This window comes from Archocentrus centrarchus, chromosome 20, assembly GCF_007364275.1.
Source record: "Archocentrus centrarchus isolate MPI-CPG fArcCen1 chromosome 20, fArcCen1, whole genome shotgun sequence".
Taxonomy (NCBI): domain Eukaryota; kingdom Metazoa; phylum Chordata; class Actinopteri; order Cichliformes; family Cichlidae; genus Archocentrus; species Archocentrus centrarchus.
This window is the reverse complement of record NC_044365.1, coordinates 6,008,117-6,296,474: the sequence shown is the minus strand read 5'-3', so window position 1 is coordinate 6,296,474 and position 288,358 is coordinate 6,008,117. Positions and strand designations below refer to the sequence as shown.

The 288,358-nt window shown below is 41.1% G+C and overlaps 7 protein-coding genes and 1 pseudogene across 11 annotated transcripts; 3 read left to right on the top strand and 5 right to left on the bottom strand.

Annotated features, from left to right (window-relative positions):
- Nucleotides 1-48,591: 48,591 nt before the first annotated feature.
- Nucleotides 48,592-57,844, bottom strand: LOC115799709 (C-C chemokine receptor type 1-like). Its single transcript, XM_030756979.1, has 3 exons — nt 57,758-57,844; nt 57,390-57,588; nt 48,592-49,823 (listed from the first exon to the last, which is right to left on the bottom strand). The coding sequence occupies exons 2-3, from the start codon at nt 57,560-57,562 to the stop codon at nt 48,965-48,967; spliced, it is 1,032 nt and encodes a 343-aa protein (XP_030612839.1). The 5' UTR covers nt 57,563-57,588; nt 57,758-57,844; the 3' UTR covers nt 48,592-48,964.
- Nucleotides 57,845-60,541: 2,697 nt separating this feature from the next.
- On the bottom strand, nt 60,542-67,334 carry LOC115799710 (C-C chemokine receptor type 3-like). Its single transcript, XM_030756980.1, has 3 exons — nt 67,202-67,334; nt 66,834-67,069; nt 60,542-62,112 (listed from the first exon to the last, which is right to left on the bottom strand). The coding sequence occupies exons 2-3, from the start codon at nt 67,046-67,048 to the stop codon at nt 61,248-61,250; spliced, it is 1,080 nt and encodes a 359-aa protein (XP_030612840.1). The 5' UTR covers nt 67,049-67,069; nt 67,202-67,334; the 3' UTR covers nt 60,542-61,247.
- Nucleotides 67,335-96,596: 29,262 nt separating this feature from the next.
- LOC115799723 (collagen alpha-1(XXI) chain-like) lies at nt 96,597-164,017 on the bottom strand. Its single transcript, XM_030756994.1, has 32 exons — nt 163,924-164,017; nt 154,113-154,233; nt 153,813-153,949; nt 153,534-153,653; nt 150,089-150,205; nt 149,607-149,793; nt 149,295-149,460; nt 148,981-149,203; nt 147,861-148,034; nt 145,094-145,171; nt 144,939-144,950; nt 144,741-144,830; nt 143,927-143,980; nt 143,773-143,826; nt 143,351-143,404; nt 143,204-143,257; nt 141,659-141,712; nt 140,934-140,987; nt 127,590-127,643; nt 122,922-122,966; nt 122,784-122,837; nt 117,404-117,457; nt 114,946-114,999; nt 110,160-110,231; nt 109,664-109,699; nt 105,694-105,738; nt 102,130-102,162; nt 100,564-100,710; nt 100,247-100,301; nt 98,400-98,594; nt 97,194-97,271; nt 96,597-96,925 (listed from the first exon to the last, which is right to left on the bottom strand). Exons 2-32 carry the CDS (start codon nt 154,210-154,212, stop codon nt 96,738-96,740), a joined length of 2,838 nt encoding a protein of 945 aa, XP_030612854.1. The 5' UTR covers nt 154,213-154,233; nt 163,924-164,017; the 3' UTR covers nt 96,597-96,737.
- Nucleotides 164,018-166,705: 2,688 nt separating this feature from the next.
- zcchc2 (zinc finger, CCHC domain containing 2) lies at nt 166,706-188,320 on the top strand. 2 transcript variants are annotated; one of them, XM_030756512.1, is made up of 15 exons: nt 166,712-166,809; nt 166,887-167,695; nt 171,977-172,097; nt 172,464-172,534; nt 175,507-175,578; nt 176,339-176,430; nt 178,144-178,247; nt 178,734-178,796; nt 179,920-179,974; nt 180,090-180,213; nt 182,306-182,373; nt 182,568-182,635; nt 182,978-183,076; nt 183,162-184,724; nt 185,330-188,320. In XM_030756512.1, exons 2-15 carry the CDS (start codon nt 166,895-166,897, stop codon nt 185,389-185,391), a joined length of 3,363 nt encoding a protein of 1,120 aa, XP_030612372.1. In that variant the 5' UTR covers nt 166,712-166,809; nt 166,887-166,894; the 3' UTR covers nt 185,392-188,320. The 2 variants fall into 2 exon arrangements, with proteins under 2 accessions (XP_030612371.1, XP_030612372.1); XM_030756511.1 differs by having other exon boundaries at nt 166,706-167,695.
- An 868-nt stretch (nt 188,321-189,188) lies between these two features.
- ift74 (intraflagellar transport 74) lies at nt 189,189-202,661 on the bottom strand. Its single transcript, XM_030757162.1, has 20 exons — nt 202,519-202,661; nt 201,816-201,953; nt 201,040-201,181; nt 200,866-200,914; nt 200,537-200,635; nt 200,365-200,425; nt 199,971-200,030; nt 199,814-199,875; nt 193,712-193,850; nt 193,442-193,504; nt 193,097-193,240; nt 192,397-192,437; nt 192,225-192,304; nt 192,024-192,077; nt 191,567-191,664; nt 191,305-191,431; nt 190,943-191,106; nt 190,509-190,634; nt 190,194-190,254; nt 189,189-189,568 (listed from the first exon to the last, which is right to left on the bottom strand). Exons 2-20 carry the CDS (start codon nt 201,942-201,944, stop codon nt 189,429-189,431), a joined length of 1,839 nt encoding a protein of 612 aa, XP_030613022.1. The 5' UTR covers nt 201,945-201,953; nt 202,519-202,661; the 3' UTR covers nt 189,189-189,428.
- LOC115799860 (leucine-rich repeat-containing protein 19) lies at nt 193,154-200,051 on the top strand. Its single transcript, XM_030757163.1, is given in 9 exon segments — nt 193,154-193,261; nt 194,536-194,697; nt 196,361-196,456; nt 196,568-196,603; nt 196,606-196,814; nt 196,989-197,100; nt 197,227-197,314; nt 198,253-198,453; nt 198,584-200,051. Coding segments are annotated over 7 exon segments (1,122 nt in total). The 5' UTR covers nt 193,154-193,261; nt 194,536-194,697; nt 196,361-196,366; the 3' UTR covers nt 198,970-200,051.
- Nucleotides 202,662-203,382: 721 nt separating the features above from the next.
- Nucleotides 203,383-217,415, bottom strand: LOC115799660 (NACHT, LRR and PYD domains-containing protein 12-like; annotated as a pseudogene).
- Nucleotides 217,416-217,682: 267 nt separating this feature from the next.
- hccsb (holocytochrome c synthase b) lies at nt 217,683-226,971 on the top strand. Of its 4 annotated transcripts, none has more exons than XM_030756908.1 (9): nt 217,683-217,796; nt 218,945-219,057; nt 221,074-221,106; nt 221,221-221,268; nt 221,363-221,454; nt 222,013-222,161; nt 222,454-222,573; nt 222,681-222,767; nt 226,315-226,971. In XM_030756908.1, the coding sequence occupies exons 2-9, from the start codon at nt 218,955-218,957 to the stop codon at nt 226,511-226,513; spliced, it is 831 nt and encodes a 276-aa protein (XP_030612768.1). In that variant the 5' UTR covers nt 217,683-217,796; nt 218,945-218,954; the 3' UTR covers nt 226,514-226,971. The 4 variants fall into 4 exon arrangements, with proteins under 4 accessions (XP_030612768.1, XP_030612767.1, XP_030612770.1 ...); XM_030756907.1 differs by having other exon boundaries at nt 221,351-221,454; XM_030756910.1 differs by lacking the exon at nt 221,074-221,106.
- Nucleotides 226,972-288,358: the final 61,387 nt, after the last annotated feature.

Below are 288,358 nucleotides of genomic sequence, written 5' to 3'. Positions count from 1 at the left end.
AGCTAAAGCCTTTGAGTGCTCTGTACAGGTTCCCTGCCTCACTCAAAGGAGCAGCTTACCAGAGTCAGAGCTGTTTATTGGCTGTATGCTGCTGTACAGTAATGCCCTTACAGCTTTAATATGTTCTGCCCACCCTACTGTGTTCAGCTTGATTTTCCGTCTCAGTGGGGGAAGCTTCTTTAACCCTGAGACATGAACTCCCACTGAGCTTGAGTCAATGGATCCTCTACTTACACTCTTGTTGTCTTAGATCCACTTTCTTCCATTGTGTTCTCAGTGGCATCCGCTACAACTGAAGATGAATCTTTAATAATAAACTCAAAAGTGTGTTGTGCCATACTTGTGTATGTGGATTGATCCTCAAAACTGATTGGAAGCCTTTGTAATTGTTGATCCAATTTCTTCCCATTGGTTATTGCTTTAAACTGCATTCTCCTTCAGTATTCACCCACTCTGCTCCACTAATGGTTATTTGCTGTTGTCTCAACAAGTTCAAGCTACAGATTAATTGGCATTCCAGTTTTGGGCCTTTATTTGCTCTTGCCAGCCATTTCCACAGCCATTATCAGATGCCTAGCTTTTAATTGCTACCAACTCTCATTTTACAGCCACAAGCTGAATTCCTTTCTATTTCAAGATTGAATATTCAAGCACCATACTATGACAGATGTTTACTGGGATTTCTTTGAGTTTCTGTTTTGGTAACAACTGTTTATCCCAGGGTCTGTAATCAAAGAAAAACACATAATAAGCTCACCCACTGCATATGCTTTTAACACTAAAGTTATATCAAAACCACACAGACCAAGACAAAACATCCCAAATCACATTAAACACAACTCTTTGAATGGACTGCATGGCTAATGTGTTGCTGAATAAGCTGCTCAGGCTCATACATATTACAGCCAGAGGATAACACAAACAATGAATTTAAAAAACAGCATACTCATACCTGCCATTGCACCACAGATGCCTATAATAAATCCATGAAATTGACATTATTCTCTTGTTGTGATGTGTGCAAACTGATTTCCTCACCTGAAAATGTAATCCATACAGCTTGAAGTGCAGTGGAATTACCTCCCCAGTATGGGTGCCAGTGGCTTCCTGCATATTAATGCAGGGCTGTAATTGTAATGTGCATCCTATTGATAGCACCACATGCTGGGACAACCCCCCTGTACACTTTTATTAAAGACATCAGTTGTCCTTGTACTGTGGGGGGGGGGGGGGGGGGGGGGGGGGATACCTGTTACATATGGATCCAAATGCAGCGTGACATATTTCAGTATTGGTAAGCCAGCCCCACACTGTGCAACTGTCAGCACTATCCGCTAATCTGCAGACAGCAGTGGTAGTTATGGTCCATCCAATCACACATCTGCTTCCGCAGTCTTTACCTCACGTTAAGAAAAAAATTAAAAAGAAAGAAATTGATAGTATCAAACCAAAAATAAATAAATAAATAAGCAGTTATAGTGAACAGTGTGTTGGAGTTATGGTATAAATTCCATTCTGTTTATTATAAATTATCATATCTTCTGTTTGTATATTTTCTATAAGTTGTTTTATGTGCATATGACTGTTGTTTTTATGTTTGAAATGGGAACACGTGGTGACATTTCTTACAAAGGAAGTTGTACCGTATTTTCCGGAGTATAAGTCGCACTTTTTTTCATAGTTTGGCTGGGGGTGCGACCTATACTCCGGAGCGACGTATATGTGACATTTATAACACATGAACCAAAATACTCCAGCCACTTGACATCTCCGTGAACTGCAGCTTTAAGGCAGTCTTGCGTAACCTGTGGGCGCAGTGGATGATGGATGGAGAGCACAGCTTAACGGCAACTGGGAGAATGCGCCACCCAACTTTCCTGGAAGTCATTGGATGGATCAAGAAAACATGGGCTTCAGTGACAAACCATCCTGTTGGGATTCAGAAAGGCTGGAATAATTGGAACTGCAGCTGACGACGAGTCTGACTAACGCGACACAGAAGAGGAAGCGGCGCTTCGTCTACGGAGTGTAAGGAGTTGTTTAGAAGTGACACCGAGGATGAAGAATTCAATGGGTTGATGGTTTGGTTAACTTGTTAGTATGTTCTTTATGCTATGGTTATCTGAATAACTTAATGTTACGTTAACATACTGTAGCGATTCTCTTAGTTAGAGAGCGTGTTGATGTTGTGGGATTTCGGACTGTTCGGGAGGTTCGTGAAGGCAGGATGGAGAGAGAGAAAAAGACCGAGAGCTTTCCTGTGTGTGTGTTGCTGTTCCGCTGTTGTAGTTGTGGTTGGCGTGGCTGTGGCCTACAGCAGCCGTTTTTCTGTTAATAAAGACGACCATTGTTGTGAATATCGCCGACTTTGGAAGTGTGTTTACAACGTTACAATACCGAACACGTGTTCGTTGTGCGTCATGTAGCTGAATGTGCTACGTTAGCATAACGTAGGTGTAACCGTGTTCGTCCTGTTCTTTAATCCATTATTATTTTAAATTGCCGTTCAAGATGGAATTTGTGCTCTGAGTCTCGGATTCTATCAAACCCCCCCCCCCCCCCCCCCCCCCCCCCCAAAAAAAAAAGTGCGACTTATAGTCCAGTGCGACCTATATATGTTTTTTTCTTCTTTATTATGCATTTTTTGGCTGGTGCGACCTATACTCCGGAGCGACGTATAGTCCGAAAAATACGGTAGTTACCTGCAGGCTGTTTCAAGCCTGCAGTGAACACATATAGGATACGTGTCTCGTATACGCCATGTTACATGCGCACATGTCACAGTATGCTTACGACTATATATGGTAAGGAAAAAGCCAAGAATGCTGTTTATTACATGCTGTAAACTGCGTTTGGTGTAACCCACGTGATCTTATTGTGAAAGTCCGAATAAAAGCGCTGAGCAGGAAGCGGTCCTTCAGGACAGATAACTTCCGCTCAGCCGCGAGCTGAGTTCAAGGAACGGATCTCTCCTCCTTGCGCAAGTTCAAAAGAGTTGTGTGTTTGATCTCTGAGTTATTAAAATGATCTGAACCTATCACAGTGAATGGATTAAAAGCAGATCCTTTAGAAACTAACAAGATGCAATTTAAGAAAACACAACAATTAAAGATAAGAACACCGTAAAAATTCATAGAAGGCAGAAAACAGAAACAAAACTCAAATGCAGAAATGTGTTTTAACACAACTTATAAAGAGAAGACAGAAATGACTTTTTATTTAAATGTTTATTTGATTGCACAAAAAATGACTTACAGTATGGACCCTTAATTCAACTGCTATACTATAATGGAGAGAATAGAATAGAATAGAATTGAATTGAATTGAATAGAATAGAATTGAATTGAATTGAATTGAATTGAATTGAATGCCTTTATTGTCATTATACAGAATGTACAATGAGATTGGAGGGCCGCTCCTGTTCAGTGCCATGCTGTATAGAAAGTCCAAATTTCTAAATGTAAAATAGAACTTATAAAAATATACAGAAAATAAAATAGAATCTATAAAATATATACATTGTAAAAAATAAAATAAACATAAAATATACATATAATAATGAAGATGGGTGAGTATTGCACTTGGTGAATGAATATTGAATATTGCACATTATATACATTATATAAGGGGTGATAGATATTGTTCAGTATAAATAATATAATATTGCACAGAGATGTGGGTGTTGCACAGTTACAGTGGGTGAGTGTGTGAGTTCAGGGTGGTGATTGCTCTGGTGAAGAAACTGTTCTTGAGTCTGTTTGTTCTGGCTTTGATGCTCCTGTAGCTCCTGCCAGAGGGCAGCAGGTCAAATAGTTCAGAGTGTGAGCTGTCCTTGATGATGTTTCTGGCTCTGCTGATGCAGCGGGAGGTGTAGATGTCCATCAGGGAGGGGAGAGGGCAGCTAACGATTCTTTGTGCTGTCTTCACTACCCTCTGAAGCCTCACCCTGTCTGCGTCAGTGCAGCTGCCGTACCATACTGTGATACAGTACGTCAGCAGGCTCTCAATGGATGAGTGGTAGAAGGTCAGCAGCAGGTTTGAGTCCAAGTTGTTCTTCCTGAGGACCCTCAGGAAGTGAAGTCGCTGCTGAGCCTTCTTGATAACAGTTGTGATGTTATCTGACCAAGAGAGATCAGCAGAGATGAGGACACCGAGAAACCTGAAGGTGTGGACCCTCTCCACACGCTTGTCGTTGATGTAGAGGGGAGCTGGATCAGTCCTGTGCTTCCTGAAGTCGATGATGATCTCTTTGGTTTTCATGGTGTTCAGTGCAGGTTGTTCTCTGAACACCAGGCTGTCAACTTCAGGACCTCCTCTCTGTAAGCTGCCTCATCTCCCCTTGAGATGAGTCCGACCACTGTGGTGTCGTCAGCAAATTTGACATACTGCCTCTACACCCATGACTGCAGTCATGGGTGTAGAGGCAGTACAGGAGGGGGCTCAGCACACAGCCCTGTGGGGAGCCAGTGCTCAGTGTGCGGGTGGAGGAGAGATGGGGGCCAAGTCTCACAGTCTGGGGCCGGTTGGTTAAGAAGTCATTTATCCAGGAACATGTGAGAGGGGGGAGGCCCAGGGTGTGCAGTTTGGTAGTGAGGATGTCAGGGATGACTGCACTGAAAGCTGAGCAAGCGTTGCTCTGCTGCTGCTTCAAGTGGTTCAACACAGAGTGGAGATCTACAGCGATGGTGTCCTCTGTGGATCTGTTTGCATGATATGCAAACTGATGGAGGACTTTGGAGGAAGGACCTTTTTTGTGTCCACACTATTATCTTCTGCTTCGGGAAAGTTACTCTGCCAGCACAAGAAATACATCATTTAATAACATAAGTGAAAGTTAAAAAAAAAAACATGTAAATATTAAGATTGCAATATGAGCCACCAGTTCACCTCAGTGGTCCTTTTTGTGAAGCACAAGAGAGCCCTTCTAAATCATTTTGTTGTGTGCCTTGTGTGCACAATGACAATGAGTTGAATCTAACATCTAACATCTAAATATACATGCTCCTGAGAGTTTCCCTTGGGGTAGTTACCCACAGGGTGTCCCAATCAGCTGTTCAGTCTGAAAGTGGCAGCAAAGGAGAACTTGAATAGACAACAGCAACTAGATCCAAGCCTAGAAGGAGTTCAAATTTGAAGGTCTTAATTCTAAATCTATAAATGTACAAACCCAATTCTGAAAAAGTTGTGATGCTGTAAAAAATGTAAATTAAAAACAGAGTGCAATGATTTGCAAACTTCAGAAACCCATATTTTATTCACAATAGAACATAGAAAAGATACTTTTATTAAAGTGAGACATTTGACTATATCATGAAAAATATTAGTTCAGTCAGGTCGGTAACATCATTATGTATAAAAAGAGCATCTTAGAGAGACAGAGTTTCTCAGAAGTAAATATGGGCAGAGGTTCATCAATCTGCCAGGTTTTTGCAAAGCTTTTGAATATCTTGTCATTTACATCCCATAATTTCATCAAAGGATCCTGAGAAATCTCTGCGCAAGAAAATCAGTGGTGGCTGTGATTTTTGGGGCCCTCAGGTGGTACTGCATTAACAAACGAGCATCAAGGAAACCACAGCATGGGCTCAGGAGCACTTCCAGAAACCACTTTCTGTGAGTACAGTTTGTTGTGCTGTGAACAAATGCAAAGAAGCTGCCATATGTGAACATGATCCAGGAGCACAGCCGTCTTATCTGAAGGCCCAAAGCGGAAAAATGGAAAACTTGTTTTTTTGGAAAACATGGAGACCATGTCCTTCAGACTAAAGGGGAGAGGGGCCATCTGGTTTGTTATCAACACTCAGTTCAAAAGCCTGCATCTCTGATGGTTTGCAGGTGTATCAGTGCCTATAGAATCGGCAGCTACACATCAAGAAAGGTCCCATCAATGCTGAAAGGTGCTATAATGTCTAATGCGTACATTTCAGTCCATTGGTCATATTGTTTATATTTGTATTTTAACTATGTAATTTTTTTTTTAATTTTTGTAACAGTGTGTTACTTATATTCAGTTGCTGCCTATCTTGGCCAGGACTCCCTTGAAAAAGAGATTTGTTTCTTGCTGGTTAAATAAAGTTTAAATTAAAAAAAAGTCTACCAAACTTATAAATTTAAAAAATAAACATGCAGGGGTATAATTTGAAATACAGATGTGTAGAATCATTTCCTATTATATTCCATAATATCTCAATTGGAGTTCTATGTTAAACTATAATGCTCTGATAATTCCTTTCTATGCTGTATTGGACTTTGATAAAAAATAAATAAATAACCAGAAAGTGGAAAGTTTCATGAAACAAGGTCTATTGAATGATAATGATAACACACAGAAACACAGCAGCTCAAGACCTTAACTGCCAAAGCACAGCTCTGTCATGACCTGATTCTATTGGGGCCTCTTGGCCAGGTCATGTTTACAAATGAGAACTTTTTACCTGGTAAAATAAAGGTTTAAAAAAATCATTTTTGAGCATTGCAACATCCAGTGACAGGTGGTTCACAGCTACATGAGTCAGGTCACATTATACGGGGAATTATTGCACAGCAGTAAAGCCAGAAGTGATTTGTCACTAGGAGCAAAAACCGCTGACATAAACATTGTTGGACTGTAAAATTGCCACACTGTAGCAGTGAAAAATCTTTGCCAGTCAAGTGTGTAGTCATTAGTGAATCATTAAGATGTTCATATTTACTGTACTGCATATAATATATCATAACCAAGTCATTATCATCAGTTATTAGGATCATTTGTCTTGTATTTCATTTGGGCTCAGTCTAATATTAGAATTATTGTTTTTGAAAGCTCTTTCCAACCATTAATTATAATAAACAATATCTTAGTGACATACAGCTCAAAGATAAACTGAACAAGTAAAGCATATGGTCTAATAATTAAAATTCTGTTTGTTTGTTTGTTTTGTTTTGGATTCCCAATTCTTCATTATGTCTGTTACTTGGGCAAAGGCAAAGTGAAATTTTAGAATATTGTTTATTGAATTTGAATATTGTTTTTCTTAATCTGAAACTAGCCTTACCCTAAGAGCAGAAAATATAGTTTAAATGGAAACAATATAAGTCCTCCAGTCCAAATGATAGAAATCTTTTATTCCTAAACAACCCATAGGAGCGTTTCCAAAATGAGCATCCCTGCAGGTGGCAGGAGACAACGCAGCCACTTTTTAAAATAACATTTTGCGTGTCATATCAGTGTGTAAACTTTTAAGTTTTTCCTGTGGTATCTAACATCATTAATCCCCATAGACTTTTCACCATGAAGAAATAGCATCTTATTTTACCACCAACACAAACAAAAAGCCCCAAGCAGAAATGGGTAAAGACAAAAATCCCAGAGCAGGCACATCACTGAGTAGGTACGAATAAAGATGATGAACAGCTTGTGTAATGAAAAGCCCTGAGCAGTCAAATGGTAGATGGTCAGCCACCCTCAGTTCCTGCAGGCTGCTGTAAGAAAAAGCAAGGAATGGACTTAGCAGGAACTTAGCTGGTGGTATTATATGAAGAAACTGTAAATTAGCAACATAGACAAAATTATTCTTACATATCTTTAAGTATATTATTTGCCTCTTTCATTTATTTAACGTTAAAAGAAAACTGAATAACTGAAAAGGAAAAATTGTGTCTGTCACCGATTCCCTGAATTCAAAGTAAATTTGCAGTAAATTTGCTGATATCCATGAATCTTTCCATAACACTGTTGTGGAAGTGTAATTTGACATTGGAGCATTGTTAATTCAATTCAATTCAATTTTATTTATATAGCGCCAAATCACAACAAACTGTCGCCTCAAGGCGCTTTGTATTGTGGGTAAAGACCCTACAATAATACAGAGAAAACCCAACAGTCAAAACGACCCCCTATGAGCAGCACTTGGCGACAGTGGAAAGGAAAAACTCCCTTTTAACAGGAAGAAACCAGAACCAGGCTCAGGGAGGGGGGGTCATCTGCCGCGACCGGTTGGGCTGAGGGGAGAGAAAGACATGCTGTGGAAGAGAGCCAGAGATTAATATCAATTAATGATTAAATGCAGAGTGGAGTATAAACAAAGTAAATAAGGTGAATGAGAAACAGTGCATTATGTGAACCCCCCAGCAGACTAGGCCTACAGCAGCATAACTAAGGGATGGTTCAGGGTCACCTGATCCAGCCCTAACTATAAGCTTTATCATAAAGGAAAGTTTTAAGCCTAATCTTAAAAATAGAGAGGGTGTCTGTCTCCCGAATCCAAGCTGGAAGCTGGTTCCACAGAAGAGGCGCCTGAAAGCTGAAGGCTCTGCCTCCCATTCTACTCTTAAGTATCCTAGGAACCACAAGTAAGCCAGCAGTCTGAGAGCGAAGTGCTCTGTTGGGGTGATATGGTACTATGAGGTCTTTAAGATAAGATGGGGCCTGATTATTCAAGACCTTGTATGTGAGGAGAAGAATTTTAAATTCTATTCTTAACAGGGAGCCAATGAAGAGAAGCCAACATGGGAGAAATCTGCTCTCTCTTTCTAGTCCCTGTCAGTACTCTAGCTGCAGCATTTTGGATCAGCTGAAGGCTTTTCAGGGAGCTTTTAGGACAGCCTGATAATAATGAATTACAATAGTCCAGCCTAGAAGTAATAAATGCATGAATTAGCTTTTCAGCATCACTCTGAGAAAGAATGTTTCTAATTTTAGAAATATTGCGCAAATGCAAAAAAGCGGTCCTGCATTGTTAGCAGTAGTTAGATAATTATAATGTTCTATGTGATATTTATCAGAAAGTCCAAGGAACTCAGGTCTCTTGGAGCCACAAATGGCTGCAGATTCCAAGATAATCAGTTCAAACAATTGTACGCAAGTACAAATTATGGGGCACCACTTTGCCAAGGCCGGGATGAAGACCCAAACTGTGAGCTTCAGATAAGTGTAAATTGGTTAGGATGTTCGGGAAAGACCCAGGAACCACTAAGTCTCAAGCCTGCCATGAACTGGGAACAGCCAGCATCACTGTACACAGTGAAGGGAGTTTCACATTGCCATGGACTGAGAGAATGTTGACCAACAAATAAGTCCCTGCTCCAAAATCGATACCTTCAAGCTTAACTGAAATTTGCAAATATGCACATGGACAAGCCAAATTCCTTCTGGAGAAAATCTTTATGGTCAGAATAGACAAAACTTGAACTATTTGGCCACATTGGCAAGAGGTATAGAACACCCAAGATGAAGAATTTGGAGGTAGCACTCCTTCTTTCTTATTATTCTGTCCACTTTGTTCAATGTAGCAGTGCCGCTGGCAGCAAAACAGCCCCAGAACATAATGCTACCACCACCGTGCGTGACAGCTCGTATTTGTTTGTATTAAAGCAAATTTAATACAAACATGGAAACCTCTTTTTCCACCCTGGAAAAAGAACAGTTCAAATAAATCAGCTCCGTGACGTTCATGTTCATGATGAGTGTATGTAAACTTGTGACCACAATTATACTTGCCCTTGCTAGGCTCTCCAATTGGTCTTTGATGAGGGGCCAGATTAAATGTGATTCAAATGTCCCTATAAAGTCTGTGACTAGGCACCAAAAAACCTCACCTGTATTTGGGATATCCTGGTCCGGGGCCGGACCTGGAATAGGGTGACTAGGTGTCCCGCTTTACGTGGCATCATTTTTATCCCTTGACCTTTGTTTTGAGACCATTTCCCACATTTTGATTTGCTCTCTTTTACAAAAGTCACACATTTGTGAGTCTCACAAGAAAGATGGCACAGAAAGAGTTGCATGCTGCATCCATACTGAAATTTAAAGATGATTTCCAGACAGAAGTGCAAGTGATGCCACACTTTTAATCTGCAAAGTTTGACACATCAAAACTTTTCAGCATTATTGTTGTCCCACAAAAAAAATTTGCCCTTTGCTCCAAATGTAGGTTTTGGGGATCCGGCCACCCTGCTGGCTCATCAGTGACTGCACTGTAACCAGGCCAAAGTCCATAGGCCCAGATAGGCCCTATGGACTTTGGCTTGAGCCCAGATGGACCCTAGGGACCCTATCACCTTAGCAGGATATGGTCCTGTGTTTTGTGGAGCAGGTGGAAGTTGAAGAGACCTTTGCTATCTAAACTAGCTTTGGGGAAGGAAGGCCTGGGCATCTATGATTGCTGACCCAGTTGAGCATTAGAAGATGAATGGGTGGGCAATGCAACTGGAACGAGTTTTCAGCCTAACTAGGCCACTTTTCCCCTGTTGTTATGATCAGTGAGAGAAAAGAAAACTCTCATCTTCCAGAACAATATCAACTGTTGTGAATAGTGCCGTGAATGTTGAGATAATGAAAATTTTAATTAGTGAACAGGTTTTTGCATTGGACAAAATTTCAAGGGATAAATGGATCAGTTCTAATGATGTAAACCTCTCTCATTACTAACCCTCTTTTTTGGTGTAATGTGGCATGTTAAGCTATTATATGATTACACATAGATTTCCTATTTTTAGCTGTTATATGATAAACAGTAATGATGTAATGAGTTCTGGAGGAAATCCAATCATCTGCTGCAGATGTATAGCATTAATTATTGGCTTATTTTTAATGAGCTGGAATTCTAAATGGACAATGCAATAATTGATTTAAAGCATAGAAACAATATAGCCATATGTGCATGTCACTGAGCTGTTGCACACATCGTTGACATTATCAGAAACAAAAAGCTAGATTGTGGTGTTGGTTTTAACCACTATCTCAAGCTCAAATCTTGTGGAAGCCAAAACCATTAGGCTGAAGCTTTTCTTCTCCCTATAACCTCTCAAGACTGTCACTGTTGTCAAAGCTTCATGAAATATTCAGCACAAAGGGGATGCACCACCAGAATTCCTATACTGTCAGTTAGACAGATGGTTGACATGATGAATGACAGTTTTTTTTTTTTTATGAATATAGTGACATACCATTAAACAGCAGTAGTAAAATAAATACTAATAAATGAATGCACCAGTTTTGAACAAAGAGAAAGCACATCCATTCACAATAAATTTAGTGTAGCTTTGCTTCACTCAAAGCCAGTTCTCATTTATAGCTTCAGAAGCTATTTTGAGTCCAACCCTTCACCCTTCTCATGGAGCAGATTCCATTGGAACTTGCCAAAGATTCATTCATGTGTACTGTCTTCAGCCCTCAGCTGACATTTCAGTGTTGGTTTCATCCACATCCACATCCACATCCACCCCTCCTCTACTACCACCATTACTAGAGTTTAGACTGTGACGAGAGGATATTCCTTTGCATCTTATGCCATCACTACTCTCTTAAAATACTCATGTCACGCTGTTGTGACAAGATGATGGAAATGCTCCTATGAGATTTGGGTTCTTGTTGACATGATTGCATCACATCCTCTGCAGATGTGTCAGTCGCACATTTGTGCTGTCAATCATCAGTTTTAATGCAGTTTTTAGAAGAGTTTTTTTTTTTTTTTTCAGAGTTTAGATCTGGTGCCAGGGAAGCCAGCAACCACTTTGCTTTGTGAGATGATGGATTATTTGGATAGAAAGGCTGCCATCTTCTCTGGGCCAAAGCTCATTTAAAATGGAAATTTAAAATTCTTTTTGCAAAACATGGATGCCCTATTCTCCAGACTAAAGAGTCACCACTCAGCTTGTTATCACTGCTCGGTTAAAAAGCTCACATCTCTGATGATATGTTTCTATGGAATTGCAAGCTTGCACATCTGCAAAGGCGCCATCAATGCTAAAAGGTGTACACAGGTTTAAGAGCAACCTCATGGCTCTTCAGTTATTCCTCATGGCTCTTGGATTTTGGTTTTCTGTTTGTGGATTGTGAGTTACTTTTGTCAATTCTCCAATAAATGCACAACTTTACATTCACCTCCAGCTACTGCATTATGCATTTGGGTCCCCAGGCAAGTCCCACACTCCACACAGCTAAATCTGACAATGTTGCTGCCATCAAATTTTGGCCAGACTGATTACCGAACACTAATTATAGAGCCATATGCATATTCCAACAGGATAGTTTTTATGGTGATTCTAAATTGCCCATGAGTGTGGATGTGACTGTGAATGGCTGCCTGTCTTTCTATGTTTGCCCTGTGACAGGCTGGCGACCTGTACAGGGTGTACCCTGCCTCTTGCCCTATGACAGCTGGGATAGGCTCCAGCCCCCACCCCCACCCCCCTATCCGGAACAGGATAAGAAGAAGAGAATGGATGGATGGACAGACGGATGCATCTGTTGCGACCTTGAAATATCCCTTTTAATCTTATTTGTATTTTCAATTATTTAGTTGGCAGTAACAGATTTAAACAATAGGTAAATATTTTACGTTTCTATTTTATTTTGATGTTATGCCAAATATTACTGTGATTAATGTTGCTACTATGGGGTCAGAGTTCAGGATGTGATGTCATCAACTATCGCGAGGTTGGTGAGCGGTGCGACCTCTGGTGAATGTGTTTTTTTGTTACTTTCTCTCGTTCATCTGTGCTCATGTTTGTGCCTGCTTTGTGGAGTCATTCAGAGAATCGGGAATAAAAAAAGTTGCTGAACTGAAGATGGAATCCTGTCTTTTTAAGAGGGCAACATAAACTTGGTGTTTCCGCCCGGTTGAAGTGTTTTCTTCACCGCGAAGCAAGACGAGAGAGAGCGACAGATGCGGACTCGGTGCGAGCTAGCACTAGCTGCTAACCAAGGCTACAGACTCCAAGAGCCCCGAGGAAGAAGGTAAAACGTTTTGATCATGGCCGAAGTGCAACAGATGTCATCTGACTGGGAAAGCCTGGTGGCTGAGATAGAAGAAAAGTTGTTGAGTCTGAAAGCACAGGACCTGAAGGATGTGTGTGCAGCCCTCAGCCTAACTGTAGATGAACGTGACAGCACGTAAGTTGAGAAGGTGTATTCTTCAGTATATAGAGGGAGAAGATATTACCTCAAGAGAAGATGAAGGAATGTCTGTTTTGCTGAAACTCAATGACCAAATCGACGAATTAAAAGAGAAATGTGAGTACAGTGAAGTACCCTTGCCTCAAAATGTCATCCAGAAGCGCCACCCTGTGGCCGAAAATGAAATTGCACCCAGTGATGTAGAGGGACAAAGGGAGAGTGACTTGACCATGAATGCAACAGCTGCTATAGCTAGCCAAAATGTCTCTTTTGTCCACCCGCTGTATAGAAGAGAGTTAAAAATAACTGGACAGATTGGGGAACCAAATCAAAGGGACAAATTAACATACTCAAGTCTGGAAAGACAGATTCAAAAGGCACTGAAAAAAGGATATGATGAGGGAGAAGTTGTCGAAGCTGTTATTCAAGCAATAGCTCCTGGAACAAAACTAAAAAGTTATTTAGAGAGTAGGATAGACCTGACGCTGCAAGCCCTCAGACAAATCCTGCGGACCCACTACATTGAAAAAGATTCCACTGAGCTGTATCATTCCCTCACACGTGCAGTTCAGGAACCTAAAGAGACGCCCATACAGTTTCTGATGCGAGCCATGGACATGAGACAACAAACTGTCCTTGCCTCAGCAAGAGTCAAGTCTGGTCTGAAGTACAGTGCAGAACTAATTCAAAACCAGTTCCTTCAAACAGTGATGACTGGTCTTCGTGATGACACCATTCGAACAGACATGAAACCACACTTACAAACCCCCAAAGTGACTGATGAAGCTCTTCTGGAGAAAATGACTGCTGCATACAGTCTGGAAATGGAAAGGAGAAACAAGCTGTTAACCACACCGAAAACCAAAATGATCAGTGTGGCAGCAATTAATGAGGAAAATGAAGGAGCTGAATGCGAACATGTGTCTAAACCCAACAAGAACAAAGGTGGGGAAGCAAATAAATGTGATACACTCATGGACAAAGTGGATCAAGGTAACAGAGCCATATGTGAAGCTATTCAGAACCTCACAACACACATTGCAACCCTTCAGCAGAGCCCGCAGTCTCAACAAAGAGCGAATGGAGAGCCAAACGGAAAATACAGAACCCAACCTAAGACTGGGAACAGCCGAAAATGTCAAAAATGTCAACAGTCCAATCCTGATGGAAGGTGTGCTCATTGCTACAAGTGCGGCAGTACTGAGCACTGGGCAGCAGGTTGCCGAATGAAAAACGTAAGAGCCAGCACAAGCAAAATTGAAATCCTGCACTGTCCCACTGAAAGCGCAGAGAAAGCAGATCTTCTCAGTCTAGGAGCACCTCTCACTGGTAAACAATTGCAAACTGCAAAACTGGTGGGGAGGAGGTGTCTAGTTCGAGCCTCCCTAGGAGGAGTGGACACTACAATACTGTGGGACACGGGCTCACAGGTATCAGTAGTGGGAATGGGCTGGAAAAGAAAACATTTGCCAGATGTGGAAGTCAGACCGGTGACTGAGCTGCTTGAAGATGGATCGTTAGAGCTTTCAGCGGCAAATGGAACTGACATCCCATATCAGGGATGGATGGGGATTGAAGTGACTTTAGCTAAAGATGCTGTAGCTGGAATGAGCGACAAACCTGTCCTGGTCCCCATCCTGGTGGCAAGCCACGATATGGAACGCCCAATAATCGGCTTTATTGTGATTGAGGAATTAGCCCTGACCAATGACACACATGAAGACTGCATGCGATCCGGTCATATGGTTAAGAGACTTTGCTCAGCACTGGAGGTAGGTCACAGAACTGCAAAGGCTGTTTTATCTGTTTTGAAAAAGCCAAAGCTTGAAAATCAGCCCCATGTAGCCAGAGTGGGTAGACAACCAGTGACCATCCCCCGTAACAAAGTGATGGGGGTGCAGTGCGGCCGACTAAACAAGAGTATGGTGGGTGCATCACACGTAGTGCTAGAGCCAAACCTTGAAGCACCCTGGCCATCTGGTCTTGCCATTAGAGCACAGCTGATTAAGCTCCCTCCAGGAGATCATGAAAACATTGAAGTGACTGTTGAGAATGTGACTGATAATGACATTGTGCTACACAGTCGCACCACACTTGGCCTGTTGTACAGTGTGGATGCCATCTACCCATTGCAGACAAAACTGGCTGATGAACAGACTCCGCAGACACCACACAGCTGTGCTGCTCCACCCACACAGCAGTCAAGTGGAGAGCTACGAGGTGAGCCATGGGACCCACCCGTGGACCTGAGCCATCTATCTGAGGACCAACGACAGCAGGTACAGCAGATGCTCAGGGAAGAGTGTGATGTTTTTGCTAAGGATGACTGGGATACAGGGTGCATTAAAGATTTCGAGATGGAGATACAGCTAAAAGACAATGTGCCTGTTCAAAGAACATATAATGCGATCCCCAGACATCTCTATCAGGAAGTTAAAGCGCACATACAGGACCTACTCCACCGAGGCTGGATCCAGAAATCCTGTTTTTCATACTCTTCACCTGTGGTATGTGTCAGGAAGAAGGATGGGAGTCTGCGGCTATGTATAGACTACAGGCTACTGAATGGGAAAACACTGCCTGACCGTCATCCCATCCCGAGGATACAAGAGATTCTCGAAAACCTGGGAGGCAACTCCTGGTTCACGGTGCTGGACCAGGGAAAAGCATACCATCAGGGCTTCATGAGTGAGAAAAGCAGACCCTGCACTGCATTCATAACGCCATGGGGACTCTACGAGTGGGTGAGGATCCCATTCGGGCTTACGAATGCCCCTGCCTGTTTCCAACGCTATATGGAAGGATGCTTGGGAGACCTCAGAGATGAAGTGTGTGTCCCGTATTTGGATGATGTATTGGTCTTTAGTCCTGACTTCGATCAACACATCCAAAATGTAAGACAGGTGCTCAGGAGGCAGCGAGAGTGTGGCATAAAGCTGAGACCAAAAAAATGTGACTTTTTCAAAAGTGAGGTCTGTTATGTGGGTCGTGTGATTTCTGCAGAGGGATACAGGATGAATCCTAAGGAAACAGAAGCAGTTCAAGCACTGAAGCACGAGACACCAACCACTGTGCGAGAGGTGAGAAAACTAATGGGTTTCCTTAGCTATTATAGATCCTACATCCCAGATTTCTCCAGGACAGCCAAGCCCCTTTATGAACTGTTAGCCAAGCCAAAATCTGAGGTGAAGCAAAAACAAAAGAAAAAGGGGTGTAGCCGCAAATCAGCCCAGTTACCACCTTCCCATCCAGTTCAGTGGACCTCCTCCCACAAAGAGATACTGAACCAAATTGTGGATCAGCTGACCAACCCACCTGTTATGGCATACCCAGATTTGGAGAAGCCCTTTGTGCTTCACGTAGATGCTTCTGAAGATGGCTTAGGTGCGGTTTTGTACCAACGGCAAGAGGGGGTACTCAGAGTGATAGCATATGGATCAAGAACCTTAACAGCAGCAGAAAGAAATTACAAGCTACATTCTGGTAAACTGGAATTCCTCGCGCTGAAATGGGCTATCACAGAACGGTTCCGTGACTACCTCTTCCACGCACCTCACTTTACAGTCTACAGTGACAATAACCCTCTGACCTATGTCACCAAGTCAGCAAAACTCAATGCAGCAGGACATCGCTGGGTTGCAGAGTTGGCAGACTATAGGTTCACATTGAAATACAGGCCTGGAACAGCAAATAGAGATGCAGACTTCTTGTCACGCAGACCAAAGCCCATCGAGGAGCTCATCCAAGAATGTACGGAGGAATGCCCACAGGAAGCTGCTGAATGCATCACGAAAGCTCCGCACCTGGACAAAATAGGTGAGGTGAATTGGATATCAGCTGTTACCTGTAACGAAGATGTGCTGTCAGAAGGGTGCAGCATCACTGAGCCACTTCAGCCTCTTGCAGCAGAGGACATGAGGACAGCTCAAAACACAGACCTCATCATAAACAGAGTGGTGGCCTTAAAAAGGACACACGCCCACATGAAACATAAAGACAAACTGGCAGAGAATGAAGGTGTCAGACAGCTTCTCAGAGAGTGGCCCCGCCTACACATGGATGGTGATGGTATCCTCAGAAGGGAGACGGCGACACGAAAACAGCTAGTTGTTCCTGATTGTCTGAAGCCAGTTGTGTACAAACTCCTGCATGAGGAGATGGGACACTTAGGTGCAGATAAAATGGTAGCACTGGCAAGAGAACGCTTCTTCTGGCCTAAGATGAGACAGGAGATGGAGCACTATGTCACAAATGTGTGTTGCTGCATAAAGAGAAAGAAGCCTCACAGAATAACCAGAACAGCTATACAGAGTATAGAGACCTCCGCACCGTTTGAGATGATCTGCATTGACTACTTACATCTGGACAGGTGTAAGGGAGGTGAAGAATACATACTGGTCGTTGTTGATCATTTTACAAAATATGCACAGGCATATGCAACGAGAGACAAGTCTGGGAAGACTGCAGCCAAAAAGCTTTTTGATGACTTTATCATGCGTTTTGGTTTCCCATCCAAGATACACCACGACCAGGGAAAAGAGTTTGAAAACACTCTCTTTCACAAACTCCAAAGCTACTGTGGTATCCGCCACTCCCGCACTTCTCCATATCACCCCCAGGCTAATCCTGCAGAGCGCTTCAATAGGACGCTGCTAGGAATGCTGCGCACACTGGAAGAGTCTCAGAAGGCAAGGTGGAAGGAGCACCTGAACAAAGTGGTTCATGCTTATAACTCAACTGTGCATGAGGCAACAGGGTTTTCTCCATTCTTTCTTCTCTTTGGTCGTGAACCAACACTACCAGTGGACCTGATGTTCCCCAGGAAGGGAAGGGAAAGAAACCAGTCACAGACTGGCTATGCAGAGAAGTGGAGAGAAGCCATGCAGGAGGCCTATGCGATTGCGATGCAGAATATGAAAAAAAATGCACGAAAAGGACAGAAAACCTACAATCAGAACGCATGGAGTTCTACCCTGGGGTCAGGTGACCATGTCCTGGTGAGAAACCTGACGCCTAGAGGTGGCACTGGAAAACTACGCAGCTACTGGGAAGATCTGATTTATGTTGTCAAGGGAAGGAAAGGACCTGATAGCCCTGTGTATGTAGTTGAGCCATTGCAAGGAACAGGGAGACAACGGGTGTTACACCGAAACCTACTCCTGCCGTGTCCTTACCTGGTTGAGGTGCAAGAGGAGCCCAGCCTGAAAGAGAAAAGCAATGGAGACAAAACAAAGCAGAGAACAACGAGACGGCATAAAGCCAAGCACACTTACCCCACTGATGCAAGCAGTTCCAGTGATGAGGAAAATCACATGTGGGCAGCAGTGAGGCGGGCAAATCCACCCCTCAATATAGAAGCAAAAGAGTTTTGCCCCCGGAGTGAAATGCTCAGAGGTGAACCTGAGGAGGTGTTCATACCTGAGGAGCACTCTGAAGAGGAACATGAGGAGGAACAACATAAAGTGCCATCTATGGAACTTGAGGATGAACAGAGTGATGCTGAAACAGGGAGAGAAAGGCCTAAAAGAGTCCGACAGCCCAGGCGTGTCTACACCTATGATCAGCTGGGGCAGCCGACCTTTCAGCCGCTGGAAACCTGCCCTGTTAGTATGAGGGAGTCCTCCAGAACCAGCCATGGCCTGCTAACCAGTCCATAATCCATGTATCCTTTTTACATTGAATAGAGGCTCACACACACATATACAAGACAACTACAAGTTAGTTTATTTGTGATTTGTTATACAGTTATAGTTCACGGGGATGTGGTAATTCAAATGCATCACAGAATATAAAAACAGGTTTTCTGAACATTTATTTCAATAATAAGTACAGAAAATGGGGAACTAAGCTAACATGTTGGAGTTAAGGCAGTAGTGTGGTACATACTGTAAAGTGAGAACTAGTAATGTGTACACTTACTGATAGGCATGCAGAACACATGGCTATGAAATGTGTGAATACACAGTTCTGGGTGTAAATGGTAATTTCCTTGTCCCATTTGTGAAGATTTGGGGGGCCCACCAATGCTTCTATGGACTATGCACCTTACAATACTTATGGACTGTAGACATTTGATCCTGTATTGTGGCCATGAGAGACCATTAGAAAGAAAAAAAAAATGAAGAATGGACTGTTAAGATAGCACAGCCTCATCATCCTGTAAAAGAGAAAAAATGTGATGTGTATGATACTCACCTGTTTATGTACCTTTGCATCAAATGTTCAGTTAAGAAATTAAGAAAATGTTCTGCAACATTTTTTTTTAGTGGGGGAGGGTGTTGCGACCTTGAAATATCCCTTTTAATCTTATTTGTATTTTCAATTATTTAGTTGGCAGTAACAGATTTAAACAATAGGTAAATATTTTACGTTTCTATTTTATTTTGATGTTATGCCAAATATTACTGTGATTAATGTTGCTACTATGGGGTCAGAGTTCAGGATGTGATGTCATCAACTATCGCGAGGTTGGTGAGCGGTGCGACCTCTGGTGAATGTGTTTTTTTGTTACTTTCTCTCGTTCATCTGTGCTCATGTTTGTGCCTGCTTTGTGGAGTCATTCAGAGAATCGGGAATAAAAAAAGTTGCTGAACTGAAGATGGAATCCTGTCTTTTTAAGAGGGCAACACATCAGTCAAAGCTTTTTGCAAAAGGAAAATGATTTTTTTTTAGTGTCTTGATTTTTAGAGTGTTATAACTAAAAAGAAGTGTTCTGTTTACAGTTCTGTTAAGTGTTAAACATGTGGCCAACATTATCTATGAAATCAGTCAGTAAAAGAGGGAAAAAAAGAATGTCAAGGCAGCTTACATAAAATAGAGGAGCAGGTATATTCACTTCACCGAGTCAGCAGAATAACTGGCACGGCCTCACGTGAACTCGGATTGAATGCAAAGTGTTTTTTCATTTCATCTTCAGAGAACAGAAACGGTAGAAGGCCTGGAGTTGATGTGCTGGGACTAATGTAAGAGAAGTGGAAGAAGTAAGTCAATAGAAAGTCATTTTAAAGATGACAAGTCTTTCTTTCTCCAAGGATGATATGCCACAGACAAAAAAACAAGCAAGCAAACGCAGAAAAACACATTCTAAAGCTGCTGTAATTACATAACCTGAGGCGGACAGAAGGCGACAGGGTCATTACTTACCCACGCCATCCATTTTTTGTCATAACACTGAGCCATTACTTGATTATTTTCCTATTTGATAATGATCCGGTATTGAGTAATGCCTATTACAGGCTAATATTAAATAACAGTTACTACAGAAACCTGTGATCCACATGAGATTAGTATAAATCATCTTCTGATCTCACTAATACTCCCTATCCATGGATGGATTACCGAAGGAGCCTACTGAGCACAGACCCTGGAGCTTTGGCCCCGTCCCCCAGGGACCAGAGTCTATGAAGAGACTGTTATTTCATGTTGGAAAGTCAATCAAATAAAGAGAAATGAAACCACTACAAACACATGTCTAAAATGACTACAAAGAGGCTTTCACAAAGACAGATGCAAAGAGGTTCAGAACAGCCAGATAAGAGAGAAAGAGAACAGCTCTAAAAACAGTCACATAATAATTGCAATAATAATAATAACAATAATAATACTAACTGCACAAAGAAGAACTAGAAGAGACACAAGCTGATTCCAGAGTATGGCACCATGTAGTCATTTTCCCAGTAAGCATATTTACCTTGCCTTTCATAATAAAAGCCTTTGTCATATATACATTATGTATCCTCGGAGTAGCAGAGGTAACTTTCTTTGGAAAACGACTCAAAAATAGCTCACAGAAGTGCGTCAAAGCAATTCATGGCAGATTCCAGCACAAAAATAAAATCTGCTTCTTCATTTTACTAGTTATTAGGAAACAGATGTTTCTTTATTTCTGTGATAGACTGGCAACCTGTCCAGCGTGTGCGCTTCATTCGGGGTCAACGTGACTCTGACAAAGTTATGTAGTTAAGAAAAATGGATGGAAGTTTACTCGTTTTTCAACAAATACAAACACTCTTTTTGTTTTTTATATGTTTTGAAGACTGTTTAATATATAGCACTAAAGGACATACATACAACATAAAGGAACTATAAAAAAAACTACATTAGCTAATGTATTCATGGTGAAAAATGTAATAAATTAATGTATATTTATGATTATGATTGTATTTTTAAAAATGACACAAAACATGTTTTATTAATGCCTCTCACCCTGTGTCAGCTAGGATAGGCTCCAGCCCCCCCACAACCCTGTACAGGATAAGCAGAAGAGAATGGATGGATGGATGGATGGATGGATGGATGGATGGATGGATGGATGTTTTATTAATATGCATTTCTACATTTAAGAAAGCTAACATCCACACAAAGACTAAAAATGTTACTGATGTAAACACGATACAGCGAATCAGGCGGCAGTGATTTTAAAGCCAAACTGACAAGAAAAAGAGTCATTTCACTTTTAGGGGTGGGTTTCTGGTATGGATCAGATAGTGAGACATCGACCTCTTTCGGTCTGATTGCCTCACTTCTGTGAAGGTGGGCTGTGTGGCCTTTCACACTTCTTTGCCTTCTGGCCAGTTCTCTCTCAATCTATGCATGTAATCAGTACATGGTGTTTGCTGAAAACACATAAGATGCCCTTCAACATAAAACTGCAGACACAACTACAACTCTGACATGATTAATTGACACATGGTATTTTGTAAAAAAAAAAATATATAATCATAATAATAATAATAATAAATTTTTAAAAAGAAAAAATAATAATAATCCTTGTTGGCTGGCGGATATTTTGTGTGAAGTTGTGAAGAAGACTCCCCCTCCTCCCCCCTCACTGTGGGATTACGTAAAGAAACAACATATACTGAGACAACTTGAATCCATAGACTGCTGTTCACCAAAAATGTGTGGAACAGCATACCTGAACTAACACCTCAACTAACATTATTTTTAGTTTTTTTGCAGTAAGTTGATTGATCAATAAATGAATAATAGCATTATTCTTCAGAGTGTCCTCACTTCACTTTTACTATGTGGAACATTTTCAGAGTTCTGTATATACAACCAGATACACATCATCAGTTTGTGTTATCTGCAAAGCTGTTTTAAAAGTGCAGCTCCACAAAGTTTTCTTATTTTCCTGAGTCAAACTTTTTTCTCTCTCCTTCTTCCTCTGTTCCTTTGCTTTGTGTCTGCGTTTGTTCTTTATTCAAAAATGGCATGTGCAGCATGTTGCACTGGCTGATGTGTTCAGTTCATTTCAAATTCCGATTGTTTGCTCTCTTTAAGTGTTGTATAGCATCAGTCACACTTTGAAAATTTGAGCTTATATTTCTGAATTTGTCTGACTGCTGCAGGAGGCCATCAAATCAACCACTGGAAAAATGTGTCTCACAAACTTTTACCATCCAAAATGACAAAGTTTACAGAGATGTTAAGTCTAAAAGAAACTTAACCCTTTGCTTAGAGGACATGCAGAGTTGAGGTGTACTGGAAGCTGCCTGCTAGTATGGAATAAACCCATTTTAGTTTTCTGTTGTGTAATGTTACCATTGCAACAACATACTGCTGCTGTGAGTCTGCACAGATTAAAAGTCCTAGAATGCATAAGAAACTAAGCGCAATGGAGTACAAGGCAATGTTCACCCTATATAAACTCTTAGAAGGGAACAAAAACATACACTTGATCTGTTTACAGTGTCAAGTTTGGCCTGTGAGTGGCGCTACAGGAAAGGTCATGGCATATTTGACCACTACACAATATTTTTGATGAGTATCTTGCCTCCTTTGTGGAGAGGAATGTGCTCTATTTTGTACTTATTGTTCAGTAACACACTGAAAACCTTGTGGTTTATGACATAAATGTATTTCTGAGCTGCCACAGAGAATACAATAAAAAAAACCCACAAATGCACTCACACAGGACCATCATTTTTGAATGAATAAAAACAAGACACTGTGATGATGTTACCTCTTTTTTTTTTGTAATTTCTAAGAATCTTATATGTATACATACATTCTTCTTCTTCCTTCAGATGCTCCCTTTAGGGGTCACCATCCCTACCATCCTCTCCTGTCATGCCAACCTGCCTTCCCCTTTCCCTTCTGTCTAGCAGCTCCATATTCAACATCCATTGTCCAATCCACCCCCCACCCCCGCACATGTCCAGATCATCTCAATCTTGCCTGAGCTGTCCCTCTGATATAACTCATTTCTATTCCTGTCATTTCCAATGAAAATCTGAGATTTTCAATTCTGCCACTTCCTTGTTGTCAAACTAAACTATCATAGGAGATTTCACTACCCTCTTGTAAGCTTGCCTTTCACTCTTGCTGCTGTCCTTCTGTCACAAATCACCCCTAATACTGGTCTCCACCCACTCCACCCTGCCTGCACTCTATTCTGCCCTTCCTTTATCCTTCTGTTGCTTACTAATGCATGTCCCTATACATTAGTTTTCAATGTTCTGGGAAAGCTCAAAGTTTTCATGGCATAAAGTGAAGAAGTTGCAGCTGAAGCAGGATCAGGCAGAGGTGTTTAGTAGTGGTTGTGTTTCATGGAAACCACTTTTGACAAGGTAAAAAGGCCAAACACAAACAAAAGGCCACAGTTTCACAGGGTAAGTCTTATGTACTGATGATGATGGAGGCAGTAACAGAAGTGCATATATAAGGAGACTAACAGGAGAGGGAATGACACTGCAGTGGAACACACTGGTGGGAATATTGTATTTTCCTGCTCCAGAGTTGGATACCTGCAGCAAACCGACTCAACCCGGACCAAGGAGAAGTAGCGCTCCATTCTTCAGAAACAGGCCCCACCTCTTAGATGCATCTTTGTGAATTCATCCTGCAGCAGGATAATGAGTCCATTATCCTCAAAGCTTTGAAGAACTACACTCAGAAAGTAAGTGTAGTTCTTCAAAGCTTTGAGGATAATGGACTCATTAATGGACTGAGTGTAATTGAGGAGTTCAATTTCTTGTCAGCCGGGCGGTACCCTCTAAAGTGTTATATCCTTGACACCTTAAAGAGATCTGTCTTTAAACTCTGATGGCAATTTTGTACCCTAATGTAATGGTACAGAAATAGACCTTTAAAAAAAGGCATAAAATTAGGTACAAGAAAATTTTTAATTTTTATTAGTATTCATTCATACTGGGATGTCCATTTCAGGGAAGATGGGATCGTGCGGCATTGGGTTAACATGCCTGAATACTCTTTTGCTTTTACAGAGGTGCTCACACTTGCTGATGATCAATAAATCAAATGTGTTTGATTAGCAGCAACTGGTGGCTACATACCCCCTTAATTCCTATGGACACAGTGAGAGTGTACTTAGTCTTTCACAGGACTGCACAGAGTCCTGTGAAAAATTACTTTAACACGTGTCTGTATTTATGTAAATTGTCCCTGCAGGGACAGAAATTGGCTTTTTTCTGAACCCCAATTTCTGCGAGTAGACTTGAGGATCACAGCAGACCAGAGAGTGCTGACTCTCACAGAACCTTTCTCAAACCTCCCCAAACTGTTGAACAGGGTTGTTCATTAGGGCATATACTGACATGTATGCATGTGTTGATTAATGAATGTGAAACCTGATGCTTCATCATTGTTGCAAAGCTGCATTTTCCCTGCAAGGTGTAACATCATAAGGGCATTGGTGTATTAGTACTGAATAGCATGTGCTTTTGGCCAGTTTTGGCCGGTAAGCTTGATAGATATGGACTCAGAAGTATGAATAACTTAACACACAGCAATCGAGAAGACATCAACAATAAAATGTGGAAAGACAGAAACTGAAATATTGCAGCAAGAAGAATCATGTACTGTAATTACAGTAAAAGTGATATGACATCAAAGGACTGTTAATGCTCTCTTTCCTTCTTTCACAGTCTGCCTCACTCTCAAACACACAGTCAGCAGTCACAAGAACTGCAGACCCTAAAGCCATGTTATAAGTCAAGACAGGGTGCAGGGTGCATGTAGCTCTAATCCTCCAATTAATTCTCATTCCCCACAAGTGGAGGACCCCTGAGAGCTTCTTGACACTTCTATTAAAAAGTAAAAATGAAACACAGCATGAAGGTGAAGGAAAAGGGATCTCTTTCTTTAGCCCATCTCCATAGAGAGCAAAGTTTTACAACACTTTTGGCAAATTTTATTTCTTTTTCTTCTCGAGTGGGAGACAGTTTTCTTTTTGTGAACACAATATATTTTGTGTAGCACCGGGTGAATAACAGACCAAAAGTACAATGCAGCTTTGCAGTCTTGTTTTTGGCTAGTGCAACACTAATTGTGTTATGCACGTCAGTCATGAACACACCCAATCACCAACCAAAATTTATAACATTTGAAATATTTAGCCTCCTGAGACCTGAGCTCCTGTTTGTGATGCATTTTTAATTTCTCCTAGATATTTGTGATTAGATGGACCTGATATGTATGTATATAAACTAATACACACATATTTGTCAAAAATAAAAGTCTTCAGATGGGGACAATGAGCTTATTTTCCAGCATAACACAACGAAGTCTACATGGCTTAACAAAATATGAAACACGATTGAGCAGAATGAAGTACGAGGTGCAGCAAAGCCAATATATAATGTCCCCATATCAGGACACAGGTTTGTAGGAGGTTAAGGGTACTTTTTGTAAAATTGAAAAAAAAAAAAAGAGAAAACATTTGTAAATAGAATTTAAAGCTTTCTAAAATAAATTAAAATGATCAGACTGTGAAGAAACAACTGCTGTGGTGGGACTGGAAATACGTGCACATATCTGTTCTCATGTATCTCAGATCAGTTAAAATCAGCAGATTACATGAACACACTTCCTTACACAATCTCGTGTTCAGGAAAGTGTCTAAATTAGCCTCAACAAACTGAACATGTGTTTCTTTACATGTCAGCAGTTCTTTCAGCCTCCCATTTACACAAGAACAGTGTGAAAATTATACTTTTTGAAAACGGGGGCACTCGCGCATGCGCATTATGGTTGTGGCACTTACATCCACTCTGCCAACTTGTGGCCTGGCAGTAGGAACTGGGGAGTTTTTGGTGTCTTGCGTTTTTCCATGTAAGCAGAGATCGTTCCATGTGAACGCGTTACTTATCGAAAACGAAGACAGCAAAACAACTGAGAACCGAGTCTCCACTGAAAACACCCTCGTTTAACGGGGCCTCAGTTTATATTTCAATCCTACATATCAAGGAAAAACACACACACACACACACACGCACACAAACGCACACACCTTATTGGGAAAAAAATCCATTATAAGTAACAAAATCCAAAAGTGTAATATATGTCCAATATGAGGTTGATCAAATAGCAATAGTTTGATGAGGCAGAGCTGTTTCAGTAACTACCTCATGATTATGTTTCAGGCTAAAACACTTCTTCTTTCTTCTTTCTTGTTGCTGAACTGTTTTTCCTTCTGTTGTGGAACAGGAATAAAGCTCTGGCTTACTGGGGTGTGCATTAATGTTGTTTTCAGTTGTGTTCAATGATCACTACACACCATTGTTCACTAAATGAACCCATTTGAACATTTGACTGAATGCTACACTCACATCTCTTGCTTTAGCTTGCAGCTAAAGTAATGTGACTGCAGATTTCTTCTGGTGAGACTGAATGAACGCCTTGAACTGTGTGTAGTGTTTGATGGACTGTTGGACTGGACTGGCATTTTAGTCAGAGCACCTATAAGCCACATTTAACCAAAAATTAATACGGTGCTTTATTCTACATACTTAAAGCACTTAATCATTCTCACATCCATGACAATTTAGAAACACAATCCAACCTAACAAGCTTGTCTTTGGACTGTGGGAGGAAATCAGACTACCTGGAGGAAGGGGGAGGCAGAGGGAGGACATGCAAACCCCACACAGGAAGGAACCTTGTTGCTGGGAGGCAACAGTGCAAACCACCACACTAGTGTTGACAACAAGCTTGTCATGCAGTATCTGCAAGAGGTTAATAATAACAAGAAATTGTTATCAAATATTAAGCCAACGGCTGCAAATGTTGCTGTCAAACCAACATGTTTTGAGTTGCCCTACAAGATACATTGATGACTGCATAGTAAATCAGATAGCAGTGTGTGTGTGTGTGTGTGTGTGTGTGTGTGTGTGTGTGTGTGTGTGTGTGTGTGTGTGTGTGTGTGTTTGGTTAATATCATTAATCATATCGGTGACTTCCTTAGCAGCTACTGAGAAGCAGCTGTAACAGTGAGGAGGTTGCTGTTTGTTAACATACATGTTGGAGTTATAGTATAAATTCCATTCTGTTTATTATGAATTATCATATCTTCTGTCTGTATATTTTCTATAAGTTGTTTTATGTACATATGATACTGTTGTTTTGAAATGGAAACACATGGTGACATTTTTTACAAAGGAAGTTGTAGTTACTTGCAGGCTGTTTTCAGCCTGCAGAGAACACACACATAGGACACGTGTCTCATATACGCCATGTTACATGCACATTCCACAGTATACTTACTACCATATATGGTAAGGAAAAAGCCAAGAATGTTGTTTATTGCATGCTGTAAACTGCGTTTGGTGTAACCCACGTGATTGTGAGAGTCCGAATAAAAGCGCTGCGCAGGAAGCGTCCTTTGGGACAGATAACTTCCACTCAGCCGCGAGCTGAGTTCAAGGAACGGATCTCTCCTCCTTGCATAAGTTCAAAAAGAGTTGTGTGTTTGTTCTCTGAGTTATTAAAATAATCTGAACCTAGTCTGAGTTATTTACAACACCTATAAATCAAAGTTAGATAAAATCTCTGCAGCATTAATATATATTGGACCACATTGTGGTTAACAGGTACTTTTAATCATTTAAAAACATCACTCACCTTCACTCCCTCATTTCAGAAACATGCCTCGCCTACCCCAACTTTCACTGAAAGTGTGTGACTAGATGCCACTTCCTCTCTCTCTTCCCATTTACAAAACATATTTATTCTAATCTTCTGCAGTTCAGTAATAATACTGGACTCTTTCCCCTGGCCTTGACTTTGCTCATGATGTACCAAGGAAAAATGAAACATATTTTTACCTAAAAAACATCCTTTTAATTACTCTCAAAGGTTAGATTTGTCCCCCTCCTTCTCTTCTCCCATGGAAGAAATGGCACAAATTTAAGCCCAGGTTACAATTTATCACTGAGCAGCTTAGAGGGTGAAATATAGCTGTGTCAGTGAAGGAAAAATGAGGCACTGAGGCAGGAGGATAGTTTGGCAGGTGATGTGCTTTGGCTTTCAAACAGAACCAGTGCTCAGACCAAACTAAGACGATGTAATGTAATCGAGAAATCGCTTAAGGCCCTCCCACAAAACAATTATTGTTCTCCAGTGGCCTTCTATTGGCATTTGGTGCCCCCTCATTAATACCGCCTGGTAGTATATAATTGAATATGCCTGAAAGCTAAACTTCCAAAGCTGTAAAGGACCAAGAGAGAAGTTTTTATAACCTACAGTACCAAGCAACACAAAACTGAGCATTTGATGATACTGAAGGATATGTTGCAGTCAATCCTTAGCTTTCAAGCACTATCACACACACACACACACATACACACACATACTCTCTGATGGATGCATCAGGGGCAAGTTGGAGATCTTACTAAAGATAAATCAGACTCCTAACCATCTGATTAGTTGATCAGTAGGAGACCTGCTCTACTTCCTGAGCCATAGCCATCCATTCTTTGACAGAATGAAAGCTAATGTTTGTTTTTTTTCATGGTGGCAGTTATTTTCTTTACACCCAGACTTAGTTTTCAGAAAATAAAACATTACCTTTTGTCTCCAGTTTATTAAATCTTATTAATTTTTTTTTTCTTTTAAAGCCTGTCCTGTCTGGCAGCTTTCACAGTCAGAATCATGATCTGAATGTGCTGTTGTACCAAACATATTTGCTGTTCCAAGATAAGCTCTATAACTTTTCTATAGGCTCCTCTTGTTAGTGTTTTCATTTTTATCTATTTATTTCTATTATTATTTAGCCAAGTGCATGTGAAAAAAGTGCAAGAAGGACAAAAGGGAAAAGGGAAGAAAATAGGTGAAATGATAGGTTTGTGTACATATGTCATATGTCATGTTCAAAAAACCAGTTTGACATGAGTTGAGTTTTGTGTCACGGTGCCTCATCCTGCTGAAAGCAGCCATCAGAGGATGGGTACACTGTGATCATAAAGGGTCATGGTCAGCAACAATACTCTAGGTGGCCTTTTAACAACACTCAGTTCTATGGATAAGTGTGCCGAGAAAGTTTCCCACACCAGTACACCTCAAACAGTAGCCTGCAACACTGAAAAAAGCAGAATGGATCCAGTCCAACAGAACTTGAGTCTCATCAGACCAGACAATATTTTCACAGTCTTCTGCCGTCCAATTTTTGCGAGCCATGCAAATTGTAGCCTCGGTTTCCTGTTTTTTTAGCTAAAAGAAGTGACTTTTGCTGCTATATCCCATATATCCAACATGTTGTGCATTCACAGATGCTCTTCTGCATACCTTGGCTGCAACAAATGGTTATTTGAGTTGCCTCTGTTGCCTTCCTATCAGCTCACAGCAGTCTGGCTGTTCTCCTCTGACCTCTTGGTATCAACATTTCATAGAGAACTGCTCCTCACTGGATATTTTATCTTTTTTTGGACCATCCTCTGACATTAAATCTCTGATTGGATGCGAGCTTTCATTTCAGGACCATTGACTCAAAAATGTGAACTGGAGATGCTTGTCTATGCCTTCTTCTCCTGTTGCTTGGATTATTGTAATGTACTGTTTTCTTGTCTGACAAGAAGCATCTATTAATCACCTCCAATCTATCCAAAATGCTGCTGTAAGGCTTTTGGTGAAATGAGAGTGGCTTTGAACTCACTCTCATATCACCATATCTTCACACATCACTCCACTTTTAAAAGCTTTTCCGGGCTTCCTGTCACGTCTATATTTCAGTTTAAAATCGCGGTTCTTACTTTTAGGGGGTCCCTACCTACATTACTGAACTGTTCCACCTCTGTGTTTCCAGTGACTGTTCCTTCCAATCCTTAGCTTTGAAACTGTGGAACAGCTTTGCACCCTTGACTTTGTGGCATCTCTCATCAGTGATGGAGCCAACACATCATTTAAAAAGCTGACTGAAACTCATCAGTTCAGACAGGCACTTGGGAAGTGTTTGTGTTTTGTCTTGTTTGGCTGTGTTCATGTGTGTCCATTCTGCCTTTCTTTGGTGTGGGTGCCTTTTATCGATTTACCTTCTTTGTGACAATTCTTGTCTTTATAATAAATAAATGTTACTTATTCACATCTATGTGACTAAATGCCCTGAGCTGCTGCCACGTGGCTGATTGGATAGTTGTGTTAACGAGCAGTTGAAGGCGTGCACCTACAAAGTGGTTAGTGAGTGTCTTTGAGAGGTTTTAGAGTCAGGGTTAAATGTGCACATTGAGGGTCAATCAGTAAAGTACAGCATGTGCAAATGGCAGACGGGCAGGAACAAATATATGGAAAATGAACCAAAATGCAGCCAAGAGAATATCTTAGATGATACCATCTACAGCAAGGTTAACTATTTTCATATTTCTGTATAGTTTGAATTACTTAGTCACAAAGAGCAATAATGTGTAGGTGTCTGGGACACTGTGAGCTTGGACACTAGTGAAATGTGGTTTTAAATGCTGCCTTGAAGATGTATTACATTATATGTGATTAGTGCAACTCAGAAAACAATAATCCCAGCTCTGCAGGACCATAACAGGACAAGGGGCTTGAGCAACACAGTAGAAGTTATCGTAGACCTGGAAACAGGATCAATTCATCATCACTTAACAAGCAGATAGTGTTTTACAACCACAGGTAGTGAAATGATAAACTAAACTTGATGGTGATGTTTTAAATATGACCAGGGACTCTGTCTTTTCCAGACTGACAGGAGCTCTTAGTGTCGTAGTACTGTACTCGAGATCGGTCTTGGTCTCGAGACCGCTTTTTGATGGTCCCAGTCTTGTCATGGACTCGGGATTTTATTTCAAGACCAGTCAAGACCACAGCTGTGGAAATATCACTAAATTGCCAGAATACTGTCCAGTTTATTTGTTAACACCTTTGCTTTTATTGGATGCAAAACGTACTGATTCAAATCCAACAAAGATTGCGCTCCTCTGCCTCTCAAAGGAGCGCACCTCGCAGACTCCGCCCCGGCTAGGTCGCTGCTATTATCGCTGTTTACGCCTGTATCATTTCACTGCAGTTTGCAATCTACCACAGAGCACAGTTTCATTCACAATGTGCACGTTTGATCTCACTATGGTCAGATCACACGATTTTTGCGTGTGCTGCATAAATCAGCACACGCATAAATCGTGCATAGATCGAAATGAACACGAAGAGAAGTAAGAGGGGAGATGAAGATCAAAGGAAATTTCAGGCTTCCGATTCAACAAGAAAAATCCCAGCATGAAAGGTAAATACCAACCAGTGGTGCAAAAAGGGGGTATGCACTATATGCAATGCATAGGGGCGCCGCTCAAGAGGGGGGCGCCAAAACGATGTGTGAAAATATTTCTCTAGTTGCATTTTCTGTATTTAACAGCTGTGCACATGACATGATCAGTAACAGAGGCGCTGCGCCCCTTCACCTCCCCTCCTCCTGTCCCCGTTTAAAGACAGTTGGCAAGTTATGTCATAGAAGTCTTGTATTTTATAAGTCCATTAATAAGTGATCTGCACACATGAACACAGTGTTGAGAGGACGCGGATGGTGCGTTGTGTGTGTGTGTGTAGTGTTCTAACTAGCGGTTGATCGCAAGGCGCCGCCGGTCTGAGACGGCCTTAAGCCGGGCTGAGGATTTCACCGCTTCAGTTTCGGAGCTCTGCTGTCTCTGCATTTAGCAAACAGGAGCCGCCCGCGGACTCCGCACCGGCTAGATCGCTGCTTGTATTATTTCACTGCAATTTACAATCTACCACAGCGCAGGGAAAGTTCACAATGTGCACGCATGATTCAACACGAGTGGATCATCGCTGACAAGTTTTTTCCACGCCTCCATTGTCTGTGTGGTTTTACTCGCTGTGCAGAGAATGTCAGCTGTTATTTTTTCCTTACATCAGCTGTAGCCACCAGAACGATCACTACAACCACAGTCTGGTGGTAATCACACTATTGTGGTTTGGTTTGTGCGATTGTTTGGTGCCGTTTCCTTCACTTTCTATGAACTGACAGATTTCCTCAGGCAGCTCATCGCACCTGCGTAATAAGGCACGTCACCAAATTCAGAAGCTATTTACTCCAGAAAAGACTGAAACTGCTGTGATTTAAACTTCTTATAAAGTTCCCTGTCTGTGTTTCGGTGTTTATGACGCGTTCTGTCTTCAGGACTTTGCTGCGCAGCGTTTCCTGGTGTGTGACGCAGTGATGCACTGTCAGCTCACCTGTGCAGGTCTCCCTCTTCTTCTTCTCCCGTGTCCACCAATCCGCTCTTTTCCCCGCATTGCAAGTGAGGAAAAGAGACAGATGGTTTACCTCCGATGTCAGCGTTCAGGTCCTCTGCCTCCCACCTGTTTGGAAAATGCCTGTTTTTCACTTTTCGTTTGGTCATTTTTGGGGAGTCAGGCAGCTTAAATGTCACTGTAAAAAGTGCTGACCGATGTTTTATCCGCTGATCACTGATCAATCGGCAATACGGAAAACCCGCAGGGCTTGAGTCTGACACGTGACATAGAGAAAAACTGCAGTACGGAAGTTAAAATGCGCAGATGAATTGTTAGTACAAAAAATTTTTTCTCATCCGATTACTTGATTAATTGATGGAATAATCGATACAATAAAATAATCGATAGTTGCAGCCCCACTTGTATTCAGAAAGCCATAGTCAAACATTAGTTTTCAGCACCAGTGGAGCTGTGAAAGGCCTTCAAGAAAAATGACATGCACTTCGAGAAATGTAACTACAGGTTCACGAAGACTGTTATTAAAAATGTGTCCGCATACACCTCAGAAAGTATATAGCTGTGCCCCTGTCCCCCCTCTGATTGAAAATGTTGCAAATTATGACCTTGAACACAAATGATTACTGATTTTCATGACTGTTTCACATGTTGCTACTGCGCTGGACCAGTTTGCAGTCTGAGAAACAAACTGTTCTCAGAAGTGTTTGGTTATCAGCGCACTGGCAAGCCCCAAATATCATCTGTCATTAAAGAGGTGTCTCCATATTCTCTAACTATTAATCACACTATGTACTGGGGCTTCTGAAAGACCTTCTGGGAAGCTCTTTTTATACCCAGTCATATTTATGACCTCATTAATTGTGAGATGTTCCACCATGTGTTATTTTAATATTTACCCAATTTAGTCAGTATTTTGTTGTGCTTTTTGAAATGAGCGGCTGCCATCAGATTCATAATGAGCAGATATTTTTCAAAAGACAATATTTTCAATATTTTTCAGTTTAAACATTTGATGTGTACATTTTTGTACAGGTTCCAGATAAAAACAGCCTTTACATGATTTAAATATAAAGCACTGTTGTTAATGTTTGGTTAGATTTAGGCACCAAAACAAAATTTTAGGTCCTTTGTATCATTTTTTAAGAAAAAATAGTTATAGTTGTACAAGATAGGTCATGTTCTTCAGAATAATCCCATCTGACTGCATATGCTTCCCTAAAGACAAATGTCAAACAGCCAAAGGGCAATTTTGTCATTAGACTCCAAACTGATGCTATTATGGGACTTCATTGGAATTCCCATAATAGCATCAGTTTAAAAGTTTAACAAGACCCAAAGGAGATAGAGGTTAAATCCTTTGGAATACCCTCTTTTCTTCCCTTTTATTTTCAGACTTTGCTTCATTTTAATTTACTGCAGATTCCATTATGTTTGTTATTAGTTTTAGACTAATGTTAGACTTATTTTTATACAGTATTATTGGTCACTGTTAACTTTGTTTTTCCCAAACTCTTTGAAATTGTGAATCTACCAAAAATACTTGGCACCAAACCACTATATCACAATTTTCACCACAGTTTACAAAACATTTTGCTAGATTGCCAGGGTGATGAATATTGTTTATATAATGCACCCTAAAAAACACTAATAAAATACTGTTTGTACCGCAGACAAACATACAGTATTATTCACAGTTGGCTTGATTACATAACAAAAAAAATACCTTAGCTTTTTTGGAAAAAAGGTTAACTTTTTTAAATTTGACTAGCACTTGGCTAGTGGAAGATGTCACTGTTATGGTACCTCCCCATCTTCCACTGCTGACATACCTCTCATTCTGTCTGTTGCTACATCTGTTTGTCTCTAGTAGCTTCTGTTGTTCTCTCTGTCTTTACATCTCTCTCTTACATTCATCAGTATGTTGACTGTCCCACTAGGAAAAACAGAACAATAGACCTCCTGTATGCCAATGTGAGTGATGCGTACACCACCATCCTTCTGCCACCACTGGGAAAACCTGACCACACTCTCATCTTCCTACAGCCTCAGTATAAACCTTGTATCCAAAGACAACCTGTGACGCTCCTTCAGGATGTGGTCTCATGGAGCAGAGGAGACTCTCAGGGACTGGTTTGAGTCCACTGACTGGAGTGCAATGCAACATTCACATGGAGAGGATATTGAGGGGGTCACACACTGCACAATGGACTACATAAACTTCTGCATGGACATTGGCATTCCTGTGAGGACTTTACTTCACCAACAACAAGTCCTGGATAACCAGCGACATCAAGAAGAAGAATAATGCCTTTAAAACAAAGAACCAGAAGGAGCTCAGGAGAATACAGAGGGAACTCAAGTCCTGCTTAAAGAAGGCCAAGGAGTCCAACAGAAGGACACTGCAGGACAATAATATGAGGGAGGTCTGGGACAGTATGAAGACCATCACAGGATGCAAGCAAAGGAGTAACAGTGCAATAGACAGTAATATGTTGATTATCTATCTATCTATCTATCTATCTATCTATCTATCTATCTATCTATCTATCTATCTATCTATCTATCTATCTATCTATCTATCTATCTATCTATCTATCTATCTATCTATCTATCTATCATACTGCATTACCACAATCATTTAATCATTATCATGAATAATTTGCAGTAGCTGTGGACCTATATGCACGTCCCTACAGGGCCACTGCCAGTGCTTAATAAGACTTAATGAGCACTTCAGGGCAATCAGTGGCAGCAGGTCTCCCAACAAGATGAAATGATGTTATACATAATTTTGGACATTATGGATATTTTTAAGGACCTGTGGAATTCTGCGAAACATGGTAGTCAAAGGATAGTTTTGGGGAAGTTGTGCTGTAAGGAGGCCTATAGTTTCTTGATTTTAATCTTTGATTATTTTTTAAGGCATTGTAAAGCCCCAAAGGAAGTGTTTCTTTTTTTTTTTCTAAAAGATAACAGCTTTGTTGGCATGTGGTGTCCACAGAATAAATTACCTTTCCTGTACAAGTCATGGGGCTTGGACTGCCTAATTAGGCTTATAGGAACTAAGGACTATTTCAGTGTCCATTTATGACAATGAGGAGGAGGACCAGGTCTTTAGCAAAAAAATGAAAATAAACATAAAGAAATGGACAGTTAAGCTACCAGAATATTATCACAGTCCCTACTACATAGTTAAGGTGGTGCATACCAGTGACGTGCAGTCAGGGGAGGCAGGTGAGGCACGGCCTCACCTGTCATCGTGGAAATATAAAATTAAAAAATAAATTAAATGGTTATATTCATTCAGTGATTTGTATTTTAAAGTTCTTTTCCATTTAACTACACCATTTTTAGATTAGTTTTTTCAAAATCGCTGAATTTTCGCATTTGCCGGTCAAATACTAAGAGACGAACGGTGAGGCACCAGCCCGGCGAGCCGCACCACGGATTGCGCAATCCGTGGTGCGGCTCAGTATAGTCATTGCCAATGACTACTAACTGTGCTGGCATGCTATGCAGTGAGACCGGATTACTTTCCCTTTGCATGTGGCTATTAAAATGTTCTAACACTTTTACTATATGAACTAAATTTCTATATTTTAGCTGGTGTATATAATGCACAGTTTTTTTTTTGTTTTTTTCATTAACAACTGTATGTGTGTAATGCATTCTTGTGTTGAGCGATCATGAAACTGCTGCGAAGAGACACTAGGTGAGGCACGCAGTTCTCGTGCCTCATGGTAGGGGGCGCTGGTGATCCCAGGGACTCTACGACTCCTCGGCGGCAAGCTACCATAAACAGTTAGCAAGGCCAGTTAGTTTTTCCTGTTGCTTGGCCTTATGTTCAACATGGAAGATTACATAACTCAACTGAAAGAATTTTCTAAACTGGACTTTCAATCGAAGCAGAAGATAATAATTAAAGGAAGACCAACACCGGAGCTAAAAGGTTTGCTTCAGACTATGTTAATGTTAAACAAAACAACTGTTGCCAATCAAATGGTGAATAAGCTATATGTTTGTAAATCTGATGTGATGACGTCAGTGCCTCACCAGTCACGACCCTCACCGCACGTCACTGGTGCATACAGCCCAGTATTGTAGTCATCAGTGTGTTGTAATGTGTTTCAAAGTAATGTGTTACAGTAATCACATTTTTCTATTACTGCATGTTACTATACTAGATTTAGTAAGTTTACAGTTATTTGCAAGCCAGGTGGATTGAAAGAAAACACTCAGCTACTTTCAGTTTGTGTGCAGGGAGGAGGAAAATAGTGGAGCAATCAACTTTTGAGCATTGGGGATGGACATTACTTCCATTTTTATTGCACAGCAGGACAAGATGTGATGGTGAGGTACAACCTGCATCCAGGCTCTTTGCAATCATCCGCACAGACAGCGTGCTAATGCAAAGATTGATGTTAAAACTGAGTGCCGACCCCAGCCCAGCAACCAGAGACTGAACATCAACAACAAAGGCCGTGTCGAGCACTCAGACTTGCAGCATTTATACCTGTACATGTACATGGGTGTGGCTGTAGCTCGGGAGATAGAGCATATCACCTACTAATCAGAAGGTTGGTAGTTTGAACCCTGACTGCACTAGTCTACATGCCTTGAGCAACGTACTGAACCCCAAGTTGTTCTCTGATGCAACCATATGAGTCTGGATGTGTGTGAATGTTGGATAGAACATCCATAGAAAGAAGTGGTGACTGTATAAATGTGTGTGATTGGGTGAATGAGGCATGTTGTATAAAGTGCTTTGAGTGCTCAGAGTAGAGCAGAAATGAACCAGTCCATTTACATTTACTGTGGTGATCACTTTAATGTCTTTTTGGTATGGTGGCCCTTAAAGGTCAAACACACTGCAACTTAAGAGAACATAGGCCAAAAAACATTTCAAAAGCACACAAACACAAGAAAAGTTGGGGGGGGGGACAACAAAAACAACAACTGAATAAACACTGCAAAAGCTCACAAAAAATAAGCATAAAAAAATTTCACAAACCATAAAGGACATGATGGAACAGCTGTGGTAAACAGCTCATAGCAAACATGTTTTGTTCAGTGCATGCAGGCCTTTGCATGTTTTGGTAGCTCTTCCCTCGCATTATTTTCTCACAAAATCTCATGTTTTGTGAGCTTTTGTGAAGTTGCATTGTATTTTACCTGTCAGGGCCACCATACTTGGGGCTAGTTTTCATCCTTTGCTTTGTGTTGTTGCTTTGCATTCATACTTACTGTCTGCAGCAAGTAATTAATGTACTGCATTACTTTTAAGAAAAGTAACGAGTAATGTTTAATACATTACATTTTTTGAGAAACAACCCCAACACTGGTAGTCATATTTACGCACATAAATATGACTACCAGTGTTGGGGTTGTTTGTTCATGTTAACTATTAACAGGGAAATTGAATCTATCAGTGTTCACAATATTATGCAATCAGTATAACATTGAAAACAGTCAAGCTTGTAGAGAATATTTTAAAGCATATATTAGCTTTAAAATCTCCTTTAAAGGAGATGTTTGTGAGAATGATTATTGTGCTAAGTTTCTTTTACTTATTCAGTTCAGGGTTTCGGGGGGACTGGAGCCTATCCTAGCTGTCATGGAGCGAGAGGCAGGTACACCCTGGACAGGACATCAGTTTGTTGCAGGCCTAACAAACCTCCATTCACTCTCATACTCACACCTAAGGCCAAATTAAGACCTAACATGCATGATTTTGGATTGTGGGATGAAGTTGTTCCTGCAGGGAGACCACTCGGAGGAGTGGAAAACATGCAGAGGATGGTGCTAAACTCCTACCACCATGCTGATGGTTGTTTAGCACAAACAAAAAATATAGAAAAAGTAGGATACACAATACTTCAGGCTGCACAAGGTGGGAAAATGCAGACTTATTCTTTGTAGAGCCCCATTTTATCTTGGTTGAGGTAAAGCAGACACCACATTTAGGGTTTATCTAAGGACAGCGGTCCTACATTTCCAATATTCCTAATCTCCTTAATGTGGTGCCCCTGACTGTGTACAACACACTAAATAAAAAGTAATGAATGTGTCTGTTGCTTATACTGAGAGGACAGAAGGATGAATATTAGTCAGGGTGACAGTCCAGAAGCTCGTACAAATGAGCTCACCTTGCAAGGGAAGGTGAAGCAGATCAGACTATGGCATCATGGTATTAGACCATGACAGTTGTAGACTAGGTTCACAACTTCATTTCAGTGAGGCTGTTGGTCTGTTTGGCCCTTTGGATCTCAGCCTCACACTTTATAACAACGTTCCTTTTTTTTAACTTACTTTTGTCATTATAAATAGTTTGTTGGTTGTTTAAGGGGTTACTGTAAACTGTAAACAATGACAAGGATGTTCAGCAACAACTCCGGAAGCACGAGACTCAAGCCTAGGGTGAGAGGGTGCCGACCAAGAAAGAAGCCCCTGCTCCAAAATCAACACCTTCAAGCTTGACTGAATGTTCAGCTGTCACTGACTTCCTTGGACTTTCCCATTGGTCTGAGTATTGGTCAATCCAGTTAGAGCTGTCAAACAAATCCTCTTTATGCCAGTCATCCTCTTTAGTCAATCATTACCACTAATAAGACTTTTAATATTTTAGTTTTCCTCTCTGATCTTGTATGTGCACTTATACAAGCACATTCATTCCTTATAAACCTTCTGTGGTCTCTCTGAGGTTTGTTTCAGCCTAATGATGGCCTCCCTAACTTGCACTGGCATCTCTGTGAGCCTCAGATTTGAACTTATAGTGAAAACCTATAGAAGTACAAATGCAACACTTTGACTCCATGTCAAACATTTTGTCTCCATTTGTCATGAAATACCAGGATAGCAGACCCTGGGTGTGAAACTGCTTGTCAATTTTGAGCCTCTGAAAATGGGCGACCATGTACACAAAATTTTTAGAATTCAAAAGAATTTATTGTCATTATACGTCAAGACATACAATGAAAAACGGCTGTAATTCCAGCTAATGTGAAATTTTTGTAAAAACCGCTGGAATTATTGCTAAGAGTCAGCATTTCAATCATTCAAACATTAACTGTTTTATTTTGCCTCTGCTGGTGTACAGAGGCACAACTACAAATTATGGCCCTAACTGGTCCATAATTTGTATAACTGTATAACTTTTTCCTACAGATATAATGTATACTATGCTAGTCAGCATGTGAACAGTGATAACAAGCATCTGAGTGTTTGCTGTTTGTAAAACAAAGCAAAAAACAAAAGCACCTTTTGATTTGAAGAACTTGATTTAATAAGTACTTTTGCATTTACACAAGCTAATGAAAAATAAATACAAGATCAAAAAGAAGCATTAAAATATGGATTTATGAGATTTGAAAATCATGGCACTCTGTTATTATTTACATTTTGCACAACATCCAAAATTTTTGAAAATGTTGTGTCTTATACTGGTACTTGGTGAAGCCCTTTATTTTATCCTCTTTATTTAATTAATTTATTTATATATTTATATTTATTTAATCCAACTTTCTTCTGATTGGCTGCCTCTTTCAACAAAAGACCTTAAAGTCAGGTTTGTAACTGTATATTTATGACAGAAAATAAAAGAAAGAAAAATAACACATGGGCAATATTTGATTAATTAAAATTTAGCTATTTACAGGTTCATAGCTATATTCAAAATGATTAGACAATAACTCTAGATTTACAAATTTTTTAAAAACATGTTATTTTTGGAAAGTCTACTCAGATGTCAAACAAAGGTCTCATAATCTTCTGTTTATTGATACTTATATTTTGCTCATGAAGTGAAGTATAATCTCAGCAGCCTTGATACTTTGAACATGAAGAAAAAGGGTTTTGTTCTGTATTATCTTATAGCATTTCTCAGCATTCAAAGCCCTTTTCATGCTCTGATTCTTATGCAGTAACGAACTGATGCCTTCTGGACTAAACTTTTCTTCACCACAAACATATACAATAAAGTCTACTGAAAAGAAACATAAATCTAATATTTATATTTCTCCAGGCTGGAGTTGCTAAATCTAATCAGATTTAGCACTTAATGAACCCTCTGGGGTCTGGGGTATAATTGGTATAGTTTTTGACTACTTTTGAGTTTACTTTTATATTTCACCTTAAAAACTGTTTACCTTGCTTTGTTTGGTATCATTGTTTTCAGCACAATCTCATGTGCAAATTTAGCAACCAACAAAGTTATATGCAACTATTTACATTAAAATCTAGGTAATGTCACAGGAATTTTTGGTACAACTATTTACGGAACAATCAGGTGTCACAGTAAGACACGCAAATTATTTGTGCCACACCAAAAAAACAATTCCTGTCCAGAGGGGGACGTCACAGGGAAAATTTACTTTCAGTTTCATTGTTTGTCTTTTGCCAACCTGTTCTTCAGCAACCAATAGCCACATGTTGCCATATCATTTTTTGATTGGTTGATGCGATGCATTTTTCCACCAATAGTAAAGGGGATGTTGTGATTTCTTTTCTTTTGTTTTTCTCTTTACTTGCAAGCACTTTCTGTTAGTGAATATCCTGTTTGTGCCATTTCTGCCTGCATGAAACAAACATCAAACATGTGGACATTAAACAGAAAAAATTATGGTATAAATTATTGATTGAAGTCTGGTTTTCCTTGACGTATCAACACAATTTAAAATCTGGTACATAGTTTGAATCAATAGTTAAATCAATGATGTCCTTTGCACCACAGAGGGTTAACCTCTGACCAATGGTGGGCAGACATCTCTAAAAGCAAACAAGGACAAACCTCGCAAATCAAGGAAGCATTATGCTGAACTAGAGTAAAATCCATTTATCTTGAATTTTTACTAATAGCAAGTCAACATACTGTACAGCATATACAGAGAGGGTGTGCCATGTTTTCCTTTTGGGAACCATCTCTTCTTACTGTCAATAGAAAACCAGACTGTAGCTGATACTGGGCTACTACTACTTCCATAACAGGAACCACAAAAACTACTAGTCTAAGTTTCAATAACTTTTTCAAATACTAATTAGCCTCATCTTTTCGGAACTTTGACCCAAATCACAAGAACTTTGGGAAGTGTTTCACCAACAAGAAACAGAACAGACCTGTAGAGGCCCAAGAAGTAGCGACTACTAAAAATCTAGAACATAACTCTGCCAAAGATCCTGTTGGTGAGTTGCACGTGCCCTGAAGGGAAGGCTGCTCATCATGAAGGATGCCACCAGGTCCAGCAGCAAGATGTTGGTCACAGCGGTCAGCTGCTCAAACTTTGAAGGTGTTCAATTAAAAAGCTCTTAGTGGCATTTATATTTCAAGCTGACCTCAGGTGCTTTCAATAAAACCAGGATACAGTCTGTAGGCTGGTTGGTGCCAGGGGAATAATCTTTAATATCTTTAAGGCAATCATTTTTTTAGAATTTGGACTAGAGAAAGTCTTGATTTCAGCCTATTCTCTTTTGTTTTCTTGCTGTTATGTAAGCAAACTAATTTTCCCAGCAAAATGAAGAATAGTATATTATATATTCCAAAGTCCAAAACATAGAATAAAGTGTGCAGGGCTGCCTCATCTTATCAACCAAGCTAAATGGAAAATATAACTTTACAAAGTGCGGGGACCATTGTTAAACAGCCTATTTTACCTCAAGCCACAGTCTTCACTGAAACTGGTTTGGTGACTAAACCTAACACCAGGTAGTTTTAGGATCTCCACTAATTCAAATATTAGTAACTGATGATGAAATTTAAAAAGCTTCCTCATTTTCCTCTGGCTGCTCCCATTAGGGGTCTTCACAGCACCTCATCTGCCTCCATCTCACCCTGTCCCCTTCTGTAACAACAAGCCTTTGCATGTCCTTTTGTCTAGTGTATCCACATCCCTCCTCTGCACACGTCCAAACCATTCTATTCTATTCTATTCAATTTTATTTATAGAGCGCCAAATCACGACAGTCGCCTCAAGGCGCTTTATATTGTAAGGAAGCAACAATATTACAGAGAAAACTCCAATAATCAAATAACCCCCTTTGAGTAAGCACGTGGAACCAGGCTCAGGGAGGGGCAGTCATCTGCCACAACTGGCTGGAGTGAGGGGAGGGAGATGGGGTAAAAGTCACATTGTGGAAGAGAGCCAGAGATTAATAATAACTAATAATTAAATGCAGAGTGCTGTATAGGCACATTGAGAGTGGCAAGAGGTGAGTGAAGAAGAAACACTCAGTGCATCATGGCAAATGAGGACACCCCTGCAGCCTAGGCCTATTGCAGAGTAACTAAGGGAGGGTTCAGGGTCACCTGATCCAGTCGTAACTATAAGATTGATCCAAAAGGAAAGTTTTAAGACATGCTTTTGAGAGACAGAACAAAAGACATGCTTCGTACTGTCACCCTCCCCTCACCCCCAACCAGTCACAACAGATGACTGTCCCTCCCTGAGCCCAGTCCTGCCGGAGGTTTGTTCCTGTTAAAAGTGAGTTCTTCCCTCCCACTGTTGCTCATTGGGGTCGTTTTGATTGTTGGGTTTCATCATGGTTCTGAGCCATTGGTCCAGTGTTTTGAATTTATCGTAGGTGTTGCAGTTTTGTGTTTTTCCTTTGTGTTTCAGTTTGTGAATATTTAGGTTCTGTTAGTGTTTTGTGGCTTTTCCTCAGTGCTTGTCTCCCTGTGTCTGTTTCTGTTTCCCCGTTTACGCTCTTCCTGTCTTATTTTGATGGTGTCTTGTTTCATGTGCGTTGTGTTCAGTTTGGCTTCCTCTTGTCTTTTAGTGTTTTTTTGTCCACCTGTTTTGTCCCCCAGCTGTTTCCACTCTCCTCTTCTTACCCTCTGTGTGTATATATTGCCTCAGTTTCCCTCTGCGCTTTGTTGCATCGTCCTCTCTTGGTGGTGTCTCTCTATTCTTTGCTTTGTATAAGATTCATGATTTCTGGATTATCTGCTAAGCTGTGTTCCTTGGAGGATTTTGTATTTAGTCCGTGAATTAAATAATAAAACCACCTCTAGTTTATGCCTGTCTGCTGAGTCCTGCATCTGGGTCCTAACTCTGCCTGCCACACCACCTCCTGTGACAGACTTTCTCTGTAATTATTGTGTGGTCTTTACCTTACAATATAAAGCTCCTTAAGGTGACTGTTTGTTGTGCTTTGGTGCTATAAGAATAAAATAGAATCCAATTGATTACTTAATTTTGATGTTCTTTTAAGGAATGTTTAGAAAAAAGAGGTTTTTCCTGGTAAAAATATTCAGTTTCTGCTCTAAATAAGGGCCAGGTGGATGATAGATGACAGCAAATGAAACTGTTTTTTGAGTTTTCTAATTAAAGTGAACATGGCTAAGAGTCAGGCTTTCAAATGAATTAAAACTCTGTTGTGTCTTTGGTTGATAAGTTGTAGTGGAAGATTGCTGTTGCTACTCCTCCTCCTCGGCCTGTGCATTGAGGAGTCTAACAGTTATTATGGCTCTGTGGTGTCCTGGTCTCAACCCTGGATAGTCACGTTTTGGAGTATTTAAGGTGGCAGTAATTAAACCATTACTTAAAAAGCCAATACCTAATTATAGGCCAATCTCCAACCTTCATTTTCTTCATTTTCTCTCAAAGATTCTTGAAAGAGTAGTTGTAAAACAGCTAACTGATCATCTGCAGAAGAATTGTTTATTTAAGGATTTCAGTCAGGTTTCAGAATTCATCACAGTACAGAAAGTAAGCACCAGTGACAGTTATGAATTATCTTCTTATCTTACAGTGGACTTGTCTTAGTGCTTGTCCTGGTAGACCTCAGGGCAGCATTCAATACTGTTGACCATATTTTATTACAGAGACTAGAGCATGCCATAGGTACTGCACTGCAGTGGTTTGAATCATATATAATAGACTCCAGTTTGTTCGTGTAAATGGGGAGTCTTCTTCAGACACTGAGGTTAATTATGGAGTTCCACAGGGTTCTGTGCTAGGACCAATTCTATTTACATTATACATAGGCAGTATCATCAGAAGACATAGCATACATTTTCATTGCTATTGAGACAATACCCAGCTTTATTTATCCATGAAGCCAGATGACACACATCAATTAGTTAAACTGCAAAAATGTCTTAAAGACCTGGATGACCTCTAACTTCCTGCTTCTAAATAACCAGATACTGGATGGCATTACCTCTTAGAGTCATTAATGACCAGGATACAGTTTGTCCTTCAGTGGGCATATTAAAAAATATGCAGGACTGCTAACTTGCAGTAGTGCAATATCTCTAAAATTAGAAACATCCTATGTCACAGTGACACTTCCCATGATGTTTCATTTTTACTCACCTCTTGACACTCTCTCTGTGTTTATACACCACTTTGCATTTAATTATTAGTTATTAATCTCTGGCAGTGTGTTTTTTGTCAAAATCTAAAAAGAAATTTAAAAAAAAGATTAGTATTAGAAAGGAATTTACCCTTTCCTGTTTGTTTTTTTCTTCAGCAGAGACAAGAAAAGATTATCAGTGACTTGATGATGACAGAAGCTATTAAAGGCTCAATTTTAAGGCATGATTGTGAAAATATCAATATCAATATCCACCTAATTGTGGTTGAGAGGTTTGCTTGTCCCTGCGATCCTGAGAGCGGTGTGTTCCAGGGCAATAGCCCGTGGGAGGGTCTCCCAAACCAAACTGTTCACAGGGAATGGACCATACAATTTGAAAACCCCTAATGAAATGGATATCTTGGTGCTGATAACCTCACCTGGGAGTGTGAAACCAGGGTGCTGCCACCGTCTGACAGGAAACCCAGGAGGGGAGCTGGTAGGCAAGTGTCTGGTGGCAGGGCCTGGATACGTGCTCAATCATCCAGGTAAGGAAATCCTAGAAAGTTCATTCTGTTCATCTGGATGTAATGTTTTTAGTGGGAGAAACCTTTGTCACTCATTCAAGTGACTTCTTCAGACAAGAGAAATGACATAAATGTGCTGCTCTTTGGATGCACCACTAGTGGAAAGAGCACTTTGAGGAACTCCTGAATCCAGCCAAAACATCCTCAGTGGAGTAAGCAGACCCTACACTAGCAGAGGTCACTGGGGTATTTGAGAACCTCCCTGGTGGCAAGGTATCACGCCTGGATGAGATTCAACCTGAGATGCTCAAAGCTCTGGACATTGTGGGACTGTCTTGGTTGACGCTTATTTGTATCACATGGAGGTCTGAGACAGTGCCTGTGGAGTAGCAGAGTTGCTCCCCATTTGCAAAAAGGGGGACCAGAAGGTGTGCTCCAGTTATCTGATAACTGGAGCACACCTTCCATTTATCACTTTTATAATCAAAGTGTTAGCTCCATATTCTCTGAGTATTTAATCACACTAAGCATTGTTACTTCTGAAAGACCTTCTTTTTATAACCAATCATGTTAATATCCTCAATAATTGTGTCATGTTCCATTAAGTGTTATTTGAACCATTACACAATTTTTTTCAGTATTTTGAAACAAGTTGGTGGCATCAGATTTATAATGAGCATATATTTTTCATAAGACAACAATTTCTATTTAAATATTTGATGTGCCATCTTTGTTCAAGTTCCACATAAATTTAAATGATTTTCAAACCATTACACACTGAATGGCGAAATGCTTCTATGACTTCCAAAACTGGATTTATCCAGTGTTGGGTGTAATGCATTGCAAAGCTTTGTGTTACTATGATCATATTTGGTAACATGGTATTGTAAAGCATTGCCATATTAAATGGTAATATATATTTTTTATCTTACTCAGTTTTGTTGGTCCACTTACAGATGGATGATGAGGAGTACCAGCCCAGTGCCAAAAGACACTGAAGACAAACATGAAGTAATAAAGGATGGAAAGTCCATCTTCCAGAATATTTTCACCATCCCTGCTGCATGGTTCAGGTGGTGTATACAACCCAGTGCTTGTAATCGTATTTATATGGTGTAGTTTCCATTCATGTTCATGTTAAATGTTAACAGGGAATTTGGAATCTTATATAACAGTGCTCACAATATTATGCAATCAGAATAAACTTGAAATGTGAAAATGATCAAGTTTGCAGAGACTATTTTCAAGTATGGTAAATGGACTAGCTCTTATATAGCGCTTTTCTACTCAGTCAGAGCACTCAAAGTGCTTATACAACACGTTTTACATTTACCCATGCGCACCCATGCATACAAGCACTTCCATATTAACTAAGCTAAGTGCTTTAATTATCTAACATTCACACACATTCATACTCCGACGGTTGCATTGGAGAGTAACTTGGGGTTAAGTACCTTACCCAAGGATACATTGGCATGTAACCTGGAGTAGCCAGGAATCGAACCCCTGACCTTCCGATCAGTTTTGGCTGAGCTACAGCCGCCCCAGTATATAAAAGCTATTAAATTATGCAAGCTACAGAAACCCTTTGAGCCCTGCAAATTTAAGCAGATGTTTGTGAGAATGAATATTGTGCTTATCTGTGTTGATCCTGCCTGACCAACAAGCAAGAATGTCATCTGATTGCAGAAAGACCCTATTTGTAGCAAGAATGTGTGTGTGTGTGTGTGTGTGTGTGTGTGTGTGTGTGTGTGTGTGTGTGTGTGTGTGTGTGTGTGTGTGTGTGTGTGTCCTCCCTGGACTGTTCACATTCTGAAGCTGTGTCAGCACACTCAGTGGATCACCATCTGTGTACATGACAATAATATGATATGCATACTATTAATGCATACTATTAACCAGCTTTGCACATCTAGTGACTGAATTTTTTGCCCATTCTTTGCAAAACAGCTCAAGCTCAGTCAGATTAGATGGAGAGCGTTTGTGAACAGCAGTTTTCAGATCTTGCCACAAATTCTCTATTGGGTTTAGGTCTGGACTTTGACTGGGCCATTCTAACACATGAATATGTTTGGTTTGAAACCATTCCATTGTAGCCCTGGCTTTATGTTTAGGGTCGTTGTCCTGCTGGAAGGTGAACCTCCGCCCCAGTCTCAAGTCTTTTGCAGACTCCAACAGGTTTTCCTCCAAGATCGCCCTGTATTTGGCTCCATCCATCTTCCCATCAACTCTGACCAACTTCCCTGTCCCTGCTGAAGAGAAACAGCCTCAGAGCATGATGCTGCCACCACCATATTTGACAGTGGGGATGGTGTGTTCAGAGTGATGTGCAGTGTTAATTCTCCGCCATACATATCATTTTGCATTTTGGCCAAAAAGTTCAATTTTGGTCTCATCTGACCAAAGCACCTTGTTCCACATGTTTGCTGTGTCCCCAACAAGGCTTCTGGCAAACTGCAAACGGGACTTTTTATGGTTTTCTTTTAACAATGGCTTTCTTCTTGCCACTCTTCCATAAAGACCACTTTGTGCAGTGCATGACTAATAGTTGTCCTGTGGACAGATTCTCCCACCTGAGCTGTGGATCTCTGCATTTGGTCCAGAGTCACCGTGGGCCTCTTGGCTGCATCTCTGATCAGTGTTCTCCTTGTTCGGCCTGTAAGTTTAGGTGGACGGCCTTGTCTTGGTAGGTTTACAGTTGTGCCGTACTCTTTCCATTTCCGGATAATGGATTGAACAGTGCTCCGTGAGATGTTCAAAGCTTGGGAAATCTTTTTATAGCCTAAACCTGCTTTAAACTTCTCCACAACCTTATTCCTGACCTGTCTGCTGTGTTCTTTGGACTTCATGATGCTGTTTACTCCCCAATATTCTCTTAACCAACCTCTGAGGCCGTCACTGAGCAGCTGTATTTGTACTGAGATTAGATTACACACATGTGGACTCGTTTTAGTCATTAGCAGTCATCAGGCAACTTCTGAATGCAATTGTTGCACACAGAGAAAAGGGGGCTCAATACTTTTGCACACCACACTTTTCAGTTTTTCACTTGTAAAAAATGTTTTGAATCATGTATAATTTTCTTTCCACTTCACAATTATATACCACTTTGTGTTGGTTTTTCACATTCAATTCCAGTGAAATATATTTATGTTTGTGGTTGTAATGTGACAAAATATGGAAATGTCCAAGGGGTATGAATACTTTTGAAGCCACTGTAGTATGCAAGGATGTGAAAACTGTTGCTGATTCAGAGCACTGGCTGTGTGTATTTTGTGTGTAAAAAAAAAAAAAAAGATAAGCATGTCAGTGGCTAAATGGGTTGGTTTATTGACTTATTGAGTAGATTAACCTTATACAAGACTAATACAGCAGCTAAAATAAACAGACATTAAGCAACCCTTAACTATATATATTATAACAGAATAACTTGCATATGTGAAATCTCAGGAATATCTGTTTGGTATTGCAACACTTAAGACTACATATTGGTCAAATATGATTTGTTTTGCAGATTGTGACTGAAATAATTACGATGTTGAGGTTCGTCTGATGAACATAAATCTGACAGCAGACTAATTAGTATTAACTTCTTGGAGTGTTGACCCAAACCACAGGGACACTGGATCATCATATATCACATTAATTTGATGATAAGGATTTTGCAATTTAGGTATAGTATGAGCTAAATTGTGCACCCAATCAAACTTTACTGATCTCCACCTTGACTCCAGAAAAGGAAAGCAAACTCATGCCTTCCTTTCAGATGTTAGTAAAAACCTTTACAAACAGCTGATGCGTAACATCTCTAAAACTCATTTTGTGTACTTTTTGTGGACAGGTTGCTCCTGCTGTTGTGACTGACAGACACGTGCCTCCTTAATATTGGGAAGTGTTTCACCAGCAGCCGTCTGAAGTAGTTCTGGAATTTCTTTCCAACAAATGTGTAGAAGATGGGACTGATGCAAAAGTAAATGTAGGCAATGTTACGAGTGATTTGAAGAGCATAACCCCGTTTGCGCTGTTCCTCACAGTTTGTTGGTTCATCATCCATCAGTAATACAATGTTAAAAGGGGTCCAGCACATGAAAAACAACAGCACAATTATGAATATCAGCCTGACTGTCTTGAACTTTGTCACAATCTTGGATGACAGAACAGTGATTGCAATCCTCACATAGCAGTAGACAATAACAACCAGTGGGAAGATAAAGAAAAGGAAAAGCTGAAGGTAAAACCCAGCTCTTCTCAGCAGGTCCACATTAATATTAGGAATCTCTTGGGGATACTCTTGACACAAGGTTTTGTTTTCAAGATGAGAAAAAAAAGTGAAATGACTAATCATCGGTGTGATGCATGCCAAACCACTGACCAGCCACACCACAGTGCAGGAGATTACTGCATACCTTTGATTCCTTACTTGTAATGGACCCATTGAGTATACAACTGCAAGGTGTCGGTCAAAGGTGAGAAGAGTTAGAAAAAGGACAGAGCTGTAAAAACCCAGAAAGTAGACGCTGCCAACAATCTTGCACATAGCGTCGCCGAAGATCCAGTTCGAGAGCTGCATGTAGACTGCTATGAAGGGAAGGCTGCTCATGAAGATCAGGGAGGACAACACGAGGTTCAGCAGTAAGATGTTGGTCACAGTGGTCAGCTGCTCGAACCTAGAAGGCAGTCAACCATGAAAAATTCATTATTTGTGAAAAAAGACTCATAGGCATGCAAAGCATTAAAAAAAAAAACAGTTGTATTTCTCTCCACCTTCAGGTGGTTTCCAGGAAGCTGGGATCTGTGGATTGTTTAGTGGCAGTGAAGTAAATCAGCAAAACTTTAGAATCAATCCCTTTTCTGGATATGGTCATGCTGTAGAGTCTGAGTAAGGGTCTTAAATTTCTAAAAAGAAAAAAAAAGTATTTTGGAACGTGGAAAGAAATTGTGCAGTCGATATTTGATAGAAGTTAGGTACTTTATTGTACCTTTAGAAGTACAATGGCTTCGTGGTGGTGCAGTACCATCTAAAGTGCTGCCATTATATGCTTGACAAGGGGTACTTAAATGTATCTTAAATGTATCTGGAGACCAAACAATGTTGCACCTTAAAATAGCAAATAACAAAGACCTACTGTAAAAGAAAATATTAAAAATCCTAAATTAGGTATCCATCATTAACATTAATATTCATTCAAACACCAGGATAACTCTTTCCTATCTGCACCTAAAGCCAAGCACAGAGAGAACAACAAACATATTTGGTGTGAGGCATCTGCTCCTCCTTGGCCCCACTGTGGTGTCAGTATGCACAGAAAAAGGACAAAACTTGTCAGATTGCATTAAAAACTTTTCATTTTACTAAAAGGAAATCTAAGACTAAATTAATACTATAACTCATTTTATTTGTACTTGGCCAAATGCAGACTGTGTTACAATTGAAAAGACTGCCCTAGAAAAGTTACACATTGTTATCTTAACACTGAGCTGTCGAGGTGGTTATTTTGAACCTTTGGCATTTAAAAAATCATCTATTATGATTACTATTATGAATTTTGGAGTGTGTGGGATAAAAAAAATATGATCACTTATACCAAGAACTGCTGAAGATGTAATTTTGAGCCCACAGAAATATATGTAAAACAACAACTGCGGCATGCTGAGTTGCCTAGCAACACGAGTGTTTATGCAAGATGTGACTGATAGATAAATAATGTCAGGGACTGTCAGTCAACCAGTAGGCAGCCTTATCAGAGCATGCCAGCTTCTTCTCGGTCCTCCTCATCTCCTTGTTGCAGGGATGCTGCATTCCTGAGTTAAACTATATCCAGTGGCAAGCCAGAACTAGGGCAAGCAGGGAGGACCGAGGTTTTGGGGAATGTGGCGTGACCTTTTAGTTACCATCACTCCCAGGTTCACGCCAACCCAGCATGGAACCTGTCAAGGGTGCCAGCTATGGCTTAAATGGCATACTGCTAGGAGCAGGGCAGTATATTTTGGGTGGCATTTAGGAATCTGAGGCTTCCTTTGCTATCTGTTGCACATGTTGTAGGTGGATGAGACCAAGCAGAGGGCCAACGGCTGCCACTATAGCTCAAGTGAGAAGGGCACCACAGATGTGAAAAGTAATGACAACCTATCTCATCAAACCTCGCCTAAACACTCAAATGGCTGGAAGGAATCGGCGAGTGTACTTAGATAAAAGACGAATAATTACTAGAAGGCTGAATAGGTCACTGGTGGGATGTTGAACTGAGGCAGAATGAGTCAGAGAAGGGGAGTGTGCGACAGACAGACACAGACAGAGTAGCTGAATGAGTGTGAAACTGAAATGATGGTTTAGTGGTGGCAGTACAGGCTCCACTGGCAGGTGGACAGCCTGCCTACCTGCAGAGAGCATCTGTTGTTGATATGCAAGACAGTGTAAAATGTGTGTGGTACAACTGGTCTGTGGACTAATTTTGCTTGTGTTGCCATTAGTCTATCAATTAGAACTGGAGAAGATCAAAGTTATAACATACAAAGAGCTGAAACAGGGTGTTAAAAACAATGAAAAGTATCCACTGGCAGTTCTATTGGTAAGGTCCAATAATTAGCCCTAGAGGGCACAGAGGCCTGTTATTGCTTCAGCATCAGAGATTTTAAACCTACTGTCCTTTGCTTGAGCTCCCTGAATGTTGTCAGCATACAGCTGACATAGCATCTCATCAACTTTCTCATACACTGTATATAAAACTCTCTTTTCAGTCCAAGGCCCAGGGAGATTTTGTTGAATTTCTCTCTGACATTGCCTTTTGTGTTTTCTGTGAACACCAGAAACATTTTTAGATTGCCTGCTCACACTCCAGGTAGAACTGGAGAAAGCACATCTGGTAGACAGTGACAGAGTAGAAGCATCTCAGGGGGTGTTTAGAGGGGGATCTACCTGCTGAATAGCCACTGTCTTCCACAATCTTCCACTATCTGTGGGGAAAAAAGAGGCTTCCATAGTAGTATGACTTTATCTTATAGTCTAGTCTGTCATATTTCTGACAACCTCATGACATTTTGTGTCAAATCCACCTCTGCCCCAAAGGGTCTCAAACTGAAGCCTGTCATGGAATGGTTCCTCTCTTGTGCTGCATACTATGTCCATTTCACACCGAAGAAATAAAGTCAGACTGAACTTGTTCTAGAGGTAGAAAGATTCAGGTAAATTCTGTTCTTGATTTTCTTCTAACTTTTAAGCCCAGTGTAATACGGCACTATATTGGTACTTCATATAAAATTAAGCCTAGCAGATGATAATTAAAGACTGCAAGAATGGGTTGCTACTGAGCAGCAGCCGCATTGCTTTCAGTTTGAATTGTTTAACAGCTTTATTTTTTACTATTATAATTTTAACTTTCATTTAAAGTTTATTTTCTTTCTCATTGTAATTTATACAAAATTGAAATGCATGGTTTTTGTTTTGCAAGTCATAGTATACCTCCATACTTCTATAGCTTTTGGCAATGGAAAAAAGTAAAATTTCACCAACTGATCACAGCAGTAGATCACTCTTCTAAAACAAGGATTAACACCTGCGATCTCACGTGGTCTACAGTGGAAACGAAGGGATTTCAGCAATCATGTGAAGTCTTTAGACAATAAAAATGACAAGCTTGGGGAGCTGATTAAGAGGAAGCACAGTACACAGATAGAGCCACTTAAAATGGCCACCCAGTCTGTGACAGGACCGTGGAAGATCCTTGTCCAGTGCTGGTAGTGTTGGTACATGGCCGTGATGAAAACCCCCACCAGTGACGTAGTCAGTGCAGCCACAAGTGGTATCGTCCCTAAACAGCAATATAGGAAAACCCTTCATAATGTCTATGAACCAACCAACTAACCAAGATGTGCCTGGGGGAGATTCATAGGTGTGTTTGGACACTACAAACCATTCTGCTCCCTGTAAAAAGTAATTTTAATACATCTGTGGCAGGTATAGGTTATGTCTTGTACTGCAGAAATATGATCTCCTTCTTTTTGATGCCCCATATTGAGCTCTGCGCTGTTACATTAACATACTCGTACTATTGAAAGCCAGAAATAGGCTATATGGAGCTCTGTTCTAAACATCTAGGGTGAAGACTCAGTAAAGAGCTACAGAATGGACCCAAAGTAACACGTATCACAGCCATGTTTGCTTATTTTTCATGTTATTAGATGTTTGGTAACTTTGGTAAACCACGCTTATATTACTGTGCAGATTTATGCTTCAGCGGGAAATCTATGCTGTAACCAACATCGTAACCACAAAACCCCCTGAACCCTACATTGTAACAGATGACGTAACCTAACCCAAGAAATGTACCTACATGTCGGGTCAGTGCAGTCTCCAACTACTGTGATTGATCTGTTCAGCAATGTCAATTCCTCCTGTGCTTTTTCGGCTACTTTTTTGCCACCACTTTTGAACTGATCAGTGAGAGAATAAGGATCATCCTCTCCCTCCATAGTATCAGAAAAAGGACTCACAAACGTTATTAAATTCCTGTGGGGGGATGGCTGAAACTATCAAAATGGACTTGAGTGAATGTACAAAGAAGTGGAAAAACTAGCAGGACAAATGTGCCTGTGTAGGGTCTCAGTCATCCAGGTCATAGTAATCTCTGGAGCTTGCAAAAGGCAACTGGACTTCTTTAAGTTTCTTGAAGACGTTTCTCATGCAAAAGGCTTCAGTTCCCGAGCCAAATAAAATTTGATTCACCAACATCAACTCAGTGGATAAAAACATAAGGTTCATCAGGGAGAATGCCAAGGGAAATAGGTAACTGTTCCTGGACCGTGCTAGCTCACTGAGGAAGATGGAAGCCTCAACATTGAAGTTTACTGGAGGCCCATACACACAGACCACAACCTACTCTTTGACTCTTACCACCCACTGGAAGAGTGGGTGGAGTGGGGGATCAGGGCCCTGCAACACCAAGTTGAAAACATTAAGTCAAAAGGGAAAGAAAAGGAACACACACAAGTAAAGTAAGCTTTTAAAAAGACACCAACTAGGGAGAAATAGAATGACAAACAGGTTTTTCAGAGAAACTTATGAGAATTTTCTCCAAGCATAACATCCCAGTGTAGTTCAGACCCAGCCACAACCTGAGACAAATAATGGTTCATCTCAAGGACAAAACTCCTAAACACAAGCTAAGCAACATTGTGACAGGCAGATTTAGGACCCAACTGCAGGACTCCATAGACAGGCATAAACTAAAGATTGCTTTATTGCTGAGTTCAAAAGCAAAGTACAAAAATCCTTCCAGGAGCAGAACTTGGGCAAAGAAACCAAACACAGGACTAAGACACGTGAACTTGACACAAGGACAGAAGATAAATAATATAAGGCACGGACTAAACATGGGACACCAAAGACTGAATCCAGAGACGGAAGTAAACAATAAACACAGTAATACAAAACAGCTGCTCAACCTGAAACACTAAAGAATACAAAACCAATAATAAACTATCACCTGTCTGAGAGTCCTTCCCAGGCACCACAACCCCCACCCACACCTTAATTTAGTTGACCTCATTAGGTCACTTCACAGAATGGGGCAAAGTCTCACAGTGGTTTCACCCGAAATCCTCTGGTGGTATTGACCCACACCTTTCTTCAAATCGTGGCTCGTGCGACGAAGCATACCCACTAGGTTTAAATAACATACCTGGGACTCTCCACTGTTTATTTTTAGAACTGAAGAAGCCTCTTAGACGAGAGGTGAAATGTCTTTAAAAAAAAAAAAAAAACTTAAAGAAGTAGAGTCTCTTTTTTCAAGCTCTTAAGACCACCATGACCTCCATGAGTTAGAACCTACACAGACTTCACTACTTGTTGTTCCGCTGACACACATCATTTGCACTGGTGTGAAATACCCCTCCCTGCTATGAAGAAGAAGGAAGCCCTCGTTTCTGTCTCTCTGTAAAACATTTCCTTGCAGATTTCAAGTAATTTAGTCAGTTATGTTCTGTTCTTGAATCCAGAATTTTATGCTGAAGAACTTTAATAAAATTAATCACATAAGATTTGTCCAATTATTAAATTATGGTTAAAATCCTGGGTTTTTTTGTTTGTTTGTTTTTTAAATTATGTTAATAAAACTGGAGTTTAGACATCTATTTAATATCCTCTCTATACTGCTTTTTTAATTGCAGTTAAAACACATCAAAGTCATATCATTCCTCAATCTAGATTTGGGGCATAAGCTTTGTGACATATTCCGTTGTATGGTAATGTATGATGGATTATGATTTGGGCTATTCCAGCTGTCAAAGGGTGAAGGCCAGGGCACAGCCTGGGCCAACACAGAGAGACAGACAACCATTCACAGCAATTAACCTTATTCTGCTAACTGCATGTCTTTGGACTGTGAGATGAAGCCAGAGTACCCAGAGAAAGCCCACACAGACATGGGGAGAGCATGCAAGCTCCACATAAAAAGACCCTACATGAGCCTTGTTGCCACTGATTTTCATACCCCACCTTGCCTTCTCCAATTCCACAAAACACATGTCGAATGCTTTGGCAAGTGTCTATGCACCTTCAAAATCCATTGTTTACACTGAATCTGAGGTTTAACCAGCAGGCAGTCTCTCCTCTCCGGTACACTGATATAGACCTTCCCAGGGAGGTTGAGAAGCACGATCCGCCTGAAGCTAGAACACACTCTTCAGTCCCCTTTCTTAAAAAGCAGAATCACCAGCCCGGTCTGCCAATTCAGAGGCACTGTCCCCACCTTCTATGCAACATTCCAGAGGCATGTCTAACACAGCCCTACAACATCCAGAGGCTTGAGAAACTCAGTGCAACTTTCATCCACTCCAGGGGCTTATCCACCAAGGACTTGTTTAACTACCTCAGTGACCTCACCTCCAGTGATGGGAGAGTCATCCCTCTCGTCCTCAGAATCTGCTTCCTTTATGGAAGGTATCTCATCGGAATTGAGGAGCTCCATCTCCACTGTATACAGTGTGAACAGAGCACTAATTTCCCCTCCTGAGTTGCCTAACAGTTTTGCAAAACATTTTTATGGCCACCCAAAGTCTTGCACCATATCCTAACCAAACTCCTCCCACACTCAAGTTTTTGTTTCAGCTACTGCCAGAACTGCACTCTGCTTGGCCTGTTGATACCCGCCAGTCCCGCAAGCTAAACAAGTGTGATAGGACTCCTTCTTTAACTTAACTGCTCTCTTAACCTCTGGTGTCCACTATCTGTTTTGGGGATTATTGCTATAACAAGCATCAGCTATGTTGCAGCCACAGCTCCATACAGCCACCTTGGCAATGGATCTGCAGAACAACCCCCCCTGGGAATGCTTTCGATGTTCTGCCAGAAGTGGGAATTGAAGCTTCTGCAGATCATGGCATCTGCCAGACCTTCCCAGTGCACCCTCACTATACGTTTGGGCCCATCAGGCCTGTCCAAAATCCTCCGCCACCTGATTTGTCTCACCACCAGGTAATGATCAGTTGGCCGCTCAGCTCCTCTTATTATCTGAGTGTCCAAGACATGCAGCCACAGATCCGGAGATGCAACTACAAAACTGATCATTGACCTGCAACCTAGGCCCTGGTGCCACATGTACAGTACTTATTAACACCCTTGAACATGATGTTTGTTATGCACAAACTGGCATAGATGTCCAATAAAAGATCAAATCTAAAGATCAAATTCTATGAACATTTCTGTGGCCTGAATATTGAACTGTCAGCTGTTAGAATGAATTGTTGTTGCTGTCTGATTGCAGTTTGAAACAGCATGCTACGTACTTGGATTCCTTCGTGGGCTGATGTTAAGGTCATCCAAATAAATGTGGGTGTGTTTGAAGATAAGTCTGCTGCTTTTCTCTTCTACTTCTTACAAAATAGCTGCTCAAAGATTTTATCTAGAAGTGACTAGGTGCTGCTAAATCAGTCAGCACTAACATCTTGGCATCACTGCCAAAACAAAATTGCCAATTTTTGAAAGTCACGAGATACTTGTGATTGTTCTTCACTATCAAAATAATAAAAACTGAAATGGCAAACTGCATAAAAAACAGACTTTGTGCCCCTGCCAAAGCTTTTGGCCACAATTGTAAGTATTAAAGCTTAAATATACACCTAAAAGTATTGAAAATCACAGGTTATGCGAACGCATACTGTATATGCTAACACATTCAATAATTAGAAATGAGAAAACAGCAGTGAATAAAGCTATCAAGTTTTCTTGGACCACTTACCGATGGATGATGATGAGGACCAACCCATTGCCAAAGAGACTGAAGGCAAACATGATGTAGTAAAGAATGGATAGCTGCGCTCCCAGAGTGTTGTCCTCAACCCTGCTGCATGGTGTGGTCGGTGTGTAATCGCCGTAACCATAATCATAATCATAATCAGATGTCGTTTCCATCTTTGTGTCAATTGCTTGAAGAAAAACTATTACAAACAGAAATGCAACCAAACACAGTTCATGACAGATACAGCCACTATGAGTTACACATTATACTATTTTCACGTGTATGAGAGGAAACAAAAAGAGTTAGAAAACAAAAAAAGAATTAAAGAATTAAAGCAGAGGTGAGAATAATTTGACTTTCAGACTTACTGTTCGTCCTATCGCTTCAGTCTGTTGCCTGACTGCAGAGAGAGCTCAGTTGAGTCAGTCTGAGTTCAAGTCACTCCATCATAAATCATCAAAAATAGAGGAAGTACCACAAGTGTGTGTGTGTGTGTGTGTGTGTGTGTGTGTGTGTGTGTGTGTGTGTGTGTGTGTGTGTGTGTGTGTGTGTGTGTGTGTGTGTGTGTGTGTGTGTGTCAGCATTAACTATGTTGGAGTCAACAAGGGGAAGGACTGACTAAAAGAAGAAAGAGTACACCCTCTGAGCAGAGTTCCTCCCTGATCACAGGCAAGGCAGCAACAGCATCTGTTCAGCTGTGATGACTAAAGGAGCTGGGCCATGAGGTGGGAAATACAGACAAAATAATCAAGCCACTTTGATATAAACAGGAGCAGAAGTGACCCGCACAAGGCTGTGACCTTGAGAGCAGAACAGAGTGATGAAACGACTCTGCTGATGTGCATTCTGAACGCTGTTCTGAAGTGCCTTTGGAACCGTTCCCATCCGGTTTCCACAGTCGAGTTTTCACTTTGCCTGATTAGGAGTTCAGAACAACGACTACAGTGCAATAACAAAAAAAAAAAAAAAAAAAAGATGGCATTCAGCTGCACTGGTGGTGAGATTTAGCTTCAGATACTTTGGGACAACATGACATGATTTTACATTTGGATGCTGCACAACACATGCATGATCCATGAGATCCAGAACACTGCACAGCAGCTTTGTGAGACAGAGGTTGGAACACCTCCTCAGGATGTCAAACTGCCCTCACTGATATTCCACAGATGCACACACAAGCCGTCCGTTTTCATTGGTTCCATGAAGCATTGAGTTATGGCAATGATGACACAGGTGTCATTCAGGGGCAGCACTGACGGTGGGGGTCCCACATTTTCAGTTTTTATTGAGACAGTTTTCTCAATGAAATAAAGCAGCCAGCAGAGTAAAACATATTAATGCTTGTGTTTCAGTCTCATTTTTACATCTTTAATCTTGTTTTTTTTTTTTTTTTTTTACATATTTCAGCAGTAGTGCGGCAGACTGGAGCTCCTTGTTTTTTTGGGGGTTTTTTTTAAGCCTGTCATGTCTGGCAGTTTTCGCAATTGGAACGATGATCCAAAGGCACTGATGTACCAAACATATTTGCTTTAACAAGAACAGCTCTATAAGTTTTCTATAGGCTGTTCTTGTTAATGTTTGTATTTTTATTTTTTATTTAGTAATTTATGCCAGGCAATAAGGAAAGGGACAGAAAAGAGGGATAAAAAAAAGGGGGGGGGGGGGGGGGGGGGGGGGGGGGGGGGGGGGGGGGGGGGGGGGGGGGGCAAAGGGGAGAAAGGAAAGAAAAATTGATTTTGACATCAGTTAATAAATTCCTGTCAAACTTTGAGCATCGTAGTGCAAATATGCTGTGAGTTTTAAATCCTGAAACGGTTAAAACCATCTCTGGTCTCACCTAAAATATAAGATTTCAGATTTAATATAAACACTTATGAATTTGCATGATTAATGACTTTCTGCAGTACTGCTCTTATTTGCAGCATCAGTGCTGCATTTTGCTGTTCCTCTGATCGGGTCTGACTGAATCGTTGTTCACTGTTAACGAAAGAAAGGAAAAGGGGAGGGAACACTGTGTGCATGTTTTATGTTATGAATCATTATGATTAACCCAGACACAAAGGCCCCCACATGGTGTAACTATCTCTGACTGAATACTGATTGTCAACTTTTCACAGTTGTGGAGAAGGTATCCTGTACTTAAAGAAAAGCAGAATTACTACAGTACATACACATTCTGTAAAGTTAAACTTTTACTGAAGTAAAAGTGCAAATAAAGCATACAACACTTTAGTGTGGAGGCAGCATGGTGGCCTCACAGCAAGGTATGAATCCACCTTGGCCCGGGCCTCTCTGTGTGGAGTTTGCATGTTCTTCCCGTGTCTGCGTGGCTTTCCTCCCACAGTCCAAAGACATGCAGGTACTGGGGTTAGGTTAATTGGTGATTCTAAATTGCCCAAAGGTGTGTATGTGAGTGTGAATGTTTGTCTGTCTCTCTGTGTTAAAATTAACTTATGTGGCAGTAACATGCACTAACCTGCCAATCAGATTTAACTGCTCATTAATGAAAGCACTTGAACGCTGTTCTGGATTGTTCCACTTTAACCCCTGGATGGACCTTTTTTCCTACAGATACTGACAGGGTGTGACATAGTGTTAAAAAAAAAGCACATCAACAGCTCAGAAACAATAATTGGACAAGACGTCTATTATGGAAAATATTCATTTGAAAGAAAAAAACAAATGCATAGCCTTTGAAAATGGTTACTTTAATTAAGTACTTTGCATTTATACAAATTAATGCAAGAATAATACAAAAGAAATGAACATGAAGTAACTTCCCCTTCTTATTACTGCAAACATCTGTTTCCTTTCCCACTAAATTTGGCTTCATTTACAAAACTGAATGAATTGACAAAAAATGAATCTTCACTGCAGAGACACACACACACACACACACACACATGCGCGCGCAGACTGTCACTTGGTTTGTTTCATGGTCTGAAACAAACTGTTTTAGCTCACTTTCTGTGAGCCAGCTTTCTTCTGAGCGGCTGTCCCTTGAAAAACATGAAGCAGCAGATGGGCGGGGCTTCAGCCGCAGCCTTGGGCCTAAGATGACCAAATTAAAAGCATTTTCAGTGATTTTTGGGCAGTGTGTTGCTTTGCAGTCAGATCTTAAACAAAGATTAGTCTCCTACTCCTACTCCTGATTTTTTTTTTTTTTTTTTTTTTACTATTTAGACTTTACTTTCTGCAAACTGCAATCTGTAAATATATATTTTGGTCTGAAAATGTTGTTCTTAAAGTGAAACATAAATTTAGTATTTATATTTCTTCTAGCTGGAGTTTCTCAGCTTTAACAGATAAAGAGCTGAACTCTGGCCATGAGAGGGCAGACATCACCAATATCAAACATCTACACTAGCACACATTAATCTAGTCTTCTTGAATGACAGAAAGTGAAGATACAGCTTATACAGAGAAGGAGTGGCATGTTTTCCTTTAAGGAACCATCTCTTCTTACATCACATAGTAGCAAATTAGATTGTGGTTGATAGTAGGCTAATATGAACTAATATGCAAGATTCAAGAACTTTTTCCCTTTGGTTTTTAGTTTAAAGAGAGTGGCTGAAATAATCTGGATGCAGAGGATTATCTGGTAGATATTAATCAGACTATCAGCAGACTAATTAGTCTTAACTTCTTCAACTGTTGACTTAAATTACAGAAACCTTTAAAACCTACAGAGACACCAGTTTCTAGAAATCTAAAGTTTACCTCATTACATTTTTGGACATAACATCCATTGCACTAAACTGTATCCCAGCTCAAATCTCACTGATCTCCACCTTAACAATGAAAGAAAACTCATGCCTTCTTTCAGTTGGTTATAAAACCACGGTCTGCTAAAAACCCCTAAAAATCATTTGCTGTGTTTTTTGTGGACACGTTACTTCTGCTGATGTGACTCACAGACACGTGCTTCTTTAACTTTGGGAAATGTTTCACCAGCAGGTGTTTGAAGTGGTTCTGGAATTTCTTCCCAACAAACGTGTAGAATACTGGGCTGATGCAAAAGTAAAGGTAGGCAATGGTGCGAGTGATCTGGAGTGCATAACCCAGTTCCCGTTGTTCCACACAGTCAGTTATTTCATTAGATATTTGATGCAACAGTACAATGTTAAAAGGGGTCCAGCAAGCAAAAAACAGCAACACAATGATGAATATCAGCCTGACTGTCTTGAATTTGGCTGCAATCCTGGATGACAGGACGGTGATTACAATCCTACTGTAACAGAAGACGATAATAAGCAGTGGGAAAATCAAGAAAAGAATGAGCTGAAGGTAAAACCCAGATATTCTCAGCTGGTTCATGTTGACATAGGCAAGGTTTAGAAGATGCTCATCACAAAAGGTTTTGTTATCAATACTAGAACTAAAAGTGCCATAGATGATCATCGGTCTGATACATGCCAAACCACTGATTAGCCACACCACAGTGCAGAAGATTGTTGCACACCTTCGGTTTCTCACTTGCAAGTCATTCAGTGGGTATAGGACTGCAAGGTATCGGTCTAAGGTCAGAAGAGCTAGAAAGAGGACAGAGCTGTAAAAGCCCAGGTAATAGACTGTACTAACAATCTTGCACATAACTTCACCAAAGATCCAGTTCGAGAGCTGCATGTAGACTGCCATGAAGGGAAGGCTGCTCGTGAAGATCAGGGAGGACAGCACCAGGTTCAGCAGCAAGATGTTGGTCACGGTGGTCAGCTGCTCAAACCTAGAAGGCAGTCAACATGAAAAGTTTAAACAAGACTCACAGGTCAGTCATTATAAGGCAGCAGTGTTTCAGTGGGACCCCAGGTGCTTTCCAGGCAGCTGAGCTCTGTGGATCGTTCGGTGGCAACGAAGTAAATCAGCACATCTTTAGAATCGATGCCATTTCTGGAGGTCATCTTAGCGCAAAGTCTGAGCAAAATGTTGAATACTAAAAAATTATTTTGGATTGGATACAGGAACTCAATTATCCATCAATTCTAAATAAGAACCTTTAAAAATACTGTAGCTTCTTGGGAGAGCAGTACCTTCTACGGTGCTGCCAGTGTGCCCTTGACAAGCACCTTACAAACACCAGTTGAACCCTAATAAAGCAGTACAAAAATTGAAAAAAGTCTGACAAATTGCCATAATTAGGTATGCATTATTAATCACTGAAAAACTCTTTCATATCTGCACCTACAGCCAAGTAATGGGAGAACAAACAGGTTCAAACTGAGAAACTTCAGCGCTCTTCTGTACCACAAGGAAGCCAGCAGTCAGAGAGCGAAGTGCTCTGTTGGGGTGATACGGTACTATAAGGTCTCTGAGATAAGATGGGGCTTTATTAATAATAATCGTACATATCTTCACACTGAAGATTTAAGATCTAAAACCAGAGACAGCAAACAGGAATTCAGTATTTAGCAAATCAAAGTCAGTCCATCATATAATCATATTGATATTGTATTCATGTGTCAGTGAGCAGCACTACTGAAGCAATTACTGAGTTTTCTGGATTGCATTTAATGTGAGTATGTTGATTTGAAATGAATCTTTAAATAAGTTATAATACAGACTGGAGTTCAGTGGAGTTAGAGTGGAGTTCAGTGCTTGAGCTTTGCTTTGAGCTCCCTGCATGCTGTCAGCGTACAGCCAACACAGAATCTCATCCACCTTCTGATATACTGTATATAAAACTCTCTTTTCAGTCCAGGGACACTTTGCTGAGTTTCTCTGTGACTCCGTCATTTGTGTTTACCATGAACGCTGAGAACATTTTTGTATTGCCTGCTCACCTACAGTAGGTAGAACTGGAGAAAGGACACTAAGTAGACAGTGACACATGAGAAGCATCTCAGGTGAGATGCTGTGTGAGAGGGTGTTCTACCTGCTGAATAGCCACTATGATCCACTGCATGTGGGGGGAAAAGTTATTATTTCTGACAACCTCATGACATCTACTTACTGCTGATGGAAGTACCTATATAGATGCTAATCTTACAGATTTTCTGTTTCTGATCCTGTGGTCATTAAGTTTTTACACCCCACAGTAACGACACACTCAGTTGACTGAATTACTTTATTCTGTGGAAGCATTAGAGCACAATATTACTTAGCTAAGGAGTAGCAGTTTGGCTAACTTTGGATGGTTAACCAACTTAAACTTAAATAATCAGAATATTCCAGATTTGTTAGAATTCAGAAAGAAAGCAGAAATCTGGTGAACATTCAAAACACGTAAATTTAGTGAATAAAACTTTTTTATGATCTTTAAATTTGAATTTAAAGATTGTTTAATTTAAAGAACACATTTTTTTTTCTCCTGATGCTGTAGTTCGTTACTGTCAGCAGATTAGATATAACCGTTGCGTCTCGTCGGATCATTGCTGCAGTGGGTGATCTGTTTTAGCTGTGAACAGAGTGTTTAACCATCACTGTTGTGGTGCTTCTCTTTTCTTAGAAAGAAAAAAGGAAGAAAGTAAAAAATGTCAAATACAATAATATCCTGTGGTCATGGAAATGATGTTACTGCATTTCAGAATGGTGAAACGTGGTCTGTGGGTACTGTTTTGACTCAGTCAGGGGGCCAGAAAACCATATGCCATATAGCCATTGTGCAGCTGGTCAACTGGTGGCTCTTCACTCTCTTCCTGCACTTTTCTGTCTACCTTCAATGTTGGCTATCCAATAAAGGCAAAATGGCAAGATAAATATCTTTATTTTAAAAAAAAAATCATCAGTTTGCATCAAGCACCTGTGGGTTTTGTTATTCTTAAAGTTTTGTATCCTTAGTTTGTAATTGAAATTTAGCTTTCTGTATAAGTTTTTCTGTATTTCAATATTGGTAGATTGGATTGAGTTTTTGGTGTTGAGCCTCTGCCTGGATTCAGTTATTCTGGTTTTGTCTTTGAGTTCAATAAACCCCTTTTTGCTTTGTGCCCACTGGTTTTGTGGTATATTTTATTTGCGTTCTAAAAGAGTGTGTTGTTCAAATTTATGCTTTGGTTTATCAATTCTACCCTTCCCCAGTGTCTCTTTGATAGTTTAGTTCTCTTGGTATTTCCTGCATCATCACTTGCAACAGGCAGCACTCATGGTGTGAAATGTGTGAAATACATTTCACACGTGCATTTTCTGTGAAAATGAAAACCCAGCTTAACAGAGAGAGTCGTGATATTCATCTCCAACTGGGGTTTTGTCAAACCAGCTAAAATTAATACTAAACTGCATAAACTCATGGAAACAATGCCACAGCAAATACATGCCATCATCAGAGCTAAGGGTTGTCTAATGGAGAATGTACACTTCACACGAATTATAGGAAGGAGCTGTAAAATAACCAGCTGACATATAGGCGGGTTTGTTGCTGTTGGTGGGTTCCACCATAAGCCTCTACTGCAAAGCAGGTTAGCACAATAATTTCAGGGTTAATCCTCAGGTGGCTCACTTTTTTTGTTTGGTCTGCAGGTATGTACTGACCTTGTTTCAAATTTGTACCCAGGCTGAGCCTTTGGTTTTGGTTTTCTGTTTTGTTCGTTACCTGCTGTCAGAATGTTAACCACTACCGGGGCTGCAGATGAGTAAACAATGCTGAAACGGTCTAACGCACGTCAAACATTAATTTATGGCAATGGTAATTTGTCACTACAGTCAGTAATAGGGCTGCCATAATAATGACCCAATTAACAGAGTCTGCATTTTTGCTAGCTTTTCTTTCTCGCTTCAAATAAAGTTCTCAAAAATGCAGATTTACGCAACATATTTTTCCTGATAAATTCTCAAAATGCTTCTGCTTCGTCTTTAAAGCCTCATACCACATAATGCCTAAATTCATTTTTAATTCAAGCTCCTTATTGTATCATATTTACAGTTTGGTTCACTGAGACCTTTATATATATATATACATATATAAGTATATATATATATATATATAAGTATATATATATATATACATATATAAGTATATATATATATAAGTATATATATATATATATATATATATATATATATATATATATATATATATATATATATATATATATATATATATATATATATATACATATATATATATATATATATATATATATATATATATATATATATATATACATACATATATATATATACATATATGTATATTTATAGTTAAACATAATGTACATATATATGTACATTATGTTTAACTGAATATATATACATATATATGTATATTATGTTTAACTTCTGTTTAACTGAATATATATACATATATATGTATATTATGTTTAACTTCTGTTTAACTGAATATATATATATATATATATATATATATATATATATATATATATATATATATATATATATATATATATATATATATATATATATATATATATATATGTGTATATATATATACATATATATATATACATATATGTATATTTATAGTTAAACATAATGTACATATATATGTATATATATATGTACATTATGTTTAACTGAATATATATACATATATATGTATATTATGTTTAACTTCTGTTTAACTGAATATATATATATATATATATATATATATATATATATATATATATATATATATATATATATATATATATATATATATATATATATATATATATATATATATATGTATATATATACATATATATATATACATATATGTATATTTATAGTTAAACATAATGTACATATATATGTATATATATATGTACATTATGTTTAACTGAATATATATACATATATATGTATATTATGTTTAACTTCTGTTTAACTGAATATATATATATATATATATATATATATATATATATATATATATAATTTCTAAGATTTTTGTTTTTTTACTGTGATACTTTTTTATTGAGCAAAGATTGTTCTCATGTTTAGGCTGTTGTAACACGTATAGCTCTGTCTATCCACCCCTTTCATGTGAATGTGCTCATGGCTAGACTGGGAAACCTGGCGTTGACTAATCATGTTGATTATCACCTTTGCTGATGTTTAGGTGAGTGTAGCCAGATGAGCATAAGATATGCTGGCTTTGTTGAATTTGGTTCACAGTATAGATCCATGCCACCACTGAATTAATTTTATCTTCACATCTATAACACACATGAAGTGTTTCCTGTTCACTCCCCCACAACACTGAAACATAACACTTTAATTTTTGTTGGAGCAGTAGCATCACATACTTGCCATTTTTTGAAAGTGTTATTTACAAAAAAATGAGTCCACTGTACTCATGAAATGAGCTGTGCTCTGACTCAAATCACCCAACCAAAGACTTTTACCAGTTTAACTTTACACTTAAAAGCAATGTGAATCACAGCTTCTGTGAATGCATGTAGAGTTACGAGTTAAATTACCAGACATTTCAAAATCTAAAATCCAGCATAGTTTTTATTTAAAGCCTCAACAGCAGGGAATAAAATCATTAAGTTTTATTGAACCACTTACCGATGGATGATGATGAGGACGATCCCGTTGCTAATGAGGCTGAAGGCAAACATGAAGTAGTAAAGGATGGAGAGCCATGCTCCCAGATTGTTGTCATCATCCCTGTTGCATGATTCGCCCTCTGTGTAATCGCTGTAATCATATTCAATTGTCGTTGCCATTGTTGCCATTGTTGCCATTGTCGACATTGCTGACATTGCTGAGGTCGTTGTCATTGTGTCAAATGGTATTGAAGTCTGTCAAACACAGAAATGTAAGAACAGATTCAATAACACTGAACTGTCTTGAAACTATTTGCATGTGTGTGAGAGGAGGAAGAAAAAACAAGTCTGAGGAATAAAAGCAGACATGAGGATGTGCTGACTTACTGTCTGACCAACTGTTTCTGCTTGTTGTCTCGCTAAAGATCAATTTTGGTTGTCTCAATGTCACACCAGCATAATGTAGGTAACCAAAGCAGAGGAAGGTGTGCATGCGTGCGTGCGTGTGTGCCTACAAGTGTCAACACTATATTGGAGTGAACCAGGGGGGATGGACTGACTGAAAGCCCAAAAGAAGCAACACCCCCCTCCTGAGAACAGCTCCTCCCTGAACACAGGCAATGCAGAAAAAGCATCATTGTAAATGACATGACAGAAAAGCCACAGCGGTGACTAAGAACACTTCAAAGGATCAGCCCGTGAGGTAACAAATGCAGGCAGAATTATCACGCCTGTCTGATATAAACAAGAACAGAAGTGACCTGCACAGGGTTGTGACCTTGAAAGCAGAGCAGAGTTGTAATGAGACTCTGCTAATGTGTATTCCAAAAGCTGCTCTGCAGTGCATCTGGAACCATTCCCATCTCATTTCCTTGGTCTAGTCTGCACTTTGCCTGATTATATGCTCTGACTAAAAATTGCACTGCAATAAAACAATGCATGTGAGCTGCATTGGTGGTGCCGTTTTGCTTCAGGTACCCTGAAATAATATGATTATAATACATGTGCTGAAGGTGCATGAGTGGTTAGAGGCTAAAACACAGCTCAGCAGTTCTATGATACAGACGGTCTGAACCCTTTCTCATACTCAGCGTGTCAAATACTGCTCTCGCTGGCATTTCAGACATAAACGCAAGATGTCCTCTTTCATTGGTTCCATGAAGCACCGAGTTATGACAGGGCAGTCACTCAGGGGCGCCGCTAAAGTTGAGTCCTGGAGTGACCTCCCCTAAATTTTTCCCCCCACTACACAAAACATGAATAAATAAATCACGTTATTGAATGAGTGGAAACATCTTCAGTAGTTAAAGGGGAGACATGGGGTATTGGTATCATTTTCTCAGCATAAAAAAGCGTATGCACTGTGTTTTGGTACACCTACCATATTGTTGTGGGGCAGCCACGTCTCCTATTGCATGTCAGTGGAGTCCTGAAGTTTCTTGTGGTTTGGTATTTAGTGATTTCCAGTACTCTCCACACCATTCCATTTAAAAAGTACTGAAAATGCTTCCAGCCTCACTCTCAAATCATCACATATGGATGCTTGGTGACCCATATGTTAACCTGAACCATCCGTGTTTTTTTTTTTCTTAATCAAGCAGTCTGTGCCTAAATCTAATCAAACAATAAGTGAAAGTGTTTTATCTTTTTAAGAGGTCGGGGTAAACCATGATGCAAGGATGTGTGACTGATAGCACGTGTGGCAAGTTGTCAGGTACAGCTCAGTAAACCCCATCGCCCCACCCCCCATGTCTTCTTTTTATCAGTTTTAATCTGGCTTCTCTGTGTATTGTTGTCAATATTATTTTTTTTCTGCACATTTTCATTTTGCACGAAATGGAAACAGTATAATTTTAGAAATGCTTCAAACTAAGAAAAGGGTTTGCTCGGTTAAAGAGCGGCATGTGCGAACAGTCTATAAACAAATGACACAAACATGTGTCAACTGAACCTACAACTAAAAACAGATTAAAATAGTATGTGTATGCAGTCACAGGAAATCTTTTCTATGTTGTTTTTCATATTCTACTTTCTTTTAATTGCATCATCTCATTATATCCTCCTCTTCAATTTTCCAGTCAGGTTTGAACTGCACTTGACTGGAAAATTGGTGACAAATGTGGTTTAAACCAAGTATAAATGTGAATTTGCACATAACTGGAAATTAGCTAAAATTTGCATTTGTCTTTTGCCATATATATATATATATATATATATATATATAGTACAGCTATTGACATGCACTTCACAGTGGCTGCAGCTGCTTCTCAGACATTTATTGCAAACTTCCCACAATGACCACAGAACAACAACCACAGGAAACGCTGAGCCGGTAGTGTAACTCACCTGAAATTTCTTTCCTCTTTAACTTTCTGTCAGCTTAACGTTAGGGAAATTCTTAAAAAATCTCAAACTTCCAAGAATTATTTTATGATTTAAAGATCATCTATTTGCATTAGGATGCTTTGTGAGTACAGTTAACACAGACAGCTGCTCCACGTCAGAGTTCAGCTTTTTTCTTTGCAACAGTTAACCACAAGTGCAGGCGATGTCCTTATGAAGTCAGGGTTTGACTCCACGAATCTTAGTTGAATGGAAAATCTTTGACTGCTGTTTTGAAGTTTTGACTGTTGGGGGGCAGCCCTGTGCGTCATTTTAAAATAAGTGAAAGGCTTTAGACTACAACTGATATGAGTCACATGTATTTAAGCCGTCAAAATAGAGCATGAATTATGATCATATATAAAAATCCATCCATTCTCTTTTGCTTATCCTGTTCGGTGTGTGTGTGTGCGTGTGTGTATGTGTGTGTGTGTGTGTGTGTGTGTGTGTGTGTGTGGGGGGGGGGGGGGGGGGGGGGTAACCTTGTCGCAGGGCTAACACAGTGAGACAGACAACCATTTACACTCATGTTCACACTTAAGGGCAATTTAGCTAACCCCAGTAACTGCATGTTTTTGGACTGTGGGAGGAAACCAAGAACCCACAAAAAAAAAAAAAAAGAAACACACAAGCACAGGGAGAACATGCAAACTCCACGCAGAAAGGCCTGGGCCACGGTGGATTCAAACCGTCTAGCTGCGAGACCCAGACTGTGAGGCAACAGTGCTAACCATACGCCACCATGCTGGTCCGCACTGTTGCACTATATAAATGAACTGTGATATATTATAGTGTCAAAGATATTTGCTCAACTACCTTCACACATATAAACTTAGGTGGCATCAGATTCTTAATCCACAGGGTTTAATATGATGCCAGCTCACCCTTTGCAACTGTAACAGCTTCAACTCCTCTGGGAAGGATTTCCACAGCTTTAGGAGTGTTTATGGGAAATTTTGACCATTCATCCAGAAGAACATTTGTGAGGTCGGACACTGATGCTGGCTCGCAGTCTCCACTCTAATTCATCCCAAAGGTGTTCAGTCATGTTGTGGTCGGGACTCTGTGCAGGTCAGTCAAGTTCTTCCACACCAAGCTCACTCATCCATGTCTTTATGGACCTGCTTTGTGCACTGGTCATATTGGAACAGGAATGGGCCATCCCCAAATTGTTCACACAAAGTTGGGAGTCTAAAATGGTCCAAAATGTGCTGAAGAATTAAGAGTTTCTTTCACTGAAAGGAGGGGTCGAGCCCAACTCCCAAAAAACAACCCCACACCATGGCCTCCCCTTCACCAAGCTTTACACATGGAAACATGATTAATCAAGAAAACGTCTCCGCTGCTCGAGAGTTCAGTGGCCACGTGCTTTACACCACTGCATCCAAACCTGTGAGGTGTGCTTGGTGATGGAAGACTTGGATGCAGCTGCTCGGCCATGGAAACCCATTCCATGAAGCTCTCCGTGAACTGTTCTTGATCTAATCTGACCAACACATGAAGTTTGGAGGTCTGTAGCGATTGAGTCTGCAGAAAGTTGGTGACAGCATCCGCTGACCACACTCTTTAATTTTACAAAGTGGCCTGCCACTTTGTAGCTGAGTTGCTGTCATTATAAAATCACTTCCACTTTGTTATAATACCATGCAGTGTAACCAGACAAGGTTACCTTATTCTAGCTTAGTAAAGAAGGTGGACAACACACACCAGGTAGAGAACAATGGGTGGTCTCTAGGAGGACTTCAATAATTTAGAAACATTATAATATCAACTTTGTGTTAAGTAACACACTAATAAATAAAAGCATTTCTCTCATCAGAACTGAAAAAGAGATTTTGTACCACACTGCATTATTTATTTCCATTAAAACATCATAAACACCATGGAGAGGTCCAGCATGACTTCATGGAGGTGAGGCTCAGCTGAAACTTTCAGCTGCAGCTGCCTGTGTCGGCATATCTGTCTACCAAAGCATCCATGCCCCTAATGCCAGTAACCATATGATTCATTATGAAGAAAATTCACCCATCATGCAGTTGTTATAAAATGCTAACATTTCTATATAGACCAAAACTAGTTTTGTTGCAGGCTGTAAGCATACTTTGTAAAGTCATCACTGCTACGCAATAACTGCATTTTCCAGCTGCCAAATATATGCAGTGTTGTGATCGTCTCTATTTGTGGCATCATTCTGTGTTTTTTTATTTTCCAATCATGAACCTAACAAACTCATAAGCATTTTAAACTCTCCCTTCCCCCGTAGTTTTTCCTTTCAGCTCTTATTAGGTAAGAGCTGAAAGGTGACTAACATTTATCTTCAACACAATCTAATCTTTACTGTAAGAATAAGTTCTTGGGAATCACATCTAAGAATTTGCTTAGTAACTTAGGAAGCTTTATAATATAACTCCAGATTTTTTTGATTAGTTTAATTTAAGCCCAAACTGATTCAGTAAAATACACCTCAGCTTGATCGAACTTAAATCCTGTATTTTTAACCTTAATATTCAATCCACCACTTGAGGCTGAGGTGGTAGACTTGTAATAGAAGATGTATGTTATTAAGAGACAGTATTCCTGATCATTAACAAATGATACAATAACAAAACACACTGTCAGCAGAATGTTTCCAGTAGTTACTGGACAGCTGCGTAAACTCAGTGTGAAAAGAACATGGAACAGACATCCCTGTAGAATATTACTGTGATATTACACACAATTATCTGCATAAAACCACGAGTGACAGCTTGTGGTTGATGGTAAACTTTATCAGTCTTGTTTGCTTGCTCTGACTGAATTCCCCATCTCTGCCACCCCCACATTTCACACTGTAATTTTTTTAGCATTTAACAGATCGATAATTGCCTAATTCTAAAAATAGAGAGAGTGTTTGTCTGTTGAATCCAAAATGGGAGCTGGTTCCACAGAAGGTAGAATGGGAGGCAGAGCCTTCAGAAATATCCCAGGAACCACTAGTGAGCCAGCATTCTGAGAGCAAAGTGCTCTGTTGGGGTGATACAGTACTACGAAGTCTTTAAGATAAGATGGAGCCTGATTATTCAAACTGGCTCCAACCCCTTCTGTGACTCTGGATGGATGGATGGATGGATGGATGGATGGATGGATGGATGGATGGATGGATGGATGGATGGATGCATGAATGGATGGATGGATGGATGGATGGATGGATTTAAATGGGAGACAATTACGATAAGCCAACATGGGAGAAATATGATAGGCCTTCTTTTAGCAGTCTTGTAAGAATGGGGTCTAATAGACACATTGATGATTTGGAGGAAGCAATTATTGAAGTCAAGAATCAGTTGGAGAGAAAGTGTCTAAATATATATCAGTAGTAGAGCAAGTACAACATATTAGTACATCTGACATGACATGTGGTGTTTTTATTTGTGAAGAAATTCATGAAATCACTACTAGTTAAGGTTAAAGGAATACTTGGCTCAGCGGAGCTGTGACTCTGTCAGCCTGGCTACAGTGCTGAAAAGAAACTTGGGGTTGTTCTTATTTTTATTTTATTTAATCAGTAAATAGAAAGATTTTGAGATGAGTTACGTGCTTTAAGGTGCACATTTGTGAGTTATACCAGGGGGTCAGTCACTTCTGATTTGAAGCTCAGAGGAGCCACAATATCCAGAATCATATGCAGTGAATATGTAACACTATTTACAAGATAACTGAGCTCTGTGGGAGCAGAGTGTTGGTACATGCCATTGAAGATAACAGTGGAGGAATTATATGTTTAAACTTAGTTACAGCACTTTCAAAAAGACAGCTAAAGCATCAGATTTGGTAACGCTTTCTTTTAAGGCCCGCCCTTAGGCCGTAACTATCCTGTAAGTAAATTTTAGTTATGTTGAATTATTTCAGCCGTAGTAAAAGCCGTAGTAAAAATAATTACGGCGGAATTAAGAAATAATTACGGCAAAAATAAAATAATTACGGTGGAATTAAAAATAATTCAGCTGTAGCAAAAATAATTACAGCGGAATTAAAAATAATTACGGTGGAATTAAAAATAATTACGGTGGAATTAAAAAATAATTACGGCGTAATTAAAAATAATTCAGCCATAGTAAAAATAATTATGGCGGAATTAAAAATAATTATGGCGGAATTAAAAGTATTACGGCGTAATTAAAAATAATTACGGTGGAATAAAAAAATAATTACGGTGGAATTAAAAATAATTCAGCTGTAGTAAAAATAATTACAGCAGAATTAAAAATAATTATGGAGGAATTAAAAAATAATTACAGTGGAATTAAAAATAATTACGGTGGAATTAAAAAATAATTACGGCGGAATTAAAAATAATTCAGCCGTAGTTAAAAAATTTACGGCAGAATTAAAAATAATTACAGCATAATTCCACATAACTAAAATTTACTTGCAGGATAGTTACGGCCTAAGGGCGGGCCTTAAAAGAAAGCGTTACCTCAGATGATAATAAATAAATAAATGAATAAATAAGAATGAATATATACTTTAAAATTTTTTCAGTTTTTATTTTATTATTTGTTCATCTAGAGCATCTCAGTGTTATTATTATGGGAGAGTCTCCTGTGTTCTGTCTTTCTCCCCTCATTCACCAAATGGTCACAGAAGATCACACCTCCTCCCCGAGTCCAGCCCTTCTGCAGGAGATTACCTGATCATTGTGATTTTCTGTCTAGTACTGTATTGCAGTTTTTCCCTTACAATATAAAATGGAACTGAAGATGGACTGTACAGTGGTGCTCCTCAGTGACAGGATTGCTGATGATAAAAGTATGCACAGTCTCAGGGTTCCATTAACTGAAAACACCACAATCTGCAACTTTCACTATAACTTTTTTTGGGAGGCTGTATTTACTGGCATGCTAGCCTGAATAAAGAAAACATGCACCCCTTGTGAGCCTGTGTGACCCTGCAGGTTGAGCAGGCAGGCATGCTTTCCTGTCTTCTGTCCACTGTTCTGTCTCAAGAAAGGCTAAAAAGAAAACTAAAATATTAAACATGCATCACTGTAGGATGTCTTTATGATATCACAGCCACTTGTCTATCTAACAGCTTGTGGATAGTGCAAATTATATCACTTACTTGTTGACAACCTCTAATTTCCCATAGCCCAGTTGGTAGTTTAATAAAAGTAAGGTATTAGACTTAACCTTGAGTATGCTGGAGTTATTACATTTATACAAGATGAGGAGCAGGTCATAGCCTAAAAAGGATATTCTCCAGCTGGTGGGCTGGTAATTCCCAAAGAGTCATTTTGCTGAATCAACTCATAGATATGTTACATAAATTAAATGATAGGTACCCACTTACAATCATAAAAGCTATGACCTGTGCACAAAAAGGAAAAAATACATCAGTCATCCATCAATCCATCCATTTTCTTCCACTTATCGCGGCTGGGTCATGGGGGCAGCAGCCTAAGCAGAGAAGCCCAAACCTCCCTCTCCCCATCCAGGGGGACCCCAACATGTTCCCAGGCCAGCCAAGAGATACAGTCTCTCCAGCGTGACCTGGGTCTGCCCTGGGGCCGCTTTCCAGTAGGACATGCCTGGAAGATCTCACCCAAGAGGTGCCCCAGAGGCATCCTAGTCAGATGCTCGAACCACCTCAACTGGCTCCTTTCAATGTTAATCTGAGTCCCTCCCGAATGGCTGCACTCCTCACCTTATCTCTAAGGGAGAGGCCATCCACCCTTCAGAGGAATTTCTGCCGCTTGTATTTGCGATCTCATTCTTTCAGTCATTACCCAAAGCTCATGAACAGAGGTGAGGGTAGGGACGTAGACTGACCGGTAAACCAAGAGCTTTGCTTTCACAATCAGCTCCATCTTCACCATGACAGACCGATGCAGCATGCGCATCACTGCAGACTCAGATCTGTCAATCTCCTGCTCCCTTCTCCCATCACTCGTGAACAAGATCCTGAGATAGACTCCTCCACCTGGGGCAGCAACTCATCCCTGAGCTGGAGTGGGGACTTCACCCTTTTCTGGCGGAGGACCATGGCCTCAGACTTAGAGGTGCTGATTCTCATGCCAGCCGCTTCACACTCAGCTACGAATCGTTCCACTGCGAGCTGGAGGCCACCCCTCGATGAAGCCAACAGGACCGCATCATCTGCAAAAAGCAGAGATAAGATTCTGCAGAAGCCTTCCACCACTTGGCTATCCCTAAAAATTCTGTCCATAAAACTTATGAAGAGAATCTGTAACAAAGGGCAGCCCTGACAGAGTCCAACACCCACAGGAAATGAATCCGACTTAGTGTGTTTTAGTTCTTTAATGAGAAACCTATGACTTTTTTTTCCAGTACGGTAACTTTAACTTACTTGTGACACATACAGGAAAGAGAACTTTTGCATGCATACTAAATGTTTTTTGGTGGTAGTGGTGTCAGGGTGAGGGTATAGGTGAACTTCCTACCACTTACTGATGCAAGAAATAACTTTCTAAAATAGACTCGTGACACTTTTACACCATGATCAGAGTATGTTTAACAATAGTTCTCATAAAGGTATCAATGACTATAAAAATGAAATCAATAGTACTTTCTTATCATTTTTCCAAATAAACAAGATGTGTTTTTCCCATGACAGAAGGCTGATATATGAGGATTCCTCTGGATGAAAAATACTGGCAATGTTGTAAAGAGTATATTGTTCATCTGTGCAGTCCACAAGAACACAGGAATCTGTGGTTTCCTCCTTTTTACAACAAGCTCAGCGGTGATGGTATCCTGCAGAACCGATGTGTCTAAAGTCAGTTTAAGAGGAAGAAGATTAAGGGGAGAAAATAAACCTTCTAGCTTTTGGGCATATTTGATAATAACACAGATAGTGCCATCCCAACAACTTTTGTGGCCAAAACTCAGCTTTGTATTCTTCGCAAAATGTCTAGACAGCCTGTGTAGGTGTTGCTTTTTTTTTTTTTCCCACCACAAGTGAGTATCAGTTTTCAGAATTATAGTTTTCTTACAGATAAAAGTTGAAAACATTTAAACGTCAGTCAGACTTTCAATATATGAAATACTGTTGGGTTTGTTTTTAGTCAGTGACAGTCACTTCTCCTTTTATATTCACTTTTGCATTTGCTGTAGGTATCACTTATGGTAAATCCACAACAAATATCACTTGAACGCACTATGATTACATTTGAATAGAGTAGTGTGGTAAGTCTGTCTGCTTTAGAGAGTTAGTGGGTGATTCCATGGAAAATCAGTGAGTGCCTCCCACCTCAGGTGCTTTTTTCTTTTTTTTTATCAAGCAGTAATGAATATTATGAGGCTGTTACGAGACTCAACACATTTTTGAAAAGCCCCCCCAGAAAGCCCCCAAGACTAACAACGAGTTAGATCAGCTTTTGGTTCCCACATCCCTCGACATTCGAATCAGTCTAGAACTGGAGGAGACAGCTCATGTAGCTCATAGAAGCTATTATAGATCAATTCTAGTCTGGACATGGGACTGACCCAGTGACCTTGTAGTTGTAATTTAAGCTCATTTGATTGTGACACATCTTATTCCATTAGATTTGAAACCTACATGTGAGGCAAGTGAGCATGACAGCTTAATCAGTAGATCTGAGAAGATTTCTATTAATGTGCACGTCAACTCACTCTGGCTTTTCTTTACACTTTAAAAAGTGTCCCAGCTTTCTGGGAGTTAGAAGCAAACAATATTGTAGAAGGCCAACAATCTCTTTAGGCCTTAATACACATGACAAAACGATTAGTTCAGGCCGTAGTTCCACTGAAAATTGTTGAGGATGCTGTTTCTACATAAACTGCATTTTTGCATGTATCACATCTTTAGATGGTGTGCGTTTGTGTCAGTTCATTTAGATAGAAGATAAAAACACAGGATAAACTCTGGTTAATGACAGGTAGTGCACACTAGCACCTGCATTCTACAGAGTTCACAAAAGGTAGTTCTGTTTCCTGTTGCTACACGAAGCACTTGGGGGATTTTAGACAACCGTTTCCTCTGAGGAAGTGATGATTATATTTTGACTTCAAGTCTTCACGGCATGTACCTTATCTTGTAACACTTTGGCCTTCTATAATACAGATAAAGGGCTGCAACAGGAAAAAAGCGGTTCTTACTGATGCAATCAGTAGATTTTTAGTTTTAGCTGGACTTCATCATTTTAATGGCTGCACCCAAAAAATGACAGCACGAAACAGCATGAGATAAATGTTCTGCTCAATGTTTATAAGCTGTGTGCAGAGAATCTATAATTTCTTTTTGTCAAAACCGGTCACATGATAATGCTTTGTCCCCACAGAGTACAATCATGTTCGAGCCAAGAAGATTAAGAAGATTAAAAAGATTCTTTTCAGCATGAGCTGGACTACTGGGGGAATTTGCACATTAAATGTCATTGCAGAGGTACATTAACAGTCTTAAATGGGAGAGAAAAGAGTTCAATGGTCAGTCACTAAATCCGATTCTGATCTTTATCAGGAGACTGGGACCAGAGGCCCTTCTCCCTTTCTCTGACTTAGGCTAAAACCTACATTTAATAGAATTTAAAAGTTTCAGCTCGAGGAAATTAAGAATTTATATGAGATGAGCTCAGTTATGATAGGTGCATGTCATACAAAAATCATTTTTATTAAAAAGCTCTATTGGGCACAGGCCCTGAGGCCAAAGAGCATCTTAATTACCAACAACCTCCTTAAAGTTTGAAGTGAATATTCACATTTTCTGATGAAATCAAAACTCAGATTCACAATATTTTTGTTTAGCAAAATAATTTTAGAATCTTAAATAAGTACAGAAAAAATATAAACACAGTCAAAATGACTGCAAAGAGGTTCTGAAATGATGCCTGCCACCGACCTGCCCCACTGAATAAGAAGGGCTCTTGTATGACAGTATGCAGCCTCCACTATCCTTAAAGTTGGTGTGAATTTTCATGTTTGTTTTTTGTACATAATCTTTTATTTTAGGTTTCACTGCCTTTGTGTCAGTAAATTTCAAAAAAATTGGTTCGTGTTTAATCCAATGCAAATATCATTTCCACCCTGCCTGAGCCTGAGCCCGAGGCAGTGGGTCCTGCACCGCCTGAGCCCAAGGCTCTTCCCCTCTGCTTCGCGCCACCTGCCAGTCCCTAGAAAGGGTTCTCCCGCCTTCGTCATCACTAACTCTGAGCAAAGTCATTGGAGGGTCCTCGTCTCCATTGTCAGCCCCCAGCCAAGCCACCAGAGGTATCGGCCGATCCCGGCCTCCAGGGGATCTCCTTCATCGCCGGTGACAAAAGAGTCTCCAGCCAAGCCTTCTGAGAAATCCCGTCTCCTTCACCACTGCCGGAACCACAGGAAAGGTTTCACTGCTGGCTTCCACCTCTGCCTCCCACAGGATCCCATTTCCTCAGCTGTCAGCGGTGGCTGCCAGCCAAGTCAACAGAGATGTTCTATCTCTGCTGCTGCCATCCAGCTGGCCCCTCACTGGAATAAAAGCCCTAATATACGGTACTATCCGAGGTATGATACCTCTGTATCCGTCACAGATATCCCGACGAATGCGCACCAGATCTTGACAGATACGTTTTTATAAGAGGAGCTCTTATAACCGCGCCATGTCTTCTTCTGTGGTGGTTTGTACCTGATCAACAATGAACTTGTAGTAATTGCTCTGTAAACGGACAAGATTGGACCCTGAAAAATCCAAACTCTGAATGAACATCCGTTACATATCCAGATAATATCCGGATAATGTCCATTTAAACATCTGTGACAGATCAGCTCATCCCGTATTCTCTCCAGAAACATTACGGATCCATAAATTTGGATGTGCCACAGATTATTCCAGAGCATTCCGGAATCTTTCTGGATGCAGGATCCTTTTTGTCCAGTGCCCTTAAGTTGTTCTATGTCCACCACTATGTCCACCACTGGCAAGCTGACAAGTCCCAGTGCAGATCCATCTCTGCTGCTGGCCACCCAGCCAGCCCCCCCAGAACTGCTACATTTCCTGTGTTTTGCCCCATGGCTGGGTCACCCCCCATAACTGTTCTTTGTTTTTTGGATGTCCAAGCTCCTGGGTCACCTGGGTCAAGATTGACTTTGGCAATCTTTAAGGCAGTACTGTCATGGTCCAATTTGTGTTTAGTTTTGTTTTATTCTTAAGTTTTGTTTATTATTAATTGTCTTCAGCCCCATGCCTTTTGTTCCAGTAACTACTGTGTTTGTGGTATTCCTTCTTTTAGTTTTCCTGCCTCCCCTGGGTTCCCCATGTACAGTTAAGTCTCTGTCAGCCTATTAGTGATTCCCTGCTTAGTTACTTCTTGTTTTTAAGTCACTTTTTTACTCACCTTTTTTCATTGGCAACTGCTTGAGAGTTGACTTTTATTGACTTTTACTCATTTGTTTTATTTATCAATTTTAATTATGTTTAATGTTTTTAATGTTTTCATAGTTTATTGTGTTTTAATTTTAAACACTTTGGTCAGCACTTGCTGTTTTTAAAATGCTGTATAAATAAAGTTGGCTTGGCTTGTGTTATTTTGATAGGCGTGTGTGCTTGTTCCGTGTTCTTAGTCTCATTATCACATTAAGTTCAGCTCTGTGTGGTCCCCTAGGTGTCTCCACTTTACCCTCATCAGCTCTTCTGCAGTTATACCCTCAGTTTGTCCTTTGTAGCATCATAATGTGGTTTCTGCTGTTCCTGAGTTCCTGCTGTTATTGCTAGCATTCCCATGCTTCTTCATGGACTTTGCTGGTTTGCTGCCTTTTGGACTTCAGTTACAGCTTCAGTAAAAGTTTCACCCTTATTTGATTCCTGCCTGTTTATGAGTCTGTAATTAGGGTCCTCATTCATAATTAAACATGACAATAACTCTGTCCAAGAACTGATGAGCATAAAAGCAAAATTTCATCATTATGATCTTGATTATTTGACACAAATTTTTATTATCTTAACAAACATTATCCAGTTATTAAACTCAAAACTTTTTAAAAATTGTTTTACTGGTGAGTTATTTGAACTTTAAGTACAATCCAAATATATATATATATATATATATATATATATATATATATATATATATATATATATATATATATATATATATGTGTGTGTGCAGTCATGACTAAAAATCTTGGCACCCCTGAAAATTTTCCAGAAAATGAAGTCTTTCTCCCAGAAAATTATTGCAATCACACGTCTTTTGTTATGCACTTGTTCATTTCCTTTGTGTGTTTTGGAAAAACACAAAAAAAAAGAGGGGAAAAAAAAAAGCCAAAATCCATATAATTTCATGCTAAACTCCAAAAATGGGCCAGACAGAATTGTTGGCACCTTTTCAAAATTGTGGGTAAAAAACTTTGTTTCAAGCATTTGATGCTCGTTTAAACTCACCTGTGACAGTAACAGGTGTGGGCAATATAAAAATCACACCTGACACCAGATAAAAAAAGAGAGAAGCTGACTCAGTTCTTGCATTGTGTGTCTGTGTGTGCCACACTAAACATGGAGAACAGACAGAGGAGAAGAGAACTGTCTGAGGACAAAACTGTGGAAAAACATCAACAATCTCAAGGTTACAGGTCCATCTCCAGAGATCTTGATGTTCCTTTGTCCACGGTGTGCAACATAATCAAGAAGTTTACAGCCCACAGCACTGTAGCTAACCTCGCTGGACGTGGACGGAAGAGAAAAATTGGTGAAAGGTTCAACGCAGGATAGTCGAGATGTGGATAAGCAGCCCCAATCAAGTTCTAAAGAAATTCAAGCTCTCCTGCAGGCTCAGGGTGCATCAGCGCCAACTATCTGTCAACATTTGAATAAAAGGAAACGCTGTGGCAGGAGACCCAGACGGACCCCATTGCTGACACAGAGACATAAAAAAGCTAGACTGCAGTTTGACAAAATGTACACGAGTAAGCCAAAATCCTTCTGGGACAATCTCCTGTGGACAGATGAGACCAAGATAGAGCTTTTTGGTAAAGCACGTCATTCTACTGTTTACCAAAAACAGACCATGGCCTACAAAGAAAAGAACACAACACCTACAGTCAAAGATGGTGGAGGTTCAAAGATGTTTTCTGGATTCCTTGACTGTATGCAAAGCATCATGAAATCTGAAGATTACCAAAGGATTTGGGGTCATAATGTAGGGCCCAGAGTCAGAAAGCTGGGTTTGCATCAAAGGTCATGGGGCTTCCATCAGCACAATGACGCCAAACATACTTCAAGAAGCACAAAGAAATGGATGAAAACAAAGCGCTGGAGAGTTGTGAAGTGGCCAGCAATGAGTCCGGATCTAAATTCCATTGAACATCTGTGGAGAGATCTTAAAATTGCTGTTGGGAGAAGGCAGCCTTCAGATATAAGAGACGTGGAGCAGTTTGCAAAAGAAGAGTGGTCAGAAATTCCAGTTGAGAGGTGTAAAAAGCTTGTTGATGGTTATAGGAAGCGGCTGATTTCAGTTATTTTTTCCAAAGGGTGTACAACCAAATATTAAGTTGAGAGTGCCAGTAATTTTGTCCAGCCCATTTTTGGATTACATGAATTTTATTTTATTTTTTTTTTTGGGGGGGGGGGGGGGTTCTGTTCTTTTGTGTTGTTCCAGCACACACAAAGTAAATAAACATGTGCATAACAAAAGATGTGTGAATGTAATAATTTTCTGGGAGAAACACTTAATTTCCTGGAAAAATTTCAGGGGTGCCAACATTTTCAGCCACGACTGTATATAAGAATAGAATAGAATGTCTTTTTTGTCATTATACAGGATGTACAGTGAGTTTGGAAAAGAGGTGAAGGTGGTGGTAAGACAGTCTTATGGCTGGAAGGGCACTGATGGCAACTCCCAATCTCTGCCAGCCTGCCGCCATTAAAGGATGCCTGCATGTTATTGGTTGTTATATACTGACACTATTACTAAAAGTTCAAATATTAATAATTCCTGATAACTGTTAATATTTGCAAATTGATGCAATCATTTTTCTGTTTTGACTGGAGCACCTGAACAATGTGAGACACGAGTTTTTAAGAAGACAAACTTTGGAGTATTTAAAATGTCATCTTATAGGAATGTGAAAATGTATTCAAATTCAATTTCTCACAGTGTGAGAAATATTCTGTACATTCTGTGGTCTGTGCACTGACTACAGGTTACAAATAAAGCACAACTAAAAATATGAGCCAGAAAACAGCCACCAAACCTGAGAATGTAACTATGAAAGAAACTATCCAGGAAATCACGGGTCACGTGTTGCGGGTCAGCTGTGTGACAGGCAGGGCGATAGACCCAAAATGCAAACTCATAAACAGGAAGGAACCTAACTTCAGCTTTGTTGCTGAGAAAATGATTGATAGACGGGGCCAGGAGCACAAACTAGGTAACAACTGAAAATACAGACAGGCGGAAGCGCACACGGCAAGCAGAGAGCCATAGATGAGAAACTGAGAAAACCCAGACAATATATACACACCAAAGAATGGGCCAATAGGAAACAGCTGAGCAGAAAACACAGGAAGCAAAACTAAACCCAAAGCACAAGGACCAAAGATATATGAAAATTATGGGCTCGACACACGACGTCGCGCCCTCTCCATTTATGTCCGATGGAAACTGTGCAATGAGGCAGTAATCGCTTGCCCTCCTACAGCCAAGTGACCAGCGAAATTCGTGCATGAGAAATTTCAAGCTCATACAAATAGACGTGCACACAGGTGATGCTACACAACAAAGTTAAAAAATGTTCAACTTTTGTTGCTCTCACATGGCACTAAAATTCATCAGCAAGGGTTTCATTGACTGACCAATGAGCGGAGAGTATGCTACATGCTGCCGTCTGCAGCCACTTGTAAGGGAAAAACTGCAATATTAGACAGAAAATCGTGTTTGTACTACCCCTGGCTGCAGCAATGAGTTTTATAAAAACAAAAAAAAGGACATACTGTTCACTTCCTCTCTCTGTCTCTTAAGCAGTAAGGGGTTTTTCATCACTGGCTAGCTGCACTGAAACAGGAAAATGTCATGTTAGGTAATGTCAGGTTTGTAGATCACTTTATAAATCAAGACTGTGTGGAGAAGAGCCCGTCTGAGTCTGGTGGTTCACCGGACCAATAAGCTGGTGTCAGACCAGTTGGGTGTACCAAGCACTGCGATCAGCTGGCAAAGCAGATCTCCACAAGATGTGATCAGCACTATTCTATGCAATTTTTTTTCCAAGCACATCCAACCTGTCAGGATTCGGGCTGGCTGTGGTGGCTTTGTGTTTATGGTTCATTTTGTCTCTGCACCTTTACATCCATCAGCATGTCCATAGGGAGAATAGACTGATGTGTGCAACAGATGACAGAAAAAAAAGAAACACAGGAGCCCCTGAAGAAGAAGTGCCATACTTTTTAGAGACCTTATTTCATTGACCTTATTTCTTGATCTCCCAAGTCAAGGATCCAACGATGCAGGATGGGAGAGGATGGTCAGAGGCTGAGATTTGATGGGACAGGACGCTTCAGGATGCTGGATGGTAATTGATGGTCAATTTGAATCTGGTAAAAAAATAATGCCCACTTTTCCTGCCAAGCATTTCAACATCTGGTGGGCTGGGGATACGCCAGGGTTTTGTGGTCCAGCCAGACAGCAAATGGATGTTCAGCTCCCTCCAACCAGTGCCTCCACTCCTTGAGGGCCAGTTTAATTGCCAGCAGTTCTGTTATTGGCATCTGTGGGGGACAGACAGCAAGCCAAAAAGACATATAGGTGCACTTTAAAATTGTTGCTGAGAGAGAACTGCTCCAACTCCACAGTCCGAGGTCTCCACCTCCACCACAAACTGTTTTGAGGTATCCAGTTGAATGAGAACAGAGGCTGAGGCGAAACTTTCCTTGAGGAAGTCAAAAACCTCTTGAGCAGCAGAGTTCCACTGGAAAGAGGCTTTTGGAGATGTGTGTCAGAGGCAAAGCTATTTACTGAAGTCACTAATGAACTGATGATAGAAGTTAACAAAGCCTAGCAAACACTGCTTACAGTTGATAGGAATTGGCCAGTTCACCACTGCCTGAACTTTGGTGGGATCTGCCTTAACTAGTCCTGTTACAACGATAAAGCCAAGAAAAGACAGTGTCAACATGAAACTCACTTCTCACCTTTAATGTATAACTTATTTTCTAGGAGACATTGGAGAACTTGCCAGACATGGGACTCACACTCTGAAAGAGACTTGAAGAAAATCAGGATGGTGTCAAGACAGAGAAAGATAAACTGGTTAAGGAAGTCATGGAGGACACCAGTAAAAGGACATCGGTAAAAAGAGTTAGTGAGTCCAAATGTCATTATCAGATATTCATCTCCCTCTTTTATTCTTACCATATGATGAGCATTGCATAGATCCAGTTTAGAGAACATGGTGGTCCCCTGCAAGAGCTCAAAAATGGAGGTTAATGGTGGTAGTGGGAAATCTATACAGAGGCAGAGAGTCTTGTCTTTCTTTTCTGCAAAGAAAAAAATGGCCCCAAGAGTAGATCAGGATGGATGGATAATTCCAGCAGCAAGAGATTCTGTTATGTACCTTCTATGGCCTCCAACTCTGGTTTCGTTAGACTGTAGAGTCAACTTGTTGGTAAAGGGTCCCCAGGAAGCAAATCTATTAAGCAGTCATAAGGACGATGTGGTGGTTGTGAACGATAACCTTCATCGCCGGCAGCAAAAGAGGTTATGATAAATCTCAAGAACTGACGACAGGTCAGGAGGTTCTGATTGAGGTGAGTGAGAGTCTGTGTTCTTAGGAGGTGAAGGAGATTTCAGGCAATTTTGGTGACACCAGATACAATTTTGAGTGGGACTGTGAACACTGAGTCAGGGGTGACTGAGGGAGTGTGAGGTGCTTCCAAAACAAACAGACTCATCGGTTTTGCAGGGTTGCCAGAGTGTGAGAGAAACAGGTGGTGTTTTGTGAGGTAGATGAGTAGATGTGTAATGTTTAATGCAGCAACCTGAAGTGGCCAGGGAAAGATCAATGAAACTTTGTTCAACACCAGAATCCATCGGAGCATGGAGTGTGTGTTTTTATGGAGAATTTTGCAGGTACCATAAGTCTGGGCAGGGAAGATACATCATTTATGTTGCCCGCCAGTATCCCCACCATTACCGTTGGGCTCCTTCTTTTGGCCAGAGCGGCCATGAGGCAACAAAATGCCCTTTCTTCCCACAATACAAGCTCTCTGGTCTCAGCCAAGCTGCTTCATCACCATCGTCACACTCCTACCTCTCCTGGTGCAACTCCTCTGGATCAGGAAGCAGTATGGCAGTAGAACCCCTGGGAACTGTAGTTTCTCCGGCGTTCCCGCATGTGATCATCCATGTTAATGTACATTGAAATCAGTGAGGCAGCTAGATCCTTTGCAGCCAGTTCACTCTTTAATTAAAAAAAACCTCTCCGGTGAGCATTCTCCTTCGATCCCGCTTCCTCAGCCAAAATCCAAAAAAATCCACTGAGAAGTCTCCTACACTCCTCTTACTTTGCCAGATACTGATGAATTGGCAGGTGGCAGCGTTAGGGTTAGATCCCTTATCAAACACACTCTTGGAAATAGTTTGCTGCTGTTGGCTAAATGGGTGTTTCAGGGGACAGTGAGTTTCCACAGGAAACAGGAATTGCTTCATTGGATCTGATCATACCTTTTAGTTCCAAGTTGATGGATGAGTGCACCCTGCTCCCCAGAGATATGTCGTAGCATATGCTCATGCTGAGTTCAGTGTCCTGGAGAGAAAGGGAGCAATCCACAGGATCCGAGTCCACTGAATCCATTTGTTGACTGGAACGTTCTGTCACTCTGACAGAACGTTGGACTCAAACGAGCAGAACTCTGATAAAAAGTTCAACGAGGTTATTTACATACACGGAAGAACGGCGACAGTTCAAACGAGCGTTCACATCCAGATAACAAGAGAAGGTAAGTTATTCGTGGCCAGTGCTGGAAAGTAACGAAGTACAAATATGTTGTAGTAGTCCAAATACTTGAGTAGAATTTTCAGTTATCTGCACTTTACTTGGGTATTTATTTTTCTGTACTTCCTACTTCTTACATTTTCACAGCAGACTCATTTCTTCAGGTTTAACACATCTGAGGGGAGTTTTTATTTACCATCACTTACCCTTCAAAATTCAAACCCATCTGAGCCTAAATGGAGGGAACAATAACATATAAAAGCCGGTCTTATTGGTGTACCCACCATCGTCATCAGATGAAAGAGGCAAAACCAAATAACTTATTGATTATTCATAGTGCCATACTCAGGGGTTACAGAGAGCTGGAACGAGTGCAGACATCCGTAAGTTGTAGTTGCGACATGTCAGCATCTAAATGGTGCTACACAAGATACAACAAAGAAGCAGCATTTCTAACAGCTCAACAAATATCAGCATGCACACAAACTGTGTGCAGTTTGCCACACAGTGTGTCTACCAGCTTAAGTCACAGCTGCTGTATTTCAGGGGAGAAAAGAAAGAGTTAATTTCACCCAGAGATGGAGAAAGATGTAAAACAGGAGAGGAAGAGGGGGGGTTAGATTTAAAAGTAAAGACTGCTCAGTGACATTTGATAAACTGGAAATTAAAAGCTTACTTGTAATGTCGTCATTTTAAAATCAGATATTGGATTTGTATGTGATGTGAAGTTGTGAAATATCCTGCAAAACAAAATGAGGTACACTAACTTTGTGTTATTCAAAGATTGCACGAAAATACTGCAGTTTAGTGCAGGATAACCAGGTCAGCTTGTCGTACTGTGGTGAATTTACAGTAAAGTTCTGTGTTGGCTCACTGGGCTCACTGATTGCTGAGAAGGTGAGTTAACTCTCCAGTGGGGACCAACAAAGCTCTCATCACCTTCCTATCTCTTCACAGGATAACTGTGACAGGGCTTGGCTTCTGTGAGGCAGGTAATTTTCCAGCAGGCAAAGTGAAAGTGGGCAAGGCAGATGGGTTCCAGAGGGGTTCTCTAGAGAGGTTCTCGAACAAAGGAACTGAAAGGTGAGCGAGTGTCTCGCAGAATAAACTCAAGCAAAAAGTTTGTAACTAAAGCCCTGAGCAACACTACCACTAGATCAAATTAATGACCTGCAGATGAGCAGGGTGGAAGTCCAATTTCAAATACTGAGCTTGATTGATGGATGACAGGTTTGCCTGCCCACGGTTTCAAAGGACCAGGACCACTGCTGGAAGAACCCGGTTCATCACCATTCACCCCCACAGCTGCACAGACAGGGGAGAGAAAGACAGCAGGTACTGCACCTGGAGGACAGAGGGGACTGTGACAAAATCAAACGAATAAATCGAAGGCTGTTTATACAGCACAAAATCAGTGATTACGATGTTTTATGGCAGGCACAAGGCAAAAGCTGAAAAATGTTTACCTGACCAAATGAACCTGTTCAGGGTCTGTGAGCAAACGTTTTCTGTGGTCCGCCACGGATCCCTGTGCAAAAGTAGCCCAACGAAACAGGGCCGGGCTATTGGTTTGTAGGCCCACATTTAGTGAAAGCTATAACTGTAACTGTAAGTATAACCAATCAAACTGCCAAGAATAGTGGGCGTGGATGAGCCTCTGAGTGAACTGCAGTTTTAAGGCTTTGCAATAATAGTAAGAAGACCAAAATACTTTCAGTTGACAGTATTATGCAATGTTATCTATAATGTAACTGAACATACCTGCAGACATAAAGATTGTAGCTCCCCAGCATGCGCACAGTTGAACTTTTTTTAATCACAGTTCTAACAAAAGTTCACTTTTATTTTTGTTTGTGAACATCAGTAATAAATAAGCCTTATTACTCTCACCTGTTGCATTCTACTCTTCTCAGCTGTTCTGCACAGCTACTAAAACTTTTTATTTATTTTTTTTTACATTGGGCTCATAATGGAATTTTCCCTTACATAGACCACATAGCACTTCCAGTAGAGATAATCAAATTTGCAGATTTGTAATCATACCCACATCTGTTATCATGGTAATCTATGGTTTCGCTTTAGACCAGAAGCATGCAACAGAGTTTATTTCAACATGACACAAATTAAGAAATGGAATAAGCAGCTTCCCTATGTTTTGAATTTATGTAACAGTTCTCTCTGAAAGAAGCATTCAAGCCCGCATTTTTAAACTACAAGTAATAAAAAAAGAAAACACAAATAAAGAATTCTGAATACATAATCAATATTTATTTTAATATAAAATATCTGACAAAAAAATTACAATATACTGCAGTGTATTTATAAATGACACATATGCACATATATATGTATATATATATATATATATATACATACACACACCATTGTAAACAGCATGACATTTATGGATAATAGACATAATAAAAAACAAAATATATAATAATACGTAATAAATACGTAGAATAAAACAATGCAATGCAAACCTGAACTTAGTACACAGTAAAACATGCTACAGGTGTCCATTGATGTCACCATATGCAATGGAAATGATTTCTGCACACATGCACTGCTTCTGCAGTAAAGATGGTGAAGCGATAAGCCAACACTTCAAGACACAGAACTGCACAGACAGTGGCAAAAGTAACCAACTCGCTCACCCGCAAGGTGAAAATATCTGCAGCACAATAACAGGAAGTTACTTATTAGCAAAAGCAGAAGTAGCATGACATTTAGGAGAGGGGGTGGGAAGTGCAAAACATGTGGCTTTTTTTTTTTTTTTTTTTTTTGCATCCTAATCCTACTACCATTGTTTTTATATTACCTAACAATCCCCCAATGAGTCTATCTGTCTTTAAGCTTGCATTTGTGGTAGATAAATTAGCCAAGTCTCACAGAGAATTAATAAAATAAAAATAAATGAAAAAATGAATAAACAAATCTGAATTTTTTTAATCCACCAATGTTTGTTTATAAGAGTCTTTGTTTAAATTTTTCATCCCAAGCTGTGTAAAATGTTCAAAATTGTACTTCAAGTCTGTTGTTCTTTAACCAATACCAGCATTTCCTTGACCTCAAACAAGAGCTTTATGATTATATTAAAGTAGTTATGTGAAACATGCATCTGAGACAATAAATCCGGCCCACCAAAGAGTCCAGTCATTATTAACTCCAGCACTGGAGACACCAGTATTACTACACAAAAATATTTTATTGCTAGGTGTCAAGTTGTTTGGATCATAAAGTAAAGTAAAACACTATTGTTGTTTAGGGTTACAGGGTTTAGGGTGTATATATACACACAAATGAACTGAACGTTGTGCATGACGTATAATTTATCTGCAGTTATTGAAGTTTCAAAATGAGAAATGCCATATTTCCTGCTTTCATTGTTCTTTTTGTACTAAGGCAAAGGTTCGGGGATGTGTAATTAGTTCTTCAACAGTGGGTGCTGCCTAACTGATGTTAAAACTCTGCCCATCTTATTGTCACCGTAGACAAAGACGTTCAATGCAGGTCAGCACACTAAAGCATCCACTTTATTCAACATGTAAAATTAAACTACAATTTTTAACATTTAATCACAATTCCATTTTGCCATATCTAGGCATAATTCATGAACAATAGCATGGGCAATGATGTTTCAATACGTTATAAATAAAATAATTACATAAAAATGACATTATGTAATTGCATCTGATTTAGTCTCCAGTGATGCCAGCCATCATGTCCGACCTTCACTGGATGTTTTTTGGCTTAATTATGAAATAGCTTTCAAACAATAACATGAGACTAAGCTGAGTTCATTCAGTGCAATGAACTCACCAGCCACGTTTTTAGGCACACCGTTTCAACTCATCATTAATATGAACATGTGTACCTAAAAAACTCAGGACGACCTGCTGAAGTTCAGACTGAGCACGAGAATGAGGAAGAAAGGTGATTAAAGTGACTCTAAACTCGGCATGGTCGTTAGTGCCAGACGGGCTGAAACTAGTTTTTTCAGAAACTTCTGATCTCCTGGGATTTTCCCACACAATCATCTCTATGTTTGCAGAGAATAGTCAGAAACAGAGAAAATACCGTGAGTGCCAGTTTTACTGGGTGAATTTGCCTTGTTGATGCCAGAGGTCAGAGGAGAAACTGCTTCAAGCTGACATGAAGGCAACAGTAAGCGCTGTCTGGTCCGATGAGTCTCGAGTTCTGCTACAACATACAGATGGTAGGGGTCAGATGTTGGTGTAAATAACATGAAACCATGGATACATCTGCCTTGGATTAACAGGCCAGACTGCTGCTGGCGTAACAGTGTGCAGGATATTTTCTTGACACACTTTGGGCCCTTTATTACCAATTGAGGGTAATTTAAACACAACAAATGGCCTCTACAGTCTCCATATCGCAATCCAATAGAGCACCTTTGAGATGTGGTGGATGGGAGAGTTCCATCATGGATATGCAGCAGACAAATGTTATGCCATCATGTCAGTATGAAGCAAAATATCTGAGGAAGATTATGAATCTGTGACATTAAGAATTAAGGCAGTTCTGAAGGCAAAAGTGGTGCCAAACCAGTGCTACCAACATGTACCTAATAAAGTGTCCAGTGAGTGCATTTTAACTATTGTGACTCAATAATGAAAATAAAGTGATTATCTTTGATGACTTTATAGCACAAAGCTGACAGCCCTGAATTGGATAAGCAGAAGCAAATCTGATTGGCTGGATGGATGGAGACACATGGCATCCAATGGGGTACAGTGGTCATTAATGGTGAGTAGAAGGTGATGGGCCTCTTCATTTGTGGCCAGGGTAAGGGAGTTCATTTGTTAATCAAGTTAATACAGCAAAATAAAATTTTATGCTCTATTAAGTGGTTAATATAGCTCGCAATGTTCAAACAATCCCTGTTACCTGTGTTACCTGTACAGCTGCTTCAGTGCACCAAATTATATTGCACGTCTTCATGCAAAGCAACACAATGATGGGCAAAGTCTAAACATCTTTTAGATAGCATCAACTGTTGAAGAGCAAAACCACACTTGTCAACATGCATTTGCATTTGCACAGGTTTGGACAGTGAAAACAGGAAATACCCTCAAAACTGGCATTCCTCTTTATGCAACTCTAACAACTACAGATGAGATTAGAATTTGAACAGGGACCCAAAAAAAACAACTTTTCCAAGGAAACAAATTCAGATATCCACCTTTTAATATTATGTTAATGTATGTGCAATATTATTCAATGAAAATCTATAAATACAAATTAGTTGCATTTAAATGTCCATATTTGAAAGTCGAAGTTTCCTGACAATTCCATTATTTGTACTTAAATGGGCAAATTTACATGTTTCAGTGAAATGAGGATAAACCACTTTGATCCTTATTTATAGCCTATATATACTGGGATATTTATGCTTATTGGATTTATTTTTTTGTAAACTTTTTTTTAGCACACTAATGTTCCTACAATGATGATTTTGAATGTTTTAATAACCATGCATCATGTAGGGGTGCTGGTCATATTTTAGAATTTTATTGCTGATAATTTAGCAACTCATTTTAAACGGTGCAGCGTCCCCACTCACAGCAGTCATTATCTGAACCCTGCCAAGTTCACTCTGACATGTCAAAAATTAACAGTCTCAAAGCAACAGACTCGTTCGGAAATTGGCCTCCTGAGTTGGGAACCCCAGAGAGAGAGTCGCTCTGTTATTTCAGAAAGCATCTGGATGTGCGACAAGTTTGTGCGAACATGCGTGCCTTATCAACCCTAACCATACATGGAATTTTAAGTTGCTCCTCTTGGGAAACTGGGACAAGAGCCATTCCTTATAAAACAAGCGCCATGTACAACAAATGCTGACGGAAATGTTGTGTGAAAAAATAATTACCACATTGTGCCCAGGACTTGCACTCATTGTTCCACTGATTATTCCTGTGTCAGAATGCTTGCTGGTTTTTGTTTCTGACAGCTAATATGATGTCAGCTTATCCTTGCTAAGTCCCTCTACCTGGATCTGATCAAACTCCATGGGCCTGTTCCCGCTGTCCTTTCTCTGCACAGCTGAGCTGAATTCATTTTGTTAACTGTTAACGTTCAGTTAAAATCAGTCATTTGTAATTGTAAAATGAATTGATTCACATTGTGGGCACACTGTACCGTGGGTTGACAAAAAATGGTTAAAAATATGTCTGATTTGTTGGATTGCTAACACACTAGCAGCTACTAGTCTTGTCATCGGATCCAAGGATAGAAGGCGTTTTTCCATTAATCTGCAGTATTAGTGTTTAAATTCCTGTAGAGAATCAAAATGCAAGCAAAATGAAGCTAATTTTTTAAAGTATTAGCCATGAAGACGACAGAAGACAGCGATCCAAAAGATTAATGTTTCTGCAAAGAAGCTGCAAACTCTAAAACATGGATCCCATCAGTCACTATAGTTTCAGTATCTGAGCAAATGTGAAAAAAGGTTACAGTTCTGGTTCTGAGATATGCTGTCAAAAAACACCAAAAGAGTGTTTTGCATGACACTGTGAGGTTTGTAATAAATAACCAAAAAGCCTCTGGGACTGTCAAACATGCTGTTCTTATCCTTATCATTGGGAATAGTGTATCATCAATTCTCAACTATAAAGTTCTGTTTAAATAATAGTGAAAATTTTAAAATAATAGCTATAGCTGCTCAGCTGCTGAGTTCTTCTTAATAGAAGCTACTTTTCCAAAAATGTGTCTGTTTTGTTGTTTATTTAATTAATTGATTGTTTGTTTGTTTTGTTTCGAGAATGCAATTAATGGACCTCAACACTTCCTGAAGGAATTTCAAGTTAAAGGCAGACAGGATATAATGATTATGCCCTGTGAGCTATTGGGAGATTTTTAAGATAAAATAAGTGTAGAGGCAGTATTTATAAGGCAAATGATTTAAAAAAATAAAAAAAAAAAAAAAAAAAAGGAAAGGAAAGAGAACTGAAATAGAGCAACAACATGATGAGCATAGCTGAAAACAAGGGTGATCTTTTGACTTGCAAATGGCATAAGCAGCACATTAAAATGCTGTCTTTAAAATAAAATATACACCTGAAAAATAAAATTGGAAAATGGTTAAAAAAAAAAAAAGAGTCTAATCTAAGCTTCAAATATAAAGGCCTGCTTCACTCTGCAGCTGAGGTGAATTATGGCCGCTAACAGAGAATTTACAGTAATCCACATGAACAGAAAAGTAATGCAAAGTGACTTTATATAATACTGGTAAACAAGAAAACAAATATGACAGATTAAAAGCAGTGACAGGATTCTTTCAAACCCCACCTGTCACAGCTTTGGATTAGAACAACCTGTGTTGCTCTGTACACAAAAGATGATAGAAAAATGTTTTTCTACCTTTAGGGATTACATGTAGTGTGCACTCCGAGCAGGAAAAGAGTTCCCAGTTATGAACTTTTGAACTTTTTTCAATTCACATGTTTTATAGCTGTTAGCTAGCCTTTTATAAGATAATCATGTGAAAATGGCATGTCCCATACAACCCTGTAATGGATCCTCACTGATCATCACAGCAGGTGCTGCACTTTTTACATAATTTGTAGATATAATAATTTGTTGGAGGCAAAGCTGCACAGAGGGCAGGAATAACCTCAGTGGATGAGGGAAACCTCAGTTAAGAAAGCAGAGGTACCAAGCACTGTATAAGAACCCATTCTTTCTATGGAATTATATTTATGCCAAAAGTCACAGGTGGGAAAAAACATAATCACAAGCAAATAATTTCATTCCAGAGGCGCGTGTATTCATTGCCACTTGGGCAAATCAAAATCTATCCATCCATTTTCTAATGCTTATCCTTTTCAAGGATGGAGCCTATCCCAGCTGCCATAGAGCAAGAGGCAGGATATACCATTCACACCCACAGCCAATTTAGAATCACCAGTTAACCCAACCACACTAACTGCATGTCTTTGAACTGTGGGAGGAAACCAGCGTACCCGGAGAAAACCCACGTAAACATGGGGAGAACATGCAAACTCTACACAGAAAGTTCCCGGCCAGCTGGTGGATTTGAACCCGGGACGTTCTTGCTGTGAGGCAAAGCACAGCGCCACCATGCTGCCCTGCAGCTAAAATCCTTGTGCGTAAATTCAACAACAGGCAAACACAGATCAATGAACCGACGTTTGACTAGTTGGAAGCCCAAAGGAGGAGGGGTCCTAATGTGATAACATTAGGACCCCTCCTCCTTAAGCGCTGTTTTAAACTGTGTTTGTGCCAAATTAACTGTCTGCAGTTATTGTTTGCTGTGCTGCAGCAGAAATACTGACACCTTTCACTTTAACGATCTTAAAATCTTTGAAACTGGACAAGTTCTGAAGCCCCTGCACTCCTGTCCCATTAATCTGTTGGATAGCAACACATACCGAAGTGAAACAGCTGTACACATCTGGCTGCAGAGCTCCACTCACTGTGGGTTCAGGCTCCGCTGTAATAATTCAGCCAGATAATATTCTGTGAACAGGCAGTGAGTGGAGTGGGCAGGAGAAGAGGCTGTGACAGGCTGTCTTTGTACAACACAACATGACAACAGTGAGTAGCTCATTTATCTGATCTGAACTAGTGACGGTTGTTGCTGTCATTGTGTGTAAATCAAAGATAACATAGCCTTTATTAGTCCTACAGCTGGCAAATTCACAAAGGGTCTTATAACTACATTACTTGTAGCAGCTGCCTGCTAGCTATGCTACGTGTTTATGGTGTGTGCTTATCTCTGTGCAGCTAACCAGTGGATTAACTTTAGTTATGTCTGCTGTAGATGCATCACTCCGGGCTCTGCCCTGGACCTGCAGACCACAGGGAAACACCACACATCCAGGTTGGCTGTAGCTCAGGCGGTAGAGCAGGTCATCTACTAAACAGAGGCTTGGTGGTTTGATCCCAGGCTGCTCCAGTCTGCATGTCTAAGTCTCCTCGGGAAATATACTGAACCCCAAGTTGCTCTCCGATGCGTTCACTGGAATGTGAATGTTACTGTAGACAGAAAGCACTTAGGTGTAGAAAAAAGTGTCTGTGTGAATGAAGCCATGTATAAAGTGTTCAAGCTGAGTAGAAAAGCGCTATATAATATTTGTTTATTTACACATTTTAATAGTGTTCATAAAGAGACCAGCTAGTGTCCTATCCTAAATCCTATACTAAATCCTATACTTATATAAATGTAGTAATACTACTATATACATTGTGTAAAACTAAACCTTTGCTGAAGTAAAAGTACAAATGTTCTGTATTAAAATATTCTTCAGACTCTGTGTAACTGTTGAGTCATCAAAGAGTACACCATAGATAATTCCCTAAAGCTAAATAAGAATATAATTTATTCGTTGATCCATATTTCAGATGAATCCAATTCTGCTAAAAAGGATTAGAGCTTTAAATGGAGTTCAAAGTAAAATATTTGACTTTATATAGTTTACAAATGTTTTTGAAAATTACAAATTGTTTTTGAATAAATCAAAAATCACTATGAAAGATTTGATCTGTGTTACACATCAGGAACTCGCTGCCTTGATGATCTGTTGAAGCAACTTTTTATTGGCAGATTTATTTGTCTCTATTTTGGCCAAAGTTATAATTGTTGGCATTTCTGCTGCAGCACAGCAAACAACAACTGCTGAACGGTCCATCAAAGCGACCAATCACATTAGGACCCTCCTCCTCTGGGCTCCGTGCAGATGGGAGATCGTGAAACTGCGCGATGGCTTCTTTGTGCGCGTGGCTGCTGAGTTCGACATGCGCAGGTTGTCTGTGTAGATTCTCAGTTATCCAGGTCATAGTAGTCTCTGGAGCTTGAAAAAGGCGACTGGACTTCTTTTTGTTTCTTGAAGACGTTTCACCTCTCATCCGAAAGGCTTCTTCAGTTCTCAACCAAATGGTGGAGAACTGAAGAAGCCTTTCGGATGAGAGGTGAAACGTCTTCAAGAAACAAAAAGAAGTCCAGTCGCCTTTTTCAAGCTCCAGAGACATGCGCAGGTTGTTTCATTTACGCACAACAAATGTAATTGTAAGTAGGAATGAATACCTGCACCCGTGAAATTGAATCATTTCCTCGTGACTGTTTTTTTCTCGTGCGTGACTTTTGACACTGATATAATTCCATACTTTCCCATCTGTGTTCTAATAATGCAGAATATAGTAATTATATTTTTGCCACATTAGCCCACAATTTAATTCATGTATGCTACATATATATTTCTTGAGGGTTTTAGTTATGTCTGCCTTCTGTGTCATTAACTTAAACAGTAATCCAGGTAAACGAGGAGGTAGCTCTATTTATTGTTATTCAGAGTCTCGGCTCTCCTGCTGCTTCCACTGACAAATACAATGTAGCTCAGTCACAGCTCTCGGTGCTCGTCTGACTCAATCAGGATTTAGACGTCACTATTTAAACACCAGCCTGCTGACCATCTTTGATCATAAATTCAGTGATCGTTAATCAATGCCCCGCCCATTTCTGTTTATCTCAACTAATGAGGTTGCATCTGCCTTGGCAGCAGACTTCTCTGTCTTAAAGCAGTCAGCAGTGATACAGGGTGTGTCAAGTCAAAAGCAGCCTCTCTCCCTCTCCCGTGTCGTCAGATGTTCGGTCCTTTGCTGTAATGTTCCCTGAGATTGTAGGTCTGATAGCACATAGAGATATCACAAACCCCTGGAAGTCCTGGGCCACCCCGTTTACCAGGATCTCCCGGTGGGCCCGGTTTTCCTGGTATTCCCTGGTTGCCCGGATGGCCGATTCCATCAAAGCCACGAGGACCCTGAATCCCTGCAGTGAGAACGAAAGACAAAAAAGAAAGAGATGACAAAAACATCTGCACTCAGACTCGTTTGTGTGAAGAAATTCAGGAGTTCGGTTCAGTTACATCTTAGCTTTTAAAAATAGCACATGCTGCATACATGGCATACTGTCTCCCACAGGGAGCAGGTGTTTATTAAAAATCCACACTACAAACAGCTTTCATATATTTTCCAAAATGTCAGAACTTGGTGGTAAAAAGTGAATATCAAAATGTGTAGGTAATAATCAAACATACCTGGCTGTCCAGGTGGTCCCGGTGGTCCCCAGTATCCCTCTCCTTTGCTGCCTTTGAACCCTCTGGATCCCATGTCACCTGTGGATGTGGTAGATCTGTGTTTAAAAACCAGTCAGACTGAGAGCTGCAGAACAACAACGCTGTGGTTCCTGGAAAACTGAGGTTTATTTTATGCCTGTTTTCCATGCAAGTGATAACTTCCTGAAAAGGCTAAAAGAAAAGGTGCCAAAAGGTGCAGTTCCTATACTGGCCACTAGAGTCAATCACCATAGACTCCCATGTTAAAACTTTACTTTCAAATTTAACAGTTTCTTTTTTGCCCATTTCTCTACTAAGGCTTGAGAAATTCAGCTTGATGGTTTTTGCGTAATCTTGACACACAGGAGAACGACACACATATACACTACCTCTGCCTCAGCAGTATGTGATGTAATACCTCCATGACATCACACAAAAAGCCTGAGTATCTCTTTACATGAAGAGAAAACAGATTTTGATGGGTAAAACCTGCAGGCTGGCCCTGATTATGCAGCACTGAACACCAGAAAAAGTTTCATCCAACGGCAAAGTGCCTCTGGATGACTGTTGTTGTGGACGTCTGATAGATAAATCAAATGAATCAAGGATCACTGACAGTTGTACAATTACCTGTACATTGGATGTGCGCACATCCAGGACACAGAATTATCCAATGTCTTCCCTCGATGTTCTCAACCAACTGTGAAACCTCCAAAGTCGCTGCACGCCTGGCCTAACAAGTTAAAATGCTGCACAGCAGTGGAGTGGTATCTTCCACAGCTGATTAGCCACTCTGTCTTGAAGTGGTGATAAATCACAGACAGCTCACTGAGATGGGTTTGCAGCATTTGTTGTCTTTTGCTCTGCTGACTTTCACTGATGTTCGCGTGTTTAATGATCTTGTTTTATGGGGTACAGTGAACATCAACACATCCAATTTGTTCATCATTGACACTGTTTTGATTTTAATTGTTGATGAAAGCAGTCATAAATTTTGTCCCATCTCTTCTTCATGAGGGTGTGCTGTTACTTATTGCCTTGTTTACATCAGGGTGAGAAGCCAGACTGGAAGATTTTTGTCACAGTGGAGCAGACGTTAACAGTAGTCAGAGGGGCTTCGCGTACAGACAAGATAAACCTGTCCTAAGGTGCTGGTTAATACCTTTAAGAAACTGTGCCATATCAAACCTTTGAGGCCTGCGGGGCCCTGCATTCCAGGAGGTCCTGGGTAACCGGGGGCACCATTTCTGCCAGGGTAGCCCGGAGTTCCCATGGAGCCTTTGGGTCCTGGTGCTCCTGGCTCACCTGGAGGACCCCTCGCACCCTGGCAGGGTTCACACCTAGACTGAGGAGTCAGGGTCTGGAGCAGTGCTGGCAGCTGGTCTGTAGGGCACAGCCAGAAGATGCTAAATAATCTGTTAGAATTTATATCAAAACTGCTTTCTATACAGACTTTAACAATGCAATATTCAAGCATACAGAAAAGATATATAGAAATATGTGAAAGCCTAGAAATCCTCAGTTCTAATTATTGCTATTATTTTTGGAGAAGCCTTTGGGTTTCCTCTGTTAGGTGACACTGGAATCTGTAGCCAATCAGGAGCTTGCTTTCAGAATACTTAAATAAACCAACGGGGAAGCTGCTTAAAAGGCTCTCCTTCAAGAGAGTGACCGAAGCATGACAGTGACAGTGAGTCCTCCACTCTACCAGCTGAGCTATTAAAGGCTGGGATCCACAGAGTCTCCATCACAGGAGCCATCAGGGAGTTTATGGGCAGCCTGATGTGTGCTCTCACTGCAGGAGCCTCCTCTGCTGGGCTTCTTTCAGGGCCAATTTAGGAAACTAAGACCTAGGCCATCAAAACACCTACATGGCTTTGTTAAATTCTTTAATAACTATACAAGTGGGATTAAAAAAGCACTAATAAACTCACAAAAAGGGGGCAAATTTGTAATTAGTCAAATATGAGATCAAGAATCAGCTTGATTTTTATTTTTTTGTTAATTTTCTGCTTGTAATGTCTCTGATGCAGGAGTGAAATTTGTTAAGGAACAGTAGAAGACAGCGGCAACTACCAAACCTAAAATTAAAAAAAGCCATCATTTCAACCAGTTTTAAACACGCTAGCTGAAAAATTAATTTATCTACAGACAATTTTAAGGAAAAATAAGATATTTTAAAACTTTTTTTCTTTTTCATTTATACTTGTTCAGATGTGTTTAATGACCTGAGGGAATGCTGCATAAAGTCTGTTTAAAACAAAAAAAATCGCCTGCTGCTACATAAGCTGGCTCATTTCAGTGCTCTTTATGGGTCTTCATCACAGTGGAAACACAAACAAACATGGACTGAAAGAAACTTTCAATTTCCTAAAAAGGCTTCCTGAGACAAACAAAGTCTGCATACTTCACTACTTGAAATTTTAGCCATATTTGGGAAATGGGATAAATTGGGAAAAGCATAATAGGTCACCTCATAGGAATTACTCACAATGTTATTGACAGGGAGGGGGGGTTGTTTGTTTTAGATACAGTATGTGGGCAGTATGGTAGTGCTTGGTTCTGTATTCTCATCAAGTTCCTGTTCCTGGACTCTCAAAGTGCACAGATATGCGTTCACCCTTCATTTGTCACATCCAGCTTCAAAACACTGACATGACAAACTTGGAAGTGCTCATCTCCACACGGTTTCACAAACCAGCGGGTGACATCACAGTGGCTACACCCATCTTTTATCCTGGGAAAATAAAGGAGCTGTGCCCTGTGACAACAGAACTTCACTGAAGGCTAAAAACTGGAAGGAGGTGATTTTTTATTGTTAACATTTAATAAGGTAAGTGATGCTCTGTGTTAATTAAGACGGTCGTTTAGAGAAAAAACACTGACCTGTTCAGCTGACTGAACCTAATTCCAATTTACTGTAATCAGAGGAACTGATTAAGAGGTATTGTGAGAGATCTGTGTTTGGGACAGCTGTCTCAGCCTGTGGCTTTCATGCTTTCACCACAGAGTGACATAAAAACAAACATACTTACTACGCAGAACATCAGTGCAGAGCTTTAAAAGATGTTCATCTGAGGGAGGCTTGCCCTGGAACACACAATTACACTTTGATTCAGCTAAAGCCACTCTGGGACTGGGAAAATATGCTCGAGCTCATGCCTGCAGATTTACAGGATCTTCTCAATGCTCACTTCTCCATCTTCTTTTAGCTCACACACACACACTGACAGCTATGTCACCAGAACTCCCAAACAGCCTCTCCAGTGGTGGCAGGAAATCACAGACTGTATCTTTCTGTCCCTTTTCTTCTTCTTGTTACGATCAGATAAAAAAAAGGAAGCACACTTACAGGTTTCCCAGGATATCCCGGTTGGCCTGGTTGGCCTGGCAATCCGTCCTGGCCGGGAAATCCCCTGGGACCAGTGACACCCATGTGGCCCATGTCACCTTTCTTTCCACCAGGCCCTCTGAAGCCCATATCACCTGTCACTCCTTTCTGAAGCAGCAGCAAGGGAGGGAAAAAAAAAGTCACACTCCAAAAGGAAAAGGTTTATTTGCAGTAACTGGCTGTTCACTAAACACTATCTCTGAGCACTCCTGGCAACCTCATAGGCAGAAAGTGAGTATTAACGGGGGGGTGGAAGGTCATGTAATAGGCAACAGGTGTGAAAGTGCAAAGGAAATGATTTGATGCTACCTGGGACAGGGCTGACTTTGTAGTTTGCCTTCATTCAAAAAGCCTTGCTCTTGTAAATCAAGGAGGTAAAACATCCTAGCAGATCATCATGCGTGTTAGCTAAGCAGTCAAACAAGCTCACTGTCACTCACAGGGTGTCAAACAGTTTGTCTGATCTCTTGGTGTGCATGAGACACACACAAGGTCTCCTCTGATGCTGGTGCCTGGATGCACCTGTTTCAGTAATAGTGAGAATGCTACTATCCCCAGCTTTCCACATATGGATATTTGGTGAAAAGCACAGGGCACTATTAAGGTTTTTGCGAGAACACGTATCATAACCAAAACTACAGTCTGTTCCAAAAGGTAAGTAGCTTTGGTGCTCGGTCACCCCTCACTCCTTTCTAACTTTCTCCATTTAGACTCCAGTATTGCAGCGGCCCGTCTGTGGCCACAGCAATCTTTGACACTCCAGTGACTCTGACAAAAACAGCAATATTGGACACCCTGAGGTTGAAAACAGGTTGACACTGCAACTTTCTTCTGCATACCTGAGACATGCAGCTTTTACCAACGTCTTCAGACATCTGCAGTATGATGCTGTAATAGTTAAGACACTTTTACAGCCTTCTTAGTTCAGAGCAAGTCGGTCGGAAACAGTAAAAGTCAAAGTGTGATTAAACCAACTCACAGTGCTGAGAATTTAGCAAAGTTAGCAAGCTAGCTAAAACTGATGAAATCGATGGTGCTGTGTCGGTAAAGAGAAGCTAGTTTTTCTAAATCCGTCTGAAAGCAATTACAAAGAATTTAGTGCACAGGCGCCGTGTGCAGGTGAGGGTTTGGCAGGTATAGGTACAGGCAAATGACAGTAACAAAGGAGGCTCAGTGAGTAACAGAGAAGGTTATACTTGTTCCAGGTATTTTTTTTTTTAGTGATCAAACAGCAGATAAGTTTTGATGTCCTACAAATGGCAGCAACTGAGGGAAGTTGTACCTCCTTAAATTGTAATTCTGCAGACAGTAGAGTAAGTGTTTGATTTGCAGATGTGTGCATCTTAAGGGAAAGAGTCCTTTTGTGATGTATATTTTTGCCCGGGAGCCCAGATTTCCACAGGCCTGAAGGTATTGGCTCTGTAAGTCGTCTATAGCAGCCATGCAGGCTTGACAGGGCTTCTCACTGTGGTGCAGAATAAGACAGAATGGATTATATCTAATACCGCAAAGTCTAATTCGACAAACCTCTCCTTTCCATCCCCTGGGTCCCACTTCGCCCTGACGGAAGAAGAAAAGAGAGTGGGGAAGGTGGGGAGGAAGAGAGGAGGGGAAAATGGAGAGAGACAGTTAGAAACTTCTGCTCACATCAAAGGCAAAGACAGTATGTCAGAGGAGCTACGTGAGCTGCTCTGCATTGCTGATGCAGAACTGCTCTTTTCTGTCAAACCGATGGCTGACAAAACATTTTAGATTGGTTGTTGTAATGCATTTTCTAAAAGAGTTTTCTCCCCTCCTGCTGTTTGTTGTAATGTAACAAAAATGCATCTGTGGATCTCTTAACCCCTGAAAAACAGCATCCAGTGGAAACCCCAATTCTTTTAAGGCTTTCCTGAGGAATTAAGTATTAGGATATAGCTACAAATAGGTCTGTTCTGTTTTCCATGATATGCTTCCCCTTTTGCTTTACATTTCCTCCTTTTTTTTTTTTTTTTTTTTTAATTTTATGACCAGGTAACTGATTTCAGTCATTTTAGGAAAGAAACTCTAAGAAACTTTGCTAAAGCCATAATGCCCAGGGCTTACAGCCCAATCTGCTGAAGTAACTTTCTCAATCACACTCACTGCTGATGTAACAGCAGGAAAATCAATGTGAAATTAAGGTCAAAAACCCTACAGACATCCAGCGCTACTCAAAGACTCAAGAACGCATCCAGCAGTGTGACACTGTGGGTGCTCAGAAATGTTCATGCACGTTCAGTCATCTGAGTCTGAGCAGCGGCAACCTTTTGATTTCCTCCTCAAACAGTGGCTCTTTGTTGCTTTCTATTCAGCTCACTATGTGGAGGCACTGCACACAAAAACTGATCCTTGCTATCAAAGCGTTCACAGTATGTACAACTCTACATTCACAAATACAGAGTTCAAGAAGCTGAACAACCCCGTTCTTTGTCTTTGGTTGTTACCCAGTGTCTATACCAGAAGTATTTCATAAGTTAATAATAATAGACAAAACATATTAATTCATATTCTGTACAAAAGCATGTTACACCATAAAAACTGCAGCTTATATTCCTTAAATGAGAATGTAGAGTTAATATCGTGTACTTTATTCTTTCTAGTGTTTCATTGGTTAGATGACTTCCAGCTAAGCCAAAATTTTTTGAATTATCATACATACAGCGTATGTATCAGCACACACTAGCAAGCTCATTTCACAAGCTGCATCCATAAAGTGTGCAAGAATGATACAGACATGCTGAGGGCGTGGTCAGTAACACACTAATCAAATGTCATAATATGTTGCACAAAAGCCTCCCTTTGGCACCACAGTGACTGCTGATGAGGGAGTCTTTGCTCCAGAGTATTTAAATGCAATTTAAGAGAAGAGAGGGAGTGGGGGGGGAATTAGGAAGTCTGTGTCTGAAGACAAAAATGTCGCATTCATTTCAGAGATGACACACTTGTGATTCACTGCTGATGCATTTAGCCTTGAGTGCATGTCACATGAAGGCTGGGCTATTCTCGACACTGAGGAATTACGGAGTGTGAACATTAAGCTGCATACTGAGAAATGCAATCCTTCATCTGTCTCCAGTGTCACATACAAAACCACACAGCCGCGTCTCCGTGTGATGCAACACGGGCGCTGCAGTGCAAACACACACCTCCAAGTTTGCTGTTTAATCCTCGTCTTGGGATGTGAAGATCGATGCCTCCGTGATCAATACCTGCTGATAAACACTTAAATGCTACTCATTTGTTCTTGTTCCTAGTAATAAGCTTCAATTACATGGATTAGATTAGATGGAAATTGTGACTCAAACGTTGTCATTTTTATTATTATATTTATCGCCATTCATTAAAGATGATAATTGCAAAGTGGATAAACATGCTAGATGTATTATACAGTCCTGCTTCTCTCGTCTTATTTCACCTTGTTGCCAAGAACAATCATTCCTCACTGCCAGCAGCTTCAAAACGCTTCCCATCTACAATATTGGAATTCCATCTGTTCGGCATTAGCAATTGTTCCGTCGTCTCTCTGCAGCTGTTTCTCGCCTCTTTTGAGGGATGATGGACTGTTTCACAATTACAGCTAAAAATACATTTCTTCTAACAGTAAATGGCATGTAGATCTCCTGCAAAGTCATATAAAGTAAACCTTGAGTTTATTCATTTCAAACAATATTTGAAGTGGCTCACAGAGTAGCCTAGGTACGCAGGTAGGTAGGGCCAGTTGGTCCAGAACTGTGAGGGTCTTTCATAAAAAGTCAAAGCTATAGCATAACATATTCAGGGGGGATGTTAACTACAAGTCCCAAGGTGCATTTCTGCAAAAGATAAAAAAAAAATATCCAGAATGTGATATAGAATAAAGGTAAAGACACTTCTGCAATCTGCTTTTGGTACAATTAAGGTCCTGGGCGACACCCCGGAGCGGCTCCTCAGCCTGCATTTCACCATAAGAACAAGCGGCTGAATGATATTGATCTGTTTTGGCTTCCTGCGTGCTGATATTGTATGTGCCGTCTGCCTATAGCTCAAGTTGTTATTAGCACTTCTGCTTTTGCTTCTCTGATAAGTCACAGCTGCTGTCAGAGTATCTGAAAAAGATATCTTGCTAATTAGAGGCTTGTTTACTCGGCAGCCAACACCAATTCACATCCAATTTAGCCGATTTTTTTCAAAAGATGTATTTGTACATGTCATTCTACATCTGTGGAGCAGTTTATACTGGAGCGAAGTTTTGGGATTGAGTTATGAAATGTGTCTTATTTAAATTGCACACTTCCAGCACCATTAGAGCTATCTTGTTCTCCAGTTCGCACTCCCCCTGAAGCTGTAAACTGAACGCTGATTTTCGGTAATTCAGCCTATTCTGACACAGTGTCTGCACTGGGCCCTCTTCACTGTTGCCAAAAATCTGAACCATGGCACTGTGATCCTCAGTAAGGTGGATCTTAGCATGAGCCTGAACAGTGAAGCTGGTCGGGGTTTTTCCACGAGGGGTCCCTGGAGACACACTCCAGGGGCCCCTCGTGGCACTTCTCTATGCAAATGAACTCAGCTGATTCACCTCTTTGTGAGTAGCTGCTGAATATCTGCTTCCACACTGCAGTTTACGATTCAGTTAATACTGTCGAAAGCTTTATTGCTGTACAGGTTTTTAATGTATTGTTTTCTTTTATTGCATTATTTTGTGTTATTATAGAGTGCCTGGTTTTAATCTCATGAAGCACTTTGTAAAGTCACTTTAAGAGGAGGAGTGTTATATACAGAAGTTTACATACACTCATCGTGGGCATGAATGTTGGGCTTTTAATCATTTCTTTGATTTTTGTTTGTAATTCTGGTTTGACATCAGTTCTCAGTTTTACACCGACCTAAAGTCGCTCAGAATAAACGTATGATGTGAGCCTAAATTGGCTGCTTGTAAGTGAGGATTGTTTCCCCTCCCTGTGCCCTTGTAGGGACATTTGGTTCATGTAACTGTGCGCACACACCACAAACACACATTTCCACCACTGCTGAAGCTTTGAAAACATAAGCTCCGCTGCCACCCAGTGGAAGCAGAGCTTCTGCACTCACAGGCACACCAGGACTCCCAGGAGCTCCGTCACTGCCTCGCTCCCCCTGCAAAAGAGATACATCATGACTTCTTGGAGGATTGTGTGCATTTGTTAGCACGTTTGTGTGGCTAAGAATGAGTGTGTGTGTGTGTGTGTGTGTGTGAGAGAGAGAGAGAGAGAGGGAGTGGAGAAAAGGTCATGATTACCACTAGGAGCCAATAAGGGAAAGCCAGAGTGAGAGGGGATAAGAATTGGCTGCTGGTGACCTTTAGCAAACCTGACTTTTTTATCTCGTTTGTGTGGTTTTCCAACCACATCCTGCAGCACTTTTAACACACCGCTCTGCTTTCCCAGCTCCTCCGGGCGATCACTCTGTCTGCCATTAGTGCATATAAATGTGAGCGACTGAATCAGAGGGTTGTTCAGTTTGGGACTGATGCTGACTTCACAACAGTAGCTGCTGCAGCAGGTTTGAAATACACATGACTGGCTTAAATTAGACTTCACTGCCTCTTTACTCGCTTCTCTACAAAACTGGAGTTACTTAAATATATATATCGCATACTCTGATCACAGCAATTTAAATCACTGCAATATAATGCACTCATATTTGTACAGTAATCACTTGAACAGTCGCTGCAAACATCTTTATCTGCTGTGTGATCCTGTCAGAACCGGGTGTTCAAAAATGTTCTTATTAACGTTAGAGGAACTAACAGTTAAGGAGCCTGTGTCCCATGCTTCCCATGCATGGTACCCATGCTTCAAAAAATATAAACTAATTAGTTCATTACCAAAAGCTCTGCAGGTGTTTGATTTAATAGTTTCATCTCAAAAATGAACTGCCAAAAATAGTCTGAACAAGCCACGTGTAATTGTTGAGCTGCTGGTCTTTACTTAAAGCCTGATACTGCTGTTCTGTTTCTATAAATGTAATAAATAGTCATTGGCGTTGGTATATTGTAAAATACATAATCTATAATACTATATGAGGAATTCCTGGAGCCCCACTACTTGACAAAAGATCAAATTGTGCTTTAGTGCTTTTTATCATCTGTGGACATGTACACCTCTGTAAACCCAGCTATTCCCTGCTAAAAAGGAGTTTTTCCTTCTCCCAACTGCTGCTCAGTGGGAAAATTGTTGGGTTTATCACTACAGTCCTGTAAACTCCTGACCTTGCTGTGTAGTACCAACAGATTTCATCTAATATGACTCCACATCAATAAAGCTGGAGATGTACCACCTGATCAGGCAAACACCGGATCTGCTAATCGGTCATGACCTCTGACCAAAACCCCGACATTCACGCTTCCAGAAATCTACTGTGACCTTATCCCAACAGCTTCTTTACCTCATGGTAGCAAACACACAATTCAGTGAAACCACAGCAAATCGATTTGTGCTAAAATATTATTTCCTTATTACAAAATGCAATGGGCTATATCCGGCTTTGTCATAATGCTAACGCTGTAGCCAATAAAGTGTCAGTGTACCGTCTGCCTTTCATTTCTGTGTGCAGAGCCAGTCATTCCCAAAGGTTTCGCTCTCTTCGGTCCTGCAGTCAGGTCAGTTAAAGGAACGTGTATTAGCTTAAATTCTGACTGGGTGATGCTGTTTTAATGCTTGATAGCAGTTAAAACAAGCCAGTCTAATTTCCTGTTAGAAACTTTGTTCATGTGCAACATGACAACAGCCACCTCACTCTCTCTGGATATTTTCATGAGCTAATTTGATTAGCGGCAGCGCTGGAGCGTTTACTAAATAAATATGATTTGACTGGCAGGCGCTTACAGCAGCACTTGAAAAGTTGAACTTTTCTCAACTTTTCTGCATCAGTAGTGGGAGTGAAGCCCGGCAAAAGATCCACAAGAGCATGTATCTTCAGCAAAGTACTGTATGGCAGCACTTGATTGAAAATGAATGAGACATGAGGCCTGAAGATAATCCTCCCAAAGCCATTTTCACAGATGTACTCATGACAGTTTCAGATGAATCGATTTAGGATATTTTTCAAGGAAAAAGTTCATCAGACATGTTCACACGTCTGCAGACACTCTGTGTGGGTGAAGTGAGGGCAGAAGTGATGGTGGAACAAAGGATGGATCTTACTGTCATTTCAGGACACTAATGGGAGATGGCTAGCTAGGTGAGTAATGTGGTATTAATTTGGACTTTTTACTTTTTACCAGGTGATACTGTTCTAAGACTAAAGCGTGCAGATGAGCAAAAGCATCATAAATAACATCTTTTGGATTCCAGCCATTCAAAATTCAAGCACATGTAAGCAGTTTTTGGGTGTAACGCATTCCAGAGTACCACATTACTGTACTCACACTACATTTTTCAGTAACTCCTCTTCTTTCATCGCACAAACTTGCGCTCCAATCAGCTGATTTCAGGGAGGAGGAAAATGGTGGAGCGCTCTTTGGCTCTTTGCAAGCGTCTGCACAGACTGCATGCTAACACAAAACTGGCAAAGAACCTAAAGGGATGTTCAAGCTGAGTTAATGCTGACCTCAGCCCAGAGCCTAAGGTTCAACAGCTAACCGAAGCAGTGATGAGCAGTCAGGCCCGTAGCTTTGTGGCATTCATTTCCATCTATATACTGTATATTTCTGCACTAGAATCACTGTGGTGACCACTTTCAAGGCTCTTTGGGCTGGTTTTCAGTTCCTTTGTGTTGTCGGTTTTGTGTTCATATGTGAACACTGAATTATACATACAATCGCATTAGGACAGGGATTTGTGTTGGCCTGTGGGACTGTAGCCATGAAGGCTTAAATTGTTAACTGGTAATTATGAACTATGCATTTCAGGGCCTGTTACAGAGTAATGCAAAAGTATCAAGTAGTTTAATGCAGTAATGTGCTGCATTACTTTTAAGAAAAGTAAGGAGTAATGTGTATAATACATTACTTTTTTGAGTAAGTGACCCAACATTGCATTAAGTAACATGGCTAACACAAAAATCTGCATCTGGTTCACGTGCAGTGGGACCACTATTTCTGTTCTTTTAGCTGCACAAGGATCCAAAACACAGCTCTAGGCTCTTTAAGGTATTTGACCCAAGAGGAAGAGTGATAGAGTGCTGCATTGCTGCTCCTAGGTTCCAGGTAAGTTAAACTCACCTGAGATGGTTTGGGATAAGATGGACCTTAGAGCAGAGGAAAAGTAGCCAACTAGTGCTAAGCTTATATGGTAAGTGAATTCCTTAGTTGGAAAAGTTCGAGATTATGAGCTCGTGACGCTAGTTAGTTTGGAGAATCTAGAATAAAAAGTAAAGAAATTTGTGTTTGGTCAATTATTCTTTCCTTTATGGTAATAAATCTTATACGACAGGAAAGCCTGTTTATTTCCCCTCTGTGGGTTGAGCAGCAGAGTTGTGTATGTAGGTTGCAAGTTAGCTGATGTGGTTGTGTTGGCCACTCTGGTGTGAACAGCATGCCCGAGGTTCAGGTCAGGACTGCAGGCAGGCTGTTCCATCCTCTCCACTCCCAAATTCTGAAGGAATTTGATAAACCCAGCACTGTGGGAGCGAGCTTTGTCATCTTGGAGGACGGCGCTCAGTCCCAGAAAGTGGAGATACTGTATGGGATTGCCACTGGTTGCAGAATCTCATCTCTATCTCTATACATTAAGATTCCCTCCAGTGATGACAATCCTGATTGTCAGCACCTGGGGCGCCAGAAGCTCAAAAAAGATTCAAAAGCAGAATAAGCTGTTTGGTACTGGCAGAGGAGATTTGGGAAGTACAACCCACATACTCAACTCTGCTGCTCAACCCACAAATGCATTTTCCTTACAAATGTGGCTCCATTTAAGAGGAAATAAACAGGCTTTCCAACGGTATAAGATTTATAGCCAAGAAGCATTGTTACAAGAAATAATCAAACACAAATTTCCTTACTTTTTGTGTTAAGTTTATATAATTCCACACTGTAAATGAATGTCAGTTAGTAGTGCGACATGAAAAAAAGCCACCATACCTGTGTTCCTTTAGACCCAGCCTCTCCTCTGTCTCCCTAATGACACAACACTGAACATTAGAGCATATTCACATTACTCTGCACTGACAGTGAGACATTTAAACAAGAAGATTTAATAACAGAGAAATAGCATCCACGTCCTGTGGATTGCACACTGTACATCAAATACAGCAGTATGTTAAGCAGACTGTTCTGGATCACGACTGTTTATAGTGTTTTTATGTGTCTGGGCATGCTGCTTTTGAAGTGTGAAGGACAACCTTCAGCACCATTAAAATTAATCATGTCATCTAAGCGCAGTGTGAATAATACATCAGCAAGTATGTATTATGTTAGGCTGTCAACATTTCCACAGTACAACTTGTAAATCATGTAAGCTCCTGACAGTTAAACCATAAATCATTCATCAAGTGGAGCCACTGCTGCCTTTTGAAGACTTCATTAAGAGGGAATAAACCACATTGTTTTGCGTGTAATTACAAGAGTTGACTCTCACCTTATGGCCTTTGAACCCTGGCAGACCCATGGCACTTGGCAGCCCTGGAATACCTGGTTCCCCAGTTGAGCCCTGAGAAGGTGAAAGTTTTATTGATTTTTGACAAAAAAAATCAATATGTAGAGAATGTTGGGGAATGGAAACCAGTTATGTGTTTGTTTGAGAGCCAGCATTTGAGCTCTTAATCTACCACATGAAAGACAGGATCTTTGGAAAGTGGTCAATAGATTCAGAGAGTGTTTCTCCTCAGGCTGCTCCAGATAATCACAAGGCTGGGTAAATATGGTTTATAAAGACATTTGAGTGAAGACATTTCAAGCGTTCCTGTGCTTGTGAAATCTTCATTTCTAAAATGTTGAAGTAAAGTGTGCTTTAAAAGGATGACACCTTGAAAACAACAAAGTTACCTGTAATTAAGTAGCAAAGCAAAGACAACTTGGATTCTTTTTTTAAATGGTTGACATTTGTGGGCGTAATTCTTCAGTAATATGTTGCTTAACGAACAAGCAGCATAAAAAGTGTTGCTGTCACTCATCAGGAAGCCTCAGACTGCAGGCTGGTGAAATAAGCACAGGCTGACAGGACAAATCTCAGCGCCATGCTGAATTCTATCAAACTGTCACCTTTAGGTAGGCATGTGGGAACACTTGCTGGAACTGGGGAATAATGGTGTAACTGCTTGTCACAGCGTTGTTCAGGTAAAGACAGATAAAAACTTATTTCTTTTTCTGCATCTTTAAAATAGATATGGGACATGTGTGATTTATCTAGCATGTGCTGCTATTGAACCTCTGAGGTCTAGCATCTTCCAATCCTAACCTCTGACCATATCCTTAAATATGACATTTGCCCATCCAGTCTACATGTTTTTTTGAGGACTTGGAGAAGGCATTCGGCCGCATCCCTCAGGGTGTCTTGTGGGAGGTCCTGTGTTAGTATGGGCCTGTTGTTGAACAACCACAGTGAGAGCTTGGCCTGTATTGCCGACAATAAGTTGGACTTGTTTCCTGTGAGTGTTGAACTTTGCCAGGGCTGACCTTTGACACCGATTCTGTTCATAATTTTTATAGACAGAATTTCTAGGCATAGCCACGTAGTGGAAGTCTTCTGCCTTGGTGGCCTCAGAATCTCATCTCTACTTTTTGAGGATGATGTGGTCCTGTAGGCTTCATCAGGTGGTGGCCTCCAGCTCGCAGTTCACTGGTGTGAAGTGGCTGACATGAGAATTAGCACCTCCAAGTCTGAGACCATGGCCCTCAGCCAGAAAAGGGTTGAGTGCCCACTCTGGCTAAGGGAAGAGTTGTTGCCCCAGGTGGAGGAGTTTAGGTATCTTGGGACGCAGAACTGGTCTGTCGTGGTAAAGAGGGAGCTGAGTGTGAAAGCAAAGCTGTCGATTTACAATCTACGTCCCTACCTTCACCTATGGTCATGAGCTTTGGGTAGTCACAGAAAGAATGAGATCGCGAATACAAGCTGCAGAAATGAGCTTCCTCTAAAGGGTGGCTGGCCTCTCCCTTAGAGATAGGGTGAGGAGTGCAGCCATTCGGGAGGGGCTCAAAGTAGAGTCGCTGCTCCTCCACATCAAAAGGAGCCAGTTGAGGTGGTTCAGGTATCTGACTAGGATGCCTCTTGGGCGCCTCTTGGATGAGGTGTTCCGGGCATGTCCTTCGGGGTAGAGGCCCTGGGACAGACCCAGGACATGCTGGAGAGATTATCTCTTTCAGCTGGCCTGGGAGCGCCTTGGGGTCCCCCTGGATGAGCTGGATAAGGTGGCTGGGGAGAGAGAGGTCTGGGCTTTTCTGCTTAGGCTGCTGCCCCCACAACCTGGCCCCAAATAACCAGAAGAAAATGGATGGATGGATGGATGGATGGATGGATGGATGGATGGATGGATGGATGGATGGATGGATGGATGGATGGATGGATGGATGGATGGATAGATATTCTAGCATCTTCCAACCCTAACCTCCGACCATTTCCTGAAATATGTGATATTTGAATATGTGACCTATTTGGCTTTTGAAGTTTGTTCTCCCAATTCTTTGCAATTAAAGGATAAAAAAAAAGATTCTGAAACACATATAAAACATTTTTTTTTATATTAATGGATGTTTGAATGGATTTGAAGCCTAAACTATATGTTGAATGTGCTTTGAAAAATGAACTGAGGAAGTAATAAAAGTACTTAGTATTATTGTACTATTTTGCAGGCTGAGTCTACTTACAGTAGGACACACCAAAGCACATTTGAGTCCTTAATACTACACTAAGCACTATGTATCCTTTTCAAGTGAATTACAGCGAGCTAATGTTTATATTTGTGCAGATCCGTTGATGTCTCATCTGCCATCATGTTTATATCATGTTTGTAAGAGGCTTGTCAAGATCACGAACCAACAAAAAAGTGTTAATGGGCTCAATAACAACTGAAAAAACAACAACAGAAGACTGGTGCAAAAGTGCAATTTAAGAACTGCCATGCACGATGTGATCTGATGTGATGTGTCCACAGTTACAGAGCTTAGCACATTTATCAGACCACCTGTCAAAAATAAGAAAACACAAAATAGTTTAGAAATCTGTCAAAATCTTTTTTAAAACAACAATTTATATTTTTAATTAGGCAAATGAAAAACTGAAAGAACTAAATAGTCCAAATTCACACATAATACCTAATATTTTGTATGGCCTCCTTTAACCTTGATAACAGCCTGCTTTATTGCTGGAATTGTTTTTATGTACTTTCTAAGTTTATTCTGTTATTGAGTTCCAAATAGTTTCCAGCTGTTCTCAAAGACTTGCTTTGGATGAAACATTTGTACGATCTATCGGTGAATCCATTAAATCCAAAATCCGTTCAACAGGATTTAAGTCCAGACTTTGACTTTGTCAGTCCATCAGTTCCAGATCCCTTTTTCTCGGTCAAATAGTCTTGGGGTCATTGTCCTATTGGTATATGAACCCAAGATAAAACGGTTTCAGTGCAGGAGGGTTTCCATGATGCACCAAGATGTTGTTATAGACCTTGTTTGCGATACCAAACATCCACGTGTTTATTTCCACAGCTTATCTGTGGCCATAAACACAACGATGCTGACCAAAGAGTTCAAATTTGGACTGTTCCATTCAGAGTATCTTCTTTAGGTCATTTACAGACCTGTGTTTGTGCTCCCTGGAAAATCATTTTTGGATGTTTGCAGGCCTCTGTAATGACTTCTTAGTAGCTATTGTTCCCTTGAAGAAGCCTGGTTCGTTCAGGTGTCTGCAGATTCTGATCTAGAAGAATTTATCATTGTTTTCTGCCTCTTCCTTGGTCCAATTTGATAGTACCAGTCTCAGTAATCGTCTTCAAAGCATACTTGACCACATTGTGTGAACACATTTTGTCTTCCCCCATTTGTCTCAAATTCCATCCAGCATCGCAAAGTGCTTTAATGCAGATTATTTCCTTTTCGGTGAGTTCTTTACATTTTAGCATTTTGAACAGGAAAATGGTAACAATCTGAATTCAAATTCTTGTACCCAAATTGGTCACATATAAGTAACTAATTTGACAAATTTGTCAAATTAGTCACTTAATTTTGATAAAAGTGACAAATTTACAAACATTTTTCTGTTTGGAAATGCAAGTAAACAACTGTAATTTGGGACCTTAATCAAAGATAATAAGCTTTACTATTTTTCCTGCTTTTTTCTAAAACTGTAAATTTTGAAAAAATAATGGACAACAATAATAATTATATTTCAGCAGGAAAAAAATTTAAAGTGCTCGTGAATACTGGTGGATTACCATTGAAAATTATTTTGTTAATTGATTTAGGGCAGCTTTGGGATAAACCTTATATTGGGTGGTGGACCAGTACATTTTTTAAGCTGTATATGTTTAAATTAATTAAAAATTTTCTTCATAACCTACAATAATATAATGTGAGCTATGGTTCACACATCTGCAACAGTGATGAGACATTCATGAGACTGCTCTGAGCTATGCCAACTACTTTGTACCACTAGAAGACCTGTTTATATACTCAACCTAATGTGTAGTTAAAACTAGCTGGCTAAACACACACATGTTGGCTACTAGTTAAGAAAGCAAAGGTTAGTTAATACACCCTTGTTTTGGGTCATTGGTTTACTGTTGGCTAAAATCAAAACTGTTTGACATTAAATTGGTACGTTTTAAATGGTAACATTGAAATGGTGACTTTTAAAGACAGGTGAAGATCATGAGCTAATGATGAATGTTGATATTAACTATAATGAGCTGATGTTGCTCGCTGTTGAAGCTCGAAGCAGAAAAGAGGCATTGAGGCAGCCCTACAAACACATTATGTAATGCCAAAGTTGGGCTGGGTCACACAAAAAGTTGTTAAGTTGTAATTTTGCCAACTTTGTGGCAGCACTGCTCTGTGGTCTGGCAATAACTAGACTACACAAAGAACAACATACATATGATGTATTTTACTAACACAACTACGATGTTGTACCAGGGAATGTTATTCTCTTACTCTCTCAAATGTAACATTTTTAGAATATAAATGTCATTTATTCACAGTGCAGTTTTATAATGTTGCTGCAGTGTCTTAAATGTGTCCATTAGTATTATTATAAATGTCACTCCACTTGTTGAGGCCCTGCAGTTGTTCATGTGTATTTAGGACTTTTTAAGGACCTGTACCGACCCTGTGTAAATCCCTTTGTCCCTGTTCTTGATGAATTGTCTAATACGTGCTCAAGTCATTTTAAAATGGTTAACAAAAAAAATGTAAAGGTGTGCTTCACTCACCTTCTGGCCTGGTGGACCAACAGGACCAGCCACCCCAGGATCTCCACAGTTTCCCTGAATAAAACACACACAGCATTTGTCTGACTGTACTTGTGAGAGCCATCTGTCGCCCACATTCTTTGCCCTGATCCAGTTCTTAGAGAGCGAGACAAGCACACAGGTCATGGAGGGCATATCCGTGCATGGCTGCTATTGGCATTCATACAGATGCAGCACAGCACATGCACAGGACATGAGTGAAGGTGAATATAAAGGACACAGTATAGTGACTAATCAAATGCTCTCAGCCAGCCCCATTACTATTCTCTTCACTGTTAACCAGCTGTGCCAATCAGAGGAGCGCATCACAAAAGCGTCTCACTAAATTTAGAGGACAGGCAGCTTTTCCAAGCACTAGAATGGTATTGCTGTCAGTGCCATTGTGGGAATTTGAAGTATTACAAATGCTGTGCTGGTTGTAAGCACTATTTTAATGCTGCAGCTGGTCGATATGGAGCTGACTGCACTTACTTTTATACCGTCTTCAATCCCAGGACTGAATTCACTAAAAGAGCTTTTATGTCCTGCACCGTCTGCCTGAACCTTCACCAACTAAACCTGCAAAAGTTGCTTTCTGTTCAGCTGGTTTCTGCTTAGCTGGCATTCGTGTCTCTAAGCAGGTATCTGGGTTGTTCTATGAAGCATTAATTAAGGATGCAGTGAGTACAATTTGTGTGACTGCATGTACATTTTCACATTACATTTCACATTGCCTTCCAAGATTAAAAAAAAGATAATAATATGGAGCCAAGGGAGAGGAGTAATGTTCAAACCTTTCACTGAATCTTCCATCAAAAAAAAAGGTGGTAAATGTAATAACTAATATTTTCTCTATAACTAGAACAAATATAGTTGGAAATATAGTTACAACATTTATCACCAAAACATCCAACTCATGTACTGAATCCTTTTTGTTAGGTCCTAACAATATTTAGTGGTAAATAAAACACCTTATTTTCTTCTCTTTTTTTTCAGGAAAAAAATAAGACATTATAGATAATTAAAAAATAGAGTCAGATGTTTAGTGACATTAATAAGAATCTTAATTTCTTGGTCATTTCCTATTTTAAAATTTGAATGTAAGAAGTGGATTCTGTGGCTAACTGTAATAGCTAACACTAGCGATACTTTCTCATTTTGTTGACTAAGATCATAAATAAAAGGTCATTTTTCCGTAGACTAATTTGACTTCTTTGTGTCAAAACCTTTAGAAAGAATCAGAAACGCCATCAGCGGGTTCGTGGTACGTCTGAGGTTAAAACGTGAACGCTCGTTTAGTCATTTTTGGCTACTGTAGAAACACAACAGCACAACATGACTGGCTCCATGAAAGAGTTAACAAGTCACACTTACAGGTCATTATACACTTATAAAAACATAATTATAAATCTTTGTCAATATCCAGTTTCTGCTAATAGACAACCCTGAACCCATACAATTTAAGCAGGCTCTCCAAACAGCCTCTTTGTCATGTGTTCCTGCTACTTCCTGCTCCCAGAAGCCTCCAGGGCTCTAATCAGGCGATGTGAACGTCTCCTTGTAAGTTTATGGAGGCGTTCACAACAAATATGCTGGGTGAGAATCTGGAGTTCAGTACAGACTGCTGTACCAGCATGCTAGTCATATTTAACATCATAACCCTCATTAACTAATTAGAGCATGTGTAATTAAACATATCTATTTATGAGTGCTTACAGATAAGTTGGAGCCACTACTTTATCAGGTGGCCGTTTCCTGGTGCTCAGCACAACAGCAAAGTGGCCATTTTCACCTTCATATGCATGAAATCATCTTCTACCCCCTCCTTTCCCTCCATCTTTGTGCCGTGCATGCTGTGCTGAGTATACAAAGTCCAAAGGGATGACAAATATGCATTTCAAGGTCAGAGAAATATGAACATGTCCTCATGCCCCCTGTGCTGGTCTCTGTGAAGATAAAAACAATGTCCTTAAAGGAGCCCTCCACAGAGCTTACACATGAAAGTCAGACTGATGTCATTTCTGAAGCTTTTCAGACAAGTTGAAAAAGTCTTGATTTTTGACCATTCTCATTTGAATTTGACACTTTTGAAATTCCCAAACTTTACACAACCTCAGTAAAAAGTCCTGAAGGGCTCCTTTCATTTGTATGTAGGCGCCTAAAAAAAGTTAATCGTGTAAAATCTCAGTTTGCATAAATGATTTTACTGGATAGAGATATGAGTATACAAACTGTGAACCATCTTTGACATTTATTCAGAAACACCTACATATGGAGTCCAAACAATCTGACTCCTGCTTTGGAAAATACAGTTTTCTCCATGGGAACATCAAGAGGAGAAGGGGAGGGTGCAACATCAGAGCAGGCTGAGAATAACCGAGCGGCTGGGGAGCAGCAGACCATTTGCATAATAACTAATTAAAACGTTCAACACACAGACCTTGGGACCATCTCGGCCGATCTCTCCAGGCGGTCCCTGGGGCCCCTGTGCTCCCTGGATGGACAGAAACATTTGGGTGGGGGTGGGGGGTGGGGGGTGGGGGGGGTCGAGAGAGCAAGGGAGGGAGAGGGAAGGAGAGAGAGAGAATGAGATGAAAGAGACAGACAGTGCTTTGGGCTGAATGTGACAGAGTGCGTGACGGCTTAGTCAGGAGGCACTGAGGGAGAAATGAGATGGCTCAGGTCCACTCACACCAAACACACACACACACACACACACACACACACAGAGGGATCTACATTTGGACAGTGGTGTGTGTGTATGCACACACACAGAGTTTGCATATTCAACAAAGCATTCTGCTATATCAAGAACCCAGCTTGAAGCTGTGTGTTAGTTTCTCCATCTTCCCACATGCCTTCACAACAGGAAAAAAACACACAAATAAATTCTACTGTCCTGTAAAATGTCTGACTGCCAGAGAGACGCAGGCAGCACAGAACAGAGAGGAAAAGGCAAGAAATGTCAATACTCAGCAGACCTATCAGTATTAATACTGATTGGTGTATATTAGGAATACAGTTCAATTCCAGCTCAAAGTATGTTATGCGGTAATCCTCCACCCCTGCTCTAACCTCTTCACCTTGCCTGCTGCTCCACCTGGGCTGCACTCTTTGTGAACTAAGGAGCCAGGCCGGCTCCATCCTGAGTTTCTATTTCCTGTCAAACGGAAATCTGATATCTTTATGTTTCATCTGAGATACTGCTTATCTTTTCTTAATCATCCATATGAAGGAGTAATTACATGTGGATTTCTTGTTGTCACAGAAGATAAATTCAATTTACAAACTCACTTCTGAAAAACTGAGGCAAAAAATGGAAATAGGAAAGAATGTAATGATATGCAAATCTCCTAAACACATGCTTATCCATTCATAATAGAGCTTAGACAACATATCAAATGTTTAAACTGAGAGAATGCACCGTTTTAAGAAAATATGAACTCATTCTGAATTTCATGGCAGCAACACATCTCACAAAAAGTTGAGAGGGTAAAAAAAGGCTGAAAAAAGTAAGCAGGACAAAAAAGAAACTGCTGGAGGAAGTTTTTGCTACTAATTAGGTTAATTGGCAACAGTTCAATAACATCTCTGAGTATCTTGGAGCAGCAGAATTTCTCAGAAGTAAAGATGGCCGAGGTTTAAAAAATAACTGTCTCAAAATTGTGGAACTGTTACAATCAGTGAAGGAAGGATGTGGAGGCGTTAAATTGAGCCAATTTATTGCAGACTGAAAAACCTATTAAGTATAAACAAAACCCAAACGAGAAGAGAGGAATCTGAACAACTACACAGAACACCAGAGGATTGACTAAAAGCTACGAGACACCGGGGCCGATAAACACATGAACTGACAAAGGACTGAGACGACAAATACACCGGAGGGTGGTTAGGGTGGAGCCACAGATGAGCTCAATAACAAAGGACGAGACAAGGAAGCCAAACTAAAAGCAAAGCGCAAACTCACCAAATAAAACAGGAAGTGAAATCACTAAACAGGAGACTCGACACAAGAGGGAGGAATAAACTCCAAAGCAATGAGGAGCAACTACGGACACTAAAGGGAAAAATAGATGAAACAACATAAACATGAAACAAACCAATAATCACGAGAATATTTTAAACAACCAAAGGTTCAAAACTCAACAACACAGGGAAACTGACCCAGGATCAGATTTAGACTCCAAGAGGCTGGAGCTGTGCTAATCGCTGTGCTAATGGGACAAGGCTGAAAATCCATATTGGATGCCAACTTTGGGCCCTGCAATAAAAACAGGAATGATTCTGGATTCATGGGAATCACTGCAGAGGCTCGGGCTTCCAGAAATCACTGTCTGTGAACACAGTTTGCCAACACATCCACAAATGCCCTTTAAAGCTCATGCAAAGAAGAAGCCACATGTGAACCTGACCCAGAAGTATCACCATCTTCTCTGAGCCAAAGATTATTTACAATAGACTGAGGAAAGTGGACAACCTTTCTGTGGTCAGATGAATGGAAATTTGGAATTCTTTTTTGGAAAACATGGATGCTGTGTGCTCTGGAATAAAGCGGAGAGGGACTGTCCAGCTCGTTATCAGCACCCAGTTCAAAAGCCTGCATGTCAGGTGGAATGGGGATGAATGAAATCATCAACTTGCACATCTGAAAAGCCACCATCACTGCTGCAAGGCACATACATGCCTTTGCAGTAAAAGAGTCCGGGTCCTGAACCGGCCTGCCTGCTCTCCAGACCGTTCACCAACTTAAAGCATTTGGTGCATCAAGGAGCAGAAGAAGGCCCCGGACTGTCGAGCAGCTAGAACCATACATCAGACGAGAATGGAACAGCATTCCTCTCAAAAAGTCCATCAACTGCTCGCCTCACCCCAGATGTTTACGGACTGTTATAAGAAGAGGGGGTGCTGATGTGTTTTTATGTTCTATTTGCAAATCACTGCATTCTGTTTTTATTTACATTTTGCACAGAGTATCTACTTTTTTGGAATTGGGGTTCCAGTGGATTGGAATTTTGAGTGATTAAATTCCATTTGAAATAGTACTTTTTTTTTCCAAATCATCCATTTAATGGAATAATTATATGTGCAATCATTATTGTCTCAAAGGCTAAATTGAATTCACTGGACCAGTATATACTCACACCAGCAGTAATCATCCTAAAACTCTACATGATGATAATTTAAAACGGAGCGTGCACATTGCAGTGGTTGTGGGAGCAAAGGGCTCTGAAATGCCGACTCCAACTGGAGGTGATGTACGAGGAGCAGAAACAGTGGAAATGCCACATGTGATTGGTGTCAGCTGGGTCAGCAAACAGTAAATTTGAATTCTATGTATATTTTATCATCACAAGAATGTATGTGGTTGCCTAGATACAAGGGGTGGCTCATCCCGCCCACACACTTTCCTCATCCCTCTTGACTCAGTGTGTGTGTGTGTGTATGTGTTGTGTCTCTGTGTGTGTTTGTGTGTCAGATACGCCAGAGGCCCACTGCAGGCATAACATCATAGCTGTGTTCCATTGTACTGACATGAATAGAAAGAGGATGAAGACTAAAAGATGAAGCTCATGGTTGTGGAAAGGTGACCTCTGTGCAGCCTCACATGCAGAGCAGGCTGCAGGCTGCACAGCAGAAACAACTAAATAACAACAAAGAAAAAAAGACCAAATTCTGAGTTGATACATTAAAGATTTGCCGTTCATCATTCAGGTTTTCATAATGTACGTGTCTCATCACGATTCACTGAATCCTTCTTTACTCCATCTAGCTGTACTGTCTCACTGTGGCCACAAGAGGGGGACAAAGCTGTGAACATAAAGTCATAATCACAGAGCTGTGTGTAAAGCTCTGCTGTAATTGCATCTTTCTGCATGTGTAATCTTGTTTACCTGGGGGGGGGTTACTGTATGTAGAGCCATAACCCCACACACACACTCACCTGACTGGTGGTCTACATCAACAAACACTTCCTGCCTTAATGATATTGGCAAATAAATCAATGGATGGATTCATAAGCAGCCAGGGCTAAATTAATGATCTCATTATGAGCGCGCTGCAGGGACGAGTGTGGAATTCTGGAGGAAGCACAGAGAACGCAAGTGGACAAACATACCAACTAGTTTGGTGGGTAACTGAAAACTTAAATGTTTGAATCATTCTGTATGATTTGACCTATTATAAGTAACACATGTGTTGTATTATGAATTATTATAAACAAGATCATAAGTAACACTGAAGTAACATGAAGCAGATAAGCCTCACACACTGTTCTAAAGCACACAGAGCGGAGAAGCTCCACCTGCCTGCTGTTCAAACCTTATGTTTATGTGGAGCCGACAATCGGAAGAAAGTGATGCTAAAAGAAGCAGAAAGGAGGTGAAATGTCTTCGTTCCAACCATGGGTCAACTGAGGTCCTGCACTGAGTCGCTGTATGAGATAAACAAAGATTATTTTGAACTGTGAAGAGTCCAAGAACGGAAATATTTATCTGCTAAAGATCACAATAGGTCTCCTTTATTTGAAAGCATCTGCGGGCTGCCTGTATGGGTCATTTCTGCTCTGCCAAGTCAGCCAGTTAATAACTGCTTTAAATCTCTTAACATCTTTATCTTTATCTTATTCAAAAACGTTTCATTTTTCAGAGTCACGGTGAAATATGGTGCTGCACACTGATTCAACGGGTAGGAGCTGCTATAGATGACATTTAAGGTTAAAAATAAACTTTTCCTGTTCTTGCACTTTTACAAAGTAGCGTAAGGAACGATGTTCACTGTGGTATCGATATCTTACATTTTTAACCCTTTTAACCACTGAAGCCTCTGAAGTTTGAAGAGGAATACCAGAGAGACAGAATCCAGGAGAATAAACCAGATGTTCTCCACTGAACCATCCAAGGTGTACTCTCAGATCAATACTGGAAGAGCATGTGGAAGAAGGATACAACACACAACACCAATGCTCAGTGGTTAGAGGATCTAAGAGCAGACCACAGCAACCTTCCTGAATAGGCTCCAGTGACCATCCCAGTGGCAGACATCAGGAAAGAGTCTCACACATGAAGAGTTAGACAGCACCAGACCTTGATATTAGTCACACCTACTGGCTAAAGAAGCTAACTGCACAAATCAACCAGCTGCTAAAGGCTAAGACACATCCAGAATGACTGACTGAAGGTCCTGAAACCCAAGAATCCCAACACCACCAGTCCCATCCAACTACCAGCCATGGAAGCTCCTGTCAGGCATCATGGCAGCTAAGATGAACAGGCTTAATGAGCTGGACCCAGAAAAGAACTGGCAGTTACACCAAAGAAGCAAAACACCAGCTACTGGTAGATAGAGCACTCACTCAAGGCTACCAACGTAGACCTGTACAAGATCAGCAGGAACCAAAGAGTCATTTGAACATGCTGCACACAACCCTCCCAGGCCTCTGCAGGAGGACATATAAGGATTTTTCACCTATTTTTAATATTCAATTCAATTCAATTCAATTTTATTTATATAGCACCAAATCACAACAAACAGTCACATCAAGGTGCTTTGTATTGTGGGTAAAGACCCTACAATAATATCCAAATAGAAATCTTGTAACAGAAGCATTTTAAGACCAAAATTTATGAATGGGACTTGATTTCAAAGATAACATGTTCTGGTGTCTGAAACTGTGCTTGTTTAGCATGTGGCTACGTTATTCCTATGTAAGTGGTTCACTGGGTGATCTGGTAGATGTTAAGAGGTTAACAAGGTCCTCAGTTACTGTAAATATTTAAACATTTTAACACGTTGACACAAATGAAAAGAGATGTTATACTAACCAGTGTTCCCTTTATTCCAGGCGGGCCTTGTGGCCCAGGCAACCCATTTTCACCCTAAATTCAAGAACACAGGGAATGAGTTCAGAGCTTTAGGGCACCAACAGTTACAACACAAGTTACTGTCAGGTCAGATTTTACCGGCGGTCCCTGCAGGCCTGGTTCACCAGGAGGTCCCCGGGCCCCCTGTGGATTATAGTGACAGAACGACATGATTACATCATATTGTATTCAGCTTAGTTTCAGTGAGCTGCATTTTATTTTTTCTAAACTTTTAAATGCACTGCAGCATGCTGTGACAATGTTGTAATATCTGTCATTCAGATACCAAAAAAAATAAAACAGTTAGGGACTTCAAGTCCATTAAATTTGGAAATTGTGAAAAGGAGGAGCCATTTGGCTGTGTCTGTCTTAGGAATGACCACTGGCTTGAAAGTTGCTCTTAACCATTTGTGACATCAGATCTCGAACAGAGACTTCCTTCTGTAAGCTGCTGTTTCAGAGATCAAGCGTGAGCTGTCCGGCTCAGATATGGTTCTGTTGTTGTCACGCAGGTGTTTAACTTCCACTGTAGACAAATAGAAAGAAGTCACCTTGTTCTTGGATTCTTGCTAATCTGGTCCATCTACTGCAATAAGGACACACTGTTTCATTAAAGGAAGCACAATTTCTTATTTTAACCCCAACTTACTGCCACAAATCTCTAATTCACAAAACTGTGATCATCATTATCCACTGCAACATGCTGGCGTGGCCTCGTCCACACCATTTATCAGTGTTGTGGTTGTTGTTGTTTTTTTTTTTTCTTTACAGTAAATAAAACTTGAACTATTGCATCACATCCTCTGCTGGGTTTTCTGAACATATCTTCAACGGAAGCTTCTATCGATGGTCCTCCAAAAAAAAAAAAAACACTTTCAGTGCTCTTTGACACGTAACCGTCAGCTCTCTGGAGCTCTGCTGGAGGGATGGAGCGCTATTCTTCTGAAAGATACTCCCTCATTTGGTGTTTTGATTATGCTTGTGGACAGCACTGTCTAACACATAAGTCAAACCTCTCCCGTGGGTGTTCACCTGGTGGAATTGTAACAGCACATGATTTACATCTTTTTCATACCTATCAAAGCGTTCAGTGAGCACTAGTGGCCAGAGGATGGAACATTATCATGCTGGAAGAGTTAACTCCCATCAGGACAGAAGTGTTTCATCAAAGGATGAAGGCGATCACTCAGAACAACTTTGCATTGATTTGACGTTTGCGTCCTCGTGTCTACAGACGGGCACACGAGGACACAAACCACAGCAGCAAACGTCTCCCGCAGCATCACGGAGCCACTGCAGCTCTCACTGTAGGACTCAAAGGTTCAAGTTCTTCTCTTCATGTTTCACAGGTTTTTGAAAGTATGTTATAACCCTATGAACTGGAAACTACTTTGTCACTTTAGGAGATACTAGAATAACTTGATTAAGGTCATTAACATTAGGGGGTTACACAGACATCCAAGAATCACAATGGATCACAGCTCAAAACAAAACAACATGTTCGCAGTAACAAATCCACAGCTGTGATATCTCACAGTGCAACAGGAAACACACTTTAAGCTAGTCTTAATTCTTCAACAACTGTAAATATACCGTATCAGCTTAATGTCACACTTCTTGTTCTCTGCCTTTTGAATACTTGTACAACACTGTTTAAGAAACTGTACCAGTTGAACCTTTATGATAAAGAGCTTACAGTAAATGTTTCAGAAGTCTTTCTGTACCTCTATGAACAGATCAGGTAATTGTAGAGTAAAGGTGAAAGCGAAGCTCTTTGTTCCCCAAAAAGTCCCCCCCCAGAGCCTGAAGGTGGATTCTGGGGTGGTGGAGTTGAGTAACACTTGTTAGAAGGGCAGATGGGAAATTCTGCAACAAAGTCTCAAACTGGGAGGAGAGTGAAGCACGTCACAGTGCCGCTCGCATCAGCCATCAGTGATGACCAACATGCAACCCTAACTCCAGACAGTTCACTGCTGAACTGCTGGATTTTAAGAGGTTAAGAAAACTGTTTTTTATTAAGAATCAGATTAAAATTTAATTTGATCATGCAATAAATGATCTCGATTCAGGGAAGAGTTCACACTCTGACTAAACAGAAGCTCAGAGAAGCTTTGTCTGTCTATGTGGTGTTGAGTTTTCAGCTAGAAACTCAAAGCAGCACCCTGTTTCTAATATAGCATAATTACACAACCCTAAAGCTCACAAACAATCCTGTTTATTTAGCAAAAGAAGACACTAAGAAATGAGCTTGAGCCCAGCTGTTAGCACTGAAGAACGTAATCACATGCTCATTGGTCTGTGGCTACGATTGTGTGACCATCAGACACAGTGACATGAGCATGGAGGCAGTTTTATGCAGAGCCTGTGTTACAAGGCAATAACAGCTGGGACACCATAGTATAGTGAAACTGCTTACAATAACAAACCTACATTCAGAGTTTGAGTTTTCCAGCAGTGCATGCAAACATCAGCTTGATTGGGGAGGGAGGGGGCTCTGGGAAGCATGAGGGAGCTGCTCAGCACGCGATGCTGCCTGCAGTGTGTGCTCACTTGTAAATGCAGGTATCCACTACAACAGAGTTTCTGCAAGCAGTGCATCAGCAAATGCTTCTTGTGGCTGGATATCAGCACTGGCAGCTGTGGAAAAGCGAGCTTCACACTTTGAATGTGTGTATATATGTTGTGTTATGTACTGCCTCCTAAAAAGTGGGAGTGAGTGTGTGGTTGTGGGGTGTGACAGTGATGAGTTTACCACGCTAACATTTATAGACAGAGGATGTAAAAGTGTAAACATTAAGAGTTACAGCAGCCTTTCAGTCTGAGGTCTGCAAGTAAACTTTCCACATTAATAAACCTGAGGTACTCCGTTACACCAAACTCTGCAACAAAGACAGGAAGGTGTGTGTGTGTGTGTGTGTGTGTGTGTGTGGTGTGTGTGTGTGTGTGTGTGTGTGTGTGTGTGTGTGTGTGTGTGTGTGTGTGTGTGAATTTGAGCAAGAAGAAAATAATGATTAAAAAGCTCAGCGTGTGATGTATACCAGCTTTAATTTTGAAATATGGCTCAAGCTTCAAAAACACTGGATCCCATAGGAGACAGCTGCATGAAAACAGGCAAGAACAAACATCATAAAAACCCAAGCACACATGAAATATGCACCTTGGTAAATATAAACCCGAAGCTAAAAAAAACATGCTGTGAAACCAAAGTCTGTATGAAACAGATGAATCGCTTCCAGGTCTCAAATGTGAATAAAGTGCTTTGAAGCTGCATTTTCTCTAAATGCCAGCAGGGGGCAGAGCCTGCAGCTGCAAAAGGATTTTTAGTTTTTAAAGAGGTTTATGGGAAATGACCTGTGACAGCTCAGCAAACACTTTTCTGTCTTTATGGGCTCAGTCACTAATTTCATGTTATACTGAATAAAATGTCATGGCCACTATTAGAGTCAGGAATTAATGATTTGATCCATCGTATAAACAATCAGCCTGGACTCTCACCAGTTTGTTACTAACAGAGTCACAGACAGTGTGATCACCGCTGCCTTCTCATCCTGAAGATAACAGCAGCGCCTGTATCAGAATGATGCTGATTTGCTCAGACCAAACACTCTGGTACTAAAAACCAGAACCCACAGGTTTGTGTGCTCAGTTTCCACCTGTTCATATGGCTGGATTACACACAATGAGAGCGCTTATTGGGAGGAAAGCTACAGTCACACAGTGTGTCAAACTACAACAATACCACAACTAATAAACTCATTGTTGGCTGTAGAAAAAAAGACAAACATCTCTGTTCCCATCAATAGAGCTGAGCAGCTGAACACCTTTAGGTTCCTTGAAATGAATATCAGTCGTCCAGATCACTGATACCACTCTACATGTAACCAGCTAACCACAGAGGGTCACTGTTGAAAATGCTGTTTGCAGAGTAATTGTATCAAAGTAGATTAATCTACAGTTGGCTGGAAGGGAAAAGTGTGGTAGGAAAAGGTGCACAAGCATCAGGAACCAGCCTTGAGAGGCTTGTCAAGAAGAATCAATTCAAGAACCTGTGAGAGCTTCACGAGGAGTGGGCTGTGAGTGGTGTCACACATGTAGAGGTCTTAAGGAAAGGAGCTACAACTGCTGCATTTCTAATATCAAATCACTTATGAACACAGACAATCTCAGCAGCATCTTACCTGGGCTATGGAGAACAACATCTGGTGTGTTGTTCAGAGGTCCAAAGCCCTCTTTTCAGATGAAATTAAATTCCATTTGGAATCAAGTTCCTAGAGTCTAGAGGAAGAGTGGGACTGTCCATCCAGTGCAACCATAACTGTTCCCAGTGCACCTTCAACTCGTTCAGAAAAATTATTCTTTTGAGTTTAACTGACTCTTTGACAGGATGGTTGTTTGAAGAGAAATATAATCAACATTAATCAATGAGATGCAGCAAATGTGTTGTACAAGTAGATAAAAGACATTTTATTGTGAGCAGAGGAGTCCTCCATGGCCACATTCAAGAGCAAAGCTTTAAAACAGCTTTTACCTTTTCATGTTTTCGGGTGTGTGTGTGTGTGTGTGTGTGTGTGTGTGTGTGTGTGTGTGTGTGTGTGGGGTGTGTGTGTGTGTGTGTGTGTGTGTGAGCAGCATGTTTGCTAGCACACAACAGTGTGTAAAAGCAGCAAATAATCTGAGCTCTTGTATTAATGTCCTGATTCCTTCAAAACTTTACTTGTTGTTTTATTAAATCAACAATAGCAAATCAAACAATCATTATCAGCTTACCGGGGCACCTTGAGCTCCAGCCGCACCAGTCGGCCCAGTATCACCTTTCTTTCCCTGTGGACAGAGCAGACATGTCAGTGCCGTCCTCAAGTGTGTGGTGTTGTATTAACAAAGTAGCTGGATCCTTCTGCATGAAGCACCAATGAACAGAGAATAAGACTGCATTGTGTTTAGGTATAATGACTAAACAGCAGTTTGTGTGAGTGTAGATTTAAACACTTTCTTCCAGGCACTTGGTGTTGTAAACGCACTGCAAATATATGTGAGTTTGGGAAATTTCTCACCTCCTAAATATTACACAATAAACGGCAACTCAGCCAAAAGTGTCACACTACATAAAGTCACAGAGTACTGAGGTGTATAGTGTGCAAAACGTCAGCACGAGAACTGTGTGCCCGGAGCTTCAGCATGGGTTTCCATTGGCTGAGCAGCACATGTAGTTAGCCTAGTACATATTATGTATATGAACACAGAGAACATGAAACCCACAGAAGAATAAACAGAACACCCTAATACCCCTCTACCCGTCCTCCCACAAATGCTGTCACTATCTTAGGTTTTGAAGGCAAACTTACATAGTAAATATACTCTGCATCCATCCATCCGTCCATCCATCCATACATCCGTCTGTCCATTCGTCCATCCATCCATACATCCATCCATCCATACATCCGTCTGTCCATTCGTCCATCCATCTGTCTGTCCATTCGTCCATCCATCCATACATCCATCCATCCATACATCCATCGTCCATTCATCCATCCATACATCCATCCGTCCATCCATCCATCCATCCATCCATACATCCGTCCGTCCGTCCGTCCGTCCGTCCGTCCATCCATCCATACATCCATCAGTCCATCCATCCATCCATCCATCTATCTGTCCATCCATCCATACATCCGTCTGTCCATTCGTCCATCCATCCATACATCCATCCGTCCATACATCCATCCGCCATCCATCCATACATCCATCCGTCCATCCATCCATCCATCCATCCATCCATCCATCCGTCCGTCCGTCCGTCCGTCCGTCCGTCCATCCATCTGTCTGTCCATTCGTCCATCCATCCATACATCCATCCATCCATACATCCATCCGTCCATTCATCCATCCATACATCCATCCGTCCATCCATCCATCCATCCATCCATACATCCGTCCGTCCGTCCGTCCGTCCATCCATCCATACATCCATCTGTCCATCCATCCATCCATCCATCTATCTGTCCATCCATCCATACATCCGTCTGTCCATTCGTCCATCCATCCATACATCCATCCGTCCATACATCCATCCGTCCATCCATCCATACATCCATCCGTCCATCCATCCATCCATCCATCCGTCCGTCCGTCCGTCCATCCATCCATACATCCATCTGTCCATCCATCCATCCATCCATCTATCCATCCATCCATCCATCCATCCGTCTGTCCGTCCATCCATCCATCCATACATCCGTCCGTCCATCCATCTATCCATCCATCCATACATCCATACATCCGTCCGTCATCCATCTATCCATCCATCCATACATCCATACATCCATACATCCGTCCATCCATCCATCTATCCATCCATCCGTCCGTCCATCCATCTATCCATCCATCCATACATCCATACATCCATACATCCATACATCCGTCCATCCATCCGTCCTATCTGTAGCCTATCCCAGCTGTTTATGATGAGAAAAAACTTGAATAGGTTTATGAATATTATCATCACCCTAATAGACAAAAAAAAAAAATTGATAAAATTGCTCATTGTGTAAATCAGGAATTAATGGTAATTTTGAAAAAGTGTAATAGGTATAAATGAAAAATGAGGATTTCATTCTTTCAATAAATTATTTCATTTATATACAAAGTTAGCAGTTGTTAATGCATTTGCACTGATGGTGATTGATTTGCCTCCTACCCAGAAGTCTACACTCCTGACAAAAATGCTTGTAGCTTAAGCAGCATTAATGTATTCCAAAGCCTCCAACCTACAAAGACAGGAAGTATATGCTTTTCACATATACACATCTTGCTCCAGCCTCTGACGGGGACGGTCGCATTCTATCTCTCTCCCTGCCCTCCCTATCTTTCCTGCTTGCTGCTTGCTGCTTGCTGTGAGAGCGTCTCTTGCACACTGTTCGAATAAGAATAAGATTAATATGGATTTGGCAAACTGGGCCTTCAAGACCATTGATCGAATTTTTTCCACTATGAGATCTGGGAAAGGGGAGCCTGCGTGTCCGAGTGGAACAGACCCGGTTGGATACGTCATCGACTCTTGGAGCTCGTGGAGACCTGTGTGCTTCTCGGCCCTCGAGGTGGAAGACGTGGAAGACGCTTACATATTTGGCTATCTGGTAGCGGTATCTTTTCTGTTTGGGCTTGGAGGATACCTGATTTACCGAGAAATCAAGAAAACCTGGACGGCAGTTCGACATCTGCAGAGGCTGCCGACCCAGGTGGATGGGCTGACCAGAATGGTACAGACTCAGACTCAAAGCCTGATGAACCTGAGCCGTAGACTTGGGGAGTAGCAGGTGAGAGGGGTTCGATCTGGAGATAAGGTACGGTTCTGCACAGTGAGGACGGTAACTAATGAATTTGGATTATTGGATTTATTGAATGGTTTCCCAGTGAGACTGAAGGCTGTTGAAAAAACAAGCAGCCTGTTCCAAAACAACATCTGCATTATCAGAATTCGGCTCCCTAGCCGGCCTTGGCTGGCAATCATATCTCTCCAGAGCTATGTGTGAAGGCCGCTATCCCCCTCAGCCCTCTCTGTGATTTGTGAAGCTGGATCTGGTGTACCAAGGCCGCTGATGAACTTCCATCACTATCAGCGAACTGTTTGGCTGGGAGCTGGCATCTGGGCTCCACAATGCCCCCACCCTCTCGTCTCCGTCTGCATCCCCTCCTGACCCTGACCCTACCCACCATACTGCTATCCCGGCTTTATATGTGCAATATGCTTTTTGCTGAGGTGTTTTTTGTAACCTCGTAAGGTGTTCTTTATGAACACAGTATGAGATGATTTTTTTGAACCTAACTATCCCAGTGTATCTCTTTCTGTCTTTCTGCTAAAGGTAGCGCCGTTGAGAAACGGTTGCATGACCTCAGACATCTGCCCCCCCCCCTGTCTGTGTTATGTTTTTGTTTTGGATGGATGTTCTGTTAACTGCAATTTCCCCATTTGTGGGACTAATAAAGGCATTCTTGATTCTTGATTCTTGATTCTTGATTCTTGATCAGGACTTCATGGCACCTGGAAAAACACTTTGATGCTTAAAATCAGTGGAATTCCCCTTTAACCAGAGCACACAATAATGAAAGATGTCTGTCTAGCTCGACTCCTTATAAAAGATTCTGCCTTTGTATTTTATGTTTATGATATATATCTGTGCCGCTCGAATTTAAGAGAACGTTTGGACTTGTTGTGTCGTGGTGGCGGTTCTGCACTGACGCACAGGCACAGCTTGTGCAGCGCGTCCTGCGGTGAGATCTCGCAGTGAGCCAACGTCTTGTTAAAACAAAAATACAAAGCAACAAACAAACACATTTTTAAGCCACAACACAACATGCATATAAAGTCTTAGCCATCTCCAAGACAGCAAAAATCCACTGAGACCACTCTGTGCTGCTTAACTGTGTTTGTTGACTGTGTAACAGCCCAAATGGTATGTGAACTGGTTCCAGTGTGGACCACTGTAATACACTGGCAGCAGCAATGAACATGTGAAACAAGCTGTAAAATGTATTCTGGTACTGCAGGCCATTCATTTCCTCAGAGCTGTGACGCTGCTGTGCCTACAAGCCAACATATGAAAAAAAATTCTTCATATTTTCTCAGATTTTTATAATAGCAAAAAAAAAGATTATGCAAACCAAAGAGGCTTAAAGGTTTTTTGAGCCTGCAGTCAGATGTTCTGAGTGTATTTGAGTGCTTTGTTGCTACGTCACCAGATGCTTTCCTACTTCTCATCTTTTTCTCCTTTTTTTCTGAACAAATTCGCAGCAGTTGATTTTGTTCATCTCTAAATACTTTAACTCTCGACCCAAAGATCAAACTGGAGGCCTTTTATATAAAAGCATATATCACAGATATATGCTTTTACTTCATAAAAATGAACATATTGTGTGTTTAAACAAATATTCAAACACGGGAACATGGCATCTGTTGGGGTATTCTCACTAGTGGATTGGTCTCTAATACAGGACAGTATATGGAAATGAGTCCATGTAAACGATGTATGTATTTTGATTGTACCAATAGCTTGGGTTTATCTTAGTAATCTGTAATTTTCCTCTTTTTGTTAGTGAAGGTTTTTGTTCCCTCCACCTTTGTTTCACTGTTTCAGTCAGTGAGATTTTTTTCATGCTGTTGGCTCTTTGTTCTCTGGACTTTAGGTTTCTGTTTTTTCCTCTGTAGGTTTCCTGTTGTGTTTCTGCAGTGCCTTTTCTTCATGAAGTAAGTTTTTGTTAAAGATTTATTTGGGGGATTCTAATTGATGGGAACAATTCATAGATGGGAAAGAAGAACCTAAAGGAGAAAATGGCTGCGTAACAAGCAGTGTGTGAAAAACTAAGTGTACCTTTGCTGCCCCCATAGGGATTAAGAGGGGACACAGCAGCCAGGTGCCTCTAATTAAATGCACTTAATTAATCATCAGCAAGCGTGGTCGCCTCTATGAAAGCAGAAGTTTGGGCAGTTTGCTGCTGTGGAGCATTAACAGAATGCCAAAGAGGAAAGAAATCAGCAGTGATCTTAGAGAAGCAGCTGCTGCTGCTCACCAGTCTGGGAAGGGTTAAAAGTCTATTTTCCAACAATCTGAAGTCCATCATTCTGCAGCGAGAAAAAATTATTCACACATGGAAAACATTCAAGACAGCTGCCAATCTTCCCAGGAGTGGATGTTCCAGAAAATTCAGCCCAAGGTCAGACTGTGCAGCGCTCACAGAAACTGCAATAAACCCAAACACAAACTAAAGGCTTGAGCGACCTTTTCAAGAATATGTTAGTGATAAAAACAGGACATGATTTCAGCTGCCTGGTGCAGATGGAGAAAACAATGTGTCTACATCAGTTGACAAGTGGAAGAAGGGTGAGAACTCAAAGTGACCCTGACAGGAAATTACAGCCTTCACCCCTAATATTAGATAACAAACTAGAGCAGTAAATGAAACTAGCAATAGCAGTGAAATCCCCACAGCAGCCTCAGTTGTCAGATTAAATTCAGCGTTGTGAAGTTTTATTTTGCTGTCGGAAATAAATTATAACATCTTAGAATATTTATACCAATGAGCCGAAACATTCTGAACGCTCACATTTTGCGACAAGGGCCCATTTCAAGGTCTGGGAGTTAGTAGATAGCAAACCCAGAGTCAGCTCTCATAATCAGGTGAAAAGACCAAAGTAGTTCTGACGGGGGCCAAATTGAAATGGCTACAGCTGGATCACAGCACCTCAGGAGTGCCAAAGCTTGTAGGGTCACAAATAGTGAGTTCTTACAAGCAGTCATCCAAATGCGCTGGAATTGATCTATAATCTGATCAATAATCTGATCTATAATCTGATGTATAATCTGATCTGTTGCAGCTCCAGCTCACACTGCCTGGGACATAAAAGGTGTGCTGCTAGGTGCTAGGTCAATGCCTCAGCATGCTGTTGTTGTCATGTCAGCATATACCAGCATATATATATACAGCATATACCGTAGCTCATATTTGAAATGATTAATAAATGCTGACCTTTGGACAGACGCACTTCTATCTGAACCACTAGCGATGGTAAGTCAACATGTTTCATCCACATGATCCTAATGTTAACCTCAGCACATCTACGGTCTAACTTTGGACCTCAGTCGGTGCTCTGCAGGGTTTCTCTGCGCCTTGAGGTGTGAAACATTTCTTTTGTGTTCAGAACCAGATCCCAGATATATTTTGAGTGCACCGTTATGAACGCTGGCAGTGAGGAAACAACTGAATTAGCTCTCTGCTGCATGTGTTTTCTTTTGAAGTGTCTCACCGCACTACGCACATAAACCCATAAGAGCAGCAGACCTCATAATTACACAGCCAAGACGCCCACCACAGCCCAATAAATGACAAGATGACATAAATCTCTGGGTGTCTAGAACAAGAGAAAATAGACAACACACAGAAGCTGGTCTGACATGGTCCTTTCATGTAAGCACACTAATCCGGCACTTCACCCTGCCTCCCACTGTTAAACACTGAAGAGGCAGTGACAGCTTGATATCTCTGAACTCAACTAAACTTAGACGCATAATGATTGGAAATCTGAAAGAAAAGTCTGTGAAAGATAAAGACAATGAGCAGGAGAACATCACACAATGGAATCTGTGTCTGACCACATCCTTTCATAGGAGAGGCTCAATGGTTCACTGAGGGCTGGGTGTGAGTAGCAGCCCCCAAAGCAGCAGTGATGTACTTCAAGTAACGATGAGGGCTGCTTCATGAACGAGGGAAAGACGTGACAGATTCCTTTGGAATCCACCAGGAAGGCCTGGAAGGAGCAGCTGCAGTTCACCTGCAGGGTCAACTGCTGTGCTTCCTCCTGGCTGTAACCCTACCCACAACCCTCAGTGATTGCTATTAATCTGGTTGATGGTCGGAGGTTAGGAATCAATATGCATCTACACATATCTATAAATATCTTATTGCTATTGATAAGCAGGGGAACATGTGCTACAACATAAAAGGCTTCCCAAGAACACTATGGGGGATCCCAAGGATGTTTCCAGGATATGAAGTCATACCGGTGTGTTCTGGTTATGCTGTGCAGTCTCCACCCAGTTGGATGTGCTCAGAAAACCACTAAAGGGAAGTTAGGGTCACATACACCTCCTTATGTGGAATTTTCCCCTATCTTTCATACCCAAGTTCATTTTGATCTTCTGGTGTAAAAGAGGCCTTAAAATCATCTCCCATGATGCACTGAGCACTTCTCAAGCCTCTTGTGTTTTTTAAATTCTGGACCAGGGCATCACCGAGCTCCTGGACAGTCTGAGGTGGCACTGGATGGACCGAAGCATGATGTCCCAGAGGTGTTCTATTGGCTTTAGATCATTAGTTTGGGGGAAGTCAAAGGTATCAGATCCTTTATTCTCCAGGAACTGCCTGCATAGTCTGACGCCTGAGGTCGGGCGCTCAGGACCCACTGCACCAGCCATCTGTTTCTGACGTTTGGTCAGAGATATTCACACCAGTGGCTGCTGAAGGTCATTTTGTAGCTCTGGCAGTGTTCATCCTGTTCCTCCTTGCACAGAGGAGCAGATACGAGTCCTGCTGATGGGTCAAGGACCTGTCCAGCTCTCTTAGAGTAACTGCATGTCTCCTGGAATCTCCTCCATGCTCTGAGACTGTGCTGGGAGACACAGCAACCCTCCTGGCAATGCTTTAAAAGCCACCAACCAAGCTGAGGTTTTGCAGACAGTCTTGTTCTGTTCTCCACTTAACTCATCCTATCCGCTTCACTCGGTGAGGGTGTTCCTCGTGACCTGATGCAGTGCTGAGTTTGATGTTGCTGGATAAGTAGCTCTCATACTCGTGCTTTTTGTTACCTTTTTGCTTCACTCGGAGCTGCTGCCTGCTCCGCTCTGTGTGTGGGTGGAGGGCCACACATACACATACACACGCATACATCTGTGAGACACACATTCACTGGCATTAAAGTACTCCAGAGTCTCTTACTTGTACACCTAATTGATGTGGCAATCCTTTACCCTGAAGTTAACACATTGGTTTTCAATGAGCCCCACAGGTAGGGGTGCAGGGCCACTGCAGGCGAGAGAAAACAAGGAGAAAAGTGCAACTAAAGAATGAATCTGATTTGAAAGAGCCTGCTGATGCTGCTCTCTTCTTTTTAATTGTCTATAAATTATGACGAGAGGGGCATGACATTTTTTTGGCTTCTGAACTGAGGCCACGCCAGAATAGTTTCAGGACCACTGGACTAACCTAGTCCTAACTTTAACACTAAAACCCAGTAGCTGTCATCAGGGTAGCTGGACATGTTTTTATATAATTGTATTAATTTTATTGTGTTAAATTTCCTGTGAAAATGGACACACACACACACACACACACTGAGTGTATCCTTACAGCTGTCCTGTTTTCCAAACAGTAACTTTATGACTGAATTTATGTGATGCCTTTAGGGGACATCTTTGCTGGTGTTAAAATTCCCTGAATGGACAGAATCAGAATCACAGTCTCCTTTATTATTCCCAAAGAAAACTGCTTTGTTACAGATGCTCAATGGAAAATATAAATATGAAAGATAGAAAATATGAAGGCAGATAAATGTAAACTCTCTCTAAAAAAATGCGTTTAAAAAACAAAATAATAGCCTATTCACTGTGGAATCCTAAATAATACTATGTAAAATATAACCAAGGTAATAACAATGTAACTATGAACATTCAGCCACACAGCAGTTTATCGGTAATCATGGTCTGCACTAATATTAATTTGAAGGGTGTCAATTTTAGGAGAATTTCTGTACTGACAGATTTTTCTGTTGAATGATAAAATCACAAATCTACTGAACTGATGGGAAAAGGAAATAATAATAATAATAAACAATATATAATAAAAAGCTCAGCGTCTGCCATGATAAAACAATTACATTTCTGATTTTACTGTTATAGACGGAGAAAGTGATTTTACATGTTCACCGTCTTATAATAATTCATATTTTGTCACAGTTTTCTTACCTGTGTCTAAAGCGAGTGATTTATGTATTAATCTGAATGCTTAGTTTATCACATCAGGGTTTTCATTCTCAGCCCCCGAGTGTCTCTGTGCATCTGTGAGCCACTGATGACTTGTAGGTCTGTCAGCCTGAGGGAAAGTAGCACACGTATGTACTTAAGAAGTCTCTGAACTTGTTCCCAAATTACAAGAAGTGCAGTTAAAAATAAACCCGGCCTAAATGCGCACTGGCTTCCTTCTGATCTGTGTAAGAAGACGATTGTCATTTGTTGGCTCATTTAAGCGACGTCATTTAAAGAATCCTGTGGTTTCTTTGGCCCTGAGAACACGCTTCTTCTAATATTACTGATGGTTTTCACATATACCAAGGACAGAGTATTCACATTTTATACCCTTAAACATCGGCGTGTCTCCGTCCTCCTACAGATAACAGTTATAACAGTTTAATTACAGGGCAGCCGTGAGTTACATGCAGTATCTTTATCTGTCTGTGACGTGAAAAGCTCACACAGCTGCATCTGAAATTTCATAATTTGGGGTGTAGAAAACTCCAGCGCCTGGTAATAAGAGACCTACAGCTACCGCAGAGCCGATCATTTCTATCTGGCTTCACTTGAGTGTGAAACATCAAATCCTAAATTCTTTGAAAGTATGATGCTGAGCGATAGCAGCTTTATGTGTGTGATTAAAGGCTGCGCTGACAGCCTAAAGCTTTACACAGTATATCTAACGTTAGGCCTTATTAACATTCAATGGGGCTCTCACGGACGGGTGAACAGGAAGTCTTTGCAGCTGATGGGGGGGACCACACCGAGAGCTTTTTCTTACACTACTGTACATCCCTGGGTCTTAATCGCCTGGAAACTGTATACGAGCTGGACTTTTATAGTTTCCCACTTAATTATTTATTCAGCCAGTTAATAATAACTGTCCTTAATGTATCTCTTTAAATGATGCTTGGTCCTGGTGTCACCACTGAAATGTTCTGGTTTTCATTTTTTCACCACATACAGATTCCTGTGGACACAACTGGATAAACCTACAACTGATGAGACCAACAACATGCGTGACCTGATGTACAGTTTGCACAGCTGTCAATCATCCTATCAGACCCACTTCATATGAGATGAATGGTTGCTATCGGCCAAGCCAGGTGGGACTGTGAACTGGAGTGGGGCCTGAAACCTGAAGCCAAAAAAGCAGATCCACATGCTGCTGCATTAGCTTCTGTCTGTTAGCCACATGAGAGTGGCTCCAAAACTGAGGCAGCCCCCATGGATGCCCATGTTCATAAGAGCATCATAACAGCTGCACAGTGGGTGATTTTTTTTTTTTTTAATAAATCTATTTGGATCCTGAGAAGGACCAAACTTGGAGCTGTGGGCCGACACAGGGGAGCAGCGGCTGTCTGCTAAGACTCACCTCTCCTAATTCAGGTCATTGAATTGGACCTGTCACTGGTGTTGATAAAAACTGCAATATTTTCAGTGCAAGTATCTAAAAATTATATAAAAGCTCATCAGTTTGAGTAAGCACCAGTTAACAAATGCGTGTGTGCTGTATATACATCACAGATTCAGCTCACTAACAAAGCCTTCTAGCATGATTTGAAAACTTAGCACCCCACTTTCTCGTCTGCTGCTAGTTGCTGACAGCACCATCCAACATCGCACCTGTAATGTCTGCACAGGAATCCCTGCGTGGTGACACACTGCTGCTTTGCTCAGTTAACTTCTCGTGTTCGACCTGAAGGGAAGCTCTGTGCAGCTCACCTGCAGCTGTGCTCCAAAATAAATGTCCTCAACAAATATTAGAGAAAACCTAAATTGTGCACCCACAATACTTTTCTGTCCAAACTCCCAAATTACGGAAAATAGAATTCATGTTGAACATATAAATAAACTCAAACTTTTTTAAGTCATTAAAGATGTATGCTGTACAATCATCCCACCCTGGGAAAAAAAAACAGTTCAAAGACATCATTAAAAGCCTAAAATAACACAGCATTCGTGCCCATAATGAGTGTATGTAAACTTCCATCCATCCAACAATTATTATCTTAGTGTTTCTAAAACCTCTTCATAAACTATTCACCAGTACCGCAGCAGTCAGACTCACTTCTACACAGTGACGTATCGTGTTTGAATACAGTTACTTTGGCCTTCCTTTCAACCCCAACATTACACTCAGCAGTTAGTCCTTCACAGCATGTTGTGGTTCCTGCTAATCATTACGCTGATCAGTCGTCCCTGACTTCACTGCAGGAACAAATTCTGCTTGTTTGTTGTTACTAATCTGCCACCAGCTTGTTCCAGGAATGGGCGACAAGCCAACCATCTGGCAAGCTAGCCAGTCTTATATTAATTTTTACTTCACGTTTTACTGAATTTAATTTCCTTATGAATACTCTAAATTAGTCATACAGAAGTACATTAGAGTAGGGTTACATTCCCATTTGTCTTTTTTATATAAATGTTCACCTGTTTGTCATGCACAAATGTAAATCTTAATAGATGAACTCTAAAACCAAAGTGCATGTTTGAAAGGTGAGTTTCTGAATCTTTATGACGTGACTACAGTGCAGCCCTGCACCTGCTTCAGTTGCCACCTGGTGAATGAGAAAAAGCATAGTTTCACACCATATAAACTTAAAAGGTCATTAGTATCCAATAATAATTCCCATGAAATCACCATTCATTCTCTGTTAGTTAATGCCCATCTAATAACTTTATCTAATGTAAGGATACGCAACTCAAGTAGAAACTTGTGCACTTAAAAAGCTTTAAATATTGGTGCAATCAGTAGTTTCATGTTGGACACACTGTTTCCAGTCTTGTTGCTAAGTTAAGTTAGTGACTGCCTGCAGCCTTTTATTTTATGACCAGACAAAAACGAGAAGTTCCCAAACAGGGAGCAATCTGACGACAGTAGCAGCCACACATTTCCACACATGGACACCAAATGTGTGTCAGTATCCTCCACTTGGTGGAGAACACTTCCAGATCCTTGGAGAAAGCAGTTTATTATGATAACAGGAACAGTCCCAAATTACTGAGTCAAAGAGGAGTTCAGAGACGACTCAAAATAGCAGCGCGCACACTTGTAGCTGGTGGGTGTGGACACATGTTTGCAGATGTGTGCGTTTGCTCTTTGAGTTAGCCACAGTCAGCTTGCCACAGGACAGCAACATGGGGGGGGGGGGGGGGGGGGGGGGGGGATACTGATATATTTAAAAGAGCAGCAAGAAATAAAAGCTGTCAAAGAGATTTGATCACAAAATTCATTCACGGGCTTTTGTGGTGTAAGCTACAGGTAGCTCTCTCTGCACTTTGCTTTTAGCCTGCATGTGTTACCACTTTGTCAAATTACTGCCATTAGGAGCATGCTGAAATAACTATTAGCAGTTGCTCTCTAATGCAGCCCACCCATGGATATACGGACAAATACTGCAGTAGTAAAGACTACTAAAGAAAACTTACAAATGTGCTGAGCCTTAGCCAAGTCCTAATGTCCTTTTACTTGTTGTTGTTGTTTTTAAAGCAGTTCAGATTTATTTCTTGGTCCTGCTAATGTTCACATCTATTACTAATCTAATTTTACAGTTCAAAATCCCACAAGTTAAATTACCAGAGAGGACCGGGAATCTTTTAGCCCCCACCTCCCCCATTAAATATTTATCCTATCCATATGGATCTTTAGAAACAGTTTCACTTTCACAAAGAGTGTTTTATAGGCTCCCTGTGCGCTAAAGTCAAAGGTTGAATATCTTCATTTTTAAAACCTTTCAGTTTGGTTGCAAGTTTGACGCTACAGCATGCTTTGCTCAATAAGACTGCTGTAGAGTTCTCTCTCATTTAGTATATTTGCAGCCCGGGGAAACTAAAGCACATCAGTATGATTCAGAGAGCATTATTTAGTTTTGGAGAGCGAAGCTGAGCCCCACCTGACTTTCTTCTTGTTAATCTTCAGTCTTAAGTTCAGTTTAGTTGATTTTATATAGCACCTTTATATACCAAGGTAAAGACTCTACAATATTAGACAAAAAACAAAATCAGATGATCTCCTCCTGATGATCTCCGAGAAATATTCTGTGGACTGACGAGACCAAAGGTCTGCTTCCTGTTACATGTTGCGTAAAACCAACACAGCATTTCATGAAAAGAACACCATTCACATTGGTGATGGTGTGATGGTGCTTCAGGACCTGGATGGCTTGCCATAACTGATGGAACCATGAATTTATATAAAAATATATAAATATGAATATTTATTTTTTCAGATGTACCTGTAGCATAGGAAAGGTTGAAAATGTTTTTAATATGTGATGTCCTGCTACGTCCTGAACTGTCACATAAAATAAGCTGACATATATCCAGTGTTTGTGTGCTTCCAGCTCAGAGACGGCCTGCTCTGGTTTCCTTTTTGCTCAAAGCTCAAAGCTGTGACAGAAACATTTTCCCAGAACACTGATAACTGTTAATGGCAGCATTACTTGTACACAAATATTGTTCAGCAAACACAGAGTGTAATGTTTGTTTGCACATGTTCACAGCAATGTGGGTTAGAGCACGTGATCTCTTAGAAACTACAGTCTGCACTGACCTGCGGTCCTGCAGGCCCAACCAATCCATCACTGCCCGGAAGTCCAGGCTCCCCCTAGTTGGATGGGAAACACACACTGAGAGGCAATGTGGCAAAACAGCACACAAATTCAACCCCATTACATTAATTATCTGTCTCACCTCACACGTGTTTCTTGTAATTGAACAGAGAACAGTAGAAATTGAATACAGAAGCAAATGTAACTGAAAAGCTCAACCATTAGGAGCCTGTTCTCGGCACTAGTATTCAGTTAACCTGAGATGCTGCGTCCACATACAGGGACAGAACCTTATACTTCATTCTGCTCGTGTTTTATACTTTATGTCATGTTGACTTTGTTGTGTTGTACTATAAAATAAATCCATTGTTCCCAGGGCATTTTTTGTATGTAACAACCATGTAACAAAATACAACTTTCTGTTCAAAGAGGAAGTTTAGTTTATACTGTATACATATCAGGTCCATCTAATCACAAATACCAAGGAAAAATTACAAATGCATCGCAAACAGGAGCGCAGATCTCAGGAGGTTAATAATAAAAATATTATATTGCAAACATTACAAAATAAACACTTGTGTAATACATTTAAATACAAATATTAAGAAATAATATCATATATAACAAAGTAAAAAAATATATATATATTTATATATATATATATATTTTGGATTAGTTGACTATTTACCAAATATTGACTGAATCTAAGCCTCACTGTGGATCTTACCATTGGTCCAACTTCTCCTGAAGGTCCCGGCTCTCCTCTCTCACCAGGAACACCCTGCACATAAAAAATATTTTCAGTTCATCCATCCTCTTCATCGTGCTCAGGGATGCGGGGAGGGGGGCTATCTCAGCTGTCATAGGGCGGGAGGAAGGGTACATCCTGTACAGGTCACCACCCTGACGCACGGCCACCACAGAGAGACAGACAACCACTCACACCTTTTGGCAATTTAGAGTCACCAATTAACCTGACCCCAGTAAGTGCATGTCTTTGGACTGTGGGAGGAAACCCACGCAGACACGGGGAGAACATGCAGACTCCACACAGAGAGGCCCAGGCGGATTCAAACCCAGACCTTCTAGATGTCCTTCTAGCTGTGAGGCAGCAGTGCTAACCACCACGCCACCGTGCTGCCTATTTCTTCAGTTCAATTTTATTTATATCACTCCAACACTGTAAGGTAAAGACCCTACAATAATGATTAATAATTACAATCATTTTGAATGTAAGTCACTTTTAAATAACATTTCACCACCAAAATGTCAATTGTGAAATTAGATCATATCAGATGGAAAATGTTGACTGCTGATGATGCATATTTTGTATGATTAATAAAAGTTCTGAACCCATATGTTGGTCTACATGGAATTTTTTTTTAAAGGACCATTGCAAACATTAATACCAAAGCTTGTTAGAAACAGCAAAAGAATGAAATTCATCTGAAGCAGCTGATCACTGTGAATGTTTTAGATGTCGTGATAACTGAAGCAGCAGTAACAGCAGTTAGAGACTCTCAGGGTCTCTGTGTGTGTTCACAAAACAGCAGATTTGTATGTGCATGTAAACATGCGAGCTGTGGCAGCAGTGCTTTTGTCAGTGGGTGTGATGGCCAAAACTGGTCACACCTACTTTGTAATATGCTTGACAAACTTTTTAATGTACAGTAATGATGTACATCAGTTTTAATAATCAGCTACAATGCTGATTATATTTTCATAAATAGCATGCAAACAGCACCTCCTTCATAGTTTTTAGCAGGCTTGTAATCTGTGATCTGTGTGAATGAAAAAAAAAACACACCCACACAGGTCAAAGGTTTTCACTAGGAAAATGTAGTCCCTGAACTCTTTGCAACAAACTAAAAAATATGAAGCCACCTTGGCCGGGGACTTTATGTGGGATGAAATTATTCAGCAATAAACTCAGAATCTGGTCCCTGTGGTGAGAAAGGTCTGAAGGTTCCTGGTTCCTAAGTAAACATGTCGTAGTTTTGGGAGAAAAGAACAAACTTCTAAATTATAATTTTGAACAGTTCGTTTTACTTTTTAATGACACAAAATGGCTTTAATGTTGTGCACACCAGGAGCTAAAACTGCATGTTATCAGTGACTTCAGAGACACAAAACAGCCATAAAATACAAAAGGTGGCCAAGAGTTAAGAGAGCTGCAGAAAGAGAAAAAAAAAAGAAGCTAAAAAGCATTTAGGATTGCATAAATGCAAACAATCATAATTATAAAGAACCTGTGGGAATATCATAGACTCACCTCAGGTCCTGGAGGACCTGGTTGTCCTGTTAAGCCTGGTTCTCCTCTGTCTCCCTAGGCAATAATAACAGAATGAAGAACTGTCCACACAACAACCAATCTCAAGATGAACCAACTCTGAAACTACTCGGTTTTTTTAAGACTTACCTTTGTTCCTTTAAGACCAGGTGCTCCTCTTGGTCCTGGTGGACCTGCTTCACCCTGCGCAGCAGAGGGAAGACAAGAGTGGACGGGTCAGAAACCTGCTCACTGAAATCAACAACCTGAAGTATGCTGATGCACCCGTGTCCTGTGATATTTTCAAGCATAAATTCTCAGGCTCGTAGTTTGATCACACCTGAACGTGTGACGTCATCTATTCCCAATAAATGAATATAGAAATCTGAAGAAACAATCCTTCCTACAGACTTCACAATCACATTTTATTCATTTATTTACTTTAATCATGACTGTTGTGCATACATACATACACAGTAAATAAAAGTTCATGAGCTCATCATCATACTAATACTGATTTGATGAAACTTAACCCCCCCCCACACCCCATGTAAGGCATCAAATCTCTTTACCTTCATTCCTGGTAATCCTTGGGGGCCAGGATCACCAGGTTTTCCTTCTTTACCCTAGGAACAGAGCACACCATTTCCATCATGTTCAGACAGCATGCATCCCCAAATCTGAGCAAAATATAAGTTAAAAAAGTAAAAAGTTATCAGCACTTACAGGCTCACCATCAGGCCCTGGTGGCCCTTCTGTCCCTCTCTCACCTTGTAAACCCTGCAGCATAAAAACACTCCATAACGACAAACAGAAACGTTGTCCTGACATTGAGGCACAACAGCAGCGAGACCTTGGCTCTATGAGCAGCAAGGATGTGGCTGGCCATCACCTCAGCCCACCCCAAAATATCACATATACTCTTGGATGGATTGCCTTTATATGACTGATCCCACTTTTCAGACTTTTCAGATACAAATGACAATCATGCCTCTGCCCTTTCATGAGCACTTTATGTTTAGGCAGCTCTCCATTAAGGACACTTGGAGATTTCCAGAATTTCCCTTAGTAAACAAATACTACTATGACTCATTAACAGTAAGTCATTATAACCACACATCATTAGAGGTCATTAGCAGAGGACTCAAGTCTTGATATGTATGTTTTTTGAATGAGGCTACAAATCCACATCAAATAAACTGGCAGTTTCCGGGTTTCCAGTTGTCGTGTTGTGGTCTCTTCTCCCCTTCTGTGTAGCATATGCAATTTTAAATGGGTGTATAATGACCTCCAATATAATGATACAGTATAGAACATATTATTATTGCATCAAATACGCAATAAAAAACAAAAAAGCCCCAAGATAGCACAATAATAAGTGGGGTTGCATTATGATGATTAATCACACTCATCAGCCCACTCACTGTCCAGCAATGGGGCCCTGTACTCCACTCATATGTCTGGACACCAGAGCCCTGCTGTTAAAACTACAAGAAAGGAAAGAGACAAGTCATCTATCAAATGTAGGTCTTTGTGTTACCATGCGTCCCGGTGGGCCCTGCTGCCCAGGTGGGCCGACTACACAATTACAGTCTTCTTCTTCCACCGTGGCGGTTCGATTCAGAGGACACTGATGATACACAAACACAATTAGATTAACAGAGTAGGTCACAAATGTATTATTTGGTGGTTAAACCTTTATTAGCAACATCAGATCAAAGTGTGAGTCCACCCTTACCCTTTCATCATCCTGTTTATCAGGAGAGACAAGACAAGAGAAAAATAATGGTTAATAATGGTACAGTAGGCTCATCCATGTCACCATATACAGCCTTTCAAGTGCAAAGCCTTTGAAGTGGGAATGAAAAAAGAGAGTGAGAGTAGAGCAGTTACCACAGAGTAGATTTCACAAGCTGTTTCTCTCTCGCTCTGATGAGGATCACAGTACAGACGCAGCTTCTGAATCTCCACCTGAATGGAAGCAACATGGATCAAACATGCTTTATTTGAGCCTTTACACCATTTAGACCAGATTTCTCCCATACTGGCTTCTCTCCATTGGCTCCCATTTAAAATCCTTCTCCTCACATACAAGGTCTTGAATAATCCGGCCCCATCTTATGTTAAAGACCTCATAGTACCATATCACCCCAACAGAACACTTCACTCTCAGACTGCTGGCTTACTTGTGGTTTGTCCCGTATTTAAGAGTAGAATGGGAGGCAGAGCCTTCAGGACCCTCTGCTGTGGAACCAGCTCCCAGTTTGGATTCAGGAGACAGACGGTTTTAAGGTCGGGCTCAAAACTTTCCATTTTGATAAAGCTTACAGTTAGGGCTGGATCCGGTGACCCTGAGCCCTCCCTTAATTACACTGTAACAGGCCTAAGCTGCAGAGGGCTTCTCATTATGCACTGAGCGTGTCTTCAACACTCACCTTTTTTCAGTCTCTCTATGTTTATGCACCACTCTGCATTTAATCATTAACAGAGGTGGGAAGTAACGAAGTACAAATACTTCGTTACTGTACTTAAGTAGATTTTTCAGGTATCTGTACTTTACTTAAGTATTTATTTTTCTGACTACTTTTTACTTTTACTCCCTACATTTTTACACAAGTATCGGTACTTTCTACTTCTTACATTTTCAAACAGACTCGTTACTTTTTAACACGTCAGAGAGAAGTTTGCATTTCCGGTCAGTGCGCCGTCAAACATCAAACGATCTGAGCCTAAACGGAGGAATAATAACATAAGAGACAATCGTACTGCGTATCCTCCATCATCGGGGCTTTTCTCGTACAAAGGGATTAAATACGCAAACCCATATAATTAATGTCTCATTTATAGCGCTATAATCAGGGGTTACAGCGGGCCGGACAGAGTCCGTAAGTTGTGCTGCGGCACATAAACAGCTTAATTAGCGCTACTGAAGAGGAGCGAGCACGAAGGGAGTAACGTGTGGCAGGTAAATGCAACGTTTCTAAATGCTCAACAAATATCAGCAAACACACAAAGTGTGTGCAGTTTGTCACACAGTGTGTCTGCTAGCTAAAAGAAGAGCTGCTGTATTTCAGGGAGAGCAAAGAGAGAGAAGTTCACTCAGAGATGGAGAAAGAGGACAGGAGAGGAAGAAGAGAGGTTAGATTTAAAGGTAAGGACTGGAAAATAAACTGAAGTATGCTGACTTTGTGTAATTCAAAGATTGTATGAAAATACTGCAGTTTAGGTTAGCTTGTTGTACTGTATTTACAGTAAAGCTCTGTGTTGGACTGGAGCACAGTGTTTGTGTTCATGGTCAGAGTTACAGGTTACATCAGTGCAGCAGAGATGAGTCTGAATCAAAGCTGCTGATGCTGAGATTCATTCACTGAATCCAACATTTCTACAGCCTGTATGCTGTCAGTGTAGGGGATGGAGATCAGCTCAGATAGCTGTGAAATACTGGGTTACATCTTTGTGAGTTCACTTCATCCACACAGAGCAGTAAACCTCAGAGCAGCAGCAGCAGGTCAGGTGATCACAGCCTGCACACCAACATCATTTACTGCAGCTACAATAGAAAGCTGTGATTCTTCTCCCCATGCAGAGCCACTACAGCTGATCTTAGGGTTCCTCCACCTGCTGAATCCCACTGTAACCCCTGAGTATCCTCATGTTGGTGTTTAGGTGGAGGCACAGTCACCCTCTACTATGGAGGACACAGAGAACAGAGCTGTGTTTAAATTCACTTTCACAGTTTGTGTCCTACATAACAGTTTCAAGCTGAGTGCATTCATTAGGATTAAAATTTAGATTGGAATAACGTTTGTATTCTCATGTAATATTATTTTATATTATTACAATAATATATAATGAGGTTCGGTTAGTTTTACACAAAAATAGCAGGTAGAAACATCCTCCAAAGAACTACTTTTACTTTCTTACTTTGAGTACATTTCAGAGCCTGTACTTTTTTACTTTTACTTAAGTAGAGAAGTTGAACCAGTACTTCGACTTTTACTAAAGTATTTTTTAACATAAATACTTGTACTTCTACTTAAGTACAGAATGTCAGTACTTTTGCCACCTCTGATCATTAATGATTATTCAACATTTCCTGTCTCCCTCCCCTCACCCACAGCCTTACAATATAATTGATGTGGTGCTATATAAATAAAATTGAATTGATATTAATTGATTGAAACAACAGCTCAGTGGTTGAAACTTGGACAGTTGGGTGTGATAAAGCAGGCTAACATTAAGCTTCTGGAATGGCCTTCATAAAGTCCCAACCTCAACCTTATTCCAAATTTGTGGACTGCATATATATGATATGAAAAATCATTAAAAGCAAAATTGATAGCTGGAGTTAGAAATTAGCATAATGGGCCCCTTTATGTGCTGCTTTACAAGTCTTAATAAATGTGTGGCTACTGTTCTTAGCAAAAGCATTTCCTGTTTTATGTTTGGGTCAGGTGTGAGACAGCGTTCCACATACGGACTGCAGCTTCCAGAATAAATGTATTGGACTGAAATGGAAGATTGTTTCAACACAACAGGATCTAATTAAAAAAAAACTCTTTTAATATATATTTTAATCCACTCAAAAAAAGTCATATTCTTTCATTAAAAAGCTCAGCATCGGACCTCAAAGTCTTTTGGATTTCGATCTCTTACTCACAGGTACGGTGATGTCTGATCCTCGCCGCTTAGACACCTGTGTTTCCCCGTTGATGTAAATTGGCTCCACTGGCTTCAGCATGACTTCCTGGATCCGCTGATCGTCGAGGAAACCGGTGACCTGGCGCGGCCTGACTAATACTTTAATCTGATGCCATTTTCCATCATAAAGAGCCTGAGAGAGATGATATATAATATATTTCATGAAAGCTGGCCTTCTGTCAGATTATCTGAAACATGCATTAATTGAGAGGCTGAGGCAGGTCTTTGTTCACGCTGTCATTCATGAGTAAAATTGGATGTGAAAACAACTATTAACTTGTCAATTCTTCTTTCACGCAGCCCTCTGTTTCTGCTGCCAGACTTAAATGTGTGTTCAAGCATTTCATCAAATCTAATTTTGTCACTAAGTCCAAAAATGTGTCTTCCCTAAATGCTCTGCAAATAGTTATGACACACCAGGTACTGAGGCCAAGAACTGCTTCCTCTTTCCATCACAAGCTTTTTCAAACCACACAGAGCAGCTATTGTTTCATTGGGGCCGAGACTCATTTTCAAATGACAAATCACAGGCTCGCAGCTCACGCCACATCAAACCAAATCAAACATGTGCAAACACAAATTCAGCATAATTATAACCCTGTTCAGCGCTCCACACTGAAGAGTGTATATAAGGACCGAGGGTAGTGGGCGCTTTTTAGAAGTTCAACCTGCCGATTATTACCCAGTGCTACCTTGGAAATAGAGGCACGCATTCCAAGTACTACACATCCACCAAATGGTTTCCACCAGGGAAACATTTAGAGCAGGAAACATTTTCTTTGAGCCTTCTCCTGGCATCCTCTCCAGTTCAGCAGGCTACTGAAGTAAACAGGGAATGATGTTTAAATACTGTAGCTGCCTCCACTCACTAACACGAAGAGAAAGCTGAGGTTTGAGAAGATGATGCTCTAATATCACAATGAGTCCTTTCAAGGTAGCACAGCACACTTCTTATATTCTGCTATGGTATTTATGGCTCTCATATTCAAATGAATCATTTTGTGGCACTATATATATATATATATATGAAAAGTAATTCTTCCTATATTGATCTCTATGGACTGAATCTTTACACCAACCTGAAAGCCTGTTTTTAAAACAACTTTCTGCTCCTTTTCTGTCGTACTGGTCGTGGTGAAGGTGACAGTTTTGTCTTTTCCGCTCAGCGTTACTGCAGCCTGGATCTGCTTATCTTTTGACAGCACCCTCCAAAGGTCAAAGGACAGCTTGCTAGAAGTCCCTGTCAGGCGTAGAGTGGCTACAAATACATACGATGGAGGGAGGCCTTCTGGGAAAATCTCCCTAGTGGAAAGTTGAAACAAAAATGAAATAGCTGTTGACCTTGAATGAAGGAAATGTGATGAGTGAGATAGTTATGAGATAGATATGTTACCTGGTGTTCTCTGTGATGTCTGTGGAAGCAGTGAGGGCATAGGCTGTCTCAGAAACTAGAGAGCCAGGGATCTTCTTAGCCTTGGTCTGAATGTTCATGCCCACCATCAGCTCAAAACCTTTCTCATCACGGGATGCCACCGGGATTCGTGTGGGACAAACGGACTCTAGAAACAAAAGGGTAACTCGTTCAGAGAACTGAAATAGAATTAGTTATTTAGCTATAATTCAGCCGTGCTGATGGTGGCGCTCTGATTTGCGTTCTTGTAGACAGAACCACAAGACAAGTGGAAAATAGATAGATTTTCCCGACCTTCGCAAAGCTTCTGCTCCATGGAGTCTCGGATATGATCGATGGTGGTGTAATCTTCAGCATACAGGACATAGGTGGATGATGGTTTATTGGCAATGGATATCAGCTCTGAAGTGGTGATCTCATTGCCGACTCCCACAGCGAATACAGTAATCCCCTGTGCTCGAGCCTCCATGCTGGCATCAACCTATAGATATAAAAGGTTATCCATGATGAGAATGAGCCTCTGAATGAGGCTTTCACTTCAAACACTTTCATGTAACCCTACGAGGTGAAAGCTTGTATAGGGTTAGTGCATTAGTGTTAGGGTCAGGGTTACAGTTAGGTTTCGGGTACTGGGTAACTAGGGCATTTAAACCTCTCAGCGTGGATTTTCTACACCTGCTTGCTGTCACTAGTATTTCCATGAAGTCACATCATCAGTCCTCTGTTATTTAGAGACACCCAGAAACACTAATTTGGTTTTAAATAAGGTCACTTACTACATCATCCTGAGATTTGCCATCTGTGACCACCACAGCAATGCGGTTCTTGACCAGATTGCCCCGCTGGGAGGAGGAGAACACATGGTCCACTGCAAACTTGATGGCCCTGCCAGTCTAGAAAAAGAAAATTACAAAAAATTAAACAAAAAAAAAAAAAAAAAAAAAAAAAAATATATATATATATATATATATATATATATATATATATATATATATATATATATATATATATATATATATATATATATATATATATATAAATGCTGATGATCTAACAGAGTGAATTAAATAAAACATCACGATGCTGTGAGGGTTGGTTTTTGTGAACTAGTCTGTTTACCAGCTGGTCTATTCAGCATCTTCCAACAGTCATATAAAAATAAAGCGCTTCGGTTGCTCTCTTGTCAGTCGGGTGGTCACAGCAGGTCGCTCCATATGTTTGATTTAACTGAGTTTTACGCCAGATTCCCCAAGGGAGATTTGTGTCTCTGGTTGGAATCCCACTGGTGTCTTTTCACTTGGCAAGCGAATGTGTTAACCACTATACTATGGACTCACTAACTACTACAAATCAAATGATAAACATATTAACAAAGTTATTTGGAAATGCAAAGGTTTAGTATTACATCAGTCATTTTCCAGGATACATATGAAATTCTGCTTCTCAGACTTAGTGTGCTTGTGCTTGTTGACCATTTGTGTGCTTGTGGTCTTGTTGTGTGGTCATGCTGCAGATGCACTGGTGGCAAGTAGCACCAGTGGAACTGCCTAAGTGTGCAGGCTGCCTTTTTATTGGGCTCTTTATAGTTTACATTTTAGGAGTAAAGTCTGTTCTGCTCTGTCACCATCCTTTTACATTTACAGGTCCCAGTCAGTTTGTAGGAGCTGATGGTGCAGCATCAGGTCACAAACCTTCAGTGCTTTCACCTGTGAACACTCCCACCTGTGTCTTAATTTATCCTTTACCCATGTTGCTGCTGATTTGTCAAGTATTTTTCATATTCTTTGTTAGACTTCACTTTCAATGAAGTACTACTAAGTAGTTTGTAAAAGCAAAAAAAAAAAAAAAGATGAAACTATGTGGCTATGATGGCATGTAAAATGTAATAACAAAATAGTAAAAGTCATATGGAACATATGGAACTAAGTATGCAGTAATGATGTTCAGTTACAGTACAGATGCAATAGTCCAATAAGTCCTTTAAATTACACACAAAACATGGAAACATGACTCTAGCTAAACTCCATTATTACGCTCCTGCAAAAGTTTACTTACAGACTTAATAATGTAGCTCTGTACTCGCCAACACTGCAGGACTGAGATGTTCTAGTGTGGGAGAGTTTTTAAATTTTTATTACTCCTGCAAAACATCAGGATAAAGAATATATGGGAGTCAGAGTGCTTTCCTTGGATGATGAATTAGACCCCAGAATTCTCTCTCCAAACTCGCTGTTCTGTATTACATTATGTTTCAAACACAGTACATTATTGTACTTATTTGCTTGCTACTGCAGCCAGACAGACTTTCGTTTCATCTCATCTTTCATTTTTATTATTTTTTCATTATTATTATTTTTAAATTATTTCTGTAAATAAATGTGATTGATTCACTGATTTAAAGGAGCTCTACATTTGCTCAGCAAACCATGTTGGCACCCGCAGTCGTAGACTGCAGTGCTACTCCTGAGTTTTCTAAAGTTCACACGTGGTGTGCAAGCTAACATCTGTCAAAACAGTGATGAGATACGCACGAGTCTGTGCTACATTAATATTTTTGCACTGTCTTGTGTCTTTTACAAATGTGTGATCAGCAGGATCAACTGGAATAATGACAACCGCCCTGGGAGTTTGGAATAATGAGCTGACATCATCGACTCAAGACAGTATTTTGCTGTGTAGAATACCTTGTAATTCATCCATCTCAGCAGGCATACCACTGTTAGCTCACAATAGCAAGTAGAAAGACAGCCGTGGGTCAGATTTCAATCCAAAAAACAAATGAATCAAATTGTGTGATGCTGGGAGCCATTTTTAAACTCCATTTCTAAGATACCTTTAATTAGCTAATGTTGTTCAGTGGTGATGCTGAGAGTGGATTAGAGGCATTGAGGAAGCAGTGAGCATAAAGGAGCATCCACACAGGAAGTGACATGGCAACCACAGAACATAGAAAATGAATCATACTGAGTGAGTTGGATGGTCCCAAGTTCAATTTTTCTCAGCATTAAATTTTCCTCTTACTTTTCTCAGCTTCAAGGTGAGTGACTGAAGCGACTACCAATGAGAGAGGGCAGGATACCGCTGACTGTCACATGACAGAGTGGTAATCAGTATAGGCTCACCTGGGTATCCAGAGCCTGGAACACCCACAACGGTCAGTGACAAAGAAATGTACAATGAGTGAACTGCTTCCTACGGTCACTCCTCAACTTTCACAGCCTTTGGATACACAGGTCCTCCACACACAAATCACTCTACAGTCTGCTATAGGCAACCAATAGAGTAAGGGAAAGTCTAATTTTTCAGTTACACCTGGAAACCACCGGGAAGCCATGAGGGAAAAGTGAGTTTTCCCTGACGGGTTGTGAGTGGTTGCTGGCAGTCGCTGTGAAATTGATTGCTATGCGTTAGTCATGAAGGCCTAAGGATGGTCAATCACCCCACGGTAACCACTGGTGGCTAGGGAAAAATGTGTATTCCCGAAGGAGTGGTTGTCGGAGGTTTCTTCCTGTCACTGGGGGAAACTGGTTGCAAAGAAGTATGTGGTGCTGTACTGAAAACCTCATTGCTTTGGTTGCTAGCAAATTGATGAGGGGGGCCTGTAGTTAATATGATTGACACTGACTTGTCTGTAAACACTCTCCAACTACACACTAAGCATTTGTGGAACTATGAAGAGTGCAATATAAACCAGAAATGGAAAACATTTGCCTTCAAAGTAAAAACCGTGACCTTAAAACATGCTGGTTGCAGCATTAAAGCACGATTTTTAGTTTGGAGATCCACATTTTCCATTGTCTGCAGCAGCTGCAGGATTCTTCTAGCAACCAAAATAATCACAAGGAGGTTTTTGGTACGTCACCCGCTTTGCAACTGATTTCACCCACTGACAGCAAGCAGTCTCCAACAACCACCCGCCAACACCCACCCACCCACACACACATACAACGCCACCCTTTGAGCTTCTTCTCCACCTCTGGTTAGATCATTTCTATTCATGTTCCCCTCAGTCACTGAAACAGTCCTACCAAGGACATCAGGAAATGGTCACTCAGGTAAATCATATTGGAGCGCCTGCATGTTTTTAATAGAAATACTGATATTTGGCATGTGTTGTTTATGGATATATTGCTGTATCAGTCTGTTTTAAACACACCCCCAGTATAAATAATGTTACATATTCTTTTACAAATTAGGAAGTGTAAGGAGAAAACATCCTGCCTGTGTGTTTCCTCCCAGGTAGGTGATGCTCCGTATGGCCTGGATGAGCTCCGATACTCCCTGATGTTTCCCTAGAGGAATCTCCAGCCGAGGTGTGTCACTGTATTGGATCACAGCCACCTACAAGTGACACAACAAAACTCATTTTAGTGGATTTATTGATGGTTTTTTGTAACATATAATGGGCCAAATATCTGGAGTAATTTTAAAGGAAAATTGCTGTGAATTTAAGCGTTGTTCAAATCATCCTCAGTACTTACAGCATAGAGATGGTGTTACCTGTGTGTAGTGAGAACTGATATCAAACTGGCTGGTGATGTTGATAAGCCACTGCTTGGCTGTGTCAAAGTCCGAGACACCAACACTCCATGAGCCATCAGTGATATACACCAGGTCATTTACAGCTGTACTGCAGCCTGTATACGAGCAGGTGTACACACATAAACACACTCAGTGACAGTTCAGACACTTCAAGAGGTCAGTTTATAATACTGTGATGCTAGGCTTTTTTGTATGTCTCCATTTTCTTTTAAGTCACAGTTTGATGGGTTTTCTTAGGCGTAACATTGTTATTCATACCTGCTCTGACATCCTCCTCTTCCTCTACAGCCTCCACTGTGGGCAGCAGTAACATGGCACTCCATACTGACCACAGCAACATGGCTCTGTAGGAGAACATTCCACCTCTGGCCAGTCCAACCTAAGTTAAAAATTCATTCAGAAAGTTTTTTAATCCAAGAGTAGGCAAACATATACTCACACCTCATGAACCGATTCCCATTAAATTGACCTAAAACATTTTGACCACACCTAAATCACACCAAGAACTGTCCAGCACAGATTTATTAAGTCTCGCGAGTTGTGAGGTGGAGCCACCAGTTCTAAAACATTCCTCAGCACTTTGATTTCCGATGCAGTCAGTCAGGAGTTACAGTAAAAGAGCATCTCTGAGTCTTTCAGAAGTCACAATAAGAAGCAAACAACTGCATGAGGAAAGTGCTTCAGCAGTTAAAGGTAAGTTATCACTTCTGTATGAAACATTGTCTAGACTTAGTGGGCTCATTTATGGTACACAGTATCAATAAGTAGTGAAGTCTTTGCGTGTACAGTTGTGGTCAGTTGTGGTCAGTTGTGGTCACATCCACTCATGGTGGGCATGAATGTTTTGGTAATTTAAGCCTTTTAATGACCTCTTTGAACTGTTCTTTTTCCAGGGTGGAATGATTGTGCAGCATACAATTATTTTTTTAAAAACAAGGACTGGATGCACAAGTTTGACTTTATTTTGGATTTTCTCCAGTCAAAAGTTTGGACACACTTACTGTGTACAGTACATACAGGGTCAAATATATACATACACACCACTAATATTTAGCAAGTTGCATTTGACCAGATGCTTTTGTTAGCCATAAACAGGCTTCTGGCATAATTCTGGCTGGATATTTGACCACTCTTCTTGGCAGAATTGGTAGAGTTCATTTAAATGTTGTGCTTTCCTGGCACAGAGCCAGGCAGGTATTGCACCAGCCTCCTCAGTAAGAGTGCATGTACCAAAATGGCCTGCTTAGACTTCATGAAAACATTTTCTGCATTATGAAATGAAAAATATGACAAAGAAGACACAGAAGAGGTTAAAATCCTAAAATGCTGCCACTAAATTTAAACTACCGTATTTTCCGGAGTATAAGTCGCACTTTTTTTCATAGTTTGGCTGGGGGTGCGACCTATACTCCGGAGCGACGTATATGTGACATTTACAACACATGAACCAAAATACTCCAGCCACTTGACATCTCCGTGAACTGCAGCTTTAAGGCAGTCTTGCGTAACCTGTGGGCGCAGTGGATGATGGATGGAGAGCACAGCTTAACGGCAACTGGGAGAATGCGCCACCCAACTTTCCTGGAAGTCATTGGATGGATCAAGAAAACATGGGCTTCAGTGACAAACCATCCTGTTGGGATTCAGAAAGGCTGGAATAATTGGAACTGCAGCTGACGACGAGTCTGACTAACTCGACACAGAAGAGGAAGCTGCGCTTCGTCTACGGAGTGTACAGAATTGTTTAGAAGTGACACCGAGGATGAAGAATTCAATGGATTGATGGTTTGGTTAACTTGTTAGTATGTTCTTTATGCTATGGTTATCTGAATAACTTAATGTTACGTTAACATACCGAACACGTGTTCGTTGTGTGTCATGTAGCTGAATGTGCTACGTTAGCATAACGTAGGCGTAACCGTGTTCGTCCTGTTCTTTAATCCATTATTATTTTAAATTGCCGTTCAAGATGGAATTTCTGCTCTGGGTCTCGGATTCTATCAACCCCCCCCCCCCCCCCCCCCCCCCCCCCCCCCCCCCCCAAAAAAAAGTGCGACTTATAGTCCAGTGCGACCTATATATGTTTTTTTCTTCTTTATTATGCATTTTTTGGCTGGTGCGACCTATACTCCGGAGCGACGTATAGTCCGAAAAATACGGTAAGCATATTGTTTCTGTTTTAGCATTTGTCATGTTGTCACTGTACTTTTTAATGAAATATAGAGCATATAAATCTGTGTATCTGTATTTATTTAGGTTTTACACAGTGTACCAACTCTTTTTGGCAGATGGGACTAAATAAACTAATCACAGGAACTCTGCCCTACATTTTAACTACCAAAAGGATCTAAGTTCCAGTTCATTACACTAATCTGTTTTCTGATTGGACCAGCACAAAGGAATTAATTAGATCAACGTTTATTTAGATATTTTTAGACAATTAAAAAAAGGTTCAGTTACAATCAGAAAAAAATGAGAATGTTTTGGGAACAAGAGTGAGCACACGAGCTGAGCCACAGTGAGAGCCAGACAGCATAAATCTGTATTCACACTTTAATTCAGTGCAGTTACACACAGAAGCGGAAATACTCATAAATCTGTCAACCAATCATTGCTGCTTTAGAAACAATACCCCTGTAGTTTCCTTTTCCAATTCTGGTGCCACATCAAACACAAAGACGACACAATGACTCTGACTCTGTCGTGTTGTTCCTTCCTGTGTGAAAATGCATCCCAGTCGCTGATGCTCTTTTTCACTCTGTTATCAATTTGCATATTGTTCACAGTTCCTCAGATGTGGTGGAAACACGAAGAGGAAGTGAGACTTCCTGTGGAGTTAAGGAGCCCCAAGCCTACAGTTTAAAGAGGTGTTCAGACCATCAACCTAATCATAGCTGTAATAACTCTTACAGCTATGAATCGGAAGAAGAATAACTAGAGCTAGAAACCCAAGAAATAGAAACCATCAAAGCTCTTAGAAGACTGATTTGGTCTCTTTTTATGACTGGCAGCAGGTCAGCGGCAGTCTTTCAGAAATATAGACAGGAAGGAGTTCACCACTGTGTGAAAGCCTACGCAGGTTTCAACAGTTAATCAGTGCAAGTTTCATTCCTTCATTTCTCAGTGAAAAATCACAATACAAGACAATATCAAACCTGCACGTGTTAAAGCAACATGGCCTGCCTGCACTCCAGAAATCAAACACTCACGAACCTCAAGGAGCACAGTGCAACAAAACATTAAGAAACTGAAGCAGGCTCAAAGGAGCACAACAGCTGTGCATGTGAAGCTGTGTGCTGTTGCTCCTCTACCACACACAGTGTAACAGGCTTCACAACTATTCTGTCAGAAGCTCCACTGTCATCACTACATTCATAACACAAAAAAGATAAATGCCGTACCACTCAAAGGTTTGGACACACTTACCCGTTCATATGAACGGTGAGAACTGAAACAAAGGGAGGTCAGCCAAAACAGCTGCTTTAAATTCATCTTTAAATATTATTACTGTAAAAACCATTTTGTGTGTGTGTGTGTGTGTGTGGTTTCAAACTGAAACTCGAGATATATTTTCATATTTTCTCTGGTAAAGCATGATACCAGAGAAAATATGATGCTGCAAACTATTCACAACAGACACACACAGACACACAGCACTAAAACACGTGTATGTGTGAACTCAGTCCAACAGTCCATAAAAGCCTGATGAACACACTGTGTTGTAATGTCAGTTTGGTGCTCACTGCATGTGATATATGACTTGAGAATGAGACTTGACTGTCTTGTGAAATTACCACATCTCCCTCTCCTCTCTCCCCACTGTTCTCCTCCTCCTCCTCTGTGCTATAAAATGCTTTTGTGAGTTTTTATTTTATGCTACGCCATGCAACATATGATGGAGCTTTCCCTGTTTTCATTCGGCAGCGCAAACATGGTTCCACTGACCACAAGGCAGGGCCGGAGAAAATAACAACGTGAACACTATTGCTGGGATGGGAAAACAGAAATACAGGCATGGCAGAGAAGGCTGCACTGTGCTGGCACGGGCTTTAAAGGCAGGGGAGGATCAGTGGGCTGAAGAGAGTACAGCTACCACAACCTTTCTTTCACAGTCTTCTCCCAAATCTTGTAACATTTTTTAACCAGAAAAATTGTTAGCAGAATAAAATAAGCCCTGCAGAATGCAAACACTTTGATAGAAATCTCTAAAACATTATTCTGTTCATACAAGTTTATTAACTAATACCACCATCTTATAACTGATATGGCTATTTTTGTATTACTGCTAAGATATTTAAGGAATTAGTCTCTGCAACACTAAATACATTAACTGAATGCATGTTTGTGTGACATATGAGTTACATGTTGGCATCATGGGTAGTAAGTTTGCCACAGGCTTGAAATAGGCAAACTCTAAGAGCTAAATGTATACTATACAACACCCATATGTTTTCAATAGTGTGGGTCCCACATGGGAAGCCCATGTGGGTTTACTGTGTGGGTCTGTAGCATGCAGATGGTTCCCAGTTGCTGCTTTAAAGTGGATGAAAAGCCACTGCAAAGATGACCTGGAAGCTGTACTGTATTTATGACTGGTGAGTTTAATCAGGTTAATAAATGGGGCCTCCACACCACAAATAAGATACAAGCAAATGGGTGGTAGTTGGTTTATGTAGTTTGGGCCTGTTGTCACTTTTAGGGGGGGGGGGGGGGAGTCATGGGAGAGTAAAAAGCTGTTCTGAACTATCATTTTTATCTTGTGTTGGGAATGATCTCTTCTAGAATAATAATGCCTTCCTGCCCATCCTAATTATTTTACATGGGTGACCGAGCCAGGTTTGGGGACAATGTGTCATGGAAAGATTGCTGGGGGGGGGCAACAAATGACAACATACAAGGAAGCAGGAAATAAAGTTAGTCAGAGAATTTATTTACCATATAAACTAGAAAATTATCGATGTTTAAATAGAACTTTTGAATTGTTTAAATTGGGACCATAGATGACATTACTCAACAGTTTTGGTAGCAACGTTGTCCCACTACACAATTAGCAGCTCTTACTTTTTGCACTTGTTGCAGTCTCACCCGGGGAGGGACAGCGCAACATTACCATGTCAGTGACTGATCAGGCTGATAATTTAAATGTATCTACTCAGGTCTTCTCACTTATTGAAGATTGTGCAGATGGAGAGTTCCCTCATTCTCACTTTTATGTTATCCACTTCGGTGAGTGTATAGCTTTTAAGCAGCCAGCTAATCTTTGCTTAAGGAAAGGAATAGACATTATATTAGTTTTAAAGGTCTATGGAGCTGGGTGCCAGATTAGCTCATGGCATGAGGGTGTGGCCATGTGCGACCCTTGCTGCATGTTTTTCCCTGCTTTCCTGTCCTGTGAAATGATTTGTTCTTATACAGCACATCTCTAAGCACTCAAAACTCTTTTTACTACAAGTGTCATTCACCCAGTCACAAACACATTCATACGGTGCTTAAATCTATTTTTCTATTTAACATTCATAGACACACACACACACCAATGGATGCATCGGGGCAGCTCGCGGATCATTATCTTGCCCAAGGATACTTCGACACATAGCCAGGAGGAGCCGGGGATGAGCCACCAGCCTTCCTGTTGGTAGACGGCCGTCTCTACCAGAGAAGAGCCGACATTCCACTTTAATGAGAAGAACAAAAAATGGAGTTAAACAAATCCACATAAGCTGTGGTTTTCCCATAAAAGCAAGCTATAGCTGTTAACACTGGCAAGTATCTTTCAAGACACTAATATTTTTGGTACAACTCAGCGTTTTTTCTTCAGACATGTTGACTTGTCCAAAACACATGTAAACATGAGCCTGCAGGCTCACTGGCATGGCTTATTTGTACAGCTAAATGCCTAATTAATGTTGTTAGCTACGCCTCTGCTTTTTCTTCTATAACAAGTGGAAGTGTTTGGCACATGGGCACTGAATTCAAACCTGCATCTCTTGTATGACATGTGGGAACGATTGCCCTATAGAATGGATGAAAATACATCTCAGTGATAAATGTTTGCATTGCACGAACACTGCCATAATTGAGATACTTGAGTTTTTCCACAACTTTGCAAATTCTGCTCAAGATGGGATTGAACCCATCCAACCCTGCTCCATGAGCATACTCTGCCCAGTTAGATACAAAGTTATCAGAACTAGCTCCACCGCATGGCTTCCAGCTGGATTCCAAAGTGAGATGTAATGGAGTGTGGAGATGTTGAAGTTCCCATGAAAGCTAGCAGCTTTGCTATCTTCTTAATATTTACATATTTCCTGTATTAAAACATGAACCTTCAGAGGTCATCCTCCTTCTGGACAGCCCAGTGTGCCCTGATTGTCCAGTGCTGCAAATTTGACAGGCATGATCCATTATTACACGTTTAAGCTGAAATCCAAAGCTGAGTGCAGTAACTGTCAGGATTTACAGTAATGGAAGGACAGACAAAGATTCAAGAAGTTCAGTGGATGCAAAATTAGTATATGCTTCTGATCACAGAAGGTTTGTAGCCTTTTACAGGGAATCAAAAACTTGAAAATACAGTTATACTTTGTCATTGTCAGGTCCCGTACTAATCTTTAGGAGACATGTAGTGCGAGACATTCACAAATGCTGCATGCTCATATTAAACATGGCCAAAGATTTAAATGTTGAGGTTCTGCTGCTGCTAAGAACATTTGTCTAACTGTTGGAATGCAGTCTGTAGTAAATGTACCTGTTCAGTCACTGTTTGTTTGGACCGTGATCACAATCCTTCTCTTAGCCTATCAAAAAAAGTGTGTTTTGTGAATCCAAACAGACTGTAACCACCATAGTTCAGTCATAGGCAGTTCAGGAAATTTGTAAGTTTTGTCACTGATTAATGTTCCACTTGTTGTCCGACCTGTCTGAAGACCTACGCAGAAAAAAAGGGCACACGGTTTGGTTTTGCTTCCAGAGAAAACAGATGCAGCTCTTATGAAGCTCTTTTGTTAGAGCAGCTGGATTCCTTGAGGATTTTAACGTTGTGTTTTAACCAATGGCTGGAAAAAGAGAAACATGCAGTGGAAACAGCAAATACACTGAAACATGCTCGCCAATGAAGACACACAAAAAGGCTCATTAGATTTGTGTGTGGAACCTGCAACATTCCCCACATTCATTCATAACATACACATACATCCTGGTCTCCTCATTATTTTTATTCGTTTAAGGTTCAATTAAGTCATATCTTAATGACTTTCTAATAATAGAAGTAGTAGTAAATGCTTTATAGCATTACTAGATGCTGAATGTGCAAAAGATCCAAGTGGTCAAAATATATGCAAACAGGTGTTAGAGGTGTCAGAGGACAGACTATAACCAACAGGACACTGAAACACTGACTGTCAGTGGAGTGTTTTTTTTTTTCTTAAGCAGATCCAGAAAAAAAGGCACAGACACCCTCTTTGCTTCATCCACCTATATATTTGTACCTCGCTTTTTCATTTCCACACATCAGTCAGCAGACATGTAGATAGGTGGGTACTGAACCCGAATTCCTCCAAAACCTCATTCTCCTTTCGGCAAAGCAGAAGTGCAGTTTACCGACCACATCAGCAGCCTGCGCTGGCTTCAGCATCACAGAGCATTCCTTGTGCATAACTGTTGCTGCGACTGCTCAGCGCCTTTCACTGGTTTATGAAAAAAAAAAGATCACTGCAGCAACCAGTACTGTTCCTGCCACCCACTCCCCACCTGCTCAGGTCTGCTGCAGCTTTCTGACTTAAGGCTCAAAATATTATTTTGGTTTTGCAATCAATTTTGAGGTGCTGAAGCTGCCAAGATATTATTTTAGCACTGAAGTTAAAACTATTATGCACACACTCTAACGTGGGTATAATGTATCTAAATTCAGTGCTGTTTTCAAATGTTGACGCCTGTAATCTGCAACACTTCATGTATGGAGCTAATTTCCTTTAAAGCTTAACAAAGAATGTCCCATGATTCACTAACACAAATGCACAACATACTTCCAGTCCATACTTCCAGTCCATGGTTCCAGTCCATGGTTCCAGTATGTCTGACAGCAACTGTTCTACACAGAGGGAAAAAGCTTGTGGCTTTCTGCCGTGATTAAACAAAGTGGAAGCAGCATATCAGACTTAAGACAGTTGTGCCCTAAAGCATCTTTATTGTCTATTTCACTAAAAAGTGGGAGCATGTTTTACAAACTAAATATCATTTTTGTAATAATGATGACCTGACACAGACTCACTGTCATTAAAAATCTCTTAGACTTCTGCACAATCTGACTTCCTTTTGCAGACAGAGGCGTCGCCTCACTGTTGGACATTAGAAGGAAGGCAGGTTTAAAGCACCACAGCGACTTCACCAGAGCTGATCCAGAGGAGCTACAATCCTACCAGGAGTTCAGCAGAGGGCGCTCATGGGATAGTTGTGAATAAGTTTTTACACCTGCTTTGATGCTATGTTCATCTTTTATTTACAGTCTATGTTTCTGCTAAACGTCTTCAGTTTTTGTTTCTTAGTGTGCTGTCTGTTAAGGTTTGGCATTAATGGACCTGTATATACAGACCATGGTCCAAAACATGTTATTTCTTTAGATAGTACAGGTAGGTTTAAAGTTTAATCCTCCTTCACATCATTTTTGTTCAGTTGTAAGTGCAGCTGGACTGGCCCTGAGTTTATTATGTAAAGATAATATACTGTAAACGACAAAACTAAATATAAATCCAGATGTGCGGTTCTCTGCGAAGAGAATCTCACATCGGGATTTAATCTCATCATGATTCAGTTGTGAGATTAAATGCCTCCAGTTCCTGTTTAAAGGATGAGCTGGGCACTTTTGATTTCACAAAAGTATGTTCAGCAAATTAAATTCAATATTTATGTCAGGTTTTCCAATTATTTAAGATTCCACTGGTGCCTTCTCACTTCCATGTCACATTTTGCCCTCTTTCCTGCTGAATTACTCCTTCCATTTGTACAGGTTCTAGGGGTTGTGTTAGAATGCGTTACAGTTGCATGGACTTGAGCAGTGATCTGTTTATGGAGGCAGGGCCGTGACTGACCTGAAGATCCTGAAGATTACAGAACATATCCCAGTGAAGCAACATAATAACATAAGTTTGTTTTCAGACAGTGAATCATTATATCAAATATCCAGCAGCAGGTTGTTTTTGCAAATGTGGTTTTTGTAGATTTCATAGATGTCTGTTGTCTGAGTGATGACTCAGAGTGAACCAGCCCTTTAACCAGTGTTTCTACAGGCGTTCTCACCCTGCCACAGCCAGCACAGGTAAAGGCTTGAAGACACAGCCGAGATCTTTGGGATCACCTGTTTGCTCGACAGCAGTTAGAATACTATTTGTTTCTTCTTCCTGCTACCAGATCATATTTTATCGCATAAGCAGCTGATGTCAAAAATAACTACAGAGACCACGCAGAGCGTTAGCTGTCATCTCTTGATGAATGATAATTGGTGACTCCATCTGAAGACTGCACTTTTCTGACCTTTGATCTGTGACTATCTTAAAACCATCCCACACACACCTTCTCCGGCGCTTCCAATTCATTCTCTTGTTGTACTGTGCATACGGCAATTAGAAGTTATTTCAGGCAACAGACGCAACTAACAGCATAACTTAAAAATGCCAAGAAACACAGAGAGAGAGAGAGAAACTGGTGCTTTCCAGTAAAGCTCAGGACCTCTGTGACCCATAATCACAGAGTTTGATGTATGCACTTATGCAGTATATTTAGCTTGTCTTCTCATTGTCCTGATGGCTGGTCACTTGTGGCCAAACCAGTCTTAAGTTGTGGTAACATCACTTTTAGAAAAGATGCATGCATACCATACATACACTAGAGATTAAGTAGTAAAACAACAACCGCCGCCATGAGCAGAGATGAGAGAGAAAGAGAGATGAGCAGAGTTGAGAACTCCAGGAAAACAATTAGAGAGTCGCAGGCAGTCTAGTTGGACAGGCTTCCCCTTCATAAAACTCCTCTGCATACGAGCACATGTAATAAAGCAGTGATGACAGGCCCTTACCTTTCTCCTTCAGCTGCAAGAAGCCAGTGATGAATGCCACTTTGCTGGGAGAGGGTGAAGAGAGATGACGCCTGACTCGACAGTGACAGCCCTCCTTCTGGTTGGCAGAGGGAGTGGTGGGAGTGTCAGGGCAGCCTTTATAAACCGTGGCCAACCTCACCATATGAATGTGACATAACAGAGACCAGTGTGGATCCAGTGTGGATTTATGTTGATGCGCACAGTCACATCAGATGTGTGCGCTGACCACAGCGTGAAAAAAAAAAGCACTGAGGTTCATGAGTCTGTGTGGAAAGTGAAACAAATAGTTAATAAAGTTATACAGCAGTCAGCTGGGTGAGAGTAGGAGCCTCATTCAGTGAAGGTTGTTAACTCAAACAGCAGCTTCTATTATTCTGAAATAAAGGGGATCATGTGTTGAAACCACCGTCCGTAGTTATAAACCGCAGCAGCACGGTGGTTTAACAGCACAGCTGTGCACACGTTTCATTAAATGAAAGGGTTACAGAGGCTCTGTGGCCAGAGATGAAAAAGCAGCTGCAGCTCATGCTGAATCACTGTGATAAAGTCGTGATCACTGACACAAGAGGAAATAACACGTTACAATCTGTGCGCACCCCACAGATCCCCCACGGGAAAACTCCGAGTCTGATTTCAGCACCATTTTCTACAATAACACTTGGATAAATGATTTGCTAAAGGATACACTTTGCCGGCTAACGCACGAGTGTCAGCTGTGTGACAGAACGTGTCTAATAGTGCTAACAAAATGCAGTTGGTACTGCAGGTCTTTCTTCCCTGGCAGGAATAAATGCATTTTGTAAGGTTCTTCTTTCTTCAGGATTTTGATTCATTCAAACTCCACATGTGATGAATGAATGAGTCTGAATCCACTTGGCTCTGTGTGCTTTCACTGCAATACGGTCCTGCTTTACAGATATGCCCATAAGTATTTGGACAATGGCACACTGAGATGTAGATGCAAGTGAGGGAGGCTGTCATTGGGCTTTAAAACCAAAATCAAACTATCAGAGAGAAAGAAAAACTTTAAGAGTGGCCAAATCAACCTGTGGAAGACAGCTTTCTTTCCTTGGTTAAAAAAAATCCCCTTCACAACATTTAGCCAATTTAAGACCAGGAAGGGAAGGAACAGCTCCTGATCCAAAGCATGCGCTCCATCTGTCAGTCATGGTGGAGACGTGGGCATAAATGGCTGTCACTGGAACTGGGTCACCAGTGTTTACTGATGATATGACTGCTGACTGAAGGAGCAGGATGAACTGTGTATGGGGTTATACTTCACAGTGCATAATGATGGATGATGAACCAGAGCATACTGCAAAAGCAGTACAAGAGCTTCTCAACTTAGTCACCTGATCAGTCAGTAAAGCACGTTTTTCTGGTACTGATGGCCGTCAGTTCTAAACTGCACACAGTGATCGACTGCAAAGGGCTTCCATTCAAGTATTAAAAATAATCTGTAGATTTAAAATGATCTCAGCTTGTCCAATTAGGTTTTAAAGCTGAAAGGCTGCACTCAATCACAACTTTATTATTGGATTTTAAATAAACTGTAATTGTGTACAAAGATTACAAAGATTGTGTCACTGTCCAAACACTTATGGACCTAACTGTAAGGTGAAGGTAGAATAATGCTTTTGTAAAGAGCCTGCAGGGCTGCAGGTGTGGCTGCAGAAGGAGTAAATGCACAGAATAAGATCAGATGTGAGGTCCTTGGAAGTCACTTTTTTTTTTGTCTCATTTGTCTTGTCACGTTTTTCTTGTGATGACTTCCCTCTTAGTCATTTGCTGGGTTTCATCTGAGCTTAAGAAATGGATAAATAAAAACAAAAAACACAGCAGTGAAAAATAATATGTCTGAGTACATGTGCACGTGAAGCTGGACAATATAAAAGCTCCGAGTCTCAGTTTACTGCAGAGGAGGTGCTACAAAGGTCAGCTACATGGACACATTTTTTTCTTGTGTAACTGGATTTGACCCCATAGTCACGTTTGTGTAGGGGAGCCTTTTCCTTGTAATTTGCTGCTTTTTCCTCCAGAGGGCAGTGTTGCCTAAATGAACAGCAATGACGGCTCCTCCACAGTCTCAGCTTTAACTTGGAAAAACTCTATAAGAAATATGAACCTTTTACCACACCGTGCCCAAACATATATTTTTTTTTTTTGCATGATAGAGCTTTAACCTTCATTGGTGGATGGCAGCTGAGCTGTGTTCTCAGACAGTGCTTTCTGAAAGTGTTCCTCAGCCCATGCAGTGATTTCCATGATTTACACGCCTGTTTTTAACGCAGTGCCTCCTGAGGGCCTGGTGATTACCAGCATCCAATACTGATTTTTGGAATGGAGATTTCTCCGGCTTCTTGGAATCTTTTGATGGCATCATGTGCTGTAGATGATGAGACATCCAAAGTCTTCACAAGTTCACGTTGACGAACATTATTCATTATTGGTGAACCTCGGCCTATCTTTACTTCTATGAAATTCTGCCTCTCTAAGCATAAGCGAAAGGATGGATGGATGGATGATGATGATGGATGGATGGAATTATAAATCTGGTGTTAATAGTAAGCTTATTTCTGTAAATAACAGTTTTTATTTTATAGGTGGAGCTGTCCACATGAGGAGTATGATATATAATTCAGTGCATATATATATCGATATATAGACATAAAGATTATTTCCAGTGCGTTACAGTAACTCCACCACCAGTCGAACGGTGGCAGCAATGCGCTAACAGTTGCCACACTACCGCAAATTCAGAGTAGAAGAAGAATGTAACTGTGAAAAGGGCTTCGTCGTCGCCGCCGCGTCAGATGATTAGCGAATAGTAATAACACAGTTAAACGACGGGCATTTCGCTTCTCGGTCAGTATTACGAAGCGGTGTAAGTTGTCAGTAATGTATATTTTTCCGTCGTTTACACTTTGAACGCTCTCTTGTAGCACTGATAATGCTGAAAATGAAGCTACCGACGAAAACGGGCGAGGAAGGAGGTAACAAAACGGCTGAGAACGATTCATTGGATCGGCCGAAGCACCAACATGTTCTCGGGGCGGTATCTCCGTCCGTGGTGTACGACAAGCGGGGGGACTCGCCCAGATCTCCGGTATATCCACCACAGCTGGACAAGGAGAGCGTCTTCGAGTGGTTCGGCCTACACCTAAACCCCGCTAAGCGCATCGAGTTCTTGTGCGGGTTGTTGCATATGTGCCAACCCCTGGAGCTCCGGTTTTTGGGATCTTACTTGGAGGATCTCGCTAGAAAGGACTACCATGTTTTACGGGACTTCGAGTTTCGGGCAAATAGCCCGAGCGATTTGGGAATGTTAACGGACGTAGTTGACCCAGTGATCAGGTCTAAACTCTTGGTCTGCCTGTCCCTCCTCGGATCTGACAGCAGGGAATGTGCTGGAATACTCTTTCGGATACTGAGCCATGTAAACCCGGCCTTGTTCTACAAAAATTACGACTACCCCCTCCCTCCATTTAGGGACCCTCACGTTCACTTGTTCCACCCGCTGTGTCAGACCGAGGATGTACACGGGCGCTCAGTGCAAGACTGCGGCTTCTCCGCAAACGAAGCAGCCGGAGGACCTCTGGAGCAGTTTGCGCTGCTTTTTACTATGGCGTCCCTACACCCAGCCTTCCACTTCCACCAACGACAAGTTGTGCGGGATCTGCTCGACAAAATAGAGCTTGCTGTAGAGGAGGAAAAGCGTCAAAGCCAGCTTAAAATAAACGCCCAAGCAACGGTAATGAGCACCAAACCAACAGTAGCGCCTCTAAATTCTATGCTAGCTTTAGCAAACTCGCACAACTTTAGATTGTGTTCTTCAGCAGAATTGGTTAAAGGGGAAAACAAAAATATATACATATATAGATAACTGCATAATATGGAATTAATGTTAGGTTACATATTGGCCGAGTATGCTCAGGAGGAAACCTTATTCTCCTAGCATTAGCTGTACTGCCATGGTAGGACAGCTAATGCTATTGCTAACAGCTAACGTAAAAGCCAGTCGATTACCCAGCTGCCCGCTACAGGTTTCAACCAGCCACGCTCAGAGCTGCTTTCTAACTTGGTGTTTAACTATATTGGATACCATCAGCTATCTAACGCCATTTACAGTGTAAGTCACTAACAAGCTTACTGGAGGGTAAGTGGCGCCCTTATTAAAGCTATATCCAGATGTAATGCCAAGTCTTCCTGTGATTATCCAACAGACTGCTGTCCCGGCGGCTCTGCGCTGTAGCAGGTGTTGAGTAAAGACCTCATACCCTAACAGTGTCTGCAGGTTTTCATCCCAACCAAACAGCTGATTATGCTGGTTCTGTTGATTAAATTAGCTTCCACGAAAGGTGGGATAGACAAGTTTTGACGTCATTAAAAATAACGAAAACGTTTCTTCATATTGTAAAAATCAAAAGCATGAGAGGGAAGTAGACTCATCACCTCAGGCCTTAGAAAGGCCATCTTGTCATCTTATTGGCCATCTCTTTCCAGACCTGTTGAGGTGAGTTCTGTGGATTGGTAAAAATACTTGTCACAACTAAGATGCAGAAAGCTTTCACCCAGGAAAGGCTGGTTCAACTACAGTGAAGGGTCATTCCACAGTAATTGGGACAAACAAAAGAAGAAAACTATGAGATATTTAACTGGGAGGACATGATGAAAGTTCAATTGATCTGAGTGCTGTTTTGTCAGGAGGGCACACAGTGTAGGAAATCAAAGTTTTCTATTTGGGATTTGAAAAACCTTTTTGATGATATGTAGAAGCGGACAAAAGTGTCCACAATGTGGCTACATATGGTTACATAATCAGCCAGAAGAGAAAAAAGAAAAAGGCACAGCATTAGTTCTTCATATAATCTTTTAATGTTTTAACCTATCAGTAAAGTAATATACCTGTAAATTTAAATTTCTAACTTATCTCATGGGAATATGTAAGAAATGTTTGCGTCTCATAATTTCTCATTTTCTTGGTCCCCTCTGTGACACGCCACTCAAACCTGAATATATTCTAATATTTTTGACGTTGTCCTGAAACTCCTTGTACATGTAGGTGTTGGGATTGTTGTCCCTTATAAATAGCCAGACTATTAACCTTTATCACTGCAAATGATACAACAATTACAATTTTCAGATTGGCCCCTCCGTGGCATGCAAATTACTGTGGAATGCCCCTGAAGTATTTTTAGGTGTGTTAAACACGTCTTGGGGCTCAGAACATGCCAGATTCAGCAAATCCTAAACCTCCTGTCTGATTTGAGAGGTATAACTCATAACAAGAGTGGTTTTAAAATTCCTTTGCGGTTATATTAAGAATATATAAAAATAATTTAGGCAAGAAGTGAATACTGCAGAGAAATTTTTTTTTTTTTCCCCCAAATCAGAAAGATCTCTAAGTTAAGATTTTTTTGTGGTGAATGTTAATTCATTGCAGATTAACCTTTTTTTCTAATCCAGTTTTCTAACTTATGAAAAATAAGTTGTAATACCAGCAATGAAAAATGGACTTCTCAGCAAATCAGGACCAAGCATGAAAATATGGTGGGGGTTTTTCTTGACCTGGGTGGTATCTGATTTGTCATGGGCATCTTTCTGGGGTGTGTGTTGTTTCAACTGCTCAGCAGTTGGTTTCCCTCTCTGCTCCTGGCTGTAACAGATGAGAAAACTGCCATAAAACCACTTAACCAAAGCATTTACATTGGGCAGTGTTAACCTACAAGGAAAGATTTTTCTAGTACTGCATACATAAGTACATGCTCATGTACTTGTGGCACCACCACCTCCTCTCAGACATTGACTCTTTATACCATACCAGACACTGACACATCAGTGGGCTTTGCAGAAATGCAGTGTGAAGTGTTAGCCCTGCTCCTTTGGGCAACAGCTGATTTAAAATAGCTCATAGATCATACAATCATTTATTTTCTCTCATCTGATTTTTAAATCTCACCTCTGAACATAACCGCCTACAAAGCAGGTTGTAAGTTGTGATGGTAGCATAGCCAAGTTAAGTGATGCCTTCATGACATTGCAAACTCAACATGCTTCACTAATAATCTATATCTTTGTTTATCAGTAACACTGAGTTAAATCATTCAACTAAGCAGTTGGCTTCTTTTTACTCTGCTTTCTCATTTAATCTCTTGTAAACTCCCAAATCCTGTAATGAAAAGCTAAATCATCAGTATGTAATAGACGTGCCTGACATGTGTTTATTGACGTTGTTGCCTTTGGCTTTTAGTTGGCAAGTGTTTTGTTTTCCTTGCATCTCAGTCTAATCTGCGTGCGTGGGTTTCTTAATATAGCTATTAAGGATGAAATATAAAATGCATAGTGATGATGATTTGGATTTTTTTGTTTTTTCACCTGTTACCAGCCAATTTAGTGCTAAAGTAGGAACACCTTGCTGAGTGATGGCACGGGAAAAAAAAACTAGTTTCTTGCAAACCTTAGTGTGATAGCCTTTGGAGGGAAATTAGGAGGCCGGTGTTTTTAAAGCAGGGTTATTGTGATGTCCATGCTGAATGTTGGCTCTTTCAACACCAGTCTGTGTTTAAGATTTCAGTGCGTTTCTTCCTTCTGCAAGAGTATCCGGACAATTCAGTAAGTCTGTTATGTGTAACAGGCACCAGTTTGTGTTTCAGTAACTGAAACATGTCATTTTTGGACTGTTTGGCCTTTCTTGATGTGAGCATCCTGTGGCTATGTGTAAGCATGTTAAATATGCTGGTCCAGCTTTGTCTCCAACCAGCATCCAAAAATAGCAGCTGTTAGCCCATCTGATCCCAAACAGGCACAAACTACTGATTCACTCATTAGACCTGGTTCCTTCTTACAGGTTTATCAGTGGGTAGATTCAGACCACAGGATCTGTTGAAACATGCAGTATGGCATCATGACCCCATGAGGTCTGCACACACACATAAAACTGTTTAACTCTTGTCTGTTGGTCTGATTGTTTCAGCATTTATGTATAAATTAAAAAAAATGCTCACTTGCCTAATCTGAAGTCATGTGAGCCACTGTAGCCACTCAAGTGTCACCAGAGGAACCCCTCACCTTCGGGTCAGCCACTATAAATGAGTCTCAGCATGTCTTGCAGCCTAATCCACACACGGAGTACATGTAGCAGTTTACATCAGATACTTTAATCACCTGAGCAGTCATCTCCCCCCCCCCTTCCTCCCCCCTCATTGAAGACCCTTTAATAGAACAAAGTGTGGTTCCAGTTGTTTGTTCACACGTTTTCTTTCACTTTCTTAGTTTCCAGCTCAGCTACATCTGCTGCTAGTAGCATATAAAGCATCTGTATCTCTGCCTCTGAGGCTGTTTCTGTTCCACATGAATCCTTGAATGAAGTCATTGTGAACCAGAGCCCTGCCTGATGATGTACTGCTCTTAATAAAATCATTCATGCCTTTTTAAGAATCATCTCTGGACTGTCAAATGTGTTAAATACATAGGATGGTTAGAGATGGAGGGATCTGGGATTTTGTTGTGCATACATAATCTCTGCTTCATCCCTTTTGATTGTCAGGCTGTTCTGCTTTGCTTGCCCTTTTTGTACCCACGGGCTATTGTTACACAGATGCTTAGATGCTACTGTTTCCTTTGGTATTTGTGATGTGCTTTTTCTTTCTTTCTTTTGCTCAGTGGGTTTAAGTGGGTTCATGTTTCCTGTTGGATTGCAATTTATCACAGACTGATATATTTGCTTTGGACTGTTTATTCCTGGTGTGTGCCTGAAGTAAGGTGTATAGTCACCATAATTAGGCTTACAGTCTGTAGAAAGTTGAATATACCAAGAGATCCTGGGATAGTATCCCAATATTCAGATTCCAGTCTTGAACTACAGTTGTGTGTTGTTGGGAAAAGTAAAACTAGTGGTGTTTTTGTAACTTTGAACTGCCAGCACTGTCATATAATTAAAAAGTCTTTGCTAATTGTGAAATGCAGTGCTCTGTAGAAGTCCAAATTTCAATGACTCTGTATTCTTCTAACTTTGAGTGTGTTTGGTTTCCAGGAGCTGATGGGTCAGAAGGGGGATTCCCTGACCTGTCAAGGGCTCGGACTAGGAGAGTGTTCGACCTCCCATCCACCTTGCCAGAGCCGACGCTCCAGCCGCAGGGCATCACAGAGAGAAGGTGAATACAGAGTGCACATAATGGCCATTAATCTGCTGCAGGTGCAGCAGGGACCTGGGCAGCAGTTTGATTTGATTTCATGAGTAGCCTTACCAAACCAGCTCATTTGATTTGCCCTGTAATGGTTTCTAAAGTTTTTGTTACAGCAGCAGAGCAACCCATACACATTTTTCATAATTGCTAATTTATTCATGGCAGGTGCTGAAATGACCGTGATATTGTATGGGCTTAAATAATTCAATAGGCTTTCAGCAAACCTACAGTAGTGTGTCTAAAGATAGCATCTGCTGTGTTGCTGTTTTCCTTCTAAACTTGTTAGAAAAACTATATGATCATAGTGTGTCCCACTGTTGTGTGTCTGTGCAGCGGTGCATATAGAGGAAATTGTGCTCAGGGGTATCTCTCGGACCAGAACAGACAAGGAATACAATTTTGAGGTAGGTAACCACACACAGACGCCTCATTAGAGCCCTAAAGTAGCTCAGACTGGAAGATGACAGTCACTGATTAATTTAGTGAGTTGTAGGTGGTAACAATATGTTGGCTTCACTTCATGGTTGGTCGGTGGGAGGCCAAAATGCTCTACCTCACACTAATTTATCGTTTACATTTTTGATGATTTTGCTTTTTTGCTGAGGCAGACTGATGGTTCCCTATTTCTTATCCTATATTCACCACATCTGATACAGTGACCATGTTATCACACATAAATATCCTGTAGTCTGAACGTGGCATAATAAAGTTAAGATTGGTCATTATTGCAGATTCTTCCTGCTCTGCCACCAACAGCGTAACAGCTGTGCTCTCAGCGTGGGAGCGCAGGTGGTCAGTCCACTGCGTTTGAGAAATGCAGCAAGCAGCTCCCAGTGAAGTGTAACAGGAAAAGCTTTGTGATAGAATAATAAAGCCAACTTCAGCCTTTCAGCACTGGTGTTGCTAAGTGTTTCCACTACTCAGGCCTGCTAAAGGTATTCTGACCGACTTCGCTGTACTGCAGACCATCCAATAGAAGGACAGTGTGCTGCTTGTTATGCTTGTTCCGTTTGTCTCATTATAAAAAAATCAGCTGTAGTTGGTTTTAACAATATAAACAGAGCTCATCACCCATAATGAGCCCAACATTCACTACACACGTCCTTCCATACATCTGCTGCTCTGTTGCTGCAGTGATATTGTTGTTCAGGACTCCAGCATAGTTGGAACAGGGTGGCTGTCCTGATGTAGCAGCTACAGTGGACAGCATCATGCCAGTGAAATGCAGGTTCTACATGTGTCCATGTGCCTGTTCTAGTTCCCATATAGTTTTTTCTTTCTTTCCTTTACTTGGTTTGACCTACTTGGCCGTTGCACTCAGCTAATCCCATTTTCAGGTTACGCGGGTTGTCGGTGTAGTGCCAGGCTAGTGGCAGGTTGTCACAGCTGATGACTTTATCCCTGGAGATGTCTGTTTTTTAAAGATCTAAACAAACTCACCTGATTGTTGCTTGTTTGTGGAGATAAAAACGATCATTAAGCAGATGGAGAGGAGAGAATAACTGTCCTGTTGGCTTGACTAAGCTTTGAGAGTCAGGCCAACAGCTAGCCACACTCACTGTCCATCTGTTTGTAGTGAATGAGCTGCTGATGCACAACACACAGACACACTCTCACACATCTTTGTAGTGCGTCCATAAATAGGCCGGGTGAACTTTTAACTCTGATTCTATGGAGACGTGACATCTTTTGAGCCCTCAGAGCTTTTAATTCTAAGGATAATTTAAAAATTATTCATAGATGAAGACCATTTATTAGTATCAGAATTCTGATTACCAACTTAATTCAATGTGAACAGGCGAGTCTGATAATGACAAGTTGTTGCTGAGACACTGATAAAGCTGCAGCATTTGCCTCAGCGTCCACAAGATGTTTCAGAAACTGGCTGAAAATCACAGATTTTCATCTGTAGCCGAGAGTTGAAAGAAAAAGCTTGTGAAGTAGAAAAAGAGACAAAAATATTAGAACAGGAGTCAGGACTTTGATGTTCTAAAACATGAACTTAATTATTTTTTCTGACCGTTCTTTGGTAGAACAATCTTGAGTCTGTGGACATTTTTCTTTAGTTCATTTCTCCATCTGTGATGGTGAGCCGCTCTGAGGTACTCTGCAGCGCTGACAGGCACTCGTGAGCATCGATCAGTGTGAGAGAGGCTTTTAGTGGTTTAGAAGATCCCCTGGATTCCTTTGCAACCTTCTGCTTTTGTTTGAGCCATATTTCTTGGTTGACCTCTCCTGGTTAGGTTATTAATGACCTTCGTTTCCCTTCATATGTATGAAATCTGTTTTGCTAAAATTTCAAAACTTGTAGATTAACATGCAGAAAAACTGCTAGAAAATAGAGATGAATTCAATCAGTTTTTATCTTGAAGACAGCAACTGTCCTGTGAATTATTGTAGTTTAGTAACGATTTATATAAATTCTCACTTGTAGAAAATTCCTAAAATATATAAACTTAGAATGAACATTTGATGGAACCTCGATCGATCACCATCCACATGGTGTTCTCTGATCGTGTGCTCATTAACATGAGTTGAAGCTACTGCATTAAGAAATGTTTATTCAAATCTCACTAATAATTTTCTTAATGAGAAACCCCCTTTTATCAACCTGCTTTTAATTGCCGGTATGAATCCATCTCATGTTCAGACACATTTGTTGCACGCTGAGTAATAGTTGGTATTTCTGTGATGCAGCACAGGATGAGCTGCTTTATGTGACAGTCGACCAGCTGATTTTTCTTCTGCAGCCACACAGAATTTATTATTTGTAAAATTTTCTGTTGAGAAATAAGCTCAGGCATAAATGATGAGGCTGAAAAACTGTTGCAGTGGTGCAGAAACCTAAATAAACATTGATTAAATCATTTATAGAATTAAACGGATGCTAACTCACAACTTATTGCCTCTGGACTCTTTATTCTTGTATTGCTCAGGCTCACACAGTCATGTGTAACTCATGAGCTCACAGAGCTCAGAAATGTCACGCCTCCATGTCTCTCAGCAGGACTCAGATCAGTTTTAATTTTCATTTGATCTTGCATGTTTTTTGTTTGTTTGTTTTTTAAGTTTGCTCAAACAATAAAGGCTTAAATATAAACACTTCTGCAAATTTTGAAACGTAACATTTGATTGTATCTGTTCAGGTGTAGCTGTTCTTTTTCATTGTTGTGGCATGTCATGTAGTCGTGTTTAACTTTATCCAGTTTTTCTCATACTCAGACTTGTAATTTGTATTCAGTGTTGTAGCACTGCTTTGGGCTGTGTTGTGTACTGTATCAGTATTCCATGAAGTTCTAGCATAGTCCTCCTGTAAAGTTGTTTTTGGCAGTTGTCTCATTGTGGTGATGGAGACTGTCCTTCGATACTGTTCCAGGTGAAGTGGTCGGACTCATCTTCCAGCAGTGTGACCAAAACCCACGTCGAGCTGGAGAACTTCCTCTTTAAGGTGATCACTATTGCTGAAGTCATAGGTGTACATTTCAGGTGTGGCAGCAGTGAATGGTAAATGCTGCTTATATAGCACTTTTCTACTCTGAGCACTCGAATCCCTCCTACAAGCCTCGTTCAGCCAATCTCACACATTCATTCAAGTGCTTTCTGTTTCCTGTACCTAAGCATCTCGTCTAACATCCACACACTCACACTCCAATGAATGCACTGGGGGCAATGTGAGGTTCAATATCTTGCCCGAGGATACTTTAACATGCAGACTGCAGTAGGCAGGTATGAAACCACTGACCTTCTGATTGGTAGATGGTCCACTCTATCTCCTGAGCCACAGCTACACCAGTAACAACTCTGCTTTTCCTGCTGTGGGAAGTCCAAATGCCAACTTAAAGTGCTTTTCCTGTTTAAAACTTCTTTTTTTTTTTTTTTTTTTTTTTTTTAACAAAGGAAGCAAGTCCTGAAATTGAATATTAAACATCAGAGCATGACGTTTTGTTTTATTCACTGAAGTAATCTGTGCTCAGGTGAGCAGGATAAACCTTGTTGTAAAAATTCTCACATGCCTGGATGAATATAATAGAGGCACGCTAGTTTTAATACAGCTTCATTCCACACCATTGAAGCCAAATCTGATTATTTAGCACATAAAAGCAACTTGAACTCTTAAACTGGTAAAAGACAATTGATGGAAGCATGTATGTGCAAACATGTTTGAGTGCATCTCACCTGTTGTTCACCTTCCCTCTGTTTCTCTGCAGCTTCCCAAGGATCAGTGTACGGAGTCTTTTGAGAAAGGCATCCTGGGTCTTTTGAGCCAGTATGAGAGCAGGGAGGCAGAGAAGAACCTCAGGTAATTCACATTTAATCCACTTGTTCAAATGACATCTTAAACTGGTTGAACACGTGCACCTTCTGATCTCACTAACTAGATGAGCCATATTCTGATAGAGGAGTATTTTGTTTGCATTTTTGTGGCTAGGTTTATTTAAAAAAAATCCTCTTCCAGTTGTATCTTGTTTGGTGTGTTCTGCCATTCACACATCAGATCACCTGAAAACACGGCAAACTGCAACCTTGACTGAGGACTTTCCACAGTTGTGATCATTTCATTTGGTTATTCTGAGTTCTCAAAAGATACGAGGTCCACATCTGTCCTGCTTGACCCAAAAACCACCTTCAGGTGTGATAAATCTGACATACGGTCCAACCCCTTACTGTGCCACCATTTGAAAACGAGGAAGAAGCTTTCTGGCATTATAAAACAGTCAGAATTTGAATGGTATTAAACTTGGAAATAAAGTTTGGATGATATTCCGCATACTTGTATTCACAAAAATATGCTAATAGTTTCCTGCTATTGTTTGGGGGATGTAAATGGAAAATAAGTCCCCTGCTGGCTGTTAGACGAAAACTGCTTAAAAAGTTTGCTGACTTGACCCTGAAAGGCTTTTTTTTTGTGTGTGTGTGTGTGTGTGTGTGTGTGTGTGTGTGTGTGTGTGTGTGTGTGTGTGTGTGTGTGTGTGTGTGTGTGTGTGTGTGTGTGTGTGTGTGTGCAGTTTATACTCCTGCCACCATTTTAATGAAACTCTCAGAGATTTAAATTCAGGACAAAAACAAATCTTTTTGTTTACATTTTGTTAAATTGGCTCCATGGATGTATAGACAACCATCACTTGATTAGTTTGAAAACTTGTAAAATAGCACCCCACTGGCTGCCTCATGGGAACTCTAAGTACCTTAATTTCCTGTGGTATACTGTGTGTCACACTTACTGCTGCTGCGCCAAACTAGCAGGAAAAACTGCAAAGACTCCCAGCCCCAGCCCTGAGCAGCATCCCATCATATCACTCCTCGGGGGGGGGGGGGGGGGGGGGTGCTCTGACCTCAGACCCAGCTAGACATAATCTGTCAAATAGGTCTCACTGTTGAAAGGTTTGGTAACTGTCCCTGTAGTACATGAAGTCATGCATGCCAAACAGGGCTGTTGTGGAGTCCTGGTTGAATAGTCGACCATTGAGTTTCTTTTTCCTTTCTGATATCACTCACTCACTCACTCTCTCACACACACACACACACACACACACACACTCAGTGGGTGTGCCCTATGCACCAGTTTCCTTTAGTAAGAAGTGAAACCTATCTGCTTGGACTGTTTTTGTTTGTTTCCATCCAAAGTCCAGCCCACACTCAGACTACATTCAGCTTTGCTGCCTCCATTGTTTCTCACCTTTTTGTAAAACCAGCCTCAACTGGTTTGGCAGTTTTTCTTTAGCTATTATCAGCCATAAATAATTTTGGCCATGATAATCATTTTAGTCAGCTCCATTCTATTCATGCAGTTTTATGCCCATGTGAGCATTTAGATTAAGCCATTTATGCTTCATAGTAATTACTCAAATAAGTTCCCAGAAGTGAAAGTTCATCAGTCTAAAGTTTTTAACAATATTGACCCAAAAAAAAAAAAAATTTGAATGTGTTGTTTGATGATTTAAATCTAAATTGATCTCAGGAAGATTTATTTTTAGATTAAAGTCTGACTCGTGTTGCCTGTTCTCACCTCTAGAGAGAGGTTCCTGTCTGCTCCTCCTCTCTTCAGGCAGACCAGGAAGGTCTGCAGCTTCTTCAACTGTGATTCCAGTTACTCTGCTAAACCCACTTATAACAGATGTGAGTATCACACCAACATATTCAGATAACAAGGGAGCTCCTACGCTGTTAGAAAGCCTGCCTTTTTTTCGGTCAGCCATTTGATCAGTACTGTGTAAGCTGCTGTGTCCTGTTGAGTCGGTGATCCGACCTCCTTTTAAAGACTCGTGTCCACTGATGTAGTGCAGTCTGTTCCCTTTGAGGGCGGCAACTCCTCTGCACTTCATTTATGTAGCCTTGAAATAGCCAGAGAAAACACTAACTTGTGTTTTGTGTAATGTTGGATTCATTCATTTATATTTGTAACCATTCAGGCGTTCTGCTAAGTTCATTTTCTTTTCTCAGTGTAACGAATAAATATGCTGTAAAGTTTTTAAATGAGAAAATGACTGCAGCTTTGGTCTTTGTGATCAGACATGAGTAACAAAGCCTAAACTGTAGGTTTTCTGTCTCTCACTGCTTGTGCGTCACTGCCTGGGTTTTTCCTTATTTATTGTTCTTAAACAGGCAACTGTCAGCAGGGGAAAGCCTACCACAGAGACTGCTCTGACGCCTCCAGTCAGGAGGAAGGTGAGGAAAAGTGAATGTCTGTTCCATCGTGTTTCCTACGCTGGTGTTTCCTGTCGAGTGTTTTTTAGTAGTGGCAGCACAGAAACGATGGGGGGGGTGCATGGAAGCATGTGTAATTGCTGAATGAGAACTGATTGTAGGCACTGACAAAGCAAAGGAATGGCCAGCTAACCAGGGCTGCAGCCAGACTCTAACTAGCGTTTATTTTTGGAGGTCAGTTGGGAAGGCTGAGTCTGTTTCAAATCCTCATATTTCAGTTATATTTGCCCCGTCATGTGCTGGACTGAGATCACCAAGCACAGCCGCATCCTGCCTCATACTTCACATAAGACTTCTTAATGCTGTTGTCAAGTCCTTTTTTCTTTCTCCTCCCGAAGAACAATTTGATTTTAATACCATTTACCATACAAATATAGAGAATATCAGATCTTACTTGGTGCCAGCCAACCTCAGGCAGCAGATGTGTGCAGAGGTTTCAGTGTTGCTGTAAGACTGAGGAGGAAAATGAGGAATTTTCTCTATCCGTTACCTGTAATAGTCCCATTCCATCGATTACTTTTCCTATCGCGCTGAAAGTGTACGTGTGCTACTCATTTTCAATATTACCGGCTGATTATGCAGAAGAACTTCTAAGGATCAGTTTAAACATGCTTTAAATCTCAGGGAAACCTGTTATCTTTGCAGTCAGCAGGCACAGGTGCAGGCCAGATTTAGCCTAGCTTAGCAAAAAGCAGGTGGAAACTTTAATCATTGCTCCATTAAACATAATTGAACAGCTTTATGTTCTGCTGTAGTATTTTATAGGGATGGTTAAATAAGAGCTTTTTCATGTCCCAGACAGGTGCCAATCCTAGCACTAGTGATGATGATGATGATGATGATGATGATGATGATAATTGGGTGTCTGATTAAAAATTGGTACCATCATTTTTGATCTCTTTGTTTTGAACTTGTCTACATAAATGTCTTACTCCTTGGTCAAAATTTTTTATCAAACTTGCACATAGTGATCACCTAATGTGCTTTATTCAAATTGTACATTTGTCATTTTTATAATAACCTGTGAGTTGTAATGCATAATGAGCTGGATGTCACTGACCTTTTTTAACCCTGTGAAATTTAGAGCCGTATGTGCAGGGACACAAGAAAAAGCACGGGCCCAAGAGTCCATGTCAGCCGTGAGTAGACTGTGGTTCACAAGTATTTTTATCTCCTCAGTTAACATACAGTTACTAAAGCAGGAAAAAAAACTGACACATTTATTAACCACAAACATCTGCTCCTCTCCACCAGTCTGACCAGTGCCAAAGGCTCCCCGGGGGACCCTTGGAGGGGAGGACATGCTGCAGAGCTCAATGGGCCAGCAGAGAGGAGGAAAAAGAGCTGTGCACTGCGGAGCACCCAGGAAGCTGAACAGGTCAGGTTATTTTTATATCTTTTTTCTTTTTTTGCCTTCCTGTTTCTGAAACATGTTTGATTAAATAGGTTGCTTGTTACACTCACAAGTGCTTCTGCATACCACTGACCCACACAGCAGTGTAAGCAGGCTCATCACATGATTGGTGATGCTGGAACAAGTCTAGAAATGGTAGCTTGCTGTGCTGCAACCTGCTCATTATGTGCATTAGGTGTGCTGGTCACTGCAATGCAAGCCTCTATCAAAAGCAGCTCTTTTACATACCAATGAACATTTCTGTTATGCTGATTTCTTTATTCCTGTGACTGAAGTGCAGCTGAAAAGACTGAAATGAAACTAGAATAGAATAGAATAGAATGCCTTTATTGTCATTATACAGGATGTACAATGGAGTCTCTGAGGGGAACAGGCCCCCTGTAAACATAAGTAGCCACACCTTCAATACAGAGTCTGACTCAAGAATCATGACTACATGGAATACAGCTCCTCCTGCTACTGTGTCTTCAAGACACGTGTGCAATGTCACACGAATATTTCTACCTGTTTACTGGACTAAAACGGAGGCGCTCCTCTTTATTCCCCCCTTCACTGTGTTTACTTGTATAATGAGAGCTCTGCTGATGGGTTAGAGCAAGACTTGAAGTCAGCTTTCAGGATCATGCCCCTCTAACTCTTCTGTTAAAGCAACAGGAAACGACTGAGGATCCCTCACAGACCAGAGTCCAAAATAACAAATCAGAATACAGAAAAACAAATGCTCATTACTCTCAAAGTATTGTAGCTGTTTTTATTGTGATTGCTTGAATAAAAGCTGCTACTGTATGCATGTCTGGTCTAATGATTACCTCAGCTGTGAAGTTCAAAGTGAGCACCATTTCATGAACACTTGGTTAATCATTAAGGGCTGTACATGCCTGAAGGCCACAAAGATTGCATTAACCCAGCTGTTCCTGTGTGCCAGCAGCGTGTCTGAATTGCCACGTGAAGGGGGGGGGCAGTGCTCTGTGTGAATCTCACTCCTACCCGACGCTGTCTGTGAGATCTGCTGACAAAGCACATTATTTCTCTCATTCTAACAAATCTGTTCGTGAGGGTTCTTCTGCTGTGGACCCTTCATGGTAAACAGACTCGTTCTTACTTAGCGCTTTTCTACTCTGAGCGCTCAAAGCGCTCATACATGTTTACCTTCACCCATTCATACAAGCACTTCCATGTGTAACTAAGCTAAGTGCTTTTATTGTCTAACATTCACACTCCGTCTGAGAGCAACTTGGGGTTCGGTATCTTGCCCAAGGATACTTTAGCATGTAGCCAGGAATTGAGCTGCCAACCTTCCGGTTAGTAGGTGACCTGCTCTACCTGCTGAGCCACAGCCACCCCACTGGGGTTGATTTGTCAGAATTATTTATTTTTGGATAGAGATTTTTCGCTGATCCCAGATTTAAAAAATGACTTGTGTGATAACAGAACATTCTCATTAAAAACGGTGCATTGAAGAAGTTACACTGAGTTGTACCGTCTCGTGCGCCCGTACAGTGCAACGCTGCACTGGCACTGACAAATTCACAGTAAAAATATTAAAGTAATATTTACCTGGTCTAGTTCCTTAACTAGACCAATTAAAATAGTGTTTGGTCATAGCTGGATAACCAGCTGCCATCACCAGTGATGATCCTGCAGTGTAAACTGTCAGAATTAGGCTCACAGAGCTGCTTTTAAAGGGGAAGCTGAACTGTTAGCACCGGATTAACTAATGCGTGTTTTTTGGTTTTCTTTTGGGGGTTTTTTTGCTGATGTTGGTCAGCGGTGCTGATATTAGGCTGCTATATCAGTATATTTGGGTGTTTCTATCATGTCTGCATTTAAGGATATTTTTTTCCTGCTCCAGCTCTGTGTAGTAATTCTTTAACTTCTTTAAGTGATTTTTCTTAATGTGCTGTTACACTGAGTGCGGAATGACACACAAACATCTGCAATTAATGGCAACAGGAGTCATCCTCAGCTCCAGAGGAGCTTTTAGGTGAAAGCTAATGATTTTTTTTTTTGGGGCGGATGAAGCTGAAGCTGCTCTGACTCCTGATCTTTCTTACAGCACCAGGACACAGAGAAGAGAAACCGCTCAGCCACCAAAACCAAGAGCAGAGTGCTGCCCACAGAAGGGTGAGTCTGCTTCACTGCTCTCTGAAAGAGAATCCATGCTTGCTGTATGTGACACACAGGTTTGAGCAGTGGGGTTTCAAAGTGCCTTTGCAGTGGGTGACTTTGTCTAATGACTTTCATATCAGTGTACTGCATCTGCATTTCTTCTTTCTGTTAACATTACTCCCTTGTCTCCTATGTGTGTCTGTTTTCAGGGACAAGGGGAAGTGCAAATCGGTTACCTTTGTGTCCAATGGGTGTTCGGTACCAGCTCAGAGGAAAGGTGAGGGGGTGATATCGCCTCCAAATTATATCGCAACTCTGCACAAGAAAAAGTGGCAAAACAAGTTGCTTCCATCTTCATCGGGAACAGTTTTCCTGCATGAGTTCACGGGCTCATGTGGTTTATAACACTGCCAGAGGGTTTATGGCTGCTAGTTTAATAAACAAATGTATAAATGGTGAACTGATTTGTCTTCAGAAAGCCTCTTCATATCTCACAGGACACACTGATCGCTTCATTTGCTCCATTTCATGTGAATCTAAGGAAAAGGCATGCACATCAGACGCCTTGTTTGTGCTTTAAAGTAGCTCAGCAGTAGTTTGACACACGTTGTTGTTGCAGGCGGGGGTTCTGAAACCTCATCAGAAAGCTGCAGCTCCCCATCCAGCCCACAGCGCCGAGGACCAGAGAGCCTGGAAAGTGAGGACGAAAACCACAAAGGTTAAACAAGCACAGGCCACTTTTTATTTTATTTTTTTAAACTAAGTGTGATAAGCAGTCTCATTGTCCTCTGTCTCCATGTCAGACACAGACAGCCCCTCTGATGACGTCTGTAAAGGACGGCGTTCTGACGTGTTCTTCCCCTGCCAGAATGATCCTGCTGTGCTGGAGGTGATCTCCTCTGTTGATCGTCTGTCTTTTGACAGCCATCAGGCCCAGATGGAGTCCCTCTACCCGGAGATGAGGGCAGAGCTCCCCCCTCTCTCCTTCATGCATCCTGTGAACTACATACTCCCCAATGGAGCCTCTGATGCTGGGCTTCCATTGGGTTCACTTCCTGGCCAGAGCATGGTTTCAGAGGCAAAGCCCTCATCAGGGCCACTAATGATACAGATGCCCACACTGCCTCCAGCTGTCTCGGGAATTGTGGACAACCCAGAGAAGAGGGATGTTCTCCAAGCCTTTGGGATTCCGCCTACTGGACTCCATCCTCCAGGAAATTCTGCTGTGCAGCCTTTGGTTCCGGGCTTCAAAACAGGTTTGTCTCATAGCCAGGGAGGCACTGACGGAGTCCCGGGGAGTGGCTCTTCACCTGCTGCCCCACAGGTTTCACACCAGGGTCCAATCAGATCCATCAATGTCATGTCTTCGGGCCCTACATCCTTCTCGTCGTCTCTACTATCCTGCCAAGACCCAGCCAGTGCCAGCTCAGGCCTGGCCTCCTCTCTACAGCACGTACAGACATCACAAACCAAGCACCCAGGCTTACCATCTGCCCTGCCTTCTCCCTACACCCTGCCTACTGTCCCCATGTCAACTCTGGGAGCACCTGTGGCCCCTGGAACAGCTTCGTCTCCTGGACAAGTACAAGCTGCTGTTCCTCCAGCTGTGCCCACACACACCCCTGGACCTGCCCCGAGTCCCAGCCCAGCACTTACACACAGCACGGCACACAGCGACAGTACTTCCTACAGTAACAGCAGTGCTTCCCGTGGAAGTACTCCTGTCGCTCCTGGTAGCCCTCTCACTCTCCAGCAAACCCAGCAGCACCAAGTTGCCCCCCAGCAGCCAACACCACAGCAGCAGCCAATGGGCTGTGGAACTTGTGGCTGTCACAACAACTGCGGCAGCCGAAGCAACAGCGTGAGCGTTGCTTCGGGTCAAACGCCTTTATTCTTCCCTGGCCACCAGATGGCAGCAACACACCAGATGTTTAGCGTTCCTCCGCAGCTCTTCCAGATCACAAGCCTGTGCAATAACAGCTACCTCACCCAGGCTCACCCTCCTCACCAGGCCAATGGCCCTACCTCCCTGCCTCCTTACTTCCCTAGTGCCCCTCCTCCAGCACACCCACCCCCCTACCTTAGCACTCACGCCCAAAGTCACGCAGAGGTGCCATCACACATGCTGGCCACACAGGCTACGGCAGTGGTAGCTGCCGCAAGCTACAGCCTCCAGCAGCCAATGGCACCAAACGCATCATTCTGCCAACGTGTCTACCAGCACGTGTACCCTCCTCTGGGGATCCTGCCTCCTTCTCTGATAGGTGGAGGTGGAGTCAACAAGAAGAATGGGAACGTGTCCTGTTATAACTGTGGTGTGAGTGGCCACTTCGCTCCCGACTGTAACCAGCCCTCCATACAGCAAGGTAAGAGACTACACCCAACGCTACGTTTGCAAGTCCAGTCCAACATTCAGCCAAGACTAGAGAGCAGGGCTTCTAATTAATTACATTAATGCTTTTTCCACTAGTGCCCGACTCCACTTAGTTTTTATTTTTTTTTTCCCATTAGGTGGTACCTGCTAAGTTTTTAGTACCTACTCAGCCACGGTTCCAAGCAGGCACAGTTGAGCTGCAAACGTGACATTAACAGACTTCAGGCCACTGATTGGCCAAGCTGTGATGTCACTAGAAGGGTCAGGAGAGCTATATTCCTTCACAAGAATTAAACCCGCTGTTTTATTAAACCCAGCAATGAGGGAAATGCCTACACAGATGTTTTTGTGCTTGGAGGGTGACAGAATCCAGAGGAAGCTAAACAGAGTGACTGTTTTTGTGTCGCACACAAATAACATCACAGGCCTTTCAGGTCCTCTTGCTGAAGCAGTACTCGATTGTAATGGAAAACAAATGAAACTACTCCAATATAGTGTAGTATAGTATAGTGAATAGTGACCTTAGAGAACCTCCCGTGAGTATTTCCATCACTGTGCACTGACTGATGTCCTGTCTGTGTTCCCGTTATGTCACAGGTGGTTTCCGGTTAAAGTACGCAGCATCCCACACTTCAGATGCCCCTGACAACGCTGATTAAAGACGAAAGGATGAAGAGGAGTTCCTGCAGCCTCGTTTCCACAGCGACTGCCCCGGGCGCTGCCGGAGAGCAGGCCCGACCTGCCAAGGGCTCCATGGACAACACCGAAGTACTTGTGCCTGAAAAAAATAGTCATCCTGTTGGGATAACTCACTGTCTTGCACATACCAACTGTCCATGTGATTTGAAGCCCCGCCCCTTTCAGTTGGTTTTTGATATTTTTGCACTGAGGGTTGGAAATGATTAACTTATTACTTAATTATTAGGAAGTGTAAGAGATTTGAGGATATTTAGTTTTAACATTAATGTGGAACTTTTGGTGTAAACTGAGGTTCTTAGACACTTATTTCTAAAGGAGAGCGTATGTATGCCTTTTCTTAACTGTTCACCTGCAATTTTTATTGTCTGACACAATTGTACAGCAGTTTTCAAAGACTACAAATCAAAAAAATAGTTTGTCTTCAATTTTGCTGTAATTTTTTTTTCATGTAAAAAAAAAAAAAAAATCCGATTGGACGGCTGTCATGCGTTTTGCCACTTGATGTTTTTAGTTGGAAGGTAATTGCTGCTGCTTTGTAATTTAAGTTTCTTATTTTTCCATTTTTAAAGTTTTACTCAGTCAGATGCACTATAGAGAAGCAGGAGTGACTAAAACATGCACCAGAACAAGTTCACATAGTCATAGTGGTGGTCATTTGAAATCAGCTCTAATGAGCAGTTGCTTCAGGTGTGGAATGGCCTTTTATTGACAGTGAAAGGATTCAGTGTTTTACCTGAAACGACCCACTGTAGAAATGAAACAGATCCCAGTTAATGAGTCAGACCACCTCTGTCCCAGAGCACACGTGGTACCCGTCATATTGCTGTTTTCTTTCCCCCGTTAACCTCAATGTCCCTTTTTGTTCACTCATATCCAAACAGCCACTGCATCAGGGTAGCTTCATGCTCCACTGCAGACAAATCTAGGCTGCTTTTGTCACCTGATGTCAAAGCAGTGCTCCTCAAGGCTCCAGTGTGCTTTAAACTGAAAAGCACACTGAGCTGGCTGATTATGTCTGAACGCATGCATTTAAATACCTGTTTAAGGTAAAAAGCCTGCACCCCATCCTCCTCCAGATCCCTTTCCCTTTTTTTGCTTTAATTCCACCTCCTAAATGGACACGGGGCCATGAAGGTGAACACGTTCATTCAGAGTGTTCTTGGTGTTTGCAGAAGTTGTAAATGGTAACGGCCTAATTTGCAGTGACCGGGTTGATTAAAGCACAGCAGGACTTTAAGGAGAGCTTTAGTGGGTTCAGCCTCGAGCTGAGATAAACGAAGTCCAGTGCTGGACACTGTCTCAGATGATCCTGACACTTTCTGGGCTGGAAGTTGATGAATCAACTGAAAAGCTCTATAGTTTTTTTGTTTTTACTTTAAGATGTTTTAAGGTGGACCTGATAGTTGATGCTTGGTGATTTTTTTTTTGATGTGGAAAAGTTTGAACATCTGTTGATTGAAAGCAATGAGCGCTTTAATCTTCTCCGAAGGCAGTGTGTGAATATGGAGCCCCAAAGTGTTCAGGAGTACATAAATAAATTATTGACAATAAATAAATTGGCAGTTAAAGCCTATTCATAATAAAATGTTAGGGTTTTTGTGCTGCCACATTAGTCAGTCAGCACCCTTTGGCTCAAACTGCTGCTGAACATGCGCTCTTCCTTCTCCCTTCTATTAGATAACCCTGCACATGCTCCCTACCAAGACCGCTAACTGCTAAATAAGTTAGTCTTCTGGCTAAGGTTAGCTCAGAGCAGTCTGAGCCTGTTGAGTTATTCAGGAGACACTTTTCCTGCTAGCTCTTCACTTCAGCGCTAACTCCTGTGAGCTCAAAGCGCGCTGAGCTGCCTGCTGGTCTGAGTAGCATTAGCTGCCTCGTTCAGTAAAAGCTTGAACAGAGTGCTTCATTTCCACATTTCTCAGTTGAAACCTTTTAAGTACATCTGCTGTTCTTGTTCTAGCAGCTGTTTATAGTTGAAAGCAGTTCAGGCTTCCAATGTGACATTTTGATAAATATTTAAATGCATTTTCACGAACCTCCGGTTTATTTATTTATGCATTTGTACTGCTTCTTTCCCAGGTTTGTTTATTACTAGACACTTTAGGGTTCCATATGTAAAAATGTATTTAAGGAATTAACAGTTCTCACAAAATAACCGATCAAATGACCTTTCACGGTGAAGAGTGTAGTTTAACAGCACCTGTGTTTCCTCTCTGAACTGAATACAAATGTTGGATTCTTTTATTTAGGCTATTTTATTTTTTTAAAGCCGTTGAAGTTCCTGTTAGCCATTTGAGACACTAAGGCTGCTCGTTGGTTGTTTTCAGAGCTTTGTGGATATGCTGCTTGTCTTTGTGCATTTGTCCTCCATTACTGCTCAGCCTGTCAGTGCATTTATTATCTATGCATACAATTTTTATTTTTTTTAATTGATGGATAAGAGATGCCAGTGATGGAGGCTACAAGATATTTTATGTAAATCTGCTAAGGAGATGCACTATTAAACAGCTCCATAGATCAGCTTTATTTATGTCTCAAACTGTTTCCCCTTTGAAGTTCTTCCTTTGATCCAAGACTTGAAGATCCCGCTGTTCTGGATCACAAGCAGTGAGACGAAGTGGACCAGTCTGAGTGGATGAAGAGGTGTGTGTGTGTGTGTGTATGTGTGTGTGTGTGTGTGTACAGAGGATGCACCAAACGACCCAAGTTTCATTACTGACCTTTAGGGTTTGAAAAATGCTGTACTGTTCATCTGTAAGGAATCACTGCTCCACCCTCAGCTGTAATGTTTACTGTACTCTTTGATATCTAGATACTGGAAAGGTTAAATATTTCTAGAGAGGAATTTGGGTTTTATGCAAACTGTTGATCTCTTTTCTGTAATTAAAAGCAATAAATAAAAATGCAGTTTGTCCTGCCTTTAAGATTTTACCATAAAAACACTTCACGGCTTTAACAGACTGCACTAAAGCAGGAAGCTTTCCTCCTGGTGTTGAGAACAGGTGAGTTGGACAGGTGAGAGCTGCTGTTCCATCCTGATAATTAACACCTCTATTGTAGGTTTGTCATTCTGTAAAATTCAGTCAGCTGTCATGACTGAAGAAAGGGGGGGGGTCCCATCATGGATTCTTGAGGCGTATCTCGTAGGCTCTGGCATCATGCTGATGGGCGCCTGAATGTATCGCAGCATTTCGGTATGAGATGCAGACCAGACGACTTTAAGGCCCACTCGCTGGAAGGGCAGGGTCCTCAGTGTCCTCTCCGCTGTCAGAGGAGGGGTCAGACACTCAGAAGTGGACTTGAGTCTTCCTCAGATGGGTCCTGTGACTTACTGGCAGATGAAGGCTGCAGGACCATTTCTAAAGCCTCTTCATGTCTGCTCCAGGCTCCCTTTTCTGCTCACTAATGAAAGCTGCACGTTGATCTCTGGCTGTGAAAGCAGCCGAGTGAGTGTACACACCAACAGCTGTTTGAGTACAGCAAAGGCAGGAGGCCATGTTTTTACCTAAGCACCTGTTCAAAGGCACATCAAACATCCCTCCAACATCACCTTATTCACCCTTAAAATGTAAAGAATCTGTAAAGACAGTTCACTGCCAGAGACCCCCCTGCTAAGCTGAAAGTCAGGTGTGGTGTCCTGGTTAAAGAAGAGCACGGGGACACTCAGGTTAATCCTGCAGAGGAGGACCTGCCCTACATAGACCCCTGGATTTGGACACAGCCACAGTGTATAAGAACTGTGAACTAATGTGATAAATATTGTTCTCAAAATGTTTTTATTCAAATCAGCAAAGCATTTTAAAGTTACATTTACACCTCTACATAAAACTGCTGCGAGCAGAATCTCTCCACATATGAATGAATGAGTTTTGTCCAGAACAGTAAGCACTTCACACACTTCAGCTGACAAAAGCAACAAGCGAGGATCCGAGCCCCTCAAGACCAAAGGGCTTAGACTGATTTGGTTGCAGGTGAAGGTTTCTGACCGTCACGGTTATTAAAAGCTAACAGCACGTGCTGACGTGTTCAACTTGTTGTGCAGCGACTCTATGAGGCTCTTGTTGTACTCGGCCACCTGTTGGGAGACGTTCTTGGCAACCGAGGCATAGTCGCTCTCCTGAGATTTGGAGGCGATGACTGATGCTGCAGTTAAAGAAAGATCCCTCCAGCACAGACACATCAGCTGCCTCACAGAACTGGTGTCTCTGATATTTATAGAAAAAAGAACTCTAATTCTATTCAAGAACTGCAACCAGCTTTGATTTATTTCTTCAAATGCAAAAATGTACACATACACCTAAAAATATATAAATATTGTTCTGCCCACCTTCCTTAGGAAGAAATTACCTGAAACAGCCACCAAAGCTGTAAAAAGCTGGGCCATGTCTTCTGTATTAAGTTCTTTCTGTATCTTTCCCCTTTTAGTTCCCACATTTCCTGTTTTATTTTGGTGGTTTGTATTCCCTGTGCTTTGCTTTTAGTTTTGCTTCCTTTGTCTTCAGCGATGTAGTTCAGCCCTGTCCCCAGCTGTCTCCACTCCCCTGATCACCCTTCTGTTTTTTTATTGACTGAGTCTCCCTTTATGTTCCTGCTGCCCTCCCCACTGTTTCCCAGCCTTAGTGTGCTCCCCAGTTTAGGTGTCAGCAGTTATAGGCTCAGTGTCTTCAGTCCCTTACGTTCACGTTTTGCACTCATGTCATCAGCCCTAAAGAAAAGGTTCACCTCAGTCTGCGTCTGGGTCCTCGCAGTTTCTAAAGGATACATTCTTTCATCACAAAATTGTTCTGCTCCAGGTGCTGCCACTTCCTCTCCAGGTTAGCAAGCTACAGTTCAGACAACACAAAAAACAACACAAGATTACAATACATCATTCTGCATATAGGAACAATATTAACATTTAAACAGCTGGAACTGAGGAAGAGACGTGGGCACATTTCTGGACTTGTAAGTCTGAGCAGCTGTGTTCACGTTACAACCAAAACCCACAGATGCAATCTGGTACATGAGTTAAGTGATGCAGTGTGATATACTCGAGCTGAGTGACGCCACCATCTTGATGTTTTGAAACTGAGCTAACCTGAGCATGAGTCTCATTTTCTTGCAGTTTGGTCTTCAGGGCTTCGTATCTCTGGTTCATCTCCTCGAGCAGCTCTCCGAATGCATCTCGACGCTGAGTCAGCGACACCTTCTCCTCCTGCAGTCTCTGCACCAGGAGAGGAAACATGGTTTTTAGTTGAGTCTTAGCAAGATGAAGAGATAATACAGTCCAGACAGCACAGTCGTCTTACTTCATCACTCAGTGTAGTTTAATTCTGTTTTTTTTAGCACTATTAAGGAGAACCCCAGCAGCCTGTTGATCTCCAATAAGCAAGCACTTGGTGACTGTGGTGAGGAAGAAATCCCTTTAAGAGGAAGAGACCTCCAGCACAGCCAGGCTCAATAAGAGCAGCCATCCAACAGTGAAGTGAGGGACAGAGAGAAAAGAGGAGCCTAGTTTGCAGCCTGTGGTACCTTCTCCTTCTCCTCAGCTGTGCGCCTCAGGGTGTCCAGGTCTCTGTAGGTATGCAGCTCAGACTCCATGCTGCTGACACGCTCCTTCAGGGTGCTCAGCTCACCTGTGATCTTCCCCTCCAGCTGCTGCACCTTCTCCAAGTCCTGCTGCAGGCGCTGGGACTCTGTATGGTGGAAGAGAAATTAACATCTTTGTGTAGCATGTTGGGGTTTGTATAATTGTACTGCTCATGTTGTGATTTAATGACTTGGGTTAGTGTTAGAGTGAAGGAATGACAGTAAGTTACAGAAACCCAGCTCTGTGTGTGTGTGTGTGTGTGTGTGTGTGTGTGTGTGTGTGTGTGTGTGTGTGTGTTACTGACCTGTTGTCAGTCCTCTGGCGGTGCTCTCTGATTGGACTACTTCTGTCTCCTTGCTGACGAGCACCTCCTGCATGTTCCTCAGCTCGCTGGCTGTCACCGTATCCACCTGACGAAGCCGCAACATGTTCTACACACACACACACACACACACACACACACACACACACACACACACACGGGCACGGTGAGTATGCACTGTTTCCCCTGCTTTTCTCTTTTTCCCACCTATTCCATCTTCATTCCTTCCATTCATCCTCCTCACCCTGCTGCAGTGCTCCAGGAGTGAGATGATGTTCTCCTGGCTCTGCTTCATCCTCTCCTCCACCTGAGCCCTGGACTCACCAAACGACTCCAGGAACCCTGATGAAAGGAAGGGATGGATGGAGAGATAGATAGATGGAGGGATGGAGAGATGGATGGAGAGATGGATGGATGGATGGAGAGATGGATGGAGAGATGGATGGATAGAGAGATAGAGAGATAGAGAGATAGATATTTTTTTAAACTGTTGAGGTAATAAGAGGTAAATATATTTCTAAATGTAGCCACTGTATTAATTCTACAAAATGAGCATAAATTAACTTTTGAAATTGCAGCTGATATTTTAAATTGCAGAAAGAAGGCTCAGAGCAGGATTAACATACATTAAAAACATGATTAGTGTTTATAATCAAATATATCATTTCAACATCATCAGTGTTTAATTCAAGTGGACTCACTGTCAATCTCCTCCTCTTTCCTCTTCAGCTCCTTGTATTTTTGCTGACATTCCCCTGTGTGTGTGTGTGTGGTGTGTGGGGGGGGGGGGGGGGGGGGGGGGGGGGGGGGGGGGTGGGGGTGGGGCAAACAGTTCAGAATGACGTCATTATTATTAAATGATCATAAATTTAGTTTCATAATAAATAAGTTGTGTGGGTTACCCTGAGCTGCTTCCGAGTCCTGCTCCAGGTTTCGGATCTCCTCTCTAATATGTCTCGTCCTGTCCCTCACCTCTGTAAGCCTCAACACACCACACAACGTACACACATCAAAAGCAAAAGCAAAAGCATTTTCAAAGTGACAAACGTCTAAATACTGAATATGATTACATACTGCCTCTCCATGCTGGCAATTTCCTGGTTGTCCTCCTTCACCTGGAGGACAGGAGAGTAGCTTCAGTCTTTTGTTTTATGCATCCTGTACAGATCCAGGGCCTCCTACACCCTGTCCCATTCATGCCATCATTCAGTGGAGTAACTCTGCTTACTTTTTACCTTCAACAATGATCTCATGTCTTTCCAAAAAACAAACAAAAACAATACAAAGTGCTGATGTTTCTCTAAAAAGTGGATGTTTTGTAGTTTGACCACAAGGTGGTGCTCTTCACTTACTCTCACACTGAATAAATACAGACAGTGAAACTGAAGAGGAGTCATGGGTTTAGTTCAGCTGCAATTACAACAGCTCAGCTTTATATAATTTAAATATCAGTGTAAATAAGTGAGTGTAGCTAAAATATTTTTTAAAAAACAGCTAATTTCTGATGATGATGATATGACTAAAAATATTTAACCAGACTGAAATTAAGACGATGTAATCCTTTTCTAAAGCACTCTGTGTGTATTAAGGACATTTTCAGGACTCACAGTCACTGTAAAATCACTGTAAACATGGCAACATTATACTTCCTGTTTTTGTGTTTGTAAAAGTGGAGATGAGTTCATGTAAGTAAAGTTTTAATGTGACAGCTCCTTTCATTAGATCACTCCTGTTTCATTAGATCACTCCTGTCCCCCCCCCGAGTCCAGCACACCTGCTTAAATAACCTCTCTCTCTCTTCCTGGGGGGAGCACAGGCCCTTCTGCTCAGCCTCCATTGCGTCACGTTTTGCCTCCAGCGCTGACAGGGTTTCATGAAGCCGAACCACTTCCTGTTTTATGTCTGAGTGAGACAGCTCCTGCGGAGAAGATCGTTTCAGGTAAAACGAGCTCTGCTCCTGCAGCCACGACAGCGCTGCCAAAACACAGACGTGGCTCAAAGCTTCCTGTGTGCTTTCCTGCTTCTTTCCTACTATCTGTACATTTTTCATTTCCACTGCATCTCCTCGCTCGCTGTTCTCAACATTAACCTCTCCCACCGTCCCCTGCACCTAACTCACTGCTTCATAGTCCTCCTTCCTTGTTATCAGGATGTCCAGCTCCTCCTGGAGGACGGTGAGCTCCTGCAAAACAATCAGATGATTATTTTATGTGCTATCAGAGGGTGACTGTTCAACTGCATAGAAACTATTATAACTTCGATGCTACGAAAAATGTATCTTAAAGTGAATCCTACTCTGATAAGCCCAGACGCCTTATATGAGACAAAATTGAGATTTTACCATGTTAACAGTTGACATTAATCAATCTTGAGTTAACTTCCTGTTTACCTGCAGCAGTTCCTCATTGGTAGCTGTCATGGTGAAATACTTTTCTTGCTTTGCTGCTGGCATTGCTTGGACAACTTCATCAGCAACCCACCTCTCCCTCCTGATCTCCTCCTCAACGGCCCTGATTGCCTCCTCTCGCCTGCAGAGCGAACACACAGCACAATGGAAGGTCACAGATAAGATAGAGCGGCCAGAGTACATTAGAGCAGATAAAGGATGCCAGAGTTTACAGTGTGTTCACATCAGCTGATACCTTTTTACACAACCGGCAGTTCAGGTCAGGCAGTTCATGCTGCTTGAGCCTGCCCCCCCCCCCCATGTATGCTGCTTTGCAACCCACCTCCTCGACTTTTTCTTCTGTGCTGTAACTGACTTAAACCTGACTTAAGCAGATTGTGTTGTGTAGTGTGTTTAGTGTGTTGTGTACACTCCAAGTGTCGGGGGCTGTGACGGGCCCCTCTGTCTGTGGAACTATTTTTGGAGTGGCACAGATAATTTGTGTGGCATCTTATTGTGACACCTGATTGTTCTTATGAATAATAAACACACCTGAGGCACACCTGTATGTACCTGTTCACCTCCCAAATAAACAGCTCCTCCATGTTTGAATATTTACAAACACGTCTAAATATTGTTTTTGACTCACTGGGCCTCATTCACTATTATGTGCATATAAATGTTCTTTATGAGCAGAAAATAAGTGCACACGAATAATTACTGTGAATAATTTATGAATGTGGACAGCAGCCAGTTTTGCTCTGCCCGCTGTGACTGTTAGTGCATCCAGTTATTTACATGAGGTCTTCCCAACAATATCCTAACAGGTAAACAGAGGAAGGAGGAGCGCAGAGACAGGAGGACCAACCTGAGCAATCACAAATGATTAGCTAGCAGCACGAGTGCACATACAAGGTTCAAAGGTCAGTGCTGGCTGTGTGTGGGTGACAGATGACTAAAAATTGATCTTGGTGTGTGCAGAAGAACAGGTAAGATTCTCCAGTTACTTCTCATTAATAAAAATGATTCCAGGTTAAGATTAAGAGGAAACAGTATTAGAAGCAGATAAATACATATGCTGACACAGCTGCACTGTGGCGATTAAAACTGAGACGGGTTTTATTTTTATTTATTTAAGAATTTCAGCTTGAAGAGAGTTTGTTTGTTTTCGCTGTAAGACGTGAATAAGACACTGCAGTGTAACACAGTGCTTTCAGATATACTGTGTACTCTGTGTACTCTGACCCTGGCTTTATGATGGACTGCATCAGATTTCTGAGTGCACTGTGTGTACATACTGTACAATATATAATGATCAGGACATAAGGTTTGCAGTGCTAACAGAGTCCACTGTTTTCTCTTTTTAGATGGTTAATAGCTCTCAACATTATTAAATAATCTATTAAATAACAGTTTGTGAAATTCCCAGAAAGCAAAATATAAAATAACAAGAGGGTTTCTTTGAAGGGGACCTGCTGACTCGGCCGTATTACATGTAAATCTCTGAACTCTGTTGGCTCTGTGTGATGTCACAGAGAGCACATATCCATATGTCATGTTAGTGAGCTGAGCCCCACTTCCCTGCTGTTCACATCAAAGACTGTAAATGAAAGATGCACGTGCTGTTGTAAAGCCTTAAGCTGGTCTGACACTGCCTCTGCATCCAAAACAATTATATATATATATATATATCCAAATGTTTGGTTACAATAATTACAGATGTTTTAGCACACAGGCTAAAACACCATGTCCTCAATCATCTACCTTCAAGTTCAGTTACCGATAAAATACATTTTTCATTGTAAGCACGTCGCCTTGTTTTGTACACCAAATTTTACTTTTGTTATTAATACATTTTAATGCTTAAAGTCTCAGAAATAAGTCGTGTCCCTTTCTTCACTATGGTGAATTAAGGATGAGACATGAGGTTGGAAAGTATAATTATAAAGGATTTATTTTCACCTGATGACTGTGAATCTTTTTTAGAGTCAAATCAAATCAAAGTGCATGTTTCTGTTAGTTTAGCAGAGACAGAGCGCGCTGTGTTTCAAAATCAATTAAAATAAAAATGAGACATTATTATTGGTCTTTGTGACTAACTGAAAGGAACAAACTGACATAAATGAATAATCACAAAATGTGATTAAAATGATTTTTCTTAATCTAAAAGATGGGTTGAAATGATATCATGCCTTTTTTTTTTTAGATGGATGGTTTATTAAAACCCAATTAAATAACATTTCTAGATTAAATTCAGAGACATTTTAGTCTTCAAAATGTAAATAAGAAAGTGAGTGTGCATTAAAAGCTCTTATTAAAAGAGATGGAGAATGTCCTGTAACATCTGACCTGCGTCATGAGTGAGAATTATTAGAAGGATTATTGCTGAACTGTGAATTATACAAAGCTTGACTATAAATGGAGCTCTGACTCCACTGACTTGAATAACGATAATATTAGAACGTCAAATCTGTGCTGTAATAATCCTTCATTTTCATCCAAAAAGCTGAATTCTAACAAGTAAAAAAACACAGGCTCATCTATGAAACAGTGGATTTTAATGACTGGTCTTTTTAGTGGCCCAGATAAAATAAAGGTGTGTACATTCTCTGTAACATATTAGTTACAGTACTTTGTATGACGTCTCTCCAGTACAGGATGATGGCCTGGTGCTGGGAGCCTCTCCTCCTGCTGTGGCTGACTGCAATAGCAGCACAAACTCCTGAGACTGAGAACAACGATGTAGCTGTAAGAAAATTCATTTCTACCTTTAGCACCGTTGGTTTTTTTGTTCTCTGACTGTCTGTGAGTATCTTTGTGTTCTTTTCTTATATAATAACTAATAATTCTGCCCATCAGCTGGTAAACCTCACCAACAAGTCTCTACAAGTCGTCCCCCTAACAGCCAAAATGCAAACATTACTAAACTGCTGCTTGGAGGGAACCTAATTACTCTGAATGAGACGGACCAACTAGCACTAGCTAGTTATCCCAAACTGGTAGAACTTCACTTAGATGCCAACCGGATCTTTGCGATACCAGCCAGCTACTTCTCTGTGGTACCAAAGCTCAGAGTGCTGTCTCTCACCAGAAACAACATCAGCAGGTCAGGACAGCAAATGTCTGATTCCAGCTAAATGCTAACTCGATCTGGTTTTATGTATGTACAGAATAATTATTCTCAATACTGCTTTACTATGCATGCTAAATTAGACTTGACTGTGATGTTAGTGGATACTTGTTAAACTGTAATTCTTCCTGCTCTGGGTATTTTTTGCAGCCTTGACCCTGAAGCTTTTGTCGGCCTGGCTGTCCTGACAGAGTTGGACCTGAGCCACAACCTGCTGTCAAGCCTCCCTGCACACACACTCCGTGGACTAAACAAGCTACAGGTAAAAGAATCGGCTACCTTAGAGTTTAACTCATCCAGCAGTGACACAGCAGCTTGGGCCTGCCCACATAAGTTTTTCCTATATGTGATTTATCATTATTCACACGGTTCTGTGTGATCCCATCAGATACTGAAGCTACAAGAAAACCCTTGGAATTGTTCCTGCCCGCTGCTGACCATCATTGGAGAGATCAATGCAGCAAATATTACCATTGGTAGTAATTTTCATTACACAATACTACATATATTTATTTTAAGGAATTTTAGTAGAAAATCAGTGTTTTCCCTGCTTCACGGGGTCTGTTTCTGCCTGCTTTCTGTTCCAGTCTGTGAGTCATGTGAAAGGCACACACGGCTCAGATGGAGGTTTTAATAGAACCTCCAAAATCTTATGTGTCAAATGATGTTATTGGATGAACTTAAACCTCACATTGCTGATGGAGTTTACACTACATGTCTCTGCCTGGGTAGATCCACTCCATCAAAACCCTGATGGCCACAGCAGTCCCAGCTCCACTTTGCTTACTGTTGGTACTTTGTATGTTTGTCTGCTTCCCTTTAAACTGCAGACAAAATGCTGATTCTCTGTGTTGATTGGTTTGGCTGCCATAACGCTAACCATAAAGCTCAGAGCAGCGTGTACGCAGGAGAGTACCAAATCATCTTTAAGCTTATTCACATACAGAGATGACCACTTTAACCGGCCCTAATTAGCGGGTATTGGTAGATGGACATTAGCTGAACAGGTGATGTCATTAGCAACATTTTTGCCTTTTTATTCTTGTCAAAATGGCTGCTGTGAAAAAATCTCTGGGGATGTTGAGGGATGGTTACTTAAGAGAAAATACAGTTTTTGGTATTTAATCATATGCTAAGTTCAGTGATTCTCATGGATCGATCAGTGGACTGAATTATTTTCACATCATGGTAACAAAAAGTCCTACTTGCTCTGATCTGGATTACATAAAAGGAAAACCATATCAGAGCAAGTAGAGACACGTAAATCTGTACTACACAATGCAAATGAGGCCGGTGCTCAAACTCTATGCACGTCCTATCTGAAGAAACTCTCCTGTAAGCCATCCAACAGTGATGATGCTGACAGGATGTAAGAACTGTAACCTACAGATCTAAACGTGGTCTGGCTCTGCAGGAGGACCACGAGTCATCTGCGCATCTCCAGCAGAGCAGGCCGGCAGAGACCTTCTCAATGCTACGTGTTCCACATCATCACCCACCGTCACTGTGGACCCTCAAAAATCACCAACACGAGTCTCATATCAACACTCTCAGGACCCGTTCACCGTGATGATGAGCACACTGACAACAAGTCACAATCACAGCCTCAGCAAAGGTACAACAGAGGAAGATGTCTTAGCATTCTTGTTTTTCTCTCACTTTTCTTCTTCACTTAAATGTGAGGATGCACAAATCGAAGCTTATAATGCTGCTCCTTCTTATCTCCACTCTGAAACCCCAACTAGACCAGACACCTGTGCTCGGCAACACCTGGAAGTTCACAGCGTGCGTTGCTGTCTTGGCACTGACCACCTCCGCGCTCATCCTATGTGCCATCAAGGGGCCTTCCTGGTACAAGCTCTTCCACAATTACAGACATCGGCGACTACGACAAGAAGTCAACGAGGAGGACGAGGACGCTATGGCAACAGACTTCTCAGAGACAGGAAAACACCTGGACCATCAGACATTCACCTTTGAGCGACAGAACGGGCAGGAGGAGGAGGAGGAGGAGGAGTACTATGAGGATCCATATATCAGGAGAGAAGAAGCAAACAGTTACCAGCAACAAGAAACCACACCAAACCACGTACAGATGCATTTAGTGGATAACCTGTCAGTTATTAGCTGATATAAACACTGCTGAGTATTATCATTTTAGGGGTCACTAAAATCAGTCATGTGACCCTGACTGTAAGACACTGTAAGACACAGCATCACACAAATTAGGTCTTCACTCCACCGACCCACAATGTTGCTCGGATACTTCCATTAGTGCACTTACACAAAGTAGAGTATGCACACCGTGTACTTACTTGTGCTGGGTGGTGGGGTCTGTCATTGGCAGCCCCGCAGCTCATGTAAAACAGTGAAACTCTGCAGTGGATAGCTAGCTAGTTAGCACTAGCATCAGCCCAGAGAAGTGTGCAACAATCCTGTCTGAGTACTCATAGAACACTTCCTGTAATCAGACCCATTAGTGTTATTGAGACAGAGCTATGGAAGTACCCAATTAAAGACGCAGCATCCAATCAGAGCCAGATCACATGGTTTACAAGGCTTTTTGTTTTTAGCTCCAGCACCACTACATGTGCAGTGTTATAGATTCCTCAGTTTAAGGTGGTTTAAAAATAGCTCTGCGAGCGTTTTATATGAAAGCAAAAACACTCCACGTTTGTTTGCTCACTGATCTCCACGAGGAATCACATTTATTAAACAGCTCCACTGGTGCTCTCTCTTTGTTTCCTGCTGTATTAATGTTCTTGTACAGAAAGATTTTTAAATGATGTTTACAAATCTCAGATCAAAACTAGCCGTCCTGCTAATGCTAGAACCCATATAATATGCTGATTTAAAATAAAATGCTGCTTTACTAAACAAACGTTAAATATAAGCTAAGAAAGTTCATTTCTAAACATAAAACTCTTTCTCCTTGATTGAGACAGAAGTGTCTTTGAGAGCCCGTGAGTACTTACTCTCTCCTCTCAGTGAAGATGTTGTCAATGCCTTCTGCCTCCCGCTCGTTCTGGGCTTTCAACTAGAACCAAAGATCAAGGACAAAACAGACGATTATTTGTAATAAGCTGTTGGACCTGCATAAGCCTGATAAACGGCACCTTTTTGTTTACTTACGATGTTGTAATCACTGATCATTTCCTCCATCTCTGTGCTCGTGTTGAGCTTGTCCACAAGCTGGAAACACAAATAAAGAATACAAACAACTAAAAATGAGTCTAGTGTTTAATAAGCTGTAAACCTCGTGTACTGTGTGAGGCAGCGTTTGAAACGAGTCACCGGTATACAGGCTGTAAATGTTGAGCTGCCCTCAAATACACCAACTTAACACCTGCAGTCAGAATTTACTGTCCCCGATTTTAATTAGACTGATGTGCTCTACTGCTGTTTGCCTGTTTTTAAGATCTAAGTCATCATGACTAAATGCTTCAGGAGAATCAATGGAAAAAGTGGATAACCTAGTGTGTAGTGTGTGTAAGCTTTTGTGAATTCAGTGTTTGATATTATTTACCATATTGTAGTCAGCCAGCTGACCTTGCAGATCCTTGATCTCTGCAGCCAGGCCTTCAGCTCTGCAGCAGACACGTGATATCAGTGGGTTACAATGTTCATCATCATCTGTAGCTTTTTAAATTACTTTGGCAGTCTAAGTAATAACTAGTAAAAAACAAACAAACACCCACCTCTTCTCATAGGAGAGATAGACAGAGTTCTCATGTTTGTAGTTTTCAATTTCTTTGTGTAGTTTGCTCGTCTCTGTGGTCAACTCGTTCATCTTACTCCTGACAACAGAGCAATCATGGTTTCATTTCTTTACAGATCTCCGTCACCTGTTCCTCTGATAATGTTGCTTACTCAAGCAGGAGCCACTTGACTGAACTATTTTATGTGGAGTCAAATGCTGTTATTTCTCACTCAGATTTCAGGTTTTGTAATGTTATGAAACCCTGGCTGTATTGAACTTGCTTTGTAGTACTTTTTCATAGGTAGTAATCATTAATGGTAGTGTTACCTGAGGAGGCCCAGGTAGTAGGACTTGTCCAAAATCTGTCTCTGAGGTCCTTTGGTAACAGAAATATTGGAGGGAGGTCGAGTGAGAAAGTCACATATTAGATACACTAAACATAAACAGGAATCTACACAATCACAAAAAAGATGCAAAAAGGAACGTGCATGTGAAACACACCTTTCATGCCAGTCTTCATGCCACTGAGCCCCTGTTGGGTGACAGGCCTGTCAGTCACTTTGATCTGTGCTGACAGGACTCCAGGGGCGGCGATGTGGATGCCCCCCCTCAAACCAGGATGACCGCTGGTACCTGGAATCATCTGGATTGGAAAATGCAGGAAGTCCAGCTTTATTTGCTCTCACAGGTAGAAAACATTAAAAGCATAAATGGATGGATGGTTATTAGCGCTGCGGTGTACGCTGACTGTGTTTTGAATGCTGCCTTTTGTGGCTGTCACAAAATTAGGTTTTCACTATAAGATTATTGTGGCCAAAAGATTTCACAATATCTATAAGAAATTTGACAATAATATGACAATAATCTTACTCTTTCAAAAATTCATACTCATCTTTAACTTTGTTTTTGTCATTTTTTGGCACGTTAGTTAGGGAGGGAGGAAGTGTAGTGAAATGAAGTGAGTCTGTAATCAGAACTGCACAAAATATTACAAAAGGAATAATCATGCAGTTATAATTTTTGCATTATAAAGCACAATATCGATTTTATTTTTGGTCCGTTTTCCATCAAAGCCAGTAATATGGTGACACATCCAACCTTAGCTGTTCTGGCACTCATTGTTTGTGCGTGCAGAAACAGAATTAGCACAACTGTGGCTTTATAAAAGGACTTTTAAGACCACAACAGCATCAGTTAACTATTGTTATTTTCAGACTGAACGCAGTGCGCTCAGAGGAAGGACCCTAATATCTCAAAGCAAGCTGCTGATGGCTCACCCCAGTTGCAATACGCATAGCTGTAGGAGGAGGTTGGATAGCTGTAGGGGGTCTGCCGGCTCCATGCACCGCAGGTCCACTGCGGCTCATTGGGCGGCCCATGCTGGACGGAGGTCGCTGGCTTGCCATGATGTAAAACTGGTGGATACACAAACAGGAACACTGAACACAACTTACACACTTGGAGCTGCTGGAAACTACTTGATGGACGCAGCGCTGGTGCTGCTACAGCTCAGTGCTTCTTAGTGCAGAATCTTAAAAAGGCCAAACTGGAAGCTACTGAAGAACAACATTTAAAGCAGTGATGCCCCTTTAATCATATATTTATATCTTCCACTTAAGTAGATTCTAACTTGCATAACAGATCTGATCCTGATAATCTTGTGTGAGAAAGGCGGTCGCATAATAAGGGGAAGTAGCTAAAGGCAAAAAAGAAAACAGAACTATATGATTTCAAGCTTTTACCTAACAGTATTAATTATACACCTTGTGAAAGAAAAAAATATTTGCACACTGATTAAAATAAAAAAGATCTAAATGTCATGTGTTTACTTGTCTTCAGAAAATGATCTGTCCCTTCATGTATCGTTAGGACAGCGGTATTTGTGAAGCGTATTCAAGCTGTTGCTAATTTGTTAGCTGCCACTTTTTCGCTGAGCTTTTGTGAACGTCTTGTTAGCCATGCGATGAGGCAGCTTGTTACCTGAACACGGTCTCACTCTGGGGTATTTTCGTTTTATATGCCTGCAAAGTTTCCGATCGAAGCAACCGTGCGATAGTTTATCGCAAGTAAATGGAAAAAGTCTGCTACGCCAGATGGATGTTGACGTTGCCCCAGTAACCTTCTTCTTCTTCACCTGAAATGGCGACAAAATAGGTTGGAAATGTACGTGTGCCACCTACCGGCCAACAAGGGGAATACACGAGGTGTTAACTCCAATCAATGTCCCGCAGTCTCCGACCAAAATCTACAGCACAGATTAAAATTAGAGGATTCTTAAATAGCCGTTTTTGGTCATCTTTGCTTTTAAAAGTGGTTGCATGTTGTTTAAAAAAAATTGAAGGCAATTTAAAAAGATGACTGTCAATAGCTCTGTAAAAGCCCACAAAATCCTACTTATCACAAAATAATTCTTACACAGGCAAAGCAAAGTTTATATACAGGTGCTGGTTGTAAAATTAGAATTTTATGATCATGATCATCATATTCATTCATTCATTTCACACGTTTATTTCTTTTAATTTTGATGATTATAACTGACAACTAATGAAAACCACAAATTCAGTATTTCAGAAAATTAGAATATTGTGAAAAGGTTCAATATTGAAGACACCTGGTGCCACACTCTAATCAGCTAAAATGCATCAGGAGAGGTGGCAGCAGCTCGCCTTTCAGAATATATCATTGAAGGAGAGAAAGTAGGCTTGTTGTTGAGTTGTGAAATATTAAGGTGGTATTGCTGCTGCTTGCCAGTAGCGAGTTATGCTGTTCTTAATATTATAAAATAATTCATTAGACAGTGGTATGCATTTTATTGCAAAACATTTATTTCAAAACATCTTTGCTTTCAAGGTGTCGTCTTCAGTTGGACAGCCAGAATCTGCCCAGCACAGCTTTGAGTATGAGTATGATGATTCTCTGGAAAATCTGGTCTTGTGTAATTTTGGTTTGGATTCATGAAAATGGGCTTCAGAAGAGTCACGTGAGTCCACTGAGGGGAAAAACAACAAAAACAAAAAAAAAAAAACAACATGGAGTCAGAATAAAATTCCTTAGCGCTATCACCACCAGGACGCCGCTCAATCCTCTCTGCTCAGAACGACTCCGATCTGTAAAGCAGCAGAGGTGGCAAATGACAGTTACTAAGCCTCACCGCATAAGCCTTCAAATCAGTGATACAGTGTATCGAGTATTCACACAGCAACTGAATAATGATGATTCCCAGACAAAAGAAAGCCAGTGATCTGCAGGCTTCAGTCAGACTGATCTCAGAGCTGTGACAAAGAAACAGGCGAGTTTTAAGTGTTCTAATAAAAACAAGAAAGAAAAGACTGATGCTAGAAATGATGATGGACACTACCATCTCTATAGGCTGTAAGCTGAAATCCAGCTTTATTTCAACGCAACTGTCTTCATGTCAACATAAATACGTCACAACAAGCTTCTGACTTATGTGATTGGCTGACTATTTATCAGTGCAGTTTAGACGCCTGCCGTTAGTTTCCTGTCACAGCAGCATTCAGAAGAGCAGCCACTGAGAAGTCTACAGGTTTGCATCCATCTACTGACCTCAGCACGTCCACAAGCTGATACAGCTGCTGCACATCTGCATCTCGAACCTCGTTCCACTCAACTCTAGCTCTCTCAGAACGGGAGGGGGTAGACTTCAGAGCTGAGACCAAGAAGCACAGTTGGTCTCTGACAGATTGCACCATCTGATCCTGCATTAAAAAAAAAAAAAACAATTATTTATATATATATATATATATATATATATTAGGGGTGGGACTTTAACGCGTTAATTTCGGTTAATTAATTACGGGGAAATTAACGCGTTAAAAATTTTAACGCATTTTAATCGCACTTTGCACCGTGGAGCGTTTCTCAGTGCACGAGTTCCCGGCATACAGATTATATCGACGCACAATGTCCAAATTAGGGGCCGCATCCTGCGAAGGACCCGCCCACGTCTTTCGCAGCCCACGAACACCACAAAGGCCGGAAGTGAGCAGCTAGCCTTCATATCAGCTGCCGTCACCTCTGCGTAGCTCATGTCACCTAGCAACCGTGAGTGCAAAGCACAGCTGTGTAAAAGCAGCTGTTTAAACGGAGAACGAACTTTTTCTCCTTTTTGTGGTTTAATTTTAAGTCTTTAATTCAAAATAAGCTGTTAAAACAAGCATAACAACATCAAGGAATACAGCTGAGTGAATGATTAATTTCCAGCTATATTAAGTGAGACATTAATGTTGAATAAAACTATCCAGTTATGATGCTTAACTTTAATTTCAGGTGTTTGCTTATCACAGGAGCACTTCCACCCTTCATTGGTCTGTGTAGTAGACTGGTGGGAAAATAAACAAAATCTTGAAATTTAAGCTTATGTATATTGATTCATTCATCAACTAAACTTAAATTAATATTTATCATGTTAAATATTGAAATGCGATTAATTTCGATTAATTAATTACAAAGCTTGTAATTAATTCGATTAATTTTTTTAATCGAGTCCCACCCCTAATATATATATATATATATATATATATATATATATATATATATATATATATATATATATATATATATATATATATATATATATATATATATATATATATATATATATATATATATATATATATATATATATATATATAAACAACTTATAATTCAACCAGATAGGTCAAATTTTTTTAAAGTAAATAGTCAGCAACTCAAATCTTCTAGTCCACACAGTGCAACAGTGTAGTATCAGACTTATGTCTTTAATATCATCATCACTTTAAAAAAAAAAAAAAAAAAAAAAAAAAATCAATATCAGCATGTAATTAAAAATGGTGTCTGACCTCAGAGCCTCCAGTTTGTGATGTGGACTTTTCAGAAAACCACACAGCTGCTCCACGCCTGGATCCTGCAGCTTATTGTAGCTCAGGTCAAGCTCTCTCAGATGTGAGGGGTTAGACTTCAGAGCTGAGACCAGAGAAGCACAACCGATCCCCAGCAAACGACAGGAATATAATCTAAATAAAAGTTAGGAGAATTCTTCTTTTAAATTCTTCAGGGATTTATGATCTGTTTAGATTGGAATAATAATTAAATTGCAGAAAGATGCAAGTTTTTTTTAAAAAATGAAGTGTTCTCATCACTATTTATGGCACCATTCTGCTTTTTTTAAACAAAGACATACACAACAAATATGTCTGTGCAGGTTCTGTGCAGGTCATAGTATCTCTGGAGCTTGAAGAAAAAAAAAAGAAAAAAAAAAAAGGACAACTAGACTTTTTAGTTTCTTGAGGACCTCATCAGAAAGGCTTCTTCAGGTCTCAAACCAAAGGTGGAGACCCAGGATTTTAAACCCCAGTGGGTGTAGTTCCCTGAAAGGGGTTGTGCTCCACTGTTGTTCATGTGCATAATCACATGGGCCAAGGTGTGAAAGAAGGTGTGGGTCATTATACCTGGGCCTCTCCACCATTTGGTTGAGAACTGAAGAAGCCTTTCGGATGAGAGGTGAAACGTCTTCAAGAAACAAAAAAAGAAGTCCAGTCGCCTTTTTTTTTTTCAAGCTCCAGAGTCATTACAATCAGTAGTTTGAGGTGAAACCAACATGGGCCCATTCTATCAAGTGACCTATTGAGGTCACCTGAAGAAAGGTGTGAATGGGGGTCGAGGCGCTGACCCCAGAATCTACAGTGTGATTCACCATTTTGTTTCTAGGTTAGTGTCACCATAACGTTCACATTAGTCTCAGCACACAACAAACTGTGGAGTCTCACCTCAGAGTCTCCAGTCTACAGTTAGGACTCTCCAGAAAACCACACAGCTGCTCCACTCCCGTATCTTCCAGTTCATTGTCACTCAGGTCCAGATGTCTCAAATGGGCGGGGTTGGACCTCAGAGCTGAGACCAGAGAAACACAGCCGTTCCCGTGAAAAGCACAGCGAAGCAATCTAAACAAAGAACAAATCATGTCAATAAAATTGTTTATAATCCATTTAGATATGCTTGGGGTTTAAGGGTGTTGATACTGTGTTTTACTCTAAAATTAATGCATTAATTTTTCAGTATATTAATGTGAATCAGCTTCATAACAGACTCCAATGTCAGCACAGCATTCATACATCTATAAATGTCAGTCAGGTTTCTTGGTACTGGATAACGACTATATTGAAGCATCCACATCTATACTTGAACCTCAGTGAAAGTTCTTAAGACTCAGTAACAATAATCAGAAATCATTTCTGAAATTGCATTAAAAATGTGGCTGCAAACTTTGGGAGCTGTAACATAATTAGGACAAAAAAAACAGTAGCGAGCACTTCAACCATATAAAAACTGTAACAATAACAGTAAACTGACCGCAAACCCTCCAGTTTACAGTGTGGACTTTCAAGAAAGCCTGATAGCTCATTTACTCCAGAGTCCTGAAGCCTGTTTTGACTCAGCTCCAGATGTTTCAGATGAAAGGGGTTGGACTTTAGAGCTGAGCCAAGAGAAGCACCAATGTTCTCGGACATCCTGCAGCACCTTAATCTGCCAAAAGGAGAAAAATTAAAGATGAACTGTGTAGAAGACAAAGTTCCTACCTGAAATCGTTTATTTATATCCATTATATACACACATGGATACTTATTTTACATTCTACTCAAAAATGAAAAATACACCAAATAAACAGTGCAATGTAAATGTTCTGTGAAAAAGCAAAAACCTTACCTGATTTTAAAAATTTGCTACTATCCCTTATTGTCTCGATTACCTCAGAGCTAGTATAGATTCATGCTTCATGAAAGTACTATGTAGGCCACCTTCATATGAGCATCATCACTGATGATCTCACCTACAGCCCACACTGCAGACTGAGGTCATACACCTAAAGTCAGGAGTGCAGCAGCCCATAGCTGACGTTTTTCCCTCTTATATGATCATTTGTTCCCATGTTTAGCTGTTAACACTGTTTTACTGTAATGTCTTGAGATTTTTGGCCACAAAAATAAGAAACATCACTCACCACCAGAGCTACACAATGGAGGTGACTTTAAAGAGGATGGTGGCTGCATTTAAATTCAGGTACAGTTTTTGCTTGCTTGCAGTGGAGTGAGGTGTGAGGTGTCTGCAGCTTAGTGTCACCAAGAAGTTTGTATCACTATAATATATAAAGCATACAGCGTAAAGACTGACTCACCTCAGATGCTCCAGTTTACAGTGTGGATTGCCGAGAAAGTCGCACAGTTGCTTCACTCCCGAATCCCGCAGCTGGTTTTCACTCAGGTCCAGATGTTTTAGATGGGAGGGGTTGGACTTCAGTGCTGAGACCAGAAAAGCACAGCTGCTCTCTGTCAAACTGCAGCGATACAGTCTGAAGAGCAAAACATGAAGATAAACAAATTCATAATACAATCAGATCTGTTCAGGGGTTTAATATCAAGTTCAACATGATGTCCTGAGTTTTACCTGTGAGGGTTATTGAATTTACACTCTGGGGAAAAAATTCCAGACGATGTTTCTAAAATACTCAGTGCCTGTCTGACACCAACAAACCATGCAACATTCAAACATCACATTTCTTCCCCTTTCTGATGCTCAGCTTGAACTTCAGGAGGTCACCATGATCATTTCTACCTAAATGCACCGAGTTGCTGCCATGTGATTGGCTGACTAAATATTTGTGCTAACGAGTAGTTGAACAAAATAGCCAGTCAGTGTATATCAGAGAGAGACAAAGAGGGGAATGTAGCAACTATAAAAGCATAAAATTCTTTAAGTAGTATTAGTTCATCCTGTGCCTCATTTTAAAACACATTGATATTATTTGATAAGTCAGCCTTGTGCAGATGTTGTTCCAACATAAACACAACATTCATACATAATTTTGTCATTGCAAAACTTTTGAATTCTGTCCCCAGAACCTAAATACCTGGATCACCATGCATTTGGCTGCACACATTTCAGCTCACAATGTCCTCAGGAGATCTGCTGGTTCTAAATTTTAAATTAAAGGAATCTATAACTTTCAAGCGCTGAATGACGGAAATGTATTACTTTGATTTCAGCAGCTTCCTGAGTTCCCTGAATTGTTTGGCTTCTCATACCTGCATCTGAGAAAAGCAATACTTGCTCACATTTGTTTGTTATGCTTGCCTGTACCCTCTGATCCACTGAACACTTTGGGTGACCTCCCAAACACCCCCTGCTAAAAATGAGAATATTGGGGCAAACATTTTTTTTCTCATGAAAGAATCCATTACATGAGCTTACTAATAACGGTTTTGTGCATCGGTTCTTTAGTATACCATACAGGTGCTTCCATCGAGAAAATCATATTTGCACTAAATAGAACCAGAACATCATTGTTACATACCTTTACATTTTCTGGAAAGGCTCATCTATATCGTGACTCTGATCTAAGGTGGAAAAGTGATCATCAAGCCATAAACAGCCCAGTTACTGTTCACTCAATGATGACGTAGCCCTCAGTAAGTAGGAAGAAATTGCTAGGAGTGCTCAGCTAGACTAAGTTAGTGTTAAACTTAGTGTTAATAGATATTAAACTGTTGAATAATTTAGTGTGAGTTGCAGTAATAACAGAAATTCAGATTAAAATTACTCGCAAGTATCCATAGTTAAATAAATGCATTTATATAAATATCTATTTATATAAAAAGAGAATAAAAACTGGTAATAGGAGGTGTTAGTTTGTGATTATTGCTCATCAACAGAAGTATGCTAATTTAGACATATGTTTCAGACTCCATTTACTGCATTCTTAATGTGGTGAATTTGGGGGGGCGGGCGGTTATGAAAAAATATAATAAAATAAAAAAATTAAAAGTTACAACAACTTGAACTCACCTCAGAGTTTCAAGTTTGCACTTTGGACTCTCCAATCCAGCTGATAGCAGCTCCACTCCTGAATCCTGCAGGTAATTCTCACTGAGGTCCAGCTCTATCAGATGGGAGGGGTTGGATTTCAGAGCTGAGACCACAACCTCACAATGAGGCTCTGCAAGTCCACAGCCAAAAAATCTGTAGTAGTACATTACAAAATATGTAAATATAATTGATTAACTATATGAATAGAATAGAATAGAATAGAAGACCAGGGTGGTCCCCATTTTCCAGAAGGGAGAATGGAGGGTGTGCTTCAACTATCAGGGGAATCACTCCTCAGCCTCCCTGGTAAGGTCTATGCCAGGGTGCTGGAAAGGAGGGTCTGTCCGATAGTCAAACCTTGGATTCAGGAAGAACAATTTTCATCCTAGTCACGGAACACCGGATGAGCTCTTTATCCTCTCGAGGATATTTGAGCAGGCATGGGAGTTTGCCCATCCAGTCTACATGTTTTTTGTGGACTTGGAGAAAGGATTTGACCACGTCCCTTGGGGTATCCTGTGGGGGTGCTGGGAGTATGGGGCTTCTCGCGATTGTTGTGGGCCACTTAGTCCCTGTACAACCGCAGGGAGAGCTTGGCCTGTATTGCTGGCAATAAGTCGGACTTGTTTCTTGTGGACTCTTTGTCACTGATTCTGTTTATAATTTTTATGGACAGAATTTCTAAGGATAGCCAAGTGGTGGAAGGCTTCCACCTTGGTGGCCTCAGAAACTTATTTCTGCTTTTTGAGGATGATGTGGTCCTGTTGGCTTCATCAGGTGGTGGCCACCAGCTTGCAGTGGAATGATTTGCAGCCAAATGTAAAGCGGCTGGCATGAGAATTAACACAACTAAGCCTGAGGTCTTGGTCCTCAGCCAGAAAAGGGTGGAGTGCCCACTCCAGCTCAGGGATGAATTGCTGCTCCAAGTGGAGGAGTTTAAGTATCTCAGGGTCTTGTTCATGAGTGATGGTAGAAGAGAGTGGAAGACTGACAGACTGATTGGGGCTGCGTCTGCAGTAATGCGGATGCTGTACCAGCCTGCCATGGTGAAGAGGAAGCAGAGCGTGAAAGCGGAGTGTGAAAGGAAAGGAAATCTCGACCCTCACCTATGATCACAAGCTTTGGGTAGTGACCGAAAGAATGAGATTGTAGATACAAGCGGCAGAAATGAGCTTTTCCACAGCATTTGAAAAAGCTCAGGAACATCTGTGAGAACATACAGCTAACCCCCAGTAGGGTTACAAAAGAAGTGGAGCAGCATTTAAAAATGTCGGGTTTAGTGTATATTACATTATTATAGAAATTAAATCTTAATTATAGATTTTACAGAACAAATATCTGGATGACAATCTAAAGTCTGTATATTTGTAAAACTCAACAACTAATCCACACTGAGTTATAATGGTAGTCATATCTGGACTCACCGAGCCTTTCTGCAGTTCCTCACAGCTGGGATCAGCCTCCGTCGTCCTTCCACTGTCGTATTGTACTTGCTCAGGTCCAACTCATCCATAACCTCGTCTGTCATCTGCAACATGTGGGCCAGAGCTGAGCAGTGGATCACAGAGAGTTTTGTCTCTGTTTTGTTCTTTGACATGAGGAACTCTTGGATCTCTGTATGTACTGAGAGGTCATTCATCTCCATCAAACAGTGGAAAATATTGATGCTTCTGTCAGGAGAGATTTCATACATGTCTAGGTTCTTCAGGTTGTTGATGGCTCTCTGGATGAATTCTGGACTGTTCTTCACAGAACCCAGCAGGCCTCTTAACAGTCTCTGGTTGGACTCCAGAAAAAGGCCATGAAGGAATCTAACAAACAAATCCAGGTGGCCATTTTTACTTCTGAGGGATTTCTTCATAGCTCCATCCAAGAAGTCATTCAAAGACGTGTTACTGTTGTATTCCCAGTCTTTCCCCAGGAAGGCCTTCAGATGCTCTGTATTTCTCTTGGAGTAACACTCAAACATATAGACAGCAGCTAGAAACTCTTGAATACTCAGATGAACAAAACAGTAGACTGTCTTCTGGAAGATCACACACTCGCTTTTGAAAATCTCTGTACAAACTCCCGAGTACACCAAAGCCTCTGTCACATCCAGACCACACTGCTCCAGGTCTTCTTGGTAAAACATGATGTTTCCTTTCTGCAGATGTTCAAATGCCATCCTCCCCAGCTTAAGAAGAATTTTCCTGTCAGTATCTGTCAGCTCATGTAATTTGTTGTTGTTGTTTTTACCCTTCTTGTTCTTCTTCTTCTTCGTGTCCTGGTGTCCATCATGGTACTTGTTCTTCTTCCTTTTTGTCTGAACCAGCAGGAAATGTGAGTACATCTCAGTCAGACTCTTGGGTAGATCTTCCTGCTCTGTAGTCAGCATGTTCTCCAACACTGTAGCAGTGATCCAGCAGAAGACTGGGATACTACACATGATATGGAGGCTCCTGGACATCTTGATGTGGGAGATGATTCTGCTAGACAGCTCTTCATCACTAAATCTCCTTCTAAAGTACTTCTCTTTCTGGGCATCAGTGAAGCCTCGTACTTCTGTTAACCTGTGAATACATGTAAGAGGGATCTGACTGGCTGCTGCAGGCCGGGAAGTTATCCAGACGAGAGCTGAGGGAAGCAGATTCCCACTGATGAGGTTTGTTAGTAGCACGCTGACTGATGACGTCTGCGTGACATCTGATACAACCAGACTGCTGTTGAAATCCAATGAAAGTCTGCTTTCATCCAGGCCATCAAAGATGAACAGAAGCTTCCAGACAGCGAGCTTCTCTGCTGGGACCATCTGTAATGTTGGATGGAAAACATGGAGCAGCTTGACAAGACTGTACTGCTGATCTCTGATCAGGTTCAGCTCCCTGAATGAAAGGAGGATCACCATATTGATGTGCTGGTTCTCCAAGCCCTCTGCCCAGTCCAGAGTGAACTTCTGCACTGAGAAGGTTTTTCCAATGCCAGCGACGCCGTTGGTCAGAACCACTCTGATGGGTCTCTGTTGGTCGGGGAAGGTTTTAAAGATTTCATGGCACTTGATTGCAGTGTCTTGGATAGTTTCCTTCTTGGAACCTGTCTCAAGCTGCCTCACCTCATGTTGAGTATTAATGTCTTCACTCTGCCCATCTGTGATATAGAGTTCAGTGTAGATCTTGTTGAGAAAGGTTCCACTTGCTTTTTCATTAGTTCCTTCGGTTACACATTCACATCTCTTCCTCAGACTAAGCTTATGTTCATCTAAAACCTCCTGCAGACCATCATCTGCAGAAATATGTGGAAAAAGTCAAAGAAGTTAAACTGTCGTAGAAGTGATCAAGTTTCAGTATATTTTTAAAAACATAAGGACTGAATATGAATAGTTTGGATTTTATTCATTTAGCGTAGCTTACCAAGTTTTGCTCTTGATCGTTTTCCACACTGGGGACAGGAGGAATCCCCTGGTGAGGCAGACTGGTCCCAGTATGACGTGATGCACTGTCTGCAGAACCAGTGTCCACAACTGGGAGAGGCTGGATCCTTCAGGCCTTCCTTACACAAAGCACAACAGGGTAGCTGCTCTTCCAGAGTCAAACGACACCTCTTCCTATTTCTATGATATGGATAAAATATTCTGTTAAATAAAACAGAGTATAGTAAATTTAGGCTTTAAAAAAAAAAAAAAAACAAAAATCAACATGACATAAACACAACAGCTCTGTTGTGGTTTTGAGTGTTGAGCAGTTCCCTCTTCTTGAGGATCTTCCTTTTATTCTTGTACCAAAAGAAAATTACATAGAATCACAATGAACTGATCTATGGGCCACTCTCTTCAGTTCTGTGCTACACTGCTCACTTCATCATACAGTAGCAGTAGCTTACCAGCTGCTAGCAGGACAGCCAGCACAGCCTGGGGTGAACAAGTGTATGTAGTCTCTTTCACACCTGCTACATAAGAAGCTTTTTATTTTTGTCAGCAATAGTTTTTCACTTAAACACGAGTCAACTTTATTGTTTCACTTTAGCGGTCTCTTGTTGCTGGGAAATATTTGGATGACAAACAGTTTGATGCTGAATAACACTTTTCCCCTCGATGTCTAGTCATGAACGCTGAACCAACTGCAGATGTTACCACGATGTTGGTCTGAGGTATTTCAGAAATGTTCCCTTTACATCCTTGTAAGAGGTTCTAGCAAGTTTGTGTTTGAAAGTTTGTGTTCAAAAATTGCTGCAAAGTATGCAAAGGGTCATTCCATGCATACAAAATACCTTTTATTTATTTATTTATTTTTTAAATGGACATCATTCTTGTAATAAGAATTCCATGTAAAGCATTTTTCTTACATAATCTGGGAAGCGTTCTGTTTTTCCTCTTTTTTTATTGCAAAGCAGTTTGGTTTTAAACGTGCTTTATAAAAAAAAATGGTCTTACTGCTGTAAGCTCAACAGCCGACCAGCTTACAGTAGAAAAAGTCTCTTACGTTGTGTTTGAGGGTTCAGGATCATTACTGAAGAATGGAGGGTTTTCTTTGGACCGGTCAGTCTTCATAGAGTCACAGCTGGATCCTGGAGATGTGTTTCTGTGATGCTGACATCTGGAAAATCATAAACTTTTACTAAAGGAGTGTGATTTACATACATGTTTAATCTTGAACAGCACCAAGAAGCTACAGAGTCAACACAGTTTTAATGTGTCTCAAATTCAGAATCCAAATAAATGTGAAGTCTCATGATATTCTCCCTTTGTGTTAGAATTACATTTGCACCAAACCATAATATTGCATTGATATAAATATATATAAACTCTCCTCACTTCTTCTCAGGGGCTGCATCAGGAAGTACATCTGGCATAAAACTCAGCTTAATCAAACATGCAGAGCATCTGCAGCTTCATTAAAATATTGTAGATGCTGTTCTAGAGCCATTTTTTACCATCCATGTTCGAGATCAATAAAATATGGAAATTTTCCCCAGGTTTGAGCATGTTTAGGCACTTAGAAAGGTGATTAATTGGATTAAAAAAAATAATAGTAGTCTTCTCAGGCACAGCCTGAAGAGGAGGCATGGGCCCACCCTCCTGTAGGCGTCACAGAGGTCAGGTGTAATGTGTGCCGGGCAGCGGCCAAGAGCGTAGGCCCAGGTGGACCAATCCCCAGCTATCGAGTCTGGCCATCGGGACATGGAATGTTCCCTCTCTGGTGGGGAAGGAGCCCGAGCTACTGTGCGAGGTTATTGGACAATGAACCACAGTGAGAGTCATTACCCACAGATGGAGAAAACTCGGAACAGTGGGGAACCTTCCCAGGAGTGGCCAGCCTACCAAAATTACTCCAAAGTGCACTGACACCCAGGAGATCATAAAATAGCCCAGAACAACATCAACACAAAGGCTCATCCCACATTTACCAAAAATATTCTGTTTACTGAGACAAAAGTTGAATTTAAAACCGACACATTTCATAAAGAACATCATCCTAACAGTCAAACATGGTGGTGGTAAGTGTGATGGTCTGGGGCTGATTTGCTGCTTCACCTGGACAACTGATGGAACCATGAATTCTGCTGTTTGGCCATCAGTTTGTGTCCTGAAGCTCGAGCACACTGGGGTTATGCAGCAGGACAATGAACCAAAACACACAGCAAGTGCAGCGCTGAACGGCTCAAAAAAGCAAACGAAAAAACCCCAAACTGAAGGATTTGGAGCAGCCAAGAAAGTCCAGACTTAAATCCAACTGAGATCCTTTGGCATGACCTTAAACAGGCCTTTCATTCTAAAAAACTAAACCAAAATAATCTAATCAAACATGTTTTCAGAAATGTTTCAGCTTTTATAGATTTTAAATATTTCAGTACAGTTTTGGGAGGATAAGTCATCTTAATTATAGAATACAGATTGTTGGGAAAAATGAAGCCTTTATGAACAGATCTGGACTGGATGAGGTGGGAAATGACTGGAGCCTGAACTGGATCTGGGCCTTATGCGCCCTGAATCTGGGATCCTGATCTGTTTTGGATCCTCCTGCTGTGATGGTGGACTAAGACCCAATTTGCTGATCTGTTACAGAGCCCATGATCACAGATTTAGGTGAAGATTCATATTCTGAATTTCAGACACAATTTAAGTGACTTAAATTGTGTCTTAAATTGCAACCTATCACAGCTGACACAGGGCGAGAGGCAGAGTACACCTGTACAGGTTGTCACTCTGTCACAGGGCTAACACGCCAAAATTCACTATTTAATGAATAATACTATTTTCATGAAATATTAACAATGACCCCCCTTGGCGGTAACACAATGTATTCAAACTACTACACACACACAAACACACAAAATCCTTAATTAATGGTGTATCTGGCATATACTTATTTGAGCTTAAGACATCTTGTTGTGTTAATGCTTGAAATAATTCAATTATTTTTTCTATTTTTCACACCTGTATTTATCTTCGTGTCTGTCCCGTTTGTATTTTTCCATTAACACAAATCTGTAATTTATTGCCTGTTTCAGACACTCTGCATTAAATAAACACTTCGCTGTTTGTATTATATGAAGCTGTCAGACTTTAACAAATCTGTATTTGCACTTCTGGGATTTTTTTTTTTAACTAAATGTTTCTGTGTCTCTAGCAGAATGTTGGCGTTATGGTGAGTGGACACATTATGCAACTGCTGCTCTTGGATTCATTATGCAACAGAATCGTGTTAAACCAGTTATCCAGTGACAGCTGGAGACCTCTCAGTCTTCAAATGTTAATTTGTTTGGATAAAAGTCTCTTTAGCCCATTTGAAATAATTAAGCTTTAAAAGGGACCTCAGGTGCGCTAACTACATCAGCTCTGCATGATTCACACTTCATAATAATCCACACTGATTTCCTTTATCAGGCCTTTGTGGAGCCCTTAGTCCTCCCAGTGTCTGAAACAAGCAGTTTTAAGTTCCTCTCCTTTTGCAGCCACCTGACCTCCAAGGCTGTACTCACACTTGGCGGTCCATACCATATTCCAACTTGTATGACCCCCAAAGTCCAGTTCTTTTGACAAGTGTGATGGCTGTGTACTGTGTAAGTGTACAGACAAGCAAACCATGTGGTGGCATACTTGAAGAGGTGGGCCTATCCAGGTTCAGCTGGAGTCAGGCGCAGTAAGCAGTCTAATCAGTAATCGCTCCCAAACACAGAGCTCCAGTGCTCCCAGTTTAAATTACAGCTGCTGTGTTGTACAAGTCTAAAATGGTACGTCTGAGGACAGCGTCACAGATCCAGAAATGGCTCCAATTAAGTAAAAAAACCCTCCAAAAACAACAACAAAAAAAACCCTCCAAAAACATTAAAACAGTCATTGTGGCCAGGAAAGTGCCTTTCAAAAGCACATCTGTGCACTAAAGAGAGGGCCAGTGGGTGAAGAGAGGAGATGCAAGCTGAGGTAGGAGGCCTGATGGGCAGTCTGAGCACTTCATGATTCAGGCCTAACGTGTCTAAAGGTAAGTGAAATTGTTACATCACTTCTAACAGCATTCCTATACAATAAACCACCACCACCACTCATAATAATAATAATAATAATGTGAACTGTTTCAAACTTGCAGCATAAAGACTTGTTACATTGTTTCAGGTAATGTCGACAAGAGGAGCAAGAAAACTCGAGGTGCAGCTGGCTCGACCGCAGTCATTTTTCTCCTGCTGCTACATGAATCACCTTTGTTTACAGTAAATAACAGTTTCTTACTTTGTGTGTGAAGGTCCAGGTTCACTGAAAAAGGGACGGTTTTCTTTGGACCGGCCGGATCCCGGAGACTCTGCAATGTCTTCCAAATCATTCATCCTTGTTCACTTAATGTGAGCTGGAAACAGAGCTGCAGCATGCAAGAATAAAAAAGTCAGTCACACTCAAAACTGGCCAAACAGGAAATACAACAACACATAAATAAAGTCAGTCAACATTTTGAGAGTTTAAGAAAATATCAAACTACCAGCATTGTTTCCCCCGTCTGACTTTGAAACACTTCCTGTTTTACGGCTTGTTCTCGCGCTTGTTTAATCATTACACCCCCCCCCCCCCCCCCCCCCCCCCCCAAACTAAAACAACAAAACCCGTAGACGCCGCACTGAGAGTTGTTCAGAAATAAAAGCTGAACTCTTGAATCTTGAGTTTTAAGTTGTTCTTGCTGGAATTCTGTCTACGAGGTTAAAATCACCTCCAATAATAAAGTGTTCTTGCTTTAGTACTCTTTGGTTACATGTTAACGCGTGATGACGCATTAGGCTTACGTACAGTGCGTGCGGAGTGCGTGATGACGCATTAGGCTCACGTACAGCACGTGCGGAGTTGTACAATTTTAACTGCTGTGTCCTGCACGTTGACATTGGGATTGAAATCCGACCCAAGAGGGCTTCTGTGTGTGCGGAAACCGCTATAGGTTAGTCATTTATGTGGTTTTAAAAACATTAAACATGCTGTACATCATGTGTTAAGACAAGACTAAAAGAGGCGGCCTGAATGCATTGTTAATACGCCATTTAAGAAATTAAAGAAGTCTCATATATATAACGTTAGCATAGCTGCTGGGTAGTCAGTGAAAGTAGCACTGGATTAATAGCGACACAATCCGAGCTGCTGTGTGTCACTGTTTTCTTAGTCTTATTTGAATTGCCGAATAACCCGGATATGAGAGTGGTCTGGAACCTGGCTGTAACATGCTAGCAATGTTAGGATAACCAGGTTTAGGTTAGTTTTGACCCAGTTAGTTGCACTCAAGCTAAACGTGACGTTACCCAAGGGTAGCATCAGTTACATGGTAGCGATATCACGGCAGTTTTAAAGTAGAAGGGCACTCAGCTGAGCACATACCTCGCTCACCCCAAATTTTCTATGTGCCGATACTACGCGGTAGTAGATACTACATAATGTTGTGATACTCAATCATAAATAATTTTGAGCATTCTGGATCATTAGATCCGGAATCCTCGTTCAGTTATGAACAGACTTTGATAGAACTTATGGTCATGCTGTACCCTAACTGTTTTTAGAGGATTCTGACATCTCCTCATAAGATTAGATGCAAATATGTAAATATTGTCCTTATCTCATAATGGTAAAGAATCATTTTACAAATCCTGGATCCAGATCATGATCCGGATCCATCCATCCATTCATTCTCTTCCGCTTGTCCTGTTCAGGGTTGCGGATCACCATCAAAATTTAAACCATTGGTCCTTATACACCTCCAACAACTCCAGAAATTTTAATGGAAATCCATTCAAGATTTTCGAGTTAGCCTGCTAACAGATAGACAGACCAACACAAAAACATGACCTCTTCCCGCGAGGTAATAAGAGCAGTTCATTCTCTGATGGGGAATTTTTGGTTGACTCTGTCGGTGGGCGAGGTAATCAAACACCTACAGGCTGTTTACATCATAAGTTTAGCTATGTTACTGTTGAGTGTTAATAATTGTACTTATTCTCCGTTGAGCTTGAGGTGAGAGACATTCTCTTTGCTTGCACAAAGAGACGAGTCAAGGTGTGTTGAGTCTTAATGTCTTGTTTGTATTTGTTTCCATGTCAGACGGGGCAGGATGGGAGCTTCATGGTCCACGTCTGGATCTAATACGGTCAAAGCAGAGGCCATGGTCTCTACTCGGGGCTGTCCAGTGCAAGAGGAAGCTCAGCCTGTCAAAGGTACAGTGCTTGTATTTTCATTACACTAAGGATATCATAACATAAATGCTGGGTGATGCACTGGTTGTGATTTCATGCGTGATGAAGCTTTCAGATACTAGTGATGGAATGATGAGGCCCCCGTGAATGTGTCGAATCTTTCTGGCCAACTGATTCACCAACAGCCTGATCACAGGAAGCCTGTTTAACAGCTCATTTAGGAGTGCTGACACCTGCTGGACATCTGAAGTACTGTTATGTTACATGTTGGCTGGCGGCTCTTTTAGTATAATTATGCAGTTATGTCAAAATCTCTATTTGAGGTATTGTAAAAGTAGATTAAATAAATCTGTGCTGACTTTTTATATCCAAGTATCAGTAGCTCAGTTGTGGTATATCAGTAAAATATTGTATATAGTCACACTGTGGTGTGTTTGTGGATAAACAGTTACAGGAAGTACTTGGGTGGAGGTGGGGGGGTGCTTAATTGATTTTTTATTCACGAATAAAAACATTTTGACAGTGTTGGGGCTCAGGTGATTCCCCAGCCTTAGAAAACTCTCTCTCACAGGCCTCGAGGCTGTAGTACCAGATGTAACATCACTGTCAAATACTACTATATCAGTGAAAGGTCAAAACCCCCACCGAACCTTTTCAAGGATTTCAAGTGTGTTAGCAAATTGAGAAAGGGACCTCTAGTACAGGGGTGTCAGACTCAGTCACAGGACGGGCCAAAACTGCAAACACAGTCTCAGTCACGGGCCAAACAGGATTAACCTTTATTGAACATCTAAAACTAAAAATATTTTAATCAGCGATATGAATTTGAATGGCCAGAATACAGAAATGTTTTCATGAACACATTCACTTAAATATCAAATTATATTTTTCTTCAAAAATAACCTCAGAGAAAATAAGAAAGCTGTCTTCAGGACTTTGCTGCGCAGTGTTTCCTGCTGTGTGACGCACTGATGCACTGTCAGCTCACCTGTGCAGGTCTCCCTCTGCAGCTTCTCCCACATCCCTCCCACTAATCCGCTGTTTTCCCCGCACATCGCAGGCGAGGAACAGAGACACACATGTTTACCTCTGATGTCAGCGATCAGGTCGTCTGCTTCCCACCTGTTTGGAAAATCCCTGTTTTCCACTTTTCATGTGGCCTTTGTTGGGGGTCAGGCAGCTTAAATGTCACAGTAAAAAGGGCTGACCCACATTTTTATCCGCTGATCACTGATCAGTGTGTCATTGGCAACACGGGAAAATGGGTTAGCGCACAGGTCTTGACCTGTGCAGCATCTGTTGCAGTGCATTGTGGGATTTGTGGTATAAGTGGTGGGGGTGCTATTTTCTGGCGGACCATTAGTAGCTATATGAAATTATCTCGTGGGCAATTATATTGCAGGCCAAATCTGGCCCGTAAGCCTTGAGTTTGACACCTATGCTCTAGTACCTATGTATCCTTCATAGTTTTGACCGTATGTACAGTTAATATAAAACAGCAATTAATAATCCACAGCTAACTATTAATGGGACACAATTGCTAATAACAGCCTGACAGTGGAATCTCAGTGGGAATGGACTCTCTCCCACAGTAGGGGGAGGAAGAAAAGGAAAAGATTATCATGTTTAAATTCAGTGTTTATCATAAATATTAGTATAAAGCGACACTCTTAGATTGAGGTATAACCAGCGTAGCTGCGTCTCTTTCAGCTCCTTCACACACAGATGATGTTTTGCTGAAGGTTAACAGCTGCTTGAGTCACTTGTGCTTTTTATTTGTGTTTCTAAGCTGTAGTTCACATTAATGTTAGGAGCTGCAGATTTGCTTTGTTTAAAAACCAGCGTCTTACAGTAGATTATTTCTTATTTTGGTTTTTTTTACTAACAATATTAATATTTTGATCTATATTGTGAAGTCATCAGAATTTTAGGAAATATTGTGATCCAGATTTTGGGACATAGTCCCCAGCACCAATGCTGCGTTTAATAAATGTTTTTGACATGTTGTAATTTGGCTGTGTGTACTTTCTCCCTCAGAGTGCCCTGTGCATCATGCTCAGCCTGCTACAGGTAGAGAGGGACGAGCCCAATAACTCTCATTCTTACTGTCATTGTCATGAATTATACAACTTTTACTGAATTATGTTCAATTGTTGACAGTTTGTGTATGTCTGCTTTTCTTAGCGTCTTCCCCTTCAGGATGTCCCATGCATCAAGCTCAGCCTGCCAAAGGTAGGTACGGCAATCTAAAGGTCAGATTTCTATGTTCATTTTGTTGTTTTATAGAAATGATTAAAACTACACCTCAAATCAGTTTCTCCTGCAGGTCCAGTCCACCAGGATCGGGCGTATGACTTTGTGGAGTGTCCCATGAGAGCTGCAGCAGGCGTGAAGAGTGACATTGATCCGACAAATATGGTACATTGGCTTTGGATATCTGCTGATACTGAGTACTGATCAGATACCAGTGTTAAATGAATAAGGACTGAAATAAATCCAACAATAAAATTTATATTCTTCCCAAACATAATCACATGGCAGCAGTCTCATTTCAGCTCAGTGTTAGAGTGATTAGGCTGCTACATGTTACACACTGCTGTTGCTTACAGTGGTGCTAGCTTCTGCTGATAAAATCATATTAATCTAGTTAAAAACGTTATGTTAAAGTATGTGGGATAAGACCTGCCCGACTCATGGCAACACCAAAAATGACTTAAGCCGAGTGTGAAAGTGTCATAGTTAACTAGACTGTATTTAAGGTTGTAACCAAAAACCCATTAAAAAAAATACATTTTAACTTGATGGGACCAGAAGTGCAAAAATGCTGACTTGTTTCCAGGTTTTAGGACTCATTCCTGTGTCACTGCACATGGATGACTTATTGATCTGATGCTTGCATTTTATTTAAATCTTTTTCACGTTAAAGGTCACGTTGTTGTGTCGTCTGCTTATCTTTTTCCACGTGTGTCTGTACAGATGCCTCCTCCCAACCAAATGCCAGCTCCGGATCAGCCCTTTGATCTTTCCATCAAAAGAGAGGAGTCCACGATTCCCCGTCACGGCACAGAGAAGAACTGGGTTTATCCGTCTGAACAGATGTTCTGGAACGCTATGCTGCGGAAGGGGTCAGTCCGCACTGGACTGCTATTAAGATACTATTTCAGGCTATGATAGTTTGAACTCGAAGTGGATTGACCCTCTTTGTATTTAGTACCTCATCTAACCTCAAAGTCAGTGTTTCTGCAAATGCTTTTTTTGAATTTTTTAAAAATTTGCTTGGATTTCAAACACCAAGTAAGGTTAGCATTTTTTGTTAATCATTGCAGCAGCACAGTGAATCTTCATGAAAAATGGCTGTTTGAGAGACTGCTGGGGTTCTCTCATTGGTTTAACAACCTGCTTTTGTCTGTGCTGCAGGTGGCGCTGGCGAGATGATGACCTCGATAAAGGAGACATGACCAACATCATTAAAATCCACAATCAGAACAACGAGCAGGCTTGGCAAGAGATCCTGAAGTGGGAGGCACTGCATGCATAGTGAGTCAACACAGCATTAAAGGATAATTTAAAAAAACGATGATCTGCCCGTTGATCAAATCGTTGAGCCCTACTTGATGAGTGTTTTACCTCATGTTTTCCTCCAGTGAATGTCCATGTGGGCCGACTTTGAAGAGATTCAGTGGGAAGGCCAAAGAGTACTCCCCCAGGGCCCGCTTTCGCCACTGGATGGGGTGAGAGTCAAAACACTTTTTAACTTAAGATTTGTTGCACAGCTGATCTGTGCACATCAAATTGTTGCAGCTGCTCCCATGCTGTCTGCGTGTCATGTTTTTTGTGATATTGTTTCCATAAGCCTACTCACATAAGCCTAAACACTGTGTTCTGCAAGGTAAAGTTAGCGTTTTTTTTGTTTGTTATGTTACCGGAGTCTAGTTGTCAGGGTTGGCTGTGGCAGGCAAGGCAGAGGACCCAAAAGCAGGACTCATGAGGCAAGAAGCCCATTTGAAATCCAAGGCTTTAATAACGTGACTTGGCAACATATCATGAACTTAAAGTAAACCCGGAATTAGACATAGAGCACACAGCTGCAGAACACACGACAGAAGTAACAACTAAAGTTAACTGACGACGCGACGAGGACAAAGTGAAAACACTGACAATATATCCACAGCAGGTAATGGGCAAATGGGAAACAGCCGGGAGGGAAACACAGGAAGCAAAACTAAACCCAAAGCACACAGACTTACCAAAATAAAACAGGAAATAACCTAACATGGTACACACCGGCTTGACACCTGGGGATACTGACACAGAGCGATAACAGGAACAGAACACAGGGAGACAGAAACAGAGCCCCCACAACAAAACAGAACCATACAAAGTGTAACTGCACTGGTAAAATATAAAAAAAAAAAAAGCCTTCGGTGACAGCAAGCAAAATGTTGAATGCAGCGATGAGAGGGCGTTTATGTGGAGCCGTGGTTTGAGGTTGCTATAGTCAGGAGCATCACAGGGTCACCTGAATGTTTTTAGCCCAGTAGGCTACATGGACGTTGGACCTTGTGGCACGAGCCCACTTATTACATGTCATTCTACTGTATATAATGCCCGTTCCTAACTATGAAAATTTCATGCTCATAGGATGGTGATCGTAGGTCTACTGCTGATTTCCTGTTCCCACTAGGTGGCGTTATGAGTGTGACCCAGTGTTGGTACATAGATGTGTCCAGACTCACACTCTCATCAAACGTGAAGTTTGGGACAGATTGGACAATTTATATTTGAGATGTGACAGATTGGTATCCTATGGTGAAAACCCCAAAACTTCACAGTTTAATATCATCAAGTTCTTTAAATTGAACTCACCAAATGTCATGTTGATCTGATGAAGTCTGTAGGAGGAGTTAGTTAAGCTACAAGGCCTGAAAATGGAGCTAAATGCCCCACAGAAACAAAACCCAAAAATCAGAGCATTGCAACACAGTTTACAAAAAGCAGCACAGTTTGATATTCTGCAAAATCTGCGATAATTTTTGATGACCTGCTTGTCTAGATAACATTGAGTGATTTTTGGTTGAACCCCCTACAACAAGTTTGTTAAAACAGAAGGCCTGAAAGCTGCAAAAAATAGCCGCAAAATCACATTTTAAATTCAAACTTCCTGTTGGGTTTCAGGTGTGGCTCCAAGAGACCTTTTTGCACGTCTGAGGATGTTACACAAACCAAATTTCAGATACACACATGAAACATAGCTCCAGTGTTGATTTTTATTTTATTTTGTAGGTGGCGCTGTGGAGCCATTTCACGATATTCAGTGATAAGAGCAATCAAACCTGAAAGCTTTCATGATGACAGAGGGGTGTGCCAGATTTCATGACTTTTTGAGCTTTCCGAGCCCCTTATCAAGCACTTCCTGTTTCATGGTGAATTGGCTTGGCACCAGGGTGCGCTGTTAAACAATTTTTGCACTGAATCATCATCAAGGTCTAAAGTTTACTCGGACCACTTTTGAGGTGGATTGGGTAAAACTAGGAGGAGCAGTACATCAAAGTATAAAACTTGATATTTTTGCTTACCATTAGGTGGTGCTCTAACTATTAAAGACTATATGCGTATGTGTTGTCTCTGGAGCTTGAAAAAAGGCAACTGGACTTCTTTACATTTTTCTCTTCCAACATCTTCAAGAAACATAAAGAAGTCCATTCGCCTTTTTTCAAGCTCCAGAGACTACACAGACACATCCGTGTGTTCAAGGCGGCCAGGGTCACGCTGGTTTATGAAAACTCACAGTTTTCAAAATAAAGTAACACCAACTCCTTAAGGCTTTGATCAACCACCATAAAGCTGTACCTGAAAATTTAAAATGTGACATTTCTTGTTTCCACTAGGTGGCGCTGCAACTATTGTGAAATTATGTCACATGCATGTATTCAGGGTGGACTTTATGTGTGAGAAGTTTGAGCCAGATTGGATAGTGTATGTAGGAATGACAGCCAATTAAAATTTCATGGCAAATGATTGAAATTCACCGTGGCGCCTTGGCCACGCCCTTCAATGAAAACTCACAAGTTTAGCAATTTAGACTCACCCACACCTGCAGTTTAGGCTAACCAAATATGAAGTTGATGCCATGAAAATTCTAGGAGGCGTCTGAGAAAGTAAGAGTGCTGTAAATCGCAAAAACGGCACCAAAATTGCGTGATTGATTCAAAATGGTGGACTTCCTGTTGGGTGTACGGCATCACTCCAAGAGGATTTTTTTGTACATCTTGACATGTTACATATGTGTACCAAATTTCACACATGTACATGGAACACAGCAGTGAGGCTCATCTTTTGCAACATTATAGGTGGCACTATAGAGCCATTTTGGAATGCCCATACCCAAGACCATTAAAATACATAGAATTTCACCAGACCTGATGTGTCTGCAGAATTTCATGAGCTTTTGAGTATGTTTAGGGCCTCATAATGTGATTTGTTTATCCTAAAAGAAAAAAAAGAAGACATAAAAGCAAGAAGAAATGGAGCGGATACAACAGGGCCTTCACACTGTCAGTGCTCAGGCCCTAATAAACTAAATATGGCCCACAAATGACCCAACTGATGGTTTAATATTTTCCATCCCCTGAAAACAGTGGGCTTGTTACTAGTTAATGTTGTCACCACAGAAATAAGAAATCTTGTTGTCTAGTGTAAATAATTTGGCTAACACAGTTGTTAGCTTTGGTCATATCCCGCAGTCAGAAGTGTGGAGAAAATGTAGTGCTGAGGAATGACTGCGAATCTTGGAAACTGTAAGGACCAATTTATAATGAGTAGAGCAGAGTAGAGTACTGGATGTGCAGCACTGTGTTCATGTTGCTTTATGTGCTTCAGTGCAGCTAAACTTTGCAGGCTTCTGTTTGCTTCTCTTCTGCTCTTTACACTCATTTATAGTATCTGAATACAGGCCAGTTACAGATTAATCTGTAGCAACAAAGACTGTGCTGAGAATGTATTTAAGAGTTGAGTGACCACAGATTCATCATTCAGGTATTTTACTGAATGAGCTCTACAGCAGCTCTTCCGCTTTAAGCTACAGACACTGAAACAGAGCGTTAGAAACAGCTTCAAATCTGGTATTTTGGGCTGAAACTTGAAATGCATGTTCTGGGGACATGTGACTCCTAACACTGACATGTCACTAAGTAGTTCACTAAGGAACTCTTTAAAAGATAAGTGTCAACCTCATGTTAGGGAACCTCCTGGTGACTAATTTAATTTGTCTCTTTGTAGCTATGAGCTGCCATTTGACCGACATGACTGGATAGTTGACCGCTGTGGGAAGGAGGTGCGCTACGTCATCGACTATTATGATGGAGAAATCGACAAAGACACCTACCAGTTCTCCATCCTGGATGTACGGCCTGCTTTTGATTCTTTAGATGCTGTGTGGGACCGCATGAAGGTGGCCTGGTGGCGCTGGACCTCCTAAAGGACTCCAAATCATACTTGAGTCAAATATACAAAACTGTCATTGTCCATTTCAGCTCTTTGCAACTTGTGTGATGCTGAAAAAAGAAATGAATGAATGAAGCCCATTAAAACATGATATGCATCAAAAGAAAGTAGAAGGGTTTGTCCAGCAGGTCATACTACACTCACTGTGTCTATGACAATCTGTTCACTTGAGCTCGAGTTGCGTTCTCGCAGCTCTCTGACTGTGACTGAACTGATTGGAAGCACGACTCACCCAGCAGTACAGGCCTGATGTTAGAAAACACACAAAATCAGTGGGGACATTCAGACCAGCTTTGAAACCTGCTGATCTTCCTTTAGTAGCTAACCTTACAACATTAATCAATCAGGATTGTAAACTGAGTGGGTTCTTATATTTTAATATTTCCACCTCCTCAAACTTTCTGAGTGGCTTTCAGCCATTTATAAAACATAATGGTTTTTATATATATATATATATATATATATATATATATATATATATATATATATATATATATATATATATATATATATATATATAAATTCATGATGGCTGCCGAAGTGATTCCATTTATGACGGCCACTATATAAACAGGATGTGTTATTCACCATTGTGAATTGTGTATTGAATGTGTGTGAATGTGTTTGGGTGTGTTTAAGTATTTTGACCTTTTCAAATACAAATGTTATTAAAAATGATCTCTAACCTGCTGTCTCGTTATACAGCTGAAATTGAAGGGTTACAGACAGTGTGCTGGACTTTCAAATAACAGCTTCCAAAATATAAAACATGGTTGTAAATATTGCTGGATGTCACTCGGTGGGCTCATTTATGACAATTACTGTGTAAACACAATACATTAAACTGTATTTATTAACCGTGTTTTTCCTGGTGTCATAGCAGTGAGTGAGAGAAAATCCTGGTATTCCGGATCACTTTTTTTTTAATTCTTTGAACGAAGACATTTTCTTTTCCCTGACTCGGTGAATATTGTGGACTCAACAGCAAATTTTACTGAGAATTTTTCTGTTTCTCACGCTCAGTTGGCCCCTCCACGCTGACCCTCACCTGCCATGGTACCTGGGACTGGGACCCAAGGTTTGGAGTTTCTGAGTTCAGGATTCTTTCTAGTTTTGAGTTTTAGGATATCTTTGGATTAGTTTTCTGTTCACACAGTTGTTAATTCTTTGTGTTTACAAGTCTTTTTCATCTTCAGCTGTGTTTTGGTCCTCGCCTGCTCCCCCCTCATTCTCTCTTGTATTTATATGGTCCAAACCTGCCTTTGGTCATTTTTCAACCATCCCTTTTCAAACAAATCAAATTCAGATCGAAGTACTTTATTGACAGAACCAGTGTACCCCCCCCAAATCAAAATAAAACAAACTGCAGTATTAAGACATTGATAAAGCTAAACACAAAATAACTAACGTCTCCTGTGACAGGTTATCCTCCAGAAGGCACAGAGTTAGCTGCTGAATGAATAGGTGATACAGATTTTTACCATTATTGATGTGCTAAAAATCAAAAGCAGAGTGGGTCTGAGGAAGACATCGCTCCTAGATGAGAAAACTCTTCAACAGGTGACTGAATTCACTGAGAAGGCTTGTTTAGTATAGCATAAAAAGTCTAAGACCAGGCAGCAGAGGACGTTCCTAGGAGCAGAATGGGAGGCAGAACCTTCAGCTTTCAGGCCCCTCTTCTGTGGAACCAACAAAGAGAACCTGGAATGCACTAAAGATAACTGTAATAACAGGACTCAGAAAACTAATAAACTAAAGTCCTTTACACATGTGACATGTAAATGTTTCCTGCATCAAAAATACCTGTTCTTAATTTAAATAAATTGTGCATTTTGAGAATAAAGTTGAAATAATGTTTTGAGATTAAATTTGTCATTTCAAGTTAAACAACTACCTATACTATCTATACCCACTACAAAATGCCTTGGGAAGATGAGTTAGCGAAACAACTTGATCAGCTGTCTTATTGTGTCTTGTGATTCAACATATCCCCTCCGTACTGCATGAAGGTGCAACCATCGATGTCCTTTTGTGTGGTTTTTCCTTCTGAGCAGATTCAGCTTTCTGCACCATGGACCGTAGCCACTGTCCTTAAGGCAGGGCTCTTCCACTCCAGGCCTCGAGGTCCGGTGTCCTGCAGGTTTTAGATGTGTCCCTGATCCAACACACCTGAGTCAAATGGCTGAATTACCTCCTCAGTATGCAGTCAAGTTCTCCAGAGTCCTGCTAATGGCTTCTATATTTGACTCAGGTGTGTTGAAGCAGAGACACATCTAAAACCTGCAGGACAGGGGCTCTTGAGGCCTGGAGTTGAAGAGCCCTGCCTTAAGGGAATAACTGCAGGGAGACTCCAGTGTAACAACAGAAAGTCTCTCACTAGTTTATGTAACAGGTCCATCAGCCAAGGTAGACCAGAAATCAGTCTTTGAAGCCTGGAAGCGACAGCCTCCTTATGCTCCTCACAGGGACCCATTAGCCATTTATTGCATAGAACATTTACAGTGTATATTAATATCTTCTCTCAGCTCATCTGAGGGGTTATAAGCTGCTGGGTCCCTTTCTGGAAAACATTTAGTTCTCTCAGAGCAGGCAGACAGTGGAACAGAAGAATTAACGCCATGAAACAGTTTCTAAAGACTCCATTTCAAAAGCAGCATTAACTGTTTTAGGCAGAGCCGGCTCCAGACATTTTGGTGCCCTAGTTCAGTTGAAGGTCCCCCGCCCCCAGGGCCTATTCCCCACCCACGCCAATCTGAACCCCTGACAACAAATGACATGTTTGACTGTATAAGATATGTTAAAGGTTTACACACAAACACACATCACACAACAAATTGAACAAATTAAGTAACAATGAATAAATGAAATAATAGAAGTTAAAAAGAGCCCTTGTTCAGGTTTTGTGCAAAGATTTATAAAGTCCTGCCTGTTCCCCCAGTATGAATAGCAAAATACAAATTATATCTTATTCAAGGTCTCTCAGCTTTCATTTAAACCTGTACACATCTGGACTTCAGTGATGCAAAAACATCTCTGGTAAAGGATCCCTGCTTAGAGAGCTTCTTATTTATGCTAATTGAAGCAAGTCCACTGAGACGCTCTTGAGACATTGTGGATCTCAGGTACATTTAAACAAGCTTCCTCTCTGCAGCAGCACCTGTCACTGGAATAGTGACAGCAGTTCTCAGGTCCACCCACATATTAGGAAAAACCTCCTTCAGATTTTTCTTCTGTAAGAAGTTCTAAGGTGGTCATCCTGTGTTTGGGCAAATCTGGGAAAGTTTTCAATCCCAGTGCAAGTTCCTGTCCATCCAAGTCTGACTGTCCGCTATAGCTCAGTGTTTCACACTGCTTCATCAGCTGGGCAGGTTACAGAAGTTGACAAACACACTGAACATTTTCTCGACATCACCCATGCTCTGTGATCTTTCCCGCAGTGACACAATGAACACATCCACATCACTGAAAAAGGAAATTTTTCCTAAGTGCATCGGTCTGTTTCTCATCAGGAGCATCATTGGAAAACTGTCTCTTAGTTGTTCGGAGTCTCTTCTGCTTAAGAACAGCTTTCACATTCACCTCATCACACATCTCTTAGGCAGATGCGAATCCTGTGTCCCTGTAGCTAACAGAGGCTTCGACATCCATCTGCATTGTCTCAGACTGTAATCATTTATTGTCAGGATGTCATGCCATATCACAGTGCAGCTACAGAAGCCGTACGATCCAGCCTCCTCAGCTAAAGACTGTGCCTCTGTTTTTATGGCTGCATCTGTTGTGTTGTCTCTCACTTCTAAAAGTGCACCTCTGACTTCAGCAGCCTGATATCTAAGAGCTTCTATACGCTGTTGACTTTCCCACCTAGTATCTGACCAGGATTTCAGCGTTGTGTTTGCATATATTTTTATTTTGTCACAATTGACCATCTCTGGGTGGAGGCAGAAAACAGTGTGAAAAGCTTCTACAGGTACCCAAAGTAGCCACTGGCATCTACAGAGCTTTTTCTGCATCAGCTACCACCAGATTTACAGTATGGGCTCCACAGGGCACAAATACAACTCTTGGATTTTATTCCAGAAGTCTGGCTTGGACTCCCTTCCTCTTCCCTTTCATATTTGCACCATTATCATAAGACTGGCCTCAACAGTCACTAAAGGAGGTGTTGAGCTCTTCAAGTGTCCTTAGAATAAAGGTCAAAAGACTTTCTCCAGTGGTCTCTTCTGCCTCAAGGAACCCCATAAAATGCTCTTTTATTTATGGGGTGTCCTCAACTGCAACAACTTGAATGACTGATAGTTGCTCTTTATGGCACAAATCAAGAGTGCAATCTAGAATGATTGAAAAGTATTTGGATTGCTTAATCTCATTTACCATAGACTCCACAATATTTCCACTAAGTTCATTTTTAATATTTTTTCCTCAGTAGAGTGTATGAGTTGCAACATGCTCTGTAGTACTGAATCAAACTGGGTCATGAGCTCTACCTCCTTCAGAAAGTTGCCATTATTTGGTTGGTAAAGTGTCTCTGTGGTCCCCCTAAGAGCAATATTTTGCTGTGCCAATGACTGAATGATGGCCACCAACCTAGTCAGGACTTCAGGCCACTTCCTCCTTTCAACCTCTATTAGTGACATTTACACTTTGTCTGTTGTTTGGCCCTTGTCAATACGAATCTGCAGTTCCTTCCATGACATCATGTGCCTAAAACGTCCTGGTTATTTCCCATATTTTTTAAGGATTTCATTGCAATTTTTCCACTCTTTAACTCCAGTGCTGCCTAATTTGAATGTTTTATGGGAAAAGAGCTGGTAAACAAAGATTACTTTAAATCAGGGAACATCAACTGGTGGCCCGCGGGCCACATCAAGCCCACCAGAGCTTTCCATCCGGCCCCCAAATAGTACTGCCACAGGTACTATACACCAATCAATCATGTTGCATAAATACCTATCTCTGACTATTCTGAACCATCAAAAGCCTCCAAATGCCACTTCCCATTGCCTGTAAATGCCTCCATGTCCCTATAACCAATCAGAATGCAAGACTGGACCATGTGGCTTCAAGTGCTGTACTGAGGAGGTTGCTTTTGTTGGTGGTGATCAGACTGTAAACACAGTTGAAGGTGAGTCTAGCCTTGTTTTGTGCAGAAAAAATGTTCGGCGATCAAACTAAAGGAAGTAAAAGTCACAACAAGATTTCCGTTGGTGAACCTGGGGAGGGATCATTACTGGCTGCTGAGTGTACTCCCCGGCCTGCACGGGGTGCCCATCTCCTTTGCTGTGAGGGCATACGGGGGGCTGGGTACAGCTCCCTGTATGCGTCCCTCAGTTGTCACGGACCGTATCTACTATTCTGTTAGTGTTAAAAAAAAAAGTAAATTTTTTTAAAGAGCACAACCAGGGTTACAATTTGAAGTATAAAATGTGTGAGTACACCAAAAGACTAAACTTACTAAATATGCTAAACCAATTTAATAAGCTGAAAAAGACAAAAAAAAAACAAAAAAACTTTTTTTTGAAAAGTGAATGCTGAAAGTTGGAAGATTTTACCTGAAATGTCTAAAAATACTTAAACTACCTAAAACTTAATTTGCTGAAGGACGAAAAATTAAAAATTAAATAAGCTGCAATTGTCAAGAAAGTACCTGAATTGAACTTGGTTTGCTTAAACTGCTGGTTAAAAACTAGGGAAACAGCAAACTGAGTTTAATGTTTTGGGACTGTTTAAAATTAGAATGATTTCTCAAGCTCAGAGCATGCTGACGTAGTTAACTGTTAAAATAGGGTGGATTTGAAGCTTTCTCCATTCATTTCAATGGGCCAAAAAAAAAAAATCATAATTTTTTTTTGAACAAGTATAAAAAAAGAAAAGTAATACATAATTGTCAGAAAAAAGTTGAACATTCTGATACCAGAATGGTTTCTGTAGCACAGAGTATGTGGAAGGAAGATTTGAGCTCGTGTTCAGATATAGGCAGTGGTGACGGCGTGATGAGGCTCTGTGGATGTGTCCAATCTTTCTACCAACTGCTTCACCAAAAGCCTGATCACACAAAGCCCCGTTTAACAGCTCATCTGGGAGTACTGACATCTGCTGGTCATTTAAAGTACAGCATCCTGCTGTTCTGTTACATGTGGGCTGGTGGATCTTTTAACATAATTATGCAAGTTTTGAGGCATTGTAAAACCAGATGAAATGAATCTATCCTGATCGTGGTATATCAATAAAGTCATATTGGTAGTATAGCAATATTATACTGTATATAAAGTGCTGTATATAGACAATGTGTATGACTGGGATATAAGAGGATGGGGGTGCTTTATTGAATTTTATTCTGGAATAATGTTTTCTGACAGTTTTGAAGCTCAGGTAAGTCCTTCTCTTTGATACCACTTCCCCAGCCTTAGAGAACACTCTCACAGGGGCCTGAAGAGGCAGTGGTACAGGAAGTGAAGCGCCTGTTTGTACAGGTGAGGATTTCAGTGCTTTTGAGGAGCCTGTTGTTGTGGAAGGTTCTGTTCTGCCAGGTATCGCTGCACTTCCTCAATAGCGCCCGCTTTGGCATTGTACACTCCACGCCTGCACAGTTACTGCACTGCCCAGCAGATGCCACAGGCTCCTACCACCTAAAAGAGTACATATCAGTATTGTGGCAAATATTCATAAATATAGTTCACTTATCTGAGCTGGATGTTGAAGCAGCAGCATCACACGTGGCAGATGTGGAGCTGTCTCTTGCATTTCATGAACATCAGTCGTTTCACTGCCTCGTTGGCTTTCAGACGGATTAGGTTGTCAGCTAAGATTTTGGCAGTCAGTTTGTAAATGTGAGATCTCACACTGACCATCTTTATGAGATGTATGACCTTGGATCCTGACACATGTTTCTCCTCAAGACAGTTCCAATGTGGCCTGGTGACCTTTGACATTTCCTTGATTGTTTCATTTTCATGTGAACTGAGTGGTCTGTGTGTGGAGAAGGTAGGGCTGCAGCCACAGCTTCATGCCATTCAAAGAGTGATGTAACATTAATAAGGTGCTATTCCATCTAGTTTCTACTTCTTTTAGTAAGTTATGTTTTGGCCTGCCCACTGACGCCTGTGTTTGGCATAAATGTTCTTTTGCTGTAGTGCTGGTCCGGAAGTATGTCACAATCTTCCTTGATTTTTCACGTAGGTCTGCAAGGATGGGGACCTGGTCAAAGGACTTGTGCACTGTTAAATTGAAGGCAACTGAAGGCATGGGCAACACAGATGCTGTGCCTGGCCCGCAGTATCCTTGCACAGGGTTTCATGTTTGCTGCAGCATCTGTGACCAAGCAGCTCACCCTGATCCTCCACTCTTCCATGATCTTGTCCTTTGCAAGGTTGTCAGCTGTGTGACTAGATGGAAAATGTTCTAGCATGACTGTATTTAGGGTGTCTTCCTCTGTAATGTAGTGGCAAGTGAGACACAGATATGCCTCCATGATCATTGATGTCCACGTCTGCTGTCATACTTACAGCTGCAGCCTTCTCAGCCACTTCCTTTGCTTTAGTAAATTTGTCCTCTACCAAATCCTTTACAGCCTGGAAAAGAAAAGAAAGGTACATGATAATATATATACTATTAATGTTTAAATATTTTTAATTCTAATACTATCAGCATAATCGATGTGCAAAACATACCTGTCTTGATGGGAGAGTCTAAGTTGGATGGAGGGCATAGATGAGGTTCCTAAATCCCTCATCTTCCACCACTGAGAAAGGTTGTGAATCTTTTACTATCATGTTGATGAGAACCTCATCCACATCATGTTTCCAGGTACAGACACAGATGCACAATTATGTCAGCAGAGTACAGGGACAAAAGGAAGAGATGAGGGGGGGTATATCACATGGCCTGGTTTGTGGCTGTTGTTCATTCTCATGAAATGCACAGTAGAGCCTCAACATACATGTTGTGTTATTGCTGTATGATAGCTCTCAGGGACAGCCGACACTTCACCCAGAAACTTTTAGGAGAATGTTGTATGCTTACACATATAATTTATCTATTTTACCTGTCTTATCTATCCGTGTTCCATGTGACTGATTTCAGCAGATGCACATTATTTTTTACCTTTTTGGGAGAAATCATGTCAAAATGCTCCCAAACTGATGATGTCCTTCTTTTTTGGAGGCTCCATACTCTCAGCAAAGGAATGTCTCGATCTCCTGCACGTAGCAGTCCTCAGACTCGCCTCAGATCACGCAGAACACTTCCTGTATTTCCTGTGGCTTTTTAACCAACTTAAATCACATAATGAGGCAGTAAACAGGGCCTTGTTTGTGTTTTGTCACGTGATATTCTGAAAAAAGATAAGGGCCTTGAAACAGGCTTCATTTGGATATGCCCTCCTTGCTCGACACAGACCTCGAGGCTTTAGCAACATCATTAGCATCATTAGTTAACTTTAAGCTATTTTAAGCATTTCTAGGCATCTTTCAGCTTTCAGCACTCACGTTGCATTTTCACTAGGAAATGCTTTTTTTCTAGTTATACTTTACAATTGCACTTGTGTTATATTTTTATTTCAGTTTTGCACTTTCCACATTATTATATATATCCAGTCTTAATGGAAGAAAGGTGTTGAACCTGGCTGCTGGTTCCTCTTCTGAACGGTGTAGAGGGGGGAAAGAGTACAATAGACAAAACACAAATAAAGTTAAGTATTTTGCCAAATAAAGTATTTTGCCAAATAAAGTATTTTGCGTATTTCTGTGTGTTTTCTTAAGCTCCACTTAAGTATTTGAAGGTGCACTAAAGTTTTTATCTCGTCAGAGTGCATTCTTTGTTTGCCCAGCTGGGGCTTCCTCGACCTGTTTCCTCTCCTCAGTGACAGGCCGGTGATGCCAGTACATGAAGAGCCTTACCCTCTGCTATTTACGAGTCCATCAAATGTCTTCATTGGTAATGTCTAGATTATAGGAAAGGGAAAAAATACAATGTGAGTCAATAAAGCTTTTAGTGGAATGAAGTAGTTCTGGCCACATAGAGCAGGTAGAATATAAAGTATACAAAATACATTTAAATTAAAGTGGAGATAGTGCAGAAGGCTGGTCCAGCGTCTGTAATTTACACATATTAATACCATGTGTAAATGTCAAAACCGAAGTATTATCTGAGGCCTTTCTGGACTCAAAATCCACCCCATCCCGGTAAAACAGTGATTTTGATTTTTGATGCTAGGGCCCATTCTTTGTCCTCCTCAGTGTCAGGTCCTTTGATTCCAACTGAAAATACATATTTGAGCAATCAAATAAGCAATCATTTTAAAGGGAGGATATTACATCCAAACTAACAGCATTTTATTAAGACCATTCACTTAAAGGATATGTTTTAAAACATTTTTGATAAGCACTGAATCTTTTTGTCTTTATGGAACACATTGGTGATTTTAAATAAAGCTAATTTGAAATGAAAACCTTGTTGATGGTGTCATCTCAGAAACTCTCTTGGCAACAGTTTCCTCTGCTTTGGATGCCTTCACCCTCTTCCATACACATTCCATGTCGGCTAGCTAGCTTACCGCTAACTCACCTCAACCTTATAAACCTTGGATGGCTGGACACTACCCTTAATATCACCACCTGGGAGAATGGACATACTGACCACTTTATTAGAGTTAGGAGAATTAAGGCCCTTTTTAACCATAATCACTGTTTCACTGTTCCGACCTCTCACCCTCATTATTAAGTATGTTTCATGACAAACACACAATACACAGACCCTCACACTCTCTCTCTCTCACTCTCTCACACACACACACGCACACACACACACACACACACACACAAATCACAAAGTAAGATTGTGTGTTTCTGTTTTTTTTCTCTCTTTCAGGTTCTGTTTGTTCTATCACAGCAATGTCAGTATTTAAAGAAAGAAAGAAAGAGCTTAAGCAGAGAGCCTTTGTAGAGCTCCTAATGGCAGAGCAAATGTGCTTAACACAACAGAGCATGCAGACCATAATTTTGCTTGATTAAGTTGTTGGACAGGACAGGTTTATAAAACAAAAGAAAACAAAAACAGAAATGCTCACTGAAGTCAGGTGTTTTATTTTTCGATATTGTTCAGTTTAGGCAACAAAACTGCTCAGATTTAGGTTAGTTTAAAGTTTTAAAATAGACACTTTCACCGATGAAAACCATGTGTTAGTACAGTTTCTTTTTAACCATAAAATCTAAAGACAAGTCTCTTATATATCAAACTAACTTTAGACACTGTGGACGCACAGTACTAACTGACTAATATTAGACACCCGCGCTGTGTAAATCATCTGTTGTTTTACTGGTTTTCAGATTAACTTTAGGTTAAGCAAACAAAACAGGCCTGTTGGCCTATAGAGCTCTGCAGTCAAATGTTTTACTTGTACCATATGTGATATATTTAAAGGGAAAGTAATTTGGCTGTAGGTCAACCATCACTGAGGTGATACTTCCTGCTTCAATTACAAATTTCAAAAATTTGCAAAAACTAAAAACCTGAAAATCTGTCTACAACATTTTGTAGACTTTTGCCAAATGAATACTCATACTGAGTGTTAGAAGAATTGACCAACAAAATAATGGACAAGTATCAATTGAAGTTAAACATTAATCTACAATATTTCTTGAAAATTTAGAAAATTCCTAAAAACTAAGACAGTCAAAAATCACATTCATCTGCAGCATTTTGTATAGAATTGCCCAATGAACATTTCAGGAAACAGATAAAGGAGAAGTAGTCACTGAAACTAAACAAGAATGTACTATTTATCTTCAAAAATTCATAAAAAATGTAATAAAAAATGTGTCTGAAGTATTTTGTAGAGCTTTGCAGATTGAAAACTTACCAAGTTTCAAAAGAATCGACCTAGGAATAAGGGAGGAGCAGGGATTAAAGGTTAACATCATTGTACAGTATTTCTGGAAAATTTCAAAAATTCATAAAAATTTTAAAAAATCAAAAATTGAAAATCTGTAGGGCCGTACCCAGAGAGTATTTGTTTCAGATGATTCAGATGATTTCAAGGATCAATGATCAAAGAGCAGCAAAAAGCAAAAAGTTGACGGATGACGGATGGCTCAGTTATTGGATCAGCTCTGCTGTCGTCTGTTATTGACAGCAGAGCTAAAAACAAAAACAAAACATTATTTTCAAATCAGGAGTTTGAAGATTTCTCAACAAAACAAAATTCACCTATTTCAGCCAAGTCTACAAGCCTTAATGTTGTTCCCTGCTGGTAAGACCATCAGTTTTACAAACCTTTTCTTGCAGTTGTATCTTTGTAACTTTGCTTTCTGAAAATTGGATTTTTTTTCCTGATACTATGAGCCAGAAACTTCTCACTCAGTAGTAACAGACAGCAGACTTTGATTTTCTGGAGGTTTTTCCAGAGGAATTTGTTCATATATGAGTGAGTGAGGTAGTAATTGCAAGTTATAGTTTATTTATTTTACTTCTTATTTATTTTATCTAATGTGAAAGTCTGATAATGTGCACTGTGAGCTCCTATAACCAATATCAAATTCCTTGTATGCGTAGCATACCTTGGCCAATAAAGTTTGATTCTGATTCTGATTCTGATATATTAACCATAGCCTGATTATTGAGAAACCTGAATTTTGTGGTTGTTTTTATGAAGTGAAAAAAATATCTAAATTCTTCTCAGTGAAAAGTAAATATTTTGATCATGGCATTCCTCAGATTTCTGCTCAGGAAATAAATACAAGTTACCACATATTTAATAGATAATGCCTCATTTGAACATTAAAATTAGATAATTGTCATATTGTAGATATAAACTGAGAAACTACATGGTGATATCTGTTAGTTTACATTTCTATGGCCACAGCTGGATGAAAAACCCAGCTCTGGCTCTGTAATGTATTGTTCAGAGGAACATTAACCCTCACTTGGCAGTGTTATTACCTCTCATTCAAAGAGAAAGCTGTTAACTATGCCAGTGTCATTGTTTCACTCTATGCAGCTCCAGCATCAAATCCTGAGGGGTAACAGTGAAGTAGTTCCTTCATGGCATAAGGCCAAAAAGAAAAGCCATACTGACCTGACTGAACCTTCCCATTGACACGGGGCTCCATGTCTGACCCCCGATTTCAGGTTACATCCAGGCCAATTAAAATGCTGAGAGCCCAGAAGCTGCGTTGTGCCACTAGAGGTTGCTGTTGCACTGTGCAGAAACAGAGACTGGCCAATACCTTAAGAGGCATGGGAGGTCCCTGTCAACACTCATCTTGCCTGTCTTTCTACGTAAACACAAATTAATGAAAGTGAAAAGAGAAATTATTTAATTGGACTTCTTCAACCAAATGCATGTGTATGTGTGTGTGTGCGCATGTGGTTGTGTTCACATAGCAACTAAATGGACAGTGTGTAAGTGGCACACAAATTCATACATCAGTGTGTGATAAGCTGTGTGCCACCATGTTTGTTATCTCACACACATAAGATTCCCTGTGTGAGTAATTTCTCTGTGGACAAAGGTAAGAGCAAGAGCAATTGTAGTTTCAGATTAACGCGTCTATTTGGGGCTGTAAATCAATGTTGACTGTGTGCTTTCAGTCTTTTTAAAAAGTACTGAATATTTAATATAGCTCAAAAAATTAAAGGAACACCTTTTAAATCAGAGTGTAGCATCAAGTCAATTAAACTTCTGGGATATTGATCTGGACAGTTATGTAGCAGAGGGGTTGTTAATGAATTTTAGATGCTCTGGTGTTAAATTCTGGAAAGAGTAGCTGTAAAATTCAATTCAATTCAATTTTATTTATACTTACGTATTTATAATATATTATATTTATAATATATACTTATATATTTATAGCAAACAGTCGCCTCAAGGCACTTTGTATTACAAAGTGCCTTGAGGCGACTGTTTGGGTGGCAGTGGCGCAGTGGGCAGGTGCTCACCTTGCAACTGGAGGGCTGCTGGTTCGAGTCCCCACCTGCACGCATGCTGTCATTGTGTCCCTGGGCAAGACACTTAACCCACATTGTCTAAGTGTGAATGTGGCTGTGTGTTTGGTGGTGGTTGGTGGTCGGAGGGGCCGTAGGTGCAAATTGGCAGCCACGCCTCTGTCAGACTGCCCCAGGGCAGCTGTGGCTACATTAGTAGCTTACCACCACCAGGTATGAGTGAGGTGTGAATGAATAGTGCATGAAATTGTAAAAGTGTCTTTGAGTGTCTAGAAAAGCGCTATATAAGACTAATGCATTATTATGTGCGTGTATGTGTGGTGGGGTGGGGTGCTGGCCCCTTGCTCCTCAACTGAGGGGGCTCCGTCTGAGACCTCCCTCTCCCGTCTGCTGGGGTGGGTGTGCGGTTGTCTTTGGAATGAGTGGCTGCGGGTCTTCGTAGGTCTTGATGGGCTGCTGGTGGCCTGGGTTTCCTGGGGCTTTCTTTGCCCGCCTCTAGCTTCTGATGGGTGGAGCTGCGGCGTTCTGCCCTTATTAGTAAGACATAAACACAAACACCCACATAATCACAACACAGAACGGTTGGTTTGTGTAACCATGCTTTGTTTTGTTTTTGTTTTCCTCACACAATTTTTAATTTTGCAAGTATTGTTAGTATCTTTCATGTTTAACAAGTGTTGAACTATTTGGTTTATTTACTTGTGCTCTTTCCCATTTTTTTCTCTATTTTCTCTCTATCCCCCACCCCCTTTTCTCTCCCTTTTTCATTTCTTTCTTTTCTCTTTTCTTTTTCCTAAGCCTGTCAGCTCTGGCACAATTTATTACACAGTAATAAAGAGGAGCCTATAGAGAACCTATAGAGCTCATCTTGAAATAGCAAATTTGTTTGGCACAACAATGCATTCAGATCACAGTTCTGCTTGCAAGATCTGCCAGACATGACAGGCTTTAAAAAAAAAAAAAGTAATATATCATTTGATATATCAGGTTTCCTTTCAAATTTATACTATATTTAATAATTTGCTGTGCAAGTCTTGCACTTTCATGTTGTTCTCTATTATGTTGACGGTTGTTATGGAAACACCGCAACTGTGTGCAGTTGTTCTCATTATAGATATAATGAGCACGGGAAACAATGAAATGTTAAATCAGAGCAACAAGTTTATCTCTGCGCAATCTACTTTTCAGAAGGTGTTTTTGTTGTTTTTTTTTTTTTAAATTAATATAGGAACACATGAAGAGCTCAGATGCAAAACCCTATAAATCTGCCTGGACACTTTTCTTTTAAAAGAGCATTTTTTAAAATTTAGATATTATGGTAAAGTTCAGTAATTTCATTTTACAGGCAGTGGTGAGGGATGTAAATGGAGGGCTGTGACCAGCCCCCACCTGCATGCGAGTACATGCTTGAGCCATTGAGCCACCTACCTGCCCAGTCCTCCATGAGCAGACCGTGTGAGAGACCCTCACAGCAAAGGAGACGTTCACTGCTATAGAGGTTGCACAGGTAGTCCAACTCCTCCAGGACGGCACATCAATGTGTGACATTGCCAGAAGGTTTGCTGTGTCACCCAGCACAGACTCAAGAGCACAGAACAGATTCCAGGACACAGGCAGTTACTCTAGAACCCTCTTTCCACTGACTGGTGGTGCCGGTGCCAGTATTTGAACCGTTCAGTGGTTTTTACACTGCAAATGCACTCAGTGCTCGGCCAAAAAAACGGGTTCAACTCGGGTCCCACAAGCTAGCTGGTCTCGAACCAAGAACGTGCGACGAAAGCGGCAGAAGGGCGTGACTCTGCCATCTCAACATCAAGTTTTCTACCATATTACATGTGTATTACATGAGAAAAGCGATGCGATTTTCACGGCTGTGAATTAGGTTGGGCTCTAAGGCTGAACTTGCTGCTTTGTATCAGTTCATATCACAGATAAAGGGATGCAAAGTGAATACTTGTCGTCTTGCTCTAATCGCTGTCTGTGTTTCCCTCTGTGCTGGACACAGATGCTGCAGTAGTTTGGTTTGGACCATAAAATGTGTTTGCAGCACAAGAAAGGGGAACGTGTTCTCCCACATTTGTGGCCTTCGGCTTCTGTGCACAGACGAGGACCCGCCCACACTCATACATAAAGGATCAGTTCACAAAGTGCAGTGGAAACTCAGGCTCGTTCTTAAGCGTTTCACCGGTTCGTTGAAATCAACACTAGCACTGGCACGGGCACAGGCACCTTGGTGGTGGAAACGTAGTTTAGGAGTGCTGGAAAGGGCTGTAGAAGGTCCTAAACCCATCAGGAGGACCACTATCTGCTCCAAGGAGGTATAGGATGAGCACTGCCAGAGACATACAAAATGATCTCCAACAGACCACTGGTGTGAATGTCTCTGACCAAACAATCAGAAACAGACTTCACGAGGCCAGCCTGAGGGCCTGACATCCTCTAGTGGGCCCTGTGCTGACTGCCCAGCATCATGAAGCCCAGCTGGCATTTGCCATAGAATACCAGAATTGGCAGGTCCACCACTGGTGCTGTGTACTTTTTGCAGATGAGAGCAGGTTCACCTGAGCACATGTGACAGATGTGAAAGGATCTGGAGAAGCTGTGGAAAATGTTATGCTGCCTGTAACATCATTCAGCGTGACCGGTTTGGTGGCGGGTCAATGATGGTCTGGGGAGACATGTCCATGGACGGATGCACAGACCTCTACAGGCTAGGCATTTGGGTATTGGGATGAAATCCTCTAACCGAGGGATCCTCAAATCCAGGGCTCGAGGTCCGATGTCCTGCAGGTTTTAGATGTGTCTCTGCTTCAACACACCTATAGAAGTCATCTGGAGAACTTGACTGCATACTGAGGAGGCAATTCAGCCATTTGACTCAGGTGTGTTAGATCAGGGACACATCTAAAACCTGCAGGACATCGGACCTCGAGGCCTGGATTTGAGGATCCCTGCTCTAACCCATTATCAGACTTTACACTTGTGCAGTGGGTCCTGGGTGCCATCAGGACAATGCCTGGCCTCATGTGGTGAGAGTATTCAGGCAGTTCCTGGAAGGTGAAGGAACTGACTGGCGCAACAACCTAAATCCAATAGACATTTTGGTTCAGCCTATCCAACACCGCCAGGTTGCACCTCAGCTTGTTGGGCATGCATATAAGCACATGGGGTCCATACAAATTACTGAGTACCAGTTTGAGATTTTCAGTTTAATTTTCTATATGGATGGCTGTAGCTCAGGAGGTAGAGCAGGCCACCTACTAATCAGAAGGTTGAATGCCAAAGTATCCTTGGGAGAGATACTGAAACCCACGTTGCTCTCCGATGCATGAATGTTAGAAATGGTAAATGGACTAGTTCTGAAATAGTGCTTTTCTACTCTAACTGAGCACTCAAAGCACTTATACACCACGTTTGCATTCACCCATTTATACAAGCACTTTCTTCTGTAGCTAAGTGCTTACTGTCTACCATTCACACTCTGACGGTTGCATCAGAGAGCAACTTGGGGTTTAGTATCTTGCTCAAGGATACATTGGCATGCAGCCCAGAGCAGCCAGGAATCGAACCACCAACCTTCCAATTAGTAGGTGACCTGCTCCACCTCCTGAGCTACAGCTTAAACCGGAAATGTTACAGTAGATATTCTGTAAATTGCTTGTATGAATATGGGTAAATGAGGCATGTTGTATAAAGTGCTTTGAGTGCTCAAAGTAGAGTAGAAAAGTGCTATATGAAAACGAGTCTGTTTGCCATATTCAGCATGATATGTTTTTTCATGATATGTGTTTTCAAAGTGTTCCTTTAATTTTTTTGAGCAGTGTATTTCCATTCTGGGTTGATAGCCAGTGTGTTTATTAAAGTCACAACAGACGATGTTTTGCTGCTGGGTGAAGCAGATTGAGGAGGGGAAATACCATTAAAGTTGGTCTGCGCATATGGAAATAAGCAGCAGTGTTATCAAAAGGGGAGGCATATGGGAGAGGAAGGGGTCTTCTGAATTTCAGTGATGTCTTTAGTCACTTCAGGTGTAAACGGGAGTGAGTGGGGCTAGATAAAATACAGTTGGAATGCAGCAAATATGGAGCAGTATATGTATTGAAATGTACTGTTTGTCTCATTTTATAAATGTATTTTATCCATTTTTGAAGGAGTGACTTGCGTCCAAAAACATAACAAGTAAAACTATTCAGCCTTAATTTATTTAACGTGTTTTAAACCTCAAGAGGTTTATATCTGTCTAATATCAGAGAAATAAACTAAGGTGCCCATACAGGTGGAGGATGCATCAGTTTACTAAGAGGCATCTTTGACAAAGGATAAAATGACTTCAATGCAGTATTCATATTGTGTATATTGTGTATAGTGGGATGATTTGGACCCTTTGCTGTTCTGATTTTGCTCTCCTGTCTTAGAGGTCACTGCAAATAAATGTTGATGAGACTTCTATACTGATGGGAGTGGTCCCTTCTAGGATGATAATGTCCCCGTCCACAGAGTGTGAATACTTACTGAATGATTTCATGTGGATGAAAATAAACTCAGCCTTTGCTATGAAGTCATATTCCCAATTGAATGCCTATGGGAAACTTCCTCACTACCAAATATTCCACAGTCAACTGTTAGTGGTATTATAACAAAGTGGAAGTGACTGGGAACAACGGCAACGGCGACCTAACCCTAACCGAGTTCAAGCTTCAGTAGGTTACATAAAATGACAGAGCAGCGGATCCTGATGCTGAGGCACATAGTGCACAGAGGTCACCATCTTTCTGCAGAGTCAGTTGCTACAGACCTTCAACCTTCATCTGGCCTTCAGATTAGCTCAAGAGCAGTGCGTAGAGAGCTTCAGAGAATGGGTTTCCATGGCCGAGCAACCTCCCCAAGTGCAATGCAAAGCATTGCAGTGGTGTAAAACACATTGCTACTGGACTCTAGTGCAGTGGAGATGTGTTCTCTGGATTAACGAATCACACTTCTCCAGCTGGTAATCCAACGGACAAGACTGAGTTTGGTGGTTGCCAGGAGAACAGTATCTGTCTGACTGCCTTGTGCCAAGAGTAAAGTTTGGTGGAGGGGGGGGATTATGATGTGGGGTTGTTTTTCAAGTGTCATGAATCAAAGGTGGGTGAACTCAAGAGGGAGACTCCTGGGGAAAGTTTAGGGAGGCTTATTTACAAGCCTAGCACCTCAGGGGATAATGCAAAGTCATCTTGGGCTAGGTGGTTGCAGGGCTTCCTGTTTCATTTCAGGTTTACTCCTCGGGTCAGTTTTCCTTTTAAGGGTTAACTGGTCTCTCCCTCCACTCGCGGTAATCTGGGGCACAGGACAAAAATAGGTTAGCAAAAAGTCAGGCAACACGGAAGGACTTACAGGGATGAAATGCGAGACAGCCAGACTAACTGTTTCACAGTCAAAGATCCAGTGAAGACTAGATGCCACCTGTCAGCTTAAATAGGAGTCATGAAGGCCACATCAGGAACAGGTGTGTGAGTCAGCCTCCTGCAGCAGCTGCTTCAGTAGGCGGAGACCCAGGCTAGCCCAGCCCAGAAAACAAACGCCAGAGAGAGGGAGAGAGAGAGGGGGTGGGGGGGGACCCAACAGAACAACCCCAGGACTGCCAGGGACCATGACATCAGGAGTTGGGCTCGGCCCCTTAGTTCCAGTGAAAGGAACTCATTGCCGATGATGCACCTGTTACCTGCCTTTACTTGCCGTGAACAGTTGAATGACGAGTGTATCACCACTGAAACATCTGATCAAACATGCTTAGACTTACCATAATTACGTGACTGTCCTATTGGAAAAATTTAAATGGTTTCTGAAAGCCGAGAAATTGCACTTCACGCCTAACATAGGGTTATTATGGTAATTAGTGCAGGAAGTCCACAAATGGCAGCACGTTTGAAGTTAACAGGTGATCTCGTGGTAAATAAAGGGTTAATGTTTCAGCGTACCAAAACATTTTGCACAATTTCATGCTCCCAACTTTGTGGGAACTGTTTGGAGATGGCCACTTTCTCTTCCTACATGACTGTGCACCAGTACTCAAAAGAAGGTCCATAATGGATGAGCAAGTTTGGTGTGGAAGAACTTGACTGGCCTGCACAGAGTCCTGACCTCAGTCCAATAGAACACCTTTGGGATGAATTACGGTGGAGAACGCGAGCCAGGCCTTTTCATCCATCATCAGTGCGTGACCTCACAAATGTGCTTCCTGTGCATTACTTTCCATGAACATATTCCTAAGCCTTGTAGAAAGCCTTACCAGAAGAGCTGAAGATGTTATAGTTGCAAAGGGTGGGCCGACATTTTATTAAACCCTATGGATTAAGAATGGGATGTCACTCATGTTCACAGGCATGTGAAAGCAGATGAGCGAATACTTTTACAACACTGCAACAATGCAACTGTCTCATATCGTCACCCTCTTAAAAATAATGATCTAAATCAGTTTCTAACAAAAGTTTTTTTTTTGCCTAAATCATCATATTTGGCTAAGTTTTTTGCCTTTTCTGAAAAACCTGAAAAAAAAAAACAACTTTATCTTAAGAGGGCGTCAAGTTGTATGTTTTAGGTTATTGATTAGCTCTTTTGGAGGTCATCTTTCACTGTCACAAAATTTTCCCATACATTTCTATTCAGGACTCTGAGTGTAGTGTTTCTCCTTATAATGCCTCTAGTTCCAGAGATTTACAGAATCAATGCCAGAGTGTGCTGAAGCTGTTCTTGCATTTAGTGACCCTACATGTTACTAGGATTGCTTTTTTCCTTTCATACTTCAACGATCTGTACATGTACCATAATCTTTACCTTAATACCTAGTAATAGTAATAGTAAGGGGAAGCAAAATGCAGTAAGAGACTACAGAAATATAGTGAAATACTTAAAAATCTATGCATATATATATATATATATATATATATATATATATATATATATATATATGCCTGCTTGACTTGGCTGGGTCCACCTCACTGCTACCCCCAGTGTTGTTAAATGTTAACACAAAGCTATGATGTAATGAGGTCCTGATGTTTCTAAACAAGAGAAGGAAGAACCAGAGATTCTGGGTTCATCCAGCTCACGAGAAAGCGGCAGCAGGGAGAGTTTCATGGTTTCTGGCATTGAAGCTTTTGCACGTATTTCAGGATATCAGTGGACAGTTTGAGCTCTTGTTGGCAGAGTTGGGATCACATCTGAGGAGGCAGAGAAATCATTTCAGAGAGCTGACTGACCCGGAGCAGCGTGTAGCTGTGTGTGAGGTAAAATAGTATGATTTTATTGTTCCCACATCGGTGCACTTTTTGTGCTATAAGCTCGCATGTTATGGAATACAGTACTCTGATTGGTCAGATCTGTTCAGAAAAATCTAACTTGATCTTAAATCTGTGAAATGACGCAGCCGTGTGATTGGCTGCATTAAGAACAGGTGAGTCCGAAAAATATTTTTAACACACGAAATTTACGCGTCTGGTGTGTAAAGGCCTTTCGACAGGCAGTGAGGCTTGTGTGTTTAATTTTAATTTTTGCATTTAAGTATCATGTGACTGAGACAAACGTCGTGACAGGCGTAAAGAGTGAGTCATAGACGGATGTAATGGAGAGAATCTGCCCAGTTTTCAAAATAAAATGTCGTTCAGACTCATAATAAATAAAACGGAGGGCTGGGAGTTTGAAACTGCTGTTCTAAACAGACAGAAGCCTGAGCTTTCATTGCCACAGCAATTTCCAAGAAGTCAATTTTTTTCCATCTTTGTGCTGTATTTAGATTTTTTTTTTTTTGCTGCAAAGCTTTATGAACCTGCAGCTCTGTGGGAATACTAATCTCCAGTATTGACCCATAGGACAAACAGTCGCCTACAGTTGAAGCCAAAAAAGCAATTAACACATACAAACAGTCAGACAACCTGCCCTCTTTTCAGTTCAATACGCTGGGGCTCCATTATACTGATGTGAAATGCTCTGTAAATACAAATAACACTACAGCTGCTGTGGTGATCTATATGTGCTCTCCCACTAATGGTAGAACGGTAAAAATACCAAAACTGCCAAATATCACAATAGAAAATATAATATTCACCAGATAGTGGACGACAAGTCAACAGCCAGAGCAAGACTGAGGGAGCGATAAATACACACCAGATGTTAAGGCACACATAAACTAAGTTAATAACCAGGGCTGTATGGAAATAAAATACAGAAAACCATATGACCTTTAAAATAAAACAGGAAGTAAACTGAAAGAGGGACAACAGATTGCAAACAATAGCAAAGTAAAGGCAACATAAGCTTGATGATATCCATGTTCTGTGTGCAGTCACACCATACTCAGAGTTCATCTATTGAAAACAAAAGACTCAAAGAACAAACTCAAAGCTGACTAACAAATAATCTACTGTGTGTGTGTATGTGTGTGTGTGTGTGGGGGGGGGGGTGGGGGGGGGGGGGGGGTACTCTGCCGTCTTCTCACACTTTTCTCTGCAAAAATCCAGATTAAGAAAAAAAAATGGATTTTTGGCCTCAGCATATTGGACACACACAAAGGCATCTCAGTGAATTTGCACCTACTTATGTTTCCATTCTGTGTGATACATTAATATTGACCCTCTTTGTGTTAATATTTGCTTCATATGCTCTCTACACTTGCAGTGGTGTTCCCTTGTGTTGTGCAGATTGATGCTGACATCAATACCTCAGATCCTAAATTTTCTATAATACAACAAGTTATTACATTTACAGATCAATATATACTCAGTAATTTAGAGTTATTATGCATTTCACTATCAACAACAGCACGGCAGAAAGTATCAGTCTAAAAGCTTTGTTGCCACTGCAGGGACTAAAAACTACATTAAGTTCACAGGAAATGATTTCACCCCCACAAAAACTTGACTGAGTAGCTGGGTACACCATTAAAGTACCATTAGTTTATATTAGGTCCAGTATTTTAGAGTTCTGAATTTGTATCTACTGTAATGATCAGCTCCTCTCCAGTTTGGACACAAGGATCACATTTGCAAAGCAGTAAATTAAAATCAGCAGACACACAATTGAATCTCCTCACTGTTGTCTGCCTGTTATTTTCTTTAGTATCATTGTTTTTGTATATCATTATGAATGCAGATATGAAGAATAAAGGGCTATGTGAGTATTCTGATTAAACATGGTTGTAAAAAACAGACTTTTAATCAGCTTTTTAATTCAAAACAGTTACATGCTGTCCAATCGTTCTCAAACAAAACTATGGTTAAAGCAGTATGGTGTATTTTCTTATCTAAAGGGGGAAAAAAGAGTTTCTCAAGAGTTGTTGCAGCTCTGCTGTAATTCTGTTAACACATCTGTGTGAGATAGAGCATTCTTAAAACAGTAGTTTTCAGTTTCAGTGCGTAGTTTTACCACACATTTCAATAGCATAGTCTTAGGTACTTTAGTTTGTCATTTGTGCTTTAAAATCCAAAGTTGCTACCAGGGTTATTATAGTTAACGAAAACGAACGAAATAACGAAAACTGAAATTGAAAAAACATTGTCGTTAACTGAAATAAATAAAAACTATAATTAAAAGGAAAAAACGATAACTAATTAAAACTGAATTGTGAGTTTACAAAACTAACTAAAACTAACTGAAATTATCGATAAACTGACTTTCATTTTAAGCCTTGTGGATTGATATGAAATCATTGTTTCCGCTCTCGGAGTTTAAGCTGGGAGCGCCACAGGACAACTGTGTGAGTGCGCATGTGCGTGCGCTCACCGCGCTGGTCCGCAAAGTAATGGCTGCGGTCTGCCGAGAAAGCGGCAGAGTCCCGTATGGAGGTTCTTTGAGTACAAACACCTGCACACGACCACAAGGTAATTAACACACACAATCCAGCTACACAAGCATAAATGTGGACATGAGGTCGGCAACTTCTGTAGGTTGTGTACAGAGGCCGCAAAGACCCTGCAGGTTTAATTAGCGAGCATCTAACCAAGCTAGCTCTAAAACAGAAGCAGCTTCAGGTGGTGAGAACATCAGGATGCAGCTGGATTTGAGCTTTGACTCCTTCAAAGAGTTTGTTTTTGTTTAACACCACATGTAGGTGTTATTAATCTGCTGCACTGATGCTGAACTTTATTGTGGAGTTTATTGTAGAATTTATTGAGTTTGGGAGTTCATGTTTTTCTTTGTTTCTCCCTGTTGATGTTCATGTGTGTCCTTAATAATACACAAATTTAGCATGTCTTGTGAACAGTTGGTTGTTGACTATATTTCTGTAAACTGTATCTTTTGTCAAGTTTTCATTACACAATAGTCACTTTTGCGCCTTGAATCTTGCACCTGATCAGGTATGAAAATACTAAAACTAATACTGAAACTAACTGAAACTAACTAAAACTAAGCATGAAACCAAAAATAAAAACTAATAAAAACGAGCAAAACCACTCTGAAAACTAATTAAAACTAACTGAATTAGAGAAAAAAAAGTAAAAACTAACTAAAACTAAACTATAATGTAAAATCCAAAACTATTATAACTCTGGTTGCTACATAAGCTGTGTGACGTTTCTACAGGCCATGAGCATGGAGTTTAATATCAAAGGTTTTAAATTACACAGTAATCTGTGAGACAGCGCACTGAGAGCAGATCTTTACTAATTGGTGATATGCTCTTTATAAGCCACTGCAATAAAACATATAGTATCTCCTGTCCCTTTTTTTTTTGGTGTGTGTGTGTGTGTGTGTGTGTGTGTGTGTGTGTGTGTTCATAAACTATAACTTCAGACTATCACAGCCTGCATCTTTTCCTGTTTTTACTCACTCCAAGCTCGACACACACACAGGACTCGTGACTGTGTAATAGGATTTGGATTTGGGGCTCCTTAACATACCTGTCTGAATTGCTCTTTGATGAAATACCTGTATCGTTACCTGTGTGTCTTTCACCTGTGCAGATTTCCCTGGCATTCCCAGGGAGATGAGCAGAGAGTGGAGAGTAGTGAGATGCTAGTTTGGCCCTACCTGTTCGGTGTAGCTTGGACCCCTGCCTTTGTGTGAGAAACAGTGGCTGTTTATGGACTTCCCCATTCTGTGGTTTTGGACCTCATCCTCTGGAAAATTCACCTGTTCCATTATTGATTATCTGGATTGTAAATAAACCTTTGACATTTTAGTTATGAGTCCTGTGTCATGAGTCCACCAGCTTGCTGACCTATAACAGTTTTAACTAACAAAACCCTGCTAGTTTCCTAAACACTAAGAATTGGTAGAAATCACTTTAATCATCAAAGATATGTCGGTATACAGCTATCACACACTTTAATCATTTTGTAAATTGAATTAGACGTGTTATCATAATTCTCTGACTTGGACTTGGAGCTACTGGCCGTTAGCCTACAGCCATATTATTTGCTGAGGGAGTTTAGTCACATGATCACCGTCTGTGTTTATATCCTTTCGAAGGCAGATGCAGCCACTGCATGTGAGAGGATCCACTCTATGACAGCAAGGCTGCAGACACAGCATCCTGAGGCATTTCTGATCATTTCTTTTAAACATGCTACTTTGGCTGCTTTCTACCAGGTTGTGGACTGTCCAACAAGAAACAACAGGAAAATTGACTTGCTGTATAATGTGAGGGATGCATACAGAGTCACACTGCTCCTCCCATTAGGGAAGTCTGACCATAACCTGGTTTGCCTACAGCCACAGTACCCCCTCCCCCGGTTCAAAGGCAGCCTGCAACAACTCGCTCCATCAGGAGGTGGTCCCCTGAAATGGAAGATGCCCTCAGAGATTGTTACAACACCACAGACTGGGATGTGATGCTGAGCCTGCACTGCGAGGACATAGAGGGGATGACACACTGTCTGATGGATTATCTCAGCTTCTGGGCAGACATGGTCTCCCCCACAAAGACTGTACGGTGTTACCCTGATAATAAACCATGGGTAACAACATGGTCAGAGCCATCCTCAACAGGAAGAAGGCCGCTTTCAGGAGCAGGCACAGGGAGGCAATGAAAGCAGCACAGCAGGAGGTAAAATGATGTTAGAGGGACGCAAAGGACAGCTACAGGAGAAAGGTGGACGAGAAGCTGAAGGAGAACAACATGGGAAGGTGTGAAAACCATCACAGGCCACAAAAGAAAGACCAGAGCTGTGGGGGTGGGGGGTGGGGCAGTGGAGAAGGTGAATGAACTGAACAACTTTATTAACCAGTTCAGTCAGCCCCAAAAATATTTTTTATTGTATGATATGCATCATGGGTGTAATAACATTTGCTTGCTTGAATAAAATATTTGATGTCTCACTTTGTTTTGTGGCATGTTATTAAAAAAAGAGAGAACACGATGTAACAGGCAACCATACACAGCAGATACACAGCAGAGTACCAGTTCGGTTTATCAAACAACAATCTGCTGCAATCTAGTGGCACACCTGTCAGGGAAAGTAGCTTCACCAGGCTGATTTCATGGCTTCCAGCAGGAAATTGCTACTTGCATTAAACACTGTCTTCTTGTTCTTAACCACACGTTTGTCATGGATTCTGTAACATCAAACACTGTATCAGCTACAAAGTTCCACTGAGTGCATCGCTCACAAACAAATGCAGTGTGTTACTCACAGAGCATGTGTGTGAGCTTAGTTACAGTGTTGTCTTTAAACTCTACCATACTGATTGATCTTACTTTTAAGTGCTTGTATTTCTTTAGTAGGCAGGAGATAAATGCAGATCACTGTCTTACTGTGTGTCCCAATATTTAAATCTCATTGTCAAATTGTAGCAATGTTTAAAAAACATGTTATCAAACATTTTTAGGAGTGAAAGCTATTTGTGCTGGCCTCAACAGCGTCAGCATGGGAATAATCACTGAAATAAAAACAGCTTAATTTGATTTTGTGTGATCCATTCATTCATCATCTAATCTGTCTTTGATGTGTGGGTGATGGTAATAGAGGTCTATCAATGTCAAAAACCTGTCAGTATGATTTCAGTCATTGTTTAAATAAATTCAATAGCACACAAGATGTTTGTGTTAAAACTGTTGCACTATTTTCAAAATATGTGACAGTGATTGTGTTTATGAATACTGGCGCGATGGAGATTGTATTTAGAGGCGTATTATGTGTAATACCTTAGTGTAAGTGAGTGTTGCCATGCAGGGGAATCGTTTCTGCTTTTAGCAGCTCTGTGAAAACCAGCCCCTCTGTGTCACAGGCAAACTGGTGAAACTCCAACACTAACACGCAAATTTTGCAGGGATCCATTGCACTTTATATATGTTCATAAATAATGCCAGCATTCGAACCACTACCTGAACCAGCGAGGCTTCAGACGTCATCTGTGCCGTCACGCTCCCTTACTGAAGAAAGCCTCGATGTGCGCTTCATAAATTACATCCTGAATTTCTTGACACACACTCCGAAGCCTCGGCATAGTCGTCCCATCACTAATTATTAGTGTTCCTACTGAGTTCAAGCTTCTGTATATTAAGAAGAGTGTATGTCCTGTCTCTCTTGAAAGTGAATTAGCCCAGGGGGAGAGTCTGCATGTATTGTGTTCTTATTGACCTCATCAAATCAACGGGACATTACAAAGATGTACACACCGTCACTCATTACACTCCCTGTGAACTGAGCTAATAAAGCCCTGCCAGCACAGTAGAATTAAGTGTGACATATTGCTCCTCTTTTCAGCATTCAATGTATGCAAGACACTTTTCCTTTCCTCACCTACCAGTGATTCTGGGAAACAGCTGATAGACTATTTTAAGACTAACTCTTAGAGAGCCGGAGGAGAAACGGATTGAATTTGGATGGGAGCTACTTCCTAGACTGCTGGACAAGACCTCTGTCCTGTCAAAGGGGAGTTTTGTCGGTGTCAGGTACCTAACACTCAGTTTATGGAAGACAAGAACACCTGGGGGCTTCTCCTTGGAATTAGCAACTTGGCAGCTTGTGTTGTGCTCAAACTGATGTATGACTGATGTGTGAATATACAGATGAGGGTTCAGCTCATAATTCCTAAGTAAGATGAATTCTGATCACAAAGCATGAACTATAGCGCCAAAAGTATTTGCTCTTCTGCCTTCAAATGCATATGAACTTGAGTGACATTCTTAATCCATAGGATTTAATATGATGTGAGCCCACCCCTTGCACCTATAACAGTTTCAACTGAAGGCTTTCCACAAGATTTAAGAGTCTGTTTATGGGAATTTTCTACCATTCTTTCGGAAGCGTATTCATGTTGGATGAGAAGGCCTGGCTTGCATTAATTTATTCATCTCAAAGGTGTTCTGTCTGTTTGAGATCAGGCCCAGGGTTATGATTGTTTTGGATTTTACATTATAGTTTAGTTTTAGTTTGTTTTTGCTTTTTTTTTCTCTAATTCAGTTACTTTTAGTTAATCTTCAGAGAGGTTTTGCTCATTTTTTACTAGTTTTTATTTTGGTTTAATGCTTAGTTTTCGTTAGTTTTTGTATTAGTTTTAGTTTTTCATACTTTGTCAGGTGCAAGATTCAAGGTGCAATAATGACTATTGTGCAATTAAAAACTCAACATAAGATACCGTTTAAAAAAATTGTATTCAACAACCAACTGTTCACAAGACAGCAGCTAAATGTGTGTAATATTAAGGACACACATGAACATCAACGGGGAGAAACATAAATGAAAACAAACTCCAACACCCAGTAACTCTACAAGAAACTCTACAATAAAGTTCAGCGTCAGTGCAGTAGATTAACAACACCTACACGTGGTGTATAACATCAGAATGCAGCGAATGTTTGACAAAAACAAACTGAACTTTTGAAGGAGTCAAAGCTCAAATCCAGCTGCATCCTGATGTTCTCCACCACATGAAGCTACTGTTGTGTCTTGGATGGATGTGAAGGAGAAAAAATCCTCGCTGACAAAGTCTTAATGCATATATACAAAGTTTATTGCAAAAACAGACAGTGTCAAAAACAGGCGCTTTTTTTCCTTGCTACCTGGGAGAGGATGCCCAATCTTCCTAACTCAACTCAGCAAGGAGAGAACAAAGGTTTTATAGGGTTAGTACACCCCCCCATTCCTAACTTTCCATACATGGCTATGAAAATTTGTGAAACCCAAATTTCCCCTCTGTGGGACAATAAAGGCTGTTTCTTCTTCTTAAAACAGCTTCATCCTACAACCTATATCTGGACAAATGGTCAATTCCTTATATGGAAGCAAGACAGCTACAAGAGGCCCTCTCTGCATTCCTTTTGAGCTGAGGCCAAACCTTTATGTTAAAGCTCAGGTTACCCTTTTACACAAATCAATAAAGGCCTAAAGGAAAGAGACCATAGATGCATATATAGAGTTTAACATAGCAGTACAGACACCACACTACTTCTGTGTCAGAGCTGCTCGCTTAGATGCTCGTGAATTAGGCTTCAGCGCTGGGTCTTTGCAGGCCGATGTACACAAACTCCACAAGTGGCCGACATTGTGTCTGCATTTATGCTTGTGTAGCTGGTTTATGTGTGTTATTTACCTTGTGGTCGTGTGCTGGTGTTTTATATGCGTGCAGGCTGCGACTCTTTGGGTTTCTGTAGCCTTTGTGCGCTTCTCAGGTGGACTTTGATGTTGGTGTTTTTTTCCACTTGCGAAATGTTTCGCACAATTTTCTGCTATTACTTTTTGGACCAGCGTGGTGAGCACACACACACATGGATGCACGCACAATATAGTTTTAGTTAGTATTCGTTTTTTCATTTTAATTATCGTTATTATTTATTTCAGTTAATGAAAATGTTTTTCAATTTCAGTTTTCATTATTATTTCATTTGTTTTCTTTAACGATAATAACCTCGGTCAGGACTCTGTGCAGGCCGCTCGAGTTTTTCCATACCAAATTCTCTCATTCATGCCTTTATGGAGCTGCTTTGTGCACTGGTGGGCAGTCATGTTGGAACAGGAAGGGGCTATCCCCAAACTGTTCCCACCAAGTTCGGAGCATAAAGCTGTCCAAAATATTGTGGTATGCTGGAGCATTAAGAGTCCATTTTACTAGAACTAAACAGCCAAGCCCAAAAAAAAACACCCCCACACCATAATCACTGAGAGCTATTTCCTGGACTGCTGGAGAAGACCCCTTTCATTTTTGGGGAAGGTTCCAAAAATGATGGTACCCCTAGAAAAGATTGAAATTAAGTTGACCATAGGGACATATTAAACTAAGGTGTGTCCTGTAATATGCATCACAGGTGGCTTCTAACTTGTAATCAGTCAGTCTGCCTGTTTAAAGGGTGAAAAGCAGTCACTGTGCTGTTTGGTATCATCGTGTGCACCACACTGAGCATGGACCACAGGAAGCTAAGGACAGAGCTGTCTCAGGAGATGAGAAAGACAATTATTGAAAAGCATGTTAAAGGTCAGGGTTGATGTTCCTGTGGCTACAGCTGCACATATTATTCAGAAGTTTAAGGACCACGGGACTGTAGCCAACCTCCCTGGATGTGGCCCCAAGAGGAAAATTAATGACAAATTAAAGAGACGGATAATAGGAATGTTAACCAAACAGCCCAGAACAACTTCCAAAGAGGTTAGAGGTGAACTCCAAGGTCAATGTACATCAGTGTCAGATCGCTCCATCTGTCACTGTTTGAGCTAAAGTGGACTTAATGGAAGATGACCAAGGAGGACACCGCTGCTGAAAGCAAATCATAAAAAGTGAAACTGGAATCTGCCAAAATGTATATTAACAACCACAAAGCTTCTGGGAGAATAAACTTTGGACGATGATACAAAATTGGAGCTTTTTTGACAAGTCATATATCAGTACTATGTTCACAGATGCAAAAATGAAGCATACAAAGAAAAGAACACTGTGCCTACTGTGAAACATGGAAGAGGCTCGGCTATGTTTTGTGGCTGCTTTGCTGTATCTGACACGGGTGTCTTGAATTTGCGCAGGTTACGATAAACTCTCGACTATCAAGGCATTCTGGAACAAAATCTGCTGCAAGTTTCAGAAAACTTTCTCAAGTCATGGGTCCTCCAACAGGATAATGAGCCAAAACACAGCTAAAAACACCCAGGAACTTCAATGAACAAAACACTGGACTATTCGGAAATGGCCTTCTAAGAGTTCTGATCTAAAACCTATTGAACATCAGTGGGAGAAGTTGAAACATGCAGTGTGGGGAAGGCACCCTTCAAACCTGAAATGGTTGGAGCAGTTTGCTCATGAGGAGTGGGCCAAAATACCTGTTGACAAGTGCAGAAGTCTCACTGAGATTGCCTCAAATGGTTGGGTAACAAATATTAAGTTCAGGGTACAATCATGTTTGTCCAGGCCAGTTTTATTAATAATTCTGTTGAACCACAATTCAAAAGTCTCACTTTCACTAGTTATTTTTCAGTAAATTTTAATTTATTATTACTTTTGTCAGTTTCAAGTTATTTCAGCGACCACTGTGGATTTTTCTTTCTTTAATGGAAGGGTACCAACAAGTTTGTCAATATGAAATATACTTTTTACACATGTTGAGATTCATGGTTTGCAAAAATGTACAGTGATTTCATTTGGGGGACTGAGTTGCTTGCTTCCAGGGTACATGGAGAAAAAATAATCATAATAATAGGTCAAAAAAAAAATGCAAAGCTCTCAAAGTGAACACTTTCATTTCAGATTTACTTCCATTATCTTTAGCAAGAGTCTGCATGGAATCCATGTTGTGTGCTTTAGATAAGACTAAAGGTGGTCTTTCTTCATACTTCATACTTCATACTTCATATTATAGTTATATGTGCTTGAGTGGTGTGTTCAAATTGGAATTCTAAGATGTTACAAAGATTCAAAGCTGCATTATACATACATTTAGCTTTCCACAACAGCCAGGACTTAGATCGGAAAGTCAAAAGTCAATAGGCGGTGCATTTCAAGCAAAAACGGGGTGTCTTTCCCAGTTCAAATCCTACAACCAGCAACCTTTAGTGAACATTCACTTTTATTTAGACGTAATTCTCTGTCCAGTCCTCCACTCTTTGCCTGCATCCACACCTCTTCTTGCGTCCCTCTGGCTTTTTTCTCTGCAAAGATTACTGGGCAGACCATTAAAAGCACACCTCTGCTCTTTCTGCTTGCAGTTTCACTCCCTCCCATTAAGCCTCGAGAGTCCAGGGCTCATGCTTGTCTTCTCTGCAGGCTATTGATCAGTGTCCGTGCTGGCAAGCTAAGTCTACTCTGCTACAGATAGATCCAGAATGGGTTCAGCCGCCATCTTTTCATTAAGAAAAAAGCACAAATGGCAGGGAAGAGGTAAAGGTCATCAGAGCTAAGAGTCTAATAATCAAACCTGATGGTTCTCAGCCAGCTAGTCCTCTGTCCTTCCTGACAGTTTATTAGACAGGCTGTTTGTCTGCTTTCTTGACCCAACTAGCTTTTGATTGAGGAAATTTGTAAGAAAAGGGTGGTGAAAATAAAGTTCAGCTATACGGAAGCTGTTGAGACCAAGTTATCATCAGTTAATGGGAACGACTCCATTTTTCTCCTATTTGCAGCTTTATCTTTTGCCATGTGACTGTAGCAAACATTTTAGTCCAGATGGGATTTTGACACAAGCAGATCAGCTTGGTGAAACTTGTTTGTGAAGTCTCCAAAACATTATGTTGAAAGAAAACGAATAAAAAAAAAACCCTCACAGGGCTTATCCTTAATAACTTGTATCAGAGTCTCCATTCAACTGCAGCCACTCAGTCTTAATGTGTTAAATAAGACTCAGAAAAGTCAGTTTGATCGTTAGAAGCATTGTGAACTTGTTTAAATGTGATATCACACAGCAGATGGTGACAGCAGTTAAATGGACTCAACTGGTTTCTTTTTTCTAAATTTGTTTGAGCACTCAAATAACTTTCTTTCTCAGAGAGCGTTAAGCTTTTTGAGAAAGCAACTTTTATTAAGTAAGAATACAATGAAATGCAACAGACTCTTTATGCAGTCTCTTATTTCCATTCACTCTGTCTTTCTTTTGGTGAGGTTCTCCCACCTGTTTCCAACCTGCCACACATCTGACTTTCTTATATTCCTTTCTGTTGGCGATCTCCTGGAATGTCCACCTATATGTTACTTCAACTGATGTTGCTGAGATATGAACAACAGTGTATTTTGAAATAATGTTGATTACAAACTGTGCCATGCACAGAAAATAAGGGTGTGTAAGTGGAGACTGTGGATGACCAAACTTCAGGTGAGATTTTCAAGTCTCACAGATCAGTTGTTAATTTTTTAATCAAGCTCTGGCGTTTCACACACCTTTACACTATCTCCGTTGGGTTGGCTTGTTTTGAACTCTGTCAGTTAAACTGATGCAGACCACCAAGACCACCTAAAAAGGAAGCTCTTTGTCATGGTCCTGGGCTTGTAACCCAGTATTTTGTGTTTCCTGATCTTTGAAGTTCTGTTATCATTGAATTTCTTCAGTTGTGTTTCACAGTGATTCAAATGTTAGTTTTACACAAACCACCCACTTAAGTATTGTTGTAGACTGAGCACACCCTCCCAATGCTGCCCCCCAAAATCCTATAATGTGCAGTATTAACCCTGTTACCAGGGAACCACTCATCAGTAGGGACAGGATTAGGTTAGGTTTACCCAACATCCACTTTCAGTGGATGTTACTTTTAGAATAAAGTCTTTTACATGCATTTTGGCCTTTAAAATTTTCCTTAAATAGTTGTATATGGGTATGCCAAAAAGGTGAAAATTCCAGATAAAAAGGTACATATGAACATAACCGTAACCAGTTTGCTGGTTACCTGGCTGAAATTAAAAGGTTGGTCATCAGTAGGTACAGGTGCCACCAAGTCACTGAAATCTTCAGCTTCAGTTCAGCTTTATCAATAGCAAAGTCTCTATGTCTGAGGCTCACTAGATCTTTATTGAATTACTTTTCAGGTACATTTATACCTTTCAAATTATATTTGTTGTGTATCTTTTGAGCATTGTAATGATTCAAGTTACCTATTGTTAGTTCAGTCACTGGCTGAAGGCAAAATTGATTTCACTTCACCCATAAACTATTACCACTGACAAAAGACAAAGCACAAATTTAGCTGGCCATTTAGTCAGAACAGTTAGGTTTTCAGCTGCTCCCATGCTGTTGATCAGTTGTTCTCACTGCATGCATCAGAGATGAGCCTCCATAGCAACAGAGCTTTTTGAAATCAATGGGGTCATAACTGTGGCGTAAATAGATAGAAAATTGGACTGCTTGTTAGAGGCCAGAGGACCATGTGGCCTACATCAATAGCAACTACCCCAAGTGGAAGAAGCAGTGTTCTCCAACTTGGGCACAAATTGAATTCCATGGATAGACAGATAGAAAAATCAAAACATTGATAAACGTCAATGAGCTGCATGAAGGCCTTGAATATGTGATTTCTTTTTTCTACAATCAGCAGCATACATGGGGCCTATTTTGCTGTGAGGACATTGGATTATTTGAACTGTACGCTGTGTTCTATTTTATGAGAGCCACCAAATTAGCAGCTGGAAAATGATGGATCACTGTTATTATGAAAGGCAGTGGCAATGCTCTGTTCCTGGGGAACAGTGCAAACATTACAGTGGTTACTAGAAAAGCAGGAATGATCACAATTAGTTATATAAAATTACCTCGTTACATGAAATTTGAAAGCACAAGAATGTTTTTTGAATTATTTATTTTGGGTACTGGGTTTACAGTAGAGAAATTGATTTTTTTTTTCTAGCAAATGTTTTGCTTATTGACTTTATTACACTGCTGTTGTCTTGGCTGCAATGACAGTGAGTCAAATCATACACATTGACTAAAAGAAAGGTGAGGAGGTTGCCAATGTGTGTTTGGGTTCAGCCAAATGTGTATGTCTCTAACATGAAGCCAGAATAATAGACTTTTGAAAAACACTTGCCTTTAGCTGAGAATAACTAATGGGAGAAATCAGAAACAGCATCACAGATAGAATGCAGTATTGCTTTAAATATGATAAAATTAAGATAAATTTGGTGACTTAGTGTTGCATAAATTTGGGAGCTTCACAAGCTCCAGATTAAACTGAAAGGTCAAAAATCTTTGGTGAGTTGGTTAGTGTCCTTTTTTTTTTTTTTTAATGGAATACATAACTAACATACTAACCTACAGCGCCATGAAAAAGTATTTTTCCCCTTCCTGATTTGTTAGTTTTTGAATATTTGTCACACTTCAGTGTTTCAGATCAGCAAACAAAATTTAATATTAGACAAAGATAACCTGAGTAAATACAAAATGCAGTTTTACATTTTTTTTGAAGAAACAAAAGCTATCCAACCCTGCCTGGCCCTGTGTGAAAAAGTAATTGCTCCCTAAACCTAATAACTTTAACTTTAATCATTACATAAAAACTGGATTTTGTATTTACTCGGGCTATTACTTCACTTATAAGCATAACTTCTCTCCACATAGATGCTTCATTTAGAACAACCTGCATAGTAGATACAAAATTTGCTGTTGTAATGGATATCATTCCTTCTGGTATTCTAATGCTACTAAAAGATGCTGAAAAACCAGCCTGTGTATATTTGTTAGACCTCACACTAACACCAGTGAGCCATATATGTTTTCCTGTCACATCCAAAAATAACAACTATAATATTAGATCATTATCTAAAAAAGGTATCATCACTACCGCTGGTATTGTTCAATACTGGCCTGGTCTTGTTGGTGATCTGAATTGGAGCAATGTGTGGAATCTCTCCTCTGTGAATCACCACCTTATCGTGATGGAGGGGTTTTTGTGTCCCAGTGATCCCAGGAGCTACGTTGTCCGGGGACTGCTTCCCCTGGTAGAGTCTCCCATGGCAAATTGGTCCTGGGAGAGGGTCCAGACAAAGAGTGGTTCAGAAGACCCCTGTGTCTACAGCAATGAGGGAACAGTTTACCCTGCCCGGTATAGGGTTACCGGGGCCCCACCCTGGAGCCAGGCCTGGGGAGGGAGCTCAAGGGAGAGCGTCTGGTGGCCGGCCATTAGCCTTTGGTGCCCGGCCAGGCACAGCTCGAAGAGGTTACATGGGCCCGCCCTCCTCTAGGCCCACCACCTGCAGGAGGTGTCGTACGGGTTGGGTGCAGTGTGTGTCGGGTGGTGGCCAAGGGCGGAGGCCCTGGCAGACCGATCCCTGGCTATCGAGACTGGCTATTGGGACATGGAATGTCACCTCTCTGGTAGGGAAGGAGCCTGAGCTAGTGTGTGAGGTTGAGCGATACCAGCTAGATATAGTTGGGCTCACCTCAACGCATGGCCTGGGCACTGGAACAAGTCTCCTGAACAGGGGCTGGACTCTGTTCCAGTCTGGAGTTGCCCTCAATGAGAGGCGGTGAGCTGGGGTGGGTATTCTTGTACCCCCCGGCTTGCTGCCTGTACGTCGGAGTTTTCACCGGAGAACGAGAGGGTTGTTTCCCTGTGCATTCGGGCCGGGGAATGGGTCCTGACTGTTGTTTGTGCTTATGCACCGAATGACAGTTCAGAGTACCCACCCTTTTTGGAGTCGCTGGGTGGGGTGCTCAAAGGTGCTCTGTCCGGTGACTCCATCGTCTTGCTGGGAGACTTCAATGCTCACGTGGGCAATGACAGTGAGACCTGGAGGGGCGTGATTGGGAGGAACGGTCTGCCCTATCTGAACATGAATAGTGTCTTTTTATTGGTCTTCTGTGCAAATCACAGTTTGTCCATAATGAACACCATGTTCAAACATGAGGATGTACATAAGTGCAAGTGGCATCAGGACACCCTAGGTCATAGGTCGATGAACGATTTTGTAATTGTATCATCAGATCTGAGGCCGTATGTTCTGGACACTCGGGTGAAGAGAGGAGCTGAGCTGTCAACTGATCACCACCTGGTGGTGAGTTGGATCAGGTGGCGGGGGAAGATGCTGGACAGACCTGGCACACCTAAATGTATTGTGAGGGTGCACTGGGAATGCCTGGCAGAAGCCCCAGTCCAGGAGATCTTCAACTCCCACCTCCGGCAGAACTTCGACAGCATTCCGAGGGAGGCTGAGGACATTGAGTCCGAATGGACCATGTTCCGTACCTCCATTGTTGAGGCTGCTGCTGCTCAGAGCTGTGGCTGCAAGGTGGTTGGTGCCTGTCGTGGCACCAGCCGCGAACCAGATGGTGGTCACCGGAGGTGAAGGGAGCCATCAAGCTGAAGAAAGAGTCCTATTGGGCTTGGTTAGCATGTGGGACTCTGGAGGCAGCTGACAGGTATCGGCAGGCCAAGCAGAACACAGTTCGGGCAGTGGAAGAAGCAAAAACTCGGGTGTGGGAGGAGTTTGGGGAGGCTATGGAAAAAGACTTTTGGATGGCATCAAAGCAAATCTGGCAAACTGTCAGGTGACTGAGGAGGGGAAAGCGGTGCTCCACTCACACGGTTTATAGTGTGGGGGGGGGTGCTGCTGACTTCAACTGAGGCTATAGTCAGACGGTGGAAGGAATACTTCGAGGAGCTCCTGAATCCCACTGACACGCCTTCTGTAGTGGAAGCAGAGTATGGGGACGAGGGGGATGACTTATCCATCAAAGGTTTTGAGGTCACTGAGGTGGTTAAACAACTCCTTGGTGGCAGGGCCCCTGGGGTGGACGAGATTCGCCCTGAGTTCCTGAAGGCTCTGGATGTTGTAGGGCTGTCTTTGTTGACACACCTTTGCAACATTGCGGGATCTGAGGCAGTGCCACTGGATTGGCAGACCGGGGGGGTGGTCCCCATCTTTAAGAAGGGAGACTGGAGGGTGTGCTCCAACTTCTGGGGGATCACACTCCTCAGCCTCCCCAGTAAGGTCTATACCAGGGTGCTGGAAAGGAGGGTCCGACCGTTAGTCGAACCTCAGGTCCAGGAGGAACAATGCGGTTTTCGTCCTGGTCATGGAACGCTGGACCAGCTCTTTATCATCTCAAGGATATTCGAGTGTGTGTGGGAGTTTGCCCAACCAGTCTACATGGGCTTTTTGGACTTGGAGAATGCATTTGACCATGTCCCTCGGGGTTTCCTGTGGGGGGTTCTGCAGGAGTATGGGGTGTCTGGCCCATTGCTGTGGGCCATTCACTCCCTGTACAACCGCAGTGAGAGCTTGGTCTGTATAGCCCGTAATAAGTTGGACTCGTTTCTTGTGGGTGTTGGACTCCGTCAGGGCTGCCCATTGTTACCAATTCTCTTCATAATTTTTATGGACAGAATTTCTAGGCATAGCCAGGTGGCGGAAGGCTTCTTCTTTGGTGGCCTCAGAGTCTCATCTTTGCAGATGATGCAGTCCTGTTGACTTCATCAGGGGTGGCCTCTAGCTCGCAGTGGAACAATTCGTAGCTGAATGTGAAGCCGCTAGCATGAGAATCAGCACATCTATGTCTGAGACCATGGTCCTCAGCCGGAAAAGGGTGGAGTGCCCTCTCTGGCTCAGGGACAAGTTCCTGTCCCAAGTGGAGTTCAAATAGCTCAGGGTCTTGTTCACGAGTGATGGGAAAAGGGAGCGGGAGATCGACAGATGGATCAGGGCTGCGTCTGCAGTGATGCAGACGCTGCACCGGTCTGTCGCGGTGAAGAGGGAGCTGTCAATTTACTGGTCGATCTACGTTCCTACCCTCACCTATGGTCACGAGCTTTGGGTAGTGACCAAAAGAATAATATCGCGAATACAAGCGGCAGAAATGAGTTTACTTCAAAGGGTGGCTGGCCTCTCCCTTAGAGATAAGGTGAGGAGTGCGGTCATCTGGGTGGGTCTTAGAGTAGATCCGCTGCTCCTCCACATCGAAAGGAGCCAGTTGAGGTGGCTCGGGCATCTGATTAGGATGCCTCCTGGCAGCCTCATGGGTGAGGTGTTCAGGGCATGTCCCACTGGGAGGATGCCCCATGGTAGATCCAAGACATGCTGGGGAGTTAATATTTCTCGGCTAGCCTGGGAACGCCTTGGGGCCCCTCTGGATGAGCTGGAGGAGGCGGCTGGGGAGAGGGAAGCCTGGGCTTCTCTGCTTGGGCTCCTGCCCCCACGATCTGGCCCTGGATAAGCGGAAGAGAATGGATGGATGGATGGATGGATGGATGGATGGATGGTGTGGAGTCTCCCATATAAATACCTGCTGGCAGATCAAGTAAAGGAAGTGTCGTATAATTTGATTCAAAGACATTACCCTGCCAAGCATTAAAATTTAAGAAAGATACAGTACCAGTCAAAAGTTTGGATGCAGTCACCCATTTATTTGAATAGGTAAGTGTGTCCAAACTGTTTACTGGTACTGTATATATGTGAAGTGTTCATGGTGTGAGTATGAACCTGAAACAATAACAATAACAATACTTTCAATTTACTTCCATCTCCTGGACAGAAATAACCAGTTATGTTAAAATGAAGATTGACTCAGATTTTCTTTGGACTGGAGCGATATACTGTTGTGGATCCACAATGCCAAAATAAAAAAAATATATGTTATAAATCTGATAAATATTTTAGGGAAATATCACATGCATAAAGCTAAATTCAAATCACTCTTTTTTAATATTTCAAAAGGAAACGGAACAGTACATTGATAACATTTCTGATTCAATTAATCAGAAATTACAACTTCTAATTTGAATTTCTTATTTGATATATCTAGTTGTAATTCCCCTGGCTGATGTTGTTCTTATTTTTTCAGATGTATATTAATTACTGATTGTATGCAGTTTAAGAGCATACCCTGCCTCTTGCCCTCAGCTGGAATAGGCTCCCGCCCCCAGACAACAAAGTTGTTTGCTATATTTATAAAACACTTCCAGTAAAGTGCAGACTTCAAACTACATAGCAGTTTTAAAATTGTGTTGATAAAGTGAAACCAGAGTTATGATCAATAACTCTGGGATAAAATGGGAAGTTCCCCAGCAGAAAGTACTTGCGACAAGGCAGATGCTGCTAAAAAGCCACCAAAGGCAGACTGTAAACACTGTCTCCAGGTGTCCAACAGGAGGAGTGACACCCCTGGAAGTGTCAGGTCTGTGATGGCACCCTCTGTCTTTGGTGGACAGAAACTGTTTTATGGAGTGGCACAAATAATTTGTGTGGCATCTTATTGTGACACCTGAATGTTTTGCAAATAGTACAAAAAACAAAACAAACAAATAAGCCTAAGGCCTTTCCTGCATTTTAATGTAACTAGTTGTAAATTATGAGCATAGACAACAGGACCTATGTGTTATCTCAGTGATTCATTGTTTGAAGAGCGACATGTTTGTTTGTTTCATTTATTTTCACATAGAGACAAGTATGTTACAAGAAACAGGCAACACACCACAAGATTTTTAGCCTAAGCTAATTTGCAGTGCCTATCCCTATTTGGGCCTTTACACAGTCTTTATAACTATAATACTATAACAATAACCACCTTGGCCCAGGACTCACTGTGTAGAGTTTGCATGTTCTCCCCGTGTTTGTGTGGGTTTCCTCCCACAGTCCAAAGACATGCAGTTACTGGAGTTAGGTTAATTGGTGATTCTAAATTGCCCATAGGTGAGAATGTAAGTGTGAATGGTTGTCTGTCTCTCTGTGTTAGTCCTGCAACAGGCTGGTGACCTGTACAGGGTGTACCCTGCCTCTCGCCCTATGACAGCTGGGATAGGCTCAATACAGTGGGCAGTGGGTTAGCACTGTTCCCTCACAGTAATGAGGTCCTGGATTTGAATCCACCAGCCAGCTTATCAAAAACTGTTCAAGAAGCAGTGCAGTTTTTTACAAATGGGCAAGTGCTTTAGCTTGTGAGCTGATTTTTTTATTCTCCACACTGTTTCCTTCTCATCAATATGATAGCATTGTATTTTTGTTTCATCAGTTCATGGACTTTGTTCCACAGCTCTGCCTGTATCCTTTTGAATATTTTAGCAACTTTGGTCTAACCATGGTTTTGCATCCTCTGAAATTTTGGTCAAGAAGTTGCCTCAAAAATTCTCTTTATCACTGACCAGAAAAAAAAACAAAACACTGTGCACTCCTAACTGTGATGTTCTTTTAATATTCTTTACTAATTTAAATCTACTCAGATTGCTAAAGGCACTTTGACAATTTTCATTCTTTTACAGTGATCCATCAGCTATTGTGGGGGTTACGTTCCAGAGACCCCTGCGATAGGTGAAAATCCGGCGTTATATTTATTATTTATATATATTTTAAGGCTTTATAAACCCTTCCCACACTCTTATAAACCTTTCCCACTCTCTTCCTACAACTTGAACGATGAAGATGATGAATTATGCAGCTGTGGTACTGATGGCAGTGAAGGTGATGATGATGAGATAAATGTACAGTACTGTACAGCCAAGAAGAACATTACAGCTCTTCTGAAGGCAGCACTTCATCAGGCGCTTCATCAGGTGGTGCAGTATCTTCGCCCTCGGCCGTAACTTCTTTTTCTGCTAAAGGTGTAACTGATCTCTTCGTCCGAGTGATGAATGTAGTTATGGGGAGTTATATAAATACCTATATACCTCAAAATCCTGCAATATAGTGAAAACTCTGTGAAACAGAATTAGATACTTTTTTTACAGTGAAGTCGCAATAAGTGAACCGCGATATAGCGAGGGACGACTGTATATCAGACTATGCTGAAACACAGTCTAAAGAGCAAAAAGAGTGTAACTGTCCTTATAGTCCCCCCCCCTTCTCCATGTCTTCTGCCTCCCTAAATATCTGAAGCTAATTGCAAAAATTAATTTGTGTGACCTATAGTTACTTCCAGCCCAATCTGGGTGTTACTGGAGCGTGAAATCAATTTGCTGATAATCACTGTAAGTAGTTGTCTGCAGGCTTGGTCTGCCTGTGGACAGATGAAATAAAAGCAGCTCTCAATTCACTGCTTCTATTCAAAGAAGCAGAAAGAGGTAAAATGAAGAACGGAGGGGAGAAAAGAAAACTACTGCGATCAGTGGCCTGAGTCTGTCTGACTCTGCTGTGATGGGAGGATGGTCTGACGCTGTAACACAGCAGCTGCTCTATGACCCATGGCTGAAAAACAGAAGCAGGATGGGCAGACATACGATTAAAAAACAGATATTTCAGATGTGTTTGTTTACTTTGATCAGTGTGCCAGTTTCCAAAATTTGTTTCCCTATTATGAAACCTGAGTTACATCATTTCTTGGCGGTTTTCCTAGCTCTTTGGCAGCCTTTCCAGGTCTTACTATCCATCAGTACAGTCCTTTTGACAGGTTTACAGCTGGCGGTAATTAATAATGTTGGTATTTTTACAACTTAGGGCAGTTTGTGCTGCCAAAATCAACAATAAATCTTACTAATAGGGGTGTAGAAAGTATAAAATGATAGGCCGTAAAATTGTCAAAATTAACCATAAAATTTTGAGGGTCAACGAATTATGAGCCGTAAAATTGTCAAATCCATTAGCAGAAATCATGAGGTTGTAAAACAAATGGTGTACAGGCACCAAATAGTACAATATAAATATAGATAAGGTAAATAAGATACAGGGCCCTCAGCCCTTCAGTATGTAGGGCAAACAGTGTATATCAAAGTATATGGTTATCCTTCCAGTGTATATATGACTAATTAAAACAAAAAGGATACTTTGACATGCAGACTGCAGCAGCCACAGATCATTAAAAATTGCAATGCCAGTCTCACCAGGTTGGACTTTAGAGTTTATTAAGATAAGATAAGATAAGATAAGATAGTGTTTATTTGTCACATGCACAGTTATACACAGTACAATGCACAGTGAAATGTATTTTGTACCTGCAACCTTATATACACACACATATAAATAAGAAGAATAAAAATAAAAAAAAAAAAGTAATTCACACTATACACTATACTCTATATACTATACGCTATACACACTTTTTAAATTATAATATTTACACTGTGCAATAATGGTCCAGTTAGGGCTCAGAGTTGAGCAGACGGATGGCTTGTGGGTAAAAACTCTTCTTCAACCTTTCAGTCTTAGCCCTCAGGCAGCGGTAACGCCGGCCTGATGGGAGCAGGGAGAAGAGAGAGTGTCCGGGGTGGCTGGGCTGTTTTAGGATCTTCATGGCCCTCAGCCTGCACTGCTTGGTGTAAATGTCCTGCAGGTTGGGGAGGGTGGTTCTGATGGTCCGTTCAGCTGAACGAACCACCCTTTTTAGGGCCATGAAGCCCTGCTTGGTGCAGTTTCCCATCCAGGTGGTGATGCTCCCACGCATGATGCTCTCGATGGTGCAGGTGTAAAAGTTCCTGAGCACCTTGAGTGGGAGCTTGAAGTCTCTCAGCCGCCTGAGGAGGTAGAGACGCTGTCTGGCCTTCTTCACAGTGATGTTTATGTGATGAGTAAAGGACAGGTCCTGTGAGATGGTCACTCCCAGGTATTTGAAGGTGTCCACTCTTTCCACCTCAGCACCACTGATGACAAGTGGATGGTAGTCCCTCTGCTGCTTCCTGCTGAAGTCCACGATCAGTTCCTTTGTTTTGCTGACGTTGAGCAGGAGGTGGTTCTCCTGGCACCAGTTCTCCAGGCGGGAGACCTCTCTCCTGTAGGCTGTCTCCTCATTGTGAGAGATTAGTCCCACAACAGCAGTGTCGTCAGCAAACTTGATGATGACGTTGGACTCTGACGTGGCCTCGCAGTCATGGGTGTACAGTGAGTACAGCAGAGGGCTGAGCACACAGCCTTGGGGGGATCCAGTGTTGAGAGTGAGGGAGGATGAGGTGAGGTGACCCACTCGTACCACCTGTGGTCTGCTGGTCAGGAAGCTGTGAACCCACCTGCACAGGGATGGGCCCAGGCCCAGGTCCAGCAGCTTAGAGACCAGCCTGGAGGGAACTATGGTGTTGAATGCTGAGCTGTAATCTACAAACAGCACTCTCACATAGTTCCCCTTACCAGTGTCTATGTGTGAAAGGGTCTTGTGGAGGAGGAAGGATATGGCGTCATCTGTGGATCTGTCTGGCCGGTATGCAAACTGTAGTGGGTCGAGGGTGGTGGGCAGTGAGGAGGTGATGAATGTCTTGATGAGTCTCTCAAAACACTTCATCACCACAGAGGTGAGCGCTATGGGCCTGAAGTCATTGGAGCTGCTGGGGTGTGGTTTCTTTGGGACAGGGACTATGATGGACTTTTTAAAGCAGGTGGGAATCACACACAGTTTCAGTGAGAGGTTGAATATCAGTGTAAACACAGGTGCCAGCTGGTCAGCGCAGGTCTTAAGGACACGTCCACTAATACCGTCTGGTCCAGCCGCTTTCCTGGTGTTTACACGTCTAAACGCCCTCCTCACGTCGCGCTCCGTCACAGTGAGTGTCTCCGCCCCTCCGGCCGGGAGCGCAGCGGGCTGTAGGCTTCCCGACTCAAAGCGCGCAAAGAAGATGTTGAGTTCATCAGCCAGAGAAGCGTCGGCACTCACCGGGTGTGTGTGTGGTGCTTTGTAGTCCGTGATGGTGCGTAGTCCCTGCCACAGTCCCCTGGAGTCAGACTGTTGTAGTTGCTGTTCCAGTCTGCGGCCGTAGCGATGTTTAGCCTCTTTCACCGCTCTGCGGACGTTGTATGATGCAACCTTGTAGTCCTCCATGTTCCCAGAGGCGAGGCCGGAGTTGTAGGCAACGGTGCGGGACCTCAGGGCGTCGCGGACAGATTTATCCACCCACGGCTTCTGGTTGGGAAAAGTCCTGATGGTCCTCCTACGTGAAGTGTCTTCAACAACTTTCCCAATAAATCCCACAACAGTTTCCGTAAACTCCTCGATGTCTCCGCCCGCGCTGCTGCTAAACATGTCCCAGTCGGTTGAATCCAACGCACCCTGCAGAGCGGCCTCTGTTTGATCAGACCACCGTGTCACTTCTCTCACAGCAGGGGGTTCCTGCCTGAGCCGTTGTTTGTATCTCGGCATGAGAAGGACAGAGGTGTGGTCAGACTTCCCAAAAGGCGGAAGAGGCTTTGCTTTGTAGCCCTCTTTGAATGGAGAGTAGCAGTGGTCTAGGGTCCTCTCTCCTCTGGTGGGGCAGTCGATGTGTTGAATCAACTCCGGTATCAGCTTTTTCAAGTTTGCACTGTTAAAGTCCCCGGCTACGATGAGAGCCGCATAATTCCACAATGGGAAAATTCACTTGTTACAGCAGCACAAAGGACAAGAAGAAAAAAGTGAATTAGAGACACATTAGAAAAAGAAAAATAGAAAAATAAATAAGAAGAATAGTATACAAAAAAAGCCAAAACTCCTAAAAATGCAGAATCAATAAAATACGAGAATAATGGTTACTATGTACAAGTGGTTACTTTAAACCATGTGTCAAACTCAAGGCCCGCGGGCCAGATGTGATATGATTATATACGGCCCGTGAGATGATTTCATATGGTTATTATTAATGGCTCGCAGGTAAATGGCGCTCCCACCACTTATACTACAAATCCCACAATGCACTGCAAGAGATGCCACGCAGGCCAAGACCTGTGCGCTAACCCGTTTCCTGTGTTGCCGATGACACACTGATCAGTGATCAGCGGATAAAAACACCGGTCAGCACTTCTTGCAGTAACATTTAAGCTGCCTGACCCCCAAAAATGGCCAAATGAAAGTAAAGGAAAAGTCTCAGCAGGGCTCTGGGATGAAAGGTGGCTGTGTGAGTTGGCCTTTCTCTGCGACATAATGAAGTATCTTAATGTGTTAAACCTGCAGCTTCAGTGAAATATTCTCATTTTTCCTGATGTTATTTTTGAAGAAAATTTGAATGAATGAATGATAGATACTTTATTGATCCCTCAATGGGGAAATTACAGTTAACAGAACACCCATCCAAGAAGACGAACAAACCATGCTGCCCCCTTCTGGAGGTGCTGCCACTAAAAAGATGGAAACAATAGCGAAAACATATAAGGATGAGTGGGGGAAAAAAAATCATCTCATACTTTGTATACATACACACATACACATTATAAGGTTATAAAAACCTCTGCAATAGTGCAAGGAAGCACATAAAGCCGTGATAGCAACATGGTGGGGGTGGGGATCCCAACAGAGATGAGGGGGTCAGGGCATTATGGAGCCAGGACCAAGCTCCCCATCTAAACAGTTTGCTGATAGTGATGGATGTGCATCAGTGGTCATGGTTCACCAGATCCCAGTTCACACAAATCACAGAGAGAGGGGAGGGGGGAAGAGCATCTGTTACACATCGTCCCGGAGAGATATGATTACCAGCCTCAAGGCCGGCTAAGGAAGCCGAATTCCTGATAATGCAGATGTTTTGGAACAGACTGCCTTGTTATTTTCTCGACAGCCTTCAGTTCTCTGGGACACTCTCAGTAAATCCAATAGTCCAAATTGCTCAGTTATTGTCCTTGCTGTGCAGACACGTACCTTATCTCCAGATCTAATCCCTTTCACCTGCGAGCACGTTTGCAGCTGGACTACGAGCATCCAGCTTGCGGCTCAGGTCCAACAGGTACTGAGTCTGAGGCTGTATGGTTCTGCATAGCCCATTCATCTGGTTATGCAGTTTCACCAGATTCTTTCAATTTCCTGGTAAATCAGGTATCCTCCAAGCCCAGACAGAAGAGATCCTGTTACCAAAAAGCCGAATATGTAAACATCTTCCACGTCCTCAACCAACAGTGCTGAAAGACACACAGGTCTCCACGTGTTCCATGAGTCAACGACGTATCCGACCGGGTCTGTTCCACTATGACAAGTAGGCTCCCCTTTCCCCAATCTCATAATGGAGAAAATACGCTCAATGGTGTTGAGGGCCCAGTTTGCCAGATCCATGTTGATTCTTGATTCTTATTTGGTCGATGGGTAAGAGAGGCACTTACAGCAAGCAGCAAAGATAGAGAGATAGGGGAGGGCAGGAGAGAGAGAAGGATACGACCGTCTCCATCGAGAGCAGGAAGAAAAAAATATTTCAAATTTCAATTTTATATTTTATTTAATGTGTTGAGGAAAACGTTGCTGTTTTCTGGCCATTCAAATTCATATTACTGATTAAAATATTTTCAGTTTTAGAGGTTCAATACATGCTAATCCTGTTCGGCCCATGACTTAGACCGTGTTTCCAATTTTGGCTCATCCTGTGATTGAGCTATATACCTTAAAAATCGACTGAGTCTAAGATTTGTTTATGTACATAAAATGCAGTGGGAATGGTATATTCGTGTGTATGTAAACATAATATACATTACATGTACATACAGTACCAGTCTAAAGTTTAGAGACACTCACCCATTTGGGTACATGTGACCAAACTTTTGAATGGTACTGTATAATAAGTATATACACGCATGGTATTTAACATGTGTGCTTATTGTACAGTCTGCTGTTGGGTTGAAGGACCTGCAATAGCGCTCCATCCTACACAGTGGCCCCACAGTCTCATGAAGGGGGTGAGAGGTGTTGTACATAATCAAGAATCAATCAAGAATCAAGAATCAAGAATGCCTTTATTAGTCCCACAAATGGGGAAATTGCAGTTAACAGAACATCCATCCAAAACAAAAACATAACACTGACAGGGGGGACAGATGTCTGAGGTCATGCAACCGTTTCTCAACGGCGCTACCTTTAGCAGAGAGACAGAAAGAGATACATTGGGATAGTTAGGTTCAAAAAATCATCTCATACTGTGTTCATAAAGAACACCTTACGAGGTTCCAAAAAACACCTCAGCAAAAAGCATATTGCACATATAAAGCCGGGATAGCAGTATGGTGGGTAGGGTCAGGGTCAGGAGGGGATGCAGACGGAGACGAGAGGGTGGGGGCATTGTGGAGCCCAGATGCCAGCTCCCAGCCAAACAGTTCGCTGATAGTGATGGAAGTTCATCAGCGGCCTTGGTACACCAGATCCAGCTTCACAAATCACAGAGAGGGCTGAGGGGGATAGCGGCCTTCACACATAGCTCTGGAGAGATATGATTGCCAGCCAAGGCCGGCTAGGGAGCCGAATTCTGATAATGCAGATGTTGTTTTGGAACAGGCTGCTTGTTTTTTCAACAGCCTTCAGTCTCACTGGGAAACCATTCAATAAATCCAATAATCCAAATTCATTAGTTACCGTCCTCACTGTGCAGAACCGTACCTTATCTCCAGATCGAACCCCTCTCACCTGCTACTCCCCAAGTCTACGGCTCAGGTTCACCAGGCTTAATCAGCTTGGCTAATATCCTCCTCTCACCCACCTCCTCTATGGAGTCTAGCAGACTGGCCAGGACAGAGCTGGCCCTCTTCACCAGTCCATTGAGTTGTTTCCTGTACCTCTCAATGCTGCCACCTCCCCAGCATTTAACATTGCAAAAACTCAGAGTTTTCAGACTTCTCCTCCACATCGACTTCTCCTCCACATCGAGAGGAGCCAGTTGATGTGGTTCGGGCATCTGATTAGGATGCCTCCTGGGCGCCTCTTGGGTGAGGTGTTCTGGGCATGTCCCACTGGGAGGAGACCCCAGGGTAGACCCAGGACATGCTGGAGAGATTATATCTCTCGGCTGGCCTGGAAACGCCTTGGGGTCCCTCTGGATGAGCTGGTGGAGGTGGCTAGGGAGAAGCCTGGGCTTCTCTGCTTAGGCTGCTGCCCCCACAACCCGGCCCCGAACAAGCAGAAGAGAATGGATGGATGGATAGATGGATGGATGGATGGATGGATGGATGGATGGATGGAAAAATGAAGCTTTTGCCAATCAAACACTTTCCAGGTGGTATTAATGGTGGATCAAAATCTGATGGTACTTTTCTGCATTCATATTTCAATCGATTTTGAAAAGATCCCAAAACACCACTGCCTGAAACCATGACAATACCTTTACTGTGGTATACAGATGGCTTTATACACTTATTGTTGTACATCTCTCTATACTTATTGACAATGATCTGAACCAAAAATTTCAATTTAGGATTCATCACTCAGTAAGACCTGTTGCCACTGATTTTCAGTCCAGGTCTTGTATAATTTGGAATACCTAAATTTTTTTCTCCATATTTCTCTTCCATAAGAATGGCTTATTGACAGCCAACCTTTGTCCTCCACTTGTCCAGTTTCTTCAGATTTCTTTAAGGACACACTGCGTGCCATATTGAGATATTTTGGAATCACCTTGTTGGTACAATTTTACGACTCGTAAAAAGGTCAGGTACAAGGACTAGATTGAAACTGAGAGTAAGAGCAGCCACTGTCCAAAGACAAACTTTGAATGACTTCCAGAAAGCCCAGAGAGTTATTGCCCAAGATCACTGTAAAAAAATTACAGTAAAACAACAACAACAACAAAAAAAAAAACTGCAAAAAGACCATTTGAACCTTAAACAGATTAAAGGTGCTTCCCTAGCATCTCGAATCTGTTAGCCAGTGCAATGGATCCTGGTGGTGGAGTGTGTGAGGACTTTATTCCTTGTTTCTTCTGGTCCTGGTTGACAATTTGGGGTTCTAAAGGATCAGCTGTTGAACAGGTCCACACCTTGGAACCTGCTCACTTAAAAAAGCAAAACAAATAAACAAAAAAACATAAACTAAATGACATGGCAACATACCTGAAAACAGGAATTACAGTGAGTAGAAGGGAAATAGCATAACATTTAGCCAATATAACAAGAAATGACCATACATGCTAGTGTTAAGATATCTGCTTTTGCAGTATTGCTCCAAATTTGTGTATTCTTAGCCTGGCGATGCAAATAATATAGACATCTGATATTCAACAGAGGTCTAAGTAGTTGCTTCAGCATATTCATTAGATTATTGACCCTAGGGTCTTACTATTTTTTTTATGGCTGATTGTAATTGCAATAAAATATTTTTGGTTGATTGATAATGAAAAATGTAAAAAAGTTGTTTTTTTTGAGTAATATCACATGAGTACTAAGGAACATGCTCAGCAAAGCTGGACTTCATACGCAGTATCTGATGTGACAATTCTCTGATTAGAGTTAACTAATCTGAAAATTTGCCATTTTAAACTGTGGTCTGATCAGCCCCTAAACTGATAAGAGAAGTAGACAAAAGCAGTGTGTGCTTCAGCACATTAGTTTTCAATACATCCTTGATTTTTAACCAAACCAGGACAAACACTGCACTTACACCATACCCTGAAATCCCTATTAAAAGCATAAATTGGCCGGTATTCAGTAGCTGTCTGGCCCTGCTAATTATATTGTCCAAATTGCATTGAATTGTCAAGTAATAAAATATCCTTGAATGCATGGATACGCACACATCCACACACCTATTAAACATGGCAGGTGTTACCTCATTACCTCCTGTGCTCAGGGAGTATCAGCCTCACAGCACCTGGTGCCAGCAGTTAATAACCCCAATTCATGTGCAGAATTATGACTGTTTTTTCTGGAGCTTTCACCCACCAAGAGTAGAATGAAATTATATCTCAGATGTAGTAATTACTGGAAAGCTGTTTGTTCTGTATCTCTGTTGTTCAGCCTGAGCAGAGGTGGTGCAATCGCCTTGTCAAAGGCATTTACACAGACAGACAAAGTGAGGTATTGTGGAGCAAAGGGCACAGGGACACTTTTGTGACTCTGAATGATATTTATATTCAGATGATAAGAAGATGAATAATGCGCCTCTACACAGGCAGCAGAAATGGGGGAGGGGGGACGGAAAGTATTGACAGGTGTCCTGCTCCTGCAGATGAAACAGGTAGCAAGCGGAGATGTCATATGGTACAGCTACAGGTTGAGTGTTTTGAGTCTTACATCATTAGGAGAAAAGAAAAAGAAAAGGGACAGAAAGAGAGCGAAAGGGGAAAAGAATGGGGGAAGAGAATGGGGGAGATAAAAATAGAGGATAGAGCACAAAAAAAACCACACTGGATCATCAGCTGCTGCATCTGTGACAAACCACACATACAAAACAAAACAGAAGCAGATGCACAAAAAAGATATAATCTAGCTCTGTGTGTGTGTGTGTTTGTGTGCGTGTGTGTGTGTGTGTGCACGCGCACACATATTTGTTGTGAAATGTGTGACTGAATTTACCTCTTCAAATAAAAATATCACAAAGAACCACTGAAGATTTTAACAGCTTTAATACAAAAATTATCAACACATGAGTCGCAGTAGGAGTCACAGGTCAAGTCAAACTATTAACTATTTTTGGCCAAACAGGGACAGAGTTCTTCCTCAGTAGAAGTCTGATAACCAAACTTTACAGAGTTTTTATAGCAAGACAAGCGGAACACCTCCACAAACCCACACACACATGCTGTTTACACAGCTAACACAGTAACAACAGAACATGCACAGATATGTTAACCTATGCTTTAAGCTGACCTCCGCAAAACATGACAGTACAAGGTACAAGTGACCAATGATTCTTTATGCTAAGTAAGTGAAAGTTCATTTAGGTATTTTGCCATTACAAAATGTACTTGATAATGGTAAATGGACTAGCTCTTATATAGTGCTTTTCTACTCAGTCAGAGCACTCAAAGCGCTTACACAACATGTTTACATTTACCCATGCACTCACATTCATACAAGCACTTCCATGTTTATACTAAGCTAAGTGCTTTTAATTAACTAGCATTCACACACATTCATACTCCGACAGGATGGTCGGAAAGCAACTTGGGGTTAAGTATCTTGCCCAAGGATACATTGGCATGTAGCCTGGAGTAGCCAGGAATCGAACCGCTGACCTTCCGATCAGTAGGTGACCTGCTCTACCTACTGAGCTACAGCCACCCCAATAATGAGGTGAGAAGTTCCAACACCCCCCCACCCCCACCCAGAAGCCAGATAATTGAGTACTTTTACTTGGAAACATTATCTACTTAAGATACTTCATAATAACCATCAGTAAAAAAACAGTAAATTCATAGATAACTATAAGTTAGTAAATTGTTGGGTTTTTTTTTTTGGTTTTTTTTACTGTTAACAAAGAATGGAAATAATAAATAATGCTTGCTATTCATCTTCCCAGTTGGGCATGCCCAAAAAACACTTCATTTAATAGTTGGCCATGAAGCATCTGGGACAACCACAAAACTGCTTCAGGCAATTTTGTTGTAGAGAAACTGAGGCTCTATTTTGAACTCCTCCTGACCAAATTTCTCACCCTGTTTCTAAGAAGGTAAGTAACCCCCCCCCCCCCCCCCCCCCCCCAACCCCCACCCCAGCAGCCTAGGCCTTTAGCAGAATAACTAAGGGATGGTTCAGGGTCACCTGATCCAGCCCTAACTATAAGCTTGATCAAAAAGGAAAGTTTTAAGCCTAATCTTAAAAATAGAGAGGGTGTCTGTCTCCTGAATCCAAGCTGGGAGCTGGTTCCACAGAAGAGGCGCCTGAAAGCTGAAGGCTCTGCCTCCCATTCTACTCTTAGGTATCCTAGGAACCACAAGTAAGCCAGCAGTCTGAGAGTGAAGTGCTCTATTGGGGTGATATGGTACTATGAGGTCTTTGAGACAAGATGGGGCCTGATTATTCAAGACCTTGTAGGTGAGGAGAATTTCAAATTCTACTCTAGATTTAACAGGGAGCCAATGAAGAGAAGCCAATGTGGGAGAAATCTGCTATCTCTTTCTAGTCCCTGTCAGTACTCTAGCTGCAGCATTTTGGATCAGCTGAAGGCTTTTCAGGGAGTTTTTAGGACAGCCTATAATTAATAAATGCATGAATTAGCTTTCCAGCATCATGTTGAGACAGGTTGTTTCTAATTTTAGAGATACTGTGCAAATGCAAAAAAGCAGTCCTACTTTTTTGTTACATGTGCATTGAAGGACATATCCTGGTCAAAAATGACTCCAGTGTTACTGGAGGCCACTGTAATGCCATCCAGAGCATTTGGTTAGACACTGTATAGATTTGTAGGGCCAAGTACAATAACTTCAATTTTATCTGCATTTAGAAGCAGGAAGGAGGTTATCAAGGATAGATGAAGGACAGATAAAGCTGGGTATCATCTGTATAGCAATGAACATCTATAAAATGCTTTCTAATAACACTGCCTGAGGAAAGCATTATAGTGTAAATAGAAAAGGCACCTGGTCAATGATTGATTTTATAAGTTATCAACAGATCCGTAGCTGTAAGTCTTGTGCACTTGGATGGGGAGAGCAGCTGAAATGTTAATTGATAACTACCTGGTGGTGAGTTAGATCAGCTGGCAGACAGGCCTAATGTGTTCAGTATATAGTGAGGGTGTGCAATGAGGCTGTGAGATACCTCTAGCAGAACTGTGAGCATTCCAAGGGATGCTAGGGAGTTGGACTACCATGTTCCATACCTCCATTTTTAAGTCAACTGCATGGGGCTGTGCCACACTGCTTATTAAGTGATGACACGCCTACTGGACTAATTGAGGCTGTCATTTTTTTAACATGTTGCAAAAATGATCAGTGGTCATTTTTGGGGGCTCTCTGGCTTTTTATTTGCCCTGTTCCTGTCAAGGTCCAAAAATTCTTGAATTTTAACACGGACATAAATCTTACTGAAATGTATCTGCGCTTTTAAAATTAGGGTTTAATTAAACTATGACTCCTATGGTTCTCTGGACACTTAAAATTAGCTTATGTTGGGTCATTTACCAGCTGTGAAATATTAAGAGTCACACATGGATTTAAAACTGTCAGAGACAGAAAACAGCCAGTCCCAGGTAAAATCACCAGAATTTTGTTAAAAATCTAATGAAGATAAAAGGCTGTTAAGTAAAGGTAAAGAGAGTATTTAACAACCCACTACTGTGATAAAAACCTTTGGATCCTTTGAAAGTCCTACCTTCAGTGGATGTAAATCAAATCAAAAGAGAAACTGATGAAAGAACAGCAGCATGAAATTAGCTTTTTATGTAGATTGTCATGCCACCACCTTTCCTTGGGTGATCAGAGTAAAAGACACTGAAACCCTTAACAGCAAAAATCTTTATCAGAAACTGATTTGTTAAGTCAAGTTTCAGATAAAACAACAATATTGGGGTCTGAGGACTTTACCCAGCTTTTGGGAAGTAGGGTTCTAGCATTTGTGTGTGTAATGCCAAGCCTAGACCTAGCTTTCGAATCAGCGAGAGTATTTAAGTAGATAAGATCTGGACCACGATTAGGCTGGACATTCCCTGACAATAACAGTAATAGAATAATATGCCTCTTTTTGCCATGGTTGTTTCTTATCCCAGCAATGGGTATGCATAAAGTATGAGGAACATGAACCAATCATAAGTGCGAGAGAGACTTTTAAAATGAGAAAATGTTAAAATTCCCAGTGCGTACATTTTGCAGTTAGCATGGAAGACAGCATATGTGTGCCATTATGGCAGGCATACTGTAGGGAGCACAGGGCTCCAGAGATCCAGGTTCGTTAACATGTACCCCAGTCCGAGTTATCAGCCTTCCTACTAAGAGCCATTCCAGTCCCTGAAGTAAAATCAAGTCCACGGTTTTTTGGGTGGTGACAATGCTTTGTAACGTCACACCACAACAGTTAGACAGCCTGAAGGTACAAAGCTTTATTCAACGTCAGGCAACGTGTCAGTGCTCCAATTCCATGGAGTGAGCCAGACTCCTGGGTCCGGCCTGAATCCGTCCCAGCAGCATTTAAAATAAGTCCTCTACAACCGAATAGAAAGTAGGGTTCATTTCACAGAGTTCACATCTTCAAGATTACAGATAATTCTAGTGATTGATCAAGGTCAGCAATAAATTACTCAGACACTGTTACAGTCCATGCCAGTGAGTTCAACTCGAAGACAATATCATTAACTAGTATATTCCAGACCTAACAAGTATCTTTCCAAACAAATACTGATACACTCACACATGATCTGACAGACAGGTGCCCTGCTGATGCCATGATGAACAGTAAGGGTAAAGTGGTATTGGGTAAAGCTACTGGTGGGTCTGGGAAAAATCCCCACCCCCACCCCAAAAAAATGTACAGCAGCTAGAGGTATATTTCTGTTGCATAATTAATGTCCACATGTCTGAAGTCAGGCTAACAGCTGACTTCTCCCTTGCTGTGCTGTATTGTGCCTCCACCATTGCCTTTATGGCTTTCTTATTTGGGATTGTGTATGATGGACCCAAGATTTTAACAAAGTTTCTAAACCCTTCATCCTCAACCATGGAAAAAGGCTGGCCATCCTTTACAGTCATGTCCATTAAGGCCTTATCCAACCTTAGTTTTCTGGACACTGCGTGAGAGAAATGTTCATGTATATGTTGATAATGTTGTTGACATTTATTAATATAGATTTATAACAGGAAAAATAATTTGCTTATTGTCAGGATTTCCAGTGATGACAGGGTCAGTGGTTTCCTGTGCATAACTTTCATTATACCTGGGACGCAGGTGTCTCAATGTGGATGAGGTGTTGTTGCAAAGCAAACATCACAGCTACAAAGAATAGTTATTTTGAAACCTATTTAACACTGAAAAATTAGATTCCAATTCAAACATAAAACGTAGTGTATAAGAAGGTAACATATTCAGTAATATGTGATTAAAGTGATCTCAAACACCATTTTCCACTATTTCCACCAAACTTACAATCACCAAATTTCTCTCTCACAACCCAACATCATTGAATGATAATGATGCATCTTATATAGTTTAGCACCAACAAGTCATAGCTGTCAAACCAATGAAATGTACTGTGAAGCACTGATGACGTTCAAAGCTTCAATCATCATTGGCCATGTGACAGTGGTGTTTTGATACAAGCTCCGACACAGTGTTTTGAATCACTACACTTCAGGATGACTGACACAAGCGTCGACGCTCTGGTATCATTTATGTATCTCTACGTAACAATTCAAAGGTCTTAAGGAAAACAAAAGCACACCAGGCATAGCAAACAAACCAAACCTTAGGGTTAAAACGCCCCAGTCCATGACATAAACCTGTTTCTGTATACAGAGAAATGTGATAGTATGTGGCTTGCAAAAAGTGGGCATTTTTCTGTTTCATCTCACTCAGTTTGAGTTGAATATTTGAATGTGTGCTTTCAGCTGTGAGTACTCACACTATAAATAAGTGTATGAGTCTGAGTGAGTGTGTGCGTGTGTGTGAGAGCTGAGATAGTGTGTTGCTCTGGTGGTGAGTCGGGGATGAACTGCCACCTGTGCGAGTTTCCCAGCCATATGGGTTTTGGTGTAGCTCGATGATGAGGCCAGCAAGAACAGGTTAAGAAAAGTTGCAATGAAAGCCAGAGATTAATTGGAAGCAGGGAGTGTGTGAACCATCTGCTCAATCTGTGTGTCTGCAAGCAGCATCCCTGCCCGCTCTGTCACTGTGTTGCTGAGGAAAAAAGAGGCAGACAGTGCAGATGGCCCAACAAAATGGATTGCATTGTTCCATTATAGACTTGAAGCTTTGACCTTTTTCACACTAACAGCATTCATAACTGACAAACATATATGCTCAGTGGTTAGCACTGCCTCACTGAGGAATAATTTACTGCTGAGAAAAACAATGCATTAAGTTTCTAACAAAGAGCATTCAGTGCTCTGTCTGGTTTAAGTTTTCAGTTTATTTCTTTTAATATATACAAGATTCTGATTCAAAAAGAAAAAATAAAAGAATTTAGAAAATAGGTTGCCCAGACTACTGCCACAGTCTGTCCCCCTGTTACCTTTGAGCTAAAAAAAATCAGATTTTTAAATGTGTAACTAAATGTGTACAGAGATCTGTGAATGAGCACAGGAATCTAAAAATGTGTATTCAGAAATAAATCTGCAGGTGTGCATTGATATTAAATGGCTGACAAGTGTCAGAAGGTTTTCAGAATCAGACGGTTTTATTGCCATATGGGTGAACAGGTCCACAACATTAGGAAATTGCTGCGGTACTTCATGCTTACATAAAAACAAATGAGTATAAAAACTATAACACAATATTACAAAATATACAGTACAGAGATTAACTATGATTCCAACAGCAGAGGGGAAGAAACTGTTCTTATGGTGGGAGGTTCTGGTCCGTATGGACCGTAGCCTCCTGCCTGAGGGGAGAGGGTCAAAAAGTCTGTGCCCAGGGTGAGAGTGGTCGGCTGTGATCCGACCTGCACGCCCCAGTGTCCTGGAGGTGTACAGGTCCTGGAGAGATGGGAGGTTGCAGCCAATCACCTTCTCAGTAGAGTGCACAATGCGCTGTAGTCTCTGTTTGTCCCTAGTGGTGGCTCCAGCGTACCACACAGTGATGGAGGAGGTGAGGATGGACTCAATGATGGCAGTATAGAACTGCACCATGGTCCTTACTGGCAAGTTGAATTTCTTCAACTGCCGCAGGAAGTACATCCTCTGCTGGGACTTTTTGACGACAGAGGTGATGGTGGGCTCCCACTTGAGGTCCTGGGTGATGGTAGTTCCCAGGAAGTGAAATTAGTCCACTGTGGTGATGGGGGTGCCAATCAGGATGATGGAGGCTGTGTGCTTCCTAAAGTCCACTATAATCTCCACTGTCTTCTGGGCGTTCAACACCAGGTTATTGTGGCTGCACCAGGACACCAGACGTTTGACCTCCATCCTGTAGGCCAACTCGTCCCCGTCTGAGATGAGTCCGATGAGAGTCGTGTCATCTGCAAACTTAATAAGCTTGACAGACTGGTGGTCAGAGGTGCAGCAGTTGGTGTACAGGGAGAAGAGCAGAGGAGAGAGGACACAGCCCTGAGGAGTGCCACTGCTGATGGCCGGGAGTCCGAGACATTCTTCCCCAGCCTCACGTGCTGTTTCCTGTCTGTCAGGAAGTCGGTGATCCACCTGCAGATGGGATCAGGCACGTTCATCAGCTTGTCTTGGAGGAGATCAGGGAGGATGGTGTTGAAGGCAGAGCTGAAGTCCACAAACAGGAGTTTTGCTTGAAACACTGAAAATACTGACCTTGATTATGGGTCACCCAGCTTTTCAATTACCCATCTTTTGACACATGGGCTCCTCACTGCCTCTGGCTCTCTGGGGCTCTTGCCCTTTGGCAATAATCTGGGGTGAAATAAAACAGTTCCTGCAGAAGCACCCCCCCCCCCCCCCCCCCATCTCTGTGTGTCAGTATAAATTTCTGAGTGAATACGACTGTTAAAATCCATTTTTTTAAGTATGCAACAAAGAGTATGTTACTGTACTAAAACTTAATGTTACGACATCTGTAAACTCTGTGACATGTTGAATTTATAATAAAGTATGACTTAAAAGTACGTATAAGTCATTTCTACCTGGAATGATCTGATAAGTTAGAATATGCCTGTTTAGTTTATTTGTCTCTGTCACAAAACTGTTTCCAGGCTGCATTCATGAAAACTCCAACACTCAGACCATTATTGTTAACTTGAAGCAATAGTGAGAGCATGGACTCTACTCAGGAGAAATTGCTGGTTTCCAACAGCAAAAAAATTAACCAGCAGAAATTATATATCAAGTTGGAAGACCTTAAACGTATGTAATTCACACAGTAGTCTTCATGCCATTTTATTGGTAGTCTTCTACTGTCCTGTTTTTGGAAGGCATCATGAGGTTTGCCACCTCAGTCAGATTTACTTTACAAAGACCCCACGTCCACAGAGTTAGCACTGGTCTAATACACTTTAATTTGGTGGTTCAGTACTGTGCCAAAATATCTAATTTCTGAATATTTTTACGGGAAATACGTGCAGCCATTTATTGAAATGTATGCATGGGATGTCAATCCATGACTGATAGTGTTCCATTGTATGTTTTTATGTCCAGGCATGCTTTCAGTGCATTGCCAGCACGTATGGATCGGATTAATGAATTTTGACAAGCTCTCCAACACCACTGGCTGAAATGCAGTCCCAAACATGACCTCCACTATGTTTACAGATAGCTGTAGACACTCACTGTTGCACCTCTTTCCTGACTGGGCTGACCTCCAGAGCTTCTCTGTATTTGCTGCTGGCCACGTACCCGACCCCAAGATCTGCTTTGCCTCCTTGTTGGCCTCCTGAATTGTGAACAACTCTTTAACTTCTTTTCAATAGAAAGGAAATGCCTACAGATAAGAGATTTTTATAATAAAGGCATAAAAGGAACCAAACACCACTGAGACCTTAAATATATTAGGGGATAATGAGGGAAAAGGAAACAGGTGAAAACACAGGTGAATGACATAACACTAATGAACTGGGGCAAGCATAACAGAACACAACACACACAGACCAGATGAGTACAAAATAAAACAGGAAGTCAAACAAGGGACAGAGACGCAGACCGAACACTGAACACCGGTAAACACAAGAAACTAGAAAATCAAAACATAACCAACCCCACAACACAAGAAAAACCCCAGAACAGATAATATAAAGCCAAAGCAAAACACACTGGGTCAAACGGACCCCAGACCACGACAAATAATGATTAAATTTATTTATTTTTGTTTGTTTCAATGTTTTTATATTGATTCTATAAAGGCAAAATCAATAAAAAAGTATCAAAAACTGTGTTTTCAATACAAAGGAACTTGCCGGACATTGACTCCAACTGCTTTAACCATACAGTAGTTTCCTTTGGAAAGGTTGGACACAGCATAGTTGGTTTTAATGAAAAGCTGATTAAAAACATCCACCCTCTGTTTTACAAGTAGGCCTACATGCCACTTCTACTGTAATAAAACTTATTCCACACTGCTGTGTAATCCATTAAAGTAAATGTAAATGTTACTAAAAATGACCAGACAGGAGGGGGCTTTCAGGGAATACTGTTAAGTCTTCAGTTTCTATGCAATATGTCAGGACAAGATCCAGAGTATGATTAAAGTGGTGGGTGGGCTCCTTTACATCTTGCGAGAAGCCAATTGAATCTAATAATAGATTAAATGCAGTGTTGAGGCTGTCATTCTCAGCATCTACATGGATGTTAAAATCACCCACTATAATTATTTTATCTGAACTGAGCACTAAATCAGATAAAAAGTCTGAGAAATCAGACAGAAACTGAATGGGGGGGGGGTTAATGAGCCTAAATATGCAAATTGTGTGAGTGTTGTGCTGTATGGTGAGAAGGGCCTCACTAGAGGGCTGTGTGGGATTCAGGCAAGTTCCCTACACCGAAAGAGGATGTGTGGGAAAACAGCTCCAAGACCAGTAATGGTAAATGGACTAGTTCTTATTTATCACTTTTCTACTCTATTTGAGCATGCAAAGCACTTTATACAACATGTTTGCATTCACCCATTCACACAAGCACTTTTTTTTCTACAGTGCTTTCTATCTACCATTTATGCACACATTTACACTCCGATGAATACATCGGGAGTAACTTGGGGTTCAGTATTTTGCCCAAGGACTGGTGCAGCCAGGGATTGGACCGCCAATTTTCCGATTAGTAGATAATTTGCTCTACCTCCTGAGCTACAGCCACCAGTGACAACAGATAAATAAAACAACAGAAAAGTATCATTATGGTAGTGGTTATTGTTAGTGATGATAAAGGCAATTGCAGATAATGGGATGTGGGGTAGATGGTTAGGGGTGATGGGTTGATGTATATACAGAACCACAAACTGAGAACACAGAGGAAGTAGCTTTGCTATGACAGTGTTATTTGTTCATTTTTAAGTGTAATTTTCAACAACTGTTCTACTTTCATCAGCTGATATTGGAGAGGAAGAATAAAGTATCTTTATCTCTGTGAATGTCAGATACACTGCATATCTGACATGAGTTGTCCTGGACTATTTTTCCGTAACCAGCCTTTTAAACATTCGACATTCAAACGGCAAATTTTGTATGTAAAATAATTGATCCTATAATAAATGTTATGTAGTTTTTTTTCAAGCCATGGCAAATTTTTGCCTCAGGGAAAATTTTTAATTGCCATCCATCAAACTGTGATCAGTGCATTGTTCATGTAGCTTGTTCATGAAGTACAAACAACACATTGCAGTACAGACAACAGCCCAGAAACCAGAGGGCAGTGTTCCTCTTCTTAAGAACTGGAAAGATTATAACAGTTACACTTAGAGTACAAAAAACTGGGGCTTTTGTTTTGAAATTTTTTCTGCCAGTTTGAGATTTTTCAGCCTCAGCAAATTTGCAATAAACTTGATGATGGTCAGTGAAAGTGGTCAAAACCTGACTTCAACCAGCACTTAACATTCACTTTATTAATTCCTAGTTCAGTCATCTATAGGTGGACCAAAAATGATTGCTTAACTATCTCAATGACTCACCTCCTAGTGCTGCTCATCCACACTATCCGTCTGTTCCAAAGGACTGATGCAAGCTTAGAGTACATTATGGCCTTTGGGGACACAACTCTGTCAAAGCCATGAACATTCAATGGGGACATTAGTGAAAGGCAACACGTCATTACATGACCATTTACACATAATCACCCACTTAAGAAGAGCTCATAGGACAGAACTGCATAGTATGGTCCATTTACACACCCACTGTGTGTGTGTGCTTGTGTATGTGCGTGCGTGCATGCATGCCTGTGTGTGTGTGTGTGTGTGTGTGTGTGTGTGTGTGTGTGTGTTGTGCTTGCGCATCTCTATGCAGTACACTAATGTGTGCATAGATGCGTATTTGCACATATGCTCTGGCTTAATAGCCCATCTGATGCATGCCTTACGGGGATGTTCAGAACTATCAAAATGACCCACATGACTTTTCTTTTATGGCATTGCTTTCCAGTCCTTCCTGTCATCTGGTTTCCTGACACGTTCACAGGCAGCGTCTCTCCCTGTCTCTCATTGGGAATTATAGCTATATGAGAAAAAAAGCTAAGAGTCTTGCAATTTTAAGGTTTTACATATGAGCACATACAAATCATCTGGTCTTTACCAGGTTCAAAATTTAGACAATTACAACCTCAGGTGTACATGACAGTTTCCAATGTTTCATTATTTGTTTAATAAAAACTAAACCAAAATGTAGAAGCAGCGTGTGAAAAACTAAGGACACCTTTACTACTGCCATAAAAATTAAAAGGGTAAGCACTGTAGCTGCTAGGTGCTGATAATCAACTGCAGTTGATTAATTGATCATGAACACCACCTCTAGAAAAGTAGAGGTTTGGGCAGTTTGCTGGACTGGAGTATTCAGGTGTTTGCTAATACAGTGCCAAGGAGGAAAGACATCAGCAGTGATCTGAGAGAAGTAATATGAGAAGGTTTATAAGGCAAATTCCAAACAATCTGAAGTTCATCATTGTATACTGAGGAAAATTATTCACAAATGAAAAACATTCAAGACAGTTCCCAATCTTCTCAGAAAGGGATGTCACAGCAAATTCACCCCATGGTCAGACCATGCAATGCTCAGAAACGGCAAAAATCCAAAGAGCTATATCCCAGACTCCACAGGCCTCAGTTGGTATGTTAAATGTTAAACTTGCTAAATGTTAAATATGTCTTGTTTGTAAGAACTATAAAGAAAAAGTCTCTTCTCTCTAGGTAAGGTTGCAAAGTTGCATCTGAACAAGTCACAAGACTTTTGAAACAATGTCCTTTGGACAGAAAATACCAAAGTGGAGATCTCTGTAATGGACAGCACCACATTTGGCAAAAACCAAACAGCCTATCAGGACAAACACCTCACACCAGCTGTCAAGCACAATAGTGGAGGGGTGATGGTTTGGTCTTGTTTTGCAGCCACATGATCTGCGCACCTTGCAGTAATTGAATCGACCGTGACGTCGTCTGTATATCAACGTGTTCTGAAGTCAGAAAGGCCACCTGTCTGACAGCTAAAGCCTGGATCCCACAACAGGACACAAACCCCAAGCACAATGCAAAACTACATTAGAATGACTGAAAAAGAACAGAATCAATGTGTTGCAATGGCCTAGTCAAAGTCCAGATCTTCACACAAGTGAAATGCTGTGGTGGGACTTTAAAAGAGCTGTGCACCAACAAGTGCCTGCAAACCTCAATGAACTAAAGCCACCTTCTAAAGAATGGGCTAAAGTGCCTCCACAACCACAAGACTGATAATTTTATACAGAAAATGACAACT

What these genes read in the sequence shown, in the direction of transcription:
- ift74 (XM_030757162.1), bottom strand. Translation starts at nt 201,944, where the DNA reads ATGGCAAGCCAGCGACCTCCGTCCAGCATGGGCCGCCCAATGAGCCGC. An exon ending in GGAAGGAGGACTATGAAGCA is followed by an intron (nt 193,241 to 193,441) that starts GTGAGTTAGGTG and finishes TCTTCTCCGCAG; the next exon opens with GAGCTGTCTCACTCAGACAT. An exon ending in GAAAGAGGAGGAGATTGACA is followed by an intron (nt 191,665 to 192,023) that starts GTGAGTCCACTT and finishes TCCTTTCATCAG; the next exon opens with GGTTCCTGGAGTCGTTTGGT.
- zcchc2 (XM_030756511.1), top strand. Translation starts at nt 166,895, where the DNA reads ATGCTGAAAATGAAGCTACCGACGAAAACGGGCGAGGAAGGAGGTAAC. An exon ending in CGCCTCCAGTCAGGAGGAAG is followed by an intron (nt 178,797 to 179,919) that starts GTGAGGAAAAGT and finishes TGTGAAATTTAG; the next exon opens with AGCCGTATGTGCAGGGACAC. An exon ending in CCAGCCCTCCATACAGCAAG is followed by an intron (nt 184,725 to 185,329) that starts GTAAGAGACTAC and finishes GTTATGTCACAG; the next exon opens with GTGGTTTCCGGTTAAAGTAC.
- hccsb (XM_030756907.1), top strand. Translation starts at nt 218,955, where the DNA reads ATGGGAGCTTCATGGTCCACGTCTGGATCTAATACGGTCAAAGCAGAG. An exon ending in AACGCTATGCTGCGGAAGGG is followed by an intron (nt 222,162 to 222,453) that starts GTCAGTCCGCAC and finishes TCTGTGCTGCAG; the next exon opens with GTGGCGCTGGCGAGATGATG. An exon ending in CGCTTTCGCCACTGGATGGG is followed by an intron (nt 222,768 to 226,314) that starts GTGAGAGTCAAA and finishes GTCTCTTTGTAG; the next exon opens with CTATGAGCTGCCATTTGACC.
- LOC115799723 (XM_030756994.1), bottom strand. Translation starts at nt 154,212, where the DNA reads ATGTTCTCCTACAGAGCCATGTTGCTGTGGTCAGTATGGAGTGCCATG. An exon ending in GACATCACAGAGAACACCAG is followed by an intron (nt 149,204 to 149,294) that starts GTAACATATCTA and finishes ACTTTCCACTAG; the next exon opens with GGAGATTTTCCCAGAAGGCC. An exon ending in CCAGGGGATGGAAAGGAGAG is followed by an intron (nt 100,711 to 102,129) that starts GTTTGTCGAATT and finishes CTGCTGCTTCAG; the next exon opens with AAAGGAGTGACAGGTGATAT.
- LOC115799710 (XM_030756980.1), bottom strand. Translation starts at nt 67,048, where the DNA reads ATGACAACGACCTCAGCAATGTCAGCAATGTCGACAATGGCAACAATG. An exon ending in GTCCTCATCATCATCCATCG is followed by an intron (nt 62,113 to 66,833) that starts GTAAGTGGTTCA and finishes ACTGCCTTCTAG; the next exon opens with GTTTGAGCAGCTGACCACCG.
- LOC115799709 (XM_030756979.1), bottom strand. Translation starts at nt 57,562, where the DNA reads ATGGAAACGACATCTGATTATGATTATGATTATGGTTACGGCGATTAC. An exon ending in GTCCTCATCATCATCCATCG is followed by an intron (nt 49,824 to 57,389) that starts GTAAGTGGTCCA and finishes ACTGCCTTCTAG; the next exon opens with GTTCGAGCAGCTGACCACTG.